Source organism: Trichosurus vulpecula, chromosome 9 (assembly GCF_011100635.1).
Source record: "Trichosurus vulpecula isolate mTriVul1 chromosome 9, mTriVul1.pri, whole genome shotgun sequence".
Taxonomy (NCBI): Eukaryota; Metazoa; Chordata; class Mammalia; order Diprotodontia; family Phalangeridae; genus Trichosurus; species Trichosurus vulpecula.
In genome coordinates this window covers 63,258,267-63,546,624 of record NC_050581.1, presented here as the reverse complement: position 1 = coordinate 63,546,624, position 288,358 = coordinate 63,258,267, and the positions used below count along the sequence as shown (strand labels likewise).

The window sequence follows — 288,358 nt, the reverse complement described above, 5'->3', positions numbered from 1 at the left end:
TAAACAGTTTATCTGGAGACATTTTGAAGAATTTTTGTTTGTTTGTTTAAATCATATTGGGAGCTGTCTAGGCCAAAGGGCAAAGCGAAATTGTGGAACAGCTGACACAGGAACCCTTAGTGAAACATATCCTTATGATACAGTTATAATGTTGCCTTTTTAATAATAAGAGATGGTATTTAGATAGTGCATTGTGGTATTCAAAGCACTTTGAAAAAATTATTCTGTCCTCCCAACAATGCTGGGAGGTGGGTACCGTTATTCCATTTTGCAGATGAGGATACAGGGATTGAGACAGGTTAAGTGACTAGCCCAGAGTTACATGGTGTCTGAGGCTGGATTTGAACTCATGCCTTCCTGACTCCCAAGTCTAATGCTCTGTCTACAATGCCACTTACCTGTTTTTTATTTGCTCTCCCAATTTCATCTGCTTTTGAAAAGGTTCGTATAATGTGAAGGCAGCATTGTTGTTTCCTTTAGAAAAGCTTAGCTTTTTTTCGTCCAGGAGTCACAAAAGTAGATTGGTCTGGATGCTGGTGCTGGGCTCTGTCCTGCCCTGGCTTTCACAGCCACTAAAGTTTTGCACTTCCTTGGGGGCCCAAGAAGATGAACAGACCTCTAGTAATATCTGCTTTCTGTCTTCTGATGTCATTGGTGAGAGGTCAGGCAGCCTCCTAGTTAAGAGACTCCTGATTCCTCCTTTAGTTTTATTGATGGCTCATTCAGCTCCCTTTTCAATTATAGTTTATCTTTCCATGTGTTCCTGCCCTGTCCAGGAAGTGGCATGTGCCATCATTCAAACCTTCCTTGCTGGAGTGAATGAGATGTCAGGGTTACAATATTCGGTTTAAAAGATGCAAGCGTTTCTAGCAGTTAAATCTAAAGCTATGCCCTGCTGCTAAATGAGAATCTCCCACAGTTTTTTGTTTGTTTTTAATATTTGACCAAGCTTTGCAGTTCAACTTCAAGACATGGTAACAGGGTTTGGGTTTTTTTTTTTATTAGTCCAACATGTGGGGAAACATTGTTTTGAATCCTGTGTAACCAAGCCATTAATCTTAATAAACCACAATCGATTTAGGCAGCACTTGATATAAAGAGAATATCCATGTTTAATATTTTATACTATATCTTTTACATTAGTCATTAAATATGTTATTGCTTGCTACAAACATTCCCAGGGACCTATGGATTACAGCATTTATTTGATTGCTCAGTGCATATGCTTTAAATAGTGGCACTTCGCTTTACAAAGCCAAGCAAGACATGCTCTATCTCTGTCTTTCTCTCTCTGTGTCTCTCTGTCCCTATCTCTCTCCTCTTCCTCATTTTCCTCCTCTTCCCCCTCTCCCCCTCTTCCTCCCTTTCCTCATCTCCTTCCTATATCCTCCCCTCCCTTCCCTTCCCTCTCCACCTCTCCTCTCTCCTCTCCTCCCCTCCCTACCTCCCTTCTTCTCCTCCTTCCCTCTTCTACCCCTCCTCTCCTCTCTTTCTCCTGTCCTCCTGTCCTCTCCTTCTCCTCTCCTCTCCCCCTCCGAAATATTTTCTTTTCAACAAGACCCTTAAATATAAAGGCAGCTAAACTTCATAGTGGGAGGCACCCAATGCACTCTGCGTTCCCATTTTCCCACTTGCTGATAAATGACAGCTCTTGTCACTACTAAGATTTTGATCTTTCCCAAAGGTGTTGATTTACAAAGAGTCTAGCTAATTGCAGAATTCCTGGCTCTTGAAACATGAAATTCAAACTGTGAACCAGTCAGGGGCCATCAACATGGCAAAAGTTCTTAAATATCCAGCCTTTGGTACAAAAAGCTTTTATGTTATTCCATGGGGCCATAAAAAGACTATGAATTGTTTAAAGACCATTTTACAAGTTTCCCAGACCTGAAAGGAAAACAAATGAATATTTGTATTCTTGGGCTAAAAGGACTGCAGTGTAGATTTTGTTTTAAAATGGAAAGAAGTGGACAGATAAGCCAATTTAATATATCAAAAAGCAACTGACATCTCCTAGGAAACAAGAGCAGCAGGCTATTAGAAGACTTCTCTGATTCAAATAGTCTCCATTTTTCTTGCCTTCCACATTTCATCCCCAAAGACCAGAATCTGTTACATATTCTCCATTTCTTCTGTCTTAGACCACCCAACTTCCATCCACCCTGTTTCCATCCCCTTTCCCAAATAAAAAAAAAATTTGGAGGGGACATGGTGGGTGGGGAGGGTAACTTTCATTCCCCTTTAGTGAAAAAAACTTAACAGAGCCGTTCCCTCCCATCCCCCACCAAATCAGTGCTGATAGTACTGACATAGAAAAATGGTCATGACTCCATTCCATTGATTTCTTCTCCCTCACATTTGTCTTCCTTCTGTGCCACCACCTTGGGATTTGATTTTTTTTTCAGATCACAGGTTTAGACCTTATAATCATCCCTAAATTTGTTATCTGTTGGGGACATCCTTATGACTTCCAACTAGCTCATGACTCCAGGCTTCTTCCCTCCTGCCACTAATTCATCTTGCCCAGCATCCCTCCCTACTGTCCTTTAATTAGTCCCACTTCCATGTTGGCCAGAGGCATCCCAATAAATCCTTCCATGCTTTCTTTCTGATGATCCTTTCATAACCAATGCCTTGTCCGTATGTCCTCTGTGCTTAGTCTTGATTTTTTAGCTGAGATCATTCCATTTCACCTTTCCAGGTATTTCCAGGGTATCTGTCTGTCTTTGGGAAATGGGAAGCAGGTACATGATCTAAAGACAGACTGTGGCTCAGCCCCTGTGCAGCATTTATCGACTCTCAACATCCTGGCCTTTGCCTTAGAGAACTAAGCAGTCCCATCGACTTTAGCTGTTACCACATGGATAATGTCTGTCTATAGCTAAGGAAAACTAATTCTGTCTACAAGAAGGCTGGGTTCTCCAGTAGAGTCTTGTGTGGTGAAAAGCATAGTTAGAGCTGGATCAAGGAGCTTCTGTTCTGGCTCCATAGTGCTATGTCTTGCTTCATCTCAGGACTCCTAAGTTGCCCTCCCAGAAATAAGCAGCAACTAGATTGGGTGCAGCTTCCTGAAACACAGAGGTGCTTGGCTGAAATTAAATGAGTTACAGGGAAAATTGGGTGGCTGTTAAACCACCTGAGCTATACCAGTGACTGCTTGGAGGTCCCCAGAGGGACTGAAGCTAGAAAACATCAGCAACAACCAACCAACCAACCAGTTTGTACAATAAATACTGTTAACTAATAGGAGCCAGGAATTCCCAAATAACATCCAGGCATGAGAGGGAAATTGACGGAAAGGTATTAGGCTCTCTTCTCTTCATTTACCTGAGCTCCCCTCCCCCATTCTCCTTTAGAAGCCTGATGCACAACAAAATGAGAAAATTTCTCTTGTTCAGTGTATCAATAATACATTGAAATGGAATCCTAGGACTAAGAGGAACGAATGTGATTTAACTTCTTTCCCTATAGTATTGTACATAAATAGTCCTGGCTCCAGTAATCATCATAATAGCTGGAATTTATATAGTGCTTTAAGGTCCATGAAGTGTCTTACAAATATCATCTCGTTTTATATTTACAACAACCCTGGGAGGTGGGTGCTATTATCCCCATTTTCAGATGAAGAAAATGACACTGAGAGAGGTTGAGTCATTTGCCCAGGGTCATATAGTTAATATGATGTGTCTGAGACTGGATTTGAACCCAGATCTTTCTTTTTCCAGGACCATAGTTCTATCCTAGCTGCCTTTTTTTCCATAGTATGTTTTCCTTTTTTAAAAAAATTTCCAAGACAAGAGGCTAGACTACCTTCTTGGAGATCCTGTATTGGGATTCAATAACTGCCTTACCCTCCTTTCATATACCTAACCTAAATCTTTCTTAATGTAGGCAATAAACCCATTTCCTCTTGCTCCATTGTGAGGCAAGATGGAGAACAGCTGAGTATAAAATTAAGATAATGTCACTGATTTTTCTGAGAATATATAACAGATGTGATCATGTTCCTCATGTTTTCTGTCTGCTGGTAGATTGCCGCCATGTAGCTCTTATAGAGAGGGTTTTTCCAAAGACATTCAGGGAAGGGGAGTCCTTTTCCTGGTTGCTTTGAGCCATCATCAAGCCACATGATGCTGTGTGCACCCATCTGAATTGTGTAGACTGAATTCCTACCATAGCGGGTAGAATTCCATCTTTAAACAGAGCGAATGCCACAGATGGCAGTCTTCCACTGATGCCTGCTATCCCATTTTCCTGACTTGGCAAGGGCAGAGGCAGCTCCTAATTATATTGTTTTGACACTGACATAATGTTGGATTAAAAGTTTGATGTATGTTGAAATGCAAAATTGATATAATAAGGATATAATAAGGTGAGTTTCCAAAGTATGCTCCTCCCATCTCAGGTATTCTGATCCCTTTGGCTAGATTGGAAGTCTTTGTTTAAACAGTTCTGTTTAAATTTCCTAACAGTAGAAAATGTATCTTCTCCTCCTTACCTTAGCATTCTGCACACAGTAGGTACTTAATAAATGTTTGTTGAATCAGAAGGAAGAAAATGCATGATGTTTAAATTCTTGACTCAAAGGACAAAATGCTTTCTTTATCACAAGTCAATACATAAATATATTATACAAAACTAAAACAAAAGATTCCTGAAGAATATGAAGCCCTATGTTTATACCATTTTATTTTCAAATCCATTTGCTGTAATCCATAGGCAACCTGTGAATCATTCATATACCCACTCTTTCCCCACAATGTGCCAGGTTTTTAAAGCTGTTTTTTCACCTTTCCTGTAAATAATGGATGATCTTTTTAAAAAAATTTAAAATGCTATTTTAACAATGTGGGTGGACCATAAATGTATTTGTTGAATTTATTCATTTTTTTAACAAGCCAATAAAGTTTTATAATTCATTCCCATGTGTCTTTCACTGTAGATACTTGCTCCCTTTCCCCGCCCTTCCCTGAATACACTCACATATGTATGTCATCCACCATCTTTGGGTTTAAGGTTCTTAAAAAGAAATGTTAGCTATATCACTGGTGGTCCCTAATTAACCTAACTGGTTTTCCCAGGAAAGGAAACCTATTGTACATTTCAGATCAATACCACCAAAAAAGAAAGAAAGAAGGAAGGAAGGAAGAATGGAAGGAAGGAAGGAGGGAGGGAGGAAGGAAGGAAAGAGAGAGAGAGAGAGAGAGAGAGAGAGAGAGAGAGAGAGAGAAACTCTCAAATTCCCTCTAGGGAAGAATGGGCAGAATATCCTTATCATTTACTTGCACTTAATAATGGTTTTCATCCTGCTTAAAGACAAAAAGTAAAAAAAAAAAACATGTTTAAGGGAGTTGAAAATATATCTGTGGACTGTGGGAAAGTCATTTGGCATTTTAAACTTTGACCATCATGAAGCCCACAAAGAGGGTACATTCAGTGCTTTTTTCCTTCGTTCTAAATGTCTTTGTGGTAAAAGTGGGAAATGCTGTCTGACATTCTTTATGGTAGTGAAAGAAGGGAAATTAATGGATTCTGAAACAAAAGTTCCATGCTGGTGTGATGCATATACATTTACATAGACTCTCCTCTTGGAACCCTTCACCCTTATCTTTACCACTATCTCTTACCTTCACACTCAGGTACTTTTTAGGCCAGAAAAATAAATTCTTGCCTGAATTTTTAATTGTTTGCAGTAGCGAAACACCAAATGGCCTGAATTTTTAATTGTTTGCAGTAGCAAAACACCAAATGGTTTTGGTTTTTAAGGTGCCAGTTCCAATTCATTTGAGAGGTAGATCATGGATGCCTGCACTGAGTTCCTGATGCAATTAAATTCAAAATTCAAAATGCATTTATTAAGCACTTACCAGGTGTATGGCCCTGTATTAGGTGCTGACAAAGACAAAAACAAAACAAAACAAAAACCAAAAAACCCAAAGTCCTTGCTGTAAAGAAGAAAGATGAGCAGGAATGAATTTTTGTTCAGGTGTTTCACATAGTGGCTCGTGCGAGCCTGGTTTGCCACAACACCCTCTGAAGCTGCCCATTTGAGACCAAGTGGCCATATGTATTACTTTTCCAAGGGTACTTTAGCCTGGATTCCAATTCTATATGCTTTAATTTGATATTTGTGCACTCAGATTGCAAACTAATTTGCATCCACTGATTAGCTATAATGCTTCCACATCTGGTATGTACATGCAGTAATTGTGTGTGTGCAAATAATGGGATCTAATTTAAGGGATATTTCTGAAAGTGACAGTATTCTGAACCTGATCCAAACTCATTAACTTTGGTCCCACCTATGGGCATTCATTTGAAATTCTCGAAGTTATTCTCTCAGATCTCTTATTGCCTTTGCTCTTTTGCCTTGGAAACGTCTAATACTGTTTCCCATTGTTTTTGTAAAATGGGAAAATTATGCTTGCTATTTGGATCTCTTAAGAACAGGAATGCTACTTCTGTGAAGGATTTTGCAAACTCTGGAAGTATGATGACTCCACTATTAAATAGCCTCTCTAACTGGGATTCCTTTAATGGAGAGTCTGGGTAATTTTATGATTGAGGGAACTCCTAGTGTGGAAACTACCTCCGTAGATAATATTGCAACTTCTCTGTAACTGATAGTCTTAGAATTGGCTTAAGCCATGAGGGGTTAAGTGACTTGTCCATAGTCACACAGCCAGCATGTGTTAGATATAGGACTTTAAACAAAAATCTTCAAAACTCTGAGGCCACCTATCCACCTATCCGCTCCCTACTCTGCCTCTCGAATCCGGAAAAAAATAATTATTTGTCTTTATTTGGACAGTAAATATTATGAAGGGTACCTCAACACTGTCTATGAATTGTTGTTGTTTTGTTGTAGTTTCAACAAGTAGTCTAGCCAGAACTGGTGGTAAATTATTTAAAATTATTCACTCAAGAAGACAGTTTCCAAGGATCCTCAAGCTATTTGGAAGCACCCCTATAAACTATTAATTTCATAGGATTACAGGGTATTCTTATCTATTCACTGAAGATTGCCTTGGCTAGCCTACTTGGAGTAACTTTGTCCTTAAATATAATAAAATTTCCTTTCTTTAAAAAGAAAATGTAATGCATTTCTTGTTGTTCAGTCATTTTTCACTTGTGTCTGACTCTTTGTGACCTCAATTGGGTTTTTCTGGGCAGAGATACTGGAATTGTTTGCCATTTCTTTTTCTAACTCATTTTATAGATGAGAAAACTGAGGCAGACAGGGTTAAGTGACTTGCCCATGGTGCGACCTCCAGTAAGTATCTCTAGTAAATGTCTGAGGTAAGATGTGAACTCAAGATGAGTCTTCCTGACTCCAGGCCTGGTGCTCTGTCCACGACACCACACAGACTTGTCTCCAATTCTGAATGGCCTTTCCAGTGTCCACTTCTCCCTACCAATTTAACAAGGTTGAAGTTTTACTGAATTTCAATTACTAAGCCACTTTCATTGTTTTTTATTGTCAAGGCTGACAAATTCTCAAAAGGAGATAGAAGATTTCTGAAAGGAAGACTAGTCAAGTTGGCATAAAGGAATATGTTTATCTTTTGTTATTTTTTAAAGGATAGGCCTATGATTTATTGGGAGAAGGAAACTCCTCAATCAAAGCCGATCAGCATCTTCCCAGAAATTCTTTGTCTTAGAAATTGGCCTGAGGGTACCAAAGAGGTTAAATGACTTACCCAGGGTGACTCTGCCAAGAAGTATCAGGGGGTAGCACTTGATCCCAAGTCTTCCTGAGTTCAAGACTTGCTCTTTATCTCACTATTGCACATGATGTCTCCTGTAGGAATTTTAGAAAGAAAAAAAAATACTGCATGGATGAGTGTATATAATAAATAATGTAGAGTTTAATTCCATTTGAAATTTAAGTCCCTGTTATAACAATAATTGACATTTTGTGGTACTTTAAAATCCACAGAGTACTATCTCTATGATTTCATCCTCATAGTCACACAGGCTATAGCCATAATGGGCTCACTGGTACAGTTACTTCCCTTGTAGTTGCTCCCCCCAGTAATCTGACCTTGTGCCAGGAGAATCAGTCCTGTCAGAGCCAGAAGGTATGGAAGGTATTTTCCATACTTCCATCCCTTCATATGGAACAGACATCTCCACTGGTAAGGCTCCGGGGAGTATCTGCCCAGGGCCAGGCAAGATTAGGTAAGGTACAAAGCCTGATTGATTCCTGAGCCTCAAGGAATTATATTGCTTATAGCTTAGTGTTAAGGTGGGTCATGCTACTCCAGTGTAAGAGCCTCCTTGAGTTGGATGGAGATACTCCTGGAGAGAAGGTTGGTGTGAAAGGAAAGAGGATTCCAATGGACTGGCAAGCAGTGGGTAACTTAGGGCAAGGTTACCTTGGCCTCACTAGAAAGATGAAGTGTTTGAGCTTCAACTAACCAGAGATCACACTGATGAATGTTTCCTGAAGTCGTAGTTGGGCAACGTGACTGGGCAATGGAGCCAGCAAATATCACCAGGATCCAAGACCTAAACTGACAAGTACAAGAGACCTAAACTGACAAGGGGGAGGAGAAAACTCCCAAGGAACAAGACTGTGAAGTTCTCTGTTGTCTTCCCAATGGAATATAAGCTGCCTGAGGGCAGGGACCATCTTTATTTTCACTTGTATTTGTATCCCCAGGGCTTAGAAGGATGCCTGGACTGGAGAAAGTGCTGAAAATGCTAGTTGACTGACTCTGTGTAAGGTTGAAAGGTCTCAAGAATGAGTGGATGAATGAAACCACATTTCTAAAGTACTTAAGAGAAGTAGGTACAGATGGCAATTTATTCCTCCTTGGCAGAAATGTGAAGGTATAAGTAGGGCAGATGAATATTTGAAAAGGACAGTGAGAGAGAGAGAGAGGAGAGACGGAGAGACAGAGAGAGAGGGGTGGAGAGAGAGACAGAGACAGACAGACAGACAGACAGAGACAGAGATACAGAGAGAGACAGAGAGAGAGAGAGAGAGAGAGAGAGAGAGAGAGAGAGAGAGAGAATACCTTTAGGAAAAGAACAAGAAAGAAGCTATGTGGGGGTGGGAGGTGAGGGGGGTGGGGGAAACACCTAACAGACCAAAAAAACTTCCCAGTCCAGAGAATTCTATACATGGATGCATTGAAGCAGGCCACTGAGGCATTTACAGATTCAGAAGAAAGCCTCATGTCGGCCCTTGCCCAGTACAATGAACAAGGCATGGCCCAAGGAACAGACAGCTGGATTTGGAGTTAGAGGACATGGTTTCAAATCCTGGTTCAGACATTAATTCTCCTGTGTGACCTTAGGCAAGTCCCTTAACTTCTCTTATAAGGCTTCAGTTTCCTTATGTGTGACATGAAAGGGTTGGGGTAGATGACCTGTAACATCTTTTCCTGCTGTAGAGCTATGAATCTATGAACAACCCTGTTGAAGTAGCTAGTGAAAGTAATGCCCACTGTGAATAAGGCCTTGTGCTAGGTTCTAGGGACAGAAGGATAGAAAGGTGGCACAATGCTGGCCCTTAGAGCATTTCTAGTCTTCGCTTTGGGTTTTGTCTTTGAAGGAAAATAGAGGGAACCACCAACCTCAAAATTGTCCTGTCTTTGAAATGCTACCTCATTGTGAAAAAGCCAAGTGAGATCAATTTTACCTTCCTATCTTTACCGTTGCTCTCTTCCTCCATTCAAAGCAAATTCAGAACAGGAAGTTTGAGCTTGGTTGTGGGGAATGAGTCTGGGATTCCAAGAACCTTATCTGCACTGAACTCATTGAACTGCTGTTTTAGCAAGTTGGGTTTTTTTTTTAGAAATAAGTTTCGTGGCCAAGGAGAGGCGAGGCATGAGGTTGCCTGAATCATAGCCTCCCTCCACCCCCCTGTAATTTCTCAGTCATTTGGGTGGTTTGCTCCCAAAGCCTTTGCAAATCTTAACTTGCAAATATATAGCACATAGTAAAAATCAGAACATTTTAGAAATCTGGTAAGATGTGCCTTAAACAATGCCTTTATTGTTAATTAATGAATGAGAACTCTGAGTGTGACTCATTGGTTAGTCATAACTAAGGGTGGACTGGCTCACTTCAGTTGTTCTAAAGGTGGGTTTGCCCTCTTCAAAAATCAAACATTGAATTTTCTTACCAAGTGTCAGTGTAGCATCACAGATTAAGAATGGGAAGGGAGCTTAGTTTGACCTTCCTGGAGGGAGGCTGTGGAATAATAATACCAAACATTTATGCAGACTATCCCAAAAGTCTTGGTGCATTTTTAAGCTTAAAACTGCACCAAGACTTTTGGGATATCCTGAATAATACTTTGTCTGTACAGTTGCTTTAATAATAATACTTAGCATTTATATAGATTATATATTTATATACAATTTACATAGATTTTATTTATATAGATTTTTATATAATTTGTATAGGTTATACATATAATATTTACTATATAATATACTTTAATATAATTTACTATATAATAATAACTACTTTGTGCCAAGCACTTTACAGTTATCATCTACTTTGATTCTCACAATCAATCCCCTAGGAGGTAGATGCTGTTATTTATGCTATTATCCCCATTTTACAGATAAGGAAACTGAGGAAGACAGTGGTTAAGTAACTTACCCAAGATTATGCATCTAGTAAGTGTCTAAGGCTAGATTTGAACTCAGTTCTTCTAGACTTCAGGTGTAATGCTATATTCATTGTGCCACCTGGCTGCTTTCCATGCATGTAAGTATGGAAAACACAAGGATTTTTCCATACTTACATACATATATCTCATTGGATCCTCACAATAACCCCATGAGGTAGGTGCTATTATTATCCACATGGAGGAAACCGAGACAGACAGAGGTCAAGTGACTTATCAGGGGTCACACAGTCAGTGTGATGGGATTGGAATTCATGCCTTCCTTACTCCAAATCCAGCACTTGGTTGTGCCACCTTGCTTCTCCAAGGCATAGTATAAAGGATAGTGTAATTCCACCGACTCTGGAATGATCATGCCTGGTGCCTGATGCCACCTCTGAAGCTTGCTCCCTGTATGACTTTGGGCAAGCTACATCCCATCCGTGGGTCCCAGTTTCCTTATCTGTAAAATTGAGGGGATTGAGTTAGCTGAGTTCTTTTCATGATCTATGAACTTCATTTTACAGATGAGATAATCGAGGCCCAAGGAAATGAAATGATTTGCCCAAAGTCACACAAATTGAAATTTTTAAAAACTGGAAAACATACTATGGAAGAGGCAGCTAGGATAGAACTGTGGTCCTGGAGTAAGGAAAATCTGACTTCAAATAGGATTAGAACACAGGTCTTCTGTGTCCCAATCCATGCGTGGTACCATGCCTTACTTTGTTATCAGTTAGTCTGAGTCATTTGTGATTCTGCTCTCCCTAATGCATGGTCTAAAGTGAACAAATCATCTTTGCAAAATAAGTTTGTTTGCATTCTTCTAACATGTCTGAGAGTCCCTTGCTTTGAATACCAAGGCCTGGATGTAGGCTCATTGCAGGCAGACTGTTCTTATTTCTTATTCTCATCTTTGAATCCCTAATACCTAGCACAGTACCTAGTGTATAGTAGACCCTTAATTAAGGCTTGTTGAAAGTAGATGATGCATACGAACAGACTTCTCACTTGCTTCTGAAATACACGGGATGAAAGAGGATCAGCACAAGTCTTTTCCCTAGGTGCTTGTGTCCCAGAATGTCCAGCCTGGGAAGTCCCTGACTGAGCATGACTGCCAAGGACATATCAGAACTTTGCGGTCATTTTGGCGAAGTCAGTTCCACGCAGTACCCTTAGGCCTATCTCATTAAACTAAAATCTCTGCCAGACCAGATATCTATCCACAGACCCATGAATAGTAGGCTCAGATTTGGTGTGGGGTTTTTTCCCCCTCCTGATTTGAAGGTGGAGGAGAAGGTAAAAACACATCGCACATTCATTTTTCCCTCTCCCTGTCAAACAACAATCAGTCTTGCTAAGCCATGGAAAAATGCCCAAGTGCCATTTGCCTAAAGCAACATAAATCATATTCAGGTAAGTTTCTGCAGCTTAGCTCTAGAGGCCTCTGGTATTGCTTAGAAGGGGGGTTGGGGGGAGAAGTGGCAGCTGCTGTCATATTTTTCAAGAGATCTGTATTTTTAGGTGAACTGGAACAACCTTTTTGGTTTTCTTGTCCCTGTTGAGCCTCTTTAGTCCAGGGCAGCCTCAGAGTGCTTAGGCCTTCTCAGAGATGACACCCACATCACATTTTCCTCTCTGAGTTTATTTAAGGTTGCAGGTTTTCTGGGAATCTAAGAGCTTCCTTCCCCCCCCCCCCACCTTCTCTTCACTGTTCCATCCAAGTACAGTTAATGTGCCAAGGGTCTGGAAGAGTTTCAGATGACTGTACATGGGACTTTGTAGCTTTATATTCGCTTGAGGGGGAGAAGATCAGGCATCACTCACTGCGCCTCTTTTTCTCTAATTGAAGTGATAGCTGTCCTGTACTCATGGTGTGCATTTTTTGAACGTTGTGGGTATGGAACAAACCCTAAGTAGTGGCAGACCTTCCTCATTATTTTTATCTGCCTTAAAATTGTAACCTTTGTGCCCCAGGGATCAGCCTGAAGTTCTTTGTTTCTAGACTTTGAGTTCTCCTTTTCAGTATCTTATTTTTTGTTGTTATATAATTTTTAAAAAAAAAAATTTAATTTGGTCAAATACATCCATCTTATTCCCAAGAATTCCTTCCACAATATTGAATCGTTGGTTACTCTCTGAGGTGCTGTTCTGCCCCAAAGAGGGGTGAAAGGTACCTCTCTATGAATACCCCTTTATGGACACCTGTTTGTATCTTGTAGATACCTATTAATATATGTGTTATCTCCTCCTTAACATGCAAGTTCTTTGGGGCCAGCCGTTGGTTTCATGTTTTCCTAGAATCACTAGTATTTAGCACAAAAGTACGCTCTCTATTAGTTCTTGCTTACTCAGGAAAAATAAAATTTCACCTTCTTCCACAATTGAGATAAATACCTCATTCCATCTCCTTCTAATCCTCTAAGGATTTCAAAAAGCATTATTTCATTTAAGCCTCACGCAGTGCCTGTGATGTAGATACTTAGGGATATTATGACCCCTATTTTAGAGATGAGAAAGATAGCATTTATTAAGCATCTACTAAGTGCCAGGCACTGTACTAGACACTCATAAAAAGAGATAGAGTCTCTGCTCCCTTATTCGAAGAGCTTACATTCTAATGGTGGAATGATACATAAAAGGGAGCTGAAAAAAGGAGAGGTGTTCATAATAGTCCAAATGACTTATTTTCTCAATGTCGTTCTTAGAACAGTATCGTTGTTACTGTATACGACATTCTCTTGGTTCTGCTCATTTCGCTCTTTGTTATTTTGTGCAAATTTTTCCATGTTTTTCTCAGATCACTGAGCTCATAGTTTCTTATGACATAGTAGTATGCCATCACAATCATATACCACAATTTTGTTCAGCCATTCCCCAGTCGATAGGCATCCCTGCAATTTCCAGTTCTTTGCCACCACCAAGAGAGCTGCTGTAAACATTTTAGAACGTATAGGTTCTTTTCTTTTTTCCTTTTTAGTAACTCTTTGGGCGTAATTCCAGATTGCTCTCCAAAATGGTTGGATCAGTTCACAATTCTACCAACAACAAATTAATGTCCCAATTTTTCCACATCACCTTCAACATTTGTCACGTTTAACCACACTGGTGGGTGTAAAATGATATTTCAAGATTGTTTTAATTTTCATTTCTCTAATCAATAATGATTTAGAGCATTTTTTTCTCTCTGGGGCGGGGCGGGAGGGAGGGAAGAATGAAAGAAATTTATGTGGTACCTTCATTATATTTAAAAGGAATTTAAAGGTTGTACATAATAGATTTGCAGTTTCATGTGTAATCAAATTTTTAATATGCTAGGTTATGGAAATGCTTGTTTTATTCCATAAATTAAAAATAAAATAAACAAATATTAAAAAGATAACCTAAAAAAAAAGAGGACAGGTGGCTGTAGGGGTTAAGGCCTTTCTAGCATGAGAACTGAGGCTGCTGGGGTGGAGATTAAAAAAAACTTCTCTGAGTACGGAAATACCCCAAGGGCCCGTTGACTACATTCTTATGAAAACAAACACACACATACACATGCACATATCAATCAGGAAGATCTGTGGCAAGTGAGATTCTGATTGGTCACAGAGTTAGTAAATGTATGAGTTAGAATATGAACACAGGTCTCTGGAATCCAGGCCTTGTATCAATCCCCCAAGCTATTTTGCTTCTCTGGTTCTTCATTTTTTAATACTCATCAATGCACTGGTGAATAGCCTTTGGGGCACCATCCTGTATCACATTAGGAGTAGATGATACTTTCTTCCGTTAGAGAGGGTCACACTTGATTGGATACACTAAATCTGGGGTTTCTTGTCCATGAATGTTTTGCCATGTACTTCTCCCATGGATGTAACCATCATTCAAGGCAAGAGGAAAATGAATGAAGAGGAATAACACTTTGGTTTTCATTTTAGTTTTAATTCTTATTTCTCATTTCTGAGCTAGTTGGTTCAAAGGACTCTGGGGGGGCCCTTCTGCCTTCACTCTGTACCTTCTTCATTGCTTTGTTTGTCCTTTCTCCTTCCCTTCCCCTTATCTCTTCAGGCTTAAAACCCAAAGCAAAAATTGGGTGGGAGGTCAGCATTGACTGTTGGGAACATGGAGGAGAGTCATGTTCAAGACATGTGTATGGAGGGGGGTGTCATAGGATTATAAAGTTAGACCGATTGACATGTCAGAGATCATCCAGTCCACACACCCCCCCCCCATTTTACAGATTAGAAAATGGAGACTAAAGATGGAGTTACTTGCCCAAGGTCATAAGAATGAGATCTAAAATTTGAACTTGTGCCCTCTGACTTCAGATCCAAAGCTCTTTTCATTAATCAGTCACTCAGTAAGCCTTTACTAAGCACCTGATAGGCACCAGGCATTACGCTAGGTGCTAGGGATACAAAGAAGCAATTGTTGGTATCTCTAATGATAATAAGAGCTGCCATTTCTTAAGGACCGTGGAGTTTGTGAAGTGCTTTACGATATTATCTTATTTGATACTCACAAGACTACAGGTGTGATTATGCCCATTTTGCAGATGAGAAAAATGAGGTGCAGAGGTTAAGTGACTTGCCTGCGATCACATGATGGTAGCTGTACTACATATCACTCCATACCATCATTCCACTTACTTATCTCTTTGAAAACAAAAATAACACCAAAAAACAAACAGTACCAACAACAAAACAGTTCAAACTATTTCCTTAATTTAAAAACTCCTGGTGGTTCCCTAGGACCAAATATAAAGTTACCTCCAGGTAATTTTAAATCCTGGTAATTATAAAATCCTTTTGTTTGTTTGGCTTTCAAAGCCCTTCCAAACCTGGCCCCTTCATACCATTTCAGTCTCCTTACACCTTATTCCTCTCCACATACTCTTCTATCCAATGACAGTGGCCTCCTTACTGTTCCTGGAACATGAGACTCCATCTCCAGACTCTGGGCATTTGCTCTGACTGTCCCTCATGCCTGGAATTCCCTCCATCATCATCTCCTCCTGGCTTTCTTCAGGTCTCCGCCAAAGTCCTGCCTTCTGCAAGAAGCCTTTCCCAGGTCTCACTTAGTGGCTGCTCTCTGAGATTACCCCTTTGTCCACTCTGTATCTTATTTTTACCTGCCTATTTGCATGTTGTTTTCCCTATTAAACTGTGAGCTCCTTGTAAGTGTGTTTTTCCAGGATCTGTGGTCATAATAATCATTTGCTCCCAAGTGTTAGATATGAGTTCTGTGTTTCAAAACATCTCCACCATTACCCATGTAGATTGTAAGGACCAAGTGTCACCTGTTTAGATTGTAAAGGTCAGGATCCTGGAGGGGTGGAGTGTAAGTATAAAGCAGCTGGGCACTGGTCAGTGTATAGGGAACCTTTAGGGTTGAAATGCACAAGCTGGGATGCTGTGTGTGCCTTGATCAGCCCCCATCAAGGCTTGGGAGGAATCTGTGTTTGCCTCAACTAGCTCCTATTGAGGCTTGGAGTGGGGGGAGGTTTGGGGAATGCACAAGTTGTACCTGTCTCAACTGGCCCCATAGAGACATGGGGGGGTGCTGCCCCCCCTTCTCAGCCAGCCCCTGTGAGAAGGGTGATTGGGGAATGCTGTAGGAGTTGGTGCTCAGCAACCCTTATGGGAGGGTTAGATAGAATAAAATAATTCAAGTAGGATTGTTAACCCCTTTGAAGCTGTCTTTCCTTTATAAAAGCAGATCAAAGAGCCTGTGCTAGCAGGCCATCCTGGGTGTTCTGGGGTGCTTGCTAATACACTCCTTTAGTGCAGTAATTGTTTTTTGCCTTTCTTTCTTAGCTCAATGCCTGGCATGTGTGTTGTTGTTCAGTCATTCAGCCATGTTGAACTCTTCATGACGCTGTGGACCACAATACACCAGTGTTACCCATGGGGCTTTCTTGGCAAAGATACTGGAGTGGTTTGCTATTTCCTTCTCCAGTGGATTAAGGCAAACAGAGGTTAAGTGACTTGCCCAGGATCACACAACTAGTAGATCACATACCTGAACTCAGGTCTTCCTGACTGCAGGCCCAGTGTTCTATCCACTGAGCAACATAGCTAACTCCTGGCATCCCTGGGTGGGCAGCTGCCTACTTACGCATTAAGTAGATGGTTAATAAATGCCGATTGACTTCTAGATATAGGAGTTTTTAATATCCCCAGAGTCTTTTGGAACCTTTCCATGCTATTTTTCTTCTGTTTTTAAGTTGCTTTATGAATACAGAGATATTTTGTTGAGAAGAAATGATTTGAAATCCCCAAAAAGTTGATGGTCAGTTCTGAACCCCCAGCTGTAAGCATCAGAATGGATTTTGAACATGGAAAAATTTGCGACTTGGCAAAGGCCCTCATGCTTATTTATGACAGCTTGGAAATTTCATTTTCTCATGCTTACAAATGATCATGTTTAATTTTTCAAATTTATTTTGATTAGACGATTACCTATAAGACAATTTACTTTTGATGTGAACTCTCCTTGTAAGGTTGGACAGAGGGCACATGTGAGTTCATGTGTGTGTGCACGTGTGTACATATTGGCAATTTACTGTTCTTGTTCTTCAGACACCCTTAATAATTCTTCTGACTACACAGGCAAACTATACTTCCCTTGTGGTATCTTTTAAAAAAAAATGTAGAGCCTACAAGTGTTGATGTTTGGGTGCGAGGTTACCAGAGCATCACACATTCAGAGTTGGAATAGATGAGACTTTGCATGCTCTTCCAGAACAGGATTTAAGGAAATGACTATCCAAGAGGGAAAGATGAACCAAAAGACCTCAACAAGGATCATTTCTAGGGTCTGAGTAGGGTTCTTATGTAGAAAGTGGATGGGAATAGCATATTTCCAAGAGTTTTTTTTCCTGCTGTTCTTATAATGGGAACTCCTGTGTAATTAGCTTTTTCTTCCTTTATTTTTTTCTTAACTGACTCAACATAACGATAATTATCAAATCCACTCTCCTTTCTTACAAAATTTTTAGACATTTTTTTATTTTTAGCTTTCATCATGCTTTTTAATTCTAGTGCTTTGCCTCTGTGATTATCTCCAGTTTATCCTGCATACATCTTGTTTGTACAGAATTGTTTGCATGTTGTCATCATCAGATGGCCAGCTTCTGGAGCTCAGGGACTGTTTTTGCCTTCCTTTGTAGCCCCAAGGGCTTAGCCCTGGAGCCTGGAACATCACATGCGTTTAATTAATGCTTGCTGACTGAGCGACTGTATCACCTTACTTTTCAAATATACCCATTCCCTTCCCCATCTCCTAATCAGGGAGTCAGTATCAGAGAAAGAGAGAGAGAGAGAGAGAGAGAGAGAGAGAGAGAGAGAGAGAGAGAGAGAGAGAGAGAGAGAGAGAGAAATTTTGCCAAATTAACCTGTGTCAGCTGAATCTGATAGTATATGCAATGTTCCATTCCCATAATCCTCTACCGTTGCAAAGCAAGGGTGGTGCATTTTCTTATTCCATTTCCAGGGCTATATTTGGTCATTAAGGCCAGCTCAGTGGTGCAGTAGATAGAGTGCTGGGCCAGGAGTCAGAAAGCTTCATCTTCCTGAGATCAAATCCAGCGTCATATACTTACTAGCTATATGACCCTGGGCAAGTCACTTAATGCTGTTTGCCTCAGTTTCCTCATCTGGAAAATGAGCTGGAGAAGGAAATGGCAAACCGCTCTAGTATCTTTGCCAAGAAAATCCCAAAAAGGGTCACTAGGGAGACACGACTGAAAAAAGACTGAACAACAAGAGAGAGCAACAAGAAGTTGGTCATTAGAATTACTTCTGAACCTCGCCTTTTATTTTATGTATGTGTTAGGTTTTCGAGGGTTGTTTAACCATACAGGGGCTGTTACCCTTTATGTAAACTCTTTATAATTATTATGAGGCAATAATTATAACTATAATGATTCTTCTTTTACAAATGAGGAAATTGAGGCTCATTGAAACTAAGTGACTTGCTCCAGATGATATATTGAGTGTCAGAGTGAGGATTTGAATCTGTGTCTCTCCTGACTCCAATTCTGGCACTACAAACTATATATGATAATATTGATCCAAGAAGTCAGGGAGACAGTATAGTATAATGGACAGAGGGCTAGCAATTGCATCAGGCAACTTTCAAAGGATATTAATTGCAAAATGCATGCAATCTGGATTGTTGAAGGGGTTTCCTTACTGGGAGTTCCCTACAGTAATGAAATCCCTGATGTAGACCCTCCTCTAACCCCCTAAAGGGGCAAATAATAAAGTTGATAAACCTCATAATGGCCTAGTTTACAGCATGAAATATTTAAAAGACATCATAATTCCATTTTCAAAGTATGGCCATCCTTTTATTTGTTGGAACATAAAACAGCACCTGTAAAAGAGTCCTGGAGTTCTCCCCTGCCTCTGTCTATAAATTTATACCACAGTTGATATCATTTCATCTTATTTTATATTTCTAGTCAAAACACATTTCTAACATGGCAAAGTTATTCTCATCAGGAGATTCTATTACTGCAGAAAAAAGTGTTTAGAACATTGTAGCATAGCACCCTTCCTGGACCTGAAGAAAGTGATAGAATGGATGAGTGAAGAGATATCTTCTTATTCGCTTGTTCCCTCCTGATCATGTATCACTCAACTTGAGTTGTTTCCAAAGGGGACCCAAGAGAACACCTTAGATGGTATTGTGCCATAACACTGAACTAGTGACTGTATCATTGATTTCCCACTTTCTTAGGCCCTTTGGTCTCTTTTGGCCACAGGTCTGTGTAATCCCAGAATATGTGGAGAAGAGAGTAATCTAAGAAGAAGGGTTATCAAAGAAGGCAGCCAAGACTTAGAAAGGGGAACCAAGAGCCAGAAACAACCATTTTGTGGGAACATCTGGGAGAGCTCAGTGTTTTTAGTCCTAAATTTTCCTAACCACTTTTGACTACCCTGTCACCCACATGCAAGCATGTCACTGCCAGTCATTCTAAACCTGACCTTGGAATCTGGGAGTCAACCTTGACATGAATATACTATTTCTACATTAGTTTTTGTCTGGTGGCCTTTTGACCTAGTACCATGGACTTTCCCTTAAGGAGACAGACCATGAGCTAATTCTTTTTCTTATTTTATTATCTTCATGGAATCGTTATGCTAGAAAGAGTTCAAAGAGCTACATGTGTTTTAGTTGAGTATTTTAAATAGTGGAATAAATATCCCCTTAAGGAAAATCCTCTCAGATCACAGAGGCAGAAAGCCTAAATTGGGATATGTGTTACATGGGATCTCTCTCGGTAATCTCATTGATTATTAATTTCCATAGATTCAATAATCACCTCTGTATGGATGACTCCTTGATGTAGTTGTATATGTGTATATACATCTGTCTGTCTGTCTATCTATGTATCTATCTATCTGTCTATCTACCTATCTACCTACCAGCCTGTCGCCCATCTCCAGTTCTAGTCTCCTGAGCTCCGATTTTGCATCACCGACTAGTTGCCCATTCAGATCTCTGCCTGGATGTCCTAAACCTATAGACATTGCAAACTCAGAAGGCAATTAGGTGCCATAGTAATTAAAACAAAGAAATGCAAAAACAAAACAAAACAAAACAGTCCCTGCTTTCTGGAAGTTCACAGTTCCATTGGGGAGACAACATGCCAATAAATATATAAAGGGTAAATTGGAGATAATATCAGATAGAAGGCACTAATGTTAAGAGAGCTCAAGAAAGGATTCTTGTAGAAAGCAAGATTTTAGTTGGGAATTTAAAAAATCCCGGGAAGCCGGAAGATGGGGACAAGTAGATAGAGCATGAGATTTGGAATCAATCTATCAACTGATAAGCATTTATTAAACACCTAGTGTGTTCTAGGTGCCATGAAGACCAAATGAAAGTCTCTCTTTCCAGGGAGTTCTGTTTATTAAGAAGAGACAACACGTACATATGTAGGTATGTACAAAATAGATATAACCATTTTGAGAGGAAGTCTTTAAGAGCTGGGAAGAACTAAGCTGATCCTTGAAGGAAATTAGGGATTCTGAGAGAGAGGTGAGAAGGGCATGGCATGGGTTCAAATCCAAGCTATTATATTTACTAACTCAACTACCCTGGGAAAATCACTTGACTTCTTTTGGCCTTATTTTCTTTATCTGTAAAATGAGGAGGTTGAACTATATGGCCCTTCCATTAGCTCTAGATCTGTGGTCTAGATCTAGGTCCTGTAAGGGTATTCTAGGGATATAGTCTGTGCAAAGGCATGGAGGTAGGAAATGGGACGCTTGAAAAGGAGAGATGTGTAATAAGGCTAAAATGGTAGGATTGTGCCAAGTATGGCTTTAAATGACAAACAGGCATTTATATTTGATCCCATGGATAATAAATAGGGAGTCATTTGAGTTTATTGAGTGGTATTTCAATAATGTTTGGCACACAGATACATGCATAGCATTAAAATAGCTTTTGTAGGGAATAAAAAGTGACTTGACTCTGGTGTCACTAGTAACTGCTATGGCATATGCGATTTCGGGGGAAACATATCACTGAGTCCTACAGACCAAAAAGATCCAAGAAAGTTTTACCTTGTTCTTTCTCATCCAATTTAAATCTATTCCCTCTTGTTCTGTCCTTGTTGAAAACTGATAATATTGAACTCTCATAATTTATTTAATATGCCTCCAGGTACCACGATCCCCTTCATCCTTTTTTCCAGGCTGCCATATTAGCTTGTTTTGCCATTTTTTTAGAATATCTGTTTATAAAGCTTTTCATCAGTTCTTGAGTCCTCTTGAAGAGTCTTGAAGAAGAGGCATCACTCAGCTTGGTCATATTGCCACATTCATTTCTTCTACTAAAGTCAGAATTAGAGTGAAGTCACTTGTCTTGTGTCAGAAACAGAGTTTAGCCCTTTCTGTTTGTTACTACCATACCAGGCTCAACAGCTCCAGTGATGCATTGACTCTAAACCTTAGGTGTGATATTAATTTCTCACAGAGGGACATGGATTTAATAGATTTTTTAATTAACATTATGTAAAATTGAAGCTGTCATGCTTTGTAGCAGACTGATACAAATGTCTATAATTGCCTCCTTGGTGCTACATCTTGAGAATAGTCTAGAAATATTTGTTTTAACCCATTCCTTATGAACCCTGATTTATGGATAGAGTGTGTGTGTTCATGTGTGTGTGTGTGAGAGAGAGAGAGAGAGAGAGAACATGGGCGCATGCGTGCCTCTGACAATCCTGGTTGTCATGACAACACAGAGCCTCATTTGTCAAAAAATCTAACTTTGCTTCAGGTTGAAAATGAAAATTCATCTTTGTGGTTTTATTCTTGTGGTAGGGATCTTGTTCATTTTCCTCAGATGTGGTTTTCATTCTCTAATACTGCTTACCTGCTTGAGTGCATTTTGGGAGACACTGATTTTAGATGAATTTGTGTACATTGAGCTTTAAGATAAAAGGTGGAAAATGTTTTCCAAAAGATGTAAATGAAGATAATAGAATTTAGAGTTGGAGTGGACTTTACAGATCTTCTTATCTAATCCCTTTATTTCTACAAACAAGGAAACTGAAGCCAAGGGACTTGTCTGAAGTTCCAGAGGTCAGAGTAACAGCAAATATTTACATAGTACTTTAAAGATTGCAAAGCACTTTAAATACATCCTCCCATTTGACCTCATGGCAATCGTGTGAGACAGGTAGTATCATCCCATTTTACAGATGGAGGAGCTAATAAGTTGAATCACCTGTCCCCATCCATACTACTAAAGTCAGATCTAGTCAAATCCAGAATCTCTGACTATAAGCTTAGGATTCTTCCTGTCATATCATCTTGCCTTTTCCAAGATGAGGATTACATAACAGGTTCAGTATATAAATTATTTAGTATCCTTATGGTTGGTATCAGTGGGCTGCATTGTTAAAGAGACTGCCTACATCATGAGGTAATGAATTCATCAAAGCATATTAAATATCACGTCCATTCCAGAGAACACAAAAGCAGCGCTCATTGGTCCCAAGAACATTTTATCAAAGAATCCTGGTATTTTTGAAACCATCAATTAGAAAATTAACAAGCATTTCTCTCCAGGCTGTACTCTGTATTTCTTCTGCCATGATCCAGCTTTTCATCCTGAAGCCTCACTCTGTCTCTGGAATTCACACATCGCAAGTAATCTCTACCCACAAAGCCTCTCCCTCTGATTGTATGGCTCCTCCAAGAACCTCCATTTAAGGCAGATGCCCAGAATAGCCATATGCTATTCTTCTCCAGGCTGTTGCCCTCTGGGCTTTCTCTCCTGTGCCCCCATACTAGGTTGCCCCACCCCCGACTCCTTTTCAGCTTCCCTTTAAGTGTTGTTGTTTTCTTATTAGAATGTAAGCTTCTTGAGGACAGGGATTGTCTCTCTACTTATATTTGTATTCCTAGCATTTAGCTCAGTGTCTGGCACTTAGTAAGTTCTTAAAAATGCTTGTTAACTGATTGACACTTACTTGGTTCCAGGCACTGTGTGAAGTACCAAAGATACACACAAAAGTGTGACAGTTCTTGCCTTCAAGAAAGTTACATTCTCCTGGAGGAACACATTTTTACAGATGAATAAATTCAAGACATACAAAATAAAGACAAAAATGAGATTGGGAGGGAAAGCAGTAACAACTGTGGGAATCAAGAGAAACTCCTTGTAGAAGGTGGTACTTCAGCTATTATGTTTTTGTTCAAGAAAAAGATCTTTGAATGCAAGTTTTACTGGTTGATTTGTACTCCAAGTTAAAACAAATTCACATAAGTGAACTAGGCAAAACTAGTCTTCAACAAGTGAGTTCAGGTATGAACAGACACGAACAAATATAAGTTGCTTCACCTCTATGATGCTCAAACACTAGTTATATTCATTCATTTATCTGTCTATCTATCCACTCATTCATTTGTGTATTTAATTTTTTGTTAAACTGCATTGACCTATCACTTGGCTGTCAAAATCTCTGTAGTATCTGGTTAGCTAAAGAAGACTTGGAGCTTAGATTCACTGGTTGTAGGTTTGTGTTTCTGTTGAGTGACTGGAGGACAGTGTGTTCACCTCTCGCTGATCATCTCACCTCTTTCATTTGGGCAACACAGTTACCGTGAGGAAGAGGCTCCAGGAATGGTTAGGCCCACCGATGGTACAAGCTAGTGGTTCATCAAACCCCTCCAGAGGTTAACCATGAATTTACGATGCTTACTTTAAAAAAAATCTCTGATGGATGGAATAGCTTAATCCTTTCTCACCAAGCTCCAGATGTAGCTTTTGTATCTTTTACAAAGGAAATTCCAAGGCAGCTGTTGCCTCTGCACAGCAGAGAGGAATAGGGCTAAGTGAATTCCTCTCACTGGGTTCAAGAGTCCTTGAGCCAATGAGAAAACAGAAAACTGGTGACTTTTAGGGATACTTCATGTCACAACCAGAGCAATCCATAATATTACACTATCTGCTATAGGATGGCAAAGGACACTGGATTTGAACTTGGAAGTTTTTGGTTCAGTTTGTGATCCCATTTGGGGTTTTCTTGGCAAAGATACTGGAGTGGTTTGCCATTTCCTTCTCCAGCTCATTTTACAGATAAGGAAACTGAGGCAAACAAGGTTAAGTAATTTGCCCCAGGTTGCCCAGCCAGTAAATATCTGAGGCTGTATTTGAACTCAAGTCTTCCTGACTCCAGGTTTGTCACTCTATTCACTGGACCCCCTAGCTGCCCTGCTCTGCTACTTAACCATCTCTGTATCCTCAAACAATTCGCTTCGTATCTCTGGGCCTCAATTTCTTCATCTGTGAAATGAAGCAGTTGAACCAAATGACCTCAAAGATCCCCTTCAGCAATAAATTCTAGGACTAGTCCACAAAAATCTTACCATGGGCCAGCTGTGAAACATAGAATGCTTTTTGGTTGTCTCTTGTTTGGTGTTGGAAAGTGTATCCACTTATTAGGCAAAACGTCTCTCTCAGTGTGTCAGAGAACACGGAAAAAAGATGTATTAGATTGTCCATCTGTAGAATGGGGGAGGAGGGGACTAATTCGTGTACTGCTGAGAAATGCATTTTGCAAGCATCAAAGTGCGGAGTAAATGTGAGCTGTTCTTATTATGAATGTTGTGACTTTTTGGTGACTCCAATGGGAGATACAGCCCTGACTAAAGTTAAAATGGGAATGATACTATTTTCCTATCCAGAAACTGCTGGGTCAGAATGCACACACTGTCTAACTACAGAACATTTGCTTTTCCTCTGTTAAAATCCTATCACTTTGAGGTGATGGAAAAGCACACCAAATTTTACAGAATCACAGGGACTTTGAAAGTTAGCAGGGATATCGTTGGCTGTCTGATCCAACCCTTACACAAAGGAATCCTCACTATACATTGAGGTGGTCAGCAGTTAGCAGTTGGTCAACGAGCTATGTGCCAAATGTTGGGGCTACTAAGAAAGACAAAAACCACCCCTGCCCCAAAGGAGCTCACATTCTAATGAGATTCAGAAAACTAGATCCATAAAAGATACCAGGCAAATGGCCACTTAGTCACTATCTGAAGACCTCCAAGGAGAAGGAACTCAACCTTTTTGAGGCATTCCACATTTAGACAATTTGGTTTTTCTTCATCCCAAAGCCGAAATTTGTCCCCTTTGAAATTTTTATGCACTACCCTTGGTTCTTCTCTCCTCTGGGACTGAACAGAACAAGTCCAATACCTCCTTCCCAGGACAGCTCTTGAGATATTAAAGATAGTTATCAAAACCCCCCTGAGTTTTCTTTTCTCCTGGAAAAACATACCTGGTCCCTTTCCTCATGCCCTGATAGTGTAATGGCTCATTCTGATCATGGATTTGGAGTTAGGAGGGGTCTCGGAGGCCATAAAATCCAGCCATCTAATTTTACAGATGAAAAAACTGAGGCTTAGAGTCACTTGCCTAGGGCCACACTTCTACTAAGTGTAAGAGACAAGATTTGAACCGAGGTTTCCCTTGTTTCAGTTCTAGCATTCTATCTATTACATGATGTTGTGCAACTAATTCAATTCAAAATGTGTTCCAAAACCCCCAACCCTCCTCTCTGCCAAATTAATTTGCTTCTTAAGATCCTTGCGTAGTTTTGAAACTTTTAACATTTAACTTGTAATAACATAAGTTTTAGTAATGAGAGAAATAATCAGTAAATAGGCACTCTAAGACAAATTGCATTTTCTTCTCATGCTTGATATGGGCCTCATTTCTACCAGCCACAGCAGCTGGCCTTTGCATCACTGAAAGCCATATTTCATTTATCATGGTATCTGAAGCAGGAATGCATAGGGTATAGTCATGTGATGAAGGTACACTAAATTTCAATAAACTTGCTTTTAAGTGCCACTTATGACATGCTTCTATCCTAAATACATCCAAAGTCATCAAATTCTAAAAGTATAAAAAGATATTATGAAGTCCCTTTCTGGTGGCCATGGATCATGTAACTGTACTATGGTTTCCTCCTTTGCTTCCTCCTTTCAGATTATCTCCTCGTTTTCCACTTTATTTTTATCCTTTTCTTCTTTTCTTCCCATGCTTGTTTTGTCCTAACAGTGTCTGACATGGGCCTCACCAGTGGTGTCGATGGCCATAAGCAAGGCACTGTGGCATAATGGATGGGGTACTAGGCGTGGAGGCAGGAGGAGCTGGGTTCAAAACCCTCATTTCATTCTTGGCAGCTGTTTGACCATGAGCAAGTCAACTTCTTGGGCCTCAAGTTCCTCATTCCCTAAGACACAGATGGTAATAATATCCATAGTATCTACCTCATAGTATGACCGTGAGGGTCAAATAACATGTGCTACGCAAAACTCAAATTGCTGCATAAAAATCAGTTATTATTATTAAGAGGATAATGACTACCAAATCCGTGAGTGTTATATTCTAGGGGCTGTGTCATAGTCCTCATCATTAGCATTGCATCATTTGATAAGGGTGAACCCAATGCTAAGTTTGGCTTACCAATCCTAAGCACAAGGGGCTAATTAACCTGAACTGCATTCTGGGTCACAGGACCATGGTGAGTGCTTCTTCTCTCCATGCTGCCCTCTGCCTATGCCCGGAGAGAAAATGGGAGGGTATCGTTGGTCATGGAGGTCTTTGATCCTGTCCTAAATCTCATACTCCTACTCTTCATTATGGGCAACTTCATTCCATGATGTCTTTTCCCTATCCCTAATGAAGAGGCCTTTTACAACAAAGATAGTAGAAGAAAAGTTAAGAACAAGAAAATGGTGTCCATGAGTGGTGTAGACCCCAGAAAAAGCTGCAGTTTCCACATTCTTGGCATAGCCCCTTTAGATATCTTTATCTAAAATTATTATTTGTGAAACAAGTTTATATAAGTGAACTTTACATATGTGAAACAAGTTCTTTCACCTATACCCTACTGTTGAGATGAAGCATTTTTAACCCCCTCTGAAAGGTTTAGTAAATGTTTCTACTTCTCTACTAGGTGCAAACCCTCAACTTCCTTTATTCCAAGCCATAACTATGAATTATTTATTCCTCGGGAAAATTCAGTCAAGGAGTGGGTGAATAGTGCCTGAAAATAGTCTATTCATGAATGTAGTCATGGTTTGGGAGAGTACCTCCCCCATGGACTTTAGGAGTGATGACAGTCCTCTCTAGGGAGGTACAAAATATCACACTAGAGATCAGAGACTGGGGATGGTTTCATTGAGGAGGACAGTCAGAGAACCATGAGGGTACAGTTCAGAAAAATCGGCAGTGGTTGCTTCTGGGAGAAAGGGTATCCCTCTGAGGAGGAAGTCCACTTCTCCCCAGATGTTCACAACTTGGGGCAAAGCACTGCGTGCCCTTTGGGATTTGTGAGTTTACATTTATCAAACCAGAAAAAATCACTAAACTATCTTGAGTTATTAAGGGCTACAAATTTAAGATCAGTGTTCATTGGTGAGAGGAATCTAAGAGGAAAACACATTCTTGAAGCTGTGCACGAAATTATTCATTTTTCTTCTATTATCATTACAAGAATTTCATATTAATGTTAAGGAACATGAAATAAATCAAGAACTAAGACCTATCCACGTGAAGGGTAATAAACAGATGTAATAAATTGCCAGCGAAGGTGATCACAGGATATAAATAAGCTCAAGACACTTAATAATTTTCTTTTCCCAGTGAAGGGGAGAAGAATCTTAAGTTTATGGCTGAAAGCAGGATGGTAGAATTAGTTATGTTTCTTCTCACCCTAGGAAAAAGAAGATAAGATATATTGTTTTTATATGAATACCTTCCCCCTTCAGAAAAAGTAAACTTTATATGTTACAGTCAAAGGTAGGCTCCTACTGACTTCCAAGCCCTCAAAACATGCCATTCGTCAGGATGGCTAGCAAACATAAGCTTTTCTTTGAAATAATAAGTTTTATCTTTGTTCCTTCCAAACTTTGACCTTTAAAGGAGGGAATTCCATGTATTTTTCTCATCCTCTCTGTTGCTCCCTTTTGTAGGAAAAAAAAAGTATTGATGATTATTGGAGTTTTAACCAGCTGTATGCTAAGACTGTGCAGTAATAAATCTAAGTAAAATGTTCCTTCGGAGAGAAACAATGGAAAAGCATTTTAAAAGTCCTGTTTCTGCATAAAACAGAGAAATTGTTGTTAAATTTAGATACTAACCTCTGCTTTCAGGCCATTGAAAATGCCTGTCATATTCTCTTCTAGCAAGACCTTTATTCTGATAGTGGAGTTGTTAATGGGGACTTTATTGTAGATCAGGGCTTAAACTTTTTCCAGTCATCACCCCTTTTTGCCCAAGAAATTTTTATGTGATTCTGATATATATATATATATATATATATATGTAGAGAGAGAGAGAGAGAGAGAGAAAATAGCTATACAAATCAAACACTGATAATAAATCATAAAGAAATTTATTTTAAAACAATTCTTTGGTATGCTTATAATTTTACCATTTATTAAACACAAAAGCAAATTTGCATGCTAATGAGGTGAATGTGCTTGTTCATTTTTATATAAAGAATTGAATCTTGGTAGAATATTTGATACTGCAGGACACAGAGCATCTTCAGTGATTTTCAGAGTTGATGCGTGCTTTGATTTTATAATCGTCAATGCTGTGTTCAAAACCAAGGCTGCAGTGAAGTCACGCCATGCAACACGGGCAAGCACTGCTAGAAACACCTCAGATTCATTAAGTGTTTGAATTAATTTTGAATTAATTATTGGTCATTGTATGTTCAGAAACCTTTCACTATTGCCAAATTTTTGCGACCTTCACATTCAGTTATGTGACCCCATATGGAGTCAAGACCCACAGTTTAAGAAGCGCTGTTAGACATTAATCATAGATTTAGAGCTGGAATGGATTGAGGCCATCTAATTAAATTCCCTCATTTTAGAGAAGAGGAACCTGAGGCTGCCTGAGAAGGTGAATGACTTACCTAAGGTCATATGTGATTGGTAGAAAGAAACCAAAATACACCAAGTCTGTTTCTTTGATTTTCTTAATTAGTAGCTCTGGTAATTTTCCTGACCTCTGTCTTCTACGACAAAATATTTCTTATTCTGGACTTCATTATTATTAGAAATCTTGTGATAGACTCATGAAAGCAGAACCACTGTGTTTCTCTATTAGTCTGAGCATAGGGCATAGTTTTTCTTAAAATCTGCCTTTTCCTAAAACTGATTGTGGACTATACTTGTGAACTCACATCCAGTGAATGAGTGGTAGTGAAGATTAGGAGGAGGAGGCGCTGAAATTGATTTCAAAAAGAGTGATGATTATAAAAATGAATAAAATGACTTTATTGAAGTGGAACATCAGGAAGGTTGGGTTTTTTTGGAAGTGAGCTCACAAAGATTATCTGCTAAGTCACAGAGGATTTATGTTCTGCGTCAGCACAGGAAAGGGAGTGTATTAGAACCAGTTTGGAGCCACTTTCCAGAGCCAATTGTTAAATTTTCAGTGTGAGCATTTACATCTTGAGAAATGCTGCAAATCAGGGCTTCACTTCAAGTTTTGTTAATTGTCCAGACTTAAGAAAGTGATGAAAATTGCTAGTAATGAAGATGAAACTTAAAAGTTGGAGAGGCACATTTTTTTTGAGAGAGAAAGAGCCAGTTGTTAAATATTTGCCAGCACATCCCAGAGGCAGCCCAGCATAGTAGATAGAGTCTACTTTGAGTCAATAAGGCCTGTGTTTGGATTCTACATCAGATGATTACCAGTGGTATGACCATGGAGCAAGTCATTTAACCACCCTGAGCCTCAATATCTTCTTGGGTAAAATCAGAATGAAAATAATTTTAACTACCTTTTATACGAAGATCAAATGAGATAACAAACATATATAATAGCCTTTTCAAACCTTAACATAGAGTATTTTTCAAGTCTTGTCTATTATTATTCTTAAATATTTAAATAAATGTTTGAATCTTAAGAACTTTCTTGAATAATTTCACATAGTAATTTTACATTATTTTTCAATGTATATTTTTTTGGTTTGTTTCAATATGGTATTATTGAAGCTGGTCATGTGGGCGGGCACGGAAGGAGGGCAACCGGCTCCTAGAAAAATATGCTAAAATAGGGGATGTGCAGTAAAAGATTTAGGAAAGTCTAATTAAATATTATGGTTATAACTCATGACTCATAAGCCTTACTTGCTTCTGCTGCAATTCCACCAATTTCTAAAAAATCAAATCAACAAACATTTATTAAATGCCTCTGTGTGCCCGGCACTATGCTAAGTGCTAAAAGAATGATAAAAAATAAAAATGAAATATTGGGTAAGATAACAGCGATGATGATGATGATGATGATGATGATGATGATTGATGATGATGATGATGAAGATGATGATGATGATAATGATGCCGATGATTAATGATGATGATGATGATGATGATGATGATTCATGATGATGATTGATTATGATGATAATTGATGACAATGATTGATGATGACGATGATGCCAATGATTGATGATGGTGATGATGATGATGATGATTGATGATGATGTCGATGATTGATGATGGTGATGATGGTGATGATGATGATTGATGGTGATGATGATGATTGATGGTGATGATGATGATTGATGATGATGATTGATGATGACAGTGATTGATGACTATGATGATGATTGATTGATGATGATGATTGATGATGACAGTGATTGATGACTATGATGATGATTGATTGATGAAGATTGATGATGGTGATGATGATGATTGATGGTGATGATGATGATTGATGATGATGATTGATGATGACAATGATTGATGACTATGATGATGATTGATTGATGAAGATTGATGATGGTGATGATGATGATTGATGATGATCATCATCATTGATGATGATGATTGATGATGATATCTAACATTTCTCTAGCATTTACTATGTGCCAGGCACTGTGCTAAGCATTTACAATGATCTCATTTGAGGTTCACAACAACATTGAGAAGTAGGTGCTTTTATTATCCCCATTTTACAGATGATGGAATGGAGGTGAGCAGAGGTTAAGTGACTTGCCCAGGGTCACACAGCTAGGAAGTGTCTGAGGCTGGATTTGAACTCAGATCTTCCTGACTCCATTTTTACAGATATGAACAATACATAGCATTTTATAGGGGGTTTTAAGGTTTGCAAAGCACTTCCCAAATATTATTCCATTTAATCCTCAAGGAGCTTTGCAAGGTAGGAGCTATTGCTCTCATTTTGCAGATAAAGAAAGTGACACAGACAGCAGTTAAGTGACACAGTTACTAAGTGTCTGAGACTGGATGGGAACTCCGGTCTTGCCTCCAGGTTCAGCTCTCTATCCACTGGGTAACAGGCAGAGCATCATGACTGTAGCCACTTGGAATACCCCAATGGCATGATTTGGAGGGCACCTCCACTACTGTCTAATCTGATGCCTCACTGTGTGCTGTGCAGAGAATCCTGGAGATCCGGGACTTTGTGCCAATGGAGAACAAGCTGTGGCAGACCCTGCCCAGTGGCAAAGCCTCCAAGTGCAGTCTTCTGTCCAGGGATCAGCACAGCTAAAGGTTTGAAGAGCCTTAAAGTTGAGTGCCGATTATTTTTTGGCCACAGCAGTGCACAATGACTTCCCATCAAGTTGTGGTCGTCATTCTGGGCCCCTCAGAAGTGCTGCTTGTGCCAGTGAATCCAGATAGTCTTGAAATACTTCAAGATCATCTTTAATATCTCTTCTTTGTAGAAAGAGAAACCTCAAAGGAACAAGGGTCAGCATTATGGACTGAGAGTAAGGCTCAGAGATCTGGAGCTGCGAAGGACCTCAAAGGGCACTGAGGCCAACCCCCTTATTCTACAGGTTCAGAGACTTGGGTAGGAATCCAGGTGGTACCGTAGATAGAATACAGAGCCTGGAGTCATCTTCCTAAGTTCAAATCTGGCCTCAGACATTTACTAACTCTGTGACCCTGGGCAAGTCACTTAACCTTGTTTGCCTCAATTTCCTCATCTGTAAGATGAGCTGGAGAAGGAAATGGCAGACCACTCCAGTATCTTTACCAAGAAAACCCCAAATGGGGTGAGAGTTGGGCATGACTGAAATGGCCAAACAACAAAACAACAGGAACCTTCACTTAGCTACTTATTCTCTGAGGAACCAGGGAAATTCATGTTAGGTTTTTTGTGATTCATTTTCCTCTTCTAAAAATTGGGGCTAATTAACGTAATAATAATCACTAACATCTATATATGCTTCAGAGTTTGCTCCAGCAAACTACCTTTAAAGGATTGTGACAACAGCATCTGACACACTAAGCGTTCAGTCTAACTACAAGAAAACATCCAGAAATGAAACAAAACCCACAGAAGTTAGTTTTTCTCTACAATCTTTTTTTTAATATAAGCCAAAGTGTTTTATGAGATTTTTCCATTGGCTCAGATGTTTTTGATGATAAATCATCTAAAGATACCATTATCACCTTAAAAATAGACCATTCCTTGTATAAAATATAGACAATCTTTTTTCAGAAACTGCTTCATTGGTTCAAGATAATTGAAATTCTGCAATGGAAGATATAATGAATTTTTCCAGGGTCTTACTCTAGAATTTGAATCCAATTTCTAGGTGCTGAGGCTTGCCAAATTTTCTCTGTAGATCTGTTAAAAATATAAAGACTTCAGAAGAAGATAAGTCTGCACCATTGTAATTACTTCATACACTCTTTTGAATTCTGAATATGATTTGTTATTGTTTGATACCCACTTCTGGTTTGAAACATTTCAAAATCATTTCATGTCCCTCCCAATACCTTAAGGATTTCTTACCAAGATAGATAATATATATATGCATATGTATAATATATATATACACACATATACAGATATACATAAATACATATGTTGGTATACATACTATATATACATATACATATACATATACATATACATATACATATACACATATATATTCCAACAAATAAGACAAGCATGTCCTGGAAAAGTCATTTGGTCCCAATTGTTTGATTGTTGTCACACTTTATGTATAATTTGCTTTTTCTTTTCTTTTTTTAATTTTAATTTTAATTTGCTTTTTATGAAATGAGAACGAATGAGCCAGGTTCACCGATAGGAATTGTGTCCTCTGGTTCAAGGCACAGGGTTAGAAAGCACAGACTAGAATGCCTGAGTTTTGGAATTATTCGTTTGGCATTGCCAGCTCCCTCTGCCATCTCTGATTGCAAAACCAGGGGTCTGGATAAGTGCTGGGTTCTCTCTGACATCAGCCAGACCTCTGTGTTCCCATCAGTTCCAGGGGGATGCTGGACAAGGCAGAAATTGGACCGTCATCATTATTTATGGTAATTGTGAGCCAGCTCCTTATCCACTCGCAGCCTATAGTTCCTCTGAACTTGCATGACTGGAGCGGCAAATTTGGCCCCTTAAATTCTTGTGCACTTGAAAGGGCCAGGCTCCAACATGCTTGTGGCTTTGCTTTGCTCTGTTGCTGGAGAGTTATGCAGTCCTCCCTAATCCCTGGAAACAGGCAGTGTATGATGCTGCCAACAGACCATTTGTGTCTGTAAAATATAGACAAATTGCTACTCTTTATTAGACATATGGATGAAGAACTGGGCAGCTCTGAAAGGAGTGGGTATTGAGTTTCTTGGTTTGTTCCCCACCTCCTAACTGTGCTTTCAGAAGAATGGTGCTATTTAGTGGTGAATTTTGATGCCAGGTTTTTTTCTTTTTCTTTTCCTCTTTCTTTTCTTTTCTTTTCTTTCAAATCTTGGAATAAAGTTTGGGCCCTTTATTAGTTACCCTAGTACTTTTGGAATGAAAACAAAGGCTCTTTAGTCTCTCAATCATTTTTAGGAACCATGGACCTACACTGTGTTTGGGGCTTGACACTGTTATCTACTTATTACATGACATTAAATGCCCTGAAGAAAAGTGGAAAATTAGATCAGTCATCCAGATGTTTCAAAATATTTAGCTCTTTGTCATCTTTCAGGCAAAACATACAGATTACTCACTGAATTGAAAAAAAAAATTGACCCAGATAATTGATGGTATGGTCAAATGTGGGTAATTCTGAAATCCCACCCTGAGCTGCCTTATTGCTGGGATTTTAAAGGAGATTTATAGGAGAATTTGAGGAATTGATCATTGTTGGTAACAATAGACCCTGTTATTAGATATATTATAGAGAAGTCTTTGTTGAGACTCTCACATATGGCGATGTGAAGGAGAAGGCTGGAACAACGAGAAAAAAATATTATGGCAACATTCACCTACACATTGGGAAATCACCTTATACCTCTAAAACTCAAGCAGCACCCCCACTTTCCAACTGGGGCAGCAACCAACACCTCTTAACCGGGATAGAAGGCCATGGAAGAGAGAAGATCAGAGATGTTACTTCTCTTGTATGACCCAGTTGTAATTATCTTCAGGAAGAAGCAGGATGAGAGAGTCCACGATGGTGTTGTGAGACATGCTGCTCCTAAAGACTTGCTAATCACTAGATATGTTCTTAGGAGTGATGTGCAAAAGTGAGAGTTCCTGCCCTCAAGGAGGTAACATTCTATTGGAAGAAATAATAAGTACACAGGTAAATGTAAGATACATTGCTGCTAAATACAAAAAAATTGAGGGAAGACCCCTCTAGCAGCCTGATTAACACCAGGTTTTTGCTGCTCTGGGAAGGCGGCATACCAGAGGGGATAGAGTGCTTTACTTTCAGTCGGGAACTCAGGTTCAAATCTCACCTCAGATATTTACTACCTGTGTGATCCTGAATGAGGCCTCACTTTCCTCATTTGCAAGATGAAGATGTTGGATTTGATATTTTAACATCCTAAGCAGGTCTAGACCTAGGATTGTATGATTGTGTGATCCATGATTCAGAGTAGCTCAGGGATCTTGTGGGTCTCACGTTGGCAAATCTCATTTCTTATGTGTAATGCCAGGCAGGAAAGTGGAACGAGAAGTTTCTATCCCTGCTAAATAAAGAAAAGGAAGGTGCTGTTAAGTGGGAAAAGGCAGTATGGATGGGGAGAAGTAGATAGTCAAAGAAAGACTAGACCTAGAAAACCAGAAATTTTCTCCCATTCTATCCTTTCCATCTCGTTCCTTCCCCACTTCTAACAATGGTAGGTGATGCTGTGTAGGTCATTGCATCCTTTCTGCCACCAGATACAGCTGGCTGCAGAGTGGGTAGAGCATTGGACCCAGAGTCAGGAAGACCTGACTTCAAATCCAGTCTCATATACATACTAGTCGTGTGACCCTGGGCAAGTCACTTATCCTGTTTGTCTCAGTTTCCCCAACTGTAAAATGGGAATAAAAACTACCTATCTTGCAGGGTTATTGTGAGGATATGATAGTGAGGATATGAGATAGTATGCATTAATAAAGCACTTAGTATAGTGCCTGGCACGTGGCAGATGCTATATAAAAGCTTATTCTCTTCTCTTCCTCTTCTCATTCCTTCTGGTGGCAGTAGAGCCGAATCCTTCCTTTTTCTTGTTGTTCAGTCGTGTCCAAAATCTTTGTGACCCCATTTGGGGTTTTCTTGGCAAAGATGCTGGAGTGGTTTGCCATTTCCTTCTCCAGCTCTTTTTACAGATGAGGAAACTGAGGCCCAGCTAGTAAGTGTCTGAGGCTGGATTTGAACTCAGGAAGATGAGTCTTCCTGACTCCAGACCTGGCACTCTGTGCACTACAGCACCACCTAGCTGCCCCTGAAAATTTAATTAGCCACAACAGCTGGCTTACTTTTAGCTTAGGGGCAATTTAATGGTCCTTAGGTCCACATGGCTCCTTTTTTTCTACTATTTTATGGAGTTTGTGCCAGACAGACATTTATTAGCACAGTTCTTTGCATATATTAAGTGTTTAATAATCGTTTGCTGGAGTTTTCTCTGCCTATCAATATGAAAATCACACCAGCTCTGAAAATGTATAACATTCAGAGCTCTCTCTCTCTCCCTCCCTCTTGCTCTCCCTCTTTCTCTCCCTCTCTCTCTCTCTCTCTCCCCCCCCTTCTCTCTCTCCCCACCTCTCTCTCTCACTCTCCCTCTCTCTCTCTCTCTCTCCTCTCTCTCTCTCTCTCTCTCTCTCTCTCTTCCCCTTCTCTGTCTCCCTTGCTCTCTCTCTCTCTCTCTCTCTCTCTCTCTCCTATAGTTTAAAGTCTTGCATATCTAGCTAACCTCTGGCATCTTTATGTTTGTGGAAAAATCAGAGCACAGGCATTGTTTGGGTAAAAGAAGGGAGTGAAGCTTACTTATTACAGTGTCTGTTACTAGACAGGGAAAGGGAAATTGGGGGAAGAGCTCTTTTCTTTTGGGAGTATTGGTCAGTCCTTGAAGAAGTCAATACAACTCCTAGTTTCATTGTGTGTACTCTGTCCTGAGGGGCTCGAAGGACCAGATAGCCCCGCCTTGATCCCTCCCTTCTCTAATGCAGCCTTACTTTCAGAGTCTCTTTTTACTTTCTTCACATCAGCTATTGCCCCTTTGCCAGTGATTTACTTGGACCCAGCAAACAATTGCTCCAACTCCAAGTACATCATGTTGGGTCTGATTCAACTCTTGGCATTATTATTTTTCTCTCCCAGACCATTGCTACATTCACTAAATATTCATCAATCCCTAAGGTGCCATTCTCTGTATTTTTCAGTGGCACGGAAAAGACACAGGCCCTGCCCTAAAAGTAGCCTCTTTAGTTGATTTGGTGTGATGGTTTTTTGGCCATCCTAGTCCTTGAACTCTCTCCCGAATTAGACGCTGATGGCCACCTCTTTCTTCTTGGAACTCTCTCCTCCTTTAGTTTCCCGAGTTTGAATCCTGCCTTAGACATTTGCCGACTTGGTGACTCTGACCAAAGTCACCTTCTTTCAGCCTCGATTTTCTCAACTGTAAAATGAGGAAAATAATATTAGCACCTTCATGGGGTTGTTGCAAGGATCAAATTAGATCGCATCTATAAAATGCTTTGCAAACCTTCAAGTGTTACATGATATTCTGCAGTACTCACTGCTTTGGTTTGCTTCCTAGAATGAGATGCCAGAAATGAAAGGTATGTCAGGGATCATCTCATTCAACCTTATCGTCTTCCAAATAAGCAAACCAAGGCCCAGAGAGATGAAATTACCTGCCTGGCGTCACACAGACGGCTAGTGATAGGTCGTATTGGTTGCTAGTGCAATGATTGGAATTCAGATCTCTTAATTTCTGTTCCACTTTTTTAAGCTACTTTCCCTATGTAATGGTGGTTCTTGTTTCAATATTTTATTTACTTTTCTGTGCCCTTTGTGCTGCTCTTAAGTTTCCTTCACTGTCTACTTTTCCTCTTCTTACCACCTAAAATGAGAGGAGGGGCTGGGTCTTCTTGGACCTAACTTTCATCTTCTGCATGCGATGGATTCCATGAACTCGCTGTAGTCAGCCAGTTAATATGCATTTATTAAGCATCTACTATATGCTAGGCATACTGTTGAGCACTGAGGATACAGAGAAAGGCAGAAGGCAGTCCTCAAAGAGATGACAATCTAATGAGGCAAATAACTGTGTACAAACAAGCTATACACAGGATAAACAGGAAATGATGAACAGAGGGAAGGCACTTGAATTAAGAGGAACGGAGGAGACTTCTCAGAAGGTGGGATCTCAGCTGAGACTTGAAGGAAACCAAGGAAGCCAGGACACACAGATGAGCCAAAGAAACCATTCTAGGGAGATCAGAAAAGTAACAGGCTGAGATTTCATTTTAATCTGAACGTTTCTTCTCTCACCATCAGCTTGTTTTTCATGTTCTTTTATTTTTCCCACCTGCATCTTTCACTGAAGTGTTTTAAGGAAAGGTTGTTTTATTGCCAAAGTTTTCAGAACACAGAAACCTACAAGCAGTGATAATGAATGGGCCTGATGATATATGTGTGTGTGTATATATATATAGATATAGATATATATTAAAAGTGATAAATCATTTTCAAGCCTCCCAGAGCATTTTAGTTTCCTCTGGATCCTTCCCTCTCTCTGCCTCTTGTGTGCATATTGATTAATACCCCTATCTCTTCATCTCAGGTCTGTGTTTCATTTGCCTGCCAATAATTTTAACTGATAAATTAATCAGCCGGACAGAGAGGTCTCCCCACCCAAATTGTAGACGGTATAAACGTCCCCATGAAAAGCCAGGTGGCCCTCCAGCCCCCAAAAGACTATAGTAATCCTCAGCAATTGGAAATGCAAATATTCATTTCTTTTTTGCAGGCAGTGGGATTTTGAGAATCAGAGTGGGCTAATTAACGAAGGATGGGGCTTCCACTGAATCAGCAAGCTGGATTTCTATGAGTGAAACAAACCTAAATAGGCAGCTGCAGCTCTTTGGAGTTCAAAGCCTCAACAAAAGCGCTAGTCAAATATTTGAATAGTTGGAGGATGTGTCTATTCATTTCCATGGAAATGGCTGAAATCATTTGCTCCCCAATCTCTAGAGGAGTCAAAGTAGTTGCAATACCAAAAAAACCTGTCTAACTGTAAAACATGAGTTTGAAGGAGAGAGGTGTTGTTGTTGTTTTAATGGGCACAGCAGACCTGTTGACATTGATGGTGGTAAAATGTCAGCATAACAACATGCCTTGGAAGACCTTCAAAGACCTATTTACTCAGTTTTCTTCTATTAGCTCTGAAATGCTCAACAACACAGACAGGGTAGAAAAATTTAAAAACAAAACCTTTTTCTTCATATATCAGTGCTGCCTAATTGAGAGTTCTTGTTAATGGAATGCCAGATAATAGTAAAAATGGTACCTGGCACTTGTGTATAGCTTTGAGATCTTCGACGTCCTTTACATACGTTGTGTAGAGCACCCCTGTGAGGGGGGTAGTCTGTGTATTATTATGACCTGCTTTACAGATGATGAAGAAACTAAAGCCTAAGTTAGGGGACTTGGCCAGGGCCACATACCTATAAGTGTCCAAGGCAAAAATTTGAACCTGAGTCTTCCTGCTCCGGGTCTAATAATCTATTCATAGGTTCCCATGAGTTTATTAGTTAGCTGTTTGTGCGATAGTTGTCAGGGAGTTAGGAGATATGATTCATCTCATCCCAACTTTGCTGTAAACTGGCTGCACTTCTCTTGCTGTTTAGTAATTTAGTCATGTCGGATTCTTTGTGACCCCATGGATTTTGTCCATGAGGTCTTCTTGGCAAAGATACTGGAGTAGTTTGCCATTTCTTTCCCCAATGTGGCCCCATTTTATAGATGAGGAACTAAGGTAAATGGGGTTAAGTGACTTGTCCAGGGTCACACAGTTTGTAAATGTCTAAGGTTAGATTGAGAGAAATCACTCAACCTCTCTGAGTCTCTAGCTTCTTTAGCTAAAAGGGATGTGTGTATGGGGGGCAGAGGGGGTATATCCATTAGACTAGATGATCTCTAAGGTTCCTTCTGCATCTAACAATCTATGACTAAATTGGAGCACATTTTCCATACAAAACTGTTATCAATATTGCTTAGTTTCCCAGGCTAGTCAACAAAAACCTACTTAGTATAATGTAGCTGAATTTTCACATTTCAAATGTACAAAATCGAAACATGATTTGAGTAATGGCAGCATAGTTGAGATAAGCTTATAGCTATCCATAATGACTACTTCGGAGAGGTCAAAATTCATTTGAATGCCCAAATTCTATTATATTTGCTGAAGCATCAGTCACATTATAACTCCCAGGCTCTACCTTGATCTGGTTTTTAGGACAGTTGTTATAGCTGTCAAATCTCAACAGAAGCTTGGAGGGTCTCTTAACCAGAGGTGGGGGCAGGAGGAATGGGAAGAAGGTATGTCTATATCATATGCAAGGTGTGAAAATTGTACCAATATTCATCACTATCCACCAGAGATCTTGTATCTAAACTGTAACTCATGTGACTTGACTTGTCAAAATAAATCTGATTATAGAAGTAACCCTAGAGTATTCTGTTCCTCCTCCTCCTCCTCCTCCTCCCCTTCCTCCTCCCCTTCCTCCTGCTCCTCCTCCTCTTATTTTTCCTAGTAGGAAAAGTAGCAATGATACAAAACACTTCCCCCATAAACCTGGTCCTTTGCCCCCAGCTCCTGGGTCAGCTGAAATCCTCTTGCTGTTTTGCTTAAACTTGATGTGTACACCATTTCCCATCCCTTTTATAAAAATTCAGAAATAACTCTTGTCCTAGGACCACTAGAAAAGCCTCCTCTTTTTTAATTTCCTGAGAGTTGGAGCTATTACTGAGACCTTTCATCTCCCAAACAGGAAATTTGCATCTCTGGGTGCCCAGCTCTTTAGAACAGGGATCAGGGTACTCTGAGCTACTCAGTGTCCTTACGATTAGATTTTCTTTTTAGATGATGGCCCTGGAATCTTGAAGGCCAGTGAATGGCAAGCACAAGCTCTCGCAGGTTCTATCTAACTAGAAAGGCCTCAGATATGGACCTGGCAATAAACTGTGTGTTTGTCATCCAGGGGACGACCCACCTAAATTTAGAGAGCTCACCAGTGGGTTGGGTCAGGTGATTGTGTTTTTCACCATAATAGTTCACAAAAACTTTCTCCTAAGGTACAGAGGGTATGTACCTTATCTTGAGTGAAGGAATACCCACACTGATGCAGTCCTAAAGGACTGAAGTATACACACACATACATGTATGCATTTATATTGGAGCATTGCTCTACACTTTCCTTGGAGGCCATGCCATGGACTCACCAATGATACGTTTTCATGCAACAATAAAAGAGCTGACATTCATATAGCACTCCAAGGTTTGTAAAGTGCTTTACGTTTATTATCTCACTTGATCCTCAAAACAACCCTGTGAAGCAGATGCTTTTACTAGCCCTATTTTAAAGAGGAGGAAAGTGAGGATCAGAATATTTAATTGACTTATCCAGGATTGCCCAACTAGCAAGAAATGCGTTCGGTACTTCCAAAACTAAACTCTTGGATGGGGCTGAGAATAGATTCATCTAGCACTAAATCCCCATTGTTTGAAATAATTCAGTGCAAAGGCCTACATTCTGGGACTAAGTTCCGTCTGTATTCCATCTAGTCTATGTTCTGGAACCTCAGTTAACATTACTCTGTTTCAACAAAAGCAGTAGGAATTCTTGAACAAATGGGAGATTCCATGGGAAAATGCTTAAGAAGAGAGACCTGATACTGAGTATAATTTGTATATCTTAAGGCTACAGGGCTTTCCTGGCATCCACAACTTTATCACCCCAAGTGATAATAAACAGGTTTGCCTTTGGTTAATCCATTTGACTTGTATTTTAAACAATAGGTTTTCATTCTGTTCTATTTATGGGCTTTTAATTCAATTCTTTTTATTCAGCAGGCAGCCATATAATGTTGATATAATTCCATTTTTCTCTTTATGACTCTTCTGTTATTCAGTGTAATAGAATTATGTAAACATCATTGGAGAGTATGGTGGCTTCATGTTGTTCTTGCATTTGGCTGAATTTAAGAATGTGGACATCAGATGGGGGGGGTCCCCATCTATGCCAATAAGATTGCTGATACAGTAAAATGTAAGAGTCAATACATTCCCAGGTGGCAATGGAGAGCCAAAGTCCTGCTAAATGTGTAATGTTCACCATAGGGAAAACCATGGAAATCAGCCTAATAATAGGAAATTTGGAATCTCTGCTCCCTGGTTGAGAAGAATCCTGCCTGTTAATCAAACAGAAAAAGGGGGGAATTGGGGAAGCACTCCACAGCATTGACTACAGTAGATACAAGAATGTGTAGAAACCAAAAGTTCTCATAAGGCCTTTTCAACAGCTATGCCTTTCATATTTTAGAAGAAAGAAAGGAAACCCGAACACTGAAGTGGCTTCCGAACTTAATCAATATGGGAGTCGAACCCCAGGCAAGGAGAAGCTGACAGAGTGGTGACAAGCCTACATTGCCTTGCACTCATTTGATGATAAGGCCTTGTTGAAGTGTCTAAGCAAGTTTGCTTGGCTTTGAGTCACTGTTTTCCATGGAAACAGTTGTTCAAGGGAGTTTGACCCAATGTTTCTGCCAGAAGATGGAGGGGAAGGAAGAGGGGACATGGACCTGTCACTATATTTAAGGAGCACTAGGGTGACCTCTAAGAAGAATTCCCCAGGGAACTGGTTAATCTAATGCCACAGGGTTGGCCTGAGATTTCAACTTTGTTTTGCAGAGGAGAAGAGATTTAGATGATATCACCCAGCTTGAGTCAGTGTTATTCCTGAAACCTTTTTGTGTATAACTAACTAGACATCACCTTAAGTGCAGGGAGTGTGTGATGACTGATATAATAAGGCTTGTCAAGTATTCTGAGATCCCAGAAGAATGGTCAAGTGGAAAGAATAAAGCCTGGATTATTATTTGGTTAAGACTGCCAGCTCTCAGCTCTTTTCCTCAACTCAATATTGGGAAACTAATCCTAAGAGGTATTTCATATTCAAACACTTAATAGCCCTGGAACATGGGACCTTGAATTTCCTAGAAAATAGTCCTTAATCCGGAATAGATTAAAAAGCAAGCCTCTGGCTAAGTTACAGAGCAGTCAAATTCTCTTTCTGACACTCCAGGCTTGTAAGACAAAAAGGCAAACCAGTCAGCAAAATATCTTTCGGGAGTTCTTAACTTTTTGTGTCATGGACCCCCTTGGCTATTTGTTAAAGCCTACGTGCCCCTTCTGAGGATAACATTTTTTAAATTAACAAAATACATAGAACCACAATTGAAGTGAACTGTATTGAAATACAAATATCAAAATATTTTTCAAACAAATTCACAGACCCAAGGTTAAGAATACTTGTTTTAGGTAAAGTTTATTATGATGTCCTGGTGTGATAGTGTCTCTACTAGTGAATATTGCAACCCCTCTATGTCTTAGGAGACATGCTTCAAGAGTTGATATCGCTGAGAAATTGATCCCTGATGAGCTTCTCTGGACTTGGCTGGTTCTTATTCAACAAACATATAGTCAGCTACTGGTCCTATCCCACAAGGCCTTTCCAATTTTACTGACACAAAGTTAAATGTTCTAAATGGAGTTCATGATGTCATGACAGATCAAAAGCAGAACCGGTTACCTCTATTCCCCCCACCTTTGCTTGCCTGAATTGTCTAATTTTTCTTTCATAGTTTAAAGGATTTCCCAAGGTCAGAAGCTGGCTTTTTATATAGCTGTAGAATCTGATGTATCTTCCTTTCCAAGGTTATTATATGATAATACCTAAGCAGTGGTCTTGGCCAAAGTATATCTAATCCATCTTCCTCCTTTTATAGATATGGAAACTGACACTCCAGATTTAAGGGATTTGCTCAAAGGTCATTCAAGCAGTAAGTGTCTGAGGTGCGATTCAATCCCAGGTCTGCCTGGCAGTTCATTGTACTTATTTACTACCAACGCTGCCTTCCTTTGCCATGGCCTCCTTGACCAAACTCACTTTTTACAGTTTTCCCCTATCACACATACTTAACAATATTCAGGTTTAGGAAAACTGCATCAGATTAGATTTTCAAAACCTGCTATCTTAATGACAGAACAACTCTACTATCCTCTACCATGCGTGTCTGTCTACTACTGTTGACTACTAGCTTTCTATACTTTCAAACTTCTTTAATCTTGGATTATTTAATTCCAAGATGTATCCAACTGAGCGATGGCCACCAAGAGTTTCTGGAAGATGGCATCCCAATGTAAGAAACATTCAGTCCACAGGTGTCTCTGCAGAGTTCGATAATGTGTATGTTGGCGATATAAATTGTACATTCCAACATTGGGTGTAAGCCATGTCTAGAATATCTTCAAATTAAAATGTTCTCATCAGCATACTTTCTATGTTCATTTTTAAATTTTTTTTATACTCCTAGTCACTCACTAATATCAGCCTTGATTTATCTTTATATAGGCAGCATACAACAGACAGGAGGAAAGAAATTCCCTCTCTCTCCCCTCAACTGCAAGTGAGGAAATAGGGGAGAGGAAGTATAGTGAGGGAAAAGTTGTGATAGTTGCCTGAAACTTCGCTTAGGTTACCACTGGTTTCTCCAACAGAATTTTGAGAATGGTCCTCCCCCAGTGCAAGTGCTGTTTCCTAGCAGCTAGTGTCTTTATACATGGTGTCCCAAAAGTCTTAATGCAATTTTAAGCTATTTAAAACTGAATTAAGACTTTTGGGACACCTTGTATAGCTTATAGGGGTGATTCAAAGGTGACACTAAATTGAAGAGAAAACTTGGCTCCCAAAGCCTATGTGGACCTTGAGGAATTGAGGCTAATTTGAAGCAATTTACAAATCATCCAGATTACTTGTCAATAAAAGAGAATGAGGTTGTCAACAAAATGACCTTTTAATTTTATTTTTTCCTTTCCTCATTGTCAAGTGGTTCAGATTTTTTGAATCAACCAAGGAGTGGATTGTTGTCATTTTTGTGCCTATTGTATGTTCAACATTATTTTCCTTTTTCCATAGACCAGTCAGTCAGCATTTATTAAGCACCTACTGTGTTCCAGACACTGTGTAAAGTGCTAGAGAAACAAAGAAAAGCAAAAGACAGTTCTTGCTACCAGGTGACAGATGCAGATTCCAATAGATCTACCTCACTTTGGGGAATAGATGTGTTTCTAAAGAGTTGTCTATAAATGTATATATTATCTAGTCACACTTTCCCATTAACTTCCAACACAATTCTGACAATGGGGGAAAACAGCAAAAAAATTTTACCAAATTTTATAGAACTGCATAAGAAGGAAAAATGTAAATCAGATCTTCATTAGGAAAATAGTTATTTCTGATACAATATTAACTGTAATGATCAAAATAGATCACTGAGTACAAAGATGGCAATAAAATTTAGAGACGGAAAATGGATTATCAGATATTCCATTGGAACTTCATTGAAAATTTGTAAGTTCATTTGACTTAGACTAGTGTGTAGCTTGCTATCCCACAGATTCAATGCAGAAGTTACTAAAAGAGAAAAGAGCAGCTATGGTAGTGGGTATCACCCGTTGCTTAAATTTATCAGGATCCCTGGGACTCCCTTTCTGAATGATCAAGAATTAGCCAGTTCACCATTTGATTTTTACCTCACTCCCTTGAAAAAATAGTTATGTTGTCCAAGAATAACAAGTAACATTTCAGGGATTTGGGACTGAATTTGTAGGTGAAGGCTAAGCATTCTAGAAAGTCAGAGAACATGTCATTCATCCTCTCTGTAAATATCAGCAGCTCCTGTTTGGTTCATCACAAATTGTTAACCTAGGCAGATTGGGAACTGTATAGTTTTCATATGAGAGAGGAAAGAGAATATGGAAAGAGAACACTCACTTCTAATAGGTGTGGTCCAGGTGAATGGTTCTATGTAAGGGAAATGATCCACTCATGGTCTTCCTACAGAGTAGGCAGAATGAAATGGATGGACTCCCAAAAGACATTTCAACTTGAAAAGTGCTCCCTCAAAATACATATGTATACGTGCACACATACACACAGACACAGACACACCACACACACACACACACACACACACACACACACACATATATATTTAGGCTTCACTGGACTGAAGTTCATGAGGCTCAACACCAGTTCTTTCAAAGATTCCCTATTTATGTTGAGGAAGAGCTCATGAAAAAGATGTTGGGATATGGCCCTCATCACAGAACCATCATGATGAATAACAAGAAAACTAATAGGGTAGAAATCCAGTGTCCTAAAGGATAAACCATCAGCAATGAAATCCCAAACTGGCTCTTGGAACCATAACTCTAGCACTCTCATATTGTCCTAGATACGAAGCAAAAATTTACAAATCTAAAAACACAAATTAGTGCTTCCTTCCACAAAGTATTTTATTTTTAATTGTTGGGGAAAAAACTGCAAGTAAAAAGAGAACATAAGCTACCTCCCATACCTGTTTGGAACTTCCCCTGTGTGTGATATTTGCCATATAATCATGAGAAATTGTACACAGAGAAGACAGGTGTCCGAGAGGCTTTGTTTACTGGAGCCCCTCAAAGTCCTGGATAGGCATTTTCTTATTTGTGTTGAGAGCACTCTTATGATACAGGCAGAGAACATCACCAGTTTGCAAGACCGGAAATTACACCCCATTGAAACCTAGTGATTTTCCCAAGGTCACTATGGGAGTCATTAATGGAACTTGGAATAGAAGCCTCCTTCTTCCTTCCTGTATCCCTATTCCTTGCTGAAGTAGCAGATCTCTCTGTGGGTTTTTCTTACTGAACGCCTGAGCTCTAGAAGATATTTGTTTTCATTTGTACTTTCCCATATTGCCAGGTTTTAGAACCACTGGTAGTTTGCCAAATACATATTTGTCATTTCTCCCCCATCCCTTACCCCATTTCTTTCACTTACCCTGCATAGGTGATCATATCTCTATTTAAAAGGGGAAGGAGTGCAAGAGAGAAATTCAGTGAAATTATGCATATCGTTCCATCATCTTTTCATGTTTTTTTTTCCTCAAAAGTTTCTATCTCTTAACAAACTTAACTTTTCATTCTCTCAAAATAAGAAAAAAAATCTTTAACAAAAAGTCAAACTATTAGGATCCAAGTATCTGGAGAGCAGATTCATGAGAGGCAGAATGGAACCTTGGAAAGACTGTTGGTTGGCAGGAGAACACAGGTTCAAATCCTACCTCTGATATTTGCTGCCTGGGGGAGGCAAGGCAAATCCTTTAATTTCTCTGGGTCTCAGTTTCCTCACCTGTAAAATGAAAGGATGAACTTGTTGACCTCTTAAATCTCTTCTAGTTTGAAATCCTTGATCCTATTACTTAAGACTAGGGAACAGTGGATAGAGTGGACCGCTCTTTAGAGTCTGAGCCCCTGGGTTCAAATCCCACCTCTGATCCTTGATAACGGTGAGGCCATAAGCAAGTCACTTAGCCTCCCAGCACCTAATTTCCTCATATGTTTGCTGGGTACCCATGTTGACCACCAGGTGCTTTTTCCTCTTCTTCTAAAGGTTTCCAGTTTTTTCATCATGTAGTTGGAGGAAGCAAAATCAGTGCAAGGTATGGTTAAGAGTTTCTCACTCTTGCTGCTTTGGTTAAGTAATTAGGTGACTCCATTTAATTAGACACTCTTCAAGAGATTAGTCTGATTTATGCAATACATTAATGATTCATGGAAAGGAGCAACTCTAACATCTTGCCAGTATAGAGCATTCATTTTTTTTTCCAGTTGAGTTTGACAAATTGTTTCGCAATACTGAAATCTGCTCATTTTATTCTACGGCAAAGTGTCAGCGGCTGTCCTGGCCTTGGGCTGAGATATAATTTAGTCGGTGCATTAAGGAAATGAAATGTAACTTCATGTAAAATAGGTAGTTTGTCAAATAAGCAAGAATGAAAATTAGTTGGAGGCCCAGCTTTCTCACATATATCAAATGAGGCTGACGAAGTAGATTTCTGAATTAAAACTAGTTCTCCCCCATATGTAGAAAAATCACAAAGGAGGGAAAGCTTGGACGGGTTTGGATTTGAGCAGAAGCTCCGAGTGACTTCTATGATAAGATTATGGATTGATTCAACTTTTCTCCCTCAATGGAAAATCGTCCTTCCTCCTGTTCCCACCTGACTGTTTCTGGATGTTTTGCTAACTTCCAAATAAGAATTTGTTCTGAGAAGTTACAGTTTCTACTCGACCACTTTCTCTTTCTCCCATTCAGGTTCTATGTTAATAATTTAAAAATAGAGTTTATGAGCTGTCTAGTCTTATCATTAGGACTGACAATTGAATGAAATAACAGAGGCCCTTCACTTTGGTACCTTTATTTTCATACGCATGGATGGCTTGGAGAAAAAAATAGAATCCAGTACCTTTTGTCTGGCCACTAAAGCATTTAGGTATGACTCCTGGTTAGTACCAACTTTCTTCTACAAGATAGGCTCCAAAGCATGGAGATAAATGCCCCCATACTTTTCAGTTTTGTCCAGGGGTGGGTAACCTTCGGCCTCGTGGTCACATGTGGCCTTCTAGGTCCTTGGATGCAGCCTTTTGACTGAGTCCAAGTTTTATAGAACAAATCCTTTTACTAAGGGGATTTGTTCTGTGGAGTTTGGATTCAGTCAAATCGTTCCCAGGCTACTTTTGCTCCATTTTTGTGGTCCTTTTCTCATCTAGACCTGTGGTCAGATCTTTTCTAGTCCCTGGGAAATATCTTATTTTAGGTATTCATGTTTTAGTTTCAATTTAAGGTAACACCCTATCTGTCTTGAGAGAACTATGAACATTACTATTTATAATTGTGAATTGATTGATTTTATTGTTAAAGTATTGACGGGTACTTGTTGCACTTCAGAAGGACAGTTAATAAAATAATTAATGAAATAACAAATAGCATTTTTGCAAAGTGCTTTAGAAATGTTTTTATTTTCCTTTTAATCCTCACAACAACCTTAGGAAATAGGTACTACTATTATCCCCATTTTAGAGATGAGACAAAACTAAGGCAAAGAGAGTTTAAATGACTTGCCCGGGATCACAGTACTAGTAAGTGTCTGAAATAGGATTTGAATTCAGGTCTTCCTCTAAGCCCAGCATGATATCTATCTGCTGTGCCATCTAGCTATCCTCATTTGGGTGGGTGGGTGGGGACTCCTCAGGTCTCCTAAAAATAGACCAAAGAAGGGCAACTTTATTTATCAGTTCAGCATCTGAAATTCTTCAGTTAGCAAGTTAGCCAAGGAAACAGAAAAATAAACAAATACGTCCCCTAAGAGAGATGCGCTTGACTATATTAACATTTTTAAAAATTAAAATAAAAACAAAATAATTAAAAGAAAAGTAGCAGACTGGAGAGATATTTATGGGAAATGTCACAGATAAAAACTAGACATTTAAAATATACAAGGAATGGTTTAAAAGTGACACTTGAAACTTCCAGTTCACTACTAATAAATGGCCAAATGATATGAATAGGCAATTTTCAAATGAGGAAACACATGTTGTTAATAAGCATTTGAGAAACTTCTCAACCTCATTCAAAATCAAAGAGATCCATATGAAAACAACTCTGAGGTACCATCTCAAACTCATCTAATTAGCCAAAGTAAATAAAAGCAAAAGCAAGGAAAGTCAGTGCTGGTAGGGTTGTGGAGAAACAGGTACATTCATTCCTTGCTGGTGGAATTACAAAAGAATTCTTTTTGGAAAGTAATCTGGTACTGTGCAGTAGAAGTTATTTTTTTTAAATCATCCCATTTGATCCACTAATTCCAGACTTTAGGATATGTCCCTAAAAGTGTTATGAAAAGCAAGAGCTATCTTTTTAAAGATTTTTATTTTTGTATTACGTATGATTGTGAAAAAAAGAAAAGGAAGCAAACTAAATGTCCAAACGATAAGTGAATAGACAAAAAAGTTAATGTAATGGAATACTGCAATGCAATTAAAACTAATATGAAGAATTTGAAAGTAACTTGATGCAAAATTTAGAAAAGAACCTAGAAGGATGGAATGCTCATTATGACCATGGAAGAAGACAGTACATGAAAATTAACAGAAAGACATCGGGTCTTGGATTCATGAAAACCTGGGTTCAAGTTGCATTTATGCCTGGCATGTAACTCTAAGTCACTATGAGTGCCTTACATAACTCTAAGACTGAAGTAGCCAATTAGAGACTGATATACAGTGGTAAATGGGGTTTCCTTAGCAGGAATTCCCTACATCAATTGAATTATAGGTCTGGACAACCTCCTCCCACAGAAAAAAAATGAACCTAAAGGGGAAATAATCAAGTGACTAAAACTTCTCATCATATATTATGTTTTGAATTGAATTAGTTTAAATATTAACAAATACTTAGCAACTTTAGTTGATTGCATTTGATGTTCCATGTTGAGTAGGGAGAGTAGGGATTGGAACTGTGATTTAATTAGCATAAGGAACTCCTGAATCAAAAACCTTCCTTTAGAAGTTCAGGGCAGCACCTTCTCTGCAACTTACAGCCTTGGAGAATTGACTAGAACACAGAGGTTAAGTGACTTGTCCAGAGTCATACAGCACAGAGTATGTGTCAGAAGCAGGATTTGAACTCAGGTCTTTATGACTTTGAAGCTGCCTCTCTATCCTCTAGGACACACTTTCTCTCCAAATTTTAAGTAAAATATTTAATTAAAAATATATCCGGGAGGTGAATCGAAAGGTTCCCTTGCCATCCCAGCATGATGAGTCAGTCCCAAGTCATATTATACCTCAACTCTAGCTGTTAATATTTCTTAGCCTACTTGATGGCAGTTGCTTGGGATACTCCGTGATTGATAATGCGTGAAAACAGGAGCAGGAGTAGCAGCAGCAGTAGCAGCAGCAACAGCAGCAGCAGTAACACACTTTACTCTTTTAGGCCCTGCCATAAGGAAAGTGTCTTCTGAAAAGAGTTGTGTTATTTACTATTCACAGCGGAGACCAACTTGAATGTACCTTTATCTCATCTGGCAGGCATAGACTAGGAAAGAGGTTCCTAAACTTTTTTTTTTTATCTCTTGCTTTACAACTTGGCTTTAGTTAAGCCTTCTTATATCCTGAATTCAAAACAAAAGGAAATATATTCTAGAGTTTATCATGCATATGCACATAAGTAATGAAATAAAACAATTTTTCATAAAGAAAACTTTCTTTTATATGTAATATATTTTAGTATCATTAAGTTGTTCTCTCCAGTTCACACATTTTTTCACTAACACTACTACTTGGAAATAGCTGCTTATCAAATATCACTTGCATTCCCTCCTTTTGGAAACCTAAGTGCTTGGGTGGGTGGGGGAGCTTTCTGAGACCACCTCTGTTTTTTCGACTAACCCCTGGAAACTAAGCTTATGCTAGGTGTACATGTGGCTATGAAACTGTGTGCCAGGATAAGTGCTAAAATAAAAGAGACTTAGCCCTTTGCGATGGTAAGATATTAAAATGAACCGAGAGTCTGGTGCTGTCAAGTAGAATTTGCATTTATCTGTTGGGATTGCAGTACCGTGTAGCTGAAGCTGAGCAAGTTTGCACACAGAAGTCTAATTAATGTTTTTATTAATATGTATTAATAAGATTTTTCTCTGGGGGTCTAATAAGTGGTTGTTGGTATATCCTGTGGAGTGCAATGGTTCCTCTTTCCCTTGCCTCCCCATGTCTCATGCTATAGTACATGCATTTACACAAGCACACAGAGGCATTCCCTTTACTATGCACAGCCGAGCTGCTGTCAAATTATATAGACATCTATTGTCTGAGCCTGGAGAGCTGTCTTCCCCTCTCCAGCTTCCTTGCTGGGCTCTGCACTTCATTATATCAAAATGTTTGTAGAAAAATGGGCTTAATCCCTGCAACTTTGCCAGCCCTATCCATCGTCCAATATTTAAAACATTAATAATGGCGAAAATGGCATTAGAATTAATATTTCACTGGAAAAAATTGCACAGATTTATGTGTTGCTTAAATTTGTCAACAGACTTTCTGGCAAAGTGAAAAGGCCATTTGAAAAATTACCTTTGCTGCTTCATATTGCCTTGGCATTGGGAGGGAAATGCTTTTTTCCAACAGTGAGTCCATTTCCCTTATGGACTGCCAAATCAAGGTCAAAGTTTTAATTGCCAGTGGGATGGAGGAGATGAGATTTGGGTGGGAGGAGAAAAATAAGCAAAAGGGATATTCTTAAAAACTGAGCTTTTAGGCTAGGGTTAAACTACATGTCAGATGATTTAGTTGGAGTCTTAAAGCCGTCTCCCAATACCAAACTACCTCAGATGATAATTCAAGGTTATAGATTTAGAGCTCAGAGGGACCTTCCTTTTATTCTTGTAGCTCTTTGTATTTTTACCTATTTATTTACAAGTTTCTCTCTCAGTATATAAGCTCCTTGAGGATGGGGACTTTGTGTGTGATTTTGCACTTAGCATAATTCTGGAACATAGTAAGCATTTAATAAATGCATATTGATTGACAAAGCCCAGCATCCCACTTTCCAGATGAGACCACTGAGATCCAAAGAGGATAAATGACTTTACCAGACTCATACAGGTACAAAGTGGAAAAGTGAGGATTCTTCATCTAGTGTTTTTTTTTCCTTCTGTACCACACCCAATCTAGTATTTCTGATTGATTTCAGTTCAATTTAACACAACATAATGCTCTGGGGGGTTCTAAGGAGGTTGATTATGGTGATGATTTTACCAGGAGCTGGGCTAGTGAAAGAGTGTTTTACAAGAACAAATGGGACGTGTAAGTTCCTAATAGCTCCAGTGGCTCAGGTGGGAATTCTAGGATTTCTCCTCTTTCTAAAAGGTATGGAGTTTTTTTTGTTTTGTCTTTTGCAATTGTAACATCTGTGTTAAGAGTTGAATTGATAATTAGTCTATGAAATTATGGAATGCCCAATTCTTTGGGTACTTGTTAGGAAAGACCATGATTTGGAAACGGGATTTTAATAACCACGAAGGGTATGATGGCAAACATAGAAAGTATTTTTTTTCTTTTAATCGTCACAATAACCTTGGGAAATAGATACTGTTATCCTCCCCATTTTACAAATGAGGAAAAAGTAAAGCAAAGAGAGTTTAAGTGACAAGGCAGTGTTGGGACGAGGAATGGGATGGAGAATGGGATGGGGAAGGGAGGCAGGTAGCAGAGTAAGAGGATGGGGAGGGGGAGAGACAGAGAGTATCACACAAGTTACCATGGTTTAGAGTTATGAGCACTCAGCACCATGAGCCCCCACTTGGGATCAGGACAGTGAGGTCTCATTTTTATAGGGTTTTGCAGGGGAAACAGACAAACTTTTTATCTGTGCTTCCTTTGGGTTAGTTCATAAATCATCTCAAAGTTATCGGTAAAACTTTAAAAGTCGTCTTCTCAAAGTCATCAGCACCGTTTTAATATTCTGCTGGTCTGGAATGGTGGAGTTGTGGCATTTGTCTGGCATTTACATATCATAGGATCAGAACCTTGACAACAGTGCCCAGATTGCTTCTGCTGATTCAGTACATACCACCAGCATGTGAATTTTGGTTAAAATATTATACAATTTGTAAATTATGCTCTTTTGATCTTTGGAATGGTTTGTATGTGACTTCCAGGTTCCCCTATGCAATCTTATTTCCTGCTAATGCCCCTTTATACTGGCTACTTATAAAAGTGTTTAGGGGTATGTGTATGTGGGTGGGGGAGGGGTCAGAGGAACCAGAACAAGATGCAATTTTAACATAAGGTTGAAGTCTGGAAACTATCTAGAAACATATGACATAGACTATCTTTTTCAAGAAAGCTAGTCAGTAGCATGGTTTAATAAGATAAAAATGAAAAACAAATCTCAACTAGTAACTGAAACCAGTGATTATAACAAGTGATGAGAAGGTAACATGTGGAATTCCCAAGGGAAACTGATTTCCAGTTTTCATTTCTGGCTAGAATTTTGGGCTTAAACCCTAGGGTGATCCAGGCCTGCCATGCCAGTAAGCAAATCATTTAACAATGATGAGAAGGAATCCGTGAAAGAAGGCATTTTTCTATTTATCCCTGGGTGGTACTCCTAATCTCAACTCTCACACACATGTAAGCAGCAAGTGAGATGCCACCAAATGGTGAACTTAACTGATCTTCCTCTCCTCTTGGCATGTTTTGGGAGGTCTGATGTGCAGGACTAACCTGAAGTGTGTCAATAGAGTGAACTCTAATTCACCCTCTTGAGAATACTTTCTCAAAATCAGCTAAAAGTGCAGTTGGCAGCTTGTTGTATATTTCACAAAAAGCCCAGAATAGTTCATTGTTATTGCTGAAAACTGAATGATAGTCCCCAAGTGGGGTGGGGGGGTGGGGGTGAATCTTAGGACAATTACTCACCATTGCTCTATCCATTAAAAAGGGTGAAAAGATAATTCTTGTTATTTTTATAATTATCCTTCCTTATCTATGCATAGGTGGGTTGGTGATAGGCAGCAAATGAAAGGAGAAATTGGGATTTCCATCATTGCTGGGGGGAATTCTTAAAATTCAGAGTAAGGAAAATCATGCTTTAGGACCCAGGAGGTGAAAATTCTCCCTTCTTCCTCCATAAAAGAAGTATTTGTCCAGATACATGATTCTTGCTTCCTTCTCCTTGCTTCCTTCTTCTCCCACGTCCTAATGGCTTTCTCTCTCTCTCCCTCTCTCTCTCTCACACGCACACACACACACACACACACACACACACATTCACACACTTGCTCCCTCCAGGAGGTTTAACCAGTCATCTGCTTCAAAAGGACTCCCTATTCTTTCAACATACCTTAGAAACATGTATAATATCTATCTAGGGAATTCTTGTTCTACTGCTCCATTATGGATTGCTTGAATTGGACCGTTGAGGTCTTCATGATTTACAAACCTCAAAGTGATCATTGGCACAGATCCTTTCCTTTATGATAATCTATTCTCAGTCTGATTTTCCTTTTAAGTTTGAGTTTAGTGGTAAAAAAGATGAATTTTATAGACAAGACTAAGTATGTAACATATGTAATATATATGTGTATATATACTATACATGCACACACATACATATGATCCATTCTTAGTATATTCTCAAAGGGTAAAAATGTTTAAGTCTTGTTTAGGGGGTATATTTTATTTCTGTTACTTTAATAAACAAACAGCCAAGCAATGAACCCAGGTGATAGACAAAACTTAAGGATGGGGCATATTCATGCCCATTGGATTGGTGTTTCATACCAATGATTTACAAAGAATTTCACACAAAAAATAACAAACATTTCACACTGACTATAAAAAAGTAAAGAGATGCAGTATCATCATCATCGCATTCAATGGTGACCAGATAGAGTTTCACTGCCACTATTATAAAGATGGTAATGCTAGTTTTAATGCCTGCTATGTATAGAATTCCTGATGCTCTAAGCAATATTTTTACATCACTTTTCTCTTGTAATCCTCACTACAACACTGAGGTCAGTAGAGCAGCCATTAATCTCATAACAAATTCTTCAGATGAGGAAACTGAGATCCCAGAAGATTAAGTGACTTGCCCGAGGTCACATAGCCAGTTGGTGATAGATGGAGAACTAAAATTTAGGTCTCTTAGGTTTTCAGTGGAAGAGTTAAAGGAGAATGTAAGACCACTATTGGGAGATTTGATTAGAGGGAGATTGCCAAATGATCCTTGCTAAGGAATGGAGAGAGAACAATATATGGAGTTACAGGGGAATTTTTGTTTCTAACTCTAGGTCCTTCTTCAGTTATCAGTAATGATGATGACTCCGCCAGTCCACTCCATCACATCTCCAATGGAAGTAATACTCCATCTTCTTCAGAAGGAGGCCCTGATGCTGTCATCATTGGAATGACCAAGATTCCTGTCATTGAAAATCCCCAGTACTTTGGAATCACAAACAGTCAACTCAAGCCAGACACATGTAAGTACAGATGTTTATTTTTCTTAGCTGTTTTGCTGCTTCTCTCTGTAAACGACTGTGTTTATCAGAATCAAAAAGATGACTGGAATGGAGTGAAATGCCTGAGTACTGTTGGGGCAGCTAGCCCATGGACTGGATTCGTTGTTTTCTCATCTACATAATCCTTAGGATGTAATACCTGCTGGCATGAGAGATACAGTCAGGGAATCAGACACTGACTTCTCTTGGAGTCTGTCGTCTAAATCCATTAACCAAGAAAAATTCAGAGTCAAGGCGGTACTTACCTTGAGAAAACTGAACAAGAAGTATAATAAGACTGTGTTCATTCAGTTACAAAAGATTGGAAATGTATGTAATTTAAAATCGGTTTCACTTAGTTCTATCAAGAAATACCTTTTGAAGTAGTAGAAGATGGTTATGTATGGTATAAAATAAAATCAGTATAGATACTTTATTCCTATAGTGTAGTCTTAAATTCCAGCGTAAGGGGTTTTTTTTGACGGTGTTAAGTATGAATAAGAGCCTCAATAGTGCATGAAGAAGATATTATCTAGGCTGACTCCTATTCATTCAGAAAGAAGTTAATCCTAGGGGGCTAACTCAGTTTTATGCCAAAAGTTTAAAAAGCTTTGGATTATGCCCTTAGTTCTCCATCATTACATGACCCAAATAGCTACTTGGCAGCAAGAAGGAACTAGAACTGCCGTAATCTAAGTAGCCACTTGATTCCAAATTTGTGGAGGCCAACCAAGAGTAGGTCTCTTCTGCCTATTTTCATGTCCTTACACAGTGGCAAGCATACTGCCCCTGCTATATAGGTTTCTTATAGTGCTTCTGGAATAAGGTGAGAAATTTTGTGTTGATAGTCTCACGACTTTCTGCTATAAATGGTAGAGGTCAAGCAATGTTCAGTGTCCTGAAAATGGGCTGGAGAATGGAGTTAAGTAATGGATAACAGAATCTTTTAAATAAGGCTCTCCTGTTATTTTGTACCTTTCCCTCACATTCCTCACGTGACTAATTAAAGGATGGAATAGGGTGTAGTGGATTGGATGGGAAGTATTTGAAACCTGTCATTATGTAAGACTGGAGCCCACTTTTTTTTAGATTAATTTTAAAATGTCAAGATAAATGAGATGCTATATGAAAAGAGCTTTGAGTTTCTTGGGGAAAAGGTATTATTTGAATGCAAAGTACTGTTCTTATGGTAGGGGCATTGATGACAGGGACATTATTTTATATTGTTTAACAGGAAATCTCTCTTAGGACAGTATTCATTTGCTGGTAGCACTCATACTACCCTGCTGTGATCATACTTATGTTGTATGTTGGCTTACATTAAAATTATATTGTTAATGAAGTTGATCATGGCAGTGCCCTCCTCAACTTTTATTAATGATATGTGGAAAAGAAAGTATAACATTTAAGAATTTCACCTCTAGACTAAAATGCCCATTACCAAAACAAACCAACAAGCAAACACCCAACAACAACAAAGAAGAAAAGAATTACTATGGAAGGTATTCTTGCGTTGTGTAGGTGGTTGGACTAGATGGCATTTTCAATCTCTTCTAATGCCAAGATTTCCTGATTCTATGAATGACTTCCTTAAAAATTTGTGCAAAGAATGTTTTCTTAATCGAAGTTCTGTGGGAATTTTTGCTAGAGTTTTGAGTTAGGTACCTTTGTTGTTTTGGTTTTTGTGTATGTTCTGAAATATCAACATTTCTAAAAGATGTGGGGTATGATGTGTTCCTTCTCCTTGGCAAAGACTAGGAGAGAATGCAGATACATTGTCTTCCTAAGGGTTTACTTGAAATAAGATCTGTATTTATCAGTCTGGGATAACAAAATGCCTCTGAAAGAATATAACTGTTGGCAGCTGACGTGGAAGGTGAGGGAAGAATTCTTCCATTTAAATTCATTCTAAAGGAAGACATCTTCTGAAGAAAGCAGAGAAGCTTAATAAGCAATGATTTGACTTTCTATATTTTAATTATTTTTCACAAAAACATAAATGATTCATTCTTATTAGAAGAACTTCCCAAAAGGAAATAAGAGATTTGGTAATAGTGGTGATTGGAAACTTAGATTCTTCTATTCTTCAAAAAAAAAATTCAGAACCTTTCCTACAACTCTATTTTCTTTAAACTGTTCACTTCTACCTTCTGAATCCTCTACTGTTTGACTTTTGTCTCCCATCCCTCACCCCCAGATAGAGAAACCATCTTTACCCGTCTCTAATGACTTTCATTGCCATAGAATAGAACCATTTTCCCATCTCCATTCTCAGTCTTTCTCTCCTCTACTTGGTGTACTTGTTTGACTACCAATTATTACTCAGTACTCCCTGACTTTGGGCTTTCAAAGTACTTTTCCTCAACTGGTTTGCCTCATAACTCATCACTTATTCCTGGACTGTGTCCTTTGGCTGAACCCAATCTACTTAGCTTCTTCCATCTGAGGAATTCCCAAAGGCTCCCTGTCTTCACTCATAGTTCTGCTCTCTTTGAGAATGAAGGACAAACAACAACAGCCCTTTCTGCTTCACAGTTGAATTAGATCATTAGCTCCTATGAGTTTAATTAAGTTTTCTATTATGTAGGAGACTTAATTTTGTCTGACCACCTTAAATTCTTCACATTTCGGAACCTTCATATCTCTAAATGCATTTCTCCTTGCCAAGTCAGATCAAAAATGGTGAGAACAGAGCTTCTTCTTGTCGTCTTCTAAGCCTTCACATCTTCTTACTCTTTTAGCTGCCATGTGTAGCATTACTTCCTTAGCAAGACGTTTTCAACTTCTAGCTGTCTTTCCTAAGATCCAACCTCTCACCAACTCTTCACAGTCCATTTGACTTAATTTGACTATCTCTATTTCTCTCTTTTTCAGTGACTTTAACCTAATAGGTAATTAACAATTAACCTAACCTAGTAATTTAACCTAAAACCTCATTGTTTTCCCTGATGTCGCCACCTGCCATTTGCAGAACAGTACGCTCACTATCTGTGTGGTCTTGGGCAAATAAATCTTCTTTACTTCTCTAGACTTCAGTTTCTTCATCTGTGGACTATGGGAGGTTGACTGGTAGAACAATAAGTGCCCTTTCAAAACTGTAACATTCTGTTCACCTGACTAGGGTTTCTTTAGGTATCATCATTCCCTTTCACTATCCTTAGAATTCCTGAAAATATGATCTCCTTTAAAAGTTTCCTAGGTTTCCTGAACAGGCAGGTAGGTGGTATGGTGAATTGAACACCAGGACTAGAGTCAGGAAGACCTGAGTTCAAATCCAGCCTCAAACATTTACTAGCTATGTGACCTTGGGCAAGTCACTTAACCCTGTTTGCCTCAGTTTCCTCATATGTAAACTGAGCTGGAGAAGGAAAAGGCAAACTACTCCAGTATCTTTGCCAGGAAAACCATAACTAAACAGTAGCAACAAAAGGCCTCCTGAAATGAAGTAAGGATTTCCTTCTTCGTTTCATTCTTACACTCTCTCAAATTTCACTGCTCATGACAATAATGCATTTTTTTCTGTTTATATATCTGCCGATATATATACATCATATGCCGGTATTATTTTATTTTTTTTCCTGACAATATTGTCTAGTTTAGATTGTAAGCTCCTAGAGGGCAGGGCCAAGGTCTAAGTTTGGTGATGTCACGTACATGTGTATGCTTAATAAACCCTCGTTTATGATGACGACTGTGAGGCCAGACCAATTTGCCTACCAGTTATTGATGTTTGATTGTCAGTATCCTTACAGTGGGGAGAGATGCCTCTTTCTATCTTTCATTTTTCCAATTTACCAAAACTAACGTACATAGGAGTTCATCAGCTGGGTAGATTTTCTATCCATGGGGATCATTGGCTTTGAAAAACTAATGTTCTTCACTGTGGACATCTTTGTTGTAGACATCTAGAAATGTAACCATTTTAGAAATGTAGAGGCCTAATATGAGGAATGGCCTATTGTGCCCTCCCATGGATTCTGTACCTTTTATGAGGGGTGGGGGGCAAAGCATAGAGAGAGGGAGGGGGAGAGCAGAAAGGGAGAAAGAAAGAGGAGAAAGAGAGAGAGAGAGAGAGAGAGAGAGAGAGAGAGAGAGAGAGAGAATGAGAATATGAGTTTTGGAATTCTCTTATTGACTTATTGACATAAGCTTTCTTATGGAATACATTAAAAGTTTATGCCATGGTTATAATGTGTGGAAGTCACTGTAGACCAAGAAGTGAAGAGTATGAGATGAGGATAGTGTGAATAGGAGAAGGTTACTTGACTCTGAGTTTTAGTGCGATTAATAGCAGCTAGTACAATGAAAATTCAGGCCAATCATGGTACTTATATAGGATGTGAGTATTTTTTTTTCCAAATGCGTAAGCCTAATTTTGTTTAGTAAAGAACTAGATGAGAAATGGAGGGGGAAGTTTTTAAGCTTATGGTGACAAGTACCATAACAAAAAATCCACTAACACGCTTGACCTTTGTTAGGCTTTCTTAAAAGATTCAGACTCGCCACGTTAAAAGACTCTGTTTTCCAGGGTTTTAGCGCAGTTTGCACAGACAGGACTCAATTGCTCCAGAGCATGTTTCAATAGAAAGTCTGTCTACTTTATTTCAGGGCCCAGAGGTTCCCCCAAGACCGCCTGATAATAATTTGATATTTGGAAGCTCCTGTATCACTGCAGGAATTAAAGGAGCCTAAATCCAGGCCTGATGGAGGAGAAGAGTTCTATGGTTTATCTGCAAATTCTGGCCAGACAACACCTTGACGTCACTCCTTAGCTTCTCTAACATAGCCAAGAAAAGAAGTTACCTTCCAAAGACAATACAGTGTGCTCTATTGACCATCCCCAACCAAGTAGTGTGCCATTTTAACTGTAGACCAATCTCCTCGATCCATCAGGATTGCAAGATGGTGGTGATGATATTAGCAACATCAAGTCTGGAGTTTGTCTTCTGTAGTTAATCCAACTAGTCTGTTTAGGCCTAGCAGCTTCATCTGACAGCATGAGTTGGTTTCCCAGTAGGATCTGACAAATTTGGGTCAGCGAGTGACCCCATTGCCACTTTCTCCTTGCCTGCTGAGAAGGTCTTTTGCACACAGGGCACAATGGAAGCAGCCCTTCTGGGCTGGAAAGACTTAAAGCTTGAGTTCCCTTGAAAGATGGAGATTTGTAATACCTTCCCCTTTAGGGAAGGTGCACCTCCCAGACTCACTGTGCTTCCTCTAAAATTGTGTTGTTTTCCCCTTCTCTTGTCAGTGGTAACTCTAGTGCAGTCATGCAATTAGCCTGGATTATTTGTCTTTGCTGTATGTATCTGTATGAATCCATCCTCATAGAGTGTGGTGTACACACACCTAGGGGGTCGGTAATGCATTATAGCAGATAAATACTCAAGCATTTTGGATTTTGTTCATTTTAATTCTATTTTCAGTTATGTGAATATTATTAAACACCTTCATCCTGAGCCACACTTCATCAGATTCTATATTTCATATGTATATGTATACACGTGTTTCCATATAGGCAGCATTCTTATTCTACATTCTGCAAAGCAATGTAGGCTCATTGGACAGGGTCCAAAGGATGTCATGCTAAGATTGAGAGAATAAAAAATGCTACTGAAAAGTAAGAATTGTAATAAAAATGGAATTTAACACATAGGAACCTAATTTTCAGTTGCCACAGTTAGCCATTGTGACCGTGAAAATGGTGGGAAAGGAGACACATTTTGGTCGATGCATAGGTTTTTTAAGCCTAACTGTAAAGGAGCACCAGAACAGGGGGTTTTTAACCTTTTTTTCTGTGTCAAAGACCCCTTTGGCAGTCTGAAGAAGCCTATGGACCCCTTCTGCAAATAATGTTTTTAAATATATAAAATAAAATACATAGGATTACAGATGAAACTAAATATATTAAAATACAATCATCAAAATATTTTTTTAAAAAGGTCATGGACCCTAAGTTAAGCACCCCTGTTCTAGAACAAGGTTATATTTATAACAAGGTTCTATTTTTAAAAGTTATTAGGAATATATGTAACTAAAATTTCCCTCCATGCTGCAGAGGGAGAGCAGAACCCTCAAGGGTGTTGAATAGGTAGTAAGTGTTAAGGGTAACATTTGAACAAACCATGCGCACTAACTCTTGAGCCAGTTGGCCCTTTCAGAACCAGTATCATACTGCTTCGACTAGAGGTAATAGGGTCATATTGAAGGCTCTTGAGTAGAGGAGTCATGGGGTCAAAATCAAAGTCTCTCAGAGATGGAAGAGATTTCATACACCTAGGTTAATCTGTACCACTCCCTCTGCAACATAATGTCCCTCTAAATGGCAAGGTTCTCTTGTCATGATACTGCAGAACAAATTTCCAAGGACATTATGGGAAATTATGAGGAAAGATATTTAAAATTCTATTTGAATATCTTAAGTAAAAAAGCAGCTAAATTAATGCTGCGTGTTTTTTTCAAACTTTTTTTTATTTTAGAAACTTCACTGAAGTGGCTTGCTACCAAGTCAAATGTGAAAAATATTTAGGGCAGCAAACATTATTATACCCCTACAGTGCCAGGTACATAGGATATGCTTAATAAATGTTTGTTGACTGAGTGCAAGGCACTGTACTAGGAGCTAAAGAGACAAAAACAATTTTTAAAAAAGCAGTTTTTGTCTTCAAGAAGGTGTTATTTTCCTCGTAGAGTACAACATTTATATAGATAAGTGCAAGATAATTCGATGAGCGCCAACACCCGAGGGGGGATCAGGGAAGTCTCCCCAATGGAGATGTCCCCTAAGTTGAACTTTGAAGGAAGCTAAGGATGTAAGAGGCAGAGATGAGGAGCGAGGGCACCTCCAGGCAGTTCTGTGCAATGCACAATGTTAGGAGGTAGAATTCTGAGGTTAGGAAATAGCCATGAGCCTTTTTGGCTAGAACATAGAGTACATAAAGAGGAATACAATGAAATAATTCTAGAAAGGTCTACTGGAACCAGACTGTGAAGGAATGGAAATGCAATGCCAAGTAAAGGAGGCTGTTTTATAGACAACAGCAAACCACTAAAGATTCACAACTTAATATAAAGAAACACTTGTTTCTTACAATTTAGACATAATCATCTTCTCCCACCTTAGTCAAAGAATCATTCTTTGACTCTAGGATATATAGAATTAATGTAGGGGGAAAACCCCAAATCACATCCTGAATCTAACAGCTATTGTGGGGACACAGTTATGGACCGATGCTGGAAAAACAATCATAGCAGAATCTAGATGGCACTGATGACTTGAAGTCATCTTCTAACCAAGATAAGAATTATGAAGCAGGCACACACCAGATTTTTTTCAATTCAAATTCTCCAAACCATCAGAAGTATCCCAGAAGAATCTTAATGGGTTCAGTATCGTAATGCCTTTGTTCTGGGTATTTCCCCAGGTGCAGCCCCTTCTGAGAAAGAGTTTTTTGTCAAATGGATTCATGTGATTTAACAGGACCTTCCTTTTTATTTCTGGTTAGTCACTATTGCATGTGCTAGCAGATTGGAGAAACAGGATAATCCCAGCAAACTCTGATACTGGAGAGCCACTTTAAACTGCTAAGAAGCTTCTTCCTCTCAGATGCTGGGAAATTTGAGTAGTTCCTTTAGTGGATTGAAAAAAGCAATGTAAGTAGAGATTGTGAAATCATGCTGAGTTTTTCTTGGATGCAACATATACTTTAAATTTTTTTTATAATAAGACACAGCTTTTGTTCTTGTGAAGATCTTTCTCTACCTTCAGGAATTTTGCTAGGCTCTAAGATTCTGCTATGATCTCTCTTTTTTCTCTTTAATTGGATCATAGCATAATAGTATTTAAAGTTGAGGACCAGAGAGGTGAGATTACTAGTCTAAGGACACACAGGAATTAGTCAGTAGAGCTTGGATTCAAATCTAGGTCTTCTGACTCCATGACAGCCTTGAAAATGTGACATGTGCAGTTGTGTTGAAGGAACTAAGGCTTTTTAGTCCAGAGAAGAGAAGACTCAGGGTGGTGGAAGGGAGGTGGCGGTTGTTCAGTTGTTTTCAGTTGTGTCTGACTCTGTGACCCCATTTGGGGCTTTCTTGACAAAGATACTGGAATGGTTTTCCATTCCTTCTTTAGCTCATTTTACAAATAAGGAAACTGAGGCAAAAGGCCCAGGGTCACACAGCTAGTAAGTGTCTGAGGCCATATTTAAACTCATGAAGAACTTCCTGGCTTCAAGCCCAGTGCTCTTCTCCTGTGCCACCTAGCTTCCCTGGAGGGAAGGCAGTAATATTTAATTACTTAAGATTTTCTAATAGGAAAAAGGATTAGATCTGCTCTGTCTGACTGCAAAAAGTAGAACCAAGAGCAACAGACAGAGGCAGATTTAGGCCCCATGAAATCTCTAACAATCTATCCAAGGGCATGATGGACTTCCTTAAGATGTAGCAGATTCTCTCACTGGTAGTCTTGAAGGAAAGGCTGGATGACCACTTCTGAGGTGTGTTGTCTAGCGGACTCTTTTGAGAGTATGGGCTGGCCTACATGTCCCATTCTGAAACTCTGTGATTCTGATTCTGACTCCAAATCCAGTGGGCTTTCCACAGTACCTTATAATTTCTTGTGTTGTTGTTTATTGTTCTTTCCTCAGAGGTTATGTTGATGGACAAGTAAGCATGAGCTGAAGCTCAGACATCTCAAGGGTTTGTTTTAAGCACATGGGAGATACAAGGCCACTTCCTGGTAGTTAAATCTTAAAGATAATTATGTATCCTTAGACCCAGAGATTAAAAGGAATCAAGATAGACTCAATGGGAAGGAGTCAGCCAGCCGATTGAGTAATGAAACATAACAACTTTAGCCTGTCCCTTTGGTTTAGGTTTTCATGCCTTGATGGGAGAACTCTGATTTCTGGTGGGAGTGACTCTTGGCCTCTCTTGGTCATTCAGCATAGAGGACAACAGTAGGACAGACTGTCAAGGGCATACGGATAATGTTGGTCAATGTTGGCAGGGCATAAGAAAATTTCACATTATAAATGGAATTTAAGAAAGCCTAAAAATTTTGGAAATTTGTCCACAAGATCAGTCTGGGTCTTGCCCAATCACTTTGAATGCCCTTTTAATCTCCTATGCTGTCTACACATTTGGTTCTTACAGTGTTCTTGTGTATCAGGTACCTTCATATATTTATACTGTGCATGAGTTGATGTTGGCCATAACTAGATAGCTCTACTTCAGTTTGTTAGAGTAGAAAATCCAGGAAATATGATTTACGTGCTATTGCAAGATTCCTATCTTTTGCCGTTAATGTGGCAACATTCCATAGATGCTGGTATTTTGTTTGTTAACTTTCTTAAGATTGACAGATTAAAAAATGATTTCAAAATGAATAAATACTTGGCCTTTGTAAGACATTAGATTAGTATGGCATTGCACTAGAGTAGAAGAGTTATAAAGAGAAACAATTTGATAGACCACAAGCCTAGTTTCTGGATTGCTATCATTTACATTACATTAAGACCTATTTAAAGGGGAGAGATGCCGTATCATTACTTTCTTTATACTGTTACCGAATACAATCACTTGACAATTATTGACATCCTGGGCCTTCTGTAGAACAATTCATCTAATGTCCCATATTTATTATAACAGGTCACATTTTTAGGCTATCATTTAAAAAGCTCTTTTCACCCAACGACCCTCTGAGGTATGTAGTAATATTCCCATCTTATTGATGAGAAAAAAAGATTCCTATAAAGAGGGAAATGTCTTAGAATCATAGAGTATTAGAATTGAAAGGGACCTCAGAGATCATTTACTCTAACCCCCTCATTTTATAAATGAGGAAACTGAAGCCTGGAGAGGTGGGGTGATTTGCCTAAGGTCACACACCAGGTAAATGGTAGGATTTCTGCACACGTGAAGTGTTCTTTCCTCTATATTATGCTGTCTGTCATAGTTGGATGGTCAAGGCCATGCATTACCCCACTAATGACCCAAGAAAGCTATTGGCATAGAGCAGGCTGGCTAAAGTCCTCTGACATCAGATCTGATCACAATATCTCTATACCTATATATGGAACCTGTTCATTAAAGGAAATAGCATGGTATATCTGTATGAAGGGTAGTGCCTTCGGACCACATGAGGTTTTTATGCAAAGATGCTGCTGATTATGTCTCAGAGGATTTTGGAATGGAGGGAAACTTAGAGATCATATAATGCAATCTCCTCATTTTATAAAAGAGAAAATTGAGATTCCACAGGGATTTAAATGAAGATTTATCGAGGTAAATCAGTAGCAGGAATTTGAACCCAGGTCTTCTGATGCAAATCAAGTACTCTTTCCCCTAAACCTGCGAGTTCTTAAATGTTTTTGTGTCATTACCCTTTTGGCAATGTGGTGAAGCTTATGGATTCGTCTTAAAATTACACATTTAAGTGAATAAAATAAAATATACAAGGTTATAAAGGAAACTATAATGGAATGAAGATGTAATATTTTTTCCCTATCCAAGTTCCATGACCCCCTGAAATTTAGCCATGAACTCATTGGAGTTCTGTGGACCCCAGGTTAAGAATCCCAGACCAATACCATTATACTCAGTTGAGTTTGTAGTAATGGCTAAACTCATCTACCCACACTCCACTTTGTGACCAAGGGAGCTGGCCAAAGTAAGAAGGTTCCGCATAATAATAGAGCACACCAAGAATAACAGCCCCTCCCTGGAATTCCCCCCCTGACCTCATTCATAGTGTTTCAACCAACTGAACTCACCAGTCATAGAGTATCTCATGTGAGCTTGATAGTTGAGCCATAAATAGAACTTTCCTTGTGCTATGCATGATTATCAGTCTAAGAACCAGTGATTATCATGCCTTGTTCCATCAATGCTCTGTTCTCATAGCTTTTGAATTTTTACCGATTGACCATGTCTATACACATAGGTACTCTGTAGTTTGTTTAAATGGGTTGATGCCTTTTTCCCCCAAATCACCTTGAAGTATTGAAGTAAAGTCAACAAGCATACTATATGCCAGTCACTGTGCCAAGCACTAGGGATTTTAAAAAAAGGAAAACAGACTCTTCCCTTAGGGAGCTTATGTTCTAATAGGAGAGACATCATATAAACAACTATGTACAAATAGGATATGGGTTGGCTAGGTGGTATAGTGGATAGTGCTCTGGGCCTGGAGTCAAGACTTCTTTTCCTGAGTTCAAATCTAACCTCAGATACTAGCTGTGGGGCCCTGGGCAAATCACTTACCCCAGTTTCTTCATCTATAAAATGAGCTGGAGAAGGAAATGGCAAACTACTCCTGTATCTTTGCCCAGAAAACTCCAAACGGGGTCAGAAAGAGTGACACACGACTGAAAAACAATACAACGACAACAAACAGGATAGATACAGGATAAATTGGAGGTGGTCTGAGAGAGAGAGCACTAGCATAAAGGTAGTCTGGGAATGGATTCTTGCAGAAGATGACATTTTAGCTGGAACCTGAAGGAAGACAGAGAATATAGGAAGTAGAGATGAAGATAAAGAGAATTCCAGACATGGAGGCCCCAGTGAAAAGGCACAGGGTTAGGAGAGGGAATGTATAATTTAAGAAAAATTAAGGAGATGAATGCCACTGAATTATAGAATAGGTGGAAAGGGATAAACAGTGAGAAGACTGGGAAAGTAGGAGGAAGGCAGGTTAGGAAAGGTTTTATAAGCCAGAAGATTTTGTATTTGATCCTGGATATAATGTTAAGTATGCTTGTTAAAGTGTGTTATACCATGGTGGAGGGGTTTCTTTCCCCCTCTTTCAAACATCTTTTTTGGGGAGATGGTGAGAGAAAGAAAGGGTTAAAAAGTTCCTGTAGTCGTATTTCAATTCTTAAGATTTCTGTGATTCTTCTTTAGATCTCTATCGTTCCTGGTCTTGAACACAGGAATTATTTTGGCTTCATCTGGTTCTTACCATCAGTGATAGTTATCTATATTTGGAGACCCCAAAGCTTATAGCTTAAGGAAGAACGAACAGGGAAAAGTTTAAAAAAAATTATCTTCCAATGTAATATTCCTATATCCTGCTCCACTTATGGAGAGTGGATATATTCTGTACAATTTCCTAAATGCCATATTGAGTTTTATGCCTGACGGGTACATTAGCAAAATTGGGGTCATATGCCTGATACTTTGGCACAGACCATACATGTTGTAGATAGTAATTCAATATATTTATTGATAGTACAAAAACCCTGTATTATCTCCTGAAATGATCTGTGGAGCCTGGCATTCCTCACTCTTCTGTGTTTATGTTCTGTCACTCTCCAAACTGAAAAAGTTGACAGGACTTCCGGAAAGGGAATCCATTTGTAAGAAGGAGGACGGCAAGATGTCCTGAATTCTAATCTAAGAAACAATCTTTTGGGATGAATTCAGACTCTAGTTCAATGTGAAGTTTTTAAAAACATGTGAATATTTATTTTTTCTTTCTTAAAAAAAGTTTTTTTTTAATTTTTTTTTTTTGCAATTGGTATGGCTTTATACCCTTCCTGGTGGTATTTGGAACTTAAGGAAAATCTATAAAACAAAGATGAGCCAAATGACTCATGGGATCACAGATCTAGAATTGGAAGGGACTGCAGAGGTAATATAGTCCAACCCCTTTATTTTACAGATGAGGAAATGGAGGCCCAGCCATAGTTAAAGGCCTTTGGCCAAAAACCATAATCATAAAATCACAAAATCATGTGACTGATAAACTCCTTTCATTTTCTTCCCCAGTATTGTGAATTTCCTTTTCAGTTCTTGCTACCTTTCCTCCAAAATGCTCCCCCTTCAATTCCTTTGTTTTATTAAAGGAATCGCTATGGCTAGCTGTGTCATGCTGAAGTCTTGGGCTTTGTACTTGTCTTTCAGGCAGACTGATCTGTGTTGGAGTATTCCAACTAATTTACATTTCAATCTAGATCAAAATGAAGGTCAGAGTGCCCCCACACAGTAGCAAATGGCCTTAATGTTTGCAGATGAAAAATAACTTTTATCAAATCCATTCAACCAAACTGACAGTGCATGGAGATGGTCTTGGTGTGGTAGTGATTTTTTTTAACTATTCTAGCAATCCAGTTACTATGAAGTCATTAACAGGAATATAAAGTCTATGTAGGGCAGTAATTAGAGAGCTTGCTTCAGAATCAGAAAGATTGGGGTTCAAATCCTGTTTCTGGCACATAATGACTAAGTAACCTTGGACAATTCACTAAACCTCTCAGTTCCCCAGGCAGCTCACAAAGATTCTAAGTTCCAGAACAGTTGCAACTGTGCATTGGTAGAGGGAATTTCCTAACCCACACATTCCTATTCATGTGTCCTTACTCACCCCAACCCTGACCCTTAGCCCTCCAAACAACAAAGCATATGTTCATGGTAAACCTATATTTTTCTTTTGATCTTGCTCTAAAATGGGAGGCCTTTCTTTCTATTCATACAGTGAAGTTTAACACCAAAATTACAGCAAATTTTACTTATCCTTGTACCATATACCTTCATCTCTTTCTTGAGCTATTTGATTTCAGAATCACAGGCTTTAGAACTGGTCATGATTTTAGAGATCATCTAATTCAAATTCACACTTTCTCTCTCACCATCCCCCTCCTCCATTTTACAGAAACTGAGATTCAAGGAGGAAATTATTTGTGATTATGTCTCTCTCTATCCCTGTTAGTTCCTAAATTCCATGAGAATGGCAGCTGTTTTAATCTTCATCTCTTTCCCTACTTCCTAACACAAGACTTTGTATATAGTAGGTGCTTAATAAATGTTTTTTAATTGACAGAAGTGGCTTGCCAAGGATTCCACAATGAGGCATTGCCAAAACTTGTGCTAGACCTTGGTTTACTGCCTCTACTCGTGTTCTTTTCATTATTCAAAGCTTTTGATTATATCATTTAAGAAACAGCATCAGGAAAATTCTTAGGGGAGGGGCAAATTAGATGATAACCTTTCCAAAAGGACATATTAGTGATTACAAACAACCAACCAAACAGGACTGAACACCAAGTGTTCTCACTTGCAAAGTAGATAGTTCAGACTCCACTAAGATTGCTAAATTGTGGCTTAAATGGTGATTACAATGCAAGGTTAGAACCGTGTAATATCTGTGATTGTGCATGCTAATGGGCATAGCTAATATGAATTTCAGATTGATGATCATATGGGAAACAAGAATTCACAATAGGAGATATGTGAAGCAAAACAGAGAAAAGATAAATTGCTTTTCTGACCTATTCTTCACAGCCTTGTTATCTTGCTTTAAGTGCAAAGGGCTGTGTTTCCATATTGGCAGAAATGAAAAGGGTCAGCTTTCTGATAGGTCTTTCACCATTCACAAGCCTCTTTTTCTTTCTTTTTTTTTTAAAAATGTGAGTCAGCCATTGATAAATAGCATTGCTCCCACTGGGATAATAAGGGTCTCATTTAGGAGAATTATCATCTAAAACTTTAGGCCTGGGGCTAAGATTTTACAAGCTACTACCACAGTTTGTTGAATTGGATGAAAGACAAAACCAAGGGGGGGGGGAAGCAAAGCTCACAAACAAAAAAAAAAACCACTTTGGGGCTATGTGTATGAGGGTTAAGGGCCATTGTTACAGACCTATCCAAAGTGCTCTAGTAGGATCTTAAATCTAGAGCTGGAAGGAACCTTGAAGGTCTTGTAGTCCAACCCCTCTCCCCCAACCCACAGCTCAAGGACACACACACACACACACACACACACACACACACACAGACACTCTTCCACTGCCATTTAGTACATGAGGAAACTGACTCGCAGGGAAGTCAGTGGACTTGCCCAAAGTCATACATGAAGTAAGCATTAGAGGCAGGATTCGAATTCAGGTCCTTTGACTCCAAAATCAGTGTGCTTTCCACTGCACTCTGTAAACCTATTCCAAGGTCTAAATCCATTTGCTTTCACATCATGCCGTGCTGGGTGACTTCTTTTCCATCAGGGAAATGACAAGAGTTCAGAAATATGCTATTCAAATATAAAACATCTGCTCACACTCCCTCACCATTGCTCACTGAGCTCCAATATCACTGTTTGAGGAGGGAACCCCAACCCAGGCAGGGCATCACAATTTCCACCTTGCCTCGGCAGTCACTTTTTTCCAAAGCAGCCACATGCAGCCCCCAATTAAAGTTCCAGTCTCCCACTCGAGAAGCAGGCACAACCCTTCAGGGCTCCCCAGTTTGGGGACTCAAACTCACTTGGACACTGGGTGTCCAGCCCACCTCTTACTCAGTTGTGCCGATTCCACTCAGCTTCAGCACCTCTCAATCCTTTCCTCTTGTGTACACTCAGAAAACCTAAAGTCAGGTCTCCTCAAAACATATTTGTCAGAGTCAGAGGTAAAGTCAGAACAGTCTTGAAATAGACTCAGGAGATTCCAGAACCTCCAGCTGCAAGCTCCATATGGCCCCCTCCCCTTTGCCTTGTATGGCTATTTGTGTCTGAACTTGGGCATCCCCAGTAAGATATATGCCTTTCATGAGAACAGCATCACCTGGTTCTGCCGGATTTAGATAGCACAAGGTAAAGCAGAAGATTGTAATTATTACAAAACTTGGGGTGGTGGAGATAGCACCTTTGGTCATTCAGGTCGAATCTCTTGGTTGTCCTTCCACCTGGGGAACACAGAGAAAAGGAGGTGCTTTTCAGCCTCTCCAAATTCAGGCCCTAAATTCCAAAAGGAAGTCAAAGCCCATCCTTACAGGGTTTCTTAATCTTTTTATTGTCATGGATATTTACAAGACATGGCAGTCTGATAAAGCCTATGGACACCTCAGACCAAAGTGTCTAAATGCATAAAATAAAATACATAGGATTACAAAATTAATTCTAACAGAATGCAGTTATCAAAATATATTTTAAAATTTTTTCACAGACCCCAGGTTAAGAATCCCTACATTATTAGTATCTCAACCAGAGCCTCCAGGTCAACCAACCCTGCCCCTACTCCCTCCCCGTCCCCAGGCAATTTGCAACAGAAACCTGGAAAGGTTCAGATGTTCATGTATCAGATACACTGGACTGGACAAAATCTGATTTTATAGCCCTTCATAGTTGTTCATGCCACAGTAGTGCACCCTGAGGGGAGGGGGGAGGGGGAGAAAGAGAGGAAGGTGGGGCAGGAAAAGGTGTACTAGAAACCTCTCACAGGCCTTAAACTTATGTATACTACACAGTACTTAGGTAGGACAGGAACTCCTTGGCAAGCCTCAGGCACCTCTAGCCCCTATACTCATACCCTCACACTTTATTTTTAATTAACAAGCATTTATTTCTCTCACTCTTCCCCTTCGACTTCCCCCACATTAAAAAAAAAACAACCTTGTAACAAATATGCATAGTCAATCAAAAACAAAGTCCTACAATGGCCATATCAAAAAATGTACGTCTCAGTAGGAATTTTGAGTGCTTTGCCTCTCTGTCACTTTAACTCACTAATATCAAATGGGCCTTCCTGTGCCTTTGTACAGGCAGTTAGGTGGTGCTGTGGACAGAGCATTGGGCTTGGAATCAGGAAAAACTCATCTCCCTGAGTTCAAATCTGCCCTCAGATACTTACTAGCTATGTGACTGTAGGCAAGTCACTTAACTCTGTTTGCCTCATTTTCCTCATCTGTAAAATGAGCCACAGAAGGAAATGGCAAACCACTCCAGGATCTTTGTCAAGAAAACCCCAAAACGAAGTCGTAAAGAGTCAGACATGACTAAAATGGCTGAACAACAACAAAGGCCTTTGTATTCACCCCCACCAGCTCTCAAGGTACTCTGACATGAGGTTTACCATAACTGCCCTTATGATGAATATCTCTTCTCATTCCCTAATCTCACATGGATGCACATGCAGTGCACTCTCATTTCAACCATTGCCTCCCCTTGAGGGCTGGCTTGTTTCACTGCACACAGGTCAGCCTTGAAACTATCAATTGATATACACACAAGTCTTGGAACTGCTTCCCTATCTCATGCACCGAAACCTCCCATCCTCCTCCAGCTCTCAGAACTGTGAATATGGGCTTCCCCTCCTTAGCAGTCAGAAGTAAAGAGGAAATCTTCCCCTTTGTCCCGACATGTGTGTCTTCTTCCTCTCCTCTTTTTCCTCTCCCAACCCCACAGTGAGTGTCCCAAATTCCTGACAACTACAGCAAATTCTCTTTTAATGAAAATCTTCATGTAACAATGATGCCTAGCCATCACTTAACTTCAATACCCACACAACCATCCAAAGAATTCAGACTGTTCCTTGGAGTTTGTGCTAGTGGGGTTTGACTTCTATACATTAGAGCATTAATTAGAATAAGGCTTTTTTGAATGATAGGTGAAATATTCTTCCTACAAAGAGAATTTGATTAGTTTTATTTTCTTCTTTCTCCATTTTATATATCTCATTAAGTTCATTTTCATACCTACTAGCATTTTCCTATGAGATGAAAGGAGATAATCTTTTTTTTTAAACTGACTAATAAAGCAGTGTGGCATTATGGGTAGAGGACTGGCTCCAAGCAGGAGGAGTGTTGGTGAATATTTAACAACTTTAACTTAGGATCTGTCTTACCTTCAAGTCTCTTGCAGAATGATGAATGTATAATCAACAACTCATGTCATTCTAAGAAATCAAATGACAGTCATTACAAAATTTTTAAAAGCTATTGTCACTTGTAGATGTCACTAAATGTTTACTGGTAGTTTTGTAGATATCTAATGCGTCTTTCATTGTTAGGAGAAGTTCAATTAAAAGAAATGGTCATAGCGATTTGACTGCCTGGTCTTCTCTTTCCACTGTGGATTTGGAGATGGGGGTGGAGCGGGAAACAGAAAACACCTTTTACTGCATTAAGTTGTGGCACAGTCTGTGAGACTTTCCAGTAATACAGCAATAGATTTTCTTTTCTTTTTATTTTTTTATTGGTGCCTTTTGTTTTTATATCCTTGCCTCCAATGAGCCTTCCTTTCAAGACAAGAATTCAAAACAAAGAAATAACACACAAAAACAGTTCAGCAAAACAAACAATGTATCGAGGACATGTGTCACTAATACCTTGTCATGATTCAAGTGGATCTTGAAGCTTAGATTCCTTGCTGTTCATTTCTCATAATATCCACACCTGTGATGTAAACACTACCTCTCCCCTGCATTCAGTCTTCTGAAAGTTCTCCAGTTAAGTTATACAGATTCGACTTTAGACTTTCTGATACTTTGTATTAAGTGAGTCTGGAAGGAGGAGGACAGGAGAACAGAGATAGGAGGAGTAAAAGAGGGAGATGTTTTGGGAGAAATTGGAATGGAATTCTGATTGAGCTGGTTGAGGCTATGTATTAGGAGGGCAGAGTTTATAATCTCAAAGAGGATCATAAACATGTCTGAAAGGTTCGGAACCGCCGGATATAAGAAACTCTCAAAGTAGAAGGCAGAAGAATCAAAACATATATTTAGGCTCCACAGTAACCAACCCATGAACCAGCAACCCCATTTTGATATATTGATCAAAAGCTTCCAGGCCCAATAAGTACGCCTTGAAAGAGTAACCAGGAGGCTACAGAGAAGCATGATTGCATAAAGCAAAATCATGCTTCCCCCTCTATGGTAAAAAGATTACCCACTGGCCTGAAGTCTTTGTTCAGCTTCCTCCCGTAGGTCAGCTCTGCTACTGGCAGCTCCTGCTTCAGCTGTGGCTGTGGCTGTAGCAGCCTCTGGCTCCAACGGGAGCTGCTTTTAACAATCCAGCTTCTGCGGGGGTGTAAGGTACGCGGGGAAAGCACAGGTTCTTTCAATCTGCTTAAGCAAGGTGAAGGGGTTGACTGGGAAAGCACAGGTTCTTTCCATCAGCTTAAGCAAGGGAAGCAAGGTGAAGGGGCCGACAAGCTTACTCCAGTCCAACATACAAACAGCATTCAGTTCAGGGGAAAAAGCCAAACTAGTCAAGGGCACTTGTTGACTAAGTGCTAAGGAGCCCATTTTTGGTTGCCAATACAGGCTACAAGGAAAAGCCATTGACAGCTAGAGATCTGGAGTGGAAATGGGAGTGGGACAGGCATGGGGCGGGGCGGCGGCAGGGCACTGTGATGGGGACTGAATGTGTAGGAAATTTAGAAACTAGTGGAGGGAAGTTTCTGGTCAAGGGACTAGGGAGCGAGAAGAATCTGACCTGGGTCTTAGGTGACATTGAGGTAGAGTTTCTGCTTGGAATTCGGGCAGGACCAACAGAATTAAATTAGTCAAGGATTGAGATCTGAGCCGTCCAATCAGGAACAAAACTCAGAATGAAATGGGAAAGCTTGTATTAAGCTCTTCCTTTGAGTCAGGCACTGTGCTAAATACTGGTTATACAAATTCAAGCAAAGCAAGAGAGTTCCTGCCCTCAAGGAGTCTATATGCTAATATGGTAAGACATTACATATAGGGGAATGAGGACTTGGAGGAAGGACTTTGGTAGTGTTGGGTTGATTACTGTTCTCGGGGCTAGAATAGGAAAGGATAGAGGGTATTTGGCATGAAGATGTCAGAGGAGTAGCGCAATAGCTCTGGGACCAGGCTACTTTTGGTGAATACTCATCAATCAGAAGCCTTGGATCCCAGGCTTGGAGCAGGAGGCTGAAGCACAGATGCGTAGCAGCATGAAGATGGCTTCCAGAGCCCAAGGAACGAATGTGCTTCATCATGCTAGGCAACTAGATAGTATAGGAGAAAACAAATTAGATTTGGAATCAGGAAGACCTGGGTTCAAATCCCATGTCAGAAACTTTGTGATGTGGAACAAGTCGCTTAACCTGTCTCAGCCCTCAGTTTCTTCCTGTATAGAATAAGGGTGATAATAGCTCTGGCTATTACTGGCATCACAGAATTGTGTGGATCAATTGAGATAATGCACATAAAATGTTTGGAAAACTTGCAAGTCCTACATATTCGTTCTTATTATTGCGAGTTCAAATAATGGGGCTGTGCTCCTACAACTTAGCTCTTCTGTATGTAGCTTGTGCTCTTAAGATGACTTTGCACTTGGAGGTTTTATACCCTAAACAATTAACTGGGCATGGGTGTGCCAAAGGAGACCTTGGGAAAGAGAGGTTCTGAAAAAGAAATGAAAGAGAAAAGGCTTATTATTTTGGAGAACTCTTCCCCAGTCATTCTGAACTGCTTGGCTGCATAGAACTCTTCTAGAGCAGGGGCTTAGCCATTTTTGTGCTGAGAATCCCTTTGGAAGTTTGGTAAAGCTTATGGATCTCTTCTCAGAATAATATTTTAATTGCATAAAATGCAAAATGAAATCCATAGGACTGCAAGGGGGACCAAGTATACTGAAATATATATTTTTTAGAAAGTTCTTAGGCCTTAGGCAAATAACTCTTATTCTAGGGAAATGCTTCTGCCAGACAACTGTCCCTTTCTTCCACACCTGTACTTCCTGCCTAGCTAGCCACCAATTTGTGGTTACCATCACCAGTATGTTTCTAGGCCAGCTTCACTCAGGACTAGTTCTTACTCACCTAACTCCTCTTCAGCTCTCACAGAGCTTCTGGTTATTTACCAGCTATTTCCACAGTCTTTGAATATCACACCTTGCTCTGCCCTTAGACATTTATATAATTTTACTTTCTGTGGCTTGCTTACCAAGCCTCAAGTTTCATGTGTGTCTTCTTTTCCAGTCCTAAGCTCCCACTCCATCGTCCCCTTAGAACCCTGCTTTGTGTGACCTAGAGTGTGACAAATTGGCTCCCTTCTTGGATTTCAGCCTCTGATTGAGTTTAACTTAATGGAAGTACTGCCCCCCCCACCCCCCCCCCCACGGCTGCTCCTCCACTGGATAAGGACTGATGAGATGATCATGTCAATTTGGTCCATTTCATTCTTAATTTTTACCTGGGTTGAATGGATAGTTTCCCATTTATTTGTGTAAACCAATCTATTTACTCTCCTCAGTGTAGACAACTCAAAAAAAAAGCCAACGAAGTCTGTGAAACTTTTGGTTCACATGCAGACGGGGGCAAGAGAGTGAACACAATCTTCCTGGCAGTCTTCTCTCTCTCCAACTCAATATACTTTAAAAAAAAATACTTTCATTCTCTATTAACTGGTCGGGACAAGTACATTTTTTCTGGTATACCCTAGTGTAAATATGTCAATTCTTCAAGGACTGTTTTGTCCCAGATCTACCATTGCACACCATCCCTCTGCTTACACAGATTGGTTTCGTTTCCCTTTCTACAGCTCAGTAGCTTGTCTTCAAGCATTGCTGTGGCCAACCAATTCATCACCAGAAGGTCAACCTGGGGATAAGTCTCTTTGAACTTGGCAGGCTCATTCCTTATGAAAGCCCAGGAACACAGTCTGTCACCAGACTGATCCTTGAAGCCATTCCAGCTTGGTAGACCTGCCAGAGCTTGAACTTCACTGGCAGGGCCTTCAAGAACCCAATGTCACCTTCGTGTAATGAGGAAAGAACATAATTCTATTGTATGAATTCTGTTATATGAATGGAAGCATATGTGCTGGAAACAAAAAATGTCTCTACCCATTTCCTCTAAATGGTAATAGCACATAATAATCTAATAAATAGAGAAAGAGTTAGTACTTGGATCTTCTTGTGGGTGGAGGTGCACAGGGATCAGCTTTGTTTTGAGAATGTCCCCTGTTAACTGATATGAAAACTTTCCATACTTAGACAAAGGTATCAATTCTGTGAATTTGCAGGTTGGGAGATTGTCTCACTACCTTATTTATCATTTAATTTATTAAATCTCAAGGCTAAACAATCAGGGAGCATTCATTAAGTGCCCACTGTTTGCTAGGCATTGAGGATACAAATACAAAAGTCAGCTAGCCAACACTTGCAAAGAGCTTACATTCTAATGGGGGAAGATGCCACATGAGATAGTAGATTTAGAGCTGGAAGGGACTAGGAGACATTGAATCCAACTCCCCTCATTTTATCAATATAGGAAACTAATGTTGAGAAAGACCAAACAACCCACCCAGGATCACATGCCTAGTAAGTATCTGAGGCAGAATGGAAATTCAGGTCCCCAGCTCTAGAACTAGTACTCTTCACTGCCCCACCCAGCTGCTGATAGAGGAGTGACCTTCAAGGAATGTTTGAAAAATCACAAGGACTGTGAGTGGAGCTAGAGGGCAGGAAAAAATGTTGAGGATCCCATAAAGCTTTTGTTTTAGAAATTAAAACATATGAAGATGAAGATGATGGTGATAATGATGAAGATGATGATGATGATGAAAATAGTTATGACCTTGTGCACTCCTCGAAAGGGTCTTGAGGACTCCCAGAGGTTCCTGGACCATACTTCAAGAATTGCTGGGGTAGTAGTCAAACCCTTCCCAATGCAATGATGATATTAATTTGATTCATGTTCTCAGTGTAAGAGTAAAAGATGGAAAAGAGACACACCTGTGAAGTATCAGGACAGATGGCAAGATATCCATGCCAAGTAGGCCCTGGTGTCTTAGGACAGTTGGATGGGACGTGAAGCATGGTATGGAACAGGTTGAGTTTTCCCTCACCCATGAGGACAGCCTAGCACCAAGATAGAGTGTCATAGCTGAGGGACCTAGCTATTCCTGGCTAGTCGGTAGATCAAGGAAAAATAAACAATCTTCCTTTACGCAGACAGAATCTTTCATTTAATTTTTTTGGTTGTTTTTCTTCCACTGAAAATAATAGGATGCTGAGATTGGTTAGTGAAACATCAATATCTATCCTTTTTTAATTACAGTGGGGAAGAGAATTTGGAAGAACTATTTTAGCAAAATGATTGGGGTGTTATATAATTTTCAGATCACCCTAACACAGAAGTATTCTTTCCCCCCAAATTTCATACTATTACCCAGTATTGAAAGAGCAAGCTCAAAAATATATGAAAAAATATACATAATAGGATGAAACTCTTCATGCCAGGCAAAAGGCAAGGGCAGTCTTATTTCTGAAATGCTCCGCACACTTACTGCCAGCTTTCATGACTTAAAGAGGGTTGTTGCAGTAGAAAATCAGGTAACTCAGTTATGCAAGGGCTCAGCCAGCAATGTAGGGCTCACAGCAGGCTAAATTAGGCACAATGCTCTTGATAGCTCCATGTTGCCAGGGTCAGACTGTGTGCAGATCTGCAAAGATTTTAACTCAAAAAATCAGATTGGCTAAATCAGTAAAAATATAGTTGGTTTTCCTCAGAAGAAACAAGCTGTGCCAATGCAGAACAGTTGTTGCAGTAACCTTTTGTGGATCGGTGCTCATGGTTTAAGGAATCCTGGAGAGATTCTTTTAATAGTGTCTGCTCTTTCCCTCTACACCCCGCACCCACCAAGACATTGAAAATATGGGTAAGTTTTTAAAAAGTGCTCATGTGATATGGACATAATCATAGCTCATAAGATCATGGATTTTAAGTCCAATCCCCTCATTTGCATATGAGAAAATTGAGGTCCAGATAGATGAGAAGTCTAGGTTAGTAAGTGCCTGAGGTTGGATTCAAACCTGTGTTTATTTATTTTATCTCCTAGCATTTATGCAGCTAAGGTTTTTATAGATGCTATCTCATTTGAGCCTCACAGCAACACTGGGAGGGAAGTTATTATGTCCATTTTGTGTGGGTAAACTGAGGCTGAGAGAAGTTAGATGGCTTGTTATCTGTCACACATTGTCTGAGGCAGGAAGTCTTCCTGATTCCATTCCTGGATTGGAGTCTGGCGCTAATTCTGCTGTGCCACATGCCTCCGTGACTCCAAGGCCAGTGCTCCATTCACTACGGAACATGAAAAGAGCTGCAGGGGCTTGAGGAAAGAAATGATTAAATCACTGTGTTCCGATAAAAATTGTTCAAATTGCATTTCAGCTCCTAATGAATTCTACTGCAACTTACTTTGACATAAATAAGACCAGGCAAGAGAAACCAGAAGTAAATCAAACAGACCCTATCCAACATCACTTAGAAATGAACAAAAATATCAAAACAGCTTCAATTTATGGCCCAGCAATGGCTTCGTTCAGACGGTGTTGTCTTATTTGGGTAATGAAACTTGCCATTATAAATGAGGACCCTGACAAACCACTTGGTTAAAAACGAAAACTGGAGGTACATTAAGTAAAGGCTAGGCACTGATTAGGGAGCCTGCTTGTAACAAATATTTATAGTCCTTGTGAAAAATGGAGCCTCTCAGTTCTGCGGGAATCCAGGCTCAACTTTTTCTGTCACTATTTTCTCCTAAGATTAGAGGTGTACGAGAATGCCTGTCACGCCGATGATCAGCGGTTATAATTCACATGTTCCTAATTAGGCGTACTGACTGATCAGCAGGAGCAAAATTTAGCATTTTGTCTAGACTGCAATCTTGCCTGTACTGGTACAATATGCCACCACCATTACAAATCTTGCATTAAGGCCTTCATAGCATCTGCAAAGCTGCTGTACATAAGCCTGTCTGTTGTCTTGCAATGGGACTCCCCCAAAATTTGTAAAAGAAATCCAAATGGTTCTAGGAGTTCCATGAGACTATGGTCCTGTCATAATGTGAGTAGTACTCTATGTTTATGCAGCCCAACAAACATTTATTAAGTGCCTAATCTGTGCATGGAGGGCAGCTAAGGGGCACAGTGAATAGAGCACAGGGCTTGGAGTCAGAATCCAGTCTCAGATACTTATTAGCTGTGTGACCCAGGGCAGGTCACTTAACCCTGTTTGCCTCAGTTTCCTCATCTATAAAATGAGCTGGAGAAGGAAATGGCAAACTACTCCAGTATCTTTGCCAACCCCAAAAGGGCTCATGAAAGGTCAGACATGGCTGAAAAAGATTGAACAACAACTATGCATGAGAGGTGGGGTGATGGGGTGATAGAGTGGAGGGGTGGGGGGGGGGCCCAAAGCCAGTTCCTGCCTCAGATGCTTACTCTGTGCCTGACCCTTGGCAATTAACCTCCCAGAGCTCCAGACCAGAGGTGTCAGACACTTTCCTCCTGGCAACACTCCTGAGTGGGGCCCAAATCAGATTAAAATGTAACTGGGAAATATTTAACAAAACAAATAAAAATACAATAAAATTGAAATAACATTACATTTTAAAACTAAGTCTATACATGGCTAATGAGTGGCCTTGTTTCTTTCTGAGTCTGATACCACTGCTCTAGACAATCCTCCAAAGCTATGTTAACTACCTGCATCAATAGAGGGAGTTTCTCACCTGGGAGTTCCCCAAACCAATGAAATCACAAGTCCTTATTTCCTCATCCCTTATCCTATGCTAGAAAGTGTGCTAAGTGCTGGTGCTATAAAAGCAAAATTGAAATGGGCCCTGCCTTTACAGAGCTTACATTCTCCTGGTGGGACAGGTCAAAGAGTCAGGCAAGTGCATTGGAAGAGAGACAGCCAACATTCCAGGAGACGAGGAGAGGTCATGTAGGAAGTAACACCTTTGCTTTGAAGGAAGCTAGGGATTCAAAGAGGTGGAAGAAAGGAGAGAGTGCACTTCAGACTTGGGAGACCGCTGGCGCAAAAGTATGGAGGTTATGTATGTACCTGTGTGTACGTGTGTGCACATACAAATACACATGTGTATGTATGCATAGGTAATACCTTTGTGGCTAAATATATGTGTGTACACATAATGCACATGTGTAAATGTGCATGGGTACATGGCTACATGTCTAAATATGTGTGTGTGTGTGTGTGTGTGTGTCAGATTGACCAGAACAGAAAGTATAGTGGAGGGAATAGGATCAGGATACTCGATACAAGCTAGGACTCACGATGTCTTTCTTTAAAGAACATAGCAAACAACATCTCTGGCATTCTGTGGCACTGTTGTCATTGGGAGTTTACATGTTATGGATCCAGCATCCCATCGTTAATGAGAACGATTTTAGTGGGTGACTTGGGCTTGTTCCTTTAAAGTCACAACTCGCACAACCTGCTGTCCATTATCCAGTGTAAGACATGACTGTGTATTACTATGTTAGCAGCCATTAAAAATCCCCAAGTCTCCTGAAACATTACATGTGGATAAATCGGAACCTAAAGCTTACTTAGAGGAAAAAACATTGGTTTTGGAGGCAGAGGTCCTGGGTTCAGTTCCCATTTCTGACATTCACTACTCGTGTGACCTTAGTCAAGTCACATAACCTCATTAGCCCTCAGTTTCCACATTTGTTAAAAAAAATAAGAAGCTGGATTGGCTGACTTCTGAGGACTCCGCTCTATAGCTATGATCCCTGTATTACCTTATGTTAATCGCTGAATTTCACTAGGTCTCTGGGCCTGGTCTCTGAAATAAAGGGGGTAGGACTAGACTGGCCCTACGATCCCTTCCCACTCCAAATCCATGATCCTCCAGGATGCTCTGGTTTATCTTATCCTTGCTTCCTAAATCAGTGACTGCAGAGCCAGGCCAGCACAGGAGAATGGAAAGTGAAGAGTGGAGTCTTATTGGTCATAATTCTTCTTTACAAGTTGACTATTGTGCAAATTACAAGTTCAATGCAAAGTTATATGTAGAAGATATGTCGGATTCCATGCCGTCTTGGGGTGGGAGGTGGGGAGGCAGGGAAGAAAATCTGGAACTCAAAATCATGTGGAACTGAGTGTTGTAAACTAAAAATAAAAAAATCTTAATTAAAAAAAAGAGTGGAGTCTTAGACCTCACAGCTTGGCCCTCAACCCAAAACAGGTTTTTGAAGGATGGGTACAGTGTCTAGAACATTTCAGCAGTCCCTAGATCTTTCTGTTGTAATATGGGATTTAAATGCAAGCCCTGTTTAATGATCTTTGCAATTCCAAAGAAGTGAAATATAAAATATCATAGTTCAGGGTAGAAAATTTTTAAAAAGAAAGTTAATATTTAATTCTGCATGCATCTTGACCAAAAACAACCCATACCTTTAGCCTGATCCATTGTGTAGGAAGGAAGCATCTGGGTGTAACATCACAGATATTATTTCTTGTAAGGGTAGAACTTAAGATGTTCTCCGTATAATGTCATCAGAAATGTAGCATGTATTGCTAATAGTAAAGAAAAGAAAAAGAAGAGGGCCCTTCAGGGTTGTTTTAGTCAGCGTACTCAAGTCCTGTTCTATACTTTGGATGGGTCCTCTTTGGTGTAACCATGGAACTGGGTTTATGCAGATCTCACTTTAGGTTGTATGTTTTCACTGCTGTATATGACTACTATTAAGTACTCAGTCAACCAGTCAGCTAATTGACAAACATTTATATAGCACCAACTGTATACCAAGAACTGTCCTAGATTCTGCAGTTACAGGAAAGAAGAATAAAACCTCTCTACTCCCAATGAGGATACAAGGTGCTTGGCAAAGCGTAAAGGCCTATATAAATGCTAGCTGTCAATGAGCTTACCTTCTAAGGGGGGAGACAAGTACATATATAGATATAGATATATAGATATACACAGATATATATGTATGTATTTATATTCAACATAAATGTAAATTCAATACGCATGTGTATACAAAATAGTTAAATATAAGGCAGTTTGGGGAAGGCACTAGCAGGTAGGGGCATCAGAAAAAGCTTCATGTAGAAGATAGTGTGTAAGCTATATCTTAAAGAAAGAGAGCGACCCCTTGAAGCAGAGGTGAGGAAGGGGCTTCTTTCCAAAGATTACTAGATTAATCCCATGTTAGCGAAAATCATGTTATGGGAGAGAGGAGGCATGGAATTGTGAAAAGAACATTGGCCTTTGAGTTGGAAGATCTGGATTTGAGACTTGGCTCCACCATTAAAGCAAATTGTGATTATTTACAGCAGGATTGTTTGATTCCAATTTTTTTAGCTGGCATTGGGATTCATTGTTAAGTTTGCTGTCAGCCTTTCCTGTACTTAAACTCATTAATAGCTTGTACTTGGGGGATTTGATTTATGTGGTTGGTAGCCGAGTTCAGCGATTGCTACTATATCTAGGTCTAGCCTTATATTTGTATAGCCAACTATGTTGTGCCAAGGTCACCTTGGACATTTCCATGTCCATTCTATGGGATATCCAATGCAGTTAAACCAAGCTTTATCTGATTATTAATGCTGTTTCTTAGAGATAATTGGTAATGGCAAATGATAGAGAATATTTGTGTAAAAATACTGTCAGATTTCTAAAGGTCAAGAGTTTTTTTTCAATATGCAGTAGAAATTAAAAATTGTTTCCTGATTTTTGCTACCACCTTCTCCCATTACCTGCATCCTCATAGGCTTTTGCCATGCATACACCCCCAAACCATCATAACTATACCTGATTTCCCACCATTCCCAGCTAGCTCGTCCCCTGTTCTCAAATCCATTATTTGCTTAGTTTGTGTTTTCTGGCCCATGAGTAGTTTTCACTGGGTAACATTTTTTTTTAAAGGAGACAAGATTACATCAGAAAGCAGATGTCTCTTGGGTGGTGTGTGTGTTGCTGAGAGACAGAATTTGAAATCTCTTTTTGTATGAAAGGAACAGTGAATGGGTATAATTAGGAAGGCTGTTGAAGGAGTAAAACCTGGTAAGCAATCTTGCTTGACTGGCTTAATGAAAAGAATCAGCTATCAGTTTCTGTCGCAACTATTTGAGGGTGAAGTAAGTGCGGGGTTATTCGTTACGGAGTTTGAACAAAAGCTGAAGGTGGAGCGTGGGCTCTCACTCCATTGCTATGAGGAAGATTTTCTAGGGTGGAATAGATATGTGGCTTCTCCAAACTCAGTGGCTTGTGGCCCAGACTCATACCTCATTTAGAAAGAGTTTAAAGTGTAGAGTTTTCTAGAAAGGTAGGGCAGTGGCTGAAAGGGATGGGAGGAGGGTCAGAGAAAAATGTGGGGGGATGAGGGTGGGGAGCAGCAGAGAGATCCAGCCAGTTTTGTTCCAGAGCCTCAAAGAAGAAAAGGAGTCTCTAAGAAAGCTTGCAAGTACTCATTGTAGTCTGGAATCCTCAGTTGATTCTGGGTTTGAAATTTGGACTGAGGGATCTTTTATATCCTAGGCTAATGATCCTATGTATTAAGCTGACATGAGCTTTACTCATTTGAGTTCAGTGACCTTCAGAGAACTTCCTTCCTTCCTTCCTTCTTTTCTTCCACCTTTTCTCTCTTCCTTCCCTCCTTCTTTCCTTCCCTTCTTCCCTCCCTCCTCCCTTCTTTACTTCCTCCACTCCTTCCATCCATCCTTCCTTCCTCCTTTCCATATTTCCTTCCTTCTTTCCTTCCTTTCTCCCTCCCTCATTTCCTTCCTTCCTTCTTTCTTTCCTTCCTCCCTCCCTCCCTCACATAGTCATGTAACTAGTTAGTGTCTGAGGCAGGATTAAAAGCTAGATCTCCTGACTGAAGTCCAGAACTCTTTCCCCCTACACTAAACTGTCTTTATAAGCCAAACCATGTTAAGGGATTGTTCCTGACAGCTAATAAAGGCCAGAGAGTGGGCGTTCCCAAGAGATACATGTGCACTTCAAGGAAAAAAAAAAACTCTAGCAATTTGACATCACTCCTATTGCCCTACTCCCCACCCCCCAAAGAGCAACATTTGTTTGTGGGTGTGCATGGGTGTGTATGGATTTGACCAGAGACTGTTCTAAGGATTCTTTACACCACAAGAGTAACTGTTAGGTTATTGCCAAGATGATGAGCCAAGAAGCCTCGTTTTCATCCCTGATGAGGGCCAAACAGGCAGGGAATTTTTAGGTCATTTGGGTAGAAATCTCAGCAGGGAAACTGCATCAATCCTCCTTTTCATTTGGTCTGCGTCAACTTAAACTCTCTGGCTCAGAATCCAAAGGGGTAAACAAAACAAAGCTCTTAATTCTAGACCTAGTAGAAAGAACCCCACCTCCTTTTAATGGAAAATATTATGTATTTTTATTGTTATTGTTGTATATATTACAGGGGACATGAAAATAATCTTTCCATCTTCAGCATAAATCCAAGCGCATGGCAGTTCAGCATTTAGTTCTGTACGCACTAAATGCCGCAATATATCTAGTTACCTTTACAATGGGAAAATCCAATATTTTTTAAAAGGGTACTCCATTTCTTACCAAACCACAGAATCAAACAGAAAACAAACAAATCCAGCCTCATTGCATTACATGAAGTTGATTGTGTAAACATAATTCAGCCTGGATTGAGGAAACGGAGGAGTTCAGGTTCATCTTAGTAGATGATGTAAGTGATGACCTTTTCCAATTGTCCGGCTGGGGAGAAGATTCTCATCTTGGGAAGTCACTCCTGGAGGAGAGGTTCTGTGGCTACTTAGATGTTAGTGAGCAAATGACTGAAAGTTAGGAGTTCTTTATTTATTTAATTACTTCCTCAAGTGGTTCTTACTGGTATTTCTGAGCTACATCTCCCCACCCCTTTTGTTGTTTTTGCCAGAATATGATGAAATTTCCTCAAAGGATAAATGAACATTGAGAGCCCGGAATCTTTTCCTTGGCTTCACGGAGCCACATTGCTTCTCGTGTCAACTCAAATCTACATTTCTACTTATTCAGGAATATTGTGACAATAAATGCTAATTACGACAATTGTGGAAACTTTGGCCAAAGACAGGCAGTGTGTTGTAGACAGTGGATAGAGTGCTGATTTTGTCATCAGGAAGACTTGGGTGCAAAAGCTGTCTGACCCTGGGGACATGACTTAACTCTCTTAGCCTCAGTTTTCCCATTTATGAAATGGAGGTAATATTAATACCTATTTTATGAGTTTGTCCTGAGAATCAAATGAAATAATGCGTAAAAAGTGCTATGCAAATCCTTAAAAACAAAAACAATATGATAATAGCCAGTACCTGTAAAATACTTTAAGGTTTATAAGGCATTTTACAAATATTATCTCATTGGATTCTCACAACATTCCTGAGAGATGGGTGCTGCTGTTGTGGTCATCTTACAGATGAGACAATGGAGATAGACAACGTTTAAGGGACTTGCCCAGAATCATACAGTTAGTAGGTATCTGAAGCTCAGTCTGAATTCAGCTCTTCCTGATTCCGTACCACCTAAGGGCTATATCAATATTGCCTTTTATTATCTTTTTAAAAAAGTAGATCTTAATGTATACATCAGTCATCACTTTGATATTTTGCAACAGATTCCCCCAAAAGGTTGTTGGATCCAATCATATCAACCCCTTTTCCTAAGTTTGGGGACAGTGATGAATGAAGGAGACAGACCTGAAGTCCTAACTGTGGAGTTAGTCAGGGTGAGTCCAGGCTAGGGGAATACGTATACATCCATGTAAGACGTTTCCTCAAAACCAGAAAAACTCAAGGTTCTGCCCAGAGATTCTGCTTCAAGGAGAGGAAGTAGAGCTTATAGCCCCAGGAATTGTAGGTCTGAAAGCAGCCCTGCTTCCTTTAGTCCTCCCACTTCTTCCTCCCTCATCTCTAAATGTATGGTTCTCAACTTAGATCTCAGTCCCTCCTCCTTTAGGGGATGATCTTCATAGGATCATAGAATTATGGATCTAAAGCTAGGAGGGACATCAGAGGTCATCTGGTTCAACCTCCCCCCCATTTTATAGATGGGGAAACTGAGGTAGTGAATTGTTATAAGCAGAAAATGCCACCACCTAATGGCTAATCTTCTGACAGTGAGTATCTTTACAGGTAGTCAGCTGATCCTCAGCTGATGGACTCACAGCATATCACTCAGCCTTCCTAACCTAGGAGGACCTGCCAGAGTTTATGTGCCACTGGAATGGTCTTCTGGAACCCCTGGCTACCTCCCACAAGGAGGTGTAGAAATAGGACTTTAGTGTATTCACAATTAAATAATAGAAATCCAAGAGTGATCTCTTATTCTAACTTCTTAGTAACTTAATATGTGGCCTCCAAATTACATATTCTTTTATTCACCATTGCTACTGAGTAGCCTCCAGCATGTATGGAAAGCCCCAGGAATTTATGTTTGTTTTCCTCTTAGCACAAGTATTTCTGAGTATCCTCTTGGCCTTGCACACCAGATGGACTCAGAAGTTTGTTCACAGGTTGTGTTTGTCCTTCTTTTTCAAAGAGGACTGTGGCATCAGGGAAATGTTGGTTTCAAGTGGGTATAGAGAGCCTGCATTTGAAAGTGAATTTGAAATTTGAAATTGTAATTAGACACTGCAGAGTACTGTGAATATGGAGTTGTCCATACTGACAAATACAAGCCAGGTTTTGTGACAAGGAAGAAAAGAAGAGCTGAGTTCCATTCAGTGAACATTTATTAAGTGCCTCCTAGGTACAAACCACTATGCTAGGTGCTAGGTGCTGGGTGCTGGGGGGGCAGGATACAAAGGCAAAAAAAGATTCTTTCCTCTCATAGTTTACATTCTTTTTGTGTCAGATTGCCTGTTTCCCCCCTTACTTCCCTCATTGACTTCAAAGAAGATGATGAAGCAAAAGACTTTCAGTGTTGAAATCCAAGAAGATTTTATCCAATGTAAAACAAAATTAAACACCACCACTGCCACCTCTGAACTCTGGCCTATAGGGCATGTTGTTGATAATGTGCCCGATTCTTATTATACTCATGCCATTTCACTAAGCTAATACCAGCTCTTCACTGCTGAAAGCAAGAGAAGGGTCCAGGCCATGATTTGTCTGGGTGAATTGCATTCCGTACTCTGTTCTAGCCTGAATTACCCAGGAGTTTAGCAATAGTCTTTTGGACTGAACTACGAACATTCCTTCTTTGCTAATGGCAGCAGTGATTCAAAACTTGCTATTTTAAAGCATTATAAATACCTTTGAAATGCAATTGATGCCTTTTAAGGGACCCAAGAGCATTTTTTACACTTACATTTTGGTGTACCTTTAACATTTCATAATAAGAATTAATCTAAATATGTAAAATATTAAGTAAGGGTCTCAGACAAGGTTAGTGGTTTTGTGTGTTAACAACAAAATAACACTACAATTTTACTATCATTCAGAGCTGTAACTAGGATAGACCTCGGTGCCTCAGGGCACCAAATAGAACTTTTGGTCCTTCATCAGAAACAATTGAGCTTAGCACTAGGTAGCAAGAATAATTGGCGAACATATATAGTGCTTTCTCCCCATCCTGGGCAACCCTCAGTTATGCCCGAACCCCAGCCTATCTTGATCCCTCTCCTTACCAGAAACGGTCTTATGGTGTCCCAGGGTCTCTTTTTTTTTAATCAAAACAATGTCATATTTATTAAGCACCTGATATGTGCCATGTACTGTGCTAGGCACTGGCAATACAAAAATAAAAATGAAATAGCCCCTGCTGTCAAGAAACATACTTTTGTAGCTCTTCTTTAATGGAGAAACATGTATACAAATAAGCAAGTATGAAGTGTTATGGTATCATAGACTTAAGGAACCCTAGAGCCCCTCTTTTTGCAAGCAAGGAAAGTGAACTTTTACAAGTGAATTACAGGGTTTCTGGTTATGGAGGTTAGTGTCCTGTATTCTCTAGCTCCTTGCCATGGGGCAGTATCCAGGGAGCTCTCTCCCCAGGAAGGCTTCGTGTCCCAGAGTTTGAACTCATTTACCAAGTCTCCTCCCTCAACTGAAATTATTTTAGAAATAGTTGAGGCTCTGCAATTGCTGCTATCATTCCTGCTGCTTCTATCATTATCTATGAAACATCTGGTTCTGTGATCATTTATTTAGGGGATGAAATCTCGTAGATTGTTTTGGTTAGGAAATTCTGACCCTTATTGGAATAATAAAATAAAATGGGCTTCATTGAGCTGAATGGATGACTCTAACACACCTTTGAGCAGTGGCTAAAGTTGGCATTTCAGGCAAAATGAACTGGGTTACAGCTACTGCGAATCCTCCATCTATGATAGAACTAGGAGCTGCTGCATGGAGGCCTCTGTTACTTATCCCTTAGGTCCTCAGTGTCTGAACAGAATAGGTGAGGACCACAATTTCACCAATAGATCTCACTATCTGTAGTCATAAGATTATAGATTTAGAGTGAGAATAGAACTTAAAGGTCATCTATCTCCATCATTTTACAGAAAAAGAAACTGAGGCCAGAAGAGATTAAATTTCTTGCCCAAGTTTACACAGGTAGAAACAGTAGAGTCAGAATTTGAACACAGATCCTGACTCTAAATTCTTTTTTAATTTTTTTTTTTACAAAGCACCATGTCTTTAGATGGGCAGCAGACTAAAGAATTAAGAGACCCTAGATGAATTCTGATAACAGAAATGACATCCTTACCTTAAAAAAATACTTAAGCTTCTGATGTCTTACGGAAGTAGTAGAATTTCCTTTGGGCCAAATGAAAAAACAGGAAATATAGTCAGCCTTGGGTCCTTCACAGCTGGAGTCTTTCTTCATCAGTAGTATGGTGTCTCTTCTTAACTGCACAGCTGGATCTCAGGCTGTCACTTCTGGGCCTGAACTGGGATGGGAGGAGGTTGGGACTCCAAAGGAATGAGTGTGTGAGCACACCTTATGTGCTCATGTGTAGGTCTGAGTACTTCCCTTTCTAAATTCTGGTACCAAATGTAAGGGGTTCAAGAATTAGCAATACTTCTTCCCTTCATTACATTGGAGACTTGAGAATTATCTGCAAGAAATTTCTAAAGCATAGTGATGACTCTTTCATTAAGTAGTTTTTCTTTCTTTGGCCTTGTCGGTGATTTCTGTCACAAAATCATCTTCTGCCCAGCTGGGTCTTGTCGAAAGCTTTCTTAAAAAAAGGTGAAGCCTGATCCTATGACCAGGATCATAGGAAAGTAGAGCCTGGGCTCTGGGAATTATAGTAGCAATAATAACAATGACCGGTTTACAAATATTTATTAAATGCCTGCTACGTGTCAAGACACTGTGGTAGATCCTGAGGATGCAAAGACAAACACAATAATATAGCATTTATATAGTGTTTAAAGATTATAAAGCACCGTCCATGTTATCTCACTTGATCCTCACAACAACCCTGGGAGATAGATGCTATATTATCCCCATATTACAGATGGGGAAAATGAGGCAAACAGGAGTGAAGTGATTTACCCAGGGTCACACAGCTACTAAGTGTCTTGGGGTCAGATTTGAACTCCAGACTCCAGGCCCAGAGCTCTGTCCATTCTACCACCCAGCTGCCTCTAGTATAGAGGGAGATAATATGTATCCATTTAAGTACTTTATACAAAATATGTACAAAAATGTATAACACTCATACCTAGCACTTACATAGCACTTTAGGGGCTGCTAATTTTTGCATATTATTTCATTTGATCCTTACAACAAACAGTTCCATTAAAATGGTCCTGTGGGAATTATCATGCACATGTTACTGATGAAGAAACTGAGGGTCAGAGTTTGAGTGTTTTGCCCATGGTCACATAGCTCCCAGGTGTTTTAGGCAAAACCTGAACCCGGATCTCTCCTGACTTCAAGTTCTGTGCTTTTCCTATCAATTTATTTCCCTTTTGGTAAAGGGAGTTTCCTCTGAGCGTTAACAATATCACTTGGAAAAAAAAAAATCACCGCAGCAGCCTGAAAACAAATTGCATGGCTAGGCTATAGGGCACATTTTTCATTCTGGACTTAACTTTCCCAGCTGCTTAGTGGCCCTATGTGTTGCTTTCCTTTAGATAGCAAAGCAAATCTGAGCGATAGTTATCCAAATAAAAGCCCATAGTTGTTTTGGCCCCTCTGCCCTCTCACACTCTGAACATTCCGTGTGGGAGTCTACGTTGGACACATTGGGCAACAAGCAGGGAAGAGTATTTCTTTCTCTAATAGATAAAACCCATTATTACCAAATCTTGGAAGCCTGCAGCTGCTTTAGGGTCTTTCACAACTGGAGTCTTTCTTTGTGGTGCTCCAGAATGGCTCCCATCATTATGTATTCACACTTAAGGAAGGAGGCTAGTGTAGAACATGGGTTCCTTTAAACATTTTCTTGTTTGGGACAAGAATCATATCATTAGCCTCGATTTCTTATTTGAGCTTCCCTGTAAGCTTGGAATAGCAGCCACATTTACTTATTCACAGATATGAGAGAGAGAGAGAGAGAGAGAGAGAGAGAGAGAGAGAGAGAGAGAGAGAGAGAGAGCTCGTGCGTGTGTGTGTGTGTACGTGTATGTGGTGGACGTGAGCCTGAGCTCGTGCAGAGAATAGGAAAGAGTGACCCACCCACGCCTATGCCCACAAATTCCAGACATAGCTTTGTTTATTAGTTGATCTGTCTTTGTGTTCCTTGATCAGAGCCTTTATTCTTGAAATTCAGCCCGATTGTTCCATGAGACAAGGGAGGAAATGGTATGCGTAGAAGCATGTAGAGTAACTGAGGGAAAGTGGCATCTGTCCCAGGCAGGATGAGAAATCTTTGGCAGACTAAAGGCAAAAACTGGGTGACTCTCCTTTCATTTTCAGGATTGGTATAAATGGTAACAGCATATAGTTTCAGTGGGCTCTTTTAAAATTCACGTTTTAGAAAAGCGATTAAAGAGAGACAGCCATTTTCATATATACATTATGGAACAAAGAGTGTAGTGCTCGATAGTTAGAAATATGGCAGAGTATAATGAACACTGAGTTGGGTGTTACAGGGCCTAGGTGTCCTTAGCCATGTCCTTAATTTCTCTAGATCTCAGTTTCCCCATCTGTAAAATGTGGGTACTAGACCAGAGGACCCCTAAGATCTCTTCTGGCTCTATGATCCACTTCAAGGCTGTTGTGACAAGGTCTACTCTACACTACATGTATACCAGGAGAATAGAATAGGCGAGATAAACTTCCCAGGACTTAGCCTTAGATCATTGCCAGACCTGCCCCTCATTTGTAAACAATAGAACACTCTAGCAGGTGGCCCACCATCCCTTCCATGAGTTAAGCACCACACATTTTAGTGTTTTACTCGTCTAGTTACACACTAATATTAATCTAACTAAGAAAGCTGTTGAACAAAGCTTGCTTGAAGCCACTCCAACTGAGAACTGGTTCTGTTTGCTTTGAATCTCACAAGCTTAATTGAATGGGACACAGTTTGTGTAACCAAACCAGCAGCCAATCCTGCTTATCTCTCCCAACAGCTTATTTTATTTAGATTGGTAAATTAATGGGCCATTGGCTGTTGGGCTAAGACAAAGTCCAGCAACCTTTTGGCTTACTCTAATTAAATTCAGTCCAACAAACATTTGTTGAGCTTCTAATATGTGCAAGGCCACTTAACCCTCAAAACTTCCTTCTCTGCCTGCCTCTTGGATGATATAAATTTTAGTGTATGAGATTGGGGACGCTTCCCTGACCTACTCCACTATGTGACAAGATGAAGTTTTGACTTAGACTGGCCAAGAGTTTTGAGTTCTTTGGGTTTTGAAATCTTTAAAGCAATATGGCCTTGTGTCCCAGTCATCATCTGGGCAGTATTTGGTCTAAGACATTTCCTGATGAAACGCATATTACAAAAATACTTTAAAAGAATTGTCACATACACAACTAATCAATGGCATCACATGTTGGACAATAGCAAATGTAACCATTTATCCCTCTGCACCTCTAGGATGATCTCACAAAAGATACAAGCCTGAGTGAGCTATTCATAAACCTCTTCCTCTAATTAGCTCCAAACAAAACTTAGTTGATTGGACAGGCATCAGAAAAGATAAGACATATGCAGCTTGGCAGGGCAGTAGCAAAATTGCAGGAAAGTATATGGAACCTTAATTCAAACTTAGCCAAGTAACAACAAAAAAAGGAAAAAAATAAGCCCCCTCTGATTATAGGTGGCAACCTGAGAGACAGTCCGTGCAACTGGACACCGTGGGGACAAAAAGAAGGAAGTAGAGGGTGGGGAGACAGCAGGATATTGACAATAAGAAAGACAAAAGGGCAGGCCCAGTGGTCTTTGTATTCTTTTTAATGTCTTTTTAATTAAAGACATACTTTACAGCCTGCAGCCCCATATTTAAAGCAATTACACTCGATGAAGAGATTTCTCATTTTTTTTCTGATTCAGAATTGGGGTTTTAGAAGTGAAGAGATTCGGAGCCCTTTACCAGCACTTTTGATCCATTCACTACCTGTCTTGTTAACAGCAGGAGGCCTTGATTAAAGGCCTTTTTAATTGCTTTTCCCAGGAATGATTCGCTCATGGAAGCGTTCCTTCTCTTTATGTCATCCTGTCAACCAGATAATTGAAAGGGCTCCTCGAGGTATGAGGGGAATTCTCTCTACATCTTTGCTGTGTCAGGACCCCATAGCCACAATTAAGAAACTGGAGGTCAGGGTGGCAGAGACCTATATCTATGTATGGCTTACACCAGCTTGACTATAGAGTCTTTATAGCTTTTAAACTGATGTCTGTTGTCTCTTTAAATGTCAAAGAGGGAGGTCCCCTTGAACCCCTGATGGCGTTCAATTACGGTCATGATTATAAAATGTCTCAGATCTTTGGGGAGTGTGAGAGAATCAATAGAGTGATGCAGAGGAGAGGAACAAAAAACCCACAAATTTTAAAATTCACTTTTCTAATCACAGGACGGCAAGTGGGAGAAGTCTGTGCAAAAGGGGTTTTGATTGCGCAGGAGATGGGGTGTAGGGCACTATTGCCTAACAAGAGAAGACAGAATGGCTTCCCTTCAACCCAGCTGATTCAGGAGTGTGTGTGTGTGTGTGTGTGTGTGTGTGTGTGTGTGTGTGTGTGTGTGTGTCTGTGTCTGTGTCTGCGTCTGTGTGTCTGTGTCTGTGTCTGCGTCTGTGTGTCTGTGTCTGTGTCTGTGTCTGTGTGTCTGTGTGTCTGTGTCTGTGTGTGTGTGTGTGTGTGTGTCTGTGTCTGCGTCTGTGTGTCTGTGTCTGTGTGTGTGTGTGTGTGTCTGTGTCTGTGTCTGTGTCTGCGTCTGTGTCTGTGTGTGTGTGTGTGTGTGTGTCTGTGTCTGTGTGTCTGTGTGTGTCTGTGTGTCTGTGTGTCTGTGTCTGTGTCTGTGTGTCTGTGTCTGTGCGTGTGTGTGTGTCTGTGTCTGCGTCTGTGTGTCTGTGTCTGTGTGTGTGTGTGTGTGTGTCTGTGTCTGTGTCTGTGTCTGTGTCTGTGTGTGTGTGTGTGTCTGTGTCTGCGTCTGTGTGTCTGTGTCTGTGTCTGTGTGTGTGCCTGTGTCTGTGTGTGTGTGTGTGTCTGTGTCTGTGTCTGTGTGTGTGTGTCTGTGTCTGTGTGTCTGTGTGTGTGTGTGTGTCTGTGTCTGTGTCTGTGTCTGTGTGTCTGTGTCTGTGTGTCTGTGTGTGTGTGTGTGTCTGTGTCTGTGTCTGTGTCTGTGTTGCCTATGTGGAGAAAATAGGATGAGCTCTTGGGTGGTTTACCTATAAAACCCAAGGTGAATTTTCATTTGTTGAATTTCTGGAGAATTGTTTAGCCACATCTGTGTGACTAAATCTCTCCAATTTCATTGTTCCCAGTAAGATGTGCTTTCTAAAGAACAATAAAATATATTTGGCCCGTGATAGCCAGTTTTAGTGTGTGCAAATGGGTATCATTTAACAAAATAGAATCACCCCACCATTTTTCATTTTTAAGTTTTTTATCCCTGTAATGTCTGTAGAGTACTTAAAAATCTTTATTGCAAGGATGGAGAAACTAAGGCACAGATAAATTGCTTACACAGAGTCATACAGCCATTCCTCAGCATATCTGAGACCAGATCCCAGAGCTAGGACTTTGCCAAACTTCAGACTTGGAAGAATAGGAGCATTTTTTTCAACCTTTCTTCTCTGAAGTGAGGCTGACATGGTACAAATGTATTTGAAATGCATCTTTGTATTTATAGTCATTTAATATAAATATGAATTATGTTTTGATTCTGACAAGATTTTTTTTCTTCTTCTATGATTTAACATATGCCTCTCTTTTTTACCATTTACTTATGAAATTTCAACAATTTCTCCTTTAAAGAAAAAACAGCCTCTCCATTTTTAAATCCAAGAATTAGAAAATTCCAATTTTGAAGCTTTGTAGTCTTGTACCACTATGGGGTCACTTTGGCAACCACCTTTGGGTAACTTCTGCCATCCCTTCAAATTTTCCATCTTTAATCCTGTGAGTTTCTGACGGCTCACAGATGACAAAAAGTTAAGGCCCATGACAGTAGAGTGTAAATGTGCGGGGTGGGCAGAGGGGGAAGGTAAGAAGGGACCTAGCAGGCTGGAGAGAACCTATGGGGAACAACATAGAGCCAATGTTGGCCTCTATCTTTGATTAGATGTTGGAAACAGGAAGAAAAATACTTCAGATCCAGCCCTGGAGCAAATAATATGGAAGTGGAGTAGGAATGGCAAAGGGGCTTTCTTTTCTCAAAGCCTGTAGAACCTACTAATGTCTATGGGTGGGGTGATCAGGATGCTAATGTGATTTCATAATGCCTACTTCTTGATACAGACTCTCTAAGGCATTGGTGTCAAAATCAAATAGAAATGTAGGACCACTAAACTATACATAAAGATCACTGTGGGTTCCATGTTGTCTTAGAAAACCACATATTAACATTATCTTTGTTTGATTGTATTTTTATTTATGGTATTAAATATTTCCCAGTTACATTTCTGGTTCCCTGGCACTATAGAGTATTGTCAGCTGCATGTTTGACACTTCTGCTTAAGGTCTTTAGTACAGGTTATGGGAATTTATTGGCACTGTCCCTCCCATCCTTGCTCTAAACCCTTCCTTCCCTCTCCCAGTAGGTACCCTGACCTTGTGATTGCCTCATTACTTGGCCCTTTATATTACATTGCCAAAAGACATCGAGAAGAAGAAAGATACTTGATACATGCAGCCAGATGCTGAAGAGTAGCCATTATATGACTATTACCATGGACTAAGGCCTGAACTTAAATATAGAACTGGGAATTGAAATCCAGTCTTCCTTTTCCTTTCAGTGACAAACTAGATCCTTTAGGCAAGTTGTTTTCATTCTGGAATTGTCACTGTCCCTATCAGCCTATAGCAAGAGATGAAACTGTACCCCTTGTCTTCCACTATGGAATCTGAAAATGAAAGGAATATCATCTGAAAACAAGTCTGAGCTCCATGGCCAAAGGGTTACAATAATAAGATATTATTATCCTGGTTGCCAGGGCAACTGAAACTTAGCCTCATCTATGGGTATAAGGCCAAATTCAAAATAAAACTTCCGTGCAACGAATGGCCTGTACAAACATAGCTCCTCCGGACTTTAAAGAGAACTATGTAGACAGACAATAACTTATGAGGCGAAGGGGAGACTACTGGCCCCATTTAGTGTGCTTAATCCTCCTGTGTTTGAATTTAAGTAGAAATTTAATGAGACAAACCCTACTCTAATAAAGTTACTACTTTTTTACGTTCATCAGAGGTAAATATAATGATTCTAGAGTGCAGCAGGCCTGGGAGAACCTCAGTTGCTTTTCTGTGGTTCGTTCTAATTCCTAACCCTAGTTTGTTTTTCACCAAGATGGTTGCTTCCATTAATTTTTTGTTCCATTCTACACATTTCCTATCACTGTGTAAAATATCACGTGCATGTGACTGTTGGCATCAATAAACATTTGCTTAAAGATAGGAGTATTTCTTTTCAAATAGTAGATCACAACTGTTTGTATTACATATTATGCATGTATACATAGTATCATAGTAATTTAAAAGTTAATAAGGAAAGGGATCTACAGTACAGCGTTTGCAGTTTGTTTCCAGTCGTAGGTTGTTTGGTTATGCCGAGACATCTCTCCATTGATGATTAAAGCCACCGTTAAGTCTAAAATCATCATCATCATATAAAAATCTCTTAAGGAATCGCTTGAGTATACACACATTTGTGTGCTTACACATACACAAACACACACAAATGGCAGGTGAACATTCTTAGGCCCAGAGACATTAATAACATCCCCTTTGACAGAGAAATAAGCTCACAGTTCTGCCTCACTCACCATATGGATGAAACTAAATATGTCCCTTCTAACAGTGAAGCAGAAGGATTGCATAGCTTTGGTTATTTCTAATGAACTAATGCAGTGCCCCCCACCACTCCCTCCCTCCCTCCCTCTCTCTTTCTCTCTCTCTCTCTCTCTCTCTCTCTCTTTCTCTCTCTCTCTCTCTCTCTCTCTCTCCCCCCCCTCCCTTTCCATTTCCTCTCCTGATCTCTGTCTCCCTTCTCCTCTTCCTGCCCTTTCCCTTTCCCTCTTCTTTCCTTTTCCCTCCCCCCTCCCCCCTCTCCATCCCTGTTCCTCTTTCTCCCTCCCTCCATCTCCGTCCCTCTCCTCTCTTTTATTCTCTGTCTCTTTCTCTCTATCTCTATCTGTCTCTATCTCTTCTGTTTCTTGCTCATCTATGGTAATTTCAGTTAAATGGTTAAACAGCAGGTAGGTGGCGTAGTAAATAAAGTGTATGACTTGGGGTCAGGAAGACTTGAGTTCAAATCTAGCATCAGACACTTACTAGCCATGTAACCCTAGGCAAGTAACTTAACTTTTTTGTGCCTTAGTTTCCTCATCTGTAAAATGGGGGTAAATAATAGCACTGCCCTCCCAGGACCGTTGTGAGGATCAGATGAGGTAATATTTGGAAAGTGTTTTGCAAATGTTAAGCTATATAAATGCTAGCTGCTGCTGTGGCCACTACTACCACTACTACTACCACCACTACCACTACTACTAATACTACTACTGCTACTACTACCACCACCACTACTACCACTACTACTACCACCAACGTTACCACTACCACTACTACTACCACTACCACTACCGCTACTACTACTACTACTACTACCACCACTACCACCAACACTACCACTACCGCTACTACTACTACCACCACTACCACCAACACCACCACCACTACTACTACTACCACCACCACTACCAACACCACCACTACCACTACTACTGCTACCACCACCACCACCACTACCACTACTACTACTACTACTACTACCACCACCACCACTACCACTACTACTACCACCAATGTTACCACTACCACTACTACTACTACTACCACTACCACCAACGCCACCACTACCACTACTACTACTACCACCACCACTACCCCTACTACTACCACCAACACCACCACTACCACTACTACTACTACTACCACCACTACCACCAACACCACCACTACCACCACCACCACCACCACCACTACTACTGCTACTCCCACCACTACCACCAATAGTACCACTACCACTACCACCACCACCACCACTACTACTACCACTACCACCACTACTACTACTGCTACTACTACTACTACACATCAGGACAGAGTTTAGACAATCCCCAGCATCACAGTACTCAGATTGTGACAGATGAATGTGAAAGAGGTGAATCTTTGAGAAGACATTATTCCTTGCTGTTCTGTATCTATTTATGTAGGAGTTCTAATTTTATGGCATAATGGATAGAGAGCTCACCTCGGAGCCAGGAAAAAAGCTAGCTTCGAGTCTCACTTCTAGCATCATCCTGATCTGGGACTCTGGGCAAGTCATTTCGTCTCTAAACTCTGGCCAGCTTTCTAGAACTTGGGGCTGCAGAGCAGGGGCCAGCCTCCATTTGTAGAGGGAGTTTCCACCATTGGGAGTTCGCTACTTCAGTGAAACCACTGGCTCAGTTCCTTTCCCCAGTTCATGCAGAGAGGCAACAAGGGCATCTAGTATGAGTGTAAATGAGGGAGGCAGAATGCCGGAGGGCACCTGGGCAGGGTGGGGGGGCACAGGGGACTGAAGCTGTCCCTTAGGTTGGGTTAGAAATAGTGGCTGTGGACGGCCATGAATAGCATGTCAGTCCAGTCTAAGCATGAATGATGTCCGGGATGAAGTGTGGGAGGTTTTGCTTCCTAAAACTGTCTAAAATGTTGTTCTCTGTGGAAGTTAGAAGGGTGTGTGTTCGAATCCTGCTTCTGGTGCTTACTCCTAGCTCAGTGACTCTCGGCAAGTCACCTAACCAACTTGCTGTGGTTCAGGCAATTTCCCCAGGAACCGTGTACTAAATTGTCCTCAGCTGTAAAAAGATGTAGTCACACTAGATCGCTTCTACATTTCCCTATCTAAATCTGTGGTCCTCGAGTCATAGGCAGCTTTGATCTTCTATTCACATTGATGGAGTGACTTCCCAAACAGGAAATTCCTTACACTGAGGAAATCAGAGCTTCTTTGAGTGTGCCTGTATTCATCATCCTCTTGCACATGTGAGATAGTGAGAGAGGAATTTTTATGTTCTTAACTCCAGTAATGTTCCTTCCCATCCGAGGGCTTTGCCCTCTGTTGGCACTGTGGTGAAGGGAGCACTGGATTGAGAGTGAGAAAGGCCTGGCCAGTAATCTTGGGTCTGTGACTTACTAACTGTAACCTCTCTGAGCCTCATTTTCCTAAAAAGAAGATGATGCCCTACCCATCTCACAGAATTGTTAAGAGGATCATAGATCACATATTTGGAGCTAGAAAGGATCCTATAGGTCATACAACCCAATCCTCTCATTTTGTACATGAGGAAACAGGTCTAGGGAAATGGGCTTAAGTCACAAAGATTGCACCGCTAAGTAGCCAAATTGGGATTTGAACCCAGTTTCTCTGACTCCAAATCCATTGTTCTTTCTCTGATACCACTCCAGTTTATTAATATAAACAAAAGTCCATTGAAAACTGCAAAGGTGCAAAGGTGTGTACGGATATAATGTATTAATTTCCATCATTGAGAGGTTGCAGGGAAATTTTAAATTTTTAAAAATCTTCTTAAATGTTGATCTGTTTCTATACTAGTCAAGTGAATATGTCACAAAGTGGTGGTTTTCCCACAAGAAATTATAGCAAGTACATTTACCCATTTTTGGAAATTAGAATTGTTTTGTGACTCTTGGGAAAAAGAAGCAATTGTTTCACTGACTGTCAGAAGATCACAATTATATGTCTGTATGCACATATTTATGTTTATATGTATATATACATATATAGAGAGAGACATGTGTGTGTATGTTTGAGGAGAGAGAGAGAGAGAGGGAGAGAAAGAGAGAGAGAGAGAGAGAGAGAGAGCGAGCTTTCCTTTCTCTTAACATCCTAATTTTAAAAAATAAAAAAAGAAGTTAAGCCTGTGGAAGTACCACAGAGGCATTTACCAGGATACAGGACAATGGCTTATCTGGTGATAGGGGTAGTATTTAATCAGTGTGTTTATAGGATTTACTGAGTGCACTGCTTTTCAACCAGATGTTGGGCCAGTTGCTGAGCAGCTGCTCCAGGCTGTTCGAAATGAATGAATCTAAATTAACAGTACCTAAAATGCCTAAATGGGGAAGTACAGAGAAAGTCTGACTAGTCCTACAAGCTAATTGAGACAGAAAGATTTCCTTTATTTGTTTTAGCTACCTCCCTTTCTTTTTAATCTTTGTTTTTAGTCTTTGAATCCCCATGATATCCAGCAGTCCCTAATTCATGGATAGATGGGCTTTAAAAAGGCTCGTTGAATGGTTAAGATAATTGGATTTTATACTTTGCATCTTGACCGTGATCCAACTCAGGGATCTGAATTGGTTATTTTGGAATTCTAAGCCTAGCAATTGCACCAACTTCTTTCTTGGCTCTGGGTCGGGCATATGATCTAAGCATCTCTCTAAGACAAGAAGTTTCCATCCTCTGCTGGTATTGGTTGCCTCATGGGGGTGTTCCCTCTATCAATAAAACTGTAGTTCTAAAGTTTGTGGGTTCACGCTGAAAACAACCACACAACATCGTTCTGGGTTTTGTTGTTATTGTCATTGGCATTGCTGAGTTTTCTTTGGAAATCTGTTTTGTGAACACTTAAAGTGTACATGGGATTCTACAGTTCAAAAGAAAGTCAGCATGACTTGGGCAAAACTGCCAGAGCATGGTATCTGTCCTTGAGCTTGAGTACTATGCCCCTTAGAACAGTGGTCATGTTCAAACAGATTTGTGGCCCTTGGGGCTTAGGCCTTCCATGGATGTCAGTTAGAGCCTTCAAACTTAATCTGGTCTAAGAGCCCCCGGAACATTAAGTATATTGGGCAAGGATCTCTGAGGAGGCCCCAGATTATTTCCTGTACAGGTATTTGTGTAGTTGGCTTTGCTGTTGACTGTCTTTAATACCAGGTTTCTCATGAGTAAATTCTCAGCCAATCTGTTTTGTTTAAAGAAAAGAAAGGAAATAAGGTGTGCCATTAGAAGGGCCTCACCTATGAAAAATGTAGTTTGGCTGAATCAGCTGCATTGGAATGTAACTTCTTATCTCCCCCAATTTCCATAGCCACAGGGTATTTCAGAATCCAAATCCATGAAACATGCTGCACTTGGAACCCTGTGTGTCCTCTCCATCAAACTCTTTCCAGATGCTTTGTTCACTACCAAGAACAAGGAAAAACAAAACCATCACTGTGAGCTTCGTTTACTTTTGTACCAAGATGTGAAAGGTTAAATAGATCACATATCTTTATACCTGCTACAATAGCAACAATCCCCCAAAGTGTGCCCAGGATGGTGTCTGAGGGTGATGCATCAACATTGATAAAGGGACAGATGTAATGTTGGCTTTTTTGGATGTATGATAAGAATCTTTGCCGGGGGTGGGGGGAGGAGTTGGGGAACAGAGTAAAAGGCTAATACTTGTTCAAATTTTCTTAGTTCTTTACTGATGTGGACAATCAGGTAACTGATGAAAATGGAAAGGAATTGGTGAGCTGCAAAAGAATCTAGGGTTCAAAGACATTGTCTCCTTTCCATTTCTATTCATTCCTTCACCCAATGGATTACATGTGAGACCCCTGTCCCAGATTACAGGGTTTGAACTCTGAAGTTTCATAGATAAAGGCTAGTTGATGTTTTGAAGGCTTTTTTTTTCTCAGTCCTCTGTGATGTGCCAGCCTAGGGAATGTCCCCTGGAAATTTTGACAGCAGGGAAAAAAGGGAGGTGCTCTAACTTTACCGAGAACATACTGGTTTTTTAAAAATAGTTCAGAGGAAAGGAAATCAAAGCTGATCTGATGGTTAATAACAGAAAAGGGAAATTGTATTAAACTTTGGATATATAGTAAAATTTCATTAATTGAAGTCTCCCTAATTTGGAATTCATGTTAATTCAAGCAAGTTTGGGGGAAGTTCAGCTTCATGCTCCTTTTTTGTGAAAGAGCTTGCCAGTAAATGAGAATTGTAAACAAATGTCAGACTATTTAATTAATTTAAAAGAATAAACTCAGAAAGAATGCCAAATGATAATTATTAACAAATGGCTCTTATCTATTCATTCAAATTGGTGAGAAAGGCCCTCTACTTGAAAATACTTTTAAAAAATAGGAAAACTTAATTTCTCTAGAATTCATAGTTTCTTGAAACTGATTTTTCCATAATTATTGACCATACATACCATTGTATATGAGGGTCCAGTAAATAAATCATTGATCTGGATTAATTAACATTAAATTAAACTCTAACAAGGGCATATGCAAAGTCCGATATTTACTATCGGGTTCTCTATACAAGTTTACAAAGCCTAAAGATGAATCCCATTAGTACTGGTTGGGAACATTTAGCTAGGTAGCAGTTCCCAATAAAAATAACTGAACATTTTAGATATCAACGTTTTATGTATGGCATATCTGCAGTGGATAAAGTGCTGGGCCTGCAGTCAGGGAAGACTCATCTTCCTGAGTTCAAATTTGACCTCATACACTTAGTAGCTTGTGACCCTGGGCAAGTCACTTAACCCTGTTTGCCTCGGTTTTCTTATCTGTAAAATGAGTTTGAGAAGGAAATAGCAAACCACTTTAGTATCTTTGCCGAGAAAACCCCAAATGGGGTCCCAGAGAGTCAAACATGCCTGAAATGACTCAACAAAAACAAAAACAACCTGACCCAATATTAGGTTGAGTTTATGGATACGTGATATCTAAAACAGAAGAGGTTCCATTAGAAGTCATCACTGGCTAAATCATATTTGAAAGACTCTGTTTCGTTCTGAACACTATATTAAAATAATATTTATTAATAACTATTCTTTTTATATCACTTTCATTTATGTATTTCTTTCCTCCACCAAGCCATCCCTTATAACAAAGAATTAATAAAAGAAAAAAAAAGCAATTCGGCAAAACTAACCAACATGTCATTGGAATCTAACACTATTTGCAGCATTCTTCTCCCATAGCCTCATTATTTCTGCAAAAAAAGAAGAGAAGCATTTTCTCCTTTCTTTCTCAACCAAGCTAGCATTCAGTTTTGTTGTTACAGTTTCTGTCGATATTCCTTTAATAATTGTGTATATTGTTCTGCCCATTTCATTCTGCATCAGGTCATATGAGTCTTCCAGTGCTTCTCTGAATTCTTCCTTGTCATTTCTTCTGTGGGCACCACATATAGATAAAGTAGAGGTTGTTAGGAGGCTAGTAGCTAGTGGGTAGAGTTCTATAAGTTAACAGTTTCAGACTCAAATAGAAATGTCCCTACAGGCCACATACTGACTTAGAAAACCACAAATTTATATTATCCATGTTCTATTGTACTTTTATTTATTTTGTTAAATATTTCCCGATTAATCTGGTCCAGGCTATGCTGGCGGCCTGCATGGGAAGCAGCCCAGATGTTTGACAACTGTGGATTGGTCATGTCGTCTAAAGAATTGGTGGATTCACTGTAAAAGAGAAACCTAAGGGCTGACATAATACTTATTTTCAAGAATTTGGAGGCTTTCGTTGTGGGTGAGGAAATAATAAGCTTGTTCTGTTACTCCGTAAGATAGAATTAGAACTAATGGGTAGGATTAGTAGGTCATAGGTCTGGAGCTGAAAGAGACTTCAGGCATCATTTAGGACCACTTTTCCATTTTACAGGTAGATTTACATGGAGATAAATTTCATCCCGATATGAGAGAACTTTCTGAATACTAGATGTATCCAATAACAAAACAAGATGAAGGAATGAGTCCTATATTGTGTCCCAGAAGTCTTGGTGCTGTTTTAAGCACTCATAGTTTTAAATTTTTTTTCTTCTTTTTAAAATTAATTTATTTTTAGTTTCCAACATTCACTTCCATAGGATTTTGAGTTCCAGATTCTCTCCCCATTTCTCCCCTCCCCCCACCCCAAAATGTTGTGCATTCTAGTTTTAAATTTTAATAAGTTAAAACAGCACCAAGACTTTTGGGACAGTCTGGCATTGTTCAGAGGCTAGGTGACCATCTATTCAAAATATTATAAAAGGGATTTTTATATTGAGAAGGTGATTAGAGGAGATGAACTATAAGGTCCCTTTCAACTTTCATTTTCTCTGCTCCTATGACCCCTGTCCAGTCTACTCAGTACAGCCCCAACAAATGTGTATGAGGTCTTCCAAGCCTTATTAATAAGGCAGATACTATCCATCATAGATTATAGATTGTTGAAGTTATAGAGACTTTTCTAGACTTGCTTTGATGACAGATAACGTGCTAGGCATGAAATCACAGAGATGTTGGCTCAAATATGGCCTCAGACACTTACTTACTATGTGACCCTGGGCAAGTCATTTAACTTATGTAACCTTATTTGTGGGGCAGCTAGATGGCACATTGGATAGAGTGCCAGGCCTGGAGTCAGGAAGACCTGAGTTCAAATCCAGACTCAGACACGTACTACTGGGCAAGTCAGTTAAGCCTGTTTGCCTCAGTTTCCTCATCCATAAAGTGAGCTGGAGAAAGAAATGGCAAAGCACTCCAGTATCTTTGCCAAGAAAACCCTAAATTGAGTCCTGAAGAATCAGACATGACTGAAAAATGGCTGAATAATGACCTTATTTGTAAAACCTCATCTGCGAAATTGAGGTAGTAATCATGCCTGTGGTACCTGCTTCAAAAGGCTATTGTGAGACTCAGATGAGATCCTTGAATTATGGGTATAGAACTAGAAAGGACCTCACATGCCCATCTTGTCCAATCCCTTCCTTTCTTAGATGAGGAAACGGAGGCCCAATGAGGTTAGGTAGCTAGTTCAAGATTAAGCATGTAGTAATTTTCAGAGGTTGGATTTGATCTCAGGGCTGCTAACTCTAGATTTTCTTTAATATCCCCATTTTGCATTCTATTTTCTGTATGGCTCCGGTAGTTTGTTTGTTTAAGTACAACATATAAGTCTAGGTCGGTTTGTTCCTAGTGTGTTTTTTTCTTTGTGTTTGTGTTGTGTGTATATGAGCGTGTGTATGTGTACGTGTATATTTAAAGGTGGGTCACCATTAACTTATTCATATAAAGAAGTATTAAAGACTTAGTCTTAAAGAATTATATTAGTTTGATTTGCTTACATTTCTCTACTAAGGCAAGATGCGTTCCTTTTTTTCCTCTCATATCCAGAACACATCATCTCCCATAAATGTATACCTCTACTTTATATTAAATACATTCAATACATGTATTATTTAAGGCTGGGACTCCCCATGGGACTGTTAATAAACACTAGCTTGGATTGCATGTAGTGATTATTTGTTTTATCTAAGTCTCCATTCACTGGGCACTGTGTCTGCTTGTGCAGGGCACATCTTTATGGCGTTACAGAATGACTCTTTTACATATTCTGTTCCTTTGAATCAGGTCATCTAATCAGAGATTAAGTAACTGACATTAGAGGCCATCTAGACCTACATTTCCGTTTTGTAGAGGAGGTGACTGAAGCCAGGGGAGAAGAAGGAAATTGTTCAGGGTCATTCAGATGGTAAATGACCAAGCCCAGATTTAAATCCAAGTCCTCTGACTCCCAAACTAACACTTACTTCTCTGTACCATTCACCTTCACCTTCCATAGCTGTATTCCAATGTTGAATTCCATTCCCTTGTCATATCAGAAATATCCACAAGGTTGAATTTACTTCCTTCCTCTAGTTCATTAAGTCTCTAGTTCATCTTGTTTGCTGGTTCTAATTAGTACATTGCCTGCAGAAATCTGAAATTATGTGTTGATATCCTTTTTCTTGGACCATGTCTCCTATGTACAGTTCCTCTCTGTTGATGTTTTTATTCTTGTATTCTACCTGTTACTCTCTGTGGTTTTTGGCTTGGGAAATGTATATGATCGGTTTTCTTCCTCTCCCTCAATTTTGAGCTTAAAATTCCTTTAATCAGATTTTTAAGTCTTTGGACTCTGTATGTGTATGTATATACACCTACATATAAACATATATACATATAAAATCACATACATAACATGTATATTTTGCATGTGTATGTGTATGTATATATATTATGTGTATGTGGAGATATATAGATTCATACTTGTGTGTGTGTGTTTGTGTTTGTGTGTGTGTGTGTGTGTAAGTGTAAACTTTAATGCCCCTCATTCAGCTCATTCCATCCTTAGTCAAAAACTTTCCTAGATCCTAAGTCATGGTCTGGAAATCTAAATTTCTTTCTGTGACACCATCTTCTTACCCAACCATTTACCTCCTAAAACCTACCTTTCTCTTCTGGATCATTTCCCTTTGGTCAACATCAGTGATTAAAAATAGCATATACCTTATTGGACTTTATATTGCAGATGAATATTGAAACAAATTAAAATAAGTTAAGTGAGAGAAATAACCGGTTTTCCTGTGAAGATAAACTACTGAATTGCTAAATATATATATTGCTCAGGTGTACTTGACTAATGGGCTGATAGTACCAGGCCATAATTTTTCAGTGGCATTATACAGGAAGAATTTCATAAGAAGCAAATTTCACTGCAGGGGGAGGGAAGATATTGAAATTTGGCACAATAGTTGTATGGATGATTGGCAGAAAAAATATTCCTCACTTTGCAAATTTTCCTCCTCTAAAGAAACCCAGGAGTTGGATCACTCTGTGTTCTTAGGTCCTAAAGATTTCAGGGCAGCTGGTCTGAAAGCTGAATTTCAAGAGAGGGAGGTGAGAGGCGAAAACGATTTATGTTGACACTTATTAAGCTTTTATAGAATATAATACATGTGTTCTTGATATCTACATAAAATTAATTGTTGCTAATTAGTCAGGGCTGCCAACTCAGTTTTTCTTGTGAGCCTCACACACATACATCCCTCTCTTAGGTTAATGAGTTTTTCTTCCAGAATGAGTGAAGATCCTGGGACATTCCATCTGTCCTAGGATATGGATTCTGGTAGCCATTCTCTCTACTGCACGCCCTTTTTATTCCACTGACCACTTATGCTCTTTTTAGGTGGGGGGGGGGGCGTGGCATGATGGGGAGGAAGGATATGAAACTAATTTTCTATCAGGATATTTACAAGCCACCCTGGCAGCAGATATGGGGCAAGTCCATTTTTCACAAAAGCACCTGTACAGGTATCATTTGACCAAACATTAAAAAAAAATAAAATACTGATTTCCGTCCAGTGTAAGAGCAGAAGACTCAATTCTCGTGAGAGAATGAAATTCCACTCTCTGTAACTTCCTCTCCGTCTCTTTCTCTTTCCTTCATCCCTCTTCTTCTCCAGGCTTGGGAAGCTGTAACTGAGTCCATTATAGCGTAATGATAAACCAGCTAGCAAACATAAATGCGCCGTGTTGCAAGGGACTGTTTGGGCAGCTCCTGGTCCTTGGTGACAGCTCCTTGGCACAGTACACAGTGATGATCAGCTCTGACAGAGAGGCTTTTAGGTGCTAAAAGCATAATGGCATGAGCTGATGTAATTCTGAGCTTGCTTTTAGGCTGTGACCTTAAGCCCTGTCCATGGTTGCACATAATCTTTTGTGGTGGGCATGACTATAGTGTAGGAGAGCTACTTCCCAAAGCTGCTAATGTACACTCTCAGGCAGTGGGAATCCTTTAGTTATTCTGAGGTTGGCATTCTTATCCAATTATATACACGCTTCCATTGTTCTTGTTTAGTCATGTCTGACTCTTAGTGATCCCATTTGGGATTTTCCTGGCAAAGATACAAGACTGGTTTGCCATTTCCTTCTCCAGCTTACTTTACAGATGAGGAAACTGAGGCAAATAGGGTTAAGTGATTTGCCCAGTGTCACACAGCCAGTGTCTGAGGCCAGATTTGACCTCAGGAAGATGAGTCTTCCTGACTCTAGGCCCAGCACTCTATTCTACTGTGCCACCTAGCTGCCCTATTTATATATGTACACATACACATACACATTCCATGCATAATACACCTATTTACATATGAGCTAATTCATATTATATTCATATGCATGAAGCACTAAATCATATTTTATGTGTATATGTAAAGTAATAAGTTATATATACAGTAAGAAAATAAAGAAGTCTTGAAAATGAGTTGTCACAGTAAAGTATACATACAGACATATACACATATAAAATATATTACTATGTACATATGTGTGTATACATCACGTGTGAAAGTAAAGATCCTTTCCCAAGCACAGTTCCCTTCCCAGGGAAGTATGCTTACTCATGTGCTTGTTCTACTAACAAAACAGGGAGATTGAGGAGAGACACAAATACAATTTACAGAAACATCCAGACAGGAAGACTTACGCTTAACCCCACCTGTGCTAATTTGGCTTGTTTGACACATATTCCCAGACAAATGAATGTTACGTCATTGGTGGGCAAACTGCTGTCAAAACAGTTGTGTTTTGTTTTCAAAGGCATACGCAGGGGAGTTGAGCAATGCTTAGGGGTGAATAAAAAGTATTATTCTACTACTGATGACTAAGGGAAAGTCTTTGCTCAGCTTTGGGAAGGAGGGAGGGAGCGAGAGAGAGGGGAAGAAGAAGAAGAAAAAGAAGAAGAAGAAGAAGAAGAAGAAGAAGAAGAAGAAGAAGAAGAAGAAGAAGAAGAAGAAGAAGAAGAAGGAAGAGGAGGTGAAAGAGATATAAGGAGAAGAGAAAGGGAAGGAGGGAGAGAAAGAGAGAGAAGAGAGAGAAGAAGAGGAAGAAAGAGGAGGAAGAGAGATAGAGAGATGGAAAGAAGAGGAAGACGGAGGAGGAGATAAGAGAGAGAGAAAGGAAAAGAGGGAAAGAGGAGAGAGAGAGAGAGAGAGAGAGAGAGAGAGAGAGAGAGAGAGAGAGAATGAGAACAAATGAGAACCAGCATTTCTCTAGTCCCTCCTATGTGCCAGGCATTGTGCCACACACTTTATAAATATTATATCATTTGATGCTCACAATAAGCTTTGTTTCCAACAGTGAAAGCCAAGGATCTTTTCAAATTACTAGGATGTTGAGGATCCACCTGTTACACAAAGAAAGGACTGATATTTCAGCCATTAACCTCTTAGTACCCTCTTATGCCTCCAAGTTATAGGGGCACAAAAGAAAGAATGAAGGGCCAGTCACTGGGACCCAGGTGCTCTAAACCATCCGTTAGTCACTTGGCAGTAGTGCATTCTATGATACTATTGGTATAAACCTATCACTAAATTTCACCCTGCCAGAGTTTCCTTATCTGTCCCCACACCCAAAATACCTCTCCTTCAACTTCCTTGCTGCTGTTGATCTCAAAATCTAAACTATTTGGCAATAACTTCACCCCATAACAAATTTAGTTGCCAAGTCATGTCTGTACTTTCTTGTGTCTGCCTCCGTCTCTCCAATTCCATTTCTACCATCCTGGTCCAGGTCCTCATGATCTCTCATCTGTATTTTTGCAGCCTCCTAACTGGGCTCCTTGACTCCTGCCTCTCTTCCCTTTCTAATCCATCCTTCCTCTCTGTTTGATGCCCAGATCTGATCATGTCACTGCCCTGCCCTGAACCTTTTAGTGGCTTCCCACCATAAGTGATAAAATACAAACTTCTTATCTTGCTTCTCCACAGCCTGTCTTCTACCAGTTTTCTAGCCTTATCTCACATTACTTTATACCATCCACTCTCCATCCAAAGTGGGAGTACATGTTTCTTGCTCTCATGACTGGACCAGTAAAAGAACCGTTGACCCGTTCTCGATACCTTCAGTTGTCTTCTTCTTGCCCCTTCCATTATCAATCTTGCTTATTATTTTCAGGTTATTCTCCCTTAAATGTCACTTTCATTATGCTCTGCATCCATTTGTGACTTTCTACTAAGCCAACACTGTGTTTCCATTGCCTAATGAACAGTCATAATGAATTATCATATTGAGAGCTGGGAAGAATCTTAGAGACCATCTAGTTGAACCCCATAATTTTACATATGAAGATGCTAAGTTTCAGAATGAAGAAGTGACTTACCCATAGTGACCTTACCTTTCACATTGCATTCCATATGAATTTTGCTCTGATTCAGCCAATCTCACTTGTACGTTGTACTCATTCCTACTCTACCTTTGCCTGTACTGAGAGGCAGATAAGTATTAAAAGGACTGCTTGACTCAGAGTCTGAAGAGCCTGAGGGTCAAATTCCTTTTTTAATGCTTCCTCATTTTTATGATCATGGTCAAAGCCTTAACCTCTTTGAACCTCAGTTTTCTTATGGGTAAAATGGTGATAGAAATACCTGCCTCACAGGGTTGTTCATAGGATTGACTGAGATCAGGTATATTAAATTCTTTATAAATTTTAAAGGGCTTTTAAAATGCATTATAATTATTTTACTGCTTCTCATTTTCTTCTTTCCCTATCCAAATCTTTAAGGTTCCTTCTTCAAAGCTCAGCTCAAGGCTTCCTCCTCACTGAAGTTTTCCCTTAGTGACTTCAATCCGTACTAATTTCTTCCTTCTTGACATCTTTTATTCTCTGTATTTTAATACTATGACATCCTTTAGTCTTTGTATTTGAATACTGTATTATTATCTATCTATACATAGGTAGATATATCATTAAGGCAAAATTCATGACCTCGAAGAGGACCATGAGCATGCCTGAATGGTTTGGAATCAGAGAGTATAATGAATTCTCTAGGTAGAAGGAAGAGGAAGTATAACATTTATTTAGACTCCAAAGGATCAGACCCAAGTACCAATGCCCCTAATTTGATATGGTGGCAACAACATTCCAAAACCAATAAGCCCACCTCACTATTGTAACAAGGATATTACAACAAAATGTTATAGCAGCAAGCCAGACCATACTTGTGCTTCCCCTCTGTGCTAGGGACCTCCTGTAAGAAGATTATTCACAAGTCCCAAGTCCCTCCTCAGCCCTCTTTCCTGAGGCTTCACTGACTCCAAGTTCTAAAACTCCCTCTTGTGTTCAGCATTCTCCACTCTCCACTCTGCACACTCTGAAAGCTGGCCCTGGGCTCCTGAATCCTGCTGCTCTCTGTTCCACTCTCAGTCCTCAGTTTCTCAGCTTTTCACTTCTAGTCCTCAGTTTCCAGGTTTCTGTCCTTTCCAAGTTCTGTTCTCTCTTTTTATACAGTCCTTAACCGTCATCTGAGTCATCTGATTCACCAGAACTCAGGCATATACCATTGGCTATGGTCTTAGCAACTCCTCTTAGGGCCCTGAGGGCTTCCTGCCTCTCTCAAGCTAGTGAACTACTTTGCTAACCAACCTGGGGTCTCACATTTAATTAGTGAAAGGGTGTGGGCCTATCTCTAATCAGACTTCCCTTTGTTGGCCCATGGATGGGAAAGATCTTTTCACTTACTGATTGGCTTTACAGTGGAGCATATATTAAGCACTTACTCTGTGAAAGGCACTGAGCTAAGAATTGTGGAAACAAGAAAAGAAGAGACAGCCTCTCTTCTCAAGAAGCTTTCATTCTAAGGGGAGCGGGGTGGACACATAAAGGGGAGCTGAATGAAGGGAGGGTGAACAGGAAGTATGCAAGGGCAGGTTAGAAGGTGGTTGGTAAGGAAATGGACGAATCTGGAGAGTGAATTGAGTTGGTAGTAAAGTGATCGTGGCTGACGCCCATACTGAAATGGTGGCCTTTTATCTTTAAAATGGAAATAATGATACCTTCAGTACCTTCTGTACAGAGTTATTGTGAGGCTCAAACGAGATGTTTGAAATCACTTTAAAAAATACTTAAGCCACTATACGAACACCAGCTATCATCGTCATCACCACCACCATCATCATCACTACCATTATCATAAAAAGGCAACTATCTGCAGAATGGATAGAGTCCTGGGCCTGGGGTTAGGAAGGCCTGAGTTCAATTTGGCTTCAGACATTTATTAGCTATGTGATTTTTGGATGCAACCTTTGACTCAATTTTCTCGTAACAGCAGCCATCTCCCAGGGTTGTTGTTAGAATCAAATAACGTAATATTTGTAGAGTGCTTAATAAAGTGCCTAGCATGTAGTAGGTGTTTAATAAATGTTTGTTTCTGTCCTTCCACTCATTATTTTTTAATTGTTTCACATGTGTATACCTTACCTCTCAGAATTGTGAGCTCTTTGAGGGCACAAAACACCTCCTATAAGATCTCAGAATCTCAGAACCATAAGGGACCTCTGCGGCAGTCTAGTCCAACCTCTACCTGCACAAGCATGCCTTCTATAATGAGCCTCTGATGTTATCATCTCCCCTTCTCCCCCTTAGGACTCTTCCTAGTGCAGGAGAACCTACTCTCTTAAGGGAGACCATTCCACTGAAGAATAACTTATTATTAAGGTTTTTATCCCAGACTTGAAGCCCCAAGTTGCTTCTTTGCAACATTACCCCTAGTTTTGCCTTCTATGGTAGTGCATAAGTCTGATCCCTTGTCCACATGAAAGCCCTTTAAATAATTGAAGACAGCTAGCACAGCCTTCTGAAATCTTCTCTTTTTCAGTCTATGTTGTTACTGTTCATTTATTGTTGTAAGAGTTATTGTTCTAACTCTTCATGAGCCCATTTAGGGTTTTCTTGGCAAAGGTACTGGAGTGATTTGCCCTTTCCTTCTCCAACTCATTTTACAGATGAGGAAACAGAGGCAGATAGGGTTAAGTGACTTGCCCAGGGCCACACAGCTAACAAGTATCTGAGTCCCAATTTGAACTCAGGTCTTCCTGACTCCAAGCCCAGTATTCTATCCACTGTATCACCTACCTAGTCTAAACATACATAAATCCTTTGATTGATGCTCATATGGCATAATCTCCAAGGCCTTTTGCTCTTTTCTGGGGAATCTCTAAGATATCGATGGGTCAATGGCCTCCTTTTAAAGTAGAACCAAAAAATGAACAGAGGACTCCAGAAGCAGCCTGACAAAGACAGAGTGCTTCCATATTATCACTTTCTCACCTCCGTATTATCACTTGGTATCACATTATGCCTTTCTTAAGATTCTTACGCTTAAGATTGCAATATCAGTTTTGGCCTCTGTGTCACACCGTGAACCCACTGAGCTTGGCATTTTAATTATGCTATACATAGCTGCTATCCCCAGCTAGTTTCCAGCACAGTGCTAGGTATACCATAGGTACCTAACAAATACTTCTTGAATTAAGCTAATAAAAAGATGACTATCAGAGATTTTTGTGAAATTTGAATACCGTATAATTTTAACAGCTATGCCTGATAATATGTATTATCCCTTTTTTTATTTTTAGGAGACTTTTCATCTAGTTTCTCATTTGATCCTAAGAACATCTCTCTGAGAGAAGAATAAATACTTTTATTTTTACTTTACAGAATGGGAAACCAAGCAATTTAAGTGACTTGCCACAATCAGTCAGTGGCAAGGCTGGGGCTAGGACCCCTGACTTCCAATCAAGGTTTTCTCTCTGGTAAATTACAGTCATTTTCACTTAACACATATTCTGAGGTCTTTCATCTTAAGCCTTCTACCTGACCTATTTGGTCCGCCTTTTCTCTCCTGGTTATCTTTGACTTTTTTATAGGTAGATGTGGCCCTATGAAGGGCTGCAGTGATGCCATTTCTTAACTTTTCATCAAGTGTCCCAGGCCATGAGGCCTTGAAGGATGCGCCCCTGCCTGTGAAGAATTATATTTAGATTGATTTAATCTTGGAAAATCAAATACTTTTGCAACTATCCTAGGAAAGATGAGTTCTAGAAAGGCTGAACTGTGTAGGCTACAGAAGAAGTTGGACATTTTCCAGGCAGTGGAAGCACAAAAAGGAAAAAAAAAAGATTCCTTATCTTAAGGCAGACAGAGTAGGAAGATGAGTACTGTAGTTCTCACTTTATAAATCTGCTCTCAGCTCCCAAGCTGCCGTTCACACCCGAAGTTTTGCGGTCTGTGAAAGATGGACAGGGCAAATAGGCAAGAGGAAGGGATGCTGCTTGGCTTCTGTGAAGACAGGGATGAAGAGCTTCCTAGGGACTGACTGCATTAATAATCCATAGACCCCCTAGGCAACATATGTCTTCTCTGACCCCTCGCCTAGCCCCCACATCCTCAGTTTTCACCTGTATAACGCGCTTCTCCCCGGCAGTCTGTTTCCATGGCCTCCCAGAGTTCTGGATGGCCACAGAATTAGACTCATCCTGCTGAGTCAGGGGATGGAGGCTCTGCTGGTAGCTGATGGTGATAATGGCCGTAATTATACCTCGCTCACACCAATTAATTTGCACATGGGATAGTAATCGAAATTGCCATGATGAAATAATAGCAGTAGCCACTCTATCAAGTGTCTCCTTTTCAAAAGCCCAGAGGCTTTCTACAATCAGCTATTTGTTGAGAAGGAAAGGGGGATGAATTGGATGCTGTGTCTCTATTCTTCCACCTCCTCCCCTTTTTGTTTCCTTCCTCCCTCTCCTGCCCCAATTTTCCTTACCTAAATAAGGAGCACCACACTGTATTAAAAACAGAACTAAACAAAAGTCTGGCTTATATCTCTGAGAGTATAGGAAATTGAATATTTTGGAAAGACAGGAAAGACCAATAGGGAATTTTTTTCCCCTGTTGTACCATACACTGCCCTACTTTGTCTCATGATATCTAATATATGGACCCTTAAGGCAAAAGGAGTCACAGACCTTCTGCCTGAACCATTCTCCCCTCCCCTAGCTCTTTGGCTAACCTTTTGAAAATGTCCAGAAAGACTATATACAAAACATGGGCAAAAGACCGGTCAAGTCTTGGAAGTCCAACGGGAAATCAGAAGGCCCTAGAGCTTATTATCTCCACTTTGAAGATGAGAAAACTAAAATAAGAGGTTAAGTGACTTCTCCATGGTCACCCAGCTAATGTTACTGGCAGGATATAAGCCTAGGTATACATACACATAGCACAAGTAGTTTATCTTTTTCAGCATTCCTTATTTAGAGCTACTTCTCTTCAGTAGCTAGAAAGCAGTCTTTCTAGAGGTTATTGTAAATTGAGATTCTCTTTAGAAAGTGTGCAATTTATAAAACAGTTGTTGGTACTTCCATCTCTCCAGTATTCCATAAGTACAATTTTGAGTCTATTCTGTCCTTTATTGTTACTCTCAATGCTGTGATTTTAAGGGGCTGTTATCTAGGGTCTTAGATCAAAATACTACCTATTCATGCAGGATGAGATCACTTAAGGAAGACATTGCAAATCAAACAGGTATGAAAGCTTGATGAATCTTCCAGACCTTCTCCAAGGCATTTTGCAAAGAAAACAGACAAAAAAGTTAGATACATGAGGAAAAAATGATTTCAGACATATATTACCTAGTTTGTCGTAAGGAGAAGACAAAAGTTTCATCCATTACATTCGAGAGACTGCCATATGAACATAACAAATATAGACCCTTACCCAAGTACTTAAAAGGCAATCCTTGGAGTGATTCTTCATAGAGAAAACTCTTCTGAATCAATTTATACGCTAAACACAAATAATTCTGTGCTGCAGATCCTAGTAATTAGCCCAGCATAAAACACTTAACAACAACAACTAGGGAGGCATGTGGGACTATGTTGGAATGCCTTTCAACATTTTTACCGGCTCAGAGCATACCCTAAAATTCCCTACCTTCAGAGTTGAAGGATTTTTCAGTTCAGAGACAAGTTAGCAAATCTTTCGCTGTCCCAGGCTGCACTGCAAATTGGACGAAAAAACGGTATGGGATCAGTTATGCACAAAAAATTGTCTCTTGATAATTATCATGTCACACTTGGCTGTACATTCCTGGGTGGTGGTCAAAAGTATATGCTTATGTAGACCGGGGGCCCCTCCTGGATCACTGTCTTGTCATGGTGGAGGGGTTTGTATAGCTCAGTGAAACTGAGCTATGCCATGAAGGGTTACTCAATGCTGAGAGGTCATAATAGAGACTTCTGACAATAAATGATCCACTGGAGAAGAAAATGGCAGACCATTCCAGTATCTTTGCCAAGAAAACCCTATGGATGGTATTAAAATGATAGAAGAATGAACATGAACTCGGACAGACTTTGAGAGATAGTGGAGGAGAGAAGGGCCTGGTGTGCTACAGTCCATGGAGTCACGAAGAGTCAGATGTGACTGAGCAACTAGACAACTACAAGACTAGGGAGCAGCAAAATATGGCCCGAGGGCCAAATCCAGTCGTCTGCCTGTTTTGTATGGCCCATGCAAGCCTTACGTAGAATCAAAATGGAAGAAGGATTTCCCATGTGTGAGGAGGTCCTGTGTGTATTCCTGTTTGTAGATAGCATTGTGTAGGAAGCCTTGGAAAAATTGCTGAGCCTCCTAAATTAAATCCATAATCCATTAAAATAATTCAGTCTAGTAATCCCCAAAGGAAAAACAGATGAAGAATATAGACTCAAGATGATGATAAGCAGTTGGGCAGATACCTCATTGAACAACATGTTCCCTTAGTGCATATATCTTTGATAGATATGAACTATGGATGATCAACAAGGCACAGAATTGAATAGGAAGAAAAGAGAGCCCTGGATTGCATTGGAAAAATTGTACAGCACTTTTGAGTACCCCCAAGCTTCCCCTTGAGATAAGACCCCATTTTTTAAAACCAGTAGTCTTCCAGTGGCAGTGAATGATGGAATACCATTGACCTTGTAAGGAGATGCATGGTGGACAAAAATACATTACATCATATTACTACTGATGAACTGCACATAGGAAGATACATAAAAAAAAACAACATCAGGAAAACAAGACGGATCCATCAGGCAGAGAGATTGATGGATAACAATGAACAGACAGTTCATGCACTAGACTGGTCTCCCTATATTGTTAAGAGTCCTAGAGGCCCAAACTTGGGTCGATCACTTATGGAGGGTGTGTAAGAAGATGTGGATAAGAGCTGAACAGGATGAGAAGGTGTAATAGATGTCTCTCCACACTATTGGAGAGAGTACCGTCACTTGTGAGATCACAGATCTTCAGAGACCTTGAAGATAGGAAATGACATACAACAGGAAATCTACATACTCTTAGCCAGACTGCTAACCATCAGGGCTGTGAAGGATTTAATACGGAAAAAGCTGATATACTTTAAGGTGAAATGGGACAACTCCAACTAGGCCAGATAGAAGGACAGACAGACATTTCAAAGGCCGGGACACAGCTTTAGACTGGTAACCGCAGTGGCTGTGGATAATTTGCCAACCCCAGGTGCTTTTTTCAGAGAGGGGATGCCTCACTCTGAGCAGAAACACTGGGCCTGCACGGTGAGTGGAATCTACAAAAAGGATATGAAGTTACAAATGCAAATTCTTTTCAAGTATGTGTGGATATGTTAGCCCCATTCAGTACTGTCCCCGTATATCCCCCTGGGGCAAGAATTATTCATCTTTTTTGTGTGATGAGGCTTTGGCCACACAATGAAGCCTATGGACATCCTTTTCAGCATACTTTTAAAAAATTGTAATGGAAGGAAATGGTAAATTTCAGTTAGAGGTAAGTGAAAATAAAGACGTAATTTGTTTTTTGTTTTAAATCTAAGTTTAAGAAATCACCAAAATCTCTCCACAGATACCTTGCGGGTCCATGGACCCCAGGTTAGGAACCCCTTCTCTAAGACCTCTTGAATAAAGGAAAGAAAAAATACTTTTAATTAGCAGGGTCCAAATATCCAATCTTTTTCTGGCTCCTCTATGAACAACATGGCACCAAGACAGCTGGAGAACTACGTTTGCTTAAAACTATAAACTATTTTTGAGTGATCTGGTATGCATATGAGGAAATTTTTATTATTTACATATTGTCTTGTCCTAAGGCACAGGCCATGTAATTCATTATGCCTCAAACCATAACAAAACATAATCACCATTTAAAATTCTTTTCCTAGGGAAAAGATGCATTTTAATGCCTTTAAAGGTCAGTGTCAGGGGCAGAAGAGTGGTGTGTGTGTGTGTGTGTGCGCGTGTGTGTGATGGAGGAACTAATTATGGTTCTATCCATAATTTTACAGACCTCCGTTTCCCCAAATATCCTTTTTTTCATTTTCTATCATAAAGAAACAATGAAAGTGAATTCAAGTAGTAAAAGACCCACCTTCTCTGGCTTCAATGCCGTGTAAATTAAGTAAGTGGGAATTTCATACCTTGAAGAACTTATGACAGGCAATGAGCTAAATATTGACTTTAATTAGTTCTTTGTTGCATCGTATCAGGGCTTTTTAATGTGGTCATTCTTCCCAATGAACACATTTCTTGCTTCATTTTATTACTGCTGTTGCAAGAGGAGAGATTTCTATCTGCTCCGGTGCATGTGACTTCTGCAAATACAATGGCCCCTTTAATTTCCACTCCCCTGAGTTCCCACAGAAACCACGGTCTCTTTCATTGTGTTTCCCACTTAATCCACCTCTTCTTGATCCTCCTGAAATTCTGTTAAGGACCACCTGCACTTTACATATTTTCCATAAAGTAGATGTGAAGGGAAAGAATATTAAGCCCGTATTTACTGAGCACCAACTCTGTACCCAGGATTGTGCTGGGCACCGTAGCCCTGCCCAGAAGGGGCCTTTACAATCTATTTGGGTAGAGATGACAGAGCATTAGAGGTCATAAGTTCACGATCCCAGGGTTCAGAATTAGGAGAGACCTTAGAAATCATCTAGTCCAATCCCTTCACTTTACAGATGAGGACTCTGAGGACTGGGGAGGATAAATGACTAGTCCAAGATTACACAGATGCTAAGTGAAAGAACTAGAATTCAGACTCAGGACCTCTGACTCCATATCCAGCGTTCTTTCCACTGGGACAAATAGTATACCTTCAAGTGATATTATCTTTGAAAATGAAAAGCATAGATACGTAAAATGGATACAATTCTAAATATAGAGGGAATGTTCATCTAATTGAGATCCTAAGATCACAGACTTAGAACAGGAAGAGATCTTGGAAATCCATGCCTGGAATACTCTCCCTTTCCAGCTCCTCCTCCTGGTTTCGCTGGCTCCCTTCAACACTCAACTCAGATCCCGCCTTGTTCAAGAGGACATCCCCAGTCCTTCCTGCCTGTTCCTCTGATAGCACCTACCATTTACAGTGGATACCTTGTACGTTCCTAGTTGTTCGTGTTTTGTCTCCACTACCAGAGTATCAGCTTCTTGAGGACAGAGTCCAAGTTGTTGCCTTTCAGTCCTGGCACTTAGGCAGATATAAAGTATTTCCTAAAGGCTAATTGTCTCATTCACTGATTCTGTTGATCTCTTCACCTTGCGAAGGAGGGAAATGAGACTGACTCCAAGAGGCTTTAAATGTCTTGCCCTTGATCATACAGGTCCAAAGTGGCAGATTTGAATGGGGGTCTCAAGAGCGAGAGTCCCCTCCACTCACTATCTCGCACTGAAATATAATGTCTATTGAATTATGGAGTATCATGATCTGTTTAAAACTAAGAAACAAAAATCAGGAATAGATTGGAAGTGCAACACCTCGGTTTAATTGGGAGGGATGGGCTGTAGATCAACAGAAGGGGGGTTCTGCCCAGGGAGAGTAAACCGAGATTCAGGCTTTTTAGGAAACTCTCATGGGAAGGAAAGAGGGGAGGACCTTGAATGGGTATTTGCAATATGGGTAGGATTTGGACAGTTATAGGGGGCAGGGGTGGGGGTGGGGGGAGGTGCAATGTTATTGTCTCTGGTTGATAGGTATTTTCTCCTTCTCCTCTCAGTCCAAGTGACTAGGTGGCTGCTTATAGCCAGGCATGGTGCTAGGCACTGGCAAAAATAAAACCTACCTGGCCCTTAAAGAGTTTATTGGGGGGGGGGGGGCGGTAAACAAGTACCCTCAGATACTTCAGAACAAAATATATACAAACATAATCTGTTGGGGGGGGTGCGGGGTGCAGAGGCACTAATCCCTGGAGGTAGAATATATCTCTTGTAGGACCTGGTATTTAAAGGAACTAGGAAATCTTAGAGGCAGGGTTGAGAGGGGAGTGCATTCTGGGAGGGAGGCGCAGCACATGGGATGCACAGCCTATGCTTTGCATCCATCCCTCTCCTCCTCACCTTCGGCAAGAACTGTGCCAGTGTTCCACATTGCATCCCACTGATACCTTCTTCTAGCACTTCAGAATCATCGCTGAGGATGGGCACAGACTGACTCCTCTCGGAGGGGCTGCCTGTAGAGGACAGTGCTAGGGAGTGAAGAGAACACCATGCCTGCCTCCTAACAATACATGCCATTAATTCCCACTACCCACCTCCCTCTAAGCTTTATTCTGTGTTTCCTTTACAGTCGTTCAGCACATTAAGAGACATAACATCGTTCTGAAAAGGGAGCTAGGCGAAGGAGCCTTTGGAAAAGTTTTCCTTGCTGAGTGTTACAACCTTTGCCCCGAGCAAGACAAGATCTTGGTGGCAGTAAAGGTAAGATAATCTCTGATTCCTGACAGTTCCACATTTTGAGACTGACACTTAAAGTACTTTTAGCGAACTTTCCAGGGACAAAGAAATCAGTGTGGAAAAATGAGTGAAGAATCAGGAAGATGTGGGTTCGAATCCTACCTTAGACACTTCTAAGCTCAATTACCCTGGACATGGCCACTTAACCTCATGGCTTCAGTTTCCTCTTGTGTAAAAAGGGGATAATAGCACTCACCTTACAGGATGGTTGTGGAAATGAAATGAGATAGTCTTCAAAGCTGTTTGTAAATCTCAAAGTGCTGTATAAGTGTTAGCTATAATCTCTATTAATTGACTAAATTGGCTGCAATCTGCATTGATGGAAGGTATGCCCATAGTGGGAGTTCCCTTCACTGGTTAAATCAGGGATTCTTTGAGTATAGAAGGATTCAAGAATAAGCAGTCCCTACTACAGCGAATACCAGTGTTCAAACCTACTTTATTGATCGAACGGTCAGACGTTCTGCCCCAGAATCAACTTGATAGGGCTCAGTGGATCATAAACGTCTCCAAGCCAAAACCGCATCAGTTTATAAATGAGCAAGGCCAGGGGAGGTAAACTGATTTACTCAAGACCATATAGTAAGTGGCAGAGTCAGGATTTGAACCCAGATCCCTGGTCTCTGTATACAATATTCTTCCCACTGTATCACTCACATGTAGACTTTACTGAATTCTTAGTCACTCTTCAGAACCAATACTAACAGAAATGTGGACAGAGAGAATGGAAAATCCCACTCACCTGAGTCCAAAGAGTTTGGTCTCCATCTAAGGGCATAGTGAAGCCGGCTGGAACCTGCTTGGGAGAGTTGGTTGTTAAATTAATTGCTGGGGCAGCTAGGTGGTGCAGTGAGTAGAGCACCGGCCCTGGAGTCAGGAGGACCTGAGTTCAGACCTGGCCTCAGCCACTTGACACACTTACTAGCTGTGTGACCTTGGGCAAGTCACTTAATGCCAGATGCCTAGCCTTCCCCCTTCCAAAAAAAATTTGATGGTTAAATTTTCAGTGTGAGCATTTACACCATGGAAATCTGCAAAACCTTCAAAGGTCTTGGTCAATGGCTTTGTTGATTGTTTAGACTTAAAGAACCATTAATTATGTAAATTAAACTCAAAATTATGTTTTGAACACTTTTTTTTTTCCTTGAGAGATGGTTGTTTAATATTTACCAGCTTACCTTTGCCTCAATTTGGCTTTCTCTTACTGTGGCCACCTAGAATCTTCAGTCTGGGATCTACCACATGCCTGGACACCTGGAGATGAGAGCTGTAGCATCTTTCAACCTCCGTTAGTAGGGCTATATAGATGCAAGTCTTCCCAGCATTTTCTTTTTCCTTTCTAAATCCTTCCCAAGCTTTTAGAATTTGAGTCGAAGACCCAGAATCGGGTGAAATTAGGTAGCCTCTCCAGTAGATTCCATGTCCTCTGATTAGGTATGATATATTCTTGTCATGAACAGATTTTATGATGCCTTTCATTAAAATCATATGATTGTCATAAAGAGAAAATAACTGACATGTACCTGACATTTTTAAATTTGTGAAGCATTTTTTGTCTATTGTGTCATTTGAACTCCACAACAATCCTATGTACTAAGTACTATTGCTGTTATCATCCTCATCTTATGGATAAGGAAACAGAGGTTCAGAGAAGTTAATATGACTTCCCCAAGGTTACGTAGCTAGTAGCTGTCAGAGGTAGGGTTCAAACCCAGGTCTTCCTGATTCCCAGTCCAGCACTCTTTCCCTTAAGTCTCAATGTAAATGAAAATTTCAGCTAGGGGTGGAATTTCCCAGGATTTCTTTCACACAAGAAAAATTGATTTCAAAGCCTCAGAGAAATTTTATAAAAATCCCCAGGAATCTTTTATAAATATGTTACAATATGTAAAAAAAATCACTTATGAAAATATTGGGTCACACGTAAAATAATGACATCACGAGTTTCTTTAATGAAATGTGTATATAATAGATTTGAATGTGACTATCCACAAACTATATGAAAATGTCATTTTTTGTCTTGAACCCCTGGTGGATATTCCTTGGGGACGGGTGGCAGCAGGGAGGGTGGGGAGGAGGGTATTAAGAAATGAATCCTTTCAATCTGAAACAGCTTCTTTTTAAAAGTACATGAACAAATCTTAAACACTTAATTTGGATTAAGGATCTTATTATTATCAGGACAACATTTCATTGTTACAAGGGTTTTATGGCCTACTATTGCTGTGGTTAGCGTCTATTCACCAGCGGAATGGGCAGCTAATAAAGAAAAAGACTTAAAAAACGTCTAAACTTCTCCACTCTGCAGACTAAACACTCCAATAGTAGCAGATGGAGCTCATATTTTCCCAAGTAGAAGCATTCTACATGTGTTTTTCTTGTCATAGAAAGGAACTAACTTGGGTGGCAAAACAGCCTAGGGACTGTCAGCGAATTCCATATTTTGAGCAAATGAAGGCTCTAAGTCTCTTATGATAACCAAGTTCATGTTTATAAAATAAATATAAGCTTAGTGAATGGATAAAGAATGATTCATTTGGACGGGGTTGAGGGGGGAGTTAAGGAAGCCTTTGAGAGATTTGGAGTTTAGGAGGTCAAGTGTGTGTGGGGGGTGGTGGGGTGGGGTAGGGAGGTTGGAAGAGGTAAGTTGGACCAGGCAGAAGGTTTTTTTTTAAAAAATAATCTTTTCCTACTCTCGGAATGTTTAACTCCTGCTGTCTCTATGGCTTCCTTCCTTCATTGACTACCCTGGGGAGACAGGACCTGGAATGATTAAGAATAGCATTTTCAGAATGCTCCGTAATTCTTCTAATAGTCTTCCTCTCTTGGGTGAGTGGAGCTAGAAGGTCCTTTAGGTAGGAGTAGCATTAACAATTATGGCACAGTGGACAAACTGGCCTTGAAGTCAGATAGAACAGGGTTCAAGTCATCATTGTGACACATACTCTCTGGGTCACTATGGGCTAGGCTTAACTTCCCCAAACCCCAGACATCATCTCGAAGAATGTGAGGTCATGGTAAGTCCCACTTCTGCCATTCACTACTTCCGTTTACCACTTGTGTAGCCCTTGACAAATCACTTAGATCTCTGAGTTCAGCTCCCTCAACTCTAAAATGAGGGAATTGGACTAGATGAGCCCTAAGGTCTCTTCCATCTTTAAATCTATACTCTTGAGTTACAGATGAGTTCCCAGTTAACATGGTGTAGGGCAGAAGTGTCAAACTTGCCACCCATGAGGCAGGCAACAAAACTCCCACATGCTGCCTGAAACAAATTAAAATGTAATTTGGAAATGTTTAACAAAATAAACAAAAACACAATACAACAGAGACAATGCTAATTTGTGGTTTTTTAAATAATATGCTGCTGCAGGGATCCATTTCTATTTGAGTTTCACCCCACTGGTGTTAAGAACATCCACACATGGACTTCTGTGCATTGATGAAATTGAGGTTTTAATGATAAGGGAAGGGGGAATATAACTTAGTTGTGCTTCTTGTAATGCCCTGAGGAGAAAGCATGTTCCAAGGGATTTGGACTCTGAGTTCAGGACATCAACATCAGTGTTATATACCTTCTTTTTTTTTTTTGGAGGGGGTGGGTGGGGCAATTGGGGTTAAGTGACTTGCCCAAGGTCACACAGCTAGTAAGTATGTCAAGTGTCTGAGGCCAAATTTGAACTCAGGTCCTCCCAACTCCAGGGCCAGTGCTCTACTCACTGCACACCTAGCTGCCCTTATTATATACCTTCTAAACATGATAAATCAGGGCTTCAGCGATTATATTTGGATATCTAAGTGCTTGGGCCTATAGTCAGCAATGGTTTACCCAATGGCAAATCTTGAGAGAGATGCCACCTGAGGTCAAGCTGTCCTGCCTAGGGACTTGAGTAAAGAGCTGCATTGAAGATCATGCCACTGTGATAACTGCATCCTTGCCCTGGCTCTTAGCTGTACCTCACACCAGGATCCTGTGCCAGATCCACCCTGAGGAACTGCAGGATTAACAGTCAGACTGTACTTCTAACCTCTGGTTCAATCAAAGTCAAAAACAGGACAGTGGGAGGGCTTTTCAGCAAGGCAGTAGCTTTGTCCCAAATCCAGGTCTGCTTTAGAAACTCATCGAATCCCTGAACTCAGAGCCAAGGTTCTGCTGATGCCACCATTGGTCTGTTTGATCTACTGTTTGGTCTGTTGTTTGGTCTGCCTTCAGCTTGTTGGATATAAGGTTCCAATGTGCTGTTTAGTAATATCACTAGCTTCTCCACCCATGTGGCTCTGGAAGTCCATGGACTAGATTATAAGGAAGGCTGTAAAGATGAGGAACGACGTTTTGTACATTTGTGTGTCCAGCATAGAATTTTGCACTTTAGAAGACTCTCAGTGTCGGAGGGATGAGTGAATTTCAGAATTTTTCTTCAGTGCCCACCCTGGTTTGCATGCCTTGGATTGAATTAGCTGACTAATAGCTAATCACATCCTTAATTTGTATACAATTACTTTCTACCAAGATGATGAAAAAACAGAAGCTCGACCTCTTTTTCTTCCTTAAAACATTTTTTCCAGGATCTTCCTTCTAAACACATTCCCTTCTTCTGCCATTTGACCAATATAGCCAGAGCAGATTTGAACATAGATACTTCATGCACAGACTTTGGACTGCCTCCTTACCGCATCCCTTCTGGATGGACATGGCTGCTCATACCACTTGGGTGAGCAGGAGAGTCACCAACCACAATTATTCTGGTTAGATGGAAGACAGCTGGCCCTTTCCATCTGCCCTGCCACTACATGCCCAGATTCCCAGCCATTGCCATCTAACCTGCCAGTGCACCATGAGAATCCCTGAGCCTTTTCATCTACCTTACCCATAACTTTAGGATCATTGGACCCTTCCCTCTATACTGCAGATGAGTCTTCATATGTATGTGTGTATGTGTGTGTATATATTCACACATATATGTATGCATGTATATACACACATATATACATACACACATATACACATACACGCACACATATATACTATATATACACATATATACATATACATATATACATACCTACAAATGTATACTATATACACACATATATATACATATATGCATACCTACACATGTATACTACATATTCACATATATACACAGATATTCATAGATGTATGTGTATGTGAAGATTCATCTGCAGAGCAGTTGAAAGGGTCCAATAATAAATATTTATATATTTGTATTTTTCCCCTCCTCCTAGCCTCCTCACCATAATAAAATATGTGCTGTTTGCAGGCAGGAAGCCCTCACATATCTGCTTGGCCCATAGTAAGTGCTTAATAACATTTTTTTTTAGTTCGTTCATTCATTCATTTATTCCTATCTACACATGGGCTTGACCTAGAAGTCTGATCTGGCTGTGTTGGGTGAATAGGGGAGGGGGAAACCTTGTCAGAAGGAAGATCTTTTAAGGAATAGAGAGAAGTTCAACTTTCATTTTCCCTCTTCTGATGCTAAATTAATTGCATTTGAATTCAGTGCATGATCAGCTGTTGGTCAGCTAATCCAATCCATAAATATTGAGCATCTATTTTGTGCTAGGTGGTGGGGACTTATAGATGAAGGGAGAAGCAATCTCTGCCCTCAGAGAACTTAATTCTCCTGCAGGATTTGAGGGCAATGGCCCAGTTATCCTTCCAGCTACTACCTTATCCAGGACTCAAAAACTACAACCCCAGGTGAACCCTATCCCCCAGGACCTGATGGCTACAACCCAAAGAGGACTACATATGGACTACTTTAGTGTGACTCTGATATGCACCAAAGAGCAGCAGAAGCAGAGGAAGGCCCTCAGTTCAGTGGGGTAGATACACTATGGAGGATTTACAGAAAAACACGAACAAGAATGAGGCAAAATGAGAAACTTTGGATGTACACCAGTCACACCAGATGAGGACATGCCCATATCTAAGATTTCCCAATTCACTGACTTATTGAAGCCTATTGATTAGTTTTTGAGTTGACAGTTTAGCCATGCTATTCAAAAAGTCTCAAAAAACATTGAGAAGCTCTGTTGAAACTTCCTTCTTATGTAAATTTAAGCAAAAGTATAACTTCAACGTCAGATATAAAAGTCTGTCTAACTGGAAGGTGCATGGTATTACTATGAACACAAGAGGAAGACCCTCTTCCTGGATACATCTGTCACTTACTACCTTTGAGGCTTTAGACAAGTTACTCTGGGCCTCAGTTTCCTCATCTGTAATATGTGCTGCTTTGGCTTAATAACATCTAAGGTCCCTTCTGGCTCTAAATTGGTTATCCTATCATCCCCTACATGTGGCTTTTTATTGAAACCAAGGATTTGGCTTATGCATTAGGGTTGAAATCACATAAAGACATGATATATTGAATAAATGATTGAAAGATTGAATAAAAAAGCATTTATTTGAGGTCTGCTCTGCTCCACGTACTGGGGATATAATTATAAAAGTGAGCCTGTCCTAAGCAAGCTTACAGCCTAAAATGGGGAGATAATGAATATGGAGGATGGTTGACAAGGAAATGGATTTTGGTTTGGGAAATAGCAACAGTTGTGAGTAGAATCAGAGTATGTCAGCTGAACTAGGGAGAAGGTGCCCACAATTAGTTGTCACTTGTCACGCATTTTCCAGTTGCCATGCTAGGGGTGATTTTTATTACTGCTTCCACAGCAAAAGGTGGGGTAGTAGGATAGGGAAGCATTGGGGTACACGTGGGGGCAGAGCAGATGGCAGGATGTCCTGGATTCCTGGTGGATGGCTAGATGGAGCATGAAACCCATTCATTTATTTTGGCAACAAAATCTGAGTAGGGCCACCCCGCACTCAGACAGCGGCGTCATTTGTCCTGTTCTTGTGTATGAGCTATAATTTGAAGAGCCCGTGACCCTTTCCCAAAGACTGCTTCTTTATGAGACTATAGGAAGCAGTATTTCTGACTAGCTCACATTTGACTTCCATATGAGAATTTGCAGTGATGGAAAATCTAGGAGTGTACGTTCCAAATAAGACTGAAAGGACACTCTTTTGCCGGGCTAGTGTGGACTGCACCCTCACTGGAAGTGTAAAACTAACCAAAAATCAAGGTGTGATTTAGGGAGAAAACAAACTGAGCCAGATTGCCAAGGAATGAGCGTCTTCTCACCTATATGGAAGTACTGTCAGTGCATCTCGTCTTTGATTGGAAGTTCTTTGGGGTCTTTGACATGCCATCTGCTGGTTGCCTAGCAACCCTTGCGGTATTGTGCATGCATGTGAAGAATTAGCTGCTATTGTGCTGTATTCTTCTTTAGGGGGAAGTGCCTGGGGTTCAAAATAGACAGACGGATGCCATTCAAAATCTTGGGGTAGATGCTGCAAATTATTGAAGAGTCGAAGCATGCATGAGAAATCTGGTTTAGGATAAATATAGATATTTAAAGACATACATGAACATACCTGCCCCCACTAAAGTATCTGGGGTTTTTTTTAATCCATAAAGTTTCTACTTTTCTTGGGTATTTTCATATTATTAGGAGAATTATAGGAAAATAAATTCGCAAGCTTGCTTCTTTCCCTTTTATACAGCATTACCATTGAACACATAACAAGAACACGGGACAGAACATACTTTAGCCTTCAAGTAATGGAGTTATAAATTCAAAGAAGTACTCTATTTTGCTTTCTCTGCATCTCCTATCAGCACATTAGCTATTTCCTCTCTCTTTCTCTCTCTCTTTCTCTTTCTCTCTCTCTGTATATATAATACACACACACACACACACATACACACATATATATATATATACATACTATATTCTATAGTTATGATCCCAGTTATATCTCTTCCTATTATAAATGTTCTCTTCTAAAACAATTAAAATAGAGATACATTATAGAATTCAAATTTAGAATCCACATATCTCCTCCCCACCAAGAAAAAATCTCCCATGGTGCATCGGGCAATAGCATAATGGAATATTGAAGCTCAAAGGGACCTGAAAAATCATTCATTCTAACTTCCCCCTTTGTGTCATGGACGAAAAATCTGAAGCCAGAGATTGTTTGTGGCTTGACCAATTATATAAATAAAAATGATTGTAAATCCAAGCTGATGCAAAAGAAGAGACATTTGTTGTGGTAAATGCTGAACTTAACTTCAGCAAGATATTTTGTGACTCTAGGGTATATAACTTCTACTTTTTATATTTTTAAACCCTCACCCTTTTTTAAAACAGAGGTGATGATAATGACTTGCCTAGTACTGGGGGAGTAACTACTAAAAATTACTTCAAAGTGCCAGGTAGCCATGACATGTTATTAACAAGCTAAGTGATCCATCACACACAAAAAACCCTGTTTTTAAAGAACTAGTTAGAAGACCAGGTATGGGTAATAGCTTCAGTTCCCTATTACACAGTAAAGTGGTTTGAAGGGATAAGGAACAAAAAATACTAGGCTAGAACAGAGGAAATTCAACATCATGAAAAGGATGTAAAGAAGGACCCCAAAGTTCAGGTATAACAATAAGAGTTTATATACATATTCATATATAATTATTATATATTATATATAGTTTATATATTACCTATTATGTGCCAGGTGCTACATTTGTACAGTATCTACAATGTGCCAGACACTGCACTAAGCACTTTACAAATATTATCTCATTGGATTCTTATAGCATCCATGGGAAATAGCTGTTTTTTGTCTCTGTTTTACATTTAAGGAAACTGAGGCAACTAGAGGTTAAATGGCTTGCTCAAGGTCACACAGTTAGTAAGTATCTCAGGTAAGATTTGAATTCAGGTCTTCCTGACTTCAGACCCACCACTCTGTCTGTGCCACCTACCTGCTTTATTCTCTCCCAGTCTGAAAGTTAGTTGGTCTAGAGTGGTGCTTCTTAAACTGTGGATCAAGAGCAGTGGCTCTCAAAATGTGGTCCAGGGTTCCTGACACTCTTTAAGGGGATCAGCAAGATCAAAATGATTTTCATAATCATACTAATATGGCAAATCTAGGTAGATGTCACCCACATAAACAGAAGCTCTTTGGGAGGGGTCCTAAATAATGTTTAAGACTATAAAAGGGTCCCAAGATCAAAAAGCTTCAGAATCTCTGTTTTAGATTACTACTCATCTAGACTGTCATTAACACTGTTATAACAGCCTGTTGTTTCTCTGCCCCCACCCAACCTCAAGCCCTCCATCTCTGAGCCAATTTCAACACTACTGCCTAGGTAATATTGCTAACATACAAGTCTGACTACATCACCTCCGTGTCCCAGTCTTCAGTGGCTCTCTATTGCCCATAGCATGAAATAAAGTCTGCTCAGCCTGGCACAAAAGATCCTCCAGATTCCGGCTCCATCCTGCCATTTCTACTTGGTTTGTTTCATATTCCTTCACAGTTCCACTTCCCCACCAAACTGATCTTGCTAGCTGTTACCTGGTCCTTTCCTGCCCTTTTCTATTTACATGCATTTAAATATGCCACCTGGGCATATTGGTACAGAGGATGAGAGAACTGTCTCTAGAGTCAGAGGGTGTGGGTTCAGGGCCTGCCTAGGATACTTATTCCCAATGTGACCTTAGACAAGATGCATAGCCTCACTGGGTGTTAATTTTCTCACCTCTGAAATGGGAGGGTTGGAGAGTCCCTTGCAGCTCAAAAGATCTTCTATGCCTAACATGGACTTTTCTTCTCCCTCTCCCCAGTCTCCATCACTAACTTTATGAGGCCCAGAGTATGTACAACCTCCTTCTTGAAGTTGTCCTTGATCCCCCCTTTCTTTTGAGATTTCTCTTCATGAATCTTTCAAGACACTCTCTTTAATCTCTCCTCTGGGCTTAATTAAGCACTTTCTAGGCTTAATTAAGCACTTTCTAACTTGTATCATGTGTTTTTGTGGTCTTCCTCTATTAGAAAGTAAGCTCCTTGGAGGCAGAGATTGGCTTATCTTTTATTTGTATACCCAGAACTAAGCACAGTGCCTGGCATGTGTCTTCCTCCCCCTCCCAATTACCCCCTTTTCTCCCTCCCATCCTTCCTCGTTTTCCTCTCCTTTCTCTCTCCCTTCCTTTCTTCCTCTCTCTCTCTCTCTCTCTCTCTCAATCTCTCTATCTCCTTTTTCCCTCTCTTCTCCTCCCTGCCCCCCCAGATCACCTCCTTCTTCTTGAAGGAACTATATCCTACATAATTTTTTTACCTTATCTCCCGAACACCTAGCACAGTACCTTGATTGTTGAAGTCACTGAACTGAATTTTGATGATTCTTTTCTGAATCTTAGCCAGTTTATTGATTTCACAGTTCAAAAGATCTGTGATTTCACTGGTCTGGGTACTTCTTCCTCTAACACAGTTCACAATGCCCCATGTCTTGTTGACAGTATATCTGACTATTTTCATGAATCGCCATGACCCCAAAATCTATTACCTGGTGGTCAGCCATCTGCTGATGAGCCTCTCTGAACGACAAATGCTGAGTTCATTGGCATGCCTTTAGTCAAAATGTTTCCATCTTGAAATAGGATCTGCCAGGTCTTGAGCTCTGTTGGCATGGTCTTTGAGAACCCAGGGTCACCTCTATGGTATAAAGAACCATAGGAATAGGACTTAGCTACAGCTTTGATATTTAAAAAAAATTATTGACCTCTTGTTTTTACATCACCATCACTCTCAAATAAATGCATATTTTTGTAACAAACATTTTAAAAAGAAATAAATGACAGTTTAGTGCCACCAACCAACACATTGCCTGAGTCTAACAATATATACTTACATTTTACACCCATTGTCCCTGATCTCTGCAAAGAAGGGAGAGGGATGTTTTTCTTAACCCTTTTTCAGAGCCAAATTCCTTTAGCCACACCTTTAAAAAAAAGAAAAAGTACAGATTCAAACCAGACTCATCCAATAAGTACTCAAGTAACACCATAAATAATGGAAGGAGGGATTTCTAACCTCTCTCTTAATGGGATGCATTGTAAGATTTTATTAATTGTGGTACGTGGCTTATTTTCTCTTGTTTTGTTTTTAAATAACACAACATTGCTTTGAAATCACAGACCCATCCTCCCCCTACTCCCCCCACACACTAAAAAAGCAGTAACACCCTCACTGCATTCAGCTTCTGATCCACTGGGACCTCTCCAGGGGAGTGCTGAAGATAGCTCAAACAGCTCTTGATAATGACATTTTCAGTTCTGAGCATCGATACCTTGGACATTAGCAAAGGCTACACATCAGGCCTGGATTTATTATTTCATTGATTTCTAGACTTAAGAAAGCGATAGATAAAATATTAATAATGGAAATTAAAACTTCACGACCAGAGAGGTAGTTGTTAAATTTTGTGAGTACAGTGTTGCCTCAGGTCTCTTTCTTCCTGAGTAATGTGTTCTTAGCTTGTCCTTATCTGCCATATTATTGTTGTTCAGTGATTTAGATCATTATCTGACCCTTTGTGACCCCATTTGGGATTTTAGGGGCAAAGATACTGGAGTGGTTTGCCATTTCCTTCTCCAGCTCATTTTACAGATGAGAAACTGAGGCAAACAAAGTTAAGTGACTTGCCCAGGATCACACAGTTAGTAAGTATATGAGGCTGGATTTGAATTCAGATTTCCCTGAATCCAGGCTCAGTGCTCTATCCACTATGACTACTAGTTGTCCTTTCTATCATATATTTGCCTACTTTTGGTCCTGGAGCCTTCTCATCTTAGCCTTGTCCATATCAAATGTCATCCTTCTCAATAGACTTTTCTATTTATCAGTGTCATCTTAGTTCTTATTCTTCTCTTTATAGTTAAAATGGTATTCCAACTGCCTAATGCGGTTAGGGAGTCTTTGGAGTATTGTTATAAGGCCAAAGGCTACATTGTAGGAAGAATGGAGAAAAACTGAAGTGCATTCAGAGCAGAGGGCCCAGAAGGCCAAGAGCATTGGAGGCAGGGTCACATGAGGATCGATTAAAAGAACTAGGGATATTTATCCAGGAGAAAAGAGTATTTAAAAGGGACACACAAAATATTTTAAATATTTAATGGGATTTATATAGAAGTGGAACTGGTTCTGTTTGGTTCCAAAGTCCAGAACCAAGGATAGTTAGTGGGGGTTATAAAGAGACATATATTGGTTCCACATAAGGAAAAACTTTCTGACAATTTGAGTTGTCCCCAAAGTGGAAAGGGCAGCCTTTGGGGGTTGGGAGTCATTCCATCCCTGGAGACCTTGCAAGTACAGGCTGGATAAACACTTATCAGGCATGTTGTGGAGGGAATTATTGTTAAGCCATGCTATGGACAAAATAAGATCTTAATAACTTAAGTTATTAAGGACCATCTTCATAAATTCATCCTTTTCATCATAAAATAAGTCATTGATAGAGCTTTTGAATAAATCAGAACCAGTAATAATTCTAGCTCCCCAGTGCTAGCTCCCCAGTGGAGCTATTCAGCACCACCTTGGATGATAGGCACTTTGGCCTCATCTGCCTAACTCTAATAATGTAGAAGAAGATACTAGTAGGATACAGATTGACTTAGAAAACTACAAATTAGCATTATCTGTGTTTTATTGTATTCTTATTCACTTTGTTAAACATTTCCCAAGTACATTTTAATCTGGTTGGGCTGCACTCCTTTTGTGGAGCATGTGACTAGCAAGTTAGACACCTCTGACTTAAATCATATTTATTGACTGTAGGGCTGAGAATTTCTTATGGGCAAACTAAAGGGTAGAATGAAAACTCTTACTGAAATTCAGATATATTGCTTTTTATGCAGCAATTTAATTTATTTTTGCATTTTGTCATGGGTATGGTGCACATGTCTGAAGTACTCCTGGAGGAGGCTGAGGCTTGTGGATCACTTGAGCTCAGGAGTTCTGAGCTGCAGTAGGGGGAAAGCCAATCATTGTCTTTACAAAGTCAGGCACCAATATGGGAAGCCCCAAAATGGTGATGGGTAGTGGTAGAGAGAGAAAGCACCAGGCTGTCCAAGGATTACAATTGGCCTAGCTCAAAAATGGAGCAAGTCAAAGCTTCTGTGCTTATCGGCAGCATGATTGGCCCATGAGTGACTACTGTACCATTGCTTGGGGAAAAAATGGAGAGACCCACTGTCAAAAACAAAACAAAATAAAAACCTGACAATGAGAAGGAAACATTTCCTTTCATTTGTGGGACTTTTAGGGAAAACTTATTTGCTTCTTAGATTTTCTTCCTAGTAGCCCCTTTCTCATGCCCTAAATTTTTTGAGATCTACATTCTCTAAGTTATTTTCTCATTATCATACTGTTTGTTTCTTCTTCCTTTAATTAGGATTTTTAATCTAGTGTCTTGTAGTCACTTCCAATAACATTTATGCCCATTTTCAAATCATTAATTAATTTTCCCCTAAAAGAATTTACCTAAAATATTCTCCTTGGTTTAGCACCTCTGTTTTTAAGAAATTGTCCTCAGCACATTTTAGAAAAAATGGTTGATGGTTTCTAGCCTTTCCCAAAAGATGTATAGATAAGAAAAGTTCTACTTTCAAATTTTGAGCCCAAAGAACTTAGGTGAGTTAGCCAAAGAATCCCTCTTGCATCTTAGGATGACAAGATTACAGATTTAGAGCTGGAAAGGACCTTAGAGGTCCCAAACTCATCATTTTCCAGATGGGGAAATTAAGAGTCAGAGAGGTGACCGTAAATAATAGAAAGACATTAAAATTAAGAGATATTAAGAGTCAGAGGAGTGAGTTTCCTAAGGTCATGAGACAGTACATTGAGAGCCAGTATTTAAACCCTGCATCCTTTGCTTTCAAATCTAATATAGGAAGGCTCCTCTTCCTTAGTTCAAATCTGGCCTCAGAAACTTACTAGCCATGTGACCCTTGGCAAGTCACTTAACCCTATTTGCCTCAGTTTCCTCATCTGTAAAATGAACTGGAGAAGAAAATGACCCTGCCAAGAAAATTCCAAATAGGGTCACAAAGAGTCAGACACAACTGTAAATGATTGAACAACACCAAAAATACTCTTTCCTGTACCACATTACATCCTGGTTTGGAATTTGCAGTAAGTTCTTACATCTTCTTTTTCTCTTTCCTTTCAACCCAGACATAATTACTTTTTTGGCATCAGATAACATGTCTGTTTTCCTAGAAGCATTTAGGTGGAGTAGTGGTTAGAATGTTGAGTTGGAATCAGGAAGACATGAGTTCAGATGTGACCTCAGATACTTGCTAGTTTAATGACCCTGGGTAAATCACTTAACTTTTGCCTGTCTCAGTTTCCCGAACTGTAAAATGGGGTTAATACAATTACCTACTTCCTGGAATTGTTGTAAAGATAAAATTAAATAATATTTGTAAAGCTTTTAGCACAGTGCCTGGAACATGGTAGGTATTTAATAAATGCCTATTTTCTTTCTTAGTGTAAAAGATAACGATATATATATATATATGTAACTGTGTATATGTGTATATACACATATATGTGTATGTATATATATATATATATATGTATACACACACACACACACACACACACACACACACGTTTCGCCTTTTCCCCCCTGTGCCATATCCCTTTCAGAGCCTAGGGTAATGATCACATGTTCTATCTAAAACATATCAGTTATTCCTGTTAAATCATAACTGATTTTGTTTCTCTACTAAGGTCCCATACTTCTTCTCCTGATTTTCCCCTTCATTTCAGATAATCAGGAGTTTTCTTTTATGTTTCTTACCTTTCCCTCGTATAACCATCAGAAGTTTTCAATTCTCTTCTCAAGCTTAGCTCATACCCCAGTACCCTGCCTAGCTAGAATCAATGCATACTTCATGCACTATTTGACTGTTTTGAGCCAGAGGTGAGGAAGCTCCCTTGGGATTTTCCTCAGAAGTCATTTCAGTTAAGGAGATGTCAAAAATTCATAAGCAATAAGAAAAAGTGGAGTTCCAGGGTTACACTTGGAATAAGAAAATCCTGGTATTCAATGATGGGGCTAGCATGTGTGGCAGAATGATGTTCAGGAAGAGGAAATGTTACCAAGAGAAACTGTGGCATTATGTCTGTGGGTGAGATGCAATACCAAGGTATTGGATGGACCAGAGAAAGCTTCCATCAATTGGAAGAAATGACAGTTACCCAAGAGTATCCTCCTATGCTATAAGTGGAATGATTTTTATTAATATAGTTTTAGGGCAAGGCTTTTCTGTCCTAGAAATCAAGTTGTCTAGATTCAGTTCCAGTCAAAGGGATCCCACCCATGAAGCAACATAATTCTTACTTAGTTTTTTGTACTAGGAAGGTTTGAGGGTTTTTAACTTATCCCCACCTGATCTTCTGAGTCCTTGAATACAGAATCAAGTCACCTTTTGGAATAAATACTTAGCTTAGCTTGTGAAATGGGTCAACAGGTAGGGTAAAGTAGGGTTGCTTGGAAAGATTCATTAATCAAATAAGGATTTTTTAAGTGCCTACTATAAACAAAGCATATTGCTGGGTGCTAGGGAGAGAAGGACAAACAGTAAAGAGCCCTGCCTTCAAGGAGCTCACATTCCATTGGGAATATACAATGTATACTGAAAAAAGGGTGAGATAAAGTATATGCAAACAATTTAGGGGTGGAGAGTATTAGCAACTGAGGGGATGCAGAAAGAGTTGGTCTACAAGGAGGCATCTGATCTGAGCCTTGAAGGGAGGGAAAAATTCCAAAAAGATATTGATGAGAAGGCACAGGGCAATTATATGATGTTGTATAGAACATTCCCAACTAAGTGGCACAGTAGTTTGGAGTCTGGAAAACTTATCTTTCTGAATTCAAATCTAGTCTCAGATACTTACTAGCTGTGTGAACCTGGGCAAGTCACTTAATCATGTTTGCTTCAGTTTCTTCATCTGTAAAGTGAGCTGGAGAAGAAAATGGCAAACCACTCCGATATCTTTGCCTAGAAAACCCTCAATGGGGTTACAAAGAGGTGGACACAACTGAACAACAGCACCCCTCCCCATCTCTTCTCTGAAAAAAAATCCAAAAGACCATATCTGTGACTCTTCCATGAACAATCATAATAGGAAAATAAAGAAAGTCAGTTTGGGTGGTAGACAGCCCAGGTACCAAAGCTCCTCAGGACATGCACCTACACATGATCACAGCACAGGCATGATGACACTATTCATTTTACCATTAAGTACAGAATATGCTTTTACCACAACAGCTTCTGTGCTTAAGACACTTCTTGCCTCCCAGGGATAGGTAACATCCCTTAAGCCACATAACATCCACTCTTTACAAAGCCAGGAAATGCCGTTTTGTTCACTTCTGAAAGCACTCTCAAGATTAAATTATGAATGTCCTCTCCAAACTCTATTTTAAAAATATTTTCCCAAAGTTACACTGAAGAAATGACCGCATCCCAAGTATTCTGGGTTCCTTGGACCCCTTCCGGTTAAAAGTTGCCAATGTAAGTGAAGGTTTGGGCTTGAGAAACCCTCCTCCCCTTTCCTTCTCCTTCCCTCCCTTCCCGACCAGGGGAAGCTACATACTGCTTTGAAATTCACAATGTACTTTCCCACTACAGCCCTGTGAAGGGGAAAGGGCCAGTGCTAATAGTAAGAAGAAGAGCTAACGTTTGCATTGCAAGGGAAGGTTTGTAAAGTGCTTTGCATAAATTATCTCATTTGACCCTCACAACAAGTCTTAAGAGGTAGGTGCTATTATTATCTACATTTTACAGATTAGGAAAACAGAGGTTGGGGGAGGTTAAGTGACTTGCCCAGGGTCATGTAGCTAGTCTGTATTTGAGGTAGGATTCAAACTTGGACTCCAAGTCTAGTGCTCTATGTAACTGCACCACCAGCTTGCTGCTGCAAGGGATTTTGTTTTTCATTACCATTTTGGAGAAGAGGAAAGTAAAACTCGAAGAAGTGAGAGGATTTACCCAAGGTCACACAGAGCCAGCCTTGAATTCAGGTTGAATGTTTCCATGGTCAGTGCCCTTTTCACCGCACCTTCCTATCTCTCTGTACGTGAGGATGCTGATGTTTTCTTTCAGTCCTTACTTAGTGGGAGGAAAGCCTAACACTGGTTTACAATAAGAACTCCTAGATTTAACCCTAATAATGATAAATTCTCATCTCCCTGACTCTCCAGATATTCCTTCTCTTCAGGTATTCTTATACAGGTGGCATGATTTGTATATAGCCATAAAGAAGATGAAGGACAGGTTGGCATGATACTGAGTCATTTTATCTTTAGCAATATGATAATTTTGCAGCTGGCAGCTAGCTGGTACGGTGGACAGAATGTAAGGCCTTGAATCAGGATGTCTTTTCTTCCTGAGTTCAAATCTGGCCTCAGACTCTTACTAGCTGTGTGACCCCATACAAGTCACTTAAACCCTGTTTGCCTCAGTTTACTCATGGGTCAAATGAGTTAAAGAAGAAAATAGCAAACCACTCCAGTATTTTTGCCAAGAAAACCCCAAATGGGGTCATAAAAGGTTGACATGACTCAACAACAACAAATTTTGCAGCCAGAGAGATTTATCTCTGTCCAGGGAAATCCCTTGATTTCAAAATCCCATTAACATATGCTGAGAAAGGATCTCGAAAATGTTATCTGAATAAAAAGGACCATATGTTATAATATTGGGGGAACCCATCTAAAGAGAGTTGAGTTCATTATATATCCTCCCTCTTCAGCAAGGGTTTAAGGGGAGTGAAAACTATGAGAAAAATATGTGCACACAAATAATCAATTATAGCTTACTGTGTTATGGTCTCAAAATTAAAAAGAAAGTGTTTCCCAGAAATCTTTTATGTTAAGTTTAATTTCCCACACATCTTGTCATTTCCACTCACACATAAATGACTACTTTTTTATACAGAGCCTCACTTTAATTCACTTGTGTTTTTCATTTTTTAATTCTTTTGCTCTTTTCTTCCACCTAACCAGACTCTGAAAGATGCCAGTGAAAATGCCCGCAAGGACTTCCACCGAGAGGCTGAATTGCTGACCAATCTCCAGCACGAGCACATTGTGAAATTCTACGGTGTCTGTGTGGAAGGGGATCCTCTTATTATGGTCTTTGAATATATGAAACATGGGGATCTCAACAAATATCTCAGGTATGGTCACTGGGGCAGATAGAGAACTGTGTATCCACCAGAGTAGGAAGCCAGGGAAGTTTCTGACTCTGTTGAACTTAGGAATTGGATACCACTAATACTTCACTTCGAATTCAGCTAAACAAGCATTCATTGAACATCTCCCATATGCAAAGCAACATACGAAATGAAAGACACACAAAGTTTAAAAGGAAACAGATCCCTCTTTCAAGGAGCTATGAGAAATGACTATTTCTCTCATGTATTAATAACTAATTATTGCATTAGGACCAAGGTTTTTTCCTTTTTCTACTTCCTCATCCAGAAATCAGTTAGTGTGGGAAATCTCTCTTAAAGATTCACCCAAGCCAAGATCTAATCAGACAGTAAAAGAAATTCTAAGTTTAGGTAATGGGTGCATCCCTGCTCATTGTGTTTGCTCAGACAGGTCTGGTAAAATATGGATCCTCCCTTTTGTCAGACAAGTGATATGGAATTGATAAGTTTCTTTGACCAAGAGTTGAGTGATCCAAGTCACATACCCCAAGACCCTCATTGTAATATAGCCCAGCCTCTCATTCTAATATTCATTTTCTCATTAATTGTTAACCAATCAGAGTTGATTGCCACCCTGGTCTTCCAAAGGCATGTAAATTGTGAACCCACTGCCATAAGGGGTCTTTGGTCTAAGGGAGAGAGCCAAATGACCATCCTTTTATTAATTAACATGGTGGTCTTATTAATAAGATGATTAAATCACCCCAAAACTATGTCTCTCAAACCTTTTAACTGCCACAGAGCTGACATTCTATTAGAGAGATAAAACAGGTATGCCAATATGTAAATAACATAATTACAATAAAAGTGATTAGAAGTCTATGCCACCCTCTACAGAAGCCTTGAGAGCTTGCCTGTATAACCTGCTTTGGATCAGATCTTGCACTCCCGAGGTGGTTCAGATTTCCACTGAGAGAAAGGAAATCAACTGTCTTAGCACATGGTCCTTTTCTATAATTAACCCAGCACAATGAAACATTCAGCCTCTTATTCTGAGAGGAGGCACTGAAGGCAAGGAAAAGGAAATTTGTGATGGGTCTAAAATAAAATAAGCGATAAAAATGGTTATTGTTTTGATTACTCATTATAATAACTATCAGTTATCTAGGCAAGAAGAAAATTGCAGGGACTTGAGTTTGATAAGGAGAAAGTTCATGATTTGTCTGGTAGGAATTTGGTTAAATATTCTTGTTTTACTGTTACTGTGACCTTAGGTGAGGTATTTGACCTTTACAATCTTTGTTTCCTGAAGGGTTCTTACTAGATAATTTTTAAAAATCTATTCCCCCTCCCCCACTTCTACCTTCTGTAAAACTGGGGCATTTCTTGCTGATGATCTCTTGGTCTTTATGAATTCTCCACCCCCTTTTTGTCCAGAGTAGAGGCAGCACGATATAGGGGATAGAGGGTTGGGCTTGGAACACCTGGGTTTAAATCTTTCTTACCTCTCATACTTATTAAATGTGTCCAGAGTATAGGATATGAAGCTTCTAGCAATTAAAAAAATTCTTTAAGTTAATGGTGTGTTTAGAATGCTCTTCCACTCAGCATTTGAGTACATCAAAGGCCATAGTTCGGTACATTCAAGCAGGAGAGGATCCAGAAAATCTATAGCTTAAATGGGGTTAGGGAAAGGACCTGTGATTTCATTCGTATAAGGGGACACCTAGCTATGAACACAGGTTGGCAGCCTTCTCTGCAATGTATCCTTAGAGAGTAGCATGGAGCCCTTAGAGGTCAGTGACTTGCCCAGAATCACAAAGCCAGTGTGTGTCTGAGGCTGAACCTAGGTCTACCAGTCTCCTCTAGCTAAAATAGGAGTTCCTCTTAAGGCCAATCTAATTAATATTCACCATACCACACTTCTTCACACATAGTGTAATAACTAAACATCTGAAAGGATGCTGGAAGGGGAGAAGGTTATTGGTGTTCATCAAAACATTACTGTTTGGATTGCCTAGATACCTTTTCACTATACTTTTCTTCAATGGATGATTCGTTTAAGTTGCTAAGCCTCTTTTCCTTGCCATGCCTTAGGAATGTGTATAGAAGTTTAGTCAAGGAAATATTTGGTGAGGTTAGCAATGGTTAGCTGGTTTGTGGTATAATGAGTTTTCCTTCTATAGATTCGTTTTGTTTTGTTTATAGTCACTGAAACAGCAAAAAAAAAAATCACATAGTTGAAGTATTCTCACACTGTTCTAACAACCATCACTTGGGGCATGGAGGAGAAGATGAATCACGTTGAACTCTTTCCTTTTCCACACAACTGACCATGGTTATCTTCTCCTGATGTTTGAAGACCTGGTATTCCACCCTCTTCCTTGGGCCCCATGCTAACCTCCTTAAGATAGTTGTTTTCCTATCTTGCTACCATAATGCATCAAATGCCCCCAACATCGCTGGGGTTAGAGGTTTAAATGTGCTCAGACTGTGCTTATATTATCTACCTGTAGGCAACTCAATACTTTTTTCCCCCTTCCCTTGTTCAGGTACCCTCCCATCAACTTCCCATCTACATTCAAGAAGGAGCAGGTATGCACCTGATCTGGTGCCTCAAATAGGGCATGTAGCAGCTAGTAACCTCCTCAGCTTGATTTGAGAATCTGCCCGATTCGTAGGAGTAGGTATTATTTATTACTGCAAAAGAATCAAGTTCTCATGCTAGGTTGTGTTTGGCAAAATCCACTCCATGATACCACACATGATAGAACTCTAATTCTCTGGTTCCCATAAAAGTGCCCTTGAGGTAACATGCCTTTTCTAGGATGGGCGTCTTTCCCTGTTTGCTGCCTTCTTTGTGATCTTAGGTGTTGTGTAGAAATCTTTTTTCTGGTTAGGGGGAAAAATAGATGGGCCTCTTATGAATGGGTCAAGATTAGTTGCAAGTGTTCTTCAATCCCAGAGAACTGGCTTGGTGTGGCCACAGTGCCGACCATTCTCTTCCTGAGCAAGATGGAACTCACTTCGATACTTCCCTATCTCCCATGGCCAGGCTCATCGGATATTAGCACTGGAAGGAACCTTAGATCCCCTAGTCCAACTCCATTTTACAATGGAGGAATCAGCTTTGGAAACAATCAGGTGACTTAGCCAACCTCACACAGTTATGAACAGAGCTGGGTTTTGGACCTGAGGTTTCTCTTCAAATCAGCGCTCTTTTCAAGGTTCCCTTTTTACATTCCTAAAAAGATAGTTTTCCTGCACAAGATTCTAAAATTCCGTTTTCCTGGCAAGCACTGTAGAGTAGCCTGAGGGGTCAGAGCAAAGCAGTGTGGTATGGACTTTGTTAGGAAATGTATTCAGATAACTTGTGTTCCTCTTACCATAAGGAGTTCACTTTCCTGCTAGACTGGCATGCCAGGACTACTCCTAAGAAAGAGGAGGCTAAAAATCATTCCAGAAAGAGAGAAGGGGCAAATGGCATTAACCAGGTGGGAACCTACTGAGATTGATGTCTACTAATTGAGAGAGTATATAAGAATTTGGAGGGCCATGAGCTCTCTAGTGTCCTCAGATGATGCTATCATACCTGAACTTGACTTAAAAAAAGACCATTGAACCTTTTTCCCCTAGCCAGGTGACTGTTTGTTGTTTCCCTGCATTCAGAGTTCATGCCAGAAGGTACCTTATAGACAGATCATCTAGACTAACCTCTTGTTTTATTGATGAAACTGAAGCCCAGGTTGGTTAAGGGATCTTGTTGTTTGTTGTTCAGTCCTTTTCAATAGTGTCTGACTCTGTGACCCCATTCAGGATTTTCTTGACAAGATACTGGAGTGGTTTGCCATTTCCTTTGCCAGTTCATTTTACAGATGAAGAAACTGAGGCAAACAGGGTTAAGTGACTTGCCCAGGGTCACACAGCTAGGAAGTGTCTGAGGCCAGATTTGAGCTCAGACAGATGAGCCTTCCTGACTCCAGGTTTGGTGCTCTATCCACTGCACCACCTGGCTGCCCTTTTTAAGGGACTTACCCAAGGTCATACATGGAATAAGAAGCAAAGAAAGGAATCCAGCCTAGGTCCTCTGACTCCAAATCCAGTGTGTTTTCCATTATACCAGAGACTGCATGAAATTAGGATCATAGATTAATGATTGGATAAGATCCCCAGCAGTCACCCCATCAATCTGACTCCCCTCATTTTACAGAGGAAAAAAATAACTGAGGCTCAGGGGAATTAAGAGATTTGCCTGAAGTCACTCAAGTATTAAGCATTCCCAACAGGATTTGAACCCACTTCCTCTGACTCTTGAGCAGCTATGTTCTTTCCAAAGTACTATGCTGCCTCCTAGTGCCTTCTCTCTGAGATTATCTTCAATTTATCCTGTACGTATCTCATCTGTACCTAATTGTTTGCATGTTCTCTCCTCATTACACTGTGAGTTCCTTAAGAACAGGGACTGATTTTTTGTTTCTTTTCTCTTCCCATCCCTTGGGCTTAAAACAGTGCCTGACACATAGTAGGCACTCAATAAATGATTGTTGACTTGAGATAATAATCTTCTGGGAGGGAAATAAATTCAAGGTACATAAATGGCATGCTTTATTTTGTGAGCTAATCATCCCTTGGCTTCCTTTTTCTCATATGAAAAATGAGGGAGTTGGCCTTGATGGTGCCTAACATCCTTTTCAGCTTTAGATCCGTGCCCCTGTTGCTACACAGACTTGCTCTTTTGGATTTTCCCAGTTTGGGTCTGCCCATCTTCCCTTCAGTACACTGGCAAGTTGGATAAGGCCTCTCTATTTTAAGGTCAGCTTGAGGACCACTGACCCCTTCTAATGGCTGAGAGCCTTCTCTCTCCTCCCCAGCCCTCCCTGCTGTGCTGTGCTATATAGAGGTTTAGACTTGATTAACTTTTAATGAAGGGGAAAGGTCAGGCCCTTTACTGGGCTTCAGAGTCCTTTTACCGGACTATATACCAGTATAAGGGAAAAAAAGAAAACCTAGCATTATCTGAGCTTTCATCTCTTCTTCCTTCCTTTACTTTTTTTAAAAATAGACCTTTGTTCAATAAACCTTTCTCACAGATAGTGCAGTCAAGTTAACAAGCATTTATTAAGCTGGAGCTTTCATCTCCTCTTTCTTCCTTTACTTTTTTAAATGGACCTTTGTTCAATAAACCTTTTTCTCAGATAGTAAGTCAAATCAACAAGCATTTATTAAGCACCTACTATGTGCCCAGCACTGTGCTAAGAGGTGGGAAAGGTAAAAGACAGCGCCTGATCTCAAGGAGCTCACCATCCAATGGGGTAGATGACATTCAAACAACTATATAGAACCGAGATATAGAGTGGATAAATTGGAAATAATCTCAGAGCAAAGCCACTGGGATTAAAGATTGGGAAAGGCTTCCTGTAGGAGGCAAGACTTTAGTTAAGTCTTGACGGAAGCCAGGAAGTGGAGAAGAGGAGGGGAGGGAGGGAGTTCCAGGCACTGGGAGAGAGTGGGGGCAGCCAGTGAAAATGCCCAGAGTCCAGAGATGGAGTGTCTTGTTTTTGTGAGAAACAGCCAGGAGGCTGGTGTGACTGAATGCAAGTAAGGATAATTGGTGTCCATGACAGAAATAAGAACTTAGAAAGAGGGATGGATTTGTGGGGAAGGATAATGTTTGTCGCTGTTGCTTCCACTTCCTGACCTCCCATTTATTTCTTTACCTCTTGCAATCTGGTTTTTGACTCAGCTGAAACCACTCTCTCTGATGTCATCAATACTGTTATTAATACTGTACAGGCTGATATTAATGAGCACAAACATATTAGTAGTCAGATGGGGCTGGTAGTGGAATCCCACTCATGTAAAGCATGGCACTACTTTCTCTTCTCTCCTTCTTGGGGAGGGGAGGGGGCAGTGAAGAGTATTGGTTGTAGGGGCTGTCCAGATGTTGGTGTTGGAATTTTTGTTGAATGACAGCAAGAAGCTAACCAGTGATATATAGTACATGAAGTAAGGTGAAATCTGTCTGGAATGATAGGTTGAAGGCAGATGATGGAGTGCCTTGAATGCCCAACTGAAGAGATTTGATTTGATTTGAAAGGCAATAGGAAGCAACTGAAGCTGAGAGAGAGAGAGACAGACAGACAGAGAGACAGAGAGACAGACAGAGACACAGAGATAGAGACACAGAGAGACAGGCAGAGACACAGAGAGACAGAGGGAGAGCAGGTGAGCACTTACCTGCCTGTAAGTGTCCTGTGCTTTAGGAATATCAGTTTGGCAACTGTTATGATGAATGGATTAGAGAGGAGAGAGTGTGGAAGGAAGAGGTGGGGGTGATGATAATTATCCAAGTTAAAAATCATGAGGGCTTGAAATGGGGTAAAGACCGTGAGTAGAGAGATCTAGGTGGATGCGAGATGTTGTAGGCATAGAATGCACCCAACTCCAATTCAATTCAACAAACATTGATTTGGTACCTTTTAGGGCAGCTAGGTGGTGCAGTGGATATAATGCCCATCCTGAAGTCAGGAATACTCATCTCCCTGAGTGGAAATCTGGCCTTATGCACTTACTAGCTGTGTGACCCTGGGCAGATCACTTCATCATGTTTGCCTCTGTCTCCCAAATGAACTGGAGAAGGAAATGACAAACCGCTTCAATATCTTGGCAAGAAGACCCCAGATGGGGTCATGAAAAGTCAGACACAACTGAACAACAGTGTGCTAAGAATTGTGGGTATGAGGGTTGAGGAAAATGAGGCGTCAAGGATAACACAAGGTTGCAAACTTTGGTGACTGGAAGCATGATGGTGCTCTTCACAAGAACAGGGATTGGGGGTGGGGGAGAGGGAAGGGGAAGAAAAATGATGTTTCTGTTCATTGCTTCTACTTCCTTACCTACCTCCGAATTCCTGACCTCTTAAAACTGGTATCTGACCCAGCTTCTCAAATGATACCAGTCTCTCCAAGGTTATCAACAACCTCTCAATTCCTAAATCAATTGACCACCATTTTTGAGATTTCTTTGGCATCGACACTGCTAGTCATTACCTCTTCCTGGATAGGATATTCTCTCTTCCCCAGGTTTCCCATGATACCACTTTATCTTGGTTCTCTATCTACTTGTCCTAGTTAGATCATTATCTATTTCCTCCCCCTGCTATGTGAGTACACCAGGTTCTCTTATCCACATAGACTCTTTCTTGGTGATCACGTCAGTTCCCAGAGGTTCTATTATCTTCTGTAACCAAATGACTCCCAAATCTACATGGCCAGTCCTCAGTCCTTTCCATCACCAACTCTTCTGCTGGGCATGTCTTCCTCATTCACCTAGAGGCATCTCAAGTTCATAACATACACGATGGAACTCATCTTTCCTCCCAAACCCACCACTCTTCCTAACTTCTCCATTTCTGTGGAGGGTGCCAACAACCTTCTAATCACCCAAGTTTGTGACCTTGTAGTCATTCTTGAGTTTTCAACACTGCTTGGTTGCTATATCTTGTTGGTTCTACCTCCATAACATCTCTCACATCCATCCACCTTCTTTCCATGCTCATGGCCACCACCCTAGTTCAGGCCCTCATTACTACTTGCCTAGACTGTAACCATAGCCTCCTAATCAGTCTCCTATCCTCCAGTTGCTCCTTCTCCAATCTATTTTCTACAAATACAATATCAGCAGAGTCATATTCCTAAAGCAAAGCTTTGACCATCTTACATCTTTGCTCAAGAAGTTTCGATGGTTCCCTATTGCCTCTAGGATAAAATACAAACTATTCTGTGTGTGTTTAAAGCCCTTTGCAGTCCAATTTCAACTTATCTTTCCAGACTGTTCTCCTATTTCTTCCCTCCTCAAGCACACTGCATCCCAACCAAACTGGCCTGCTTGTTCCTTATACAAGACATTGATTTCATCTTCCATCTTTATCTCCTGTATTTAGAATGCTCTCCTTCCTTGCTTCTGACTCCCATAAAGACTCATTTCAAGTACTGCCTCCTACATAAGAGGGAAAAGGAAATAAACATTTATATAGTGCCTACTGTGTACCTGACACTGTGCTAAGTACTTTATAAATATTCATCCTCACAACAACCCTGGGAGGTAGATGCTGTTATTATCCTGATTTTACAGTTGAGGAAACTGAGGCAAACAGAGGTTCAGTGACCTACCCAGGATCACAGAACTTTAAGGCCTTTCCCAATCCCAGCATCAAGTTAATATCCTCCCTACCCTTGAGTGTGTTTTCTGATGACTCTTACTAGCTATTTATCTGTATACATGATGTTTCCTGCCAGTAGAATGTAAGCTCCTTTGGCCCTGTACCTGTTTTTATTTTTGTCTTTGTATGCCTGGCTCCTAACCTAGTGCCTAGAACATAGTACCAAGTTACTAAATGTTTGTTGAATTGAACTAAATCTAGTCTAACTCTCTTTTTGTAGGAAACTTAGGCCAAGAGAAAAGTAACCCTAATTAATTGAAAAGAAAGCATTAGAACTCAGCTCTCCTGACTTTTAATATAGTCTTTCTACTATACTGGGAATTAGGAGACCCAGACCCTCTTCCTTTTTCTGCCACTAACCAGTATTATGATTTGGGGTGATTCAGATAATCTTCCTTGATCTTAGTTTCATCTGACAAAATGAGGAGATCGGATTAGATGACCTCTGACCCATTTCCTGCTCTAAGATTCTGTCATTATCTTGCCTAGCGTGGAATTCAAGTTGGTTTTTTTTCTATAAGCTAAACTGAATGATAGCAGATGGTGATAAGCTCTAGAGGAATTCAAAGAAGGTTACCAATATGGAATGGAAGGCTTCCCAGAGGAGGTGGGCTTTGACCTGGCTTAAACATAGGTAATAATTCCCTGAAATTTGTCATGAGATAACTAGCTTTCTAGTAAGTTTTAACTATTTGAGGGGGAGGGGCCCCCATTTTTAAACTGGCTCATCTTGCTGTCTATTTAGCTTAGGTGCTTTAACATACATTTGGAGACAGATCTTCCTGTATATCCCCTGAAGAGCCTTCTCCGGGGAGATGCTCCTCATCTGAATCAGGACCCTGGCCTCTCCTGCTGACACTGGTGTTTAAATCTGCAGAGGCAGAGTGAGCCTTTTCCTGGGTCTGGGAACAGTGCCTTCATTTCTTGCCCTGTAGTGCCACCCCAGGTCAGTCAGGGAAAGTGAATCTGAGGATGAGGAGAACCTCCTGGCTCTCTAGCATATACCATTTCAGCATTGAGGGAGCTAGGACTGCAGTGCTGAAGGTTATAAGCAGCCCCAGCTCTCTCTACTGAACTGGGTTTAAAGACAAGCACGTTGGCACCCTCCCTCATCCCCACCTCTGCAACACACACACGTATTGTCATATACCTTGTGTTACCAAACAGCTGAAGGTGAGGATTGCCCTATGATGGGGGAGGAAAACAAAGGAGGCAAACCATTGCATTAAAAAGAAAGAAATAATCTAAAAGGGAATGCTTTAAAAAACTCTCAAAAATCTCAGTCAAAGAATTAATTAGTTGAGACTCAAAATAGCGTGTGTGTGTGTGTGTGTGTCTTGACAAGTTCATGGGGTGAGATTTGGGAAGGAAAGGAGAGAGAAGATTGCCATTTTTTTTTCATTAGAAATGCATCAAGTCCAAGCTCATATGCTTCCAGTGACCTTGGTGTATTTTTTTCTGAAGGAGAAAAAGGACAACTTGGAAAACCTGCCTGGCTCTCTACAAACAAGTGTCAGTACTAGAATGGGATAAAAACATTAATACTCGACCTGGGATTCTTACCTTTTGTTTGTTTCATTGACCCCTTTGGCAGCCTGGTAAAGACTATGGGCCCTATCTCAGAATATTTTTTTAATTCAAAAAACAAAATACATAGGATTACCAAGGAAACCAATTATATTAAAATAGTTTTTTTGAAAGCAAATAAGTTCATAGACTCAATGTTAAAGCCTGCTATAGACTTTGTGGAAAGAAAACAATCTGCCATCCTTTTCAGTGGTGCTGGTATGTTTGGTGGGGTGAGGGGTATGGTGGGAAGGGAGGCAGGGTTTGTGTTTATGTTTTGGGGAGCAAAAAGAAGAAAAGCAATGTTTAGGTGTCCTAAATCTCTATTTTTCCAATTCCTGATCATATGCTTACCCCCTTTGACTTTATAGGGGTCTCCTGGTAAGCACCCTGAACCCCTGAATAGTTTCTGAGCGTGTTGGGCTTTCAGAAGGATTCAGACACAGATGATACTTGAAATTCCACAGGCTCCTGGGGAATATTTGCCATGGAGGGAAACATGGTCAAAACATTTTCATTGTCTTCTGTATATGCCAAGCATTTTTTAGTAAACAGGCATTTGATTCTTTAGTTCTGGTAAGAAGCACAGTCCCAATATGACAAGTGGAATATGGCTCCAGGAACCCTTATCTATATGTCATCCGTGCAGGGCCCATGGACCAGATGCTGTGCTCATGGCAGAAGGCAACCGCCCCACTGAATTGACCCAATCCCAGATGTTGCACATTGCTCAGCAGATTGCCGCTGGCATGGTTTACTTGGCATCCCAGCATTTTGTGCACCGTGATCTTGCCACCCGGAACTGCTTGGTCGGAGAGAACCTGCTGGTGAAAATTGGTGACTTTGGGATGTCCCGTGACGTGTACAGCACTGACTACTACAGGGTGAGTTGCTACTCTGGATGTTAATTAATAAAATGAAGCTTTTATTGTGGTCCTTTCCGCGACTGATGATAACACAACCTTCATGTTTAGATGACTTTCCTGACAGATTTCTATATTTGGGGTACGGGGAGGGAAAGGAGCAATCTCTCTTGGTAGTAGGATACAAGTACTTGGGAAGATTTTTGAGAGACAAATCCAAGAACTGATGATCTAGGGGATCTTAGCTTCCATGAAAATATGGCCACGTAGTTACAGAATGATCAGTCTTGGCCTCAGAGGAGCAAGGTGGAGGAACTATAAGTATATGATATTTCATAAGCTGTTAGAGGTAGTTGATATATCAGTTGGTTTTCCCTATATAAATATGTGTTATGTATAACTTGTTTTATTCATAAAATTATAATGTTTGGTAGATGTTTTTTCCCCATTTCATTTCAAGAGAGGTCTGCTGAGGTCGGGGGGGGCCTATCTGGAAATGATGAAGGCATAATGCAAAAGGCATAAATTAAACTTTAAAAGAAAACAGTCATGATGTGTATAAAGCGCTTTGTGGGCTCGCTTTGTGAGCACTGTGTCAGTAACAGCTATTATTATTAGGATACAAGGAACTTTCACCTGAGGTTAGAGAAGAATTGCATTTCTTTTTCTACAATGATAAGTATTAGGCTTTGGAAGGCCCCTTCTAGAGAGTGTTGGTGTTACTTGGAGGGGGCCATGTATTCTGGTTGATCTGAAAGGTTCTGCCACTCACCTCTTATAACCAGCTAATGCTTTCTACTTTGGTTGTTTAGACTGCCTGTATACCCTCTCAAAGCTTGTCCAGGAGTCTACCTGTGATTCCTACCCCTGGAGTCACTAATGCAAGGGTTCTTAATCTTTTTTGTTTCATGGAGTCTGGTGAAATCTATAGATTCTTTTTTAAAAATTATTTTATTTTTAATTTACGGAATAAAACAAGCATTTCTATAACAGTATAATATATAGTATATGTAATGCTATATATATTATATACATAGCATAATAAACATAGTATAATAATACATAGTATGATAAACATAGTATAATATATAGTATAATAAAAAAGACAATTGCACGTGAAACTGCAAATCTCCTAAGCACAACTTGTTAGTCCTTTCAAATATACAGAACAATAACACACATAACAAAACATTAACACAAAACAATAACACACAAATAACAAAATTATCATGTCAATTTCTTTTTTTTTCTTCCCGGCTCCTGTCCTAGAGATGGCTACCATTAGACTCAAATAGTTATATATGTAAAATTATTCCGTACATCCTTCCATTTATCAGTTCTTTCTCTGGATGCAGATAGCATCTTTCTTCATATGTCCTTTATAGTTAATTTGGGTATTTAGAATAGTCAAAATAACTTATTTATTCAGTTGTTCTTAAAACAATTCAGCACAAAACAAGTAAGTAAAATACATAGGACCATAAAGGAAAACCATTATATCAAAATCCAATAACATACACATATGTATATGTGTGTATACTCATACTCCCACATATTTATAAGTTCATGGACCCCTGCACTAATAAGTTATAGAAAAATGGGGGTTTTATTCATCCAGGTGAGACCACAGTAACCTGGTATCAGCCTTCTAGTTTCCATTAGGTCCTAATGATTAAAATCATTAACACCAATTAGTTTATTAGCTATTTTATCTTTGGATAAATGAGGGACAAAATTAAAACTGGAAAATTTGGGGAAATATTGAAACTATTGAAAAACTCTCCCCTCTTCCCACCCTCTGCCGTACTACGTATTTCTTTAGAGGGAGCATGGGACGAAAGGGGGGAAAATGAAGAAAAAATAGACCTATACAATACTTACTTTTAAAAGATCCTTTGGCAGATCTAAAGTCAGTTTACTAGTTTAGGGGAATAACAATGTATGTATATAACTTGGTTTGCTCATAAAATGGTCATGGTTAGTATATTTAGAGATGTAATGGCCTGAGGAAAAACGCAAAAACCAGTATTTTTTTTAATTATAAGCAGAAACTAAGAAGTCCCTTGGGAATGTACTTTCTCCCCTAAATGTTTCTGTCCCCATCCCTGCTTCTCATCTCTAGATAAATGGAGGACAAGCACATTTCAGTTGATGAGGAAGAATGGAAAGATAGCCAAAGGACGGGAGGGACTCCCATAAGGGTATTGGAGCAGGGGAGATCAATAGGGTAGTGGGTTTGGGGGACAGTGTTTGGTCCAGAATTGGCCTGGACACAATGCATGGATAAATAACCTCCACCATAGGCAACATGCATATGACCCTCTTCACTCCTCAACACCAACCGTTTTCTCCTCCACCCAATACTAGAAGTCACTACCTTATGTTCCTCTCCTTCCCGCTAAGTAGGCTTTCAGGATAAGAACTAATATATCTATATATGATATATAAATGATTGATAAAGCTTAATGTGCACTCTGTCTCAGGGGAACTTGAATTTTAATAGGAAAAGCTTTAAATGAAATGTATGTGTTTCTAATTGTGTAATTTTGAGAATCTGTGAATTTAGGAAGGGGAAGTCTTTTGGGAGGGGATAGGTTCAGAAAGGTCGCACTGCTTAGATCCTCTGGAAACAGAACCTGTCTCTGAGTCTTATTACCCTGAAATTTCTGTGGAAAATTGGATGTATGCATGGAACAGTCAGAATAGGTAGGAAGAAGGGTGTTAGTTCTGTGGTTGGTTTGTTTTAAATAATTGTGATTAGTTCTGAGTAGCATGAGATGCAGTTTGTGCCCAGAACTGGGAAAGAGAAGGAAAAGTACATGGCCAACCCAAGATCAAAGCTGGAAGGAGATTGGATTGCAACGGCACACTGATGGATACTGTTTTCTTAGAATTTGTATTACCAGTATTGTGTTTAAAATCCTACATGCCCACCCAGTGCTTTAGTAAGTACAAGGCCAAAAGAGGCGCTGCAAACTCAATATAAGAGCAAAGAATAATTTTGTTGTGGGTCTTGGCCCATTCCCAGCTTCAATGAGTACATGGAACCTACACAAATGGCTCTTAGGATTAGGATCAGGAAGAATGCTTCCCCATCTTTTCTGTTATGAACTGTTTTTAAGGTTTCTCCTGGGTTGTTTAGATATACACTATGTTTGGTGCTGCCAGAGGGAATAAGGGTCAGTGTGTGCGTGTGCATGTGTGTGTGTGTGTGTGCGCGTGCCTGAAGCAGTTATGGGGCCAGTCATGATTTGGGATGGCTGGAAGAAGGTTCAGGTTGAAACATAAAAACTTTGTTTTGAGTCTTTTGATATTATTGGCTTATTTGTTTTTTCTTCCAGAAATGTAATGGAGTGATTTTTCCCTTTGTTTTGATGTCTTTTGTATTGGTTTTTGTATCATAGGCATCTCCGAGTACAGTCCTCCTCCTCCATAGTCTGCCTCTGAGATATGTCCACAGGAATGGGACCTCCTTGGTCAATGTATATGAATAATTTAGTGACTTTTCTCATATAATTTCAAATTGTTGGCTAGAAGAGTTAGACCAAGTCACAGTTCCTCCAACAGTGCGTTAATGTAGCTGTTTTCTCATAGCCCCTCCAGCATTTACTGTTTCTGACTTTCATATGTTTCCCTAGTCTGGTGGTTCAGAGATGAAACCTCTGAGCTGTTTCAATTTTCATTTTTTTCTTAATATTTCATGGCTTTCTTGATGGTGATTACATCTCTGAGATAGATTTGAGCATTAAGCAAAACCAGGGAAGGCACTAGCGGAATAAAATGCTATTCTGTGTACTACAGCATGGGAATCAGCCACATGGCGTATTTTATTGTCACAGAAGGTCACAGCTGGAAGGGACCTTGGAAACATCTAGTCTAACTTTCTCCTTTTACAGATAAGGGAACTGTGGCCCGTGGAGAGAAAATAATTTGCGTGCCTAATGTCAAATATCTAGTCATTGGAAGTCTTGGACCAGGCCTTCCAATGCCCATTTCAATACTCTCTCTACCAAATCAAGCTTTATTCAGGATCCTATCTTTATGGTCTGTGCATACATATGTAGGTATACAGGTACATGCACATATGTACACAAATGTATACAAATATGTACACAAATATACATGCAATGTTTCATTTAATTCATAGAATTAAAAATCTAGCTTAGTTACAGGGCCATGAAATATTTCTGAATTGTTTTAATTTGAGGAAATACTCCCAGGCACAAGATGTTCCTTAATTTCTTTAATGAGTGAGCATATATGAAATTACTTTAGTCCCAGAGAAATGTCCCACATGTTTCCTTTTTCATTTTCCCACAGCCCAGATACCTGACCAGAGCAGTTTTCAAAATGTGCTCTGGGGGCCCCCAGGAGTCCCTGAGACCCTTTCAGAGAATCTGCGAGTTCAGAACTATTTACATAATAATACTAAGTCATTTTAATTTCTAGCACAGGAATTATCAATAGATAGAACCCACATAAACAAAAGCTCTTGGAGGTCCTCAATCATTTCTAAGAGTGTAAAAGGAACCAAAAAGTTTGAGAAATACTTTATTTATGCACTATTGGTCCCATAGCATTACAGTCCTGCTCATGCTCTAACTTCATTAATGCTTTGGGTTGCTGCTGCCCACAACCTGAAATGTTACCTCTTCACCTATCTTGTTACATGTCATTTACTATCTGTACCTAGCCTAAAAGAAACTTATAATAGTTTTTAGTACCATTCACCCTACCCTAAATCACAGTAGTGATCCCTTTAGTCACCATGAGTTGTATGCCCCTTTTCAGCCATGTAAAACATATGTGTTCTGCATGTGCTTTCATGTATATCCATTATAGTCATCATTACCAGGTAGTAACTATCATTGTTACTAAAATAATTTTCATACAGTATTATAAATGCGTGGTGGGCATATAGGGGCTCCAGTATATTCAACAATATACTGGATACAATACAATATACAATATAAATGCAGAAAGCGATTTAAAGGATATCATCAAAGAAATCGGTGCCTGGAAAATAAAATGGGCCAGTCATATAGCCAGAGCAAAGGGGTAACAGGTGGATGGCTTGTGTAGCAGGCACATCATGTCCAGGGTCCTAGAGAAAGGCTTTTAGTATGTTGGGTGAACTTTCAGGGGAGGATCTGTGGGAATTTATAGATAAGAGCTGCATAAGATAAGAAACCATTGATCAGTTATGACTGGCTCCATTGAAGGGAAGACCTACTTTAATGAGATTGTAAAGCCAGCGACATTTTCTGAAAGCACTATGGGATTCATGTTATTAACAATATGCTCCTTGCTCTCACTGGGGCGGATTCTTTATCAGCAAATATTGTAGCCCATCTATACCTTCTCATCAGGAATCAATGTGTGATCATTGAAATGCCAGGAAAATTTCCCAAGTGTAATCTAACCCATTCTCTTCTTTTTCAGTTCTGGGCCCTGTTTGCCCAAATGCAATCCCTGCCAAAGATATATGTATTAATGGACTGACCATCTAATAGCCTGTCATAATTTGGGTGGCATGAATTATTCATCCACTTGGTTTTTCCTATGTGAATTGCTAGGCTGATTTCTTTTAAGTGGCCACTTAACTCATTATGGAAACCTCATAGTATTCTGGGACCTGTTGAAATCTGCAGACATTAGGCTAGTGGCCATATCCATCACTTGTAAGGATTCCTTTATATCTATATCAGAATCAAATGATTTTCATCAGTGACAGAGTAAGAACCCCACTGATACAGATTTCAACTTGCATGGGAACTCCACTGCTGACCATAACCCAGCTATGATTTATAGTCTTAGAGACCCATACAGGTTAAATGCCTGAGACACTGTGAAGTTAAGTGACTTGCTTAGTTAATATGTGTCAGGTGCAGGATTTGAACTTGGATATTCTTGACTCTAAGATTAACATTCTATTTACTATGTCTGCTGTATACATAAACATGATAAACTTGCATCCAGATAATTAGAATGGGAAGTTTTGGGGTTTTTTAACCACCTTTCACCAAAAGGCTGAGCCTCTTACCCTTGGTTGCTGGGTAAATAAAACTCATATTTTGTCCATAGTTTTGTGCTGTTCGTGGTGGAAGGCGTCTGTATGGCAGCTGCTGGCTATCATAAAGAAATGGGAAGCTGCTGCTGTGAGGTTTCAGCCCTGTTGCAGCTGAACTAATTATATATTCACGATGAAGGGAGCAATCTGAGAACCACATTTGCATTGAAACCAGCCTATAGAGCTGACCAAAATTACCCTAGCATTTATGTTTGATGAATTGTCTTAATTAACAGTACCAATCTTCTATTTTGTAGTCTGTTTCTTCCCCCTCCCCATCCATGGGCAAAACCTGACCTTTAGGAAACATCTGAAACCAGATTTCTGTCACACTCTGCCCTTCACAAAGCTAGCCTCTCACCATACTTGGTCATTAGCATGCAAAAGTGGTGCCATTGAAAATACTTTTATATGCATGCACTCATAGTTGTTGAATATTGGTTTTCATGATGATGTCATAGTAAGCAGGAGCTAGATACAAGAACAGGAGCTCAACCATAGGAAATTCTAACCAACGAACACTTCTCTGGTATGGGAGAGAGTACTGGATTTGGAATCAGAGGACATTGGCTCAAATCTTAGCTCTTCTACTTACTACCTAGGAGTCCTTGGGGCAAGTCATTTAATCTCTCTGGTCTTCAGTTTCCTCATCTCTAAAAGAGGAAATTAGATGACCTCTAAGTTCCATTCTGGTTCTCCATTTATAATGCTGTGATTTTTCCTCAGCCTTCTTCTTCAATGATAGCTTGGGTCTGAGAGGTTTTTTGCCTTAGTTGGTCCATTTCTCAAAGGAAAAAAAAACATCAGTAAATGGAGAAAATTGAAAGAAAATACTATGCACATCTTAGATAAACAAGGCCATTATCAGAGTCTAAAAGTATTAGAATGATGTTGCTACTGGCAAAGGAAAATAATTAACCTTCCAGTACTCAAATATTTATTGACTGCAGAAAGAAATGAAATCCACATCACCCAAAAACCTCATTAGTGTTAATAGTATTATCCTCTCACCCCACAGCTGATTTAACAAATAGAATGTGCTGATCTGCATTTCACCTTCTTTCCCTTAACCCTACACATATTTTAACAAGATTGCTTATGTGAAGCAAAAGAGCCAAACACTAGGCATCAGTATGGAGGAGGTAGGGCATGGGCAATTCACCAAATGGACAATCCCAATCACCAAAAGCTAGCTAGCTATCATACTTCAGAGGGTGATAAGAAAATTACATTTAATATTAGAGGCTACCTTTGGGTTATTTTTGCTTCAAGTCTCATAGATGTGTATGCAAGAGACTTGAATTTACAATGAAAAAAAAAGTTAAATAACCTTTCACAAACTTGGGTGGCATTGAGGGTCCTTTGTGATGGCAGCCAGCAGTGAAAGTCAGAAACTTGGTTCTGGAGCACTTTCAGAAAGAGTCTGGCTCTTTTTCAATAGAACCTCCTCTCCTGGGCTTGCAAGAATGCTCACCTGCTCTGCATTCATTATGATTGTGGAGAAGCTTCCACTGGGAGCACTTGAAACAAGGCACAGTTTAAATCAGAGAGAACAATGCAGTCTTTCCCTGGGAGAGGAATTGACTGGAGGACATCAGAATTATTTTCTATGATTTAAAAAAAACAATTGTTACCTCCAGTCCACAATATTTGCACAATAACAGTTTGCTTCCTCACAGAGGTGTTCTGAACCTGTCTCCTTAGGTTCTTTGTGTTAAAATGGCTGCAGAAGCATGACATGGCATTCATTTTGTGAAATTATCTTCCATATGTCCTTCATCTAACAACAGGAGCATGCCTGTTTATAGGAATCCAACAGTAAGGGATAAATTGACATTAAATGCAAACTGAAACTACATTATGCTACATTTACAAATAGGATCGAGTTCCTAAATTTTAATACATTTGTGTTTAATATCTTGTAAGACAATGGGACTGTTGATTTCAAGGTTGAAGGAACATCTGAAGCCATTTGATCTGCCCCTCTGATTTTACAGATGAGGAAACTGAGGCCCAGTAAAGTTATATAGGTAGTGAGTGTCACAGGTGCAATTTGAGCCTAGCCCTCTGATGGCCAGAGCCAGTGCTCTTCCATTTTACCACTATCTAAAGACTGTTGAATGATCTAAAGAAGTGAATCCTAATACAACAAAATGTTGGGATCTCTACCATTACACAGCTCTTTATTTAAAAAATAAATTTTTAAATATACCTTAATTTACCTTAAAGGTCTTTGTGTGCCTTTCAGGCTGAGGGTGACCATGTGAATCCCAGTGTCCTTCAACTCACCTGGGGAGTAAGAATATGTAAGAACAGAGTTGAAGTGGATCTTCAAGGTCATCTAGTTTAACTCCTTCATGTCATTTAATATTTAATGTTTTATTATGAACTCAAACATAAGCAAACAGAACAAGAGAATTCTGTCTGAAACCATGAATCTCCACAACACAATAGTACCAACCCTGTCTTGCTTTTCTCTGTCCCATTCTGAATTTTTTTTTCTGCTCGTATATGTACTGTTTTTATATTTAATCGATGTTTTATTTATCTAAATTTAATATCATGTCTGGACTACATCTTCACCCATTCCCCCCACAAAAGCCCCTCCCTTATAGTAAATACGTATGGCCAAGCAAAACAGATCTCCATGTGGGCCAATCCTGAAAATGCATGTCTCATTCTGCACTTTGAGCCCATCACATCTCTGCCAAGAAGCATGCTTCATCACATCTCTCTTCTAGGGTCATGACTGGTCATTGCCTTGGTCAGACTTCTCAAATCATAAAAAGTTGTTTTCTTTTATAGAATTGTAGACAACGGATAAATAATTCCCCTGGTTCAGCTCACTTCCTTTTTCACCAGCTTATACAAGTCTTCTCAGGTTTCAATGAACCTCTCTCTTTTGTCATTTCTTACAGCGAAAAAAGATTCCGTTACATTCATATACTATAATTTATTGAATCATCCCCCAGTTGATGGGCGCCCATTTTATTTCCAGGTCTTTGCTGCAACAAAAAGTCTTGCTATAAATATTTGTGTTTTACAGATGGGTCCTTTCATTCCGTCTTTAGCATATATGTTTAGTATGGTATCCCTGAGTCCTAGGATATACATAACTTAGTGATTTGGTTGATTTCTTTCCAGAACCAACCCCTTCAATTAAGAGATGAATGAATGATTCAAAGCTCAGAGGAATTAAAGAATGGACCAAGAGCATAAGTAGAAAAGTAGCAGATCTAGATTCAAACACACTTCCTCTAACTCCAGATCCACTCCACTATTCCTCCGCTGACAGTAGTCATTGCCCGTCCCATTCCGCTGTTTGTCGATAACTCAGTTTCAATGCAGAGCCGAAGGATAGGAACCGGGATTGATGGTGATTGTAAGTAGGGTTGAGTGTGGCAAAACCAGTAGTCATCCACTGTAAAGTAAAAAAATAAATAGCCAGGACTTCTGGAATATTTCCGAAGTCTGCTTCCCACTGAACGTATACACGAAGTATACACGAAGTCTCTACTGTGTTCTGTACATTGGGCTTTCTGACATAGGCATGCGTCTACCTGTACACCAAGCTGATGCATCAAATGGCTACAGGTGTTATGTAGCACCTGTTGGGATCTTTGTAAACAGCTAGGCCACAGCAACTAGACAAAACAGAGCCTAGGTATCTGTCTATTCGAACAGTGGGATAGCACGTACTACAATAGAATCCTGTACTGGGATAGAGTCAGTCATTCTAGGAAGCTTCAAATGGCAGAGCAATGGCCAGGCAGAATACAGCGTAAATTTGCTAACATTCAGAAGTGTTTGTAGGTGTGTGGGCTCCCTTTTTTCTGTATTCTTCTGCATGGTAGGAAGAGAGGCAGGTACTAAGGGTTTACATACTACAGCAGAGAGAAGAAGCTGCAGTAACAGATTATTCAGCAGCTGCCATAATCTGTGCAGTTACATTTACTGATTTGGTGAAATCTGTTCTCTCTGAGACTCCCACCTACCTCTTTTGATCTGAAGATAATACTTGAGTCTTATCAACGAGAGAATGGTCTGAATCAGCCCACATGCACATCAGGATGGTGGATGGAAGCCCACAGCCTAGCAACAAAGCTAGAGAAGGAGACGTTGCAGACAGAGAAGGCTTCAGTACTAGCTAACCTCCACACACATCCATTCATTCATTCAAAAGCATGAAATGCCTACTCTAACAATAATTGGCATTTATATAACACTGAAGTTTTCAAAATGTTTTCCATATGTTCTTATTTGAGCTTCCTGACAACCCTGTGTGATAGGTGCTAAATGTATTGTTGTATAGAGTGATGAGCCCATGCTAACATAGCTGGGAAATATCCAAGGTGGGCTTCAGCACACAGGTCTTCCTGATTCCAAGTCCAGCCTTCCATCCTTTAGCATCAGTCTGGGCACCATACATGGTATATAGTCATATAAACACATAATCTCTAGCTTCCTAGAGCTTGTAATCAGTGAGGCTGTTCATAGCTAGGTCACCAGTATTTTTAGGAGACTTTTGTTGTTTTTGTTTTCCTAGACTTGGTTAAAAATCTTAACAGTAGAAAGGGAAACCTACAGTGGTTTTTAATTTGATAGTGACCAGGTTCACCAGTCCTTTTGTGACTGGGTTTCTAAACTCAGAAGAGATGAACCCAAGGTCATGATGTCTTGGCCCTCCAGATGACCCAATGATCTCCTAATGGGACATTCCCCTTAAACTTGGAATACCAGCTCATATTGCTGTGGCACTTTGTGGTTTACAAAGTGCTTTCTTCAGGGCACTCCTGAGAGGTAGGCAGTAGAGTCAGTGTCAGAGTGGAATTTAGGCTGCATCTGGAGACAGAGAACCGGAGTTTGAACCTAAGCTCTGCTGTGTACTATCTGCATGGCCTTGGGCGAGTCCCTTAATCTCTCTGAGTTCTGGAAACAGGAGATTTGAAAATAGTAGACCAGTTCAAATCCCAGTTCTGCCACATTGGTACTGCCTGGCATTGGGAAACTTACTTCATCTCTCTGAGGCTCACCTACTTCATCTATAGGATACTGTGGGCCAGACAGTCAACCAGCTTCTTAACAGTTATTATGTGCCAGGCACTGTACTAAGTCCTGGGGATATGAATAAGGGCAAAAAAGACTAGTCCCTGCTCCGAAACAGCTCACAGTCTAATGGGAGAGAAAATTTGCCAACAGCTATATACAAACAAGTTATGGCTAAAACGAATGTGAGGCAGTCTCAGAGGGAAAGCATTAAGATTAAGAAGAATTGGAAGATGTTCTTGAAGAAGGTGGGATTTTAGATGAGAACTGAAGGAAGCCAGGGAAGCCAGGAGGAGGAGATGAGGAGGGAAGGAGTTCCAGAATTGGGAGACAGCTAGTGAAAATACCCTGACTCTGGAAATGGAGTGTCATGTTTGAGGAACAACACCTCACTCTCCTTCACCTACCCAGTGATCAGCCAGGAGGTGAAGGAGAGTGAGGTGTGTGAGAAGAATGGAAAGGGATGAAGGCTCAGGTTAGGAAAGGCTTTGAAAGTCAAACAGAGGATTTGTCATTTGATCCTGGAGGTGACAGAGAGCCCCTAGAGTTTATTGACTGTGGGAGGGGGTGGCGGTGACAGGGCCAAACCTGTGCGCCAGAAAGATCAATGTAACAGCTAAGCCCACAGGGTTGTTGTGAGCATCCAATAATTGGCGCTTTGTAAACCATGAACCATGAATCACCACTGAAATGTCAACTATGAGCTACTGGAGCTGGTAGTCCCTCAGATGTTTCCTGATACCAAGAACAGGATTGTAGATTTAGAGAAAGATTCCTAATTCAACCAGTCCAAACTCCTCATCTTACAGATGAGGAAACTAAGGCCCCAAGAGGTAAAGTGACTTTTGCCCAAGGTCAAACAGGTAGTTAAAAAGGAAGAGCAAGATTAGAATGCTCCTGACTAATGAACTGCTTTTATGCATTCACATCCAGTCTTCCTAGTATTGCAGTCTAGCTCCATAACAACATGTTATTTTGAGTGGGCCTATGATATTTCTTATGATGAATATGCAAATGAAATGTTATTTTAAGGTAGCCCCACTTAGATCTCCTGGGAAATGAACTGTCTCTGAATTAAGTGTCTGTTTGTAAAAGGAATAAATGAAAGACAGAAAAATTATGAGACAGACAGACAGACAGGGACAGAGAGACAAAGAGAGACAGAGAAAGAGAAGACAGAGACAGAGAAACATGGAGGAAGGGAGGGAGGGAAAGAAAGAGACAGAAAGAGAGGAGGGGAGAAAGGAGGGAAGAAGAAAATAGGAGCGTGTTTTGCATGATTTGAGCTGCTACTGGACGGGCTGGCCTCACAGCACAGATGTTTATAGCAAGGAACAAACGGCACTCTAGTCAAGACTGGCAATAGAGACAGACACCTGCTGGCCTCCTCTGTCATTGCACAGCTGTATCTCTGTGTGGGTGACTTTGGTGGCGGCACCACATAAGAGAAGCAAGAAAAAAAGGGCTTGTGAGGAGGCAAGTAACTTGTCAAGGTATCTTTGTGGGTGTCTGTATTGAAGTGTCATGGTTTGAAAGCTTTTTATTAGCAGCTATTTTAGTAACCAGTGTTGAAATGGAACAGTTTCTTCCCTACATGGAATTTCCACCCTGGCCTCCTCCCTCACAGTCTTACAACACTCTCAAGCGTCATACACGTAGGTGGAGGACATGACGTAGGGCTTCTGTGACGTTGGACTGTCTGCTGCATGGTCTCAGTGTCCTCACCACCCAGGGAAGGGGTGTGCTCAGACACATTTCAAGAGATATCAAGAGATATTTCTAATACCATGCAGGTGAGAGAAGAAGCATGTTCCCTCCATGTCTAAGAGATCACATGACTAAAGCATTCAAGATCGTAAGATTTAGAGCTGGGATGGGTTTTATAGATCATTAATCCAAACCCCTCCTTTTATCAATGAGAAAACCGATGCCCAGAGAGGGTACGTGACTTGTCCAAGGTCATATAGTTAAGTGGCAGAGCCATGATTGAATCCCAACTTTTTTACTCCATTTTCTGTGCTTTTCCTGTTATACATTATCAGGAAATGAAGCCATCTTTATGTTTCAAAAGGAAGAAACATCAATACGTCCTAAAATCTTCGTACCAAAAGAGACTTTAGAGATCATTCAGTTGAACGTCTTCCTTATTCTGATGTGGAATTGAGTCCCAGAGAAGTTAACTGATTTCCCACAGATCATGCAGCTAGTAATAAATCCAGGACTCAGAGCCACGCCTTATGACTTTCTCTATCACTCCATTGTGTCTCAGTGTGTGGATAGGTCACTTAGAGCTCTTCGTGTTTGTTTGTTTTCTTAATTTTTAGTTAGTGCTCCTATGGGCTTTGTCCAACTGGAATATTCAGAGGAAAGCATCATTCAATAGATCGGAAGAAAGTATGTGTATATATCTTTAATGTCCGTGTCATTTCTTCCAACAGCTCTCTTTGTAACAGAGAAAAATGCCCACTTAAAGCTATCAAGCCATATACCACTATGGACAACAGATGGGACATAGAGATAATACCCCAGTGGAGGAAGAAGGTCCTCAGTAATTCTTAGATGTCAATCATAGGGAAAAGATTTAGTAAGATGACTTATGGTCTCAGATTTCAACACACCAGTATACAGAGTATGGAAAGTAAAATTGGAAATTTTAATACGACAAAGTAAATATGATTTCATATAGATCATTGCTGCTGGAATAAGACGATGAAAGGATACACCCAGGTCAAAACAACCAGACCTGATAGAAGAGGCAGTAGAGTGGTGAATATATGATGGTGAAATGTTTACCAAGATGACAGACTATGAACTGGAGAGTGGATGCCTAGTAGAGACAACATTTGGACTAGAATGAAGAGCCAGAGAAATAGATGTGATGTTGTTGTGGCAATAGACCCCAGGTCACCCAGCCAGATTACGCTTTCCTAATAAAACCTACAAAACTCACACAGAGATGAATAAAGTATTATGGTAGACAGAATCAGACTGTTGGCTCCTTCATGGAGAGGATATTAGAGATAGCCTGGTGGTACAGTGGAGAGGATACTGGACGAGATGTCAGGAAGATGTGAGTTTGAATTCTACCTCATATAGTAGTTGTGTGATCCTGGGCAAGTCATCTAACTCTCTCAACCTTGGTTTCCTTGTCTATAAAATGGAATTAGAAATAGCACCTACTGCATAGGGTAGTCAGGAAGACTACGTGAGATAACATATGTAAAGTCCTCTGCAAACTTTAAAGCATTATACAAATGTTAGCTGTTCTGAACGTTATCTATACCCACAGTTCTCCAACTCTTTGGTCTCAGCATCCCTTTACACTCTTAAAAATTATTGAGAATGTTTCCCCGGAGAGCTTTGGTTTATGTGGGTCCTATCTATTGAGATTTACCATATTAGACATTAAGACATCTTAGTGTTATTATGAAAGTGGTTTTGACCTTACAGACCCTCTTAAATGGTCTCAGGGACCGATACTATTCTATGCTATGCCATACAGTGTCATATTAATATTAAACTCTTTGGAACAAAGCTACGTGGTGCAGTGGATAGCATGCTAGGTCCCAGAGTCAGGAACACCTGAGTTCAAATCTTACTTCAAACCGTTATTAGCTGTGAAACCCCAGACAAAACATTTAATCTCTCTCAGACTCAGTTTCCTCTTCTGCAAAAGCAGAATGATGATATTATCACCTAACATAATACAGGGATGCTGAGAAAATCAAATGAGAGCATGTATATAAAGTGTGTTATGAACCCTAAAGTGCTATATAACTGCACATATAAATATGTGCTGTATGAATAATAATTATTGTTATCATACTATGGTTCAGGCTAGCAGAGCAGGATAGTGTTTGGGGACTTGTTTTGATACCCACTGGAAGACTTTTTCTGATCAAAGCACAGCTGCTAATTATATCTTGACTGCATTATGATATTATCTTCTTTCAGAGGAAGCAATAAGAACTGCCACTTCATGGCCAACAAGGAAGAATTTGTTGGTGTGAAATTGATGGAAACTTTGAGTCCTAGACTTTGAGTGGGTTCTTTTTAATGTAAAAGAAAGATATGAGCCTATGGGCATTAAATAAAAGAAGGGAAGGATCAAAAGTGTTGGGAGATTCTGACATATGAAATTCTAAGTATAACTGAAAATAATTTAAAAAGCGAAGAGGTGGGTATTTAAAGAAGCCAATGTGGCTGCTTTCTGATAAGTAAACTTTTTTTAGAAGGACACCTACGGAGGATGAAAGAAAAAGCACACGGAGTTGTTGGTTGAAATCCCTCAAGGTTCAGCTTAAATACCACACCTCCCATGACACCCTCCCTGATTTCCTCCAGCCAGAAGTGATTACTCCTTTCCTCTGAACTCTCAACTCCCTTCCTCTCTTGGGCACCATCTACTTTCTCTTATGGTTACTTGTGTCTGTGTCTTAGCTCGCCTACTAAGCTGTAAGCTTCTTGAGGACAAGAATTGTGACATATTCATCTTTGTATCTCCCACTGGGTCTAGTGATGCTTTCCACATAATAAATGTGCACTACACACTTGTGAAATGAAGGCTCTTGTCAAGTGGTATAGTGTATCTTGATTTTTAGCAGGGCCTTTCATGTCCCATGAGATCCCTGAGGACTGTCAAATAATCAACAAGCATTTATTAGGTGACTACTGTGTGCCAAGCACTATAGTAAACAAAATGTGAACTGAACGGCAGAACAGCAAGGCATACTCATAGTGGGTTAAATAATTGTGTGTTGCAAGGGTTTATTGACTGATGAATCAATGTCAACTTCTTAGAGGGGTGTCTCTAGTGAATTACCACAGGCTCCTGTCTTTGACTGTGTCCTACTGGGTAATCTTATCAATACATTTCGATGAAAAAAGAGTTCATCCTTACCAAATTTTTGGATGATACAAAGCTGGAACAGAGGATGTCAGACAAGATTCAAAAAGGTTTCGCCAGACTATGATGACGGGCCAAAGAAAATAAAATTGAATTGAGTAGGGATAAATGTAAAGTCCCTCAACTAAAACTCTATGATCTAAAACAATATGGGAGAAGTATAGCTTAATACCAGTTCATGTAAAATAAAGATTTTGGGGCTTTAATTTTTCATAAACTCAAGAAACCAACATCATGATCTGGCTGTAAAAACCCAGTGGTATCTTGGGGCGTTGTGGTAATAAGAGCATAGCATCTATATGAAGGGAAAGAATAGGCCAAGTGTAGTCTTCCCTGGTCTGATAACAACTGGAATATTGTTTTCAGTTATGGATGCTGCATTGTAAGAAAAACATTAAAAAATTAGAATATATTCCAAAGAGAACAAGGACAGTCATATGGCACGGAAATCAGGTCTCAAGGAATGATTAAAGGAACTGGGGGATATATCTCTTGGAAAAGAGAGACTTAATGAGACATCTTTGCTGTCTTCCAGTATCTACAGGAAGAGGTCCTGTGTCTATCATAAGGAAGATATTTGTTCTGTATTATTCTAGAAAGCAAAACTTGAGCCAGTGGGTGGAAGTTACAGGGAGATAGAGTCTAACACAATACAACAAAGAACTTACAACTGAAGATTTCCAACAGTAGGAAAACTGCCTCTCCATGGAGGGAGCTTCCTGCCACTGAAAGTATTCAAGCAGAAACTAGAACATTGAGGAATCAGATATGGAGTTGGACTATATGACTTTTTAACTCAAAGCTGCTGTGATTTCAGGATTCTAATTTTGAGTCAGTTGTCACTAAAAGAGTCTTTAGATTCTCAGTTATCTTTAAAAAATCTATCCTTATATACATATGCAGAAATGTCCTCTGCTGTATGTGTGGCAAATGCTTTTAATTCCTATTAATGGGGAGGTTGAGGCTGCTGGATGTTAAGAATGGTGGTTGAGCTTGGGAATTCCAAGTTGCAGTAGGGCAAAAGCTGATTGGGTGTCTACACTAGATCAGTAATGGGTTTGGGACCGTGAGTAGCCACTGTAAATTCAGCCTCAGAATAGGGAGAACTGGTCTCAAAAAAATCTTTGGGGAACAAAGAGGCATTTGTATAACCTCATGTCCATGACTGTGATGCTTACCTAGCACCCCCAAAAACTTGCATTTTACCTCCCCCATGTTTCTTTCTGGCTTACTAACCTGCATCTAACCCTTCACAGCAATTTCAGCTTTTGTGAGTTCCTCATTGATATTTGCATGGGTTGCTTTAAGAATCTGAGGCTTAGAGTTTTATAATATTCCTGACATAATTATCTCTTTGGCTTGGGATTGTTTCCAACAAGTTTCTTTTCTTTTATAAAAATAGATTTTTATTGATTCCGACAAGTTTCTAAAAGTGACAAAGAAAACATAGACAATAGGCAAATGTTTACAGCTTTGATGCACCGTTGACTGTGAATACATAAGTGGCAGTAGATGATGAAAGATGATAAATCTAAGAAGGCAGGGAAATGCTAGGCAGACTACTGAAATCCAAAGAATATTTGTTTCAGCTCCTCTGCACATGTTTTGTGAGCTATACTCCATGTTCTTTGTAAAATTAACTAATCATTCAAAGTCTAACAGCTCCAGGCAGCTACCTTCAAGGTCTCATCACCATGGGAGCCCTTTCCCATTTTTCCCCCAGCACTCCCTGGGGCACACGATGAAGTATGGTGAGCAAACCATTCTCTCCCCCATTGCAGCTGCACCCATGGTCTACCAGGGCTTCTTAAACTTTTTCCACTCGTGACTCCTTCAGCACTTCTTAAACTGCAGATCTCGACCCCATATGGGGTCACAACCCACAGTTAAAGAAGTACTGTGCCCTCTTCTATTCCACCTGTGCCTTGTTAGGGTATCTTCTAAGCCACTACCCCCTCTTCAATATTTTTGCTGCAAGTGAAAGAATACTTAGTCGAAGGCTGTGACATACATTCACAATAAACATTTGGTAAACCCTACTTTCCATGCCGGAAATACAAAACTATAAGGGACCTAGACCCAACATTGAGGGTGTTATACTCTGCTTCATAATCCTGTTCCTCTAAGTGCTAAATGTTTTAAATTATTCCAGTTTCATAGGGAGGTAAATAAAACAAAATCAAGAAGAGCTGTCCAGCATCACACAACATTTGTTCATTGCCCAATTATATTGTCAGTTAGCTTTTCCAAGGCATTCAGCACAATAGGCTACAATCACCTCAGTGCCACCTTACTGATCAGTCTGATTTTTGGCAGCTGTACTTTAAGGAGCCCTACCTCATCTACTTAGAGCCTGGACGAGGTTATTGAAAAAGCAACCCCCATTCAGATAACAATATGACATGGCAGAAAGCATACTAGATTCAGAGTCAAACATCCTCGATTCAAATCCCAGTTCTGTCACTTACTGCCTGTTAACTTGGGCAAGTTAGTGGGCCTCAGTGTCCTCAGCTGTGAAAGAAGAGGTCTGGAATATATGATGATCATGATAATAAAAATAACTGGTAAGGTATTCCATGTACGCTGCATACATCAGCTCGTTTGAGATTCATGACAACCTTGTGAGGTTGGTACCACAGGTATTATTTTCTCTGTTTTACAAATAAGGAAACTGAAGTTCAGAGGCAAAGTGACTCAGATGCTAAATTTTATGATGTGTCTGCTCAATCCATTTTAAGCACTGCTGTTAAAAAAAAACTATTTTCTCTTCTGTTTCCTTCATTCTCATGTGACCTGAGAAAATCCTCAGGGGCAATAGGAATTTCTACAGATATTTTAGGTATAGATGCTCCTAGAAAGATGACCAAGTGTGATGAGAGCTTGAGAGTAGAGACGAGGTAAAGATGTCCATTTTTTCTTCCCCTCTTCCCTTCTCTGCCTGGCCTAGCTCTCTTCTGAGAGGGGAAGAGACTTTGCAAGCATTTTAAGAGTTAAGATCAGAAGGGCCTGGGCATCCCCTCTGTGTGGCATGTTTCCAGGAAAGAAAACTGCTAAAGGAAAGAACAGTGTGGGAATGAAATCCCCACTTGAATGAGATCAGGATGTTCTGAGCTTTGCCCTGGTCCCAAATGTAAGCTGTGGCTTGGCAGTTCTCTGGTGACATTCATTGATGCAAGGAGCTCGGGTGCACCTTGTGGGAAGTTGGCATCCTGCTCTGTGAACACACACACAAGTGGATCATGGCAAAGAAAGGCCACCCTGAGGGAGCTCTCAGAGGAAGGGAAGGTTTCCCTTGAGGAGTGGTCACTTAGACAGCTCTCACCAGAGTCCTCACAAGGATTTGAGGTTGGGGAGGGGGAGTTGGTGGAACAGGGTGTTATGCAAATACCCTATGTCCTTGGAATAAGGAAGATGGGTTGCTAGGCAGTTGCTTTTAAATAAGCAATTTTTTTTCTTCTTCCAGCTCTTAAAACAATAGGGACTTTTCAGCAAACGGAACCAAGATGGAGCAAAAGAAACAGTGAGGATTAGAATGGACTCTCAGATGATTAAGTGAGCATTTTATATAAGTGGGGGAAGAGGGGATGAAGATGGGGGAGCAGAGATGGGGGAAGGCACTCTGCTAAAATCTTGCATCTTTGTATCATAGAGAGGCTGGTTTAGACACATCACTTCTCTCCCATGCCCTGATTGGCTAACCTAGGCAGTCATCTATCCTGACCTAGTGCTGGTCCAGGGATTACTTAGCCTGAATTCCGTGGTTGGTCCAAACACTGAGGAGCTGATGCAAGATTGATTGATTTTTAAGATACAACAGTATTTTCCATGAACATTGTTAAAGGTCATTGGCCATGAGTTTTTCTTTCAGGAGAGAGACAGACAGACAAAGACAGACACACAGGGACAGACAGAGACAGAGATGGGGGGGGAGAGAGAGAGAGAGAGAGAGAGAGAGAGAGAGAATTGGATGATCAGGACGTATGATTTCATCAATGTAGGGTATCATTGGTGTGAAAACTCTCACACTTGAACATTTTGGTCGTTGGGTGTCACCCAGGACACTGAAAGGTTGTGACTTGACCATGGCCATACAGCTACTCTGTGTCAAAGGGAGAACTTGAACGCAAATCATCTTGACTCCAAGGCTGGTCCTTTCATCACTATGCGATGTTGCCTCTCTGTCAAGTAAAAGAATAACTTGAATTTACTACAGTGTATTTATATAACTCCTTTATTCTCAGTCCCCTATAGTGGTCAATACAGTTTTGGTTGGATCCTACCAACTAGTTCCACTCTCAGCATATAATAAATATTAGGATCATTTTGGAGTTGGCCAAACTGTTTGGTTGGGTTTTGCACCTTATCTTGGTAGAAAAGATATTGTGTGCATGTATATACATATATATATATACACACACATATGTATATATATGCATATACACACAATATATTTTACTTTTTTACCAGTTGTTAAAAGGTTTTAACCTTTAGTTAAGGTGTAGCCATGGTTTTTTTTGGAGAGTTGGAGTGGGATGGTAATTACTGCCAGGCACTAAATATTTCCCATCCCATCTTCAATGTGTCCTAATATGATTGTTAACAATAAACAATAATCATTGATTATGATTATTAATAATAATGTATCATCATTAATAATTATAACTAATTATATTAATTAATTGTATTAATATATAATTAATATAGTTAATTATAATAATTATATAGTGCTTTGAAGTTTAGAAAGCACTTAAAAATATCTCATTAAGCCTTAAAACAACTCGGGGAGTAGGTGCTATTATTATTCTCATTTTAGAAATGACAAATCTGAGGCCAACAGAGATCGGTTGACTTACCCAGGATCATACAGCTATTAAGTGTCTGAGCTGAGATTTAAATTCAGGTCTTCCTGACTCTCTGTCCAGCACTCTACTACACCTTCCAGCTAAAGGTATTTCCTTCTCTCTCAGAAACTTCAGCATGATACAAAATTCCTTACAACAGTGCCATTAAGGACCTGTTTCCAGGGGCTCTGAGTAGTTTTGAATGGTTATTTCTGCTATTTGTTGGGTAGTAACAATACAGAATTGGTCATAAACCTTTGCAGGCTCTCAGTCTCTTGAACAGCCAGACACTTCAGAAAGGGAAGGAATCACATTCTTCCTGCATGTTCCCTTACTTGCCAACAGAAGAGAATGAATGAAAGAGTATTTCAGAAAGAAAGGTTGCGACAGAGAGTAGAAATCCCTCACTGATGCTTCCATTGGGAATGAGATTAGATTTCCTCTAAGATATAAATAAAGATGTGGAGAAGAGCACTTCTCTCACCACCCCTTTGAGGAATGCTGTTATATCATGCGTGTAGGTAAGAGAGGCAGCATTGCATAGTGGTGGCATGTAAAGAATAGGCTTTGGCACTGGGATGAGCTGGATTCATCCTTCCTCTGATACATACTATGTGACCCTAAACAAGTCACTTAATGTCCTAGTGTCCCATTTAACTAAAATGTCAAATTGTAGAACAGTTGTTTATCTGCATTGGTAGAGGAAATATCCTTATTCAGGATTCCATATTCCAATAAAATCATACACCTAATATACAAAAATATAAAATTTACAATTTTGTATGTAAAGTATACAAATACATATGTACATATATACACACACTACATATACTATGTATATTCAAATATACACATTTCCTGGCACATAAAGACAGTAAAGGCGTGTGGAATGAATGAATGATTGAACGGATGAATATATTTGTGTATATATCTGAAGGCAGCTAGGTGGCACGGGGGTTAGAGTGCCAGGCCTGAAGATATGAAGACCTGGGGTCAAATTCAATCTAAGACACGTCCTAGCTGTGTGACCCTGGGCAAGTCACTTAACTTTGTTTGCCTCAGTTTCCTCTTCTGTAAAATGATCTAGAGAAGGAAATGGCAAACCACTCCAGGATCTTTACCAAGAAAATCCCAGAAGGGGTCACAAAGGGTGGGACTCAACTGAAACAACTAAACAACAACAATACATCTATACGTATAGAAATGGTACCCACGGCATAATGGATAAAGAGCTGACTCAGAGCCAGGAAGATCTGGGTGTTGGTTCTGCCTTTGACCCATACTAGCTTTGTTATTTGGGGAGATCAGTTAATCCTTCAGTGCTCTGGGCAGCAACTCTCTGACACTCTCAGAGCAGGTAGAATTTCCACATCTGGGAGTTCCTTATATGAATGAAATTACACATGCAGTTCCTATTGTATCTATAGGTAAGGATATGTATGTCTATACATACGAATGCACACATATGTGTATATATGTGAGTGTCTATAGATAGATAGTTTTTTCAGTTCTCAACTGAACCACTCTTTGCTTTCGTAACTCCCATCTCTCCCCCTTTTCTTCTCTTCACTATTAACTGTTTTTTTCTTTTGTGCATATAATTTACAACTTAGTCCAATGATAATGGATAAATGCCATTTTGGATAAGTGAAGTGTTGAAATAAAATATAAGAACTAGGAAGCCTCAGGATATTTCTTAAATTGTCCATATTTTGCTTAATCAAACTTTGACTTGACTTTTGATTGTAAATGTAAGGGAAGAAATAATAGTAAGCCTAGGAAAACTGGTTTTACTTTGAAACACCGCTTTGGGTGATCCAAATACAAGTGAGGTACCATGACATCTGGCAGTGGGTAATTTGAAGCAGGGAGGATTATGACCCTAGCAGCACCCATAAACCAAATTGAAAAATGTAAGCTTGGGCATTTGCACCATAAATTTAAAGGCGCCATAAATACAACCACTCCTGGAGTATATTTGAAATAGAATGTAAACAAGTCAGTCATAATGTTTGTTGTCTCTGTATAACCTGCAAAAAAATGGGAAGTGACTAAAACCTCAGCTTAGTTACAATTACCACCTATCAATTCAGTTCATCCAATGATTCATTTCTTGGGTCTTTCCTTGAAGTCTTTCCTTCATTCAGAAAATAGGTTTTAAGCCCTTGCTAAATGCTATTAGAATGGAAACTAAATGCTATTAGAATGGTAGGGACTTAGCCTCATGTAAATCTTCTATTCACCTTCTTCAGTGCTTATCACAGTACTTGTTCTGCACATAGTAAGAGCTTGGTAAACTTCTCTTGGGTTTTTGTTTCTTAGCATTCTGAAACCATCGAAATGCTGCTTGGTGATGTGACTTTTCCCTTGGCTACAAATTTCGTCTACGTGCCCTCCTACATGTTAAAATCATTGAATCTCTTCGTCTTGTAACTGCTGGACTATGCTCTCTTTCCCTAAGCTGTATTAATTTGTCCTGGAAATCCAAAGTGAAGTGCAACATAGCTGAACACCACTGGATGGTTTAAAAACAAGCCACTTTTACTTAAAACCAGCACTGCACCCTGCGATGGCATGACATGAACACGGCAGTGATGTTGAAACCTGAAGTAGATTTCAACCTTGACCTGGGTTATGAGTGATAAGGCCAGGAGTTCGTCTTTAGGGTGATGGCAAGTATAGGTGTTTTCCAGATATGGAAAGGGATTGCAAAGAGTGAACAGGTAAATCTGGTATCTTTGGTCTCATAGTTGAACCTGCCATTTGGTTTTCATAACATGGCTAAACCCAAAATTCACGATGTGAGTGGGTATTGAGCTCCAGGGCAGAACTCAGTTAAGACTTTGTTTTATATTTCTGTAATGCACTTATTGGAGCAGAGGGGTGGCATAGTGGATAAAGCACCTGGCCTGGAGGCAGAAGACCTGTTCAAATATGGCCTCAGACCCTTACTAGCTGTGTGACACTAGGCAAGTCACTTAACCCTGTTTGCCTCAGTTTCCTCATCTGTAAAATGAGCTAAAGAAGGAAATGGCAAACCACTCCAGTATCTTTGCCAAGAAAACCCCAAATTGGAACACTTAGACACAATTAAAATGACTGAACAAAAACAACATATTAGAATGATTTGTATGTGTATCATCCCCACTTAAAATGAAAGGCCCTGGAGATCAAAGACTGTTTTAACTAAACCGTGCATCTCTCAGTGCCCGGCACTGTGTTCTGTAAACATTAAGTGCTTAATAAACATTTATTGAATTGAATGTTCTATCCAGTTAATCAGAATGTTCTACCATTGTACTATTTAAAGTCACATTCCTATATGGAAATGCTCATGTTAAGGCCTTTGAAGTGTTTTTATTCATAAATGACAATTCTTGAGCCAAAGGAAAGAAACCCCAGTGAATGTAGATGCCTTTCTTAGAGTATGTGCCAAAGGAGCCCAAGTTCAAGTCAATCAGACAGGTTATTCAGGGAAATGAAGTACAGCTTGTCAGTCAGTAAACACTGTGGTGCAGCCTGAGTTGTAAGGAACTAAAGACAGCCTGGCCGTAGCCCAAGAGGTAATTAAGCACCAGGAGAACAAATGAAAATGAGTTTAATTTGAATTGTTGGTGACATAGACAACGTCAAAGCTTGACAGAGATCAGTGAAAATAGAATAAGAAATTAAACATTAAGAAGGATTTGAGAGTCTCAAATCAAAATGATTCTTATATTTACCCCTACCTACTAAAGCACTCGAATCAGGATGAACTGTTCCCTGGCTGTCCAACAGCTCTCGGAGGTATTGCCAAGGGAAGAAAAAGATCTTTCCTTTTATCTCGGACTCTTCCTCTTTGTCTTCCTCTGTGTGGACTTTTGCTGGGATCTTTCCTGCATTCTTGGCATTTTGTTCATTCGTTCATTCAATACCATCCATTTCTTAAGAGTCCACACTCTTCTCTTTGTCCAGCCCCTCACTACCCAACATTTCTTCTCTTCTGCCGTTAATTGTTGGAGCTAGAAGTAACCTTAGAGACAGTCTAGTGGGTTTCCCTCTGTAGATCTTGGAGATCCTCAGGGACAGAGACCTTCTTTTTATCTTTGTCACTGGGGTTCAGCACAAAGTAGATGCTCAATAAATAAATTGAATTGATTTAAATAAGTGAGAATTTGGACCACTTGCCTAAGGCCACACAGCTGGTTACTAGCAGAGTGCCAACTGGATCCCAGGTCTTCTTACTCTCTGGAATCTTGCCTTTTTTGTTCACCATGCTGCCTCCATGGGCTTTAATTGGAGACAGACAACGTTTAGTGTTTGACCTGAGCCCATGGGGCAGCTAGAGTGCTCCTCTCTATTCTCACTGATCCTTCTTCATTACTATAATTAGTCTTTTCAAAGGCTCACCTTCTATCTTCTTTCTTGACCTCTCTGTTAGCCCTCTACCAGTGATGCTAATACTGATTCCCCTTCTCATGCTAAACAATACGCCATAGCAAAATCAGAAATTTACATACGTGTCATAGGAAGAAAGATTATTGAGGTCCTGTAGCTGTTTGATGTTCTTATTGTCATGTTAGTTTAAAGGAAATCAGTTCTGTTCAGGGGTGTGCTGGTAAAATTTGAACAACTGACTCTCCAAAAATGTTTCTATGATGCATTTTGTAAGTTTAATCTGCAGTTTTAATGTTTTCTTCATTACTTTCTTAAGTCTAGACAAATCATCAAAACAACAAATAAAGCACTGGTGTATATAGCCCTTGCTGATTTCCATGGTATAAATGCTCACATTGAAAATTTAACAATTTGGAGAGCCAGTCTGAGCTCTCTGAACACCCCTGGCTCTATCCTCTGACACAAAAAGAAATGTCAATGGGTAGTTTCTATTTTAATTTTAGAGTTTTCCCTTCAAAATTTAATGTAGGCTTTGTAGTTGTTAAGATAGCGACTTCTTTTGAGTAGTGACTTCAGGGAGATTTGGGTTCAAGTTCTAAGTCATTTGGTCTCTCTCAGCCTGTTTTCTCATCTGAAAAATGGGGGAATTCCTCACAGGGTAGTTGTCAGGATCGAATGAGATAATGCGGGCAAGGTGCTGTGCAAACTTTTAAAAACTCCATGAATTTTAGTTTCCATCCTTTGAGAAATAATAAAAAATGTAATGGTGATGTGGTATTGCTTATGAAAGGAAATGGGGACGCAAGCTTCAGAGAGAAATGTGGTTGGCTGGAAACCAGAATACATCAATTCATTTGTCTACGTAAGTGTTAGCATGTGTGCCTCAGCCAACTCTCTAAGACCAGAATTTACAGACAGGTTGCTAATCTTTATCAGTGGAGGGAGTTTCCATACTGAGACTTCTTCCCACATTGATGAAATCACACATTTGAAAAATATCCCTCTGCACTGCCCCTCCAAAAAAACCCAACAACCCAGTGGCTATATCTTCTCTGTGTTGTGCATGTGTCTAGCAGGGGTAAGTAACATGCAGCCTCAAGGCCACATGTGGCCCTCTATGTCCTCAAGTGTGGCCCTTTGGGCCAAGGGCCACACTTGAGGACCTAGAAGGGCCACATGTGGCCTTGAAGCCATAGGTTCCCCACCCTTGGTCTAGACTCAAGGTGTAGGAAGTGAGGCAGGGAAATTAATTTACTTATAGTTCTGAATTATGTTTTAATGAAGAGATCTTTTAGTTGATGCATGATCTAAGGAGGAATTTCCCTTTAAGTGTCCTCTGTCTTAGAAATGACTACTGGCTTGCCTTTTAACACCATTTTATGTCATATTGCTAGCCTCCATATTTATAGCCAGTTCTATTCCTGTGAATCTCTGGAAATTTCATATCCTTGAGGGAAGGATAAAAAAAAGTCTAGATAAGGTGAAATCTACAACTATTTATGCAAATGTCGATCTCTGTACTCATCATCAACTAATTCTGGAACCTGATAGCAGTAGTTAGAACCAAGACACTTGGGAAGAAGCTGTCATAAAATTTGTCATCAAATAGTGTGTTGGTAGGTGAGGGAGAAATGATGGCTGAGTATGCAAGCCCTTCAGCTATTTTCTAAATGCATTTCTCTTAAAGAAATACTTCTTTCAAAGAGTTCTCCAGGGAATTCAGGGTCAACCACAAAGGCTAAATAATTCCCCAGCCCCACCCTGTGATTCCATCAGAATAGGGAGCTCCCAGTGAGAAAGTCCCTTCACTGCCAAAAATCACTGCCTCCCCTATTTAATCTGAAAGAGTTGTACAATGAGTAAGTGTCAGATAGAACTTGAACCCAGGTCTTTCTTATTCTGAGACTGGCCCTTTATCTGCTATATTGCATTACCTCCAGTTAGTTATATGTAGTTTCTAATCAAGAAAAGCTAAGTCTGAATAATAGCTATATCAACTGGTTCAGGTCATCGTGGACTCGAACTTCAGATAACTGGCTTAGGGAAAGAAGCCTCACCTTTACGGAGGAGGCAAAACTGAAAGTCAGATCTGGATTTTTGCCTTGAATAAAACAAATAACAAACCATTTCCATGCGTGAAAATAAATCGGTCTTAGAATTCTAACTTTAGATGGGACCATCGAGGTTATCTAGTACAATATTGTGCTGGATGGATGGACCTCCTCCAGAATGTTTACAAAAAGGGCCCCCCCAGCCACTACTTGAATTCCTACAATCATGCAGAACTCGGTACCTCACAAGGCAGGCCATTCTATTTGGGCAGCGCTAATGTTTAGGAAGTTTGTCAGGGTGTGGAAATGAAACCAGTCTTCTTTTGGCGCCTTCCAGTTGGTTCTAGTTCTGTCCTCTGGCAGAGTTCTGTTATGTAGATTCCCAGAAGAATCATCTGAATAGCCCCTCTTCTACATGACAGCTTTTGAAATATTTGAGGACAGTGATCCTTCCTAACTCCCTTCCTCTTTCTTCTCTTCTCCAGGCTAAATGCCCTCCTCAGAGCTGTCACACATAGAGCATCATTCTAGATACCTCCCAAGTTGTTGATTACCCATGCCCCCTACCCCAGAGACATAGCACCCAGAACTGAACCTAGAACTCCAGATGTGCCCCAATCAGTATAATGGTACCGATCGTACAATGGTCATTTCCATTTGCAGAAACACTCTACTTCTACCAGAGCTTCCCACAGTTGTATCTGTTCCTTCCTGGGCAGCCATTCATAGGGTTATCTCATACTGAACTTGTGCTCAATGAAAACCTAAAGGTCTTTTCTATATAAATTGCTGACTGGCCACATCTTCCTCATCTTATACTTGTATAATTAATTTTTTAACCTAATGTAGAACTTTATCCCTATTATATTTCATCTTGTTAGGGTCAACTCATCTTAACCTATCAAGATTTCTTCTACTCTTCCTCCCTCCCTCCCTACCTCCTTTCCTTCCTTCCTTCCTTCTTTCCTTCCTTCCTTCCTTCCTTCCTTCTTTCCTTCCTTCCTTCCTTCCTTCCTTCCATCCCTTCCTCCCTTCTTAGTACTAATCCTCCCTTCCTAGCATTAATCCTAAAATGGGCAAAATGGCACCAGTCACTAGGAGAAAATTTGAGCACGTTGGCTTTTTGTAGCCAGACTGGCTCTCTACACTGATTCATAGGTCTGTAGATTTAGAACTGGAAGGGATTTCAGATGCCATTTTGTGTAACCATCTCACTTTATGGGTGAGGAAATTAAGTCTCTGAGATATTAATTGAAGTGCCCATTGTCATCAACAAGTAAATGTTGGAGGCAGGATTTGAATCTGGATCTTAATCACCTACTTGGTGCAAAGTGATAGACTAGGTACTGGAAATATAAAGACAAAAGAAAAAATAATTCTTGAACTCAAGAAGCTTGAATTCTGCTGACCCAGTGTAGATGAACCAGATAATTTGTTTCACAGCTTTTTATTGTAATAGTGTTATAGGTGTTTGTTTACTCAGTGTTATTCAGTGGTATGGAAGTACCTAATGTCACTGGCATTTCTAGCTTCACAGATGTACTACAAAATGGTGGTTGGTGAGTGAGTGTGTGTGTGTGTGTGTGTGTGTGTGTGTGTGTGTGTAAGTCAGAGAAAGAGAGGGGAGGGGAGAGGAGGAGGAGGAGCAAGAAGGGGAAAGGAAAGCAGAGGAGGAGAATACGAATCCCCATATGCCCCAGGATTCTTTGAATCTTTGATGAGCACTTCCACACACAGCTGTAGTTTTAATTACATAGAAATCCTATCTCTTCTTTGTGGAGCACCAGAGCATCCTCCCAGAGCTTAAGAGGGAGCTACAGACTGCTGGGCATAGGCAGGCTAAATTACAGTTATTATCTGACAACTCCTCGAAGACCAAAGATGATTACCCTCTGACGAGAAGCCCCCAAACCCAAATTAAAACAAAACAAAAGTTTGCTTCCCATCTCCAGATCCCTCTAACAGCCACATAATAATTTGCAAGTTGTATCATATCACAAACCACTTCCTTAGCCCCATTTAAAAAAGATGAAACTTACAAACTCTCAGCATAACCACATCTGTGTTCATCCATTCTCCTCCTGATATCTTGGAGGGGGATGCTTATAGTGGCAGAAAGGATTGTGGTTGAAATTGAAATTGAAAAACTAGAAATGGGCTTTCCATTCCATGCTACTCCTTTGAGATACACGTTGGCAGTATGGTGTAGTGAAAAGAGCACCAGACTTGGTCTGGTCAGAGACCTAGGTTCAATTCTTGGGCTCTGGACCAGTCACTTCATTCACCTCAGTCCCTCATCATATCTGCAGGGCTATGGTACAGAAAGGGATTTGTTGGTGTTAAGTAGGGGCAAGAACATGACCAGTATTTGAAATTGTGTAATATACATGTAGTCTCGATTTTTAACTTAAAAATATTTAATGCCGAGTTTCCTCATTTTCATAGTTCAAGTGCCTCTTGAAACTTGAGACTCCCCAGATAGAATGACAGGGACTGTTAACATTTATTTCTTTGTATTCTCAGAATGTAGCACAGCTCCTGGAACATAGTAGGTACCTTAAAACTACTAATGTTGTTGACTGATGAACTGAAGTGAATAAAATTTATCTGACAGCTGTAAGTCTTTCAGCCATAATACTGTGATGAAGCATTGTTAATATAAAATATTGAGAACCAGAGTTTTCTTAGGATGGAAGCCCTTCGAGTGTCTGATCAAGTTCTGGTTTTGATGGAGGAAAGTAGAATATGTGACGTACTTTATTTGATATAGGGATATGGACTGTGATACTTTTCCTGAAAGATGAAGTTCATTGAGCTTTAGTTTTCCCTTTTGATCTTTTCAAATTTTGGAAAGATGCAAGTTAAAAACACCATTTCACAGGCACAACAGAAAGAAAACCTTGGCTAAATCAGAGAATAGTAATTTCTCTCCCTTATGTCAGATTAAGACCCACCCTTCCTTTGCCTTTCTGGTCCTCTCTTCATTAGCTCACAGAAGTTCAAAGTCCACAACAATTAATTTTCCAGGCATCCACATTGGTGAAATATTAATAATGAAACTGGTGGTTTGAAAGATTGGTTATGAACAACCAAACTCACTCACCCCTAGGGAATCATGACGAATTTGCCTTCCTTTTTATAGCTTCTGCTGGAAAACTGAATGTGCCATTATTTATGTGATACACATAGCATAAAGTTGGAAAAATCTTGCTTTACCTATGTAGTATGATTGTGGAATCTTCTAGCTTTCAATTATTCTGTTTTGGGGGAAGATCTAACACTAAATATGTAATTAATATCTATGTTTGCAGAATTGGGAATTTAAAAATCTGCCTCAATAAATTATACAATTTCCTTCTTAAATCAATACCATGAGATAAATATACATATATGTATATGTCTGCAAATGTCAATCAGCACATGCTCATTGAAAGCTTGCTCTGTATAAGGCACTGTGATACATACAAAGATATGCAATACAACTAAAGATAAATATAGTATCAAGCCTCAGGAAGCGTATCTAGTTAAAGACATAAGACATAAATACAAACTATAGTAAATGATGGTTGTTGGTTTTTTAAAAATGGTGATTACAGGAAGTAATCACAAGATTGGTGTTGTGGTTCAGTAGTTTCAGTCATGTGCAACTCTTTGTAACCCTATTTGGGATTTTCTTGGCAAAGACACTACAGTGGTTTGCCATTTCCTTCTCCATCTCATTTTACAGATGAGGAAACTGAGGCCAGCAGGGTTAAGTGACTTGCCCAGGGTCACACAGCTATAGTAAGTGTCTGAGGGCGGATTTGACTTCAGGAAGATGAGTCTTCCTGACTCCAGGCTAGGCATTCTACCTACTGCACCACCTAACTGCCTATGAGAATTCAGGGGAGAAAAAGATTGAAATTAGGGTGGTGAGGAAAGGCTCAATAGAAGAGATGACATTTGAGGTAGGCTTTGAAGAATGGATGGAATTTGGTTGGACAGAGAGAGTGAAGACAGGGAGCATGGCATGAACAAATGTTGGAATGAGTATAGCTTGTTGAGAGACAGTGACCCCCAGTCTGATTGGGATGAAGGAGTGGAATAAGGATGACTAGGAAGAAAGGGAGATTGGTGCCAGCCTGGGGAGAGACTTGACTATGAGATTCCTGAGACTGAAGGTTACACTGCAATTTTCGGGCAATAGAGTAGCAGGGTGAAGTATGAGAAGATTTATCTGTGTCAGATTTAACCCTGCGGTCAGCCCTATCTCTGAACAGAGCAAATGGGTTCAAATTAGTCTCTGCCCTCAAGGAGCCTACAGTCCATCAGGAAAACAACATACCCATAAATACGCGTGTGCAAAATATATACAAGATAATATAATATGAGACAAGATCATTTCTGGTGGGGTGGAGATACTAGCAGCTGGAAGAGACCATTATGTAGAAGCTGGTGCTTAAGCAGAGTTTTGAAGGAAATAAAGGATTCTAAGAGGTAGAGATAAGGGAGGAAAGTGCATTCTAGGCATAGGGTTAATATTGTGTCTTCCCTCCTCACCTCCTGCATGTGCCATGAGTTTGGCCTGAGTGTGGAAGACAGCCAAAGCACAGGAGTCAAGTCAAACCAAGGGCGGGAAGGGAAACAGGCATTAAGCATACACTATGTGTCAGGTACTGTGCTAATCACTTTACAGATATTATCCCATTTGATCCTCATAACAACCCTATGAGGTAAGCATGTTATTATAATCCCCATTTTACATCTGACGAACCTGAGGCAGTCAGAGGTTAAGTGACTTTCTCAGGGTCACAAAGATACTAGTAAGTATCTGAGGCTGGATTTCACTTCAGATCTTCCTGACTACAGATCTAGCACCCTATGTATTATACTGTCTAGCTGCCACAAGCTGACAAAATTAGATCACCCTCTAGGAAGCCCAGGATTCCTTTCAAATACCAACCCACAGGACAAGGTATCGAGGTGCTAGGGCATATTTACTTCAAAAGAACAGAAGTAACATTTCCTCTAAACTTCTTTTAGCTTGCTGTGTCTAGCATATTGTTCTGCATACAGTAGTTGCTGAATAAATGCTTGGTGAATGAAATCTATTGGGGAAAGACATAGTGTGTGGGAATATGGTGTTCTTTTTTTTAAATTATGTATTTATTTATTTAATATTTTTAGTTTTCAGCATTGATTTTCAAAAGAGTTTGAATTACAGATATTCTCCCCATTTCTACCCTCCTCCCCCCACACCAAGATGGCATATATTCTGGTTGTCCCATTCCCCAGTCAGCCCTCCCTTATGTCACCCCACTCCCTCCATCCCCTTCTCCCTTACTTTCTTGTAGGGCAAGATAGATTTCTATGCCCCATTGCCTGTGTATCTTATTTCCTAGTTGCATGCAAAAACTTATTTTTGAACATCTGTTTTTAAAACTTTGAGTTCCAAATTCTCTCCCCTCTTCCCTCCCTAAGAAGGCAAGCAATTTCACATAGGCCACATGCGTATCGTTATGTAAAACGCTTCCACAATACTCACGTTGTGAAAGACTAACTATGTTTTGCTCCCTATCCTATCCCCCTTTATTCAATTTTTCTCCCTTGACCCTGTCCCTTTACAAAAGTGTTTGGTTTTGATTACCTCCTTCCCCTATCTGCCCTCCCTTCTATTGTCCTCCCTTTTTTATCACCTTCCTCCTTCTTTCCTGTGGGGTAAGATACCCAATGGAGTGTGTATGTTATTTCCTCCCCAAGTCAATTCCGATGAGAGCAAGATCCACTAATTGCTCCTCACCTGCCCCCTCTTCCCTTCCTACAGAACTGCTTTTTCTTGCCACTTTTATGCAAGATAATTTACCCCATTCTATCTCTCCCTTTCTCCCTTTCTCAATATATTCCTCTCTCATCCCTTAATTTGATTTTATTTTTTTACATATCATCCCTTCATATTCAACTCACCCTGTGCCCTCTGTCTCTCTATATATGTACATTCCCATTTCAGCTACCCTAATATTGAGGTCTCATGAATTATACACATCATCTTTCCATGCAGGAATGTAAACAAAACCATTCAACTTTAGTAAGTCCCTTATGATTTCTCTTTCTTGTTTATCTTTTCATGCTTCTCTTAATTCTTGTGTTTGAAAGTCAAATTTTCTATTCAGCTCTGGTATTTTCACTGAGAAAGCTTGAAAGTCCTCTATTTTATTGAAAATCCATATTTTGCCTTGGAGCATGATACTCAGTTTTGCTGGGTAGGTGATCCTTGGTTTTAATCCTAGCTCCATTGACCTCTGGAATATCATATTCCAAGCCCTTCGATGCCTTAATGTAGAAGCTACTAGATCTTGTGTTATCCTGATTGTGTTTCCACAATACTCAAATTGTTTCTTTCTGGCTGCTTGCAGTATTTTCTTCTTGATATGGGAGCTCTGGAATTTGGCGACAATATTCCTAGGAGTTTTCTTTTTGGGATCTTTTTCAGGGAGTGATCAGTGGATTCTTTCAGTTTCTATTTTACCCTCTGGCTCTAGAATATCAGGGCAGTTCTGCTTGATAATTTCTTGAAAGATGATATCTAGGCTCTTTTTTTGATCATGGCTTTCAGGCAGTCCAATAATTTTTAAATTATCTCTCCTGGATCTATTTTCAAGGTCACTGGTTTTTCCAATGAGATATTTCACATTGTCTTCCATTTTTTCATTCATTTGGTTCTGTTTGATAATATCTTGATTTCTCATAAAGTCACTAGCTTCCACTTGCTTCAATCTAATTTTTAAGGTAGTATTTTCTCCAGTGATCTTTTGGACCTCCTTTTCCATTTGGGTAATTCTGCCTTTCAAGGCATTCTTCTCCTCATTGGCTTTTTGGAGCTCTTTTGCCATTTGAGTTAGTCTATTTTTAAGGTGTTATTTTCTTCAGAATTTTTTTGGGTCTCCTTTAGCCAGTCATTGACTTGTTTTTCATGGTTTTCTCGCATTACTCTCATTTCTCTTCCCAATTTTTCCTCTACTTCTCTAACTTGCTTTTCCAAATCCTTTTTGAGCTCTTCCATGGCCTGAGCCAAGTTCATGTTTCTCTTGGAGGCTTTTGATGTAGGCTCTTTGACTTTGTTGACTTCTTCTGGCTATATGTTTTGGTCTTCTTTGTCACCAAAGAAAGATTCCAAAATCTGAGACTGAATCTGGGTGCGTTTTCGCTGCCTGGCCATGTTCCCAGCCAACTTACTTGACCTTTGAGTTTTTCATCAGGGTATGACTGTTTATAGAGTATAGAGTACTTTGTCCCAAGCTTAAGGGGCTGTGCTGTTGTTTTCAGAGCTACACAGAAAGCTCTGCTACACCAGTGCTACTCCTCCCCCAAGAACCGCCAACTCAGACTGCGACTCATATCTAAGTTGGCTCTGCACTCCTGCTCAGATCCGCCACTTAATTCCTCCCACCAGGTGGGCCTGGGGCCAGAAGCAACTGCAGCTGTAGTTCTGTAGCTGCACTGCCCCTGGGGCAGTGACCAAACCCTGAACTCCTTTCACTCTGTCCCAGAAGCTTTTCCCACTAACCTTCTCTGTTGTCTTTGGTGTTTGCGAGATGAGAAGTCTGGTAACTGCCACAGTTCACTGATTCATGGCGCTAGGACCTGTTCCACCCGGCTCCTGGTCTGGTTGGTCCATGCAACCACGCTGGGCTCTGCTCCGCTCTGCTTCCAGGTCCATGCAATAGACCTTAACCCACGACTATCTAGGCTCTCCTGGGCTGGAGTCCTGCTTCCCTCTGCTATTTTGTGGGTTCTGCAGTCCTAGAATTTGTTCAGAGCCATTTTTTTTAGGTGTTTGGAGGGACCTGGGTGGGAGCTCACACAAGTCCCTGCTTTCCAGCCGCCATCTTGGCTCCACCCTCTATATGGTATTCTTCTACAAAAGATTTAGAACAGCCTCGGAACAAGATGCTGTGAGTTAAAACTTGACTCTTGGGTCCTCATCATAATGCCAGTTTTATAAAAAGCGATGGTAAGAATTAGGTGACAATATTAAAAATTCACCTGAAACCCATGGTAACCTAGTGATGTTTTATAGACTAAAAGTTGTGACTTGTAAGCCTTCTTCCACCTGCTCTTCCCATTCCTTCGGTTGGTTCACTGTCTATATCCTGGATATTTTTCCTTCCAGACCCATCTATTCCCTCTCTGGTCTCATCCATTCCCAATCACACATGTGCTAAGCTGGTGATGGTGGTTTTAGCCATTTTGGGGTCTGGTCCTGTGATTTTATCAATGTCAAACTCTCCTGACACAGATCTACCATCTTCTATAATGGCTTATAGTCATGTAGAGTTACCTACCTGCATGGAGAGGTTGTGACTCGCCCGGGGTCATGTAGCTGGTATATGTAAGATAAAGGAGTAGAACCTGGGTCTCTCTGACTCCAAGGCCTACTATTTATCAACTACAGTATGCCACTTCTGATGAGAGATGACATTTAAATGACCAAAATCTATAAATGCTATTCAACCCTTGGCATTTTACATAGGCTGTGCTATTATAGGGGCTACAGCATATTATCAAATTTTTTTCAGGAGCTGCTTGAAATCTGTCACATAGCTATTATTTTTTTAAAAATCCCATGATAGTGTAACCAGGTATTCAGACTTTCCCTGCAGGCCAATGGAAAGAACTGAAGCCTGACTGTGAATGCTGGGAACTGTATTCAGTCCAACACTAAAATTCCCATCATTCACAGTCGGATTTCAGACCTTCCCGTCATCCCCCAGTATTTATGAATAATAGATGGCCTTCACAGGTTGATGCCTGATCCCTTTTACCCCAAAATAAAAACAAAATTTCGTGACCTTCATGGATAACCTTCTGAGCATGAGCTTCTTTAAACTTAGATAACAGATGACACTATGGCCCAATGCCAGATGTGTCCTGGAAGTGTTTGCAGCTTGGTAGAATCCATCAGAACTACTTCTTAGCTGAGGATCTCACCTCATACTTCACTGAAAAAAAGAGTTCATTTACAGAGAACTCTTTCTTCTTTCCTTCTCCTCATCTCATATTATTCAACCATCTTTCCCCAGTATATCCTCTTTCATCCCTGTCTCTCATAATGGGCAGGGGGTGGGTGGGAGATAAGCATTTATAAGTGCCTACAATGTGCCAGGCATGGCACTAGGCATTTTACAAACATTATCTCATTTCATCCTTACAATAACCCTGTAAGGTAGGTGCTGTTATTATCCCTTTTTGACAGTTGAGGAAACTGAGGCAGAGGTTAAATGATTTGCCCAGGATCACATAACTAGTAAGTGTCCAAGGCAGGATTTCAACTCAGATTTTCCTGATTCCAGGCCCAGCACCCTATCCATCGTGCCAGTGAGCTGCTTCTAAAAGGTGAGCCTTCCATTGCCAAGGCTAATCCCTCAACCATAATGCTTGGTACATAGTAGGTGCTTAATAAATTTTTATTGATGATGTCTAATATACTCTCTCTTCTTAACATTTGCTCTCTCCTAGTTCTCCTGTATATGTCTGATTGCCCCTTCTTAGTTTCCTTTGTTGGATCATCATTCAGGTCTTGCCTTTGATCCTGAGCTTCCCTCTCTTCTCCCTCTCTACTATCTTTCTTACTGACCTAATCAGTTCCCATGAATTTGATAACCATCTTTATGCATATGATTTCCAGATCTATAGATCCAGCCCTACCCTCTCATATCACTAATGTCCTTCGGCTTGGTCTCCGTACTTTAAGTCTTTCCCAACTCCTGGGAAGTCTGGACTGACTTTCACTTTGACAGTTTGCTATTGAGCACTTAAGATCACCCCTATGCCCTTAGGAGGCATCAGAGTAGGATATCTCTCTTATCGAAAGTTTTCAGGTACAAGCTAATGACCACTCATTGAGAAACTTGTAGTTAGGACTTCTATTTGGAGTACTGGGGGAAAACAGATGCTAACCAACATAACGTCTTCAACTCTGAAATTTAACAATTCTATTGCAGAAGCTGTCTTTCTGAAATGAGGCAAAAATTCTGTGTTTGCACATCCTCCAGTCTTAAGTTTTTTGAATTTAATTGCTCTCAAAATATTCATTAGGTATTTTTTAAAGCACTCCAACATTGTCAGTGATCTGCCTTTTGATGACATCTCATTTGTCCAAGGAGAGTCTCTTCCCTCCCCTTTCTCCATCCAAAGTCTCTACTCATACCAACTGTTTAAAAGTCCCTAGGTGAACAATAGTAATAATAAATTCTCTGGGTAATAATAAAATAATAATTATTTTTTAAATGGAAGCATTTTCTTCTGATGCGTTGACTGTCTCTGACTCCCTCTATAGCAATACAAGATCCTATCAGTATTTTACATAAATGGTGGAGGATTAAAGGGATTTAGAAGACTTGCCAGATATCCCTTTAAAAGCCAAAGTTTTTGTTTTTTGTCAAGCCCTAATGCATTTTGGGTGCCTGGGGAGGGTGCCGTGATGGGGGTAGTCATAGTATTGCTCCCGGGCTTAATGCTCTGATAGTCTGTTGTCCAGCAGGAAGAATCTTTTTTCTCTTTTATTTTGCTTCTTCTGCAAACCAGACATACCCTGTTTTTGTGTCGTGACTCCAGTCTCCAACTCCAAACACCACTTACCTCTGTGGAATATTATTATGTGGCTCTTGAATGAACTCCCAGTCTCAGTCTATTTGAGTTGTCAAGAGTGCTAGGCACAGATAATAGAGTTGAAACACTTGTTCAGGTCTTTGAGTGAGGGGGTTGCTAGAGACGTAATCAGCTTGTGGTCAGTCTTTAAAAAGGCTCTGAGCCTATTCCACACTTTCCCACATTTGTTCCTAAAAGGACATTTTTTTTAATGATTTAGTTCTTGGGAACTAAGTACCTCTTTTGACAAAATGTCCTACAGCTGCTTGTCATTGGGTGCCTCGGAAAGGATGCCACAAACGCCTGATGTAAAAGGTGCTGCCCTTTAAAAAAAAGGCCCTTTAAAAGAAATTGATGATATGAGGCATAGCCCTGATGAGAGGAAGGACACAAGGATGAGTGTTTTTAAAAAGAGGAGGCACATAAGAGAATACTCAGACATATCCAAAGGTTAGGGACAAACACTAATGATACATCCATTACATTAGTGCACAAGGGAAAATACATTTGAAGTCCCTGGGGTGCTGTTTGCCTGGTATTTTCCCCACCCTATTGTCTGTGAAAATCAGACATATTGGTTAGTAGCAAGCTTCCCTGACTCCCAATCTGCTGCAACTGCAGACCAGATAGCCTTCTTGAGTAGGCTTATAGATTTAAAGCTGGAAGGTACTCCAGAGACCAGTTAGTCCAACCCCCTCATTTTGCAGAAGAGAAACTGAAGCCTAAACAGGTTAAATGACTTGCCCAAGGCCACACAGATAGCATTTGAGGTATAAAGAGAATGTGGGTCTTTTATCTCAAATCCGATACTGTTTCCACTGTTACCTGTCCTAAATTAATTAATACCCTGAGGAAGCTAGACTCATAATTATTTTGAATGGGATCCTGAGTTTATTTGGACGTGTGTGTGTGTGTGTGTGTGTGTGTGTGTGTGTGTGTGTGTGAGAGAGAGAGAGCGAGAGAGAGAGGGGTGGGGAGAGGCAGAGAGAGGGAGGGAGAGAGATGGAGAGACAGAGACAGAGAGACAGAGAGAGAGAGAGAGACAGAGAGACAGAGAGAGAGAGACAGAGAGAGAGAGAGAGAGAGAGAGAGAGAGAGAGAGTCCAACGTATTTGCTTATGGTTTTTTCCCCTATGGCAATAAAATAATAGCAGAAGAAATCAGTGGGAAAAAATGAAATTCTAACCAGAACATCTGCTCCTTGGTGGGTAGAGGTGTTAGTGCCTAAAGCTTCCAGCCTCTCTAAAATTTTCTTTTAGTAGATAAATTTAAAGCATTCAACTCAGGAAAAGGTCATCGACCTGCAGACTTCAATCACCCCATCTTTCTACATCATGCTGGACCCCAGGTATATAGGAAAAATTACTTTAGCTTATTTAAATGAAGCAGTACGCCCCAGGAACCTGATAAGTTTGATTTCTGCTGTTCATGTGTGTGTGTGAGTGTGTGTATGAGTGTGTGTGTGTGTGTGTGTGTGTGTGTGCTTTTAAAAATATTTTAGCTCTTGAATAAGCTGAAAAACAGAGCCTGTTACTGGCCATCCTCCAACCACATCACTGCCCAAACCAACTCCTTCTCCTTCCTAGCCCCCACCCCCACCTCCTGTGCCCTTTCTCCAAACAACCAGATCCTTTTAAAATTCACCAGTGGAATTTTCTCTCTCCATGTCTGTATGGTGGGTTTTGCGCATTCAGACAGAGCCTCCGTTTCCATGGCAGCGAGCCTCCTCTGCCAGGAGCAGGCGATTTCGGAAGAGGGGATTGTGGTGGAAGGAGGAGGAGGGAGAGGGAGAGGATGAAAAGTCATTAAAGTCTGTCAATTAGTATGCCACACCAGAGCTGCTTTTCCAAGAGCAGTCAGTGCTCTGTAACTCCCCAGCACCACGGAGCTGGAATGGACAGGAAAGATGGGCTCTCTTGCTTTTGTTATTTGAAGCTGGCAAAATCGTAGCTACCCACCTCACCAACATTTTTATTCCGAGCAACCCAGAATAAGAATTGTTCGGCACTTGACTGACAGCTTCTTCCATGTCCACCTCCTCCCTTTCTTTGCCTTTTACCTCCCTCCATCTTTAAATCAAAGCCTCAGAGAATGGCTTGGGCGGAGAGGGCAGGTGAAATCTATTTTTCAGAGACAATCTCCATCTCTCTCTCCCTCCCTTCCTCCCTCCATCCCTCCCTCTTTCTCTCTCCCTGTCCTCGTCCCTCTCCCTCTCCCTCTCCCTCTCCCTCTCCTTCCCTCCCTCCCTCCCTCTCTCTCTCTCTCTCTCTCTCTCTCTCTCTCTCTCTCTCTCTCTCTCTCCCCCTCTCCCTCTCCTTTTTCTTTCTTTCTCTTTTCTCTCTCTTTTATTTTCTCTTTCCCCATCAATATCATCATCTGGCTGTCCATTTGTCAGAAGTAAGGGAAAAATGTGGAAGATACTCCAAGATGTTGACTATTTAACTGACGATCAGGGGCATCCTGTCTGAATGATAGCAAATGGCGTGAAATTATCAAACAGTTCTATTATTTATATATAAAATTGGAATCCCTATTTTGGGGAGGAATCTAGTGCCAAGAGTCTATGACAATCCAGTCTCCAAAGTCACACTTGAAGACAGGGCATACGGTTATTATTCTTAAATTTGCTGATCATTTGGCTATGTAGGTTCACTGAGGCTCAGAGTGCTCATTTATAAAACTAACTTTCTTATATCAGCTGGGAAAGCTTACTTTAAAAACAATACAGTACCTATAAAGTATGCAGTGCTACAAGGAAGGGCATATATTTTGCCAAAATGGTGCCCAAAAGTCCTTTAAACTTTGGGATGCACTGTGACAAAGTGTAAGCCTTAGTAGTCGAACCTGTCCCACAAAGGATTTTCATTTCTTACATCATTTACCTACATTTTTGTTGCTATCAACTAAGTGATTAGGGGTGATTTCTACTCCTCTTTCCATCCCTGGCTTTCAGTGCAATTCAACAAGAATTTATTAAGCAGTAGGTGTTGGTAATACAAAGAGAAAAAAATGAAACAATCCCTGCTCTCAAAGGGCTTAATATTCTACTGAACTTTCTTCTTGTGCTCCTCCTTCGACACCTCGTTCTGACAGTGTCCACTGCATTCTAGCATACACGTGGCGATTTAAACGGCCCAGACCAATTTTACTACGGAATGCGGAAATCTTGTATCATGTTACAGGTTAGTTATCAGAGTTCTTAATGTAGCATTGCTCAGCTTAAAGCATTTTATGGTCTTGTCCAGATCCTCCTTTCATTCCCAGGTTATAACTCCTCTTATGGACCAGTCTTTTTGGTCATAGTTCCCTCATTTGTTAATTTACCCTATCTCTACCTCCCCAGTTCAATATTTGGGTTTCATCGGTCAGTTTCTTTGATCCCTGAGAGTCACTTCTATCTGGTTCCTTTAGAGCAATTTCAGTTAAAAACAGCTCTCTTCAAAGCCTCCTGAACCATGCATGTCTCAGTGCCATCCCTGGGCTATGCTCACAGAATTCCCTAGAACTAAGTTCTGGACACACAGAGCCTGCTCAGATCTCTGCGTATTCTCCGAGTTCCTTCATACCTTTCTATATCTCAGTACTTCTCAAAAGCCAAGTTTTTTCACCTCCACTCTACTGAGATCTTTCAGGCTCCCATCATGGGTCATCAGTCCCCACTCAGGGCCACCTCTCAATTCTTGGCCCTTGTCTCTTTTTAGACAGACATCAACATATGACATCTGCAATTATTCTTTAATTATTCAGAGCCCATGCAGAAGTTTAACTCATATATGATTAGCTTGGAAGTGCGGTGTGGAAGATGTGGGGGTAGGGGAGGGAAGTTTGTTGCATGTACTTCATGTCATTGAGGCACTGTTTTCATGTTTTCATCTATTTTTGCAGATTGGCAAGAACACATCAACCCAAGAACTAACAAAAGGTAGCCTTGAAACAAGTATTTTAAAATTAAATTGAAAATGCAACCTCTATACTGATACCACTTCCCCTTGGGCAATTGATGCTCCCTGCCCCTGCGCATGTCTTAACAAGTGAGTCTCCTTGATTTCTAGATTATATACAAGTGAAGGTCTCTGTCCAAATTCCAGGCCAGCTTTCAAGCTGAGTCCATGATGTTTGGGACTCTTGATGTCAGCAACCACTACCCTGTTCTGGACTCTACCCAAACTCCAGGGAGTGTCCATTTGGGAACTAAAATGAGCTTGGAGGACTGAATGCATGGGAAAGGGGAGTGATTGGAGAGACAGCTTCACACATCACTGTTAGATAGGGGAGGACTAGGAAAAGGAAAATATGTTGTAGCTCAATAAAGATGATGTCATATTTTTTAGAACATGTTTTTAATGTTGACTTATTTTCTGTTGACTCAGAGAATTTTCAAGCTGGTACAGACCTTAGAGGGCAGCTAGATGGTGCAGTGGGTAGAGCACCAGGCCTGTATTTAGGAAGACCTGAGTTCAAATCCAGCCTCAGTCACTTACTGGCTGTGTGACCCTGGACAAGTCACTTAGCCCTGTTTGCCTCAGTTTCCTCATCTGTAAAATGAACTGGAGAATGAACCATTCCAGTATCTTTGCCAAGAAAACCCCAAATGGGGTCAGGTGCAGTTGAAATGACTGAACAATAACAACACAGACCTTAGAGTTCATGTAGTCCACACTTGTCACATATTAAGAAACTGAAGCCTCAAGAGAGTATGACATGTTCAAAGTTTCAACAACTGGAACAACTGGAATTAAAGCCTAGGTCTCTTCACTATCAGTCCAGTGTTCTTTCTTTTTTGTTTGTTTGTTTTTGTTGGGGGGAAGGCAAGGCAGTTGGGGTTAAGTGACTTGCCCAGGGTCACACAGCTTAGTAAGTGTCAAGTGTCTGAGGCTGGATTTGAACTCAAGTCCTCCTGACTCCAGGGCTGGTGCTCTATTCACTGTGCCACCTAGCTGTACCTGATCTTTCTGATATAATCTATTGCCTCCTGCATTATTTGGACTTATTAAGTACTTTCAATATTCCCATCTCAGGATATTAGAACCTTTTTTGGTATTTCTGGATGCTTTAGTCTCTCTTCATCACTAGGCTCTACCCTGTCATCATGACCCAGTTTGAGACTTTGAAATCCAGGCATTGCTGACAGAATCTGTGTACGCTTTGTTAAAATAAAAGATTAAAAGAGAACAGTTATGTATACACCATCTCAAAATAGTGCTTTATTTAGAAAGAGGTGTTAGTTATTACTGGCAGTTAACATTTGTTGAGTGAACAAAATCTGCTGAGCATCGTACAGAACATAGAATTAAAGAATCTCTGCCCAATTCATTTCATGGTCTAAATTAGACAGACAAGTCATAAATGTGCGGAAAAGATGGGCCTGCAGCTAGTCAAAATCTCAGTGTACAAAATACGTTAAGACTGATAGAGATCAATGCATTCTGCAAAAAAGGAAGAGACGTGGCCATAAATTCATGATGAGTTGGGGAGAAAGGGGTTGTTTTGTTTTGTGTTTAGAGTTGGAAGGGGCCTTAGAGATCATCCACTCCTGTTCTTAATCTTTTCTGGGTCATAGATCCCATTGGCAGACTGGTGAAGCCTATGAACCCTTTCTCAGAATAGTTTTGTAAAATTCATAGCTGGAAAAAATGCTAAATTTCCTTTAGGTCCTATTTTTCCTCCATCCAAGTTCATAGCCCCTGTGAAATCTATCCACAGAACCTTTAGGGGTAAAGAACCTCTAGTTTACATTTCCTCTTTTGGAAACTTCATATAGATCTTAGTCTTCTAGATTTATGTAAATTCCTGATAGATTTCAGATGTCATACTTTTATCAAAAATGTTTAATACAAAACTTCCCCTTACATATTGTTATAATTCTAGCTGCATTAATTTTGTTTATGCAAAACCTTTTAATTTTATGTTATTGAAACTATCCATTTTACTCATGTAAATTCCAAGTATCTTTATTCTAACTCCTACTCTCACAGATGAATCTTGGATCCAGAATCTTGAAGTCAGAGTAAAGCTTCATCTCCCACTCAATGTTGAGGAATCAAGGTTGATTCTCTAATGTTATCAGCTCAAGGCTTCACCAGTGTGCTTCCACATATATTTATCAGTAAAGAATTATTTCGTTAGCCAGACTTCAGCTTTTAGAAATGAGTATTTAATAAGGTCGCACAGTCAGAACAGTTGGCGCAAACATCCTTCCTTCAAATTTAGAACACCCTCTCCTACAAGTACATGCAGAGTCTGGGGCAAAGTGAGCTCAGTTTTAGAGAACACACATGTGGCAGAGGTGTAACTCATAGTTTCTAATTACTAGAATGCCTTTTCTCCCATTCATGGGGCATTCAAGAAGCTCCCCTTAAGCTTGGTGACTAGGTAAAAGAGGCTATTCTCTGCCTTATATCTTACCTAGCCTTAATCACTGATTAGGTATTGCCTCGGTCAAGCTGAGACCTGTTAAAGATCAAGGGCAAGGTCTCCTACTGTATCCAGGGCCATCTCCAGTCATCCAGATCTATCTCTTGCCACTGGACCCAGATGGCTCTGGAGGAGAAAGTGAGGCTGGTTATTTTTGCACAGCCCGACTTCACTTAAATCCAATTCACTTAAAAATCATGATATCACCTTCCTGATGCCACGGTCCTCTTCAAGAACAAAGGACAAACAACTTAAGCACGGTGAGTCTATATCCACTATGTCCTGGTCTCCTAATACAGATGCTGCTATCCCAGAGGATGATACTAGAATGCTGATGAGAAAATGGAAAGCCAAGGCTGAAGCTAGGCCTCTCCTTCTATCCCTACCCCCCAACATAGGTGATTCCTTCACTACTGGAAGTCCATATTTGCTCCAATGTCTGGAATCCTACAGTTTCCCTAACCTCATGTGATCCTATAAAGGGACTCAGAGGGTGCGCACGCGCACACACGCACGCACGCACGCACGCGCGCACACACACACACACACACACACACACACACACACACACACAAAATCCCTCAGCATATTGAAGACTGTCTGGCATCATTCTACTTCATGAAATGGTTTTCAAAGATGCCTGGTTATAAATTCTTCCCTTAAGCACAGATGTGAAAGAGCCTACCATTCTCTTCTAATTGTTTTGGTGTGTCTTTTTATACTTAAATTATCCATTTGGAATTTATTGTCATATATGGTATAAAGTGTTGTTCAACCTAATTTCCACCAAACTGGTTTTTGGTTTTCCCAGCAGTTTTTTTTGTTTGTTTCTTTTAAACAATGAATCCTTTCCCAAGTAGTTTGTGTTCTTAGGTGTGCTGACCACAAGATAGCCATGTACTCACTCCTAGGTCTTGTTATCTAATCTGTTTTTCTAAGGTAGTTTTCTATTTTATAATTAAGTAACAAATTGTTTCAATAATTACAGATTTTCTTTATTCATACTATTTTCATTCTTTGCCTTTATGTTTTTATCTTTTGTTACTCCATATGAATGTTATTATTTTGTCCAGTTTTTAAAGTATCCACTAAATAATTTGATTGATATAGCACTAAATCTATTAATTTGAGTAAATATTGTAATTTTTATTATATTGACACAGCCCAGCCATGAGCAATGAATCTCTGTCTTTTATTTCTATAAGCATCGTTTTAGTGGTATTTAAAGAATACTATGAGGGCAGCACAGTGGACAGAGGGCCTGGCCTGAAGTCAGGAAGACTTATCTTCCTGAGTTCAAATATGGCCTGAGACACTTAGCAGCTATGTGACACAGGGTGAATCATTTCACCCTGTTTGCCTCAGTTTCCTCATCTGTAAAATGAGCTAGAGACAAAAAAGGCAAACCACTCCAGTATCTTTGACAAGAAAACCTCAAATGGGGTCATGAAGAGTTGAACACAACTGAAACAACTGAACAATACCAAAAGAATAATATATATTCTTGGTTGATGCACTTCAGTGTATTTTATGCCTTTTTAAAAAGAAGTTTTGCTTTCTATCTCATTCTTTCTTTTTTTAGTAATATGAAAATGGAGAGATTTTGAATTTATTTTGTATCATGCTTATTTATTTGAATATTGTGTTGATTTTTTTAACATTTGAAGATTTTCTAAGTAGAACATATTTTCCACAAATAGAGATGTTTACTTCCTCTGGGCCTATGCTTGCTCCTTTAATTGCCTTTCTCTTGTTTCATTGCTATAACTAGTATTTCTAGTATTATATCAAATATTTTTTTAAAAGATAATGGGCATTCTTGATTTACTTTGATCCTAATAACAAAATGTCTAGTATTTCTCCATTACAGATAATATTAACTCTTGGTTTTAAATAAATTCGTTTTGTTATATTAAGGAAAGGCCCTTTAATGTCTATGTGTTTTTGACTGTATAGTCAAAGTTTTTTCTCCATTGATTTATATAACCTTGTGATTTTTGTGGCTTTTGGCAACTACATTTTCAGGTAAATTTAGCTCGGTATTACTCTGAATACACTATACTATATTCCAGACACTGTGCTTAAATACTAAGGATACAAAGAAAGGCAAGACCTCAAGGCCTTCACGTTCTTATGGGGGAGGTAACCTGCAAACAATTGTTCAGAAAAGCTATATACATTGTAAATGGAAGGTGAGCTCAGAGAGAAAGCACTAGCCCTGTTTGGTTTGGTATATATGTGTTTAGGGATGGGGGGAGAGGAGCTGGGACTTGAGGATAGGAAAGGCCTTCTGTAGAAGGTGGAATTTAAACTGTATTTTAAGGAAGACAGGAAAATGAAGAGACGTAGGTGAGGCAGAGCACTCCAGGTAGGGGGAATAACTAGTGAAAAGCCATGAAGTCAGGAGAGAGAATGTCGAATGTGAGGAACAGCATAAAGCATTCACCGGATTGTAAAGTACATTGACAGAAGTAAAATATAAGAAGACTGGGAAAATAGGAAAGGGACAGATTATAGAAGGCTTTAAAAGCCAAACAGAGCATTTTGTACTTTCTCCTGGAAGTAATAGGGAGCCTTTGGAATTTATTGACTAGAGAAGTAAATCATGTTGGCCGCTAAGTGAAGGGTGGACTGGAGTGGTGAGACACCTGAAGCAGGGATACCAACCAACAGGATCTTGCAGTAGTCAGGCATGAGTTGATGAGGACCTGCACCAAGATGGTGGCTATGTGGGTAAAGAGAAAGGGATATAGAAGAGGGATATTGTGAGGATAGTGTCAAGTCCTGAAACAAATGAAAGCCAAAAGTTGAGGAATAAAGTGTTTTTAACTGAGATAACAGGGTAGCAAACCTGCCACCCTAGGGGATGTCCAGTGGATTTCCCAACCAAAGAGACCCATGAAAACGTTTTTTATAGTTTTAGGAGGGGAGGGGGAAGGAGATAGGTGAGGTAGCAAGGCCTGATCATGAGAACTCAGTGGCCCTTGGCAATCCAGGCAGGGAAAAACACTTCCTTCTGGCTGTTTTGCCCTGCATGCCATGAATCCCGATGAAGTCTGGAGCTGAGATCCAGCTCAAGCTAGGTTCCTTTACAAGGTAAATCCCAGGGTGGGGAGATTTAGGTGGGGTTCAGCTCAATATAATTGAGAGTCAATAGCTTAAGAGTAATTGGTTGTTGGCAAGCTTAAGAGTAGAAATGAAAGGACATTACTGAAATTCTGACATTACTAGGATCATTTAAGGGAGTGGTAAGTAGTTTTACACTTGGTATTAACAATTTCTGTCCTTATATTAACAATTTTCTGTCAATAAAAATAGCAAGGCTTAACCACAGACTGGATATATGGGATGAATGAGAATGAGAAGTCTCAGATGATAGCGAATTCACAAGCCTGGCTGATTGGAAGTGTGGCAGTGCCCTGGGCAAGGATAGTAGAGTTGGAGAGAAGGGAAGGTTTGATGGCGGAAAATAATGAGTACTGGGTGGGACGTGATGAGTTTGAAAGGAAGTTGGTAATATGAGACTGGAGGTCAGGAGAGAGGTTAGAACTGGATAAATTGATCTGAGATTCATCTGCATAGAGCTGATAATTGAACCCATGGGAGCCCATGAGATCACTAAATGAGATTAGATGGACCACAAGCTCTTAACCTTTTTTAATACAATGGAACCCTTTGGAAGTCTGGTAAAGTCTATGGACCCCTTCTCAGAATATTTTTAAATAATTGAATGAACTACTATAATTTAGTTAGAGGTTAGTGGAAATAAAGATGCTGGAGGCAGCTAGGTGTAAGTAAGTAGTAAGTAGGGCACTAGCCCTGGAGTCAGGAGGACCTGAGTTCAAATCCAGCCTCAAACACAAACACTCAAATATTTACTAGCTGTGTGATCTTGGGCAAGTCACCCAACCCCAATTTCCTTGCCTTCTCCCCTCCAAAAAAAAGAAAGAAAATAAAGATGAAATTGGGTCCTAGTCCAATTCATGGACCCCCTGAAATCTATCCACAGAGCCTTTAAGGGTGATCCCAGGTTAAGGACCCCTAGTACAGAGGGAGAAGGAAAGAGGGACCCCAGGACAGAGCCCTAGAGGACCACTTATGGTTAAGGGGCATGACCTGCAGGAAGATCCTACAAAGTAGACTAAGGAGCATTAAGCCTCTAAACTTTTTTGGGAGGAGGGAGAGGTTCATGTGGTTATTCTGTTCTCATGTATGGGGGTTAGTTATAATTATTGCAGTTATTTCTTTCTTCTGTAGACTTATCCTTATTTTATCCCAAAGTATTTATTTATTATATTAAGACCTTATTTTTGTTTATTCATTTCTTCATTCTTTTTTGCTGATTTTTCTGTAATCTTTTCCTTCATGTATCTTTTTTTCTTTTGCTTTCTTGCCTTTTTTCCCTTGAGATTATGAAGGAAGACTGGGCTTAGACATAACCACCTACTTAAGCATCTTGTCGGAAACTCAGAATTTGCATTTTATATCTTTTTCTAGAGAGTTTTCTTTGGTATTTCATACACTTCTATGTGATTTGGTAGAACTTCCATTAATTGTGATATTAAAATTGTTACATCCATAGAGAAATTAATCACTTTGAAAAAATAAAGATGTGACTAGAAACATCTGAGTTAGATCTAAACACAATGAAATAGTCTAGGAATCTCTTCAGATTAAGAGTTCTTCCTATCCTAAATCATTCTCACATGTAGAAAAATAATTATTTTGTGATGGGGGATGGAAATGGCATGGACGATTTCGATCTCTAGACAACCTAACAAGCCTTATTTCAGGTTGTCCCAGAAATGCAATTGTGGGGAAGTGAGGAGAAAGGCTTTGAAAAATGCATGACCACTACCCTCTACTACCTTAGATCTGTCCCTTATAGCAAAGAAAAAAAGTGAAGCAAAACAAATGAATACAATGACTACACCCGATATGTATAATAGTCCACACTGAGTAGTTCCCTGCCTCTCCACAGAAAAGAGGAAGGTGCATTTCATCATCTAGGCAGCTGGGTGATGTAGTAGCTATAGCGAGAGACTTGTGAAGAGCAAGACCAGAGTTCAAATCCTGCATCAGACATTTATACCCTGTGTCACTCTGGTCTAGTTGATTAACCTCCCTTAGCCTCAACTTCCTCATCTGTAAAATGGGGATAATCATAGCACCTATCTCCCAGGGTTGTTATGAGGATCAGATGACATAACATGAAAAGTGCTGTATAAATGTTAAAGCCATTTTCATTGAGAAATCTGTTTTTAAAGGAAAGACCTTATTGGCCACAATTCTCAGAAGTAATGAGATACGTATCCAGTATGGATAGTAAAAAGTTTAACTAGGAAGAAGGGGTTTTTTAAAAATAATAGTGAATGATCTTTTACTGCCTTTCAATTGGTATATTATTGTGATCATCTGGGAACAGGGTAAAGCAGGCCATAAAAAGTGTTGAAAGAGGAAAAGAAATTGTAACCTATCTTTTAAAAAATGAAATACAGATTTCAAGAAAAAGCATCTCCAAAGATTTCTCCAAGTTTCACTAAAAACAATTATAAAGAACATGTCTGAACTTTATTAATACAATTATGAAGCTGGAACAAAGATAGTGGTTTTCACAAACTCTCAGGATTTAAGGGAGGACCTCCAAAATCATCTGGGACAACCCTTACTTAAAAGGAAATTCCATCAAAAGCATCCCTAATGAGAAGTCTGCCATCAGTTCTATGAGGGAACTAAGGCAACCCGTTCTACTGTTGGACAACTTTACTTGTTAAGTTGTTAGGTAGTTTGTATTTATATCAAGCCTCATTCTCTCTCCTCTGCTCCCTTCCTTTTCTCTCTCTCTCTCTCTCTCTCTCTCTCTCTCTCTCTCTCTCTCTCTCTCTCTCTCTCTCTCTCCTCTCTCTGTCTTCTCCTTAGCTCTGCTCCATTTTAGTTCCTGTTCCACTTTACAACCTTCCACTCATTTGAGGACAGCTAATCACTACTCCCTCCCCCATCCCCCCCATATCATTATCACTGTCCGTAGTAGTCTTCTCTTTCCTGAGCAAATTTCCCCTTCCTTGAAGTATTCTTTGTTAATATGATTTTTACTCTACTTAACAATCTGGTTGTCCTCCTCTGAGCATTTTATAATATGGCAGGACTTTGTCTTCATTGTTATTTCTTGATATTTTGCTTTGGCACATTTTATTAAAAAAACCACTTCAGAGAAATCTCAGTTTATTAGCTATCTCATTGAATTACAGAAAAGAAAAAGATAGATATTCTATCCTGAACATTTTAATGCAGTTTAGACCAAAGAATAGATGGTTCTATGTCAATAGTTGTGTGATATTGGAGATATAATTCTGTACCTTTGGCTTTTTCTTTATAAACTGCAATCACTTCCACCACCTGAGCCCATGAGTCTAAGCAGTACCTGACTAGAGGGGAAGCACTGAGGGGTATGTTTTCAAGGCCATCAAAAGCTGCTAGTGCTTAGAAATCATGAGATCTTAAAGATTGAAAGGACCTTATAAATAGACTGGTCCAATCCATATTAAAAGTATGAATTATATCTTCAGATTCTCTGATGAGTGATCAAGCATCTGCCTGGATGCCTTCAATGTTTGGTATTACCAGTAAGAAATACTTCTTGGATGCTGTCTTTTGTATACTCTATACCAAACACTCTCTTACATGGAGTAAGTGCTTAATACATGCTTGTGAGATAAACTTTTATTGAACTTAATTGTGGCTCCCTTAAGTAGCATGTTGGGTGTCAGCTTGGGTCACCTTACTTTTTGATACCTTTATGGGGAAGACCTTAGAATGTTGTCCCAGATGGATGTTTCTTACTATAACAGCAGTCACTGAAGCCATTCAGGCAAAAGCTTGATAACACATCAGAACCATTGTAGACCACATTCATGCTTTGTGTAGAGGTTGGATTAGGTGACTTCCGTGGTCATTATGTTAAAAGAGGCTTGAAATTATTATGAGAGTCAGGGAAGAGAGGAGCAAAGAGGGGAATTGGCTGGGCATTGTTGCCAAGAGATACATAAGGTTGTAGCAAATAGGTAGTTTGTGCCAGTCACTAGGATGAAGTTCTAAGATCTTCACCATGAAAGTGTCAGAAAGTGAGGTCTAGTTGCACATGTCTAACCTATATCAGATTGCTTGTCATCTTAGGAAGGAGGAGGGAGGGAGAAAAATTTGGAACTCAAAATCTTTCAAAAAGTGAATGTTGAAAACCATCTTTACAGGTACAATAATTGCAAAAATAAAATACTAATAAATTTTTTAAAAGAATACAAAAAAAGAAAAGAAAGTAAGATTTAATGCCAAATCCAACATATTCTTAATCTGGTTCATAGTTCAATTCAACAAAACGTCATTCAATCCAATATGCACATGAAAACCACTGAGGATACAAACACAAAATGAAAAACAGTTCTTGCCTTCAGTGAGCTTACATTCTTTTGGCAGTGTTAGAACATGTAAACAGATAAGTATATATATAATAATTGGAGGTGGGGGAGAATACTAACTCTTGGGATCAGGAAGGATTTCACTAAGAGGAGGCAATAGGGCTGGGCTTTGAAGGAACCTGAGAGGTAGAGGTGAGGTGGGACAGCATTCCAGGTATCAGGAATAGCCTGCGCAAAGGCATGAAAGCAGGAGGTGGAGTGATGAGTTCAGAGAAGAACAAATAGGCCTAGTGGAGCTGTAATGTGCATGAAAGGGAGTGGTAAGAGATAAGTCCCCATAAGATTAGGTCCTAGGGTTACAAAGATAACTACAACACAAGGTTTGTTCTCAAGCCATTGGACAATGGCTAGGGAAGAAATAGCTGTGTCCCAATCAAGTAGGGCATGAGAAGACAATGAGATTGTAGTAGAAAGAGTTAGAAGAATAAGTATCTAACTCCCATTATGTTACTGGGTGGGTGACTCTGGGAAAGCCCCTCTGAGCCTCATTTATATTATTAGTAAGACAAGGATGATAATAAAATCTGCTCTAACCATCTTTCACAGTTATTGCAAGAAACCAATGAAATATGAAGCACTTGGGGATGGGGGATTTATTAAATAATGTGCTCATGCCAGGTGTTACGGTGATATCTTCTCTTCTTTAGGTATGTGACAAAACTCAGCCAGCCCATCAACAGGCAGATCTCACTGCACACAGTAACCCATCCCCACCCCTACCTAGCCCTTCTTCCCATCTACACCAGCATCAGTGAGGTAGAGTCTCCCATTGTGCTCAGGCACATGACCTGTGTAGACCTGAGGCACATATTTGTGAACACGCACTGGGGTTTGTATAAGGTTCTTGTCAGAGTGAGTGGTGATGATGGCCTTGTGTTTACAGCAGCTTTCCTGAATCACCTTTTGTGTGGCAGGAAATTCAGGAGACACATATGTGAAACCCTAAAGAGTTCTGTCAAAGGGAAGAGACTACAGTTTCAGAGATGGTTCCCCACACCCCCATCCATTCCTCTAATTTGATCAGTGTGGCACATTCCCCATGAGGAAACTTCCTCTAACCAATACAGTTTAGCAGCTGTAGCTTATGGCCTTAAGAGAATTGTCTAGGGCATTGTGAGGTGATATGGCCGGGACTCGAACCTAAAATGCCTGAGGCAGGATTTGAACCTTGGTCTTCTTGAGTGCACATCTAGTGGTCTGTCTACTTAGCAAAGCTGCCTCTCCCTCTGATATGAGGACCGAAACTTCAGTTCCTCCTGAAATCACCTTGGTGCCCAAATACTAAAATTCAAGCTCATAAAATTACATTATATAACATTATCTGCTTTACAGTAATTTATTAAAAGTTGTTTTCCTCTGCATTGGTGATTAGGAGCCTGTTGTTATATTATTAAAGGAGAAGCTTGTTGAGATGAAAATAATATTTGCATATGCTTAACTGTGATAGGAATAACACTTGAACATTAAAACACATGGGCTGTTGTAATTACAGGGGAACAAATCTCACTTGCATTCTCCACTGTAGCCATATCTAGTCTGGTCAGTAGTATTATCTTATTTTCCCAGAGACCTTGTTAATCTCTCCTTCAGCAAGTTTAACTTTCTGGTCCTTGAGATTCAAACTAGAAAAAAAAAAATTCTGTTGGAAGGATAGTGTGTTCTTTCCAAGGTGAAAATTAATTTCATCATTGCAGGATTGCTCCTATCTCTATATCATTTGGCGTCTTTCCCGTCTCCTCTGTCAGTCTCCACTTCCCAAGACCCTTAGCCACAACCCAGAGGCATTTTCTTCTCCTTTTATTCAAAGTATCACACTATGCTGGCTTTCACTCTGTTGATGGTAGTGTATCTACCGTCTGTCATTATAGTAGTAGTATATACTGCCGAGCCATCTGTCATTCACTTCCTCTCTTTTATTGGTCTCCTTCCTCTAAGGACTTTCTTGCTTTCATTTCTAGAACCCTTCATTCCTGAAGGATAACACCAGCCACATAGTTCTATAACATTTGATGATACAGCACATGCCAGCAGAGAACTAGCAGGCCCCTATGGCCTTTAAAATGATAGAGGCTAGGAATTCTGTTGCATTCACAAATTAGGAGCCATTGCCCTAGCAACTCAACAACTACCACTGTAACTGAGTTAGCCTGTGACCTGGATGGTAATATTTTAGGGGAAATCTTATAAGTCTCCGTGATAATCCCCCCAAAAAGAAAATTTACCTCATTTTGGACATCACAGAGCACAAAAGCTTTCACTTATATCAAAAAATGGCCATCCTACAATGCCATTCTGGAATTAAAGGTTGAGGGGAGGGCAGAAGAAGTGGGCTTAGGAAGGTCATTCTCTAAGTGCTCAGTAAAAACCAACAATAGGGGCCTGGTTTCCCTTGAACTTTAGGAAGATCACTTTGACATCTGAGTGGAGAATAGACTAGAGTGGGAAGACACTTGAGCAAGGGAGTCCAATGAGCAGGCTATTGCAGTAATCCAGGCATGAGGCAATGCATCAGGGTGGTAATTGTTTCAACAGTGAGAAGGAGATGTATGAAAAAAAGACACTGTGAAGGTTGGAACAACAAAACTTGTCAACAGAGTTTGGTACATGGGGTGAAGAGGAGTAGAGAATGGCACTGAGTTATAAGGCTGGAAGACTAGGAGATTGGTGATGCTTTTGTCAGTAAGAGGGAAGGGTTGTAGGGGAGGGGAAGATAATGAGTTCTGTTACGGACATGTTGGGTTTGAGTTATCTACGGGACATTCAGTTCAGGATGATTTTGAGGCTAGGGATCAGGAGAGAGGTTAGTACTGGGTACATCGATCTGAACAGAATTCTTACTTGAACACATGAAAGTGAGAAAGACCTAAGTTCAAATCCAGCCTCAGATGTTACTAATTTTGTGACCCTGGATAAATCACTTTACCTCTGTCTGCTTCATTTTCCTAGTCTGTAAAATGGGTATAATAATTAATACCTCTTTTCTAGGGTTATTGTAAGAGTAAGATGAAATAATGTTTGTAAAGCATTTTCCAAACTTTAAAACACCGTCTAATGCCATCATTGTTGCTTTTTTTAAAAATACTGTGAGCTGATAACAAGTACATCTCGTATCATGAATACTAATTATAGATACATATACACATTTATCCATGCACACAATGATGTTTTATCCCCTCTCACAGTGGGACCAGAGAAGGAGTCAAAAGAAAGATGGACGTAGTAAATCGCTAAGGGATTGAAGAATAGGAGGGAGTATGTGCAAAGCAAGGAGGAAGAAAAAAGTAGAAAAGGAGCAATTTATCATTTTTATGGACATTGAAAACCCACAAGATTGGAAAATCCTCTTTCTTATCCCATGGGTTTTCACAATGGTAGTCTTCTTCCTGAGACATGATCTGCTTGTAAAAGTCACCATATCTAAGGGTGACCTCAACAGTGATTTGATCACATAGTCAGTGGAAGATTGGGGAATTTGAGGGAAGGGGAAACAGGTGATGTGATTTATCAATGAAGAGAAGCAGGAAGAAGCCATCAGCATATATTCTACAGCATAAAGTACCAAGGGGGTTGTAACCAAACATCCTGGGACCACCATGTTGCATGAAGTAAGGAAATGCGTCTGTGGCTCTTAGGGGAATATACACAATATGGAAAAAAAAAAAAAACCTTTGTCTCCTTTGTCCCCTCCATCATGTAGCAGGACATGACTGATGCAGCCACACTTCCTTGGTTAGCCTCATATTCATTCACTAAAGCATGATTTCCTGTGAAATAAAGACTGGACTGTCCTTATCAATCCCTCTGGAAGTGAGAAGTGGAGATTTTCTGAAATGGGCCAATGGAAATTGCATGATGGATCACTTGGTTACACTGAAGTCAGTATCAACTGTAATTGGTTAGCTTAAGGAGAATACTTGTGTGTGTGTGTGTGTGTGAGAGAGAGAGAGAGAGAGAGAGAGAGAAATCGAGACAAAGAGAAAGAGGAAGAAAGAGAGAAACAGAAAGAATGAATTGAGAGAGTCTGGGTTCTATTTCAGTTTCAACCATGGACTTTAAATGCGGTATTTGACAAACTGCCTTATCCATTTAGACCTCAGATTTTCTACCCATTAAATGGTAATAATAGATGTCATATCCCTCATGATTCAGAGGAATATTATAACATTAAGTAACTTGAATAAAAATATTCTCTGGATGTCACATACAGTATTAGTATTTTAATATACACACTTTAGTGAAAAAGATAGGGGAAACAGCATTAAATAGAAAAGCTCTACTAAGAAAATAATATACTTTAGAACAGTCATGAACTTGGGCATAAAATTCAATATAGGCTTTAAAGAAATTGGGTTGCAGAATGAGGAAAAAATCAGTATAAACTATTTCTCCTCTCAATTCCTTTTTAAATCTTCTAGAAGTCTTTGTGGGGGGATGTTGTATTTTAACAAGTAGAGACAGTTTCTTTTTAACCTCATGATAAGGGCCAGGGTAGAAGTAGTTGGTTAGACCAAAGGAAGAGAATTACCCTGGCAAATTTGAGTTTCCCCAGAAGAAGCAACTCAAATCTTGTGGGAGAAATGGAATGTTGACAGAGCCATTAATTATGAAAACTTTGGGCGTTTTGGATTGCTAAACTCTTGACTATCTGAATCCATTTAGACATTTTCCAGGTCCCTCTCTAATATCAGCAAGTGTGGACACTCCCTCCACTGGTCAAATCAGCCTCTCTATTTTCTTGAAGACTCTATGTGTAAGGACCTGGGACGTCATCTAATCTAGCTCTGCCATTATATAAATATGGAAATGATGCTCACAGATGGCAAGCGACTTACCTGGAGTCACATGAGCAATAAACAGCAGTCAGGATTTGAAACCAGGTTTTATGAATCTTGTCCCCTTTACTTTATGTTCCACCAACACTGACCTACTTGCAGTTTCTCAAATCGCCATCCATCTGCTCTTCTGTGCTTCTACACTGGCAGACCCCCACCCTTGGCACACTCTGCCCACTCATCTCCACCCCTTAGTTTCTCTGGCTTCTTTCAAGACAGCTTAAATCCCACTTCCAGAAAAAGCCTTTTCTGGTCCTCTCCCCCTCAACCCCAGTTGTTAATGCCTTCCCTTCTCAGCCTTCCATCTACGCTGTCCATATCTTGGACATACTTAATTATTTACAGGTTCTTACCTACACTTCTTGAGGACAGGGACTGTTTTGTCTATGCCCTTCTTTGTTATCTTCCAATTCTTACTATGGTGTCTGGTACCTAGTAAGTGCCCAATAAATACTTATTGACTGACGTTCAGCTTCTCCATACTGCTCTGATCTGCCACAATTTTTGCCTGTCTTTTCAAAAATCTTCCCAAAAGAACCTACCAGTCCTGGTTGTGTTTCTGTATCTGACGCAATAGATCCCTCAGAACCTGAGGATTCGATTATTAATTCCTTTTAACATAAGCTTCTGACAACCTCTAAGTAAAAGGTAACCATCAAAATAGCAAAAGGTATTCTAGAAAAGCAGAAGCCTCCAGCCAAGAAATTATAAGCATTTAGGAAGTGGGGGTTCCGTAGGCTTTTGGGAGCTCACTTGCCAGAATATTAGAGGTGACTTTATATCCTCCCTGCCCAAAGGGCCCATAGCTGGGCCTCCTCTAATCAGTACAGCTGGGAGTAAAATTAACTCAAACTGCCCCAGGTCTGCATGACAACCTCCTTGCTCACATCAACTTTGTCATGGGAGTGTTTGGAAGAGGAGGGAAGAATGCCGCCTAAGCCTCCCCAGTTCCACAGATCCTGGCCCACAGCCTGACCCAGTGCACCAGAGGACCTTCTTTGGTTCTTTTAATATTTGGGGGTTACCAGGGCAGCACTTGAGCTGTCTTTCTGCTCTTCATTCTTGTTTTCCAGTGAGGTGAGTCCTTGATGCTTTTTGTATCACTTTCTGCCAACAAGTCATTGTGGTAATGAATTTTATCTTTCCTACCCCCATCATGAGACTTCCAATTGACCTTTGGGTCACCTTCATATTTGAGTCTTCTGAAATCAAAATGTTCTATGATTTGCAACCATATGACAGCATCACCAGAATATTGATATTAAAATGTGAGTTTCAGGGCCACAAAGCAGCTTGGAATTCATGAAAATATGACAGTCTCCTAAATGTGATTAAGCCCAATCTCTTCTGATAGAATTTAGGGTCCAGCTCATTGTCTATCTGTACCTCCTGTCCAAGATGTACCTTCTAATGGACCAACTCAAGTGATACCCACCAAACTGTATTTCGCAATCTAGGGAGTATCAATTTTTCATCCTCTTGGTTTGTTCAGTGTAAACTGTTAGATTGATCTCTTTTAGGTAACCATCTTTCTCATTGAGGAGGGTGTGTAGTATTCGGGATTTTTTTACAATCAGTTCAGTGCCATCTACAAAAAGAAGCAGCTGCAGAATCTCACAACCTGTAAGCAATACTTCTCATAATTAGACTTTGTGTAGGATGCTTTTCTTAACAGCGACAAACACCTTTGATGAGGAATGAATTTATGCTCTAAGAGTAATGGGCTTGGGTATCCCTGACTAGAGTATGCCTACACAAACCCCAAATTAGCAGTAAATTGTCAAACCAGTGACAACAAGAGGATCTATTAGAATGAATGACAAAATAGTTAATTAGCTGAATTTGTATTTTTCCAGGGCTGTTTGGCCTTAAATAGTCATTGTTTAGATGTAAACAGGTTTGCAAATGTAATTAATATTTCTATTTGTAACCTATGGGGATGGCATTAGATGATCCTTTTGAAACAAGTTACTTGCCCTTGTTAGAATTCCACCAAGCTTTGCTGCCTTAGTAGACCATCTGGCTAAGGTCCTATCTCCTCAGTGGCAGGAGGTCTATAGAGGCAGGTGATGACTATATGGGGATTGATAAAGGATTGTGAGTTTTTCGAAGTCAGGGGCCTTTTTTGCCTCTCTTTTTATCACCAGTGCCTGGCACAAAGTATGTGCTTAATGAACGCTTGTTGACTGACTAGCTGACCAACTGGAGAGTGTGATGGTGGGGGTGGCCAAGGGATGGGAATCACAGAAGGAATAAAGCAAAGGAATCTGGCTCATTGCTTTCCTTTTTCCCACGCTTCTCTCCATGTGCTACATTTAACCCACACCTAGAAACCCCCTTCTCTGAGGTGTCACTTTAGCTCCTAAATCCTAGTCTTCAGTGGCTTTCCTCTGTAAGCTATCCCATATGTCTATTATCCCATGTGCAGCATACATCTGTCTCCATGCCTTTATTTACAGTTTAAATTAGAAACGGGTGTCACTAAAACAATAAATTGGCTACTGGCTGTTGTTTTCCATCCCCCACCCATGACTCCTCTCCCCCCAGCCCTAAGGGAATCCACTGCTGACAATTTTTCACTATCCTCTGGTGCTTTCTGGGGGCTGCGTTTTTGGCCGACACCCTTAGTGCCATTCTCTTTTTGTTTCAGATGCTAGAGTGTATATTTCTCTTCACCAAACAAACAACTCCAAATGTTCATTTATTTTGTGTTCCAGTAGTGTTTTGCCCTTCTGAGGCATGCTACACCAACTTTTTTACTTTACTTTTTGAATAGGAGGAAAGAAGAGACTAGAAGTCAAAGACTCTCACACCATTTTACAGACATGGTCAATGAAACGCTTGGTAGTAATTTTGGCACCTTGGGGAAAAAGCACAAAATAATTCCTGTGGCAAGTAGCACTAAATGTGTTCTCAAACTAACTATAGGGAGAATCCCCAAAGCTGTTGTGTAGTGGGGACAGAACCCTGGCAACACCCCAGGCTTCCCACTGGGAAGTTGTTGGGGAACAGAGGAACCAGTTAAGGTAGGCAACTCAGCTAATAGAAAATTTTGCTTCTTCTAAATGTCAACACCCTGGACAAAGCCTCAGTTGCCCCACCCTAATTAAGGCTCTGAATAATAGTAAAGTTACTTGTTCCAGATCACATGGCATGCTTGTTTTAGATTGGGAAGTTTTAAGTCAATTCATCCTACATTACAAGCCATGTTTATTTCTATCTTCATACCCTTGGAAAGCTTCCTGTCACCTGAAATTTCTTCTTTATCATTCCTGCCTAAATATTACCTGTGCTTCCAGGGCCAGATGAGTCCCACCTCTCCCAGGCAACTATTTTCAACAGCTCCAGCCCATATGGATCCCCTTTGCCTCTCATAGCTTCTGTGACATTATGCGGTCTTAGAACATGCTATTTTAGTTTTAAAAGGGCTCTTGGAGAGCATCTTGTTCAATGTCCCTAAATTACAAAGGAAGAAACAGGGCCTTAAAAATTAGTCTATATAGACTGACATTCTGAATGTACCCTCCCTAGACTCTCTGCTTTAACCCTGGGGTGGTGGGGCAGCTGGAATTTTTTCTTTTGAGTTATGTGGCTCCAGTTTTCTTTCCAGTGAAGGCTTTTTTAGCCATAAACCACTTTACTTCACTGTTTCCATTTTAAAATAAAAAGAAACTAATACTGACCAAAAAAATCCTAGCTATGTGACAGTGGACAAGTGACTTCTCTGAGCCTCAGGCAACTACCTAAAAGATGAGTTGGCATCTGTATTGGTGGAAAAAATTTCCACACAGAGGAAATCTCCAGTCCTTCACATATCGTCTGCTGTTTTTTTTTTTTTTTCCTGCGTATCAGGCTTGGGCATCTCTTACTGGAACATACCTATACCACCCCCAAATAATCAGTCAAACCAGGCTGATTATTTGACCATCTGGTCAAATTGACCAGTTGGTTAAACCAAATCGTCAAACCAGAAACAAGATTATCCATTAAGAAGACTGACAAAGCAGCTAATTAATTGTCCAAATCTCCCATTCTGGGGTTTGTTTCTTTGTTGGTTTGGTTTGGTTTTTGCCTAAAAATTACCGTTTTGTAAGTGGTCTAAACCCTTACAAGTCGGTGCATTACGAAAGGAATTGACCATTCCCCACTATCCTTTCCAGAGCACCCATTAACAGGCTCACTGTTTGTGAAGGCCAAGTTACCCATAACCAAGAAGCCTCTAAACTAATAACACATGCTATGAACTGATGCGTAGAATAGTAAGACCTAAATATCTCCTTTCAATCACAGCTCCCCCAGCAGCCTTCGCTACTCCAAACTGATCTTTGATCTTCAACTTACCTTTCCGTTATTGAGTGATGACAGCTGATTCAGCATCCGAAGAGTATGTCCCTTCCACCCCTTAGTGAAGGAAGCACGAGGTAGGGGGAGCACAGTCGAGCTCAATAATCAGTCTTACAGTCAATGATGTAACAGACAATTGATCATGAACCCATTTGTGAAATAATGCCTCATTTGTATTGCCCTGGGAAAAACAGGAACAACTGAAGCTTGTATCGGTGTTTCAGCCAGGTCCAAATTCAAACTGTCTGTTCAAATGGACATTTTAATATAGAATAATAATATTCTACTATAATAAGTATTCACCTTTTATTATTGTATTTTCGAAGATCTTACTGCTAATGTGAATCAGTCTGTTCATTCGGGACAAAGGAATATGGTAAGAATTTTGTCATAGAATTTTGCTGAAATAGACTGGATTACCTCAAGTGCAGGCCACAGAAGTTCATAGGATGCTGGGCTGTTAGAGACAGTGTCTAAAAATATCGGGCCACTTGCTGCCTGGAAAAGGTCATCAAGAGAAGCTTATCATATACGATAATGGTCAGTTGGCCATCATTTTCTAATAAAGGGCTGGCATCTGAAAACAGCTAATGTTGGAAAAGGTGCCCAACTGAAGTAGTCCTAGAAGGGGAAAAGACGCCTCTATGCTAAAGCCATTCATGCTAGAAACCAGCAACTCTAGCACCTGCGCCTTAGGTTTGCCATGTCTTACACTGCAATACAATGATGCTTCAGGCTTCTTACACCATCCGCATGTAGCAGCCTTTACCCAGGGGCCAATACATCTGAAGGGCCTGGCTGCCAAATGACCGTACTATGGAAAGGAGGAAGAGGGTGAGAGCAGGCTGGCAAGGCGGGTGCTCAAAAAAAAACCTGTGTACCTTACATTGCCCTCACTCATCTGGTGGAGGCCTTGCAGTGAGTGAAACAAGTCAACTGCAGGCCTCAGACCAGGACTGGAATGGCTGCAGGTGCACTAGGGCAGCAGGCAAGTGGATTTATGTGGCATATGCTTCCTAGCCAAGATACTCAACAAAGCAGTTGTTTTTTATCTCTATGATTTTATGTTTATGCAAGGGCCAGTTGTGGTACAGTAGATAGGAAGACCTAGCTTCAAGTCCAGCCTCTGAATGGCTGAATGACTTTGGTCAAGCCACTTAACCACTATGCGCTCCCTAAGACAGTAAGGGGCAGAAAAGCTGCTGACATGCACTGGTATAGGGATTTTCTTCAACAGGACCTATAGATCAATAAAATCACAGGTCCAGTCCTTTAAAAAAATTGGTTTTTTTGGCTACTGTAACTTTTTTTTTTACTGACTTGGGGGAATGAATCAGTGTACTCTGCTGGTAGAGCAATGGGTGACTCCAGGTGAGTCATGTAGGTCTTCTGTGCCTCGGTTTCTTCATCTGTATAATTATAAGCTCACCTGCTTAGAGCAGGAACTTAATGATATCAGCAAAGTATTTGGAGCTCCCTGGAAGAAGAAAAAAAAGATGGTATTCCAATGCATTTCCTTTATCCTTGCAATCACCCAGACCAAAGGAATTCATTGCCATGGCAGAATAACCTTCCACAGCCTGGAGAAGAGAGGTTCCTGGTGAGTTTTTAACAGTCTGTGGTATTAACTGCCAGGCTGAGCTTAATAACAGAATATAGATACTAACAGGCTCTGCAGTGTTAACTACCAAGCTGGGGTTCGTAATGGAATATAGATACATGAGACCCAACAGGAAACCCGATCTCTGACTTTATTGGCCACGAGGAACACCAGGGTGTTAGTAATGACAGCTGCCCAGAAAGCTGTTAAGTGGAGAGAGCTCTACTATTCCACAGTAGAGATTTTCTCTTCTATGTCAGAGCAATGTTCTTTTCTTTATCTTCCCAAACCAAACGGTAGCATCCTTCTCCAAAAGGACAATTGCCCATTGAAGTTTTGCTATTTAGGTGAGCCAGACTAGAATATGATCACCAGGAATTCGGCCCCATTGAAACAATTCAATGGAGTCTTTATTGGCCATTCTTTGAACCTTTCTTTTTCCTAGCATTGTGGCTATACTATGGCTTTTAACCATGAAATGATACAAAGTTTCAGTCATAAGGACTACAGTGATAGAAGGACCATGCGCTGGGTTTCCTGTGTAAAAACCTCATTATGTGGCTGTCTGCAATAACCTTAGCAACAGCGGGCACTAAAAGGGGGCAGCTCGATGAAATGTATAGCCTCCAAATTTACAATGTAACATCGCTAAGTGATGGGTACAGCACAGCGCTTACACCTCAGGCAGTATATTGTATACCTTCTGAAGACTCCATCTTCCCATTGATCCATTCAGGATACTGCCCATTAATGTGGTTAAGAGTTACTTGAGGGCTGAGGGGAAGAAAGGGTTGGGTAGGTCCTTAAATGTCTGATTCTGTTTTGTTCTTAGAAGACAGAATTCTCAGTTTGGGGAAACAAATGTGATTTTTAAATATGTGCAGTTAGAGTTTTGTATTTCATAGAGAGATCCTTTGTCTCTGACTAGAACCAAATGCAAAATAAGGTGAAAAATGGTCATGTCAGAGGTCAAAGATCATCACCTCCTGAAATAGAACACCATAAATAACCACATTACACTACATTATAGCTAGGATGAGAAACCTGAGAAGGCTAACACAAGCTGACATGCGGGGTCATTCAAGAATTCTATGCCAGTAAGTTATTCTCCCTTCCCCACTCCTCCCATTCTGTGGTCCCTTGAGAGCACCAGAGCCTCTGAGCTTCCCCACAGCTACTAACAGGAAGACTTAAATACTGGATATGATGTTAGCAGCCCCAGACATTTCTTTAGAAGTTGGGTCATAAGTCATGATTTTGGTTCATAATGGTCCTGGGGACCTAAAAAATGCCCAATATAAGAGGTACAAAAAAAGATGAAAAAAAAAAGTAACATTTAGGTCATGCCTTGGGAAGGTGGAAGGTGGGGGCATTGTGGCACAGAACCAGATGTTGTAATCCCTTTTAGAGAAATATTGGACAAAGCAGCCCACTAATCTAGTCGTAGACCACAAGGGTTCCGTGGGTAGATTTGGAACTCGACTGGTCTCCAGAGGGACAAAAGAAGAATACTGGATAGAATGGCTGTTTCCCTTCTCTAAATCTTACTCTGTGTCAGATTTATGGTTAAATTTTTTTTTAAAAAAGCACTAAACCAGTCATTAAAAGATTCGAGTTGTAGTTCTGACTATACCCTTGTGGAACCTTGATAAAGTCTCATCATTTTTCTTGGACTTAGTTTATCTTTCTGTAAAATGGTTGTTGCGATAGCTGTCCTGTCTCCCTTATCAGAAAATATTTATGATAGAGAATCGATTTCAAAATACTTTGAAAAATATAGAAAACTTTAGATTCATGGTATTATTGCTATAGTAGATATTGAAGTTGGAGAGGAAACAAAGCATTCTTCATAGTAGGTGGATGCTAAGGAGCCTTGTCTTAAGAACAAGAATATAAAGATCTAAGATATGGTCACTTTGTTGCCATTATCATCTCCATTAGAGAGAGAGAGAGAGAGAGAGAGAGAGAGAGAGAGAGAGAGAGAGAGAGAGTAGAACTATAATTAGAAGAGACTTTTTCCATGGTATATTTGAATTGCAGAACGGGAGCAGGTTTACCAAAGCCATTGCTCTCTTGAGAGTAACAAAACTATGGTAGAAACTAGAACCACACTCAGTGATGGGAAGCCTTGCCATCCACCAAGTGACTACAAGGCGTGGCAGAGTGACCTGCGGCTCCAGGATACAACTGTGGAATCACAGAATCTCAGATTTGGGAGGGACCTCAATAGGCTTCTAATTCAATGCATAGCTCCAAAGTAACTTCCATCTCCAAACAGCCTACAAATGGTCATGATTCAGACCTCTGCTTGACAATCATAAATGAGGGAGAACTCACCGTGTCCCAGTTCAACCCATTTCACTTATAAATATAAGATAAGTAGATAAAAACAATAAAACAAATGAGTAAATCTAATAGTTAGGAAGGTTTTCCTAAAGTTCCCTCTTTACAACATCTACCCATGGGTCCTAGTTCTGACCTATAGGGCCAAACAGAAGAAGTCTTGTCCTCATGGCCAACTATTCTAATTTCCCCCACCCACAGTCTTTCTTCCAGTCTAAGCATCAACAATTCCTTCAACCGGTTCTTACATGGCATCAACTCAGAGCCCTTGGCCATCCTGGTTACCCTCCTCTAGACATTCTACACCTGACCAACATTCTTCCTAAAATGTAGTGCTCAGAATTGAACCCAGCAGTCAGTCAGTCGACTAGCATTGCTTAAGCACCTACTATGAGCCAAGCACTATGCTAAGCCATGAGGAAAATGACATTGGCAAAAAACAGATGCTTCAAATATGGTACAAACTAATAACCTGGAAAGACTTACATGGTCTGATGCTGAGTGAGGGGAGCAGAACCAGGAGAATGTTATACACGATTACAGATACATGGCATCTCTGATGACTAACTTTTATAGACTCGGCTCTTCTCAGCAATACAAGGTTCAAAGAAAGCTCCAAAAGACTCATGATGGAAAAACCTACATACATCCAGAGAAAGAATTACGGAGTCTGAATTCAGATTGAGGCGAACTATTTACTCTCTCTTTTTTTCTTCTTTTTGGGTTTTGTTTCTTATTTGTCATGGTTCATTCTTCTCCACAATTTGACTGTTGTGTAAATAAGTTTAATGTGAAGGCATATGTAGAACCTATATCAGATTACATGCCATGGGGTGGGGAAGGGGAGAAAATTCGGAACTCAAAAACTTGTGGAACTGAGTGTTGTACACTAAAAATAAAAAAATAAATTAAAAAATATGATATGAACATGGCAAAACTAATACTTCCCCTCTCCTGATTATCATGCCTCTCGTAATTCAATCTGAGTGCATTAGCTTTTTTATGACTGCTATATCATACTGTTGACTCATGTTGAGATTGTAGTCTACTGAAATCCCCAGATTTTTTCCAGATGAACTTCCATCCTGTCTTACCTCCCTGCTCTTATACTTCTGAAGTTGATTTTTTAAAATTCAGATGTGGGACTTTCACATTTGTTCCTAATAAATTTCATTTTATTAAATTTGACCCTATGTTCTAATTGTCAAGGTTGAGGTTTTTTTAAGACCTTATTCTATCTTACATCGTATTGGCCATAGACTAGTTGCAGATTAGATAAACATGTCTTTGATGCCTTTATAAGGAAGATTCTAAATGATCTCTCATACTTATACATACATATGAGATTTTACCTTGGGTCCAAATCAGCAGGCTGCTGTTAAAAAATCTAAGGGGATGGGGAGGAGGGGGAGAGGTTGGAGTGAATTTCTCATAAATTTAAGAAATCGTAGAGTTAGAAGCAACATTAGAAAACATGGGGTCATAGACTTTCAGATCATTGCTTTAGATTAGAGAGAGATCTTAGAGGTGATTAAGTTCAATCTCCTCATTCTATAGATGAGAAAACTGAGGTACAGAGATGCTATTTACCTGTGGTCCCATAGATAGAGAACGACAGAACCAATACTGAAATCCAGTTCCCCTGACTCCAAATTCAATACTCTGCCTGCCTAGTGACACTGCCTCCCCATGTCATAGACAAGAGACTTAGAAATAGAAGGGACCTAAGAGGTTTTCTAGCCTAACTTCATATTACAGGTGAGGAAACTGAGGCCCAGAGAAATAAAGTGATATGAAGCAGGAGGGGTCACACAGCCATCTAGTGACAGAACAGGGAAGAGAATCAAGATCTCCTGATACTCAGATCAATACTTTCCTTGTTATATGTAGCCAACAATTATTTGGAGAATTATTAGGTTCAATCCAGTCAATATTTATTAGATGTCTACTGTGTTGAAAACATCTTTATTAGGTAGTAGTAGCAGCAGCAGCAGTACTAGTAGTAGCAGTAGCAGCAGCAAGCAAAATTCAAACTCAGGTCTTCCCAATTGCACTCTATCCACTGCCCCACCTGGCTAATGGTATGCAGATGCTGATAAAGATATAAAGTTTAGACAAACTACTGTCTTTGTCTTCATAGAGCTTATAGTCTAATTTGGGGTCAGGGATATTATCTATAAACAAGTAAGGCACTATTTGGCCAAAGCAGCATACCAATCTAGATGCAGACCACAAATGTTCGATGGATAAATTTGGAACTCGACTGGTCTCCAGAGGGAGGAAAGAAGGAAAGGATACTGGATAGAATGGTTGTTCCCCCTCTCTAGACCCTACTCCATGTCAGATTTTTGGTAAAATGAAAAAATAGCACTAAACCAGTCATCAAAAGACTTGGGTTTTAGTTCTGACTATCTCCTTGTGGGACCTTGATAAAGGTCTTGTTTGTCTTTGTATCTTCAGTGCTAGCACAATGCCCTGTACAAGTAAGCACTTAGTAAATTTTTGTTGAATTAAACAATTATAGTACAAATACTATGCAATAAGACAGAGATAAGCAAAATGCTAAGTGATATCTAATGAAAAAAAGGCCATTGCCGACTGGGGAGGATCAAGCATGACTTCGTGGAATAGATGACATTCAAATTGAACTTCAGAGAATAGTAGGGATGGAGTGGACGGCAGGCAGGCAGAGCATGTGAAGGCAACAGAGAATAGCCAGTAATTGACAAGTTCAGGAGTTAGCATTTTACCTGGTTGATAATAGAGAAACACTAGAGGGTTTTAAGTAGGAGTTACATGATCAGAACAATGCATAAGGAATGAAGAATAGGCCAGTATCAGGATGAAGAATAAATTACAAGGGGGGTAGAGGGAGATGGAGAGGCAGGGTGACCAATACAGAGATTACTTCAGTTGTTAGGGTGAGTTTTAATGAATGCCTTAGCCAAGGCAGTGGCTGTGGAAATGAGGACAGGTCAGGGGAAGACATATTTTGGCATTAGAATAACCAGAACTTGGCAACTGATTGGAGATAAGCTATGAGGAAGTAGGGAGAGTCAAAGATAAAACCCATGGTTTCAGATACCGGTGATGCTACTGATAGAAATGGTGAAATCAACGTGAAGGAATACATTTGGGAAGAAAGATTTCCAGCTCAGTTTTAAATTAAGTTGGACCGTTGGTGGTACTTGCAGCAGGCAATGTCCCTTAGAAAGCTGTTGTGAAGAGGTGTCTCTTCAAATGGAAAGAACTAGTGAGCTTGTGAAGGGCCTGGTAGGTACCTGAAGAACCTCACCCCTGTAGTATCTGGTGGGCAGACCAGTCCTGTCTTTTGTGTTGTGAATCTGTGGTGACTGGTCAAAGCTGTTGGTGTCACCGACACTGATCACTCTTTGTCTGAGGCTAAGCTAGTACCTGAGATTATGGCTTCAGATGCAGAGGATGGTTCCACCTGTCCCTAGTAGCTAGTGAGAGCTCTAGGCAAGAGACAATCAGATCTCTTTACTGTCCCAATGCTCCTTTTAGCCACCTGTATTAACAAATGATTTTGAATTGCCCTCCAAAAAAGAAAGAAAAGAAAAAGAAAGATCTGTAAAATTGTCTCTGCCTTCCATAAATTAAGACCAGCAAAGCTAGAAGGTTCCACTAGAACCATGTAACCTCTATGTGACTGGTTCAGAAAGAACTCAACCTTCCTGGCCTTTATGGATCTGATCCTAGCACTTCACTATCCAGCTTGATCATTTCCTCCAAATTTGAGGAAGAAGAAGATAGCAGATCATTGTTCTGGAGCTGAAAGGGAACTCAGAGCTCATCTACACCAGCCCTGTCATTTTACACATGAGGAAACTCAAGCCCAGATAGTTTAAGTGACTTCCTAAGCTCACATAGGTGGCAAATGTCAGAGATAGGATATGAACATAGGTCCCCAGACTCCAGTCAGTGCTTTTACCACCCCAGTGTACTTCCTGGAGAAATTTCCCATGTTAACTGAGCCATCCTTGGGCACTGCCACAATTTCTTTATAGGGATAGGGACTGGACCTATGATTTCATTGGCCTAGGGAACTCACAGGTGAAGAAATGCCTTCTACTAATGCAGGTCAGCACCTTGTCTGCCACTTATAGCTTTAGAGGCAGCAAACTGCTGGCACCATGGCTAGATCTGAAGTCAGAAAGGCCTGAATTCAAATATTGCTTCAGACACTTAGTAAGCTCTGTAACTCTGGGCTGGTCATTCCTCTGTCTGCCTCAGTTTTCTCATTGGTGAAATGAGAATGATAATAACACATCCGTCCCAGGGTTGTTATGAGGGTAAAATGAGGCACTATTTGTAAAGTACTTTGCAAACTTTAAAGCAGTTATGTGTCGGAAAAAGGACTTGGACCAAGGCCATCTTGGCTTCAAGGCAGGTTCTCTATCCACTTCACCATACTGCCTCTCCATCCCTCTGTGTAGTAGAATGTTATGGATTTATCTTCCTGGGTGCTGTCATGAGGCCTTCCACAATCTAACCGCAATAGCTCCAGACTAGCAAAGGGAGTATTTGTGGGGTCAATTGCTATTTTTTTAAAAACCTCATATTACAGATGTGACACATGATAAATAAGTAAACAAGATTTAGTAGTTTTTCTATGTTTCCAGCTGTCATGAATTTTTCAGAACAGGTCAGGAAGAACCGCTGAAACAAAGCAATTCTGGGTAGGGTGTGATGAGCAGGTCTAAGAGCCCCTTTAATATTTAATGCAACCAAAAGCCTCTCACCACTAATCATCTCTTAATGGGGCTTGCCCTTTGGCCCATGTGTTTCTAAGGGAGTAAAATATTTGGCTCCCAAACAAGTTATCAGTCAGTCAATGAGTAAATACCACAGATTGGAAATGGTCTCGTAGGCACAGTTGGCCTTTGCCAGCTTGGTTTAACAGGCACAGGGTGAGCAGTATTTACCTTCGATCTCTTCATCAAGAGTCATTTACCAAGACAAACACTTGCATGTGCTTTTCAACTGCAAGCAACACTCTTGCCCTGTGCAGTTCCCAGAAGAAATAGGCATAAATCTAGAGAGGAAAAAGAGGACACTGCCTCCTTGGAAAGAAAGAAGATCCTTTCCCCTGCACTGGTGCTCAATGCATCATCTGGCATCTCGAGGTGCTGTTAAAAGGTGCAATTTGAGAGGGGGCTCGGAGCAAAGAAGGAAAGTAATAAATAGAGATTAGATGGGAGATGGAAAATGTCCAGCATTAAGGGCATTTGAAAATGAGCGAGGGGAAGATGAAATGATGACTGTAGGTTTAGAAATAAAAACTCTGGCTAAGGAATAAAAATTAACACCTTAAGCTTTGGTTTATTGCAGGGGGGGATTTAGAATGGGGAGGGAGGGATGTTAAAGAGCTCCAAGTCTGGAAACTCCTTCCATCAACATAGACCAGCAACTCATCTGAAATCTATAATCTTAGCTGAATCGTTGAGAGGTTGAGGGACTTGCCCACATTCACCTAGCCAGTATGTGTCAAAAGAAGGGTTGAAAAAAGTGAGTGTGCTTAAGCTTGGGCAGAGAAAGTTAAATTGTTAAAATTGTTAAAGAGCTATCATGGTTCCAAAGAGGGAATATTCTGCTTGGCCTCAGGAAACAGAACTAGAAGCAATGAGTGAAAGGTACAAGAAAGAAAATTCTAGTTTAATGTATGGGATAACTTCATAACAATTAGTACTGCCCCAGGGTAGAATGGGTTTCCCTGGGAAGTGATGGGTTGTCCCTCATTGGAGTTATTAAAACAGAGGTCATGGACCCTTTTGGATGCCGATGGATGCCTTCTCAAAATAATGTTTTTAAATAGATAAGATAAAACATATAGGATTATAAAAGTAACCAATTATATTGAAATGTTTTTTTTTTTAAAAAGCCATTTCACAGATACCAGGGTAATCAGACCTGGTATAAGACAACGAAACAGAAATGGAAGAGGGCTAGGCAAGGATGGACAGTAGTTAAGTCTGACTGGAATGGAGAATACATGGGGGGAGGGGGCTCACAATATCACAGAAGGTTGCAGAGGTTGATGGCAATCAGAGGTGTGTAGGGCTTTGAGTGCCCAGATCAATCTATCAGTCATTAAACATTTATCCAGAGACTGCTGTGTGCCAGGTACTGCTAAAAGATCAGGAAATTATAATTCCAGAATTTTACCTGGACACAATCTTTTTTGCCAGGACATCTCAATCTGTATCTATTGAATGCCTAGGCTGTGCCTGGCACCTTGGACCACAGTGGTTGAGGAGTATCTCTGAGGGCCCTCAGATTTTGAAGACTTGATGAGAGCATTATCTGGGACTGGACATATCCTGAAGAAAAACACCAAAGTTCAAACTCCCAGTCTTGATTGTGAGGCCCTCAGGACCTCATAGAATATCTAACATGGGTGGAAGGACAAGAAGCAAAACTGGCAAATGGCCCGGTGACCAACAAATGCCCCATTATGTTGTAGAGCACATATGCCGAGTAGCGTTGTGAGGTCCAAAACAATGGCATGGCTGCGATTAAAAGGGAAGTGTCATCTGTAGCCTCGGTGGCCATATTTTCTTCTTTTGGTTCCTTCTTGTAACATACCGCAAAGGCACAGAGGAAAGGCTCAGGGAAACAAATATTCCAAGCAGGTTTAGGAAAAAATGTGACCCCTGACTGAACTTTTATTAGATTCTCCTACCACTCTCCGTTTTGACATCAGAACAAGGCAAGTATTATTTATAACAGCATGTGTGAAATCCCAGAAGGGATTCTTGAAAGAATTAAAGTGAAAAATCTGTCCCAATGAGATTTCAAGCATAAAATAAATGATCAGATGGGAAAACATGTATAAATCAAAATTTAAATCTTTAAAAAAAATTTCAAGATACTAGGAGCTTTCTATTTTGCGTCTGGATCATGGACAGTTGCAACACATAGAGTTTCTATAACTGACTGCTCCAACTAAAAGGGTTATTTGAATTGGGATCCTGGACAAAAGCAGTGAGAGAGGCGTATCCATTGTCTTTTCTCATTAATTTACACACTGAGCAAGTGAAGTAAGAGAGTTTAGAATAGGAAGTAGAGTCACATGTCCAAATAAGTATGATATTCCATTAGATTACCACTTTTCTCTCTCCCCTGCCCTAACCCCAACCCAATAGTGATATGCATTGTTCATGTGTTTCCATTATGGTCTCTCAGTTCCCAGAAAGGAAGTAATTACTATGTTTTCATAAAATATTAGGACTAGAAGGATAACTTCTGGTCCAGACAGTCCCAGCCCAACCCAAATATGTACTTGTCTAACCTGTCTCATTTTAAAATTAGCTCTACTTAAAGGATTATTGCTTTAAATGGTTCCTAGTGTATCTACAGGACTCCAAACTCTCAGGTGGTATATATAGGAAAGAATGGCCACCGATTTTTTTTCATGTTTTTTTTTCTAGAATATCTTCCCCTCATCACAAAGACCTGACATATAAAGAAGTGATCTCATGTATTCAAATTCACACTATTTGAAGTTCTAATTATGTAAAATATGGTAATTGGTTCTAGTATATTTCCAATGGAAATATGCAGTGTGAATTCAAATAATGCTACAACTTAAGGGGAATTCATTATTTGTGCTAATCTTGACTTAGCTTCTTAACTTGGTGAATAACTGGGTCTTATGCATCTTTGGGGATACAGCGTTTCTAGAATCTATCTTGACCAATCAGAGCACATATTGACTAGTCAGAAATAGTGTAGGGAGGTGGGGAGAAGGGAGGGGAACATCAGAATGAGGAACATCTTGTTGTTTGAACCATCTTAAGATTATGGAATCACAGAAGCATAGATATAGAGTTGGCAGGGTCCTTAGAGGTCATCTAGTTCAACGCCCTCATATCACAGATGAGGAAACTGAGTCCTAGTGAGAGGAAGTAACTTACTCAAAGTCATACAGGGAATCAGTGGCAGAGCTGGGATTTGAATTCAGTGTCTTTTGGTCCAAATCCAGTGGATGAATGAAGCATTTACTGTTAATTTCTTAGTCACTGGGCTAAGAAATGGAGATGAGAAAATGAGAAGGGGGAGGGGAGGGGGGGAGAGAGAGAAAGAGAGAGAGAGAGATAGAGAGAGAGAGAGACAGAGAGAGAGAGAGAGAGAGAGAGAGAGAGAGAGAGAGAGAGACTGTCCCTCCTGTTCTCTTTGAGTTTAAATACTAATATGGGAAGACAAGATATAGTGAATGATGGCCAGGAAGGATAAAAAACACAGAGATGGTGATTGAGGCCATAGGATTGTCAATTTCCATGCCCTTTCCAAAAGCAATGGTAAAGTTGATTTGATTACTGTTCTTAGAGCAAGAAGTAGAAAGTAGGTTGTGGCATGATGGCACGGTGATGACGGGCAGGTATAATTGCTGGAATATCTGGGACTGTCTAAGTATGCTGAGGTCTCAACAGCCAACAGTTGTCTTTCCACTCCACTGTATTGTCTTGATTTGGTCAAAGCACCTACTATGTGCCAGGCACTGTGCTAAGCACTGGGGTCACAAAGGCAAAAAGACAGTCCTTTCTCCTAAACAGTTCAAAGTCTGATGGAGGGGACATTGTACAAAAATACTATGTAGAAACTAGCTATTTACATAATAAATTGGAGATTATCAAGAGAGAGAAGGCTCTGGAATTAAGGATGAATTATAGATAATCAGCAGAGGGATTATTTCTATTATATAATATATTTATTATATTATAATTATCATATAGGATATTAACTAAGTTATTTATAAGACCTAGGGGAAGGGGACAGGCCAAAACCAATAAAAGTAAATGTAAGCTCCTTAACGTCAGGGACTATGTTTTCCATTATAAGGGAAGGGAGTTGTCCTGTCCTATCCCTCGTGGTTCCTAGCTCAATGTGGCACATACATCAGTATTGGCTGAGTGAATGAAAACGCACCAGTCTTCTTCAAGATGATTACAGAGAACATCAAAAGGAGACAGTATAATTTAAGAGTCAACAGTTTTTGTAAAGGAGCCCTCAGCTCCTTTCCGGGAGGGATCGTTTAGATATTGACTCTTGTATGTAATGAAAGCCCACTGAGCATTTGGCAGTGGTTCTGTTAAGTGACAGTGAGGGGCTTAGGATGGCATGGGATGCCAGGTGGCATGGCACCAAAGTTCATTCCCAGCTTTCACAAAGTCACAATAGGTAGTCAATAACACTCTATGTTTAGTGCTTAATCATGGTAACCAGGATCACCATCATAGTAATAGCTAGCATTTATTTTTTTTACTTTTCTTTTGTTTTCACTTTTTACTTTTTACCATTCATTTTCTTATTTTGAGTTCCAAATTCTCTCCCTCCAGGCCCTCCCCTACCTATTGAGAAGGCAAGCCATATGATACCTATTACATATCTGTGGAGTCATGCAAAACATATTTCCATATTTAGCTCACATTGATTTAGCACTTTACAAGTATCATCTCACTTGATCCTCATAACGACCTTGGGGGTAGGTGCTAGTATTATTAGTATTCTCATTTACAAATGAAGAAACTGAGGCAGACAGAGGCTAAATGACTCACCCAGGACCATACAGCTAGTAAGTGTCTGCAGTTGAATTTGAACTGAGGTCTTCCTGACTCCAGGTCTAGTGCTCCATCTATTTCGCCATGTAACTGGACTGAAAGGAAGGCTGTGCTTATGCCGTATCAACTTCCCCTATTGTTCTTACATCAGAAAAAAACAGTAATGAACTGGAAAACCAAGTGAGCTTCAAGGCCCTCTGTCACAGCCTCCTGGAGCTACGCATTAATTAAAACCCCTATCATACCTAGGTCCAAGGGAGAGTTCTAAGTCCTTCTGAAGAGGGGCATAAAGACATGGTTAGCTTTGGGGTGAAGCCCCCAAAGACATCTGCTGTGTGGAGAATGGTCACTGGCTTGAACATTTTTAAAGTGCTTTGTAGTGTGTTAATCCATTTCTTCCTTTAATAGGTCTAAGTATAATGTTCAAAGCACAATCGTTTACAAGAGACAGAGGGGTTATAGAGCATTAGGGGCTGAGCAGTCCTGGAGAATGCCTGGGACAGAGAAATAGACTTGAATTTGAATCCCAATCTTTCTCGCTGACATTGATTGGGGACTTCAGAAAAGTAATTTAAGCTTTCAGCGCTTTATCACCCACCTCCTGCCAGAGAGGTGAAAGTCTTGGCATAAAGAATGAAACATACATTCTTTGAAATGGCCAATGTGGGAATTTGTTGTGCTAGACTATGAATATTTACTAGGACTTTCCTTTCTTTCTTTTTTGTTATTCGGTGGGGGAAAGGGAGAGATAATAAATCCTTGAAAAAATAAACAAATAATTTTTAAAAAAGCTTTCAGTGCTAGGGTCTCACCTAGTTTTAAGAATGGAGACAATATTATTTCCTCTTTGCCAAGAAGGCTGTTGTAGAAGGAATTTTAGTGCCTGGCAGTTTAATTATAATTTTTAATAACAATATTTAACATCTCAACTGTCACATCGTTGCAGTGAATTTTTTTAAAATTCAACTTTATTTTATTTTAAGTTCAGAATTATCTCTCCCCTTTTCCCATCCATTGAGAAGGTAAGGAAAACAAAAACTATTACAAATATATACAGTCATACAAAACATTCTTATATTAACCATGGAAAGAAGGAAGGGAGGAAATGAAAAGGAAGGAAGGAAGAAAGAAAGAAAGGGAGAGAGAGGGGAAAAAGGAAGGAAGGAAGGAGGGAGGGAGGGAGAGAAGGAGAGAGAGAGAAAGAAAGAAAGGAAGGAAGGAAGAAGAAGGAAGGAAGAAGGAGGAGGAAGGAAGGGGAAAGAAAAGAAAAGAATATGTGCTTTAATCTGCACTCTGGTTCCGTCAGCTCTCTATCTGGAAGGAAGGAGATGTTCATGTCCTTTGGATTTGTGGTTGGTCATTATCTTGCTCACAGTTACTGTCTTTCAAATTATTTTTAAAATATTGCTATTATTGTATAAATTGTTCTCCTGGTACTACTCGCTTCCCTTTGCATTAGTTTATACAAAGGTTTATCTAAAACCAAATAGCATTCCATTCGTACACCACAACTTGTTCAGTCTCTTCCCAGCTGATGGGTATGCCTTCAGTTTCCTTTCCTTTGCCATCCCAAAGAGTTGCTAAAAATGTTTTTGTACATATGGGTCTTTTTCCTCTTTCTTCAGTCTCTGGGTTATAGATGTAGTAGTGGCATCACTGGGTCAAAGGGTACACAGTTTAATAACTTCTGGGAAATAGTTCTAAATTGCTTTCCAGAATGGTTGGACTAGTTCTCAGCTATACCAACAGTCCATTAGTGTACTCGATTTCCTACAGCCCCTCCAGCATTTGTCACTTTCCTTTCTTGTCATCTTAGCCAATCTGATGGGTATGAGGTGGTATTTCAGAGTTGTTTTAATTTGCATTCATCTAATTATTAATAATTTAGGGCATTTTTCATATTTATATGATATTTTGGATTTCTCCCTCTGAAAATTGCCTGTATCTTTTAACCATTAATTAGTTGGGGAATGGCTCTTATTCTTGAAATTTTGATTCCGTTCTCTATATATCTTAGAAGTGAGGTGTTTATCAGAGAAGCTTACTACAAACATTTTTTCCAAATTTCCTTGCAATGATATTCTTAATAGATCATGTCCTGTGTGTGTGTGTGTGTGTGTGAGAGAGAGAGAGAGAGAGAGAGAGAAAGAGAGAGAGACTTTGGTCAAACAAAATAAATATGATAGGATGATAGGATGGTGACATCAGAGCTTGAAGGGATGATAGGCCTAGAGGGGGATAGCACCTCAGAGGCCATCTACTTAACCCCTTCATATTCTGATGAGAAAACTGAGGCCCAAGGTCACACAGGTAGTAAACCCCAGAGGGAGGATTTGAACCATCTTAGAGGCCATCTAGTCCAAACTTCCTATTTCATAGATGAGAAAACTGAGGCCCAGAGTGGTTATGTGACCAGCAGAGTTAAAATTTTGTCCCAGGTTCTCTGACTCAAATTCTGCTTTCTTCCCACTGCACTAAGCTGCCTTCCCCATGTAATTGACTTAGAGCAGTGACTCTTAACATGGGGTCTCAGAACTAGCGGTTTTTTTAATATCTTGATAATTGTTTCTCTTTTTTAAGCAAATATTTTAAAAATTAATAGAAATCTATTTTCTCCTTCCTATCCAACCTTGCCCCACCCACCCTCCCCCTCATACTCCATTGGAGAAAAAAATAAAAGAAATATCCTTGCATCGTAAAGCAAAACAAATTCCCTCATTTGTTGTATTCAAAAATAGATGCCTCATTCTATACCCTGGGTCCAGCTCCTCTCTGTCAAGACATCTCCTCAGTAATCCTGCATTTTTAATGCATCTAAAAATAATATGTAGGGAAGGAATCCATAGGTTTCACCAAACTATCAAAAGGCTCCATGTCACAAAAGAAATTAAGAACCCATAGCCTAAAATAACTAGACTCCCATTTAACTCCTTAATGAAATAAATGGAGGTGCAATGATCTCACTGATATGATGCATTAAAAGTCAATTAAGGTTTGAGAAAGTACATAGTCTGTTTGGGTTATGTAGTAATTCTGATCAGTAGCTGAAAAAAAAAGATAACCTAGGCCCGAGTATTAATTACAATCCCAAAAGATTTCTCATTAATGAGTACCTCAAAGGAGAAAGTAAGCATTTGGTTGAGCTTTTCCAGGCTTCCCTAGTCCACCCTTCTTTAGTGCTGAGAGTTTAGACTTTTGTAAATATTATGGGAAAAAGATATCTTTATCACAGCTTGCACTCAGTTTACATTGATGGAGCTAATGGTCCCACCGTGATAAGGAGATCACATTTTGTCTCCCATGGTAGAATGTCAGTAAGCCCTATAAAGACAGAGAATGCTTCATTTTTATCTGTGTATCCCCGGTGCCTGTCCCATGATAACTACTCAATAAGTGCTTGTTAATTTATTGATTGGTGGATATTTTGCTTGTTGGTCTCATTTTTTCCCCTGAGGCAGAACCTGTGATTTTATTGGTGTAGGGAGCTATTGATGAGAAGCTCCTTTTATCAGTGCAAATCAAGACCTTCACGCAAACTCCAGTTTTTAGGAGTGGCAGGGACACTAAGTGGTTAAGTGACTTGCCTCAGTGGGTCCCTTCTACCTCAAAAATCTAAGATGCTGTGGGTTTTCTATCCCAGTGTCTTCTTGATTCGGAGTTCAGTTCTCTGTGCATGATGTTACACTGTCTTTTACTGCTCCCCTCAGCTCTTTAAAATGGGTAGGTGGGAAAAAAGGTAGGGGTCCCTTTTTGCCCCTCCATTGGCAATCTGCTTGAGAATCAGATGGCATCACTTTGTTGTTGTCGTTGCTTTTTTCTACCAGGTTGGGGGCCATACAATGTTACCCATCCGCTGGATGCCTCCAGAGAGTATCATGTATAGAAAATTCACCACAGAAAGTGATGTCTGGAGCCTGGGGGTTGTGTTATGGGAGATCTTCACCTATGGCAAACAGCCGTGGTATCAGCTCTCAAATAATGAGGTAGGTATGCAAGTATCTCCAGGAAAGCTGTCCACTGGGATGAGTTTCTTGATTTCAGATCATTCTCCTTCTCCAGAAGGTTGATTTCGCCATTCTTGATCTTCAGTAGACGTAGATCCAAAAACGAGTTAACGTAGACATGTTTCATGGACACTGGCATTTAAATTTTAAAATATTTAGTTCAAAAACTATGGATCCTTAAGGGGGTTTTAAAAATAGATTTGTAGATGACGTAGTGTATACGTATTCATTAATAGCGGATATTTCATTTGGGTCTCCTCGTACTTAGTTTTACACCAAGATTTGGGGCATTTATCTGTCAATGACTAAAGGCCCTTAATTCTTCTTAGAAGCTACTAAAATCTATTGGGTTACCTTTAAGTATCCTTTAAGCCAAATCATATTGGATTCCTCATGGAATCATTTGCAAACCGATGGGATATGATGAGAGGTAGCATTGAGTAGTGGATAGACATATGGCATCAGGAAGATTTGGGTTCAGTCCCACCCCTGCCACATTTGTTGTTGCTCTTCAGTTGTTTTCAGTCATGTCCAACTCTTCATGACCCCATTTGGGGTTTTCTTGGCAGAGATACCAGAGTGATTTGCCACTTCCTTTTCTGGCTCATTTTACGTATGAGGAAATTGAGGCAGGCAGGGTTAAGTGATTTGCCCAGGATCACACAGCAAGGAAGTGTCTGAGGTTGGATTTGAACTCAAGAAGATGAGTCTTTCTAACTCAAGGTCTGGTGTTCTCACTAGGACCTACCTACACTGATAAAAGCACAGGGCTAGATCAAATATTATGTCAAAATGTATATAGACATGCAAAAAAAAAAGATTCCAGAAGGAATAAAAATAACTGGGCTTGTCAGGACACAGGAAATTCCCTAGATTTCAGTAGTATGGTGACTTCTTGGAAAAGTTAAGCACTTTCTGCCATTGATGGGAAAATGCTGGAAAATGAGCTGTGAGGAGTCCTGAATGAAACATCTGGTACTAATATTATTCAAAGTAATTCAATGCTAATGCCAAAGCAACATATACCTAAGCATGCATTTTGCATATGTATATGTGTTCATATTGCTAAAATTATCTCATCTATCTAAATATATATATACACATATATATATATATATGTTATGCTTTGATACATAAGTGATTTTATATTTAACTTTGGGTAATATGTGCACCACATATATATGTGTTTATGGCACACATATAATGATTATATATAGATATTTGCTATATAAATTATTCTGTATTGAGGTAATGGGAAGTTCTAAATGTGTGTATATTTATGGCACAAATCCTTGGTTGGGCACTTCAATTTATTATTCAAATGTCCTCCTCTCATTCCATTCCTTTATCTAATACAATAATTCCAGTGCCCAGGACATTCCCTAAACAGTCATAAAATTAAGAAAAAAAAGAAAAGATGTTTATTGAAAATTGGGCTGAGTGGCAACTTTGTAAAACTGGAATATATAGATGTACCTTGGGCAAGCACCCAGGTATTTGTTTCAGGCTGCTAAAATTTAGAGGGCGTTGATTGCACTTACACATCTTCATGCAAACAAATGACAAGGATGATCTAACTAAAATATGATATATATTATATGTATATGATGTATCATATTATAGAAGCCATCATCTGAGGGATACTTCTTTTCCCTAGGTGCTGGTAGCATAGCTAGTGTAGGCTTGCTCTTTCTCAGAATCTCGTCTCCTACTCTCTCCTCAACTGAATTTATCTTTAAAATATGATTTGAGTGAAGTTGTCATATTCTTTTCCGAAGTCCTATTTTGTGACTTTTTTTGGGTCACACCCACACAAAAATGTTAGTTATAGTTCTGTATGTAGTTCTAGTTGGAGACTTTGTAGAATTACAAATAAGTCAATTACATTTCCCAAGTGTTTGGTGACATCACATAGAATAGCTTGGGGCATCATGTGTGTGAGCTGGCCAAGAATGAAAGTTAACCTTACATAAAAATTCAGCCTGCAAAACGTGTTCTTTTTAAAAAAAATATTGAATATAACTTTAAAAATATTTTTTAAGTTACACTTTCCTGCCCTGTTCTCTCTATATATTTGGGTAAACACCATGTTCCATGCTAAGTCTTTCTACACTGTTTATTCCATCACCTTTTCTTTGCTGTGCTAATTTTGTATTTGGTCTCTTTCCAGGTGATTGAATGCATCACTCAGGGCCGAGTCCTGCAGAGGCCTAGAACGTGCCCAAAGGAAGTGTATGACCTGATGCTGGGGTGCTGGCAGCGAGAGCCTCACATGAGGCTCAACATCAAAGATATCCATTCTCTCCTTCTGAACTTGGCCAAGGCATCCCCAGTCTACCTGGATATTCTAGGCTAGGGTCCCCACCAACCTTCTACTCCCCATTGCACTTCCTCAGACAGGCCAAGTGAACGATTGTGTTCTAGCTGCCGCTGAACTCCATCCAAATGTGTTCTTAACTGACAGTATTAATGACAAAGACAGTGAGAAGCTTTCAGAGGGAAGCAGTGTGCACTTCTCCATCTGTAGACACAGTATTGACTTCCTTTTGGCATTATCAAGTCTTCTCTCTCTCTCTCTCTCTCTCTCTCTCTCTCTCTCTCTCTCTCCCCATCTCTTTGTTTTTTTTTTCTTTTCTTCTCCCTCTTTCCCCTGCCCCCACCCTTTCTTTCCAATCAATCTGGCTTCTGCATTATTGTTATTAACTCTGCATAGACAAAAGCCTTAAAAAAACCTGATTTGTTTTATCGGCAGATGCCTGAGTTTGTCCCACTCGACTAACAATGCCTTCTTGTACTCCTGCCTTTGCAAAGGATGACAAAAAAGGGAAAACTTAAGTATCTGACTTCAACTTTGTGACTTCTGTTGTACATACATTGGGAGTTTCTATGGATTTGCGTCTATTTATTTATTATTCTAACTATTATCCTCCTCATCATCACTATTATTTGACTGCTTAAGCCCTTGTATGGAACAGGAAAAACCATGTTCTATCTGGGAAGCCTATTTCCATGGCAGAAAGAAGGAAAACTATATGGGAAATCAACAAAGATTGGAATCAGCTGGCATCAGAGCCCACTTGTGAAACTCCACCTCTGCGAGGGAAGGAAGTATTTGACACATTCCCCTGAACATCTTCACGGATCATGGAACTCCATGCTTGTGGGCTACTCTTTTTCCCATGACCAGATACAGTACGTTCTGGTAGAAAGAAAAAAAAATGTTCCTGAATTTTACAAGGTACATGGCAGTATTATAAGCTCAGATGTACCAGTGTCTGTAGGATATTGTGATGCCAATGGTTTGTTTGTTTTTTTTTTAAAGTCTTATCCACCAAGCCTTTGGTAAATCATGCTAAAATTAGATGTATTTTTTGTACAGTGTTAAGTTCAGGGTCAAGCTCGGAATCTGAAGGCTTTGATAAGCTAGGGCAAGCTGTAAATGCTGAGGCAAAGTTTATCTTCTATCATGTTTGTCAGACAGCATCTCCTGCCTTCCCTTTTTCCTCCCCTTCCCCGTTTCCCCTTTTCACTGTGCAAGCAAAATCGTGCATGGTCTTTGTCAATTAATACTTTGTGTGCAGGAATTACTGTGCACCCTGAGAGGCATAGCCAATCCATAAAGGTGTAACATATTTAATTAGAGGAGGCTAATGGAGGTCATTAGAGACATTGAAATATTTCTGCATTGTTACAGATAATGCCAGGCTGAAATAAATCCAGACCCTGAAACACGGAGGTCCTAACTGGTTGGACCAAAAGGACTGAGAGGGAAGGGTAGTAATAAATCCCAGAGGCAACCAAAATATTTGGCTCTGAGGCGATCCCTTGATATTCAGTGTGTACAGGCCCTGCCCTTGCCCTGTGCTCTGGTTGGGAGAGTCATTTCATTTAGAGCATCCTTGGTTATTGGATGTATGTGCTGCCGTCGCTGTTGTTTTGAATCCATTAACATTTTTGTTATTGCTAGGCATGGCATGGTATGCCAAAGGGAGACTGTGCCCAGACTGAGCATTGGAGGCAAGCTCACAGACAATAGTAAATACTTTCTGCAAAAAAAAAATATGGATATAAATTGAAATTTAAAGTTATCATTATTAGTGGTACCAAGAAAGAAATCCCTTTCTAATCTTTATGAACACTTGCCTCCCTCTGTGAGGGGGGGCCTTTGCTGAAAAATTGACCTCTTTCTAACATGAGCCAGAGTGAAAAGGAGTCAGTTTTATTTATTGTGTGTGGTTTTTTTTTTATTTTAAAGTTGAGTGTTTTTTATGTGCAATCACTGTGTTGCTGTTTGGCTTACGTACGTTATTTATTGAGGTACCTTCTCCATGACGGGAGTTTGAAGCCAGTCCTCAGAAATTCAAAGCATAAAATAACAAAGACAAAAAAACATAATAAATAAAAAAGTCTAAAACCAACCCTTCTCTATAATCTGCCGGTCAGTGAGTGACAGGATTAAAATGTTTTCATTTGTGAGTGATAAGAAAATAATCCAAAATAGACATGCTAATATACTGAAAGCCATATATATCATTAAGGAACCATATTACTTTTTAATCACTGTGGAAAGCTAGGTTGAAAGGAAGAGTTAAAACAGTTTCATACAGAGCCTTTTCTTCAAGGCCACAGATGCTGACTGGAGCAAGGCAGTACCATGGAACCTCCTGGAATAGGCTTGTTCTTTCAGAGCTTTATCAGGTTGAGTTGACCTTATTAGAGAAGTCCCTTATTTTTACTTCATAGATTTCTAATAAGACAATAGCCTAAGGGACCAGAATCAAGAAGAACTGTGCATTTCAGGGTAAGGGGCCATCAGAACTGAATGGAAAGCTGGGACAACGGGATCCAGGTTCCTTGTATCACAGAGCAGTTTTGTATCCGTGTCCTGACCCACTGGGGAATAAAAGAAGAAATGTCCCTTCGCAGTCCATCAGAAAAGCACTTTGAAGTTAGGAGATGAAAGGTTCTATGCAAGTGCAAAGTAGTATTATTTATTGCTATCTATTCTTGTTGTCTTTATTATTGCTGCTATTTCTATTCCTACTGTTTGTGTTCATGTGAGAGATAGTTTCACCTTTGAAGAAAAGAGGCAGGTTCTCAAAGAAGCTGGAGAAGCAGCAAAAACAAGCAAATAAACAGCTTGAGCTTATTGGCCCTAACCCCTTCATCTTGCCTCAGTGCTCTCCACTCTGTATCAAAGGAGTCTTCTATAAGGTAGAGAAAATGTCTAGTGGTTTAAGAATATGTAGAGCAAGTCATATTGTGGGCAACCCAAAGGACCTAATGACCTAATCCAATCAGGTCAATCCTATCTTCCCAAGAGAACTAGAGGGTCCAGATTTGTCTCCATTTCGAAGTTGATTTGAAAAATCCTTGGCCAGACCATCCATCCTGAGCTAGGGCTCAGGTAACATGACCAATTTCTCTATATTCCCATTGTGTGGCTTCTGAGATCAAATCTGTAGCCCACTCAAATGAGCAGTGGACAAAAGAAAAATCTGTGTTCTTTAATTCACCCCTGGGGTCTAAAGTTAGACGAATAAGCAGAAAAACAGGAGGAGAAAAACAGACAGCCAAGAGGTAAGCTGCTTCTACACTAATTATGCTCAGTTTTAACTAAGCTCCGACACACTGAGCAAATATGACAATCAGGCTTATTTAGAAACCTTTCTGGACTATGCTGTAAAGGATCATATGAATAATTCACATCCTAGATATGTATATTTACATAAGTTATACATGTGGTATTTACATGTACTTATATATGTTGCATTTGGTTTATACATGTGCAAACATGCACACACAGTGTGCCTATGTGTTTATGTATAAATGTATACCCCCACATTCATAGGGATAGCTGTAATTAGAATTAAGTACTTTTAGATTGAACTAACCTGATAAATAACCAAAATTTTAAGTTTTTAAAAAATCATCTTGTAGTTAATGTTTCCTTTCTCTACAGTGGTAGGACAATGGGAGAGCCGACATATTTAGAATGTTGGTATGAGCACCATCACACCCCATTTTGTACATCCACCAATTTCTTGCACAGCAGATTGGATTAAGAAAGTAATTCTCAGAGGAAAGCTCCAGGACAGAAAAATGGGGTTTTGTCACTCGGTACAAGCATTTTTATATTGTCCCAATATGATATTTGTGCCCTCTGTGGATTTTACACTTGTGTGTAGAAACCAAGAATCCCAGAGGAAGAGCTGAAATGTTTGGGGCACAGAGCCACCGCCCCCCACCCCCACCTCCCTGAGAGAACAGTGGTGAGAAGTCTAAGATCCTGGAATAATAGCAGCAAATGTTAGGCACGTCCCACATTCTCCCCTCAACCTCCCTAAATCTGCAGAATACAAACAGGGTGGATGGAATGCTGTCTTTTATAAAGAGCCAAAACCCCAGGATACATGGTAGAGGGCCTCTTTGTCATAAATGGACTTCTCACCTCTTAATTTTGTAGAACTGCACAGCCTATAGAGATACATGGTCTCTGACCCAATAAATAGCTGTACCCCCTCTCCCTCTGTCTCTCTTCCCCCTCCCCTCCCTCTTTCACTCTTTCTCCATCTTTCTCTCTTCCCCTTTCTTTCCTTCTTCCCCCCCCTTCCTCTTTCCCCTTCTCCTCTCTTCTCTTCTTTCCCTCCCTTCTCTCTCTCTTCTTTCCTTCTCCTTCCCCCACCCCATCTCTCCCCCTCTCCTCTCTTTTCCCCTCTCTTTTCCCACTCCTTCCACTCCCTCTTTCCTTTTTTTCCTTCTTTCTACCACTCAGAGATTTGGGTGGGGGGCGGTTGGGGGAGTTGTGGCTTGTCTGTGTCTTGCTGTTACAGAACTATCTCAGGACACAGCTAATGTTATAAATCCCCAGATTTCCAGGTCATCAGTCGAATGAATTAGGGACGCATATTTCTACCCACAGAGACCCTCCCTGAGGTTAAAGTAGTTTGTAAATGGACATCGAATGTTACTCTAATGAATTTGAATTGGGCAAGAGGTCAGGATGTTTAGTTAAATACCCAGGTTTCAATAGCACAGAGAGCTGCATGTGTTCTTGCCGTCAGGGCTGGAATGAATCAGTACTGCTCCAGTCAAGGGGTCCTTGAAGAACCTTCAGTTGGGCTGTTTACTTGCATCTTCCCTTTTTTTCTTCCTTCTTTGCTATATTCATCACAAATACGAAGCAAAAAACAGCGATAACAAAGGTCTGTGTGTTGCAAGCAAAACACTGTGAATTTCACAACAGCAACCAAGCAATTCTTTTGCCATCTAAATATATGTCTCAGGAGAAGTGGGGAAAGATGGGGGGATATTATTTTACAGTCTATGCATTCTAGGGCCAGGTCGATGTTTATTTATCTCTTTGGTTTCTGCATCAAAGAAGCCCCCCAAACGAAGAGTAACCAGACATGCATATTTTTGAAAACGAAATATATTGGATGGGTATTGTAGAAGCTGCTAGTAGCCAAATAATTGAAGGAAAAGGAAGATGAAGTGGAATGGGATGTCTATAGAGGCCTACATCTTGCAGCTTACATGTATATTCCTGTCGCTTAAAGAAAAACACAATTTGTGTGAAACAGCTGAATGTGTTTTAAATAATAAGGTCTTTGAATTAAATGTGGATTTCAATTATGTAACCCTTTAAGAAATGACCAAATTATGATGAAATATTGGTTCCTGCCCTGGTCTTTACCTGTACTTTATGTATCTGTGTAGAGACACAGGAATTCTATACATTTGTGTATGTATATAGAGAGATGTTTGTATATATCCAGGCAGTATATACACACATTTCAATATCTCTCTATGGATAGACTTTTACTAATCTATGACCTGGTGTCTGGAGCACACTCTTTCTCTCTCATCCCCTTTCTCTCTTTCTCCCTCTGTTCAATTTATTTTCCTTAATTTTCCTTTCATCTTATTTGTTGTGATGTCTCTGTACAGATGCCTAGTGGTTTTCATTTTCGCAGTCTGTTATAGAGGTCCATTGCTTTAAAAAAAAAAAAGACCCACTTGCATCTTGGCTGATTTCAAAGTGACACCTGAGTATCAGTGTTTAAAAAGCAAGTTTTGTTTGTGAATCATGTGACCAGCTTCTCTCAACCTGACATGGAAAGTCTCTTGTACTACAGTGTATTTAATAAAAATGATGTCTTAAAATAAACAATGTCATACAAAAGAAAGACTTTAAGTGATGGTGGTGGTTGCTTTTAAAAGTGTACAGAATTCTCAGAAGTTGGAGTATGCTATTTTTCTTTTAGGTAGCTCAGTGGATAGAGCCCTGGATCTGGAGTCAAGAAAACCTCAGTTCAAATCTGGCCTTACTAACTGGGCAAGTCACTTGACCCTGTTTTCCTCAGTTTCCTCGTCTGCAGAATGAGCTAGAGCTAGAGAAGGAAATGGCAAACTACTCTAATATCTTTGCCAAGAAAGTCCCAAATAGTGTCACAAAGAATTGGATGTGACCAAAATGACCGAACGACAAATGGTCTTTACTGTTTTTTCCCGTTGCCATCTATGAAGAAAAGCTCCCAAACTGTTCCAAAAATTCCAAACAGAGTCTCAGATTTGGCTATATCTTTTTTCTCCCCTAAGCACGAGGAGGTATTGGGGCACACGGTGATACGACCTAATACACAGAAATACTTCCCAACCCCTCTGTTGTCTCAGGTGGGTGTGGGCAGACAAATGAGTGCTTTCGAGTCTATGTCCTACTGGAGAGAGAAAAGAATGTTCCCTGTGAGTAATAACTAGATGGTGGATGGTACAGGAGGTACTCAGGCTGGGCTCATTCGTTCTTAGGGCAGGGATTCTTCTCTCTTTGATGAAGCATCCAGATGGAAATTTAAGTGACTCTTCAATTAATTGCCAGGAAGAATGCAGAAAGCTGGGTCCTCTGACTTCAAATCCAGTGATTTTCCTTTCCAAGTAAGACAATACTTCTTTTGAACCTGTTTTTCATTAGTTGAAAATGATGGCATAAAGCAGCAATAGGAAATAGCAGGTAGCATATAAAACCTGGAGTCAGAAGACCTTGGGTTCAAATCCCCCCTCAAGCATTTACTGGCTCTGTGACCATAGGCAAGTCTTTTGAGGTCTTAGTTTTCCTGTCTGTAACATGATGATAAAAGTGCTTAGAGCTGCCAGGAAGAAAGCACTTTGTTAACTTGGAAGTACTGTATGAGTGTTATCATATTAGCATATTATTATCAACCAGTGCCTCTGAAGGAGATGCACACTTTTATAAAGATTCCCTTATTCAGTAATCCAAATCAGACTATTACCTCCTCGATGGTCAAGATTTAAATTATATACAAGGAACAATATGGTGAGGAACAAAATCAGAGATCTGGGGAACCCAGCTGCAAAGTAGCCCGTGTAATTTCATCTCAGATTTCTGTTCCAGGGACTTATCACCGCCGTTTGTTGTCGCTCACTTGTGGCCAACTTTAGTGACCCCATTTGGGGTCTTCTTGGCAAAGATACGGGTGTGCTCTGTCACTTCTTTCTCCAGCTCATTTTATAGGTGAGGAAACTGAGGTGAATAGGATTAAGTGATTTGCCCAGAGTCACACAGGTAGTAAGTGTCTGAGGCCTGATTTGAACACAAGGCTTCTTGACTCCAGGCTGAGCACTCTATCCACTGCACCACCTACCTACCCAGTTACTACCATTAGATCACATTTGTTAAAGCTGCCTACAGGTCTTAATTTCCCCGGGGAGGGGAAGTGACTTTCCCAAAGACACAGAGGATAGCTTATCCAACCCTTCAAGGCTGGTTGGAGGTGGGGGTAAAATGGAACTTCCATCTCCGTTTCAGACCATTAGAGCTAAAGGGGACTTTGAAATCCAACCCTCTCGTTTTACAAAGGATGAGAGACCTAGAATTTAGTGCCAGGTCCAGGACTAGAGCTCAGGTGTGCCAACTCCCAGTTCATCATTCTTTAAGCTGGATTGCTGAAACTTTCAACCTGTGCCTTTTCCTCACAGATCCCTCCTCAGCCCTTTCCTTCTCATGGCACATAGATAAGCAAGGTCCAGGAATATCAGTCCCACCCGTTGTGATGTCTCCTGATCCCAAGCCCATACTGCCTCACCCTAGTTAACTCCACTCTGCCTGAAACTTTGAGCAAAGCTTCTGGAGAAAGATAAGGTCCCTGAGACAGAAAGCAAGGTTTATACAGTTTGGCCAGATGTGCTAGGAGTCTTCAACTAGGTTAATGTGGTATGTGTTTATGTTTTAAAGACCTTTCATCTCAGGAAGACAGGGTTCTCTAGCAGGGCTAAAGGACTGTCTCCTTTGCCCCACCCTGAGGTATGCTCCCCTTATCTTCCCATCCCATCCCCAAGCCTAGGAAACTAGGCTTAGACCAGCAATTCCACTGTATTTGCACCACAGGCCAGGCCCTGTCCAGGTGGTGGCCAGCTACATTTTCAAGCCAGGCCTCCTACCACCCTTATTCCACCCTCAGTCCCCTCCCATACCTCTGAGTTCCTAGCTAGAAAGGATTTCAAAGCTGCGGGCAGCAAAACTTTGAGGAGGAGCCAAGGTCCAAGGTCAGGAAGCATAAGCATTCCCAGAAAAGCATGTCCTTCCAGCTGGGGCTGAGGTGCTGTTTTCCTATTCCTAAATTGTTCTGCCTCTCAACTACCCCATCTCTACGAGGCAATTCGTGTGGATGAGGGGGATACTCCCTATTCCCAACCTCCAACCTCAGGGATGTACTTGCATCTGGTCCCCAGTGTTTTAGGAAACCTGGAAAAGAGATGGATGTGCTACGAGGCAGGCCCTAAAGTGTTGCTGCTATCTCTATTGAAGGAACCAGATCTCTGGGCCAATTTTGGGCCAGCCTCCCCACCCCTAGGCCAGGCCAGAGATCCAATCTCTCCAGTTGTTCCTCTACCTCCTGACCCCTCTCAGATTGCCAGATGCAGTCAAACTCTTCCCCTAATAGGAGTGGCTTCCCACTCCCCGCATTGCCCCCCACAATTCTCACCATCTTATCAGGGGCTTCTCCTCCTCCTTCACAGCACTTTTTAAACTATGGGTTGAGACCCCAAATGGGGTGGTAGAGGACCAGCAGAATTGTTAGGCGGGGTATTTTAAATCAACAGTCAACAAGTATTTTGTTCCACTTTTTTATTTTTGTGATTAAAGGGGCCATCCCTTGACTTGCTTCTTAAGGAGGCCTATTCACTGAATGGGCTTTGCCTCACTCAAAGTGAGAACCTGAGAAGACCTTAGTGTAACAGGGCCAGGGTCTCCCATTGCATCCTGGGCCATCCCAGTCATCCTGATGAATATCAGGCCACTGGCCCCAGATGGCTCTGGAGGAAAAAGTGAGGCTGGTGACCTTGCACAGCCCTCCCTCATTCAAATCAAAGTCAACTGCAAGTCCCATCATCATCTCCTTGTCATGGTCCTCTTCGAGAACAAAGGACAAACACAAATCTTAAACTATGGGTCCAGATCCCATGTGCAGTCACGGAGGACCAGCAGAATTGTTGGCCAGGGTGTTTTAAATCAACAATCAACAAGCATTCAGTTCCACTTTGTGCTAGGTCCTGAGCTAAGGTGGGGGGGAGGAATGTAAAGAACACCATAATTCCCACTTCAGGGAGTTTACATTCAAAGGGGTAAGTGGGTGGGTGTTATGTGTGTATACATACATATTTGTGGTTCAGTCATTTCAGTCATATCCAACTGTTTGTGACCCCATTTGGGGTTTTCTTGGCAAAAATACTGGAGTGGTTTTCCATTTCCTTCTCTAGCTCATTTTACAGATAAGGAACCTTAAACAAAAAGGGCTAAGTGACTTGCCCAGGGTCACATAGCTAGTAAGTATCTGAGGCCGGATTTGAACTCAGTTCTTCCTGACTCCATGTGCAGCACTCTATCCACTGTGCCATCTACCTGCCCTATACGTACGTTTACACACATATATATATGCAACATATACACATTATGTCCATCATATATAGCCCAAATATAAAGTGAAGGAAAGCAAGTGTATGTATACACAAAGTAATTAAATACAAGGTGGTTTGGGAGGGAGGACACTAGCAATGGGGGGGGAAGGGGAATAAAGAAAGGCTTCATGCAGACAAGGGTTCTTGGGTTGTGTCTTAAATAAAGAGGAGGACTTTATGTGGTAGAGGTAAGGAGACCGTGCCTTAGGGCAGGTGGGACTGTCAGTACAAAGACAGGAAGATGGCAGATGTATGCTGGGTGAGCAAGAGAGAGGACAATTTGGCTACATTCTGGAGTTCAAGGATAGGAATATTATCAAGGCTGGAAAGACGGGTTGGAGCCAGTTTGTGTACGGTTTTAAAAGCTCAACAAAGGAGTTTACATTTTATCCTAGAGGCAATCAGGAGAACAAGCCTCAATCACTAGCCCTAGTTATAGCTGGGCTGGGATTCAGCTCCTAGCTCACTGATCATCCTCCACAATCAAAAACTAGGAGGAAGTAGAAGTATAGAAAAGGAGAGCTAGGAATGACCTTTGAGGTCACTGAGTTCAGGGATATCTTGAACATTTCTGTACCCGGGCCGTGTGAGGGTTGAGAGTCAGGAGATTCACATGGGGTTCTGTGCTCCGGGGGGGGGGAAGTGCACTCCAGAGCATCAAGGGGTTTCTCAGCTGTGGAAGAAGAGGACATGTTCCAGAGAGGGGGATACTGTCAGAGAAGTGGTCAGCAGGAAGAGGGTGTCACAGCCCCTGGGACAGTGCTGACAGTGCCCTCGAAATCTGCTGCTCTAGAGCAAAGTTCAAGGTTTTTGCTACCCCAACTTGAACAGCCTGGCTTTGCCCAAGCTATTGACATCTGAAGAATCACCACCACACTGACTGAGATGCCAAAGTAAAGCTAGAGCCTGGGTGGCATTGGCAGTTTGATATTCATAGATCATGGCAGAATTTTTGCTTATTAATAAAGCTCTATCGCAAATCATGCTAAATAGCTTTGGGGAGATATTGAACTATAGATCCATCCATAGATTGGGTATTTAACCCCACTGTGTGTCTCTAGTTTTAATTCAGAATGGTAAATAAGTTTCTCTATGGTGCATCCATTTGTTTTACATAAAACTTTTAGAAAAAAACATGAAAAAGGGAGGAGAGACAGAAAGAGAAAGGGAGGAGAAGGGAACAGAGACAGAGAGAAAGAGACAGAGACAGAGAGAGAGAGAGAGAGAGAGAGAGAGAATAAGAAGGAGGAGGAGGAGGAAGAGAAGGAGGAGGAGGAAGAAGAAGAAGAGGAAGAAAAAAGAGGAGGAGGAGGAAGAGGAGGAGCAGGAGGAGAGACAGACATAGGGAAGGAGAGAGAGGAAGAAGGAGAGGGAGAAAAAGAGGAAGAGGGAGAGAGAAAGAGGGGGAAGAGAGGGAGAGAGAATCATAGGTTTAGAACTAGAAGGGGCCTTAGAAATCACTCATTTAAAGTTTAGGGAGCTGAGGAACAGAAAGGTTCACTATTTGTCCAGAGAGCACAAAGCCAATTACTGTCAAAGGCAGGATTTGAACCCAGCTCTTCCTATTTCTAAGTCCAGTTTTCTGTCTGTTATGTCAGATTCAAGGTTTAAGTCCTCTGACACATACTGACTGTGCAACCTTAGGCAAGTTAGTCAGTGCTCTAAGACACTCCTGATGATTATAAATTGCAGAACAGATGTTGATTAGTGGAGGGCATTGACTCACCAGGAGTTTCTTACACCAATAAAATTGCAAGTCTGGACCAAAAACAAAACAAAAAACCAAAATCCTACACAATTGAAAAGCCCACTCAAAGCCAAGCTCACCCAAGTTATGGCTCAGATCTAGCTCCTGTTCTGCATGTGTATTTGGCATTTTCTGGAGCCAAAATCAAAAGCATCATTTTCACTTTGCCATTTTGCTCCTTGCAATTACAGGTGTTCCTATTCCCTGGCGAATAGAAGCCACTGTTTGGAGCGAGGTGAGCTGAAGCTTTGCCGTGGATTTAAAGAGCCTAAATCTTTCTCCACTAACAGATGGATCCGAGAAACAAATTTTTTTACAGGATTTCTTGAGAATTGTCAATTTAAAGAGATACAAGGGCTCTTGGTTTCCATTCAAATGAATATTTGTTCACTATTAAAATTATTTGACCTCAAATAATGATTAAAGTGGAAGTTAGCAGGCTGAAGTTTAGGATGCACAGTCTCTACTTTTTAAACATTACCTACTCTATGCACTTTACAATCCAGCCATATTAACCTGTTTGCTGTCCCTTGTACACAACACTCCATTTCCCACCACCATGCTTTTGCTCTGGCTGTCCCCTCGTGCCTGGAATGCCCTCTCTCCTCACCTCTGCTTTTTACACTCCCTGGCTTCTTTCAAGATTCAACTGAAAAGACCACCTGCAGGAAGTCTCTCCCAGTCCCCCCAACTACCAGTGCCTTCCCTGCCAAAGGGATAGATATCTTATATCTCCCAAGTGTCCATCTTGCAAACTCCTATGTACAGATTGTCTCCCTCCATTAGGAAGTAAGTTATTCAAAGCCCCTGGTTGTTTTTACTTTTTCTTCGTATTCCCAGCGTTGAACACAATGCCTAAGACATAGTAAGTACCTGATATATGCATATTGCTTGACTGGTTGGTCCTATCACAAGGAGCAGATAATGGACCTCGACAGGTAATATTACTGAACCATCACCCAGGGCAGGTAGCCATCTATGTTTTTTTGACCCAGACGTCCCCAGTATCTAAGGTAAATTGGTATGAAATCGAGAAGCTTTTTACTGGCCTATCCCACTACTGATTGGGAAGGGAACTTTGACCTGCCCTGCGTTTCTGACCTATGCTATTTTACTTCTCATCTGCTACTCCCAGGGTCTTACCATATTGATGGCAGACTTAGCTAGGACACTCAATCAGTTTAGGCCCCTGCAGTTGAACTCCTGAGCTCAACAACCAGCTTGGGGGCAGGGGCAGGGATGTACACATGACACACTTATAAGTTACATCTGTACTTTTCACACTTTCTCCATCACTTTCTTGAGCCTAAGCCAGCCTCAGTCTCCACTGGTAGTTGGAGTTACAGGCATGCACCACTATGTCTGGCTTCAACCAGGATTAAGCAATCCTAGGGTCTGAGTGGAAGGAATTTGGGGAATCTTAGAGTCAGAGGACTGAAGAACTGGAAGAAGCCTTAGAGATTGTCTAGTTGGCAAATAGTTGTGAGGACAAAATTAAATATTTTTGAAGCTTTTCAAACCATAAATTTTGCTATATAAATGCTAGCCATTACTAAAAACACATATCTAAAGATTCATAGAATGAGAAAGGAATATAAAAATCATCTGATTCACTCCCCGCCCCCTTTTATAACATATTAGGAAACTGAGGCCCAAAATGGTCCTGAATTTTTTAAGATCCCATGGGTAGTTAGTAGAAACTAGAACCCAGGTCTCTTAACTACCAGTGCTCTGTTCTTTTTACCACAGAACATGGTCTTCATATTAACAGCAATGCATTATATTATTTTTTGAAAAATAAGTGTATTTTCTGTGCATTGAAAATCTGTCCCTCCTATTCCCTACCAAATTGAACTGCAACAACGACTGAAAGATAAAACTCTCACCATAAACATGCATAGTCTAGCAAAGCAGATTCCTGCATTGGCCATGCCCCAAAATATATGTCTCTCTCCACATTTTCAGTTCATCACCCCTCTGGCAGGAGATGAGTGATGGGTTTCATCTTCTGTCTTCTAAACTTGTGCTTTATTATTCTACTGATCAGAATTCTAAAGCCTTTCAAAGTTGCTTTTCTTCTATAATGCTGCTGTTGTATAAATTTTCCTACTCCAAGGCAGTATATTATAAGAAAGAAAATCTCAACTGGCAAAGATCGTTATTCATTTTTAAAAGCTAGCTCGACATAGTAATAGAATATTGGACTAGGAGTAAGGAAGGCCTGGCCTTATCACCCCCTTGACTCTGAATAAATACACCGGTGACTCTGAATTAGTCGGTTTTCACATCTGCAAAATGAATATAATAAACCCACTGTACTTACCTCCCAGGGTTATCATGGAGTTCTAAGGAGTTATTGTATGTAAAGTGATCTGTAAATTTTAAAGCACTATAAGTTAGGTTTTAAAAAATAGAAATTCGGTTTTTGAGGGGAAAGGGGCATGGATCTATGATTTCATTTGTGTGGGAAACTCTCAGTATGGACACTTTCTCCCCTGAATGAGATCAGCTACTCACTCTTGTAGGAAGCATAGGGCCTTAGAGAGTTGCCTAGGGCAACTGAGAGTTTGAGAAACTTGTCCCAGGTCACTGAACCAGGCTTTGGTAGAGGGGGGATAGATCCTTTGTTTTTCCTGGGTTTGAGAGCAGTTCTCTATGCTCCTACATCATTGATTCTCCAAATGTCCCTTATTATTATAGTGGTTATCATTAATAGTATTAAATTTAAACATTGCCACTTGAGGCTCAAATTCAAATTCTTCATTGAAGAGACTCAGAATTTATTCCTCTTGGCCTGAGACTCAGGGGTCTTAATCTTAACCGCTAATCTTCTTGATCCTCCCGTTACTTAAATTGGGTCTCCTTTCAAAACAGAGGCCCAGAAAGAGAGGCATTAAACAACCTCACAGAAGATTGAAAGGGTCATTGGGTTGGTAACCCCAAAGCAATGAACATGCCTGCATCCAAACTAGCCAGAGCTGGATTTTCAGAAGTGGCCCTGTGTGTTCCCATGGCAACACCTACTTTTGAAAGGATGCCCTCAGAAGAGTGGATAGCCTCTTCCAGTGTGACTCCCTCCACATTCTCAAAAGGGACAATCAGGACCAAAAAAAGGATCTGGAACTCCACGGAATGTTCAGAGTTGTAACAGTTTTGTTCAGCTTGACCAGGGGACATTTTGTGGTGTATTTTTTCAAAAACAGTAATCTGCAATATTTAGAGGCAGCACAGTATTGTAGAACTGAATAAGAATCCGAATCAGAATGACTGGTTCTGCCACTTACCAGCTGCACAACTTCAGGCAAGCCACTAAACTGCCTTGTGACTCAGTTTCCCCAATAATGATACTTATCTCACCTACCCCCACAAATTATCAGGAAAATACTTGCTAAAATGCCCTATAAATCCAAACAGTGATGACAGCTATTATTTCTTCCGTCTTGATGATCATCTGCATATGGACAGATTGTTAGAATAAATCAGAAAAATCTGGGTTCAAATCTAGCTTCTGACACTCACCAGCTGTTCAGCCATAGACAAATCACTTAATCACAGTTTGGGGGCAGCTAGGTGGCACAGTGGATAGAGCTCTGGGCCTGGAGTCAGGAAGTCCTGAATTCAAATCCGGCCTCAGACATTTACTAGCTTTCACCCTGGGCAAGCCCCCTGTTTGCCTCAGTTTAGTCATCTGTAAAATGAGGATAATACTAGCACCTACCTCTCAAGGTTGCTGTGAAGGTTAAATGAGATAATAATTGTAAAACACTTAGCACAGTGCCTGGCACATAGTAAGTACTATGTAAATATTAGATAATAGCTAAGTTTAATTATTTTATTATTATTGCTCTGAGTCTCAGATCTCTCATCTATAAAATGAGGAGGTTGGCCTATATTACCTCTAAAGCAGGGAAATCCATGGATCCCCAAAGAATCCATGAATGTATAAAGAGGTATCCTGGTAAATGTTTAACAACCAGCATTCTGGGGCGGGGGTGGGGGGGATGTACACATGATACATTTTTAAGTAAACCTGCACTTTTCACATTTTTTTCTATCTCTTACTTGAGCCTAGACAGCTAACAAATCAATAAATCGATCCTCAATGGCACTAACTGATTTTCAAAGTATAAGTACTTATGGTATAAATTTAACAATTGCCTCTCACAAGGCTCATGTTAGGGGGTCCATGAACCTGGATGGGAAAACAATCATACCATTATTTTCACTAATCTTTCATTTCCTTGGTAATCCGATGTATTTTATTTTATGCATCTAAAAACAATATCCTGAGAAGAGCTCGAATGGCTTCATCAGACTGCCCAAGGGGTCCAAAAGTTAAGAACCTCTGCTCTGTACTCCCTTATATTCTCAAATCTGTGACCTTATGAGCCTATGAGAAAGAAAGAGATGAAAGAGCTTTTTTTCCTATTCTTGTCACTTAGTGAGTTGTAAACTATTAGGTCTCAAAGGAACCTTGAAGATCTGCTAGTCCAATCACCCCACCAACCACCTCCCTCATTCTGAAGATGAGGAAACAGGCAAAGTGCGTGGCCCAACATAACACAGTAAATGAATGGCAGAACAAGGACATTAGCCCAGCTTTCCCAATTCCTTTCCATTCTACCACCCATGTTCTTGTCTTAAGATGAGGAGGGGGGGCTAATTAAAATGCAAATGTGTTACCTTTGAATGATAATCCACTATGTTCCACTAATACTAAAATCTGTGATTTTGTATAAATGAGTAATAGTATGAATGCCTAGGAGTAACTTGTAATCGGGAAGACTCATCTTCCTGTGTTCAAATCTGGTCTCAGATGCTTACTAGCTGTGTGACCCTGGGCAAGTCACTTAAATAAATGTAAAATGAGCTAGAGAAGGAAATGGCAAACCACTTTAATATCTTTGCCAAGAAAACTCCAAAAGGGATCATAGAGTTGACATGATTGGAAAACAACAAGAACACATCAAGATAGATAGATAGATAGATAGATAGATAGATAGATAGATAGATAGATGGATGGGTGGATGGATGGATGGATGGATGGATGGATGGATGGATAGATGGATGGATGGATGGATGGATGGATGGATGGATGGATGGATGGATGGATGGAAGGATAGATGGATGACTGGATGGATAGATGGATGGATAAAAACATAGCTAACATTCATACAGCACCTACTATGTGCCAGGCACTGTACTAAGCACTTTACGATTATCGTCTCATTTGATTGTCAAGACAACCCTTGGAGGTAGGTGCTATTATTACCTCCATTTTACAGATAAGGAAACTGAGGCAAACAGAGGGTAAGTGACTTGCCCAGGGTCGCACAGTTAGTAAATGGCTGAGGCAGGATTTGAACTCAAGTCTTCAGTGGATAGAGCTCCGGATACTTTCTATCCACTGTGCCACCTAGCCAATGGAAGTGAGGAAGGAGTGTTTTTCACGCATGAAGGATAGCCAGGGCAAAAGTACAGAGATGGAGCGTGGTGAATGAGGAGCAGTTCAGAAAGTCACTTTCTCTGGACCATAGAATGAATGAAGGGAAACAGTGAAAACCAACTGTGTCTCCTGTTCTCGAGGATCTTTAGAGAGAGAAATGCTTCTATTTGACCTATTCGACTAACCCGCAGGCCCTAAAATCTAGGAGTTTTCCCTGAGATTCGATCAAAATTTTTCCTTCTACGATCCTCAAAGTGGGGGGGGGGAGGGGAGCAGAGAGAAAGACCTGATGCTGTGTGGGATATAAAGTTTCTAAAGAGCTTTGAGATCCCTAGTGAGAAGAAAAAGGGGAAAGCTAATGATCATTTCCAACTAAGCCAAAGCAAGGAGGCTGTTTGCTAACCTAAAGATAGCCGTTATTTTATTTTTTCCTAAAGAACATCTGTTCTTAGAATTATTAGGCACCAGCGTTCATTAACACAGGAAGTAAAGTGTCTGAGCTTTGTGTCACTGGGATTGTTCAAGTACAAAATCAGACAGACACTCGTGGGAGTGATTTGGGAAATTTTTTCACACTATTCAAAGGTTCAACCTAGAGAATATCTAATAAGGAGGAAAGGGACTTGGTTGTCAAGACTAGAATTTTGTCATCTACAGTAGGGTAGGAGACTGCAGGCAGCTCCTTCTGTGTCTATGGGGGCGGCAGGGAGAGAGGGGAAGGTTCATAAACCATAGCACTTATGGTTCAAGTGCTGTTCCTGGACCTTGCTACTTCTCTGGTCTTGATAACTTCACTCTTTGGGTTTTAGGGTTCTCCTCTGTAAAATAAGGAGTGGTTCTAGTTAAAGTCCAAGGTTCCTTTGAGCTCTAAACCTGTAATTCCAAACCATGTATGAATTTCTCAAGCATCTTAGGGAAAATATTGTAAGTATTTTCCAAAATAATTTTTTTGCAGAAATCTTACTTGATCTTCGTAATTCTAGGGGCAGGGAAGAGTATAATTATCCCCATTTTACAGATGTGAAAAATGATATCCTGAATAGTCAAGTCATTGCCAGGGTAAAATCCAAGTTACATGGCTCCTGTTCTCTCCATTATACCTCCTCTGAAAGATACTATATCAGTTCTCGTCTACCTAAAAAAGACTAAGTCAAAGACCCAATAATCATTCCTCTGCTAGTTCCACTGTGTAAATTTGGGTACTTTTAGTGATCTATCCTGTGGATTTGCTTCCCATGCTCGAAGCAGCATAGTTCAGGGAGAAAGACCTTGAGTGGGCATTAATATACCCTTACAGCATGGTCTTGAACTCTCTCTGGGCCTCAATATCCTTATATGTAAAATGAAGGGGTTGGACTAGATAATCTCTAAGGTCTCTTCCAGTTCTAAATTTGTGATCTGATCTCTCCCTGACCCCAAGCAACCGGCAGAATATATCATTGACGATGTCGTAACTCACTGTCTAGAGATCATTCTTCAGATAGAGAAACAGGATATATTTTCAATAAGGAATTTTTCAAGGCATTTGGCTAATTTCAAGATATCAACCCTGAAGGTAAAATATCTTTGATCTTGCTATTCTCAGTCTCCAAATTCAAATCACATTGCGATTCCAACATATTAGCTTCTCTCTCAAATCTACCAAGATTATTCCTTTCTTCCACCTTTAAGGTCAGCACCTGATAACAAAAATATTGGAGATGAAAACATGGAAAAGCTACCAATCCTCCTCCTCCATTCTATTCATTCAATACATTTCTATTAAAAATGCCTACTAGGTGCAAGGCACTCTGTTAGGCACCAGGACTACAGAAACAAGACAGCCCTTGCCCTATTTATAATCTACTGTGGCAACACACAATATACACGAATAGGTAAATGTATAATATGTAAAGTCATAAAGAGAGAGAACAATGAGAGACAGAGAGAAAAAAGGAGAAGAGCAGATGAGACGAAGCAGTGAGAGAGAGAGAGAGAGAGAGAGAGAGAGAGAGAGAGAGAGAGAGAGAGGAAGGAGAAAGAGGAAAGGGAGAGGGAGGAGAGAGAGAGGGAGAGAGAGAGAGAAAAAAGAAGAGAGTAAGAAAGAGGAGAGAGAAGAGACAAGAGGAGAGGGAATAAGAGAGGGAACAGAGTGAGAGAAAACCAAAGAAAAGAGAGGAGGCTGAGAAAGAAGAGAGAGGAGACAGAGACAAAGATGGGAAAAGAGAAGAGAGGATAAGAGAAAACAGTGAGAGAAACACAAAAGAAAGAGAGAGAAAAGATGATAGGAGAGTGAGAGAAAGAGAAGAGAAGAAACAGGGTGTGAGAGAGAAATAAAGGAGGGAGAGAGAAGAGAGAGAGAAACAGAGGCAGAAAGAGACAGAAAGACAAAAGAGAAGAGAGTAAGAAAGAGGAGAGAGAGGAGACAGGAGGAGAGGGAATAAGAGAGGGAACAGAGTGAGAGAAAACCAAAGGAAAGAGAGGAGACAGAGAGAGAAGGGAGAGGAGACAGAGACAAAGATGGGGAAAAGAGAGGAGAGTGAAAGGGAAAAGAAGAGAAAACAGTGAGAGAAACACAAAGGAAAGAGACAGAAAAGATGATAGGAGAGTGAGAGAAAGAGAAGATAAGAAACAGTGAGAGAGAAATAAAGGAAAAAGAGAGAGAAAGAGAGAGAGACAGACAGACACACAACACAGAGAGAACTAACAATTAGAGAATTCTTGAACTATGCTCTAATGGAAATGCTCGAGCAGAGGTGAGGAAGGAGAGTCTTCCATATATAGGAGTCCCCTCTGTGTAAAGACACAGAGGTGAGATAACATTATGTAGGGAGAACACGAACAGTTTGACTGGATTAGAGAATCTGCGAAGGGGAGTAATATAATGTGACTGGAAAGGTATGTGGAAGCCATATTGTGGAAGGCTTTGAATACGAGACAGAGGATTTCACATTTTATCCTGCAGAAAATAGGGAGCCTCTAAAGATGGTTGAGGAGGAGAACAAGGCAGTTAGTTCTGTGTTTTAGGCAGTTCTGAAGAGGATGGGTTGGAGAGGGTACAGACCTCAGGCCTCCTTCTGATACCCACTCTCCCCATTCCTCCTCTGCCTCAGTTTTCAGCCTTGCTTCTCTCACCCTTCTGGCTGTTCAGCATGCAAGCATCCCTCCATCACCCTACCTACTTGCTCCACTCCCCTTTCACATCTTTTTAGAGATATTTTGGGAATCAGCACAAACGCACATACATAGACCAATTACTCAATCTCCCAGCAAGTATGGAAATAGTAAAAGCAGAGTCCTTCTGTCTCCTAGCAACAAGAAGGAGGCAGGGGTGGCAGGGAGGGATGAAGCCCAGAGAGCTGAGAGCTGGTTGCCCAGCAGTGCTCTGCTGTAGAAAGCACTTCCACAAATGACTTTGGTTGCCTTTGTCATTTCTAAAATGGGGCACAGTGATCATTGGTGCTTTTAAGCACTTAGGTTATTCATTTAAGGGGGCTCTGCTGACATCCTCAGATGCTACAATTAGCATTAAAAACCATGACAGCCCGGAAATGCACAATTATGAACCCAAATGGTGGAGCACATGGAACTCACTCTCCATCCCCATGTCAATCTCCCTCTCACCTCTCCGTCTCCTTTTCAAATAGTAGGCAAGAATAACATGCCTTTCCCTGTGGCCCCTCCAAACCCTGACATGTCGACATTTGAAAATCTCTCTTTTCTGAATTTCTGAGATAACCAAAATTAGATCATAGGATTTAGAGCTGGTAGTGACTAGAGAAGTCATCTTACCTCATGTTTTTCATTTTATAGCTGAGGAAACTGAGACCCAGAGAAATTAAATAACTAACGTCATGCCATTTGGTAATAGGCAGCAGAGCTGGGATTTGTTTCTACATTCCCTAACTCAAAACTGAGCGCTCATTCCATTACGAAAGCGATGCTGGTCACTATCACTAGGTAGCATTTTAATCTGGGGTGATTCTTTGCCTATGGCAAAAATCTATCCATGCCTTCCCATTACCCAATACCTTCTGCCTTCTCCCAACTCTAGGTTTTCCTCCACCAAGAAAATAAAAGTTATTGGCTTCATCCATTTTATAAACTACAATTCAAACTGGGATACAGGGACTAAAATTCAAGCAAACTGAATGAAGAACAAATAAAGAAAAAAGAAGTGTCCACTGAGAATAGACTGGTAAGGTGATCCTGCTCTCTTCTAGAAGGCCTGATACTAAGGAAAGGATGATGGATTTGGCACCAGAAATCTGGGTTCAACTACAATTTCTCCTACTTACCTATAGGGTCACTTTCCATCTCTGGGCCTCAGTTTCTTTATCTGTAAAATGGGTTATGGCAGATTAGCTCAAGAATTAAACAAGCATTTATTAAATGTCTCCTATGCAGGAGGCCCTGGTGATTCAAAGACAAAAGGAAGCCCATTGCTACCATGAAGGAGTTTACATTCTTCTAGATAAGATAATCATATGATATCTCTGGAAAGGTAGGTAAGAGTTATATTGTAGAAGGCTTCAGATGCCTTCAAAATCCCTACCTTACACACTTAATACTTATGTGACTTCAGGCAAATCACTTAACCTCTGCAGAAAGGACTAGGTGGTCCTTATGGGTCCTTCAATCTCTAGATTCAATGATTTGTGATTTTCTTTTGAATATCAGAAAAGAATCATATATTATACCCCATAAACCTCCACCTACAAAAGGGCCTCTTCCATTTATGGGCTCAACATACAGACTAACACATTAAGGTAGATGGAGGATGTGAGATTGAGAGAGAAGTGCCTAGCAAGTCTCCATCTGGATGAAAGCAAAAGCCAGCATGGTTGAGTTTCTGGTCAAGAAAAAGCCAAAAGGTTTAGCTGATTCATCTGTTTCCATGGAAAGGGTCAGAAATGTTCCCGAGCCAGCTTGAACTGGATCAAAAGAGTCGATTGTTAAATTTTCAGTGGAAACATTTGTACTTCAGAAATCAAGTGATACAAATCAAGGCTTGATGTAGTGTTTTGTTGTTTATCTAGACTCAAAAAAGTGATATCAAAAATGTTAATAATAAAGATTAAACTTAAAGGCATGTCATGTATACATTTTTTTTTTCAGAGAGTCAGTCATCAAACATTTACCAACACACTATTGGAGAGATTCAATTCAAAAGCAAAAAAATCAAGCCACTTCTGTCTGTGGGGAAAAGGGCATTTTTTGGTTGTTTATTTTTCAAGTGAGAAAGGAGCAAAGGACAAAGGATGATGCTTTGGGCTCTAATGGAAATTGTGTGTAGAAAACTAAAACAAAAAAAACCACCTCTATTGTAGATTTACATTCAGATTCCTGTGATTCTATGTTTTGAAAGAAAAAGACTTACAAGCATAATTCCTGATCTGGCCTCCCTCAAAGGAGAGAAGGGAAGAGTTGAAGTTGGTTAGAAGGTTCTTTCCAACTGTAGCTCCCATGATCCTAAGTTTCTAGGCCTAAAGTTAGGTGGCCTAGAATAGAACCATAGACTGTTAGAACTTGGAAGAGAGTTTAGGGATCATCAAATCCAAGTACTCCATTTTACAGATAAAGAAACTGAGGCCCCTAGTGGGGAAATTCCATACCTGGTGGAGTAGCAGAGCCAGACCTAGCAAAGCCATTGTCTCTCGATTCCCCTGACCCCATATCTCCCCACTCCCCTGAAACTGCTTTCTCAAAGGGGTTGAGAAGTGAGCAGAATGTGAGAAACTGGAGTCACTGAGTGCAGCCAGCTTGACCTAATTGTTTGTGAGAGGGAAGTGAGATATAAGGCAATACTGACCTCACAGGGTTGTGGTCCACCATTTTGTAAACCTGTTTGGTATAATGGAAAGAGTCACGGATTTGAAAACAAAGAGTTTCTAAATTCAAAGGTTGACTCTGCCCCTCATTCCCCATGTGGCTTTAGTCAAGTCACCTTATATCTCTGGGCATTTGAAGTTTTCTTGTATGTTAAATGGCAGCTAGTTGGCATAGTAGACAGATGGGTCTCAGGAAGACCTGAGTTCAAACGCAGCCTGAAAATTTCTGTGTGATCTAGAGCAAGTCACTTACCCTCTCCTTGCCTCAGTTTCCTCATCTGTAAAATGAAGATAGGAATAACACCTACCTGTCAGGGTTGTTATGGGGATCAAATGAAATGATAATTGTAAAGCACTTAGGACAATGGACAATGCTTGGCACATAGTAAGTGCTATATAAATGCCAGTTATTATTATTATTTGTATATTAAGGGGTTGGCATAAGGGATCTCTAAGGTTCCTGCCAGCTCGAAATCTCATGTTCAACTGTAAATGCCAAATAAATGTGTTGTTTTCATTCTTACCCGAGGACCACTTTTGAAAGGGCAGGGAAACCATCCAGATGACAAAGATCCCCAGCCCCAGCCCAACCCCACCCCCAGACAAGCCTTTCTCTCTCTTCTCTTGTTTTTCTCCCGCTGCCGAGATGGAGGTTGGCACAAGGCACTTGAAGTCTGGGGCCTCTATCCCGGGGCTCAGCTCTGACATAGAGCCTTTGTCAGAGACGAGACGAGTTACCATGGCAGTGCCTCAAAAATAGAATGAGTCCAATACGCATCAATACCTGTACAATAAATAGAATAAAGTACTACTTATGATACATTATTCAGCTTCCACTGGGTAGTAATTTGTGCGGAGGGCTGCAAATAACCCTTTTTTCCCTTTCATTTAATTATGGGAAAGCAATTTCTCAAATCGGAAGTGCGTGATGCTTGGATCAGAGTGAAGCTTGAGTAGCTGGTTGATTAAAAAGACAGGGGCCTTGGTCCAATTTGCTCTGGAAAATAAATGCATTAAAGCCAGAGAGGGGAGTGGTGGGGAAGGTTCAGAGTGATGTCCCAATGAGGCACAGCCTTGGTTAGACCATTAGAGTTTGGTTTTTGCTATCAACAAAATTCATGTGATTCAGAACTGAAAGGGACTTCAGAGAATGTCTGGTGCAGGGATTTCATAATTTGGGGGGGTTCTTTGGCAGATTTGTGAAGTGTATAGACCTCTTCTCAGAATAATGTTTTCAAATGCATAAAATAAAAATCATAGAATTACAAAGGAAGCCAATTATATTCAAATACATTCATCAAAATATTTTTTTTAAGTTCATGGACCTCAGACAAGGAACCTCTGATTTCTAATTTGATCTTGTTTTATAGATGAAGAAACTGAGGCCCAAAGAAAGGTAGTGACATAGCCGAGGTCACACAGTAGCAGATGTGAGCCCCAAACTCATGGTCTCCCGGTTCCCAATTCAGTGCTTTCGCCACTATTCACTCTTGTCAACTGGAGTTTAGAACTTTGACCCATCAGCTCCCTAAGATCCTCGGAGTCTTATGGATCACAAATGGTTGCCACACTAACAAGAGACGGTCCTCCTAAGCCTTGGTCAGCCCTCCGGATGCATTCCTAGTCTCCTAAGCCCAATAAGGACATCAGAGTCACTGCGTTGGGTTTCACTCTGGAGCTCATAGATTGGACAGTATGTCCTTGCCCTCCTAGCACATGTAAATGCTAAATGATAACTGTTTCTCTTTTGGGCAGAGACCCTGAGGGTCTTCCCTTCCCAGTTTGATTTTTTTTTTTAATTCTTGATTGAAGGGGGCCATTCCTTGATCACTTCTTAAAGAGGCCTATTCCCTGAATGGGTGTTACCTCACTCAAAGTGAGAACCTGAAAACACCTTAGCCTAAAAGGGCCACGGTCTCTCAATGCATCCTGGGTCATCTCCGGTCATCCTGGTGAATATCAGACCACTGGACCCAGATGGCTCTGGAGGAGAAAGTGAGGCTGGTGACCTTGCACAGCCCTCCCTCACTCAAATCAAAGTCAAATGCAAGTCACATCATCATTTCCCTGATGTCACGGTCCACTTCGAAAAACAAAGAACAAACACAATACAACAACAACCATATCCTTGGGAGGAACCCTTCCAATGCCTGTTTTGAGATCCAAGCCCTACAAACTCATCAAATTAATTATATTCTGACCTAAGAAGGTCTAACTGTGGCAGGGAATCTACTTTGAGGAGCTTACTGAATCCTAGTGAGACTCAAAAAAAAAATAATGTGTCTTGGCAGAAAGTGACAGATCCAGGACCAACCCAGGCCTTCTAACTCCTAACACATGGCTGCCTTACTTCGGTTTCTTCTACAGTAGTTGCTGGTTTTGTTACTATCTAATGCTAATACTGTTATGGTAACTATTGCTACTGTCATTCAGTATAACAAGATAATAATCTTTGACCACCTTTAAGTATTGCTATGGACCAGTAGGTGGTCAAGTGGTTTCAGTGCCCAGCCTGGAGTCAGGAAGACTCATCTTCCTGAATCCAAATGTAGCCAACACTTACTAGCTTTGTGACTCTGGGCAAGTCACTTAACCCTGTTTGCCTCAGTTTCCTCATCTGTAAAATGAGCTGGAGAAGGAAATGGCAAACCACTCCAGTATCTTTGCCAAGAAAACCCCAAATGGGGTCACAAAGCATCAGACATGACTGAAACAACTGAACAACAACAAAGGCAGGGCCATTAGAACTTTGCCCCAGGGCACCAACATTTAGAGGACCCAGATGAGGTTACAGTTCTTCAGCAGAACAGAAACAACTAAACACAGAACCTAGTTAGCAAGAATAATTAGTTTAAAAAGGAACCTATCAAGGGCAGCTGGGTGGCGCAGTGAATAGAGCACCAGTCCTGGAGTCAGGAGGACCTGAGTTGAAATCTGGCCTCAGACATTTGACATGTACTAGCTGTGTGACCTTGGGCAAGTCACTTAACCCCAATTGCCTGGCCCTCCCTCCCCCCAAAAAAAGGAACCTACCGGATGACAATGTGCTTCCTTTCCCCTCTCTCTCATGCCACCCCCAGCATTGAGCCCCCATATTCAGAAATGGCTAGTTATGATTCGTTGTGCCTGCAAGCCTTGGGAAAGTTTGGTCATCTTTTTTTTTCTTCCATTGTCTTATGCATTGCCATAAAGGATTAAATATGCAGCCAAGGCTATATTTTCTAAATACAAAGATCTATCTTTCAGGATTACAGTGCAGAGCAGACAAATACTTTCAAGATGTCAGGGGAAACATAGGATTGAACTGATTGAGAATTTGATGACATGTGTACGGTACCTGCCAACTTCATAACATAAGGTAGGTGATTTCTTCAGTTTATGCTCAACCGTCAATTCTCCTGGAAGAAGCAGGAATGGAGGGGAGTAAGAATTTTTGGTATCCAATCATAAGAGCTAATATTTATTAAAGACCTACTATGCGCTAGACTCTGGGTAAGCCCTTTTCAGACATTTTCTCATTTGATCCTCACATTAACCCTGGGAGGTAGGTGCTATTGTTATCCTCACTTTCTAGAAGAGGAAATGGAAGCAGAGGTTAAGATGGTTAAGTGAATCGGCCATCTCGTAAATGTCCAATGCTGGATTTGAACTCAGGTCTTCCTGTCTCCAGGTCCATCTCTCTCCCTACTGCCTCATCTGCCTGCCTAGGTATTTCCTGGATGTTTCCTGGGAGTTTGAGATATTTAGGATAAAAATGTTCGAAAAGGCAATTTCCTCCCTCTGTAAAGCCATATTGTCTCTCCTGACGGAATCAATCTCTTCTTTTTTTCTTTCATTATAAGAACCTAGCACCGTGTTTGGCATATAGTAGGCATAATAAATGCTTGTTGATTATTGAATAATCCATTTTTTTAGGTAATTGGGGTGAAATGACTTGACCTGGGTCACACAGCTAGTTAGTGTCTGAGGTAGAATTTGAACTCAGATCCTCCTGACTCCAGGGCCAGCAACTAGCTGCCCCTGAATAATTGATTCTTAAAACCAATAGAGCTAGCTGTGTGTCCTTTTGTGACACAATGTTCTAATTACTCCAGCTCTGGGCTCCTTAGATAGACCTTCTTTCTCTGTTGGAGACCTTATTTAAGAATTAGGACCCCAGATTCCTCTGCCTAATTACTCTGTGACCTGGGCAAACCCTCCTATTTCTTTTGATTATAGAACAAAGCATTTTCTCTGATAAGGGCAAAGGCTATGCTTCTTGAGAGAGAGTTTCAACCTAAAGTGTTGGGTTTTTACTGGGCCAGATCCAGCGTAGTGTGATGAGTTGATAAGAGCTGGCCTCAGCGTGAAGAAAACCTAAATTCAAGCCCTGTCTCTGACACTTCCTAGCTATATGACCCTGGACAAGTCTCTATAAACTGTCAGAGCCCCCAGACAATTCTCCAAGACCATAAATTGCAGAATGAGTCCTGGTATGCATTGTTAGAAGACTTTCTCACAGGAATCTCTATAAATCGATGAAGAAGGAGGAGGAGGAAGAAGAAGAGGAAGAGGAGAGGGCCTCAGAGGAGCAAGATTATAGTATACAAGTCTGATTACAAATAAAAGAAAGAAGCTATGCTTCTTTATTCCACAGAATTCCGAGGTAGAGGACAAGAAGATGATTGAATTCATTAGGGTAAAGAGGAAGAGCCCCATGGTCAAGGAGGGGACAGAATGGTTGGTTGGGGAAATATTGATTTATTATTACTACCAAATTGGAACTGACTTGGTTATAAGTTCAATGACTCTCGCTCTTTTGCTGTGGGCTGTCCCCAGAGTACTTGTCACTGTCCCTCCCTGGTGTTTCCAAGCTCCCTACCCTAGGGCTTTCTCAAGGGAGTCCTTCAATTATGCTGCTTTAAGACACAACAGAGTCCCACAGGCTATATGTGTGTGTGTGTGTGTGTGTGTGTGTGTGTGTATATATATATATATATACCTGGTTTGTCTCTAATCATACTGAGAGGCTGTTGTCTTGTTCATCTGTGCTAATGCTGAATGCACTGATGGCTTTTTTTCCTATTGCCTGTGGGCTTCTGGATAGTTCTTTGTGCAATTCTGGGATGGAAGAAATTACTGTAATTTCTCACTGGATTTCTTGATCATCATTTACTCCCATATGAGTTTCAGGTTTTTGCTGGAGCAGGAATGTGGGAGCTGGCTAATCACTTTCTGTTCAGAAGTCATCTTAGCCAGAAGTCCCTTGGAAGGTATGGCCGTATAAGGTATATGATGTTAATTTAAATCTATTTTTCACCAAACTGATTTCCAGTTTTCCCAAACCAAGAGGCCCTTACCCAGTAGTTTGTGTTCCTGGGTTTGTAGAACACTGGACTTTTCACGCATATTTTTTCTAGGTCTTGTGTACCTAGTCCATTCTACTGTTCCACTTTTTCATTTTTTTATCCATTCACCAAATAGTTTTAATAATTAGTGTTTTGTAGTACAGTTTTAGACCAATGCTAAGCCCTGCTCTTGCCTTCTTTCTTTTGTAATATATCTCTTTATATTCTTGACCTTTTTATTCCTCCCATTCATTCATTTATTCCTTTATAGATTTTTCAAGAGTCATTTAGCATTAGGTAAAGTGGTAGAAGCACAACCATAAAAAGCTAACATTATAAGGCACTAACTCTGACAGAGATGTGCATTCTTCCTTCTGTGTTGAAGGGGTGACCTGTCCTTAGGAATCTACCAATTATGATATAGTATTGGGTAATAGTTTATTATCCATCTTAATGGATGAAGATATAGACATATAGATACAGATAAATAATATATATTAAGATGAAGATACATATTTAATATATGTAAATATATATTAGACATATAATGGCTAAAGATCTATCTAACATACTATTATATAAGATATATGTTATTATAGAATGGATAAAGGTATGTATGTATCTTTACATATATATATAATATATATGTGTGTGTGTGCATATATGTGTATACACACACACACACACACACACACACACACACACACACACCTTCACTGTTTGTTATCTGTCTGTCTGTCTGTGTCCTTGGAGCCAGGGGCCTTATTTTTAACATATGATTCTTGCTTTTCCACAACAGTGATTTCTTTTAATCTCTACTTAATTTCTTGCAGATTATGGGCTTTTGAACCCATGCTAATTTTTATGTCTGTAATAAGGGGAAGACATAATGTTGAAAATCTGGCCCCAGCATGTTAAGTAATACAATATAAACAATGTCATCTTTGCTCAGCTGGGAGGCTCATCTGAAGTCTGAAAACCCACAATCAGGGTAAAATTAAAGAGAAAGAGAAGAAAGTGATGAAAGTTCACACTGGCCAATGGCATGGTTTGCTCAGTTGTCAGGATAGGCAACAGTGCTTCACTAATATGGAGTAGAAGTTTGCAGATGGAGCCCAGACAAGGCGGAGTAAAGTTCATACATGAGCTTGAGATGTAAATATGAGCAGATGAACCAAATACTTGGAAGATGAGCCTCAAGAAGCTGGAGACAATAGCTAATCAAAGGAACTCAGAGAAGGAATTGTTGACACAATTAAGAATTTGCCCTTTGCAACATGTCTGTCCATGTGGAATTTAGCCAATGTTCCCTTGGCATTAGGTAAATTGCTAAATACACAACAAAAAAAATGGTCTTTGGTCATGAAGATCTCACATTATAAGACATCAAATTTGATAGAGCTGTGCATTTCTCCTTTGGGAATGAAGGGGGTAACCTATTCTTAGGAATCTACCAACTGTAAGAACTTGGATTCAGGACAATATGGACAGCACACAGGGCCCTCGCCTCTCTCTATCTTTGAATTTTGAGTTCCAACAAGGAACAATGTGAAGGAAGTCTTGATTTTAAAAAGGATGGAGGAGAAAGGCATTGTGGTATTGTTGAGGTTTAGGGGTGCTGGGACCCTGAAATACTGACATGTGGGTCATGCCCAAAAGAATTTGACCCAAGCCTTCTTTCAGCCAAAGAAAAACAAGGTTTATTAAAGATCCATTGACTAGACTCTTAAGGAATCTGAGCATTTGTATCGCTAATGCAAGCCTGCCAGATTGAATTTGAGCCCTTTCATGGAAACAAAATGGATCTTATATACAGAAGGACTGTGGGAGGGATCTAGGAGTGGCCAAGTAGTCTGACTTGACTGGAGGAGGGATCTAGGGAAGATCTTGATGGGAATGGCCAGTAGACTGGGGTGACTAGAGGTCCTGGACACAGAGAACCAAGAAAATGGGGTTTAGATAGGATCGAGGGTGGAAAGCAGCCAGAGGCAATCCAGAGGTAACAGACAATGAAGGCCTGGACTAGGTTAAGGGTAACAGAATTGGACATAGCAGTAGTGAAAGGCCAGTTTAGGGGAATCAAGGTGCCTCAGGTGAATCAAGTGAGAAGATTCAAGGAGAGTTCTAGGGGGTTTCCAGAGTCTGTACCCTGTCAGTATGGGGCTATAGAGTATAGTGGAACAGTGGGTTGAATGCTGTTCTTGGGATCAAGAAGACTTATGTTTAAATTCCACCTCTGAAACACTAGCTGTGGGGCCAGGTATAGTTACTTAACTTGGATGTTCCTTAAATACTTCCATAGAAGAGAGTTCCCACACCAGGAGTTCTATTTCCCAAATGTTGTGGGGGCACTAATTCTAGTCTACAGGAAAAGGAAATGATAAACCATTCCAGTATCTTCTCCAAGAAAGCCCCAAATGGGGTCACAAAGAGTTGGACTGATTGAAAAATTACCAAAGAACAGCAATTCTAGTCCCGTTTCTGATCACGGAGATAATTCTTGATAATTCCTGATTCTTGAGGGGGAAGTAGACACTCTCTGGTCATTTGCTTTCTATATTTATACTCTCACCTCTGTCCTCACCTCAAGCCTATCCCATTTACCTCAGAGGTATGAGGTGAGTGGGATGGGCCCATTCGCCTCACCTCTATGTCCAGGAGAATGGTCCTATCTCCAGCTCAAGAGGTGTGTCCCTCAAGGTTTCCTGGTGCTAAAGATTAGAGTTGCTTCATTCAGACTAGAAGGCACTCTCATCTCTCTTAGAACGTAATTTTAAACCATAGTATCATAGATTAAGACCTAGAAAGTACCTGAAAGCTATTTGGTCCAACCCTCCCATTTGACTTGCAAGTCAAGACTTCACCCTGCTGATGTCATTGGTCCTCTTCAAGAACAAAGGACAAACAACAACAACAGATGAGAACACTAAATCTCAAAGAGGTTATGTGACTTCCCCAAGGTCACACAGCTAGTTAATATCAAGGTTTTTATTTCAACCAAGGTCTTGTGTTTCCAAATCCACCTCTCTTGTATTTGACCTGTGACTTTGATGTCAGGAGACATTAATAATCTCTAGATTCTAGGATAGATATTGTTAAAAAAAATCAAAGTAAAGGGTTCATTTCCCCTTGGGGTATCCTTAAATTCTGGTTTCAGGAGGTAAAAGGTGTGAACATGCCTTAATCCAAGTAAGTTTTTAGAATTCCATGGATAAACCCCAACAAGAAAAGAGCCTCTATTGCCACATCACTTCAGAGGCTAACCTGTACCTCCCTGGGTTTTAACACTGAAATTCCACATTTCTTGCTCCTTCCATCATACGAAGAACTCCAAGTGGAAGATTATTCTGGAAAGTTGTTTCCTGTAGTCTCTTTGTAAGAATTAAATGTTTTATTTGAAAAACTCATTGAGCATCAATAAAACCAACTAAACTTACTTAGTAGCTATTTACATTTAAATTAATTTCAACATGTCTAGTAGCATATGAATTTTTAGTCACTCTCTGTAAGTCCTATCAAGTTTCTTTGTCAATTCCTTTCAAGAAACACTATTAATTTTGCCTACAGCGTGCAAGACTCTGGGTTGGGTATTGCAATGGAAAGACAGAAATAATAAGAGCTAATATTTATATAAATACTTTAAGGCTTGCAAAACAGTTTACAAATATTTTATCCTCATGACAAAGCTGGGTGCTAATATTCTCATTTTTTCAGATTAGGAAACTGAGGCAGATGGAGGTTAAATGACTTGCCCAGGGTCATACAGCTAGGAAGTATGAGACAAGGTTTGGATTCACATCTCCCTGACTCTGGAGCAGGTAAGTGGCACAGTGGATAGAGCACTGAACTTGGAGCAAGGTAGACTCATCTCTGAGTTCAAATCTGGCCCTCAGACACTTACTAGCTGTGTGACCCTGGGCAAGTCACTTAACCCTGTTGGCCTTAGTTTTCTCATCTGCAAAATGAGCTGGAGAAGGAAAGAGCAAAACACTCCAGTATTTTTGCCAAGAAAACCCAAATGGAGTCACCAAGAGTCAGATACAACTGAAATAACTGAACAATAACTTCCCAACTCTAGGTCCAGCACTCTATCCACATGCCACCTACTGTCCCATGAAACATGATGAGGAATGAAGAAATGAAATTTCAGGAGAAATGAAAAAAATCTTGCCTTCAAGGAGCTTGCATTCAGTTGGGGTGATACAACATGCCCACGAATGAGTAAATGAAAAATAATTTCATAGGGAGGAGTGTTGATAACTGGGGATATCAGCAAAGATCTTATGTAAGATATCAGCAAAGATCATCTTAAATGAGAAAATAGGACAGTTTGACTGGAATGGATGATGCAGGAAGGGAAGTAATGTGAAATAAGATTGGGAAGGTCGGTGGAAGCCATACTGTGGAGGGCTTTAAATGACAGGCTAAGGATTTTGTATTTTATCCAATAGGGAGCTACTGAAGGTTCTCAAGTTGGAGGGGAGGGGGGGAAGTTGTGACACGGTCAGATCTGTGTTTTAGTATTATCAATTTTACATGTTTGTGGAAGGAGAGATTGGAGACAAGGAGACGAAATAGGAGACTATGGCAAAAACGCAGGCAAGAGTGAACAAGGGTTGGGGCTAGGGCAGAGGTTGTGTAAGTAGAGAGAAGAGAATTGATGCAATAAGACTCAGCAACTGACTGAATGAGAGGGAAGAGCCAAAGCCCACTCCAAGGTTGTGAACCTGTGGGACTGAAAGGCTGGCGGTACCATCTACAGAAATGGGGATCTTTCTTTCTCAACCACTTTTCACTGTTCATTTGTTTCAGTCCCGTCTGACTCTTCATGACCCTGTTTGGGGTTTTCTTGGCAAAGATGCTGGAGTAGCTTGCCATTTCCTTCTCCAGCTCATTTTACAGATGAGGAAACTGAGGCGAACAGAGCTAAGTGACTTGCCCAGAGTCACACAGCTAGTAAGTGTCCAAGGTCAGATTTGAACTCAGGAAGATGAGTCTTCCTGACTCCAGGCCTGGGGCTCAATCTACTGCGCCACCTACCTGCCTCTTAATTTTACATATGCTCTAGAGAGAGAGATGGAGAACATGTATTCTGTTCTTTCAATTCTACCTTTCTGGTGTGGTTGCTTTGCACTATTTTATAATGTTCTTGGCAGATTTCTTTGTATTACTCATACTTACTGGTTTTAATTGCATCATAATATTCCGTTATTGAAATATTCCACAATTTATTTGGTCATTTCCTTACTAGTGGACATTTAGGTTTTTTCCAGGTTTTTTTTTTGTATATGATGCTGCTATAAAAAAAATCTCTGAACAGATAGCATTTTGTTGTTGTCGTCCCTTCGATAGTGCTTACAGAATACATAGCTTATTTTTTTAATTCTTTAGAAGATTCCCAATCTAACAAGTGCTACCAAAATGCAAGTCAGATGAAAGAAAAACCATGAGAAAATAGGAATAAAGGAACCTCACTGTAGCATCGCTGCTGTTTTATAATAGAGAAGAATTCAATATGAAGCAAGACATTCCAAAAAGGATTTCATTTCTGAACCACCAAAAAAGACTTTATGATAAAGTGATGATACCACCTTTGCGGTGGTCCTATAACCTGGATATAAATAACAGTGTAATGGAGAATCTCCAGCCAAGACTAATTTTAAGTAAATAAATATATTTGATTTCTTTAAAAATTTAAATATAGATCTAAAATTTCACTTAACCCCATGTATTGCACAAGATTGTTTGTCCTTCCTTCTTGAAGAGGACCATGACATTGGGGAGGTGATGCCGTTGCATGCAAGTGAATTGGACTTAAGTGAACGAGGGTTGTGCAAAGACACCAGCTTCACTTCCTCCTCCAGAGCCATCTGGGTCCAGTGACCAGGTATACATGAGGACAACTGCAGATGGCCCACGATGCAGTGGGAGGCCTTGGCCTTTTCAATCTAAGGTCTTTAACAGGTCTCAGTTTGACTGAGGCAATGGCCATTGGGTGGTTAAGGCTTAATAAGAAATGAGAAATGCATGAGATTGCCTCTTAGGAATCTTAGGGAACCAGAGTTGAAAGGAACTCCAGAGGTAGCTAGGTGGTGTGATGGATAGAGTAACGGACTTAGAGTCAAGACCCAATTTCAAATCCTGCCTCAGATTCTTATTTGCTGCATGGCCTTGGGCAAGACACTTAACTTCACTGTGCCTCAACTTCCCCCTCTGGAAAATGGGAACAATGATAATAATAGGACTTACCTTACAGAGTTGTTGGTGGGACCAAATGATCTATACTACACATTGTAAACCCTAACATGCTCTATAAACGAAGTCCAGGATATTGTGTAATTTGCCTGAGGTCACATAGTAAGTTAGTAGTTGCAGTACCTGGATGAGAAAGGAGGCTTTCCTGTGTCCCAGAGCAATGCTCTATTCACTAGCCAGGCTGCCTCTCTTCTTAATAAGCATTTCTTGGATCATCTATTTAAAGAAAGGGGGGCGGGGGAATGCTTGTTTAATGAAGCTTTGCAAATTGCCAAGTGCCTAACAATTTATGGAGCACAAAGCTCCCAAGGAAGGAGGGAGAGATTCTCCTCCTATTCTATATCACCATGCTAGGTCTATTCTCAAGCTTCAGCCTCAAAGGGCAACTTAGTCAATCGAGAAATATTTACTGAGAGCTCGAAACGTGTAAGGCACTGTGCTAAGTGGTGAAAAGAATACAAAGGATTGTGCCAGACTTGGTCCCTGCCCACAAGGAGTTTGAGAGACAGAACCTCTATATGAAGGGAGGGCAGTGACCTGCCGCAGGTAGGAGCCCACTGTGTCCCCACAATGCTATACAAATTACCTTGGAGATACTCTTAGCAAGACTAGAAAGGCAAGGGAGATGATTATTGAATCCAAGATGACCAGAGCACGGATTTAGGGCAAGGAGACATTTTAGAGGCCATCTATATAGCCCAACCCCCTCATTTTACAGATGAGAAAACTGAGGCCCGAAGAGTGAAGTGACTTCACCAAGGTGACACAAGAAGAGGTCACACAGGTCACAGTGGCAGAGTTGGTGCCCTTTGCCTTATAACTACACTCAAGTCTCTATCCTCACACACACACATAGCGTGATAAATCGCCATACAAGCTAATATGTGGCAAATTCTTGATCCTGGCAATAAGTTTTACTGGAGTTCAGAGGAGGGTGTGGTCCATCATATTTAGTTCAGGGCTGGGGGGTTGGGGAACAGCTAAGGTTTCCTGGAGGCAATGGAAAACTTGAGTTGGCTTGAAATTAGATTATTGGAAAGCAGTAGGGAGGGCTTTCTAGGAGAAAGGAATGAGGAGTAGGAGGAATAAGCATGGTGTGCTCTGAGAACAACAGTCCAGTGGGAGCCAAGGTTCAGCTCTCATGTCTGCAGGATGCACGGTGACAATCTGGCCAAAACTATTTGCCTCATATGAGCAAGCCATTATTGGCCCCAAGGCTCCCTGGCATCCACGATTGAGTTTTTACTGCTGCCTAATAGCTCTTGAATGAAAGTTAACCATCACCGGGCCCTTCTTCTTTTCTTCCCATCTGAATAAAAGAATCCAGCTGTTGCACACTGGGAGATAATGTTCATCTCCAGCTGTTCTCCCTTTGCTGGGAGCCTACCTGCATTGTTACCTAACACTGCTAATTCTCGCCTAACAATGAAAGTACGGATGAAAAGGAGGTTTTGTGAGTTCCCTGGGCTACCCAGGGACAACCTGTGTTTACAGGAATTGTTTTGGCATTCATGGCCGCTCCCTGGGAGCACAGTGGTAATTTAATTTAATGAGTTGAGAAAGCTTAGCAAGGATCCTTGAGCAGCTCCCAAGCTGGGAACTTACTTATCTAGTTGCTAAAAATGGAAGAGTCTGTACACACACACATACACACACACACACGCACATGCGCACACACATGTTGCTGTTTAGTTGTGCCCAACTCTGTGACCTCATGTGGGGTTTTCTTGGTAGAGATATTGAAGGGGTTTGCTATTTCCTTCTCCAGCTCATTTTACAGATGAGAAAACTGAGGCAAACAGGGTTAAGTGACTTGGCCAGGGTCACATAGCTAGTAAAGGTCTGAGGCCAGATATGAACTCAGGTAGATGAGTCTTCCTGACTCTAGACCCAGTGCTCTATCTACTCTGCCACCAAGCTGCCTCTGCCCGTGCCCAAAGTGTCCATATTTCAGCTTGGATGCAGAAGGGCAGATTGGGGGAGGGGAAGGGGTTAGAAGTGGGGCCTGTGAAAGCTTCCTCAAAGCAATCCTTGATTAGAATCACAAGACAGGAGAGCCAGAAAGGACCTTATAGCTCATTTTTTTCCCAACCCCCTCATGTTATAGGTAGTGTACGTGTATGTGTATATATATATATGTGTGTGTGTGTATATATACTTATGTATGTATGTGTATATATGTATGGATGTGTATGTGTATACACATACACACACACACATATGATGTTATAGGTAGTATGTTATGGTAGTAGACAGAATGCCAGGCTTGTAATCAGGAAGACCTGAGTTAAAATCTGGCCTCAGACACTTATCGGCTGTGTGACCTTGGATAAGTCACTTAATCACTGTCTGCCTCAGTTTCCTTGTCTGTTAAAGGAGGATAATAATAGCGCCTACCTCCCAGGGTTATTTTGAGGATCAAATGAGATAATTATAAAGTGCCGGGCGCACAGGAAGCACTACGTAAATATTAGTCATCATGATGATAAGGATGACCACAACCAAGTCCATGATGATGATGATGGTGGTGGTGATGATGATGATGATGATGATGATGATGAAGAAGAAAGGGGAGTGATTTGCTCAAGGTCACACAGTCAGTGGCAGACTCCTCCAGTCCACACTAATCCTCTCCCCTCACAAATCTCATCCCTCCTCCACCTCCTTCTATAATCTAATTTCAATCCAACCTGCCAAGTCAATTTATGTTCCTTCTCCTCCCAGAAATCTTAGCTATTCCCCAACTCCCCCCTCCCCCCACTGACTTGCCGTTTGCCCCAGGCATCTCCCTTGAGCTGGCAGTTTGTGGTGAAATCATAGAACTTTGGTGAATGCCATATGTCTTTCCAATTAGACTGTATGGGTCATGAGAAATAGTTCCCTCCTCGGAAAGACATTTCTGAGAGGAAGATTAAAGGCAGCTTACAAAGCAAACACAACTACAGTAATCCTTCCCCATCGAGACTTTCCCCATCAGGGTTTCAATATCATATAGAGGGTTGGCGTAAGAAATTAAATGGGAATTTTGAGGGAGTTTCGTGAAATGGCACAGATGATCCACCAAGACCAGCAGATGACATAGGAAAATTTTAGAAACTCAGAAACGAAAAAAAAAAAGAAAAAAAAGAAACTCAGAAATGCATATGTATAGTACGGTGTAACATAAACATATTTTATCTTCTAATACCATAATAATTCAGACTTCTTCTCCAGCATGAAGGGAAGGCCAAAACAACTTTACAAAGATTTTCCAGATCACAGGGTGCCATATCCCCTAACCCCTGTGATGTGGAAGGTAGAACTGTACTGAGTCTGACAGCATATTCATTGGCATGCATCAGAGTCCCTTCCCTTTAAAAAAATTTATAATTTTATTGACATATTTTGCTTTTACATTAAGTACATTTACAGATTCTTCTCACTTTGACCTCATCAGGGACCTCATGTGACATTTATACTGAGACTGTTAAGACAAATATGATTTAGTTCCTCCAGTGGTATATCCATAATAAGAATAGCTAGTATTTAAATAGTGCTTTAAGGTTTGCAAAATGCTTTACAAATATTGGCTTATTTTATCCTCGTGACAATGCTGGGATGTGGGTTATATTCTTATCCCTATTTTAGGCCCACAGAGGTTAAGTGACTTATCCACAGTTATACAGCCGTTAAGCGTCTCAGGTCAAATTTGAACTCAGATCTTAGTGACTCTAGGTCTAACAGTCTGTTCACTGTGTCACCTAGCTGTCTTGACTTGTTCTACTCTGAACAAAGATTTCATATTTACATACTAAGTGTAAAATTTGTGGGGCAACTAGGTGGCATATTGGCTAGAGTGTCAGGCCTGGAGTCATGAGGACCTGAATTCAAATGTGACCTCAGGTACTTACTGGCTGTGTGACCCTGGGCAAGTCCCTTAACCCTGTTTGCCTCAGTTTCCTCATATGTAAAATGGACTGGAAAAAGAAAATGACAAAACACTCTGGTACCTTTGCCAAGAAAACCCCGAATGGGGTCATGAAGAGTCAGACAATTGAAAAGAAAAAACAGTAAAATTCATGTTTAGATGGTCTAAAAACTGTGTGACCCTTAATAACCTCTACTCCCTTTTCTACCATACTATTTCTGCCAAAAATGCAGAAAGAGGACACGCAGAATTGAAGGGCACTGTGTTTTTCTTTGTTTCATGTTTTATAATGAAAAAGAGTTCATTCATTCATCAGTGATTTATTAAGCTATTATTTAAATAAGATATTGCACTAGGTGCTGCACATATGCGGTCCTGCCCTCATGGAACTTACATTCTCCTTTGAGAAAGTAACACACGCACTGGTGGAAAAATTAATTTCAGCACTTAAAACGGGGACATCGGAAGCCTCACGTAGAAGTCAGCACCTGAGCTGAGCATTACAAGAAGCTAGGGGATTCCAAGAGGCATAGGAGAAGGAAGGCATCTTATGCCTGGGTGCTATGCTACAAAAGGAACAGCAAACAGACCTGTTTAGCTAGAACATGGATTATATGAGGGGAAGGAACATAAATTCAGTCTGGAAAGAGAGGATGGATCTACATCTATGGCTCGGAAAGTTGTAAATGTCACACACATCAATACTTTATCCTAGAGGAAATGGGGATCCCCTGAAGCTTCTTTAGAAAGGGGATGTCATGGTCAGACCTATAGTCAGTCAGTCAACAAGCATTAAATAAGTGTTAACTATGTGGCAGGAACTGTGTTAAGCCTTGGAGATACAAAGGCAAAAATAAAACAGTCCCTGTCCTCAGGGAACTTACATTCTAAAAGAAGAACCAACACATAAATAAGTAGTTACATACAAGCAGTGATGTGTTGGTAAATGTTTAGCAATTTTCTTTCTTGGTGAGGGTGAGGGGTGAAAGTGGGATGTACACAGGATACATTTAATTTTAATCTACATTATTTTTAATAATATTTCCCCAATTACATGTAAAGACAATTTTTCACATTCATTTTCTTGAATTTTGAGTTCCAAATTCTCTCCTTCCATCCTTCCCTCTCCTTACCCTCCTTGAGACAATAAGCAATTTGATATAGGTTATATATGTGCAATTATGCAAAACATTTCTATATGAGTTATGTTGCGAAATAAGACACATACCCTCCCTCCCCCCCCCCAAAAAAAAAAAATAGTATGCTTTGATCTGTATTCAGATTCAATCAATTCTTTCTCTGAAGGCAGGTAGCATTTTTTCATCATGAGTCCTCTGGAATTGTCTTGGATCATGATATTGCTGAGAATAGCTAAGTTATTCACAGTTGATCAGGTTACAATATTGCTGTCACTGTGTATAATTTTCTCCTGGTTCTGCTCACTTTACTTTGTATCAGTTCATGTAAGTCTTTCTAGGTTTTTCTGAAATCAATCTGCTCATCATTTCTTATAGCAAAGTAATGTCTTCCATTATAATCGTATGCCACAACTTGTTCAGCCATTCCCCAATTGATGGGCATCCCTTCAAATTCCAATTCTTGGCCACCATAAAAAGAGCTGTAAAAAATATTTTTGTACAAATAGCTCCTTTCCCTCCCCTTCTTTCCTTTGGTATTTTTGGGATGCAGACCTAGTAGGGGTATTGCTGGGTCAAAGGTTATGCATACTTTTTGCAGGCCTTTTATGATAGTTCCAAATTGCTCTCCAGAAAGGTTAGATCAGTTCACAACTCTGCCAACAGTGCATTAGTCTCCCAATTTTCCCATAATCTACCTTATTAACACTTTCTCCAGCATAGACAATCTACAAAACAATAAATCAAGGTTTGATTTATAGTTGCTCACCTGCAGAGGTAGAAGCTCACACTGAAATTTGAACAATTGGCTCTTGGGAGCAGGTAAGAGCTGACTCCAGCACAGCCCTGCTACAAGACATATGAAGAGTAATGGGAGGTAATCTGAAAGGGAAGGCATTAGCAACTGGGGAGAGGGGTGGGCAGGGAAGGCCTCCTACAGAAGTTGGGCTTTGAATTGAGTCTTGAAGGAATCCAGGGAAGCAAAGAATGGAAGGTTAGAAGACAGAGCGTTCCAGGCACGAGGGACAGCCAATGTAGACAGGAGATGGATGTTAGGAATGTCAACTTGGTGACTATTCAGAGGGCTCAGAGAGCGGAAAAAAAATGGAAGCAGAGTCAGCTAGGCAATAAGCATTCATTAAGTGCTTATTATGTGGAAGCCACTGTGTTTAAGTTCTAATTATACGAAGAAAGGCAAAAGACTGTCCCTGCCCTTGAGCTCACAATCTAATGGGCAAGACAATGTGCAAACAACTAGGTATGAGCAAACTATGTATAGAATAAATGGGAAATAATCAACAGAGGAAAGATGATAGAGCTAAGATGAATTGGGAAATTCTTTCTGTAGGATGAAGGTAGGATTTTAGCTCTGACTCGAAGGGAACTAGGAAAGCCGAAAGGCTGAGATGAGGAGAAAGAACGTCATAGGCATGAGGGACAGCCAATGAAAATGTACAGTCAGGAGATGGAGTGTCTTGTTCAAGGAATAGAAGAAAGACCTGAGTCACTGTATCAGAAAGTACATGGAGGGGACTAAAGTATAATGCAGAAGATTGAAACGACAGGAAGGGGCAGGCTATAAAGAACTTTAAAAGCCAAAGAGGCTTTTATTTTATTTTTTTTATTTTGGAGGTAACAGGGAAGCAAAGGACTCGACTGAATAGGACAGGGGAGCACCATGGTTTATAGAGATCTTTAGGAAGACCAGTCTGGTAATTGTGTGGAAGACACGACCGGAATAGGAGGAGGCTCAAAGCAAGGAGACCAACCATAATGCTTCTGTGATACTCCAGGTGAAAAGGGATGAGGCCCTGTATGAGGCCTGTGCCAGAGGAGAGGAAAGGGTGGCCAGTCTACCAGTGCCAAGTATTTAGAGTGGTTCTTAAAAAAAAACAAAAACAAATAAAAAAACAGACATGGTGTGTTGTGCAGATGATGGGAGAGATAATGTAGGATTGGAGAAGGTCAAATTTTGGAAGCTTTCCAGCATGATAAAAACGTGCCAGAGCTCACAATCTACTGGCATAACCATGATCAACACCATGTTACAACGAGTGTTCCAAGAGCGGCCAGCCTACCGGTGTGGAGTATTTAGTTAGTTTGGTTCCAAGAAAACAGGCACAGCATGTTACCTGTAGGATGGGTGAGCTAACACAGAACTAGACAAAGTCAAATATCAGAAGCATTCCAGCATGGCGAAGCCTGCCGGAGTTCATGCTCTGCTGGCACAGCAGCATCATATCCCAATGAGGCATCAGAGAATCCTCCCATAGAGGGTTTCACAATAAGGATTTAATAACAGTTTTAGTTCTATGAAACAATATTTTTGTGGCTGGTGTGAACAGCTGTTCTCTATTTCCACTAATGGCAGGTTAAGAAAGAAGGAACTTGAGGAACATCTGGAGAGATTAGCTGAGACATTAGGTGATTAAAGCTCTCACGTCACTTAGTAGTAGTGTAGTTAGGGCCATGAGTGGACACTGCACTTCTAGACTAGGGAATGCAGGGAGACTTTATCTCCAAAAAAAAGTCTCTAAAGTTACTTATTAAATACTCTTATTTTTCTCCTTTTTTCTAACAAGGAGAATGACCTTTGCACTGAAAAGGACTGAACAAAAATGACTAACAGGGAGTAAATATACAAGATAAATGAGGAGATAGTAAGAGACTACTTAGTTTCCCTTAATGAATTTGTCAGTGGGCCCAGATGAACTACATTCTCAGGTTTCTAGGTGAGAGGAGAGAAGGAGTAGAATGTGAAAGGGAGTGGGAAGGCAAGATTTGGCAATGAATTGGTTATGTGGGGGTGAACTAGAGGGAACTGTCAGGTTTGACACTGAGGAAATGAAGGCTTTAAGAGACTAGAAGAAATAGGGGAGTTTGGAAATGGATTTGGAGAAAGATAATCTATACTGTTTTTAAAATATTAAGTTTGAAATGCCTTTAAGGCCGGGGTTCTTAATTGAGATCTTGTTTGTTTAACATTTTAATAACTATATTTCAAAATAATTGGTTTCTTTTGTAATACTATATATTTTATTTTATTCATTTAAAAGCAGTATTCCTAGGAGTCCACAAGCTTCGCCAGACAGCCAAAGGGGCCACAATACCAAAAAAGTCAAAAACTCTTGTGCTCTAGGAGATCTATTTTGACATGCCAATAGGCAAGTGGTGATGTGGGGCTAAAGCTAAGAGAAGAGACCAGGGCTGAATCATCTACATAAGGTTGACAGTTATCCCATAGGATCTGATGAGTTGAGAGAGAAAGAGAGAGAGAGAGAGAGACAGACAGACAGAGAGAGAGAGAGAGACAGACAGACAGACAGACAGAGAGACAGACAGAGAGACAGACTGACAGACTGAGAGAGACAGAGAGCGCCTAGGACAAAGTCTTAGAGAACAGTCATAGTTAGGGGGTCTGATATGGAACGTACCAGCAAGGGAGACTGAGAAGGGGTCAGATGGATAGCAGAAGAGTGAGGTGCATAGCATTCCAGAGAGGAAAGAATATCCAGGAGAAGAGGAGACAGTGGTCAACAGCATAAAATGGAGCAGAGTCCAGAGAGTGAGAAAGGACCATTTGATGTGGTAATTAAGAGCAATCGTGGTTTAGTGATGGGTCATAAACTAGAATGAAAAGCAGTAAAGAGTGAGTGAATGAGAGGAGAGGAAGTGGACACTAGTGAATGTCTAGATCCCCCTTCCTCTCCAAGGAGTTAGGCTTTGAAAAGGAGGGGAGATCTAGAATGAGAGTTTAAGGTGATGGTGTTGTTGTTCAGTTGTGTCCAACTCTTTGTGACCCCATTTGGGGTTTTCTTCACAAAGATACAGGAGTGGTTTGCCATTTCCTTCTCTAGCTCATTTTACAGATGAGGAAACAGAGGCAAATAGGGTCAAGCAACTTGCGCAGGATCACACAGCAGTAAGTACCTAAGGCTGGATTTGAACTCAGGAAGATGAGTTTTCCTGATTCTAAGCCCAATGTTCTATCCACTGCACCACCCAGCTGCCCAAGGAGATGATGGGGTCTACTAAATGTGCTTTAAGGATAGGGGAGACTTGGAAATTTTTGAAGGAAAGTAGTACAGGATCTAGTAACTAGGGAACAGGTGAAAAATAGAGGCAAAGACATTTTATGGGTCAATCTGCTGGAAGAGACAGGAAGAGATGGGATCAAGGGCACATGAAGAGGGATTGGCCTTGGTAAAATGAAAATTTACCTCATTATTACAGACTAGGGGAAAAGAGAATGGAAAATGATGTCATGAGGTTTTGAGAAGGGGAGAAGCGGAACCTCATGGTAAGTGGCCTTAAGTTTTTTAGGATAGAGACAAGATCCTTAGTTTCAAGGATGAGGAGAAGAGGAGGCATGGTAGGCTTGAGGAGAGAAGTTTTGAAATAGCTTCTGAGAGAAGTGAGAGAGGGAATCAACTAAGGACAAATGAAAGCATTACTTTGCTGTAGTATGGACCCAGCTGGATAACGTGAATTTCTAGTGTACTGAGTCTACATGGTTGTCAGACTCCCTCTAGCTATATTCAGTCACATGTGAGTATGGGTAGAGGTGGCAGGCGGGGGGAGTAATCCCATTCTGGGGTTTGGCAAGTGATAAGCAGTTACAGGACAAGGGAATCAGGGATTTGCAAAATGATAGCAACGTAGAGTTGAACGAGTTAACAGCAGGGACGGGCAGAAAGTGAAGTCAGAACAGGTATAACAACCTGAGAAAGTACTGGGTCATTAAGGGACTGACAGTCAAGATAATATGAAACAGATGAGGCAAAGGGAGGGCTAGAATGATAGAAGGTTATGGTCAATTAGATGGTCACAGAGCTTCTTAAACTGTGGGTCGTGACCCCATGTGAGGTCGCAACCAACAGTTTAAGAAGAGTTGAAGGGGTCGGGAGTGGAAAAAGTCTAAGAAGAATGTCAGGGTTTTTGATTAGGGAAGTAGAACCTCTGTAGGTAATGGTGAGCTCAGGATGTGACCATCTCTGTGTGGGGCTCCCGTGAAGTGAGGAGGTATGTTGGGATTGTGAGGGAACATTAACTATATATAACTATAAAGGCAAGAAATGAAGAGATAAAGACAGTGAACCAGGTGCTACACTGCCTGAAAAAAGGAGGGAGAAAGACATGGGGAACTGGAGATGACAGTCATTATGATTCAAAGGGGATAAATTTTGCTACTGTGCATTTCAAAGGAGGTAAGAAATGTCAGCAAAGAGAGAGTCTGGAAGTGGAAAGCAAGAAGTATTCCAAGTCCCTCTTGGAACTGGAAACTGGAACTGGAACTTGTAAGTGTCTTGGAGTGTGTGAGTGGAGGTAGAGGCAAGCGCTGGAGAGGATGGGGGGGCCAGGTCTCAGTGAAGACAAAAAGATGGAAGCAATGTGAGAGAAAGAAGTCAAGAATGAAGGGAAGTTTGTTCATTAGTGAACTGGAATTCTACATGGCATAAAGAAGAAGTAGGCAGAGCCAGATATAGAGATGAAAGAAAGGGAAGTGAGGATTGGGAATAGTTTTGCTCCTAGGCGGTCAGTGAATGAGCAATATAGGGATAGAAAGAAAAAAAAAAAGCAGGTGTTGGGTGTTTGTTACCTATAAGGGTAAAAGAGGGAGGCTGATAAATAGTAACAATCACAGTTTCTAAGAGATATTGTTGCAACAGAGTTTTAAGACCTTGTTTACTTCTCCTTGGGGCTAGTTGGGGTTGATGGGAGAGATTAGTGGGCAGTAGTAAAGCTGGGTGACCGCCCCTTCCCTCTCCATTCCACAGGACATTTTAAATTTTGTAGTAGCCCAAAAACACCTGACAACAAAATGGGTACCCATTGATTGGTGAATGGTTGAACAAATTGTGGTATATGAATGAAATGGAATATTACTCCAGAAAAATAATCAGTATGACTTCAGAGAAACATGGGGAGACTTCTATGAACTAATATAGAGTGAGGTAAGCAAAACTAAAATAACAGTATACACACATCTCAATAACGTAAACCACCCCAAATGCCAAAAGAGATGAGAATTCAGATTGATGCTCTGACCAATCTCAATTCCAAAGAAGTGATGATGAAGCATCATCTCAGTAGAGGGGCCATGGACTATAGGAGGAAAAAGAAGCTTATGACACCACCCAACATTAATGTATCTGTTTGATTTGCCAAATTGTCTTCCTTTGACAGAGAGGTTTTCTGGAGGGAAGGAAAGGAAAATAGTATTGCAAAAATGAAAATAATACTTAAAAAGAATAAGATTTTTAAGAGAAAAAATATTAATGTGAGAGTATTTTGACTGACACAATGGGTTGTTTCCACCAAGTATTAGGTACATCATTTATTTGCAATCAACTCTGAAAGATGGGACAGCAGACTAGGCAGGCCTGCCTGAAAATAAACAGTTGGCCTTCCACAAGCCTAAAAGTGTCTGTTTAGTGATGGTAAAATTAATATGGAAACCAATTATGGTTCCTAACTTTACTTTTCCCATAGAAGGGGAAAGCCAGGACTCAGGCTAAGAATCAGCATGTGAGGAACAGAAAATGTAAAATATAAGTGTATGGAAGAGCCCTCTACATGCAGCAAGCTTGGGCCCCACATGTATGGTGAGGCTCACCTGTTGCAAGGGCTATCTTTGTGTGTGACTCAAAGGAAGACAAACTAGACGTCTCTAGCCTCTTCTTTCTTTCCCCCACTTTCCCAAAGGAGACTTTCATTCCTGACAGGAGAGGAAGATGAGGTTGGGGTTCATAAGAAATGAACTGAAGTTCTGGGCTGTGATGATCAACAATCTAGATTTCAGATTTTGAATCCAGCAATATGAGAATATCTCTTTTTTAATGTCAAAAACTGTTGGATTTCCCTAAGTTCATGTTGCTAGTTTCAGTCTTTCTACATCATGTTGATGGTAAGATGCTTACTGTAAAGAAGTGGTGAGATACAATGGCACGACTTTGGCTTGGAAGTCAGAAGACCAGACTTTATATCTCTCCTCTCATTTTTCCTAGATCTACAGCCATAGGCAGCTCATTCCTTCAGCCTCAGTTTCCCTCCCTGTAAAGTAAGGGAGTTGAGCTGACTGACCCTAGAGAAGTTTTTCTTAAAGAGCCCTGATTAACAATGATCATCCTTTCTAACTTGCAACGTGTTCTTTACTAATGGCATTGTTTTTTTTAATTCCCTTCTGCATAGATTTAGCTGATGGGACGAAAGGTGCTTGATGGAAATGTCAGCTCATTTTGCTGTCAGAGTATGGGTTCTTACTTCTTACCACCTGTGTGGCCTTGGAGAATTTACTTCAGATCTCTGGACCTCAGGTTCCTCTCTTGTCAAATACAGGAGAGAGGTGGAGGATGTATGTATGGATCAAATGATGATCTTCAGTGTCCCTTCCAGCTCTGAAGCCTTTCTTCTGTGTCCTATTTGCCCTGAACAAGTCTAGGACCCCAGTAGCTGTGTGCCCTGTCAGCTCTAAGCTCATTCTGATTTGCAGATAGGAGCTTCTCTTCCTAGTTACTTTGAGTTGGTGAATTATGATAATCACCTCCATACTTTGGAGCCTCATTATTGAATAGATGTCAACTGAAGGTTTTCTGCCCAATGCAAGAACCTTAATGGATAACTTGAAATTCCTGCTTTGCTTTCAAAATTGTTGCAAAACACCAATCTCTCATGATTTGAAGAGACAATATAATATCTGTTAAAACAACAACTGTTCAGCTTTGCTTTGTTTGAATGTTTTTTTAAAAGGTTCAGGGGTAGGGAGCAGGGTGGAATCATACTCCTTTTAAAATGTCACTTGTCTTCAGAGAAAGAACTGATAAAAGTATATATAGAATAATTTTACATATATATGCATATTCGTGTCTAATGGTAGCTATCTCTAGGACAGACAGGGAGGGGGGAGAAAAAAGAAATTTATGTGATAACTTTATTATATATTTAAAAGGAATAGCAAGTTGTACATAACAGATTTTCAGTTTCATGTGCAATCATCTTTTTTATTATACCATGTTATGGAAATGCTTGTTTTATTCCATAAATTAAAAATAAAATAAATTTTTAAAAAATTTAAATGTCACTTGTAGAAATCAGGTCATAACTCTATTATGAGCTTGCTAAAGAACTTCGTAAAGAAGTTCATTGCATGTAGATATAAAGTTTAGAAGGCATGTAGGCATGTCTTGCCCCCATAATTCACTGGTGCTACATCTGGGATGCATGCCCAAGAAGCATATCTGGATGCACTTCCAGATATGAGCAGAAACACTCAAGCAGATTCCAAGCAGAAGGAAAGTGAAGAAAAATGAAACTCCACAGTAGAGGCCCATGCACGTCACAAGTCCCCTGCAGTGATCCACAAGTATTGAAAAGAAAGTATCACATGGAGACACTGAAATGGTGAGAAAGTCAAGGTGATGTAACGAATAAAAAGTTGTGAGAAAGAGTTTCTAGATAATTTAATCATTTTATTAGCGAGGCCAGCACGTTATTAATAAAAAGGATGGTCATTTGGCCCTCTCTCTTAGACCAAAATGTAAAAACATACTTGGATCCCAGAACAATGCTCATTGTAGTGTTGAATTGGCTACAAGGTGGCTACTACCCTCATCTAGTACCCTTTCCTGACTATCTAGTATCCTTTCAGAGCCATTCAAAGGTTTTAGTTACTAATTTATACAAAAGACAACAAGGCATTAGGGTTTGAGGGATTGAAAAACTGGTGAAGGTTCTGGTGACCAGGTAGGTAAAGTGTACCTTCTACCCAAGGACAGAGAAGTGGGGTGTTACGAGGACAGCAGGCCATGCATGGCTAGAGACGGTTAGCTGTACAAGGTATTGTCATTTGCTTTCCTTTCTTTCAAGGGAAGATCCAATCTGGAGAAATCCTGGGAAATCATTGGGATGTAAAGACAAGACAATCTTTTTTTTTTTTTAAAGTGGATCACCAATACATCTCTTTAAAAAAAAAAGAAAGAAAAGAAAAGAAATTCAGGCACAGCAAAATGTCTGTAAGCTTTCCAAAGGGTTCAAGGAACTAGAGCTATAACGAAGGATTAAAAAGTGCCAGATTCAGTGAAATCAGAGTCCTGCAGTGAGCAACTCTTTCCACATGGAAATAAAATGATTGTCCAGTTATACAACCAGCTAGGGAGATGAACCAGGGACAGGGTCAAAGTACCAGGGTCAGAGGGCAATTGGACATTGTCTGCCTTGGGCTGAACTATATTTGCCCTTTCTCTGTGTTGAGAGCTAGAAGAATGGCCCAGGTCCTCAAGAACTAATGGCAAGGCATTCTGGGAACTGGCCAGAACTGCTTAGTAGAGGTTGCTGGTACACAATCTGTGATTCTGTCACTTAATACTGGTGAGAAAGGATCTTATGTCTTATTCACTGGGAAGAGAGGAAGCAAGGAAATGGCACAATATTTTGCACATTGCAACAGTTAGGTAGCACAGTGTATAAATTGCTGAAATTGGACTCGGGAAGACATGAGTTTAAATGTGACCTCAGATTCTTAGAAATGAATGACCCTGGGGAAGTCACATAACCTCAGTTTGTCTGAGTTTTCTTGTTGTAAAACTAGGACAATAGTAGTAGCTACCTCCAAGGATAAAAGGATATAATGAGATAAAAAGGAAGATAATGTTCATAAAATGCTTTGCAAACCTTATCACACTATATAAATGTTAGCTATTACTATTACGCACTCAAAAATTACATAAGAGCTTGCCTGAAAATGCACAATTTTCCGTAACCCAATGAAAAAGAAAGACAAAAGCCAAACCTGACAATGTTATAAGTAGAATTTTATCTTTCATAGCCCCTAGAAGCATTTCTGTCATGAATGGCCAGCACCGATGACAATTCCGTCACAGCAAGATTGAAGGACTTTGAGTTTCTGTTCCTAAGGCTTGCAAACCTCTGCAAAAAAACAGGCAAGAAGGATTTCACTTTGGGTTGACTTCATTTGCCCACATATAAGCTAGGTCTCAAGTCACTGACTGCACGCAATTATTATAAGCTATTGCTGCTTAGAGGATTGGCTTTAAAGTGACATTTGGCAGCAAGAAAAAATAGCAAAGATTGATTACAGATGAAAGTGCTTATCTCTTTGGTCTATTATCACCTTCACGGCAGAACTTTTGTATACGTCTTCTTATACTCTATTTTCAAAGGAAGAATACAATTATTTAAAATACTTCTGAAGCTTTGAAAAAAAACCTATCTAGATAGGCTCTATTCAGATTTAGTTCAATACTACAAAATACCAGGGACTCCATGCAGAACATTAATGTTACAGAAAAAAACCTATAAAAAACATACTTGAATCTCAATACACTAACGTTCATTAAAGAGTTGAATTAGATATATGGTGGGTCTGTTTTGGACCTATCCAAAGATTTCATTATGAAAATACACAAAAGATCACACGATATGATCGCTGCTTCAATAATGAAGACTTCTCCCTTTGGAATGGGTGACTGAGAACAAAATGCCATGAAGGCAGTTGAACTGGGCACTGTGGAGCACGTAGAGCTTGGTCAGGCATGGAAAATCCCCACTGCATCCTGGGCCATGGCCTGTTATCCTGACTTCAATGACTCTGAAAGAAAGAGTGAGACTGGGGACTTTGCACAACTCTGCCTCACTTTAATCCAACTCACACACAAGTCAAGACATCACTTGTGATATCGTTGATCTTTGAAAATAAATAATGAACAACAAAAGTTTGTCCTAAATACATCCCCCACCCCACAAAAAAGCCAGTTGTTAAAAATTTTACCAACATCCCCCTGAGCACCCACTAAATCTAGGTCCCAGATCCTAACCATGTTTCTCTTAGACCATCTTCTTACCTTGCCACCACCCCTTTTTTCATACTCCTTTTGTCCCAAAATAGTAATTAAATCAACACTACATTGTTTCTAGTTAGGACATGTCAATTAACTGTTCTATTAGTCTACCTACAATCCTCATGACTACACCCTTCCCTAGCCACTATTTTCCTAGGAGTGTTGTCTTCCCTTATTAGAATGTAATTTCCTGGAGGGCAGGGACTGGATCTTCTTTATATTTCATAGGATCATAGATTTTGAGCTGAAAGGCATCCTAGAGACAGTTTAGTCTAACTTCATTTTTTATAAATGAGTAAACAAACAAAAAGTTGTTTGTATCCCTAAGGCACAATAGCAAGTTCTTAATAAAACTTTTCTCATTTATTCATTCATTCATTCATTCATCATTCATTCATTCATTCTTCATTCATTTCCATTTCTTTCTCGAATTCCTTTTTCTCCTCCCTCATTTACTGGATATCTCACCAGCGCCTTAAACTCAATTTATCTAACAGCCTATTTCTCCTTCTTCCTTTCCTTTCCTAGCCTCCTATTTTTTCTCTATGCTGGATGTTTTTTTTCTCTTAAAATATTATAGTCGGCATACCATTTGACCCAGAAATACCACTACTAGGTCTGTCTCCCAAAAGAGATAAAAAAGGAAAGAACTTAGATGTGTAAAAATACTTATAGAAGCTCTTTCTGGTGGCAAAGAATTTGAAATTGAGGGGGTGCCCATCAATTGGTAAATGGCTGAACAGGCTGTGGTATATGATTGTGAGGGAATACTATTGTGCTATGAAATTATGAACAGGATGCTCTCAGAAAAAAATCTGGAAAGACTTACATGAACTGATACAAAGTGAAATGAGTTGAACCAGGAGAACATTGTACATAGTAACAGCAATATTGTAAGATGATCAACTGTGAATGCCTTAGCTCTTCTCAGCAACACAATGATCCAAGACAACTCTGAAGGACTTAAATGAAAAATGCTATCCATCCCCAGAGAAAGAGCTGATGGAGTCTGAATACAGTTTGGAATATTGAATATTGAAATAAATTTTAAAAAGGGCAGCTAGGTGGCACAGTAAGTAGAGCACCAGCCCTGGAGTCAGGAGGACCTGAGTTCAAATGTGGCCTCAGACACTTGACACACTTACTAGCTGTGTGACCTTGGGCAAGTCACTTAACCCCAATTGCTCTGCCTTCCCCCCTCCAAAAAATAAAAAAGAAACATTGAAATACATGTATATAATATATACATATATATTATATATATATAATAGTGATTGAAACATCACCAATTAGCTATACCTTGGGTTATCTTCAAGGATCTGTCCTCAGCCCTCTGTTATTCTTTGGTGTTATCAGACTAGTGATTTCATACATGCCCAGAGCTTCAACTCTCACCTTTATATGGTTGAATAGAATTTCAACATCTGGAGGGAGATAGGTGATAAACTCCCTTTACTCAGCCTCAGTTGGACAACATCTGGAGCACTGCAATTCAGATCTGGACACCATATTTTTAAGAAGACGCTGGTGACCTGGAGCTTGTCCAAAGTCAAGGGAACTTGAAACTCAAAATGCAGTGCCATGTAATTCAGTTAAATAAGTATTTACCAAGTACCTCTTATATACACATCAGAAACTGGGGGTGTTTATCCTAGAGAAGTAAAGATTTAGGAGATAAATGATAGCCATCTCCAAATATTTAAAATAGAATCATTTGGAAGAAGCATTAGTCTTATTCTAATTATCCCCAGAGGACAAATTAGGAGCAAAGGGTAGAAGCTACTGAGATTCAGATTTTAAACTGATATATGGAAAAATTCCTTAACAAACAGAGCTCTGCAACAAAGGAAAAGAGGGCCTAGGAAAGAAGTGAGTTCTGTACCCCTGGAGATCTTCAAACAGAGGCTGCTTGACCCCTTGTTAAGAATTTTGGATATGACATTCATGTTTCAGGTTGGCGATCAATTAGATGACCCCAGAGGCCCTTGACTACTCTCTAGTTCTATGATTCCTAAATATTTATCACTGGTCCCGACCCCTATTTTGCGCTACAGGCTCCCATCTCAGCAGCAGCAGCATCTTCATCACTAGCATTCATATAATGTTTTAAGTTTTCCATAGTACTTTACAAATGTTATTTCATCTTATTCTCACAACAACCCTGGATGGTGCTATTATCATCTCAATTTTGTAGGTGAGAAAACTGAGGACGACAGGGATTAAATGACTAGCCCAGGGTCACACAGCTAAGTAATTATGTGAGGCAAGATTTAAAGTCAGGTCTGCCTAACTCCAGGTTTGGGACTCTATTCACTGTGTCACCCAGCTGCCTCAATATCCCATATCTACAACAAATTCAACTAAACATGCCAAATGCTGAATTCATCACTTTCCCTTAAAAAAAACCCTGTTCTTCCTCCTTTACCCATAAACATCTTCTATCTCATGGGCAAGATTCTTTCACTTCAAATGTTATATTTCTTGAAATTCTACCAACTAAAGATTCATTTGTGTTAACAAATATCTGCTTAGAACATGAAAGTACTTCTGGGAGGATTAAGGGGCTAACAATCTTTTATACTATGGTGTGTTTGTTTAACCAGAGACTGTGCAATGGAAAAAGTAGGGGACATGGAGTGAGATGATGTGGGCTCAAGGACTGGCTAGGATACTTGCTTAGCTTCCTTATCTGTAAAATGGGAATGATGCTATTTGCACTATGTACCCTGCATGGCAGTTGTGAAGACCAAATGAAATAATGGGTGTAAGGTGCTTTGTAAAAAGTAAAGCACTATGTAGATGTTAATTGCTGCATGCCTGAAATTAGTTGCATTGAAGGAATGAATGTTTTGAATGGAGGAGATGGGTGTAGGAGTAAGTCATTTTTGAACGTGGAGCTCTTTGGGGAAGTTGGGCAGACCTGGATGGAGCACTTCCGTGTCCACAGCAACTTGGGTAGAGTACAGCGGGAAGGGAATGTCTCCACTATAAAAGAATAGAAATTCTACTAGAAGATTTATATGAACAGATACAAAATTAATTGAGCAGAACCAAGAAAACAATTTCTCAATGGCCATAACAATGTAAATGAAAAGAACAATAAAACTGAAACTAAAAATTGTGATAGGCTATGACAACTAAGGTCAGCACCAAAAGTATAGATAAGCAAAAGAATAAATAAATAAGCCATTCCCCTTCTTTCATTGGAGATACAGGGGACTGTGAGTGGAGATTATTGAAAATATTACAGAATTTAATTGAGGCATTGGTTAATTTATGGAACTATTTTTTTCTATATTGGAACAGGAGTCAGGGATATATTTGGAAATTAAGGTGATTTATAAACAAATGCTATTGTCTTTTTTTTAAGAGAAGAAGAATAGGGCATATTCTCCATGTTTTCTGCTTTGACAAAGCCTCTAACCAACTTATTAAAACTCTCCAGGTTTTCTGGTGGCACCCAGAAGTGGAAGGCACATTTAATGGCCTTAAGAACTGGTTTGCCTATCAGGTTCTATGATCTACCAGGGCCCTCACTAACAGTTCATTATGGAGACTGAGGCCTCCAGGGTTGCCATGGGTACTGTCCTGTTATAGACTGACTCAACCTTCACCACACCCTAACTTTGAATGTGTTTCTTCCACAAGTTCACTAATACTAAAAAGAAAGACATGAAAGGAGGCAATATGGTAGAGTGGAAACAATGCTAGTTCTGGAAGCAAATACGCCCTCTGAGGCTTACCACATGTGTGACTTTGGCCTAGTCTTTTAATGTCCCTGGACCTCACTTTCCACATCTGTAAAATGAAGGTTTTGAGGTTTCAGATGGCTTCTTCTGACATCCCATCTAGCTTTCAGTCTATGATTAGTATTTATTGACTATAAAAGAGTTTATAAAAGATTCAAGATGCGGCCTTAAAAACTCTCCTCCAACAACGTGTATCCTACATGCATTCAAAATCATGCAAAATTCCTGAAATGTGTAACAACAGGGATAAATTTGATGACCCTCTGACTATAGCATAAAGTAAGATATGAAACAGGACATTATGTACTCATGTCCAAGTTAGAGTCCTAATAGGAGAGGAATTCCCTGTACATAATTAAATCCTTCAGATGTTTCAAGATGACCGTATGTGGATTACATTAAGCCCTGGAACGCTGCAGTCTCCTAAAGGAGGTCCATAATCACTCAGTTTGGCTTAACTATCCACCCAAGAAAAACCAAGTGGATGAAGAGTCCTTATTTTCCAGACCCTGACATGCAACCAGAAAGCTGATCTATTCTTACATAGGTGGGGGGCTGGGCTCAGCACTGAACAGAATGAGCAAAGCAAGCTGGATTGAGATTTGGGAAACTGAAAGTTACTTTAATGACCATATGTACATTCTTGAAATAAAACCCACCCTTTTTCATTCAAATATTTTTCCAGTGATGTGGATATGGCTGTGAAACATGGAATACTAGAATCTATGACGAACTGAATTTAATGATCACCCAAAGGACAAAGGAAAGGCACCTTGCCTGGCATACAGTAAACCTTTGCTAAATGGTTATTGACTGACCAACTGACATCATGGGTGAGCAAGCTAGAACAGTCAGTCAGTCAATTAACATTTATTAGGTACCTACTATGTACCAAGCATTGGGCTAAATGCCAAGAATAGAAAGAAAGGCAAATGACAGTTTCTTCTCTCGAGGAGCTCACAATCCAAGGGGGTAGACAACATGTAAACGATATATACAAACAAAATATGAACAGGATAAGCTGGAGATAATCAATGGAGGGAAGGCACTAGCATTTAGGGGCATTAGAAAAGACTTCTTGTGGAGGGTAGGATTTTAGCTGGGACTTGAAGAAAGCCAAGCTATGAGGAGGGAGAGAATTCCAGCCATTGGGAACAGCCAATGAAAATGCCATACATTAGAAATGGAACAGATTATAAATGAGAAGTTATTCAGAAATAGTGGTGTCAGAAAAGAATGCAGCCCTGGACAGGTGGTAAGAGCAAGGATAGCCCATGTGGTCCATTGGGACCCACACATTCATGCAACTATTGAAAAAAATGATTGTTAAACACTTTCTGTATACCAGACATACACTAAGAGCTGAAGATACATAAGCACAAGATGGGGTGGAAGGTCCCCAACATATTGGATGGGCTTCTTGTGCAGGACTGAAGGGAATTTCATCCTAGAAATTTTATCTAAATATGCTACATAGTTCTTGGCAATTCTCTTCTAATTTTCATAACATGAAAGAGAAAAAGAAGAATGCTGAAAGAAGCGATTTGAAACACATTAAGGGGTATTTAGGCAACAAACTGGAGTTATCCCTTCCCCATCATGACTTTCCCCTTTGCAGTTTCAATATATTGTGGGTCAGCATAAGAAATTGAATGGGAATTTTGAGACAATTTTGCAGAAGCCACAGATGACATGTGAAGGTCAGCAGATCACACAGAAAAAAGTTTAGAAACTCAGAAAAAAAATATATGTGTTGTACGGTATATCAACATATTTTATCTTTTAATATCCCATAATAATTCAGACTTCTTCTCTGGTAGGAAGGGAGGGCCAAAAAATTTTATGTGGATTTTTCAGATCATGGGAGTGCTGTACCCCCAACACCCAAGATATGGAAGGGATAACTGTGTACAAGTGAAGAGTCAGAGGGTGCTGGAATTCACTGGCCATCTAGTCCAACCCTTTTAGTTTATATTTAAGGAAACCAGTATCTACAGAGATGAAAGGACTTGGCCAAGATCAAATAGGTAATAAGTGTCAGACATTGAACATGAACAAGGATCCAAGCACTCTGGGGCTAATGCTCTTTCTTCTGTCTTAGGGGTGACTTCCTAAGGTGAAATACCCATAGTCGGCACATAAAAGAGACCATCAATACATTTGACTCTGAGCATTGTATGTAGTCAAAAGGAACACTGAATTTGGCATGAAAGAACGTCTGGATTTGAATCCCAGTTCTGCCATTTGCTACATGTATATTGTGAGAAATGGAGATGATGTAAAAGCAGAAGATGACGATAAAAATGCTCATATCCAATCCGGGGTCCTAATGGGAAAGATATTCCTTAGAAATAGGAAATATTCCTATATCTCCTATATAATATATAAAATTCCTTATAAATTATAAATAATTAAGTTCATCAGATGTTTCTGAATATAATAAATACAACATCATAATAGTATAATGGATGAAATATAAAAATAAAAACACAATGAAATAAAATAAATACAATACAATGTTGTTCAGTTGTTTCAGTCATGTCCAATTCTTTGTGGCCCCATTTTGGGTTTTCTTGGCAAAGATACTGGAGTGCTTTGCCATTTCCTTCTCCAGCTCATGTTACAGATGAAGAAACTGAGGCAAACAGGGTTAAGTGACTTGCTCCGGGTCACACAGCTAGTGAATGTCTGAGGCCGGATTTGAATGAAGGAAGATGAGTCTTCCTGACTCCAGGCCTCTATCTGCCTCAGTTTTCTCATCTATAAAATGGAGATCATAATAACACCTACCCCACAGAGTTATTATGAGGACCAAATGAGATAATATGTATAAAGTGCTTCACACAGTGCCTAGCACATAGCAGGAGCTTAATAAATACTTATTCCCTTCCTTCCCTCCTTCCTTCCTTCCTTCCTTCCTTCCTTCCTTCCTTCCTTCCTTCCTTCCTCCCTCCCTTCCTTCCTCCCTCACTTCTTTCCTTCCTTCCTCCCTCACTTCTTTCCTTCCTTCCTTTCCTTCTTTCCTTTCCTTCCTTTCTTTCCTTCCTTCCTTCCTACCCCCCCCCCCCCCACACAAAGATTTGTCCAGACCTTGGAAAGTCATGATGGACAGAGGGAGAGGAACCAACAGTTAGCTCATGTTACCTAAATGCATACTATAGAGGATTTCCAGTGGCTATTAGTTGGTTAACTTTGCACCTGGGGGAAAAAAGGAAAGGGGTTGGATAGTTCATTTGTCCCATAAGGCCAAATTGCTTAACCTCTCAGTGCTTTTATCAACTCTCTATGACTCTAACTTACAGGGAAGTGCCATCCCAAACTGGTAGAGGATATTGTCTCATCTAGGAGTTCCCTGAATCAGTGAAATCAGAGGCCTAGTCCCCATTCTTATCCCATGACTCCATTTTCTACATCTCAGGACATGTCATCACTTCACAGGGCACATGTGTCTTTAAACTGCTTTTCAATTAAGTTGTAATGGCGCAGCATGATCACGGTCTATGGCATTGAAAAAGAGGCCTTTGGAGCTTTACAATTACTAAATGCCTAAGTGCTTCCGGGATTGGTTTTTATATAGATTCACAGAAAAGACAATCATGTGTCAGGTAGGAGAAGGTTTTTCAAGTCTGCAAGAGACAAAAATTCAGGCAGACATATACACACACAACAGTGCACACACAGGTATACACATACGTTTATATGCACACATACATGTGCATGCATACATTTTTGTGAGCACATGTGCACACACACA

At 40.2% G+C, this 288,358-nt stretch overlaps 1 protein-coding gene across 1 annotated transcript; it reads left to right on the top strand.

The window, feature by feature from the left end:
- Window positions 1–50,447: 50,447 nt before the first annotated feature.
- LOC118832131 (BDNF/NT-3 growth factors receptor) lies at window positions 50,448–230,967 on the top strand. Its single transcript, XM_036739561.1, has 7 exons — window positions 50,448–50,505; window positions 55,386–55,574; window positions 120,969–121,099; window positions 139,090–139,262; window positions 149,675–149,909; window positions 228,216–228,374; window positions 230,566–230,967. Exons 1-7 carry the CDS (start codon window positions 50,448–50,450, stop codon window positions 230,749–230,751), a joined length of 1,131 nt encoding a protein of 376 aa, XP_036595456.1. The 3' UTR covers window positions 230,752–230,967.
- The last annotated feature ends 57,391 nt before the right edge of the window (window positions 230,968–288,358 follow it).

Coding starts and splice junctions, on each gene's coding strand:
- LOC118832131 (XM_036739561.1), top strand. CDS start 50,448: ATGCGTGAAAACAGGAGCAGGAGTAGCAGCAGCAGTAGCAGCAGCAAC. Junction 55,575..120,968: donor TCAACTCAAGCCAGACACAT/GTAAGTACAGAT, acceptor TTTCCTTTACAG/TCGTTCAGCACATTAAGAGA. Junction 139,263..149,674: donor GATCTCAACAAATATCTCAG/GTATGGTCACTG, acceptor TCATCCGTGCAG/GGCCCATGGACCAGATGCTG.